At 41.9% G+C, this 250,160-nt stretch overlaps 3 protein-coding genes across 7 annotated transcripts; 1 reads left to right on the top strand and 2 right to left on the bottom strand.

The window, feature by feature from the left end:
- Positions 1-28,273: 28,273 nt before the first annotated feature.
- On the bottom strand, positions 28,274-31,127 carry LOC106581660 (leucine-rich repeat-containing protein 3). Its single transcript, XM_014163858.3, has one exon. The coding sequence runs from the start codon at positions 30,742-30,744 to the stop codon at positions 29,944-29,946; it is 801 nt and encodes a 266-aa protein (XP_014019333.1). The 5' UTR covers positions 30,745-31,127; the 3' UTR covers positions 28,274-29,943.
- A 28,903-nt stretch (positions 31,128-60,030) lies between these two features.
- pcbp3 (poly(rC) binding protein 3) lies at positions 60,031-241,407 on the bottom strand. 5 transcript variants are annotated; one of them, XM_082966945.1, is made up of 16 exons: positions 241,117-241,407; positions 213,186-213,278; positions 212,702-212,812; positions 211,694-211,838; positions 132,323-132,492; positions 113,344-113,367; positions 113,179-113,211; positions 112,964-113,080; positions 112,317-112,448; positions 111,829-111,957; positions 110,294-110,368; positions 105,470-105,511; positions 100,937-101,012; positions 63,309-63,361; positions 62,725-62,894; positions 60,031-60,444 (listed from the first exon to the last, which is right to left on the bottom strand). In XM_082966945.1, exons 5-16 carry the CDS (start codon positions 132,395-132,397, stop codon positions 60,417-60,419), a joined length of 954 nt encoding a protein of 317 aa, XP_082823071.1. In that variant the 5' UTR covers positions 132,398-132,492; positions 211,694-211,838; positions 212,702-212,812; positions 213,186-213,278; positions 241,117-241,407; the 3' UTR covers positions 60,031-60,416. The 5 variants fall into 5 exon arrangements, with proteins under 5 accessions (XP_082823071.1, XP_082823069.1, XP_014019355.1 ...); XM_082966943.1 differs by having other exon boundaries at positions 100,937-101,015; XM_014163880.2 differs by lacking the exon at positions 60,031-60,444 and adding an exon at positions 60,840-61,349.
- On the top strand, positions 92,250-93,557 carry yo84 (ZK1236.4). Its single transcript, NM_001146472.1, is given in 1 exon segment — positions 92,250-93,557. A coding segment is annotated over 1 exon segment (630 nt). The 5' UTR covers positions 92,250-92,379; the 3' UTR covers positions 93,010-93,557.
- Positions 241,408-250,160: the final 8,753 nt, after the last annotated feature.

Raw genomic sequence — 250,160 nt, forward strand, 5'->3', positions numbered from 1 at the left:
AATTAAAAATATATAAAAATTGCCCTACACAAATTTAAACCTCACCACTATTCTACTACTAGGCTGATGCTACAGCAGGCCGGCAGCCTGGGAGGATTCAACACACCTTGTTACTCTTCTTCAGTAAAATCTTGTACACCCAAGTACTTCTCTGCAACTACCACCACAACATTTATTTTCTGTATTTTATGTTCGATTTCTGCAGTACAGTTGATAATCATGGCTATGAATGCTTAGAAACCAACAGCATAACGGAAGCACATGTTATTCCTACTCACAGGTATTTACATTTACATTTAAGTCATTTAGCAGACGCTCTTATCCAGAGCGACTTACAAATTGGTGCATTCACCTTATGATATCCAGTGGAACAACCACTTTACAATAATGCATCTAAATCTTTTAAGGGGGGGGGGGGGGGGGGGTTAGAAGGATTACTTTATCCTATCCTAGGTATTCCTTAAAGAGGTGGGGTTTCAGGTGTCTCCGGAAAGTGGTGATTGACTCCGCTGTCCTGGCGTCGTGAGGGAGCTTGTTCCACCATTGGGGTGCCAGAGCAGCGAACAGTTTTGACTGGGCTGAGCGGGAACCTAGCTTCCTCAGAGGTAGGGGGGCCAGCAGGCCAGAGGTGGATGAACGCAGTGCCCTTGTTTGGGTGTAGGGCCTGATCAGAGCCTGAAGGTACGGTGGTGCCGTTCCCCTCACAGCTCCGTAGGCAAGCACCATGGTCTTGTAGCGGATGCGAGCTTCAACTGGAAGCCAGTGGAGAGAGCGGAGGAGCGGGGTGACGTGAGAGAACTTGGGAAGGTTGAACACCAGACGGGCTGCGGCGTTCTGGATGAGTTGTAGGGGTTTAATGGCACAGGCAGGGAGCCCAGCCAACAGCGAGTTGCAGTAATCCAGACGGGAGATGACAAGTGCCTGGATTAGGACCTGCGCCACTTCCTGTGTGAGGCAGGGTCGTACTCTGCGAATGTTGTAGAGCATGAACCTACAGGATCGGGTCACCGCCTTGATGTTAGTTGAGAACGACAGGGTGTTGTCCAGGATCACGCCAAGGTTCTTAGCACTCTGGGAGGAGGACACAAGGGAGTTGTCAACCGTGATGGCGAGATCATGGAACGGGCAGTCCTTCCCCGGGAGGAAGAGCAGCTCCGTCTTGCCGAGGTTCAGCTTGAGGTGGTGATCCGTCATCCACACTGATATGTCTGACAGACATGCAGAGATGCGATTCGCCGCCTGGTTATCAGAAGGGGGAAAGGAGAAGATTAATTGTGTGTCGTCTGCATAGCAATGATAGGAGAGACCATGTGAGGATATGACAGAGCCAAGTGACTTGGTGTATAGCGAGAATAGGAGAGGGCCTAGAACAGAGCCCTGGGGGACACCAGTGGTGAGAGCGCATGGTGCGGAGACAGATTCTCGCCACGCCACCTGGTAGGAGCGACCTGTCAGGTAGGACGCAATCCAAGCTAATCAAAGGTAGCCTCTTAGGATCGCTTGACCTACTCACAGAGAGCCTCTTAGGATCCTCACCCTACATATGACACCTTCTGTACTACTCTGATTCTGGCAGCCTCAGCCTGCCTTTCTCTCACCGGACACTTCTTATCTCCGGCACCATGGGTAACCCTACAGTTAAAACACAACTTTTCCCACTGATACTACACATTCCTTTGTCTCATGCCCTCCTGCACACTTCTCACATCTAGGAATCTCCCACATACAAACTGCTGCAACATGACCAAAAGCTTGGCACCTAAAACACCGTAATGGGTTTGGGACAAAATCACTGGATAACTGACACATCTAACTTGACTTTGTCAGGTATTGATGCTGCATCAAAATTCAGCAGGACAAAGGCCCTCCCGAGTGGCGCAGCGGTCTAAGGCACTGCATCACAGTGCTTGAGGCATCACTACGATCCCAGGCTGTGTGACAGCCGGCCGTGACCGGGAGATTGGCCCAGTGGGTTAAGCGAGCAGTGTGTCAAGAAGTAGTGTGGCTTGGCAGGGTCGTGTTTCGGAGGACACATTGCTCTCAAACTTCGCCTCTCCTGAGTTCGTAGGGGAGTTGCAGCGATGGGACAAGACTGTAGCTACCGATTGGATATCACGAAATTCGGGAGAAAAAGGGGTAGAAGTACAAACAAACAAAAATAAATTCAGCAGGACAGACAGTATCTTCTGTTTCACCACACTCTCCACCAGGTCTGCATCTCCCCAAACGGAGGGCATCGCAGACACCGGGAATCTTCCATTTCAGTTGATCCTCCTCAGCATAACCCCACCCCAGTTATCACTTCTTTCACTGGCACCCTGCTGCAGAGAGAGCAGTCACAGTTCTTGTCCCTAGGTGGGTGGTGCGGAGCGCCCACTCCCTCTGGATGGAAGAAACGCAAAAGTCCACTTCACCTGTCGCCAACTTAATCTCCACCCAACCTGACACCAGCATATAGATCAGCCAGAAGGTAAGGATTCATTCTCTCCAAAAACCTCACTCCCACTGGGCCAGAATCATCTTTGTCATCATCGGGATGAGGCTCTAACTCGGCTGTCTTCACCGCTTATGCCACCGGAGGTAATTAATCCTCTCTTGTCAGGTTCAATTTCTGAGCTATTGGAATACATTTTTTTATTTTTGCACATGACGCCAATCTATCTCAACACACGCTTCCCTTTATACTCAACTCCTTTCCTGATTCTTCTCTGTCCATTTCCACATCTCCACACTCTTGCCGCTCCTAAATCCGCTGTAGTAGAAAACTGTTCAAATGGTTCTTGTATCTTGAATTTGGCGCAATGTCACGTCGACTCAAAAAGCTCTACCAACCACCATTACTCCTGTGCTACTACCGAACTGGATCATGTCTAGATGGGATCCAGCTTTTGTCAAATTGACAGAGACTTTTCTCACGTTTTGTTGTGTTACAGCCTGAATTTCAAATGGTTTAAATTGAGATTTTTGGTCACTGGCCCACACACACCCATAATGTCAAATTGGAATTAGGTTTTTAGAAATGTTTACAAATAAATGAAAAGCTGAAGTCCATAATATTTAATCTCTTGAATTCAGGGTAAAAATGTGCTTAAAAAGTCAATGTATTTGTATTATGGATCCCCATTAGCTGCTGTTCAGTCGAGTGGTCAGGTGCCACAAAAATTGGCTCAGAACAGGGCAGCACAATTGGCAGTTTATACAATTTTAAAAACATTACAATACATTCACAGATTTCACAACACACTGTGTGCCCTCAGGCCCCTACTCCACCACTACCACATATCTATAGTACTAAATCCATGTGTATGTGTGTGTATAGTGTGTATGTTATCGTGTGTGTGTGCATGTGTCTTTGCCTATGTTTGTATTGCTTCACAGTCCCCACTGTTCCATAAGGTATTTTTTAAATCTGTTTTTCATTCTAATTTTACTGCTTGCATCAGTTACTTGATGTGGAATAGAGTTCCATGTAGTCATGGCTCTATATAGTACTGTGCGCCTCCCATAGTCTTTTCTGGACTTGGGCACTGTGAAGAGACCCCTTGTGGGGTATGCATGGGTGACCGAGCTGTGTGCTAGTAGTTCAGACAGCTCGGTGCATTCAACATTTCAATACCTCTCATAAATACAAGTAGTGATGAAGTCAATCTCTCCTCCTTTGAGCCAGTAGATTTTCAAATCAAATGTATTTATATAGCCCTTCTTACATCTGCTGATATATCAAAGTGTTATACAGAAATCCAGCCTAAAACCCCAAACAGCAAGCAATGCAGGTGTAGAAGCACGGTGGCTAGGAAAAACTCCCAAGAAAGGCCAAAACCTAGGAAGAAACCTAGAGAGGAACCAGGCTATGAGGGGTGTCCAGTCCTCTTCTGGCTGTGCTGGGTGGAGATTATAACAGAACATGTCCAAGTTGTTCAAATGTTCATAAATGACCAGCATGGTCAAATAATAGTAATCACAGTGAACAGGTCAGGGTTCCATAGCCGCAGGCAGAACAGTTGAAACTGGAGCAGCAGCATGGCCAGGTGGACTGGAGACAACAAGGAGTCATCATTCCAGGTAGTCCTGAGGCATGGTCCTAGGGCTCAGGTCCTCTGAGAGAGAGAAAGAGAGAATTAGAGAGAGCATACTTAAATTCACACAGGAAACCGGATAAGACAGGAGAAATACTCCAGATATAACAGACTGACCCTAGCCCCCCGACACATAAACTACTGCAGCATAAATACTGGAGGCTGAGACAGGAAGGGTCAGGAGACACTGTGGCCCCATCCAATGATACCCCAGACAGGGCCAAACAGGTAGGATATAACCCCACCCACTTTGCCAAAGCACAGCCCCCACACCACTAGAGGGATATCTTCAACCACCAACATACCATCCTGAGACAAGGTCGAGTATAGCCCACAAAGATCTCCGCCATGGCACAACCCAAGGGTGGGCACCAACCAAGACAGGAAACCACGTCAGTGACTCAACCCACTCAAGTGACGCACCCCTCCTAGGGACGGCATGGAAGAGCACCAGTAAGCCAGTGACTCATCCCTGTAATAGGGTTAGAGGCAGAGAATCCCAGTGGAGAGAGGGGAACCGGCCAGGCAGAGACAGCAAGGGTGGTTCGTTGCTCCAGTGCATTTCCATTCACCTTCACACTCCTGGGCCAGACTACACTCAATCATAGGACCTACTGAAGAGATGAGTCTTGACCAAGTCTGCGTCTCTCGCATGGGTAGGCAAACCATTCTATAAAAATGGAGCTCTATAGGAGAAAGCCCTGCCTCCAGCTGTTTGCTTAGAAATTCTTGGGACAATTAGGAGGCCTGCTTCTTGTGACCATAGTGTATGTGTAGGTATGTATGGCAGGACCAAATCGGAAAGATAGGTAGGAGCAAGCCCATGTAATGCTTTGTAGGTTAGCAGTAAAACCTTGAAATCAGCCCTTGCCTTAACAGGAAGCCAGTGTAGGGACGCTAGCACTGGAGTAATATGATCAAATCTTTTGGTTCTAGTCAGGATTCTAGCAACCGTATTTAGCACTAACTGAAGTTTATTTAGTGCTTTATCCGGGTAGCCGGAAAGTAGAGCATTGCAGTAGTCTAACCTAGAAGTAACAAAAGCATGGATTAATTTATCTGCATCATTTTTGGACAGAAAATTTCAGATTTTTGCAATGTTACGTAAATGGAAAAAAGCTGTCCTTGAAACAGTCTTGATATGTTCGTCAAAAGAGAGATCAGGGTCCAGAGTAACGCAGAGGTCCTTCACAGTTTTATTTGAGACGACTGTACAACCATCAAGATTAATTGTCAGATTCAACAGAAGATCTCCTTTTTTCTTGGGACCTAGAACAAACATCTCTGTTTTGTCCGAGTATAAAATTAGAAAGTTTGCAGCCATCCACTTCCTTATGTCTGAAACACAGGCTTCCAGCGAGGGCAATTTTGGGGCTTCACCATGTTTCATTGAAATGTACAGCTGTGTGTCATCTGCATAGCAGTGAAAGTTAACATTATGTTTTCAAATGACATCCCCAAGAGGAGAAATATATAGTGAAAACAATAGTGGTCCTAAAACGGAACCTTGAGGAACACCGAAATTTACATTTGATTTGTCAGAGGACAAACCATTCACAGAGACAAACTGATATCTTTCCAACAGATAAGATCTAAACCAGGCCAGAACTTGTCCGTGTAGACCACTTTGGGTTTCCAATCTCTCCAAAAGAATGTGGTGATCGATGGTATCAAAAGCAGCACTAAGGTCTAGGAGCAGCCTCTGATGCAGAGCCTCTGTTTGACGCCATTAAAAGGTCATTTACCACCTTCACAAGTGCAGTCTCAGTGCTATGATGAGGTCTAAAACCAGACTGAAGCATTTTGTATACATTGTTTGTCTTCAGGAAAGCAGTGAGTTGCTTCGCAACAGCTTTTTAATTTTTTTTGAGAGGAATGGGAGATTCGATATAGGCCGATAATTTTTTATATTTTCTGGGTCAAGGTTTGGCTTTTTCAAGAGAGGCTTTATTACTGCCACTTTTAGTGAGTTTGGTACACATCCGGTGGATAGAGAGCCATTTATTATGTTCAACATAGGAGGGCCAAGCACAGGAAGCAGGTCTTTCAGTAGTTTAGTTGGAATAGGGTCCAGTATGCCGCTTGAAGGTTTAGAGGCAATGATTATTTTCATCATTGTATCAAGAGATATAGTACTAAAACACTTGAGTGTCTCCCTTGATCCTAGGTCCTGGCAGAGTTGGGCAGACTCAGGACAACTGAGCTTTGGAGGAATATGCAGATTTAAAGAGGAGTCCGTAATTTGCTTTCTAATGATCATGATCTTTTCCTCAAAGAAGTTCATGAATTTATTACTGCTGAAGTGAAAGCCATCCTCTCTTGGGGAATGCTGCGTTTTAGTTAGCTTTGCTACAGTATCAAAAACTTTTTGGGATTGTTCTTATTTTCCTCAATTAAGTTGGAAAAATAGGATGATCGAGCAGCAGTGAGGGCTCTTTGATATGGAAGACTTCCAGTTTAGTGTGGCGCCATTTCCGTTCCAAATTTTCTGGAAGCTTGCTTCAGAGCCCAGGTATTTTCTCTATACCAGGGAGCTAGTTTCTTATGAGCCGTGTGGCTCAGTTGGTAGAGCATGGTGTTTGCAACGCCAGGGTTGTGGGTTCGATTCCCACGGGGGACCACTATGGGGAAAAAAATGTATGCTCTGGATAAGAGCGTCTGCTAAATTACTAAAATGTAAAATGTTATGACAAATGTTTTTAGGAGTGCAACTGCATCTAGGGTAATGCGCAAGGTTAAATTGAGTTCCTCAGTTAGGTGGTTAACAGATTTTTGTCCTCTGACGTCCTTGGGTAGGTAGAGGGAGTCTGGAAGGGCATCAAGGAATCTTTGGGTTGTCTGAGAATTTATATCACGACTTTTGATGCTCCTTGGTAGAGGTCTGAGCAGATTATTTGTTGCGATTGCAAACGTAATAAAATGGTTGTCCGATAGTCCAGGATTATGAGGAAAAACATTAAGATCCACAACATTTTTTCCATGGGACAAAACTAGGTCCAGAGTATGACTGTGGCAGTGAGTAGGTCCAGAGGCATGTTGGACAAAACCCACTGAGTTGATAATGGCTCCAAAAGCCTTTTGGAGTGGGTCTGTGGACTTTTCCACGTGAATATTAAAGTCACCAAATATTATAATATTTTCTGCTATGACTACAAGGTCCGATAGGAATTCAGGGAACTCAGTGAGGAACGCTGTATATGGCCCATTAGGCCTGTAAACAGTAGATATAAAAAGTGATCGAGTAGGCTGCATAGATTTCATGACTAGAAGCTTAAAAGACGAAAACGTCGCTTTTTTTTGTAAATTGAAATTTGCTATCGTAAATGTTAGCAACACCTCCGCCTTTGAGGGATGCGCGGGGGATATTGTCACTAGTGTAACCAGGAGGTGAGGCCTCATTTAACACAGTAAATTCATCAGGCTTAAGCCATGTTTCAGTCAGGCCAATCACATCAAGATTATGATCAGTGATTAGTTCATTGACTATAACTGCCTTGGAAGTGAGGGATCTAACATTAAGTAGCCCTATTTTGAGATGTGAGGTATCACGATCTCTTTCAATAATGGCAGGAATGGAGGAGGTCTTTATTCTAGTGAGATTGCTAAGGCGAACACCGCCATGTTTAGTTTTGCCCAACCTAGGTCGAGGCACAGACACGGTCTCAATGGGGATAGCTGAGCTGACTACACTGACTGTGCTAGTGGCACAGCCTGCTGCCTGGCCTGCACCCTATTTCATTGTGGAGCTAGGGGAGTTAGAGCCCTGTCTATGTTCGTAGATAAGATGAGAGCACCCCTCCAGCTAGGATGGAGTCCGTCACTCCTCAACAGGCCAGGCTTGGTCCTGTTTGTGGGTGAGTCCCAGAAAGAGGGCCAATTATCTACAAATTCTATCTTTTGGGAGGGGCAGAAAACAGTATTCAACCAGCGATTGTTGTGAGACTCTGCTGTTGAGCTCATCACTCCCCCTAACTGGGAGGGGGCCAGAGACAATTACTCAATGCCGTCACATCTTTCTAGCTGATTTACACGCTGAAGCTATGTTGCGCTTGGTGACCTCTGACTGTTTCATCCTAACATCGTTGGTGCCGACGTGGATAACAATATCCCTATACTCTTTACACTCTGCAATTTTTTTGCTTTAGCCAGCACCATCTTCAGATTAGCCTTAACGTCGGTAGCCCTGCCCCCTGGTAAACAGTGTATGATCGCTGGATGATTCATTTTAAGTCTAATACTGCGGGTAATGGAGTCACCAATGACTAGGGATTTCAATTTGTCAGAGCTAATGGTGGGAGGCTTCGACGTCTCAGACCCCGTAACGGGAGGAGTAGAGACCAGAGAAGGCTCGGCCTCTGACTCCGACTCGCTGCTTAATGGGGAGAACTGGTTGAAAGTTTATTTCGGCTGAATGAGCGACACCGGTTGAGCATTCCTACAGCATTTCCCTCCAGAAGCCATGAGAAAGTTGTCTGGCTGCAGGGACCATGCGAGGGGATTTATACTACTATCTGTACTTACTGGTGGCACAGACGCTGTTTCATCCTTTCCTACACTGAAATTACCCTTGCCTAACGATTGTGTCTGAAGCTGGGCTTGCAGCACAGCTTTCCTCGCCGTAAGGTGATCGTTCTCCTGTATATTATGAGTACAGCGACTGCAATTAGAAGGCATCATGTTAATGTTACTACTTAGCTTCGGCTGTTGGACGTCCTGACGAACCATGTCCAGATAAAGCGTCCGGAGTGAAAAAGTTGAATGAAAAAAGTTGAGTGAGGGAAAAACTAAAAATATAAATGGTAATTAAAAAGTAAAAACCGTAAAGTTGTCAGGTAGCAAAGTAAGGTTAGCAACAAAACGCACAGCAGCACGTAAACAAGTCTGCAAGTTGTGACCGGAAATGACACAATATTGACATACATATTATCTCTGTGTACTTCCAGGGGCCAGCCGTGCTGCCCTGTTCTGAGCCAATTGTAATTTTCTTAAGTCCTTTCATAATTTGGTCTGATATACTTAGGTGTGTAGTGTCAGCGTTTGTTGCTGGCATGTCATCCCTAAGTTTGCTTATCTTGCCAATGAGAAAGTAGTTGAAGTATTTGGCAATATCAGTGGGCTTTGTGATGAATGAGCCATCTGATCCAATGAATGATGGTGCCGAGTTGGCTTTTTTCCCAAAATGTAATTTAAGATGCCCCAAAGCTTTTTACTATCATTCTTTATATAATTTATCTTTGTTTCATAGTATAGTTTATTTTTATTTAGCTTAGTCACGGTTTCTTAATTTGAAGTACATTTGCCAATCAGTTGCCAGACTTATTTGCCATACCTGTTGCCTCATCCCTCTCAACCATACAATTTTTTAATTCCTCATCAATCCAAGGGAATTTAACAGTTTTTACAGTCATTTTCTTAATGGGTGCGTGCTTATTAGTAACTGGAACAAACAATTGTATAAATGTGTCAAGTGCAGCATCTGGTTGCTCCTCATTACACACCACAGACCAGCAAATATTCTTTACATCATCAACATATGAATCATTACAAAACATATTGTGTGACCACTTATACACTATATTAGGCCCAGCCTTTGGAACTTTGGTTTTCCTAGATATGGCTATTATATTGGGATCACTACATCCTATGGATTTGGATACTGCTTTAAAGCTAATTTCTGCATCATTAGTAAAGATGTGATCAATCCATGTTGATGATTTAATTCCTGTGATGTTTATAACTTCCCTGGTAGGTTAACTGATAACCTGAACCAGGTTGCAGGCACTGGTTACAGTTTGACATTTTTTCTTGAGTGGGCAGCCTGATGAGAGACAGTCAATATTTAAATCACCCAGAAAATATACTTCTCTGTTGATATCACATATATTATCAAGCATTTCACACATATTATCCAGATACTGACTGTTAGCACTTGGTGGTTTTAGCAGCTTCCCACAATAATGGGCTTTAGGTGAGGCAGATGAACCTGTAGCCATATTACTTTAACAATATTTAACATTAGATCGTCTCTAAGCTTTACAGGAACATGGTTCTGAATATAGACCGCAACACCACCCCCGTTAGCATTTCTGTCTTTTCGGTAGATGTTATAACCATGTATTGCTACCACTGTATCATCAAAGGTATTATCTAAGTGAGTTTCAGAGACAGTCAGATTATGAATGCCATCTGTTACAAGCAAGTTATTGACTTCATGGACCTTGTTTCTCAAGCTGCATATGTTAATATGAGATATTTTTAGCACTTTTCTGGGTTGCTTGATTGTTTTTAATGCTTATCAGAATAGACTTGCTCATGTTATTTATATCGGAGCTGATCGTGCAGGGTGAGCAGCACAAATTGGTCTTCCTACTAGGGCACACCGCCTCAGTGCTAACAGTGTAAATTTGGTTCATTGGCCCATGATTACTGCATACAATAGCTGTAGGATAAACAGAGGTATTCGGTGCAATTAGGGGCACATAAATTAAGTTACATTGTTTGCCAATGCCCCTAGGATAATATACAATTCATGCAGCGTTATGAGGATTCATTGTCACAATGGTAGGGATTAACTGAGTTGGTCTTGGATCATTGAAAAGTCATTGTTTCAATGCAGCCTTGAGTCCAGGAGCCAAGATGATTTGGATGGACTCCGTCATTCCTGTAGAGCAGAGGTTCCCAAACGTTTTATAGTCCGGACCCCTTCAAACATTCAACCTCCAGCTGCGTACTCCCTCTAGCACCAGGGTCAGTGCACTCTCAAATGTTGTTTTTCGCATCATTGTAAGCCTGCCACACACACACGATACGATACATTTATTAAACATAAGAATGAGTGTTTTTGTCACAACCCGGCTCGTGGGAAGTGACATAGAGCTCTGAAAGGACCAGGGCACAAATAATAATATAATAATAATAATCAATAATTTTGCTCTTTATTTAGACATATATTTATCTTACATATAAAACTATATTTGTTCATCAAAAATTGTGAATACCTCACCACAGGTTAATGAGAAGGGTGTGCTTGAAAGGATGCACATAACTCTGCAATGTTGGGTTGTATTGGAGAGAGTCTCAGTCTTAAATCATTTTCCACACACAGTCTGTGCCTGTATTAAGTTTTCATGCTAGTGAGGGCCGAGAATCCACTCTCACATAGGTATGTGGTATGGTGGAAAATTGCAAGATTATGTTATAATACTTTTATTGCATCAAATGGTTGTTTTATGCAACATCCTCAGTAGAACACACACACAATAGTTATAAGAATAGAGGATTCTTATAACTATTGTGTGTGTGTTCTACTGAGGATGGGTCTCTTGGAGATAACACTGACAGGAGATTTACTACGTCTTTTGGGTGATAAAACCTAAAGAGACCGCATTCCAGAGCATGACTTAATGTTTCTGTTCTATATGGTACCAGGGAGAGATGACCCCAGGGCCAGACCCTGGTCTGTTCACAAAGATATCTGTTTTTACAGCAGGTACTATCTGCTGTGAATTATAAGTATCTGTCATACAAATCTTAACCTTGTGACCCATTCTATACGTCTGTTGTTCGTCATGTAGGTTGAAAGGGGTGTATCTTGGCTATAAAATACCTTTTACTTTTGTCTCGGGGCTCTCAACGAATCATCTGAGCGTGATTTGTCAACCAGCCATCATTATCGTAGAGCACTCAATCGATTCACTTTATATGTGTGCGTTGTATTGACCTGCTCCCTTATTAATAAGTGATTAAAGATTTAGTTTAACTATAACTCTGACTTGTGTGATAAGTTTGTCTCTCCTCATTTGATAGTAAAGAAATTAACCACCACAGGTTGCAAAGGCCATCCGTGTCTTAACAGCGCAATTTGTCAAGGCAAGTGCAGCCCTATCCAGAAATCTGCCAGAGGCTTCTGATTTAAATTCAATTTACACATAACCGCTTGTTGCAATTTCAATGAGGCTCTCTTGTTCAGATATCGGTAAGTGGACTGGAGGCAGGGCATGAAAGGGATAACGAATCTACCGTAAATTCCGGACTATAAGCCGCAACTTTTTTCCCAGGCTTTGAACCTCGCGGCTTAAACAATGACATGGCTAATATATGGATTTTTCCCGCTTTCAATTAAAAAAAAAAAAAAAACACATTCTGTGACGTGCTCAGTTTTTTGGCGGCATGAAGCTTTCATTAGACCAATGAAATTGCCGAATGGGTTAAGGTCAAACAACTTTTTTGTTTACGGTTTAGATTAAATCGAGCACTCTCAAACTTCCCATCATTCTGATTACGGTAGTCATTTTGTCACCCTCATCATGGCAAAGACACGGAGAAATGCATATGATGCAGCTTTCAAGTTGAAGGCGATTGATCTGGCTGTTGGAAAAGGAAATAGAGCTGCTGCACGGGAGCTTGGTCTTAATGAGTAGATGATAAGACGTTGGAAACAGCAGCATGAGGAATTGACTCAGTGCAAAAAGACAACTAAAGCTTACTGCTCATTTTAAATTTTTTGTTACAAGCCGTGTTTCGTTATAGCCTATTTATTTTTGTTACAAGCCGTGTTTCGTTAAAGCCTATTTATTTTTGTTACAAGCCGTGTTTCGTTAAAGCCTGTGTAAAGTAAATTTGTTTGAATGTACCGGTAGGCACCTGCGGCTTATAGACATGTGCGGCTTATTTATGTTCAAAATAAAAACATTTTTTAAATTCAGTGGGTGCGGCTTATATTCAGGTGCGCTTAATAGTCTGGAAATTACGGTAATTGTTTGTGTCGTTCGTTTCGGGAAAGTATCTGCGTAATTGCGCACCCAGCTCACTCGGGTGCTTTGCTATATCACATTTGACATTGTCTGTAAACTTGACTTCATTTGCACACAAATCATACAATGATGAAAAGACCTTTGTGTTGTCCTTGTTAATGCAGACATAAAATAGCTCCAACTTCTTAATCATAGCCTCAACTTTGTCCAGCACATTGAATATACAGTTGAAGTCGGAAGTTTACATACACTTAGGTTGGAGTCATTAAAACTTGTTTTTCAACCACTCCACAAATTTCTTGTCCACAAACTATAGTTTTGGCAAGTCAGTTAGGACATCTACTTTGTGCATGACACAAGTAATTTTTCTAACAATTGTTTACAGACAGATTATTTCACTTATAATTCACTGTATCACAATTCCAGTGGGTCAGAAGTTTACATACACTAAGTTGACTGTGCCTTTAAACAGCTTGGACAATTCCAGAAAATTATGTCATGGCTTTAGAAGCTTCTGATAGGCTAATTGACATAATTTGAGTCAACTGGAGGTGTTACCGTGGATGTATTTCAAGGCCTACCTTCAAACTCAGTGCCTCTTGACGTCATGGGAAAATCAAAAGAAATCAGCCAAGACCTCAAAGAAAATTGTAGACCTCCACAAGTCTGGTTCATCCTTGGGAACATTTTCCAAATGCCTGAAGGTACCACGAACACAGGCAAAAGCCCAAAGGAAAACCTGGTTCAGTCTGCTTTCCAATAGACACTGGGGAATGAATTCACCTTTCAGCAGAACAATAACTTAAAACACAAGGTCAAATCTACACTGGAGTTGCTTACCAAGACAACATTGAATGTTCATGGGTGACCTATTTATAGTTTTTACTTAATTTGGCCTGAAAGTCAATGGCAAAACTTGAAAATGACTATCTAGCAATGGTCAACAATCAACTTGACAGAGCTTGAGGTGCTACTACAAAGTATTGACTTGGGTTCATTTTCAATTAATTAGATTCTTTTCTCTGGAAACATGTTTTCACTTTGTCATTATGGGGTATTGTGTGTAGATGGGTGAGTATTTAAAAAAAAAGTTTTTTATCCATTTTGAATTCAGGCTGTAACACTTCAAAATGTGGAATAAGTCAAGGGGTATGAATACTTTGTGAAGGCACTGAAGAAGGTCCCTCAGTCAAGTATTGCATTTCAAGCACAGATTCTCCTACTATGGGGCTTTTCTAAATCCTCATCAAGAAGGGCAGTGATTGGTAGATGGGTAACAGTAACATTGGACTGCGTCAAATCAGTCCTTCATGGTCGAATTGCTGCAAAGAAACCACTACTAATGGACACAAATAATAATAAACTTGCTTGGGCCAAGAAATACATGCAATGGACATTAGACCGGTGGAAATCTGTCCTTTGGTCCAAATGTGAGATTTTTGGTTCCAACCACCGTGTCTTTGTGAGACGCAGAGTAGGTGAACGGATGATCTCCGCATGTGTGGTTCCCACCGTGAAGCGTGGAGGAGGTGGTGCTTTGCTGGTGAAACTGACAGTGATTTATTTAGAATTCAAGGCACACTTAACCAGCATGGCTACCACAGCATTCTGCAGCGATACGCCAGAACGACAGATTTTTACCTTGTCAGCTCGGGGATTCGATCTTGCAACCTTTCAGTTACTAGTCCAACGTGCTAACCACTAGGCTACCTGCAGCCCCCCCAAAAAAAGAAAAAAAAAGAAACTACTCTTACAGTAATTATATACTTTGCACACTAACTGACGCCCGTTTGGAGTAAGATTTTTTTTTATGTATTTACATGTAAATGTCTTGGACCTTCGTGTATTTTTGTCGGAACCAGGCCACCTTGGAAAGGGAGTTGGGCCTGTTTGTGGCACGCTTGTAAGGCTCTGAATGTCCAAAAGGGGTCCCCACCCGTCTCCTACTGTTGTTCTCCTCTGCTGTCGTCCGGTATCTGCTGACTTGTCGTGTAGTCCTGAACAGAACTACAGAGTTTATTCTACTTCTATTCCCTCTGGAAGATGCTTATTTGAAGATAGGCTAGCCAGCCGTGTTGATGGTTCCCAATGGGGTGATGAGAGTAGTAGAATACGATGGTTTGAAGAGAGCAGTAGAATGGTCCCACTTAAATTCACTTTTCTAGATACTTTACTTAGGACAACTAATCTGCCGTACCAGTGATCGTCCGGGAGGTAACTTTATCGTCTCTACCTTGTGTTGAGGTTCAAAGTAAACAGGAAGCCAGTGTAGAATCTTGACTAGAACCCCCAAAAAATGTCATATTACTCCAGTGCTAGCCTCAGCCGTATTTTAAAATTGATTAAATCTTTTTTCCCTCATCAATCTATACAATACCCCATGATGTCAAAGCAAAAACTGTTTAAGACATTTTTGCTAATTTAGTTTTAAAAACGGAAAAATCACATTTACATAAGTATTCAGACCCTTTACTCAGTACTTTGTTGAAGCACCTTTGGCAGGGATTACAGCCTTCTTGGTTATGACGCAACAAGCTTGGCACACTTGTATTTGGAGAGTTTATCCCATTCTTCTCTGCAGATCCTCTCAAGCTCTGTCAGGTTGGATGGAGACCGTTGCTTCATGCTATTTTCAGGTCTCTCCAGAGATGTTCGATCGGGCTCTGGCTGGGCCACTTGAGGACATTGAGACTTGTCACAAAGCCATTCCTGCGTTATCTTGGCTGTCTGCTTAGGGTTGTTGTCCTGTTGGTAGGTGAACCTTCGCCCCTGTCTGAGGTCCTGAGCGCTCTGGAGCTGGTTTTCATCAAGGATCTCTCTGTACTCTTTGCCTCGATCCTGACTAGTCTCTCAGTCCCTGCCGCTGAAAAACATCCCCACAGCATGATGCGGCCAACACCATGCTTCACCGTAGGGATGGTGCCAGGATTCTTCCAGACGTGACGCTAGGCATTCAGGCCGAAGAGTTCAATCTTGGTTTCATCAGACCAGAGAATCTTGTTTCTCATGGTCTGAGAGTCTTTAGGTGCCCTTTGGCAAACTCCCAGTAGGCTGTCATGTGCCTTTTACTGAGGAGTGGCTTCCGTCTGGCCACTCTACCATAAAGGCCTGATTGGTGGAGTGCTACAGAGATGGTTGTCCTTTTGGAAAGTTCTCCATCTCCACAGGGGAACTCTGGAGCTCTGTCAGAGTGACCATTGGGTTCTTGGTCACCTCCCTGACCAAGGCCCTTCTCACCCGATTGCTCAGTTTGGCCGGGTGGCCAGCTAAAGGAAAAGCCTTGGAGGTTCCAAACGTCTTCCATTGAAGAATGATGGAGGCCACTGTGTTCCTAGGGACCTTCAATGCTGCAGACATTTTCTGGTACCCTTCCCCAGATCTGTGCCTCGACACAATCCTGTCTCGGAATTCCACGGACAATTCCTTTGACCTCATGGCTTGGTTTTTGCTATGACATGCACTGTCAACTGTGCGGCCTTATATAGACTGGTGTGTGCTTTTCCAAATCATGTCCAATCAATTGAATTTACCACAGGTTGACTCCAATCAAGTTGTTTTCATCTCAAGGATGATCAATGGAAACAGGATGCACCTGAGCTAAATTTCAAGTCTCATAACAAAAGGTCTGAATACTGAGAGCCAGTTTCATCATAGCGCTTGAAGGTTTTTGCGACTGCACTTTCAAAGTTCTTGAAATGTTCTGCATTGACCGACCTTCATGTCTTAAAGTCATGATGGACTGTTGTTTCTCTTTGCTTATTTGAGCTGTTCTTGTCATAATATGGACTTGGTCTTTTACCAAATAGGTCTATCTTTTGTATACCACCCCTACCTTGTCATAACAGAAGTGATTGGCTCAAACGCATTATTAAGAAGGAATGAAATTCAAAAAATTTACTTTTAACTGAAATGCATTCCAGGTGACTACCTCATGAAGCTGGTTGAGGGAATGCCAAGAGTGTTCAAAGCTGTCATGAAGGCAAAGGATGGCTACTTTGAAGAATCTCAAATATAAAATATATTTTAGATTTGTTTAATACTTTTTTGGTTACTACATGATTCCATATGTGTTATTTCATAGTTTTGATGTCTCCAATTTTATTCAAGAACTTTGAACGTTTTTTCAAGTGCAGTCACAAAAACCGTCAAGCGTTATGCTGAAACTTGCTCTCATGAGGACCGCCACAGGAAAGAAAGACCCAGAGTTACCTCTGCTGCAGATGATAAATTCATTAGAGTTATCATCCTTAGAAATTGCAGCCCAAATAAATGCTTCACAGAGTTCAAGTAATAGACACTGAAAGATTAGTGGAATCTTTGTGGCTGGACAGGTAGGATGACTGACAGTGAAGGTGAACAGGTGGTCACGGTTCAGGTGACAGAGGAATGGATGAGACTGAGGTAGGAATTCCTTTAACCATAAAGTGGTATATTTACTGGGTAGGCTGTGCTGCATAACAAAGGAAACAGAATAACATGTATCAAATTCATAATCACAAAGATCAAATCATAACAATCATTCATTATTAACATAATTAGGTAATTCAGCAATTCAGTTCAATACAAAGTCAATAGGAATCATCCTTGAGTCATTTAGGATCATAACTATTCATCATAATCAGGAGAAGAATAATACAAATTCAATCAGTGATCGGTTATTCCATCTACAGTATAATCCCCATCAGTTTGATATCAGAATTGATCAGTTCAGCAAACAAGGACATTTCATATTTCACCCTTTCAAGTTTGTCTTCATATGTACATGTAATTTCATTACATATTATCCATATATCGATGGCATAATTGGCCTGTGATGATCTGTAGGGCGGTGATCATTGACCATTTACATTAAACAATAGGTTTGAAGCGTGCGCTCCAAGCCGCGCTCTGCGGTAATAACTATAAACAATAACTAATGGCACACCTCCAGGCTGTGAAAGGGCTATTTTACCAAGAAGGAGAGTGATGGAGTGCTGCATCAGATGACCTGGCCTCCACAATCCCCCGACCTCAACCCAATTGAGATGGTTTGGGATGAGTTGGACAGCAGAGTGAAGGAAAAGCAGACAACAAGTGCTCAGCATATGTGGGGCTGGTTGAGAGAATGCCAAGAATGTGCAAAGCTGTCATCAAGACAAAGAGTGGCTATTTGAAGAATCTCAAATATTGTAACGAGTGTGCTGAGAGTCGGGAAGCAAGTTCAGGGAGTGAGTGTTTTAATAAATAAACGCAACTAAATACAAAACAACAAACAGAAACAACACACAGACATGACACTGGAACAAGGGAAGACATATATAGGGAAAATAATCCAGGTGAGTGATGTGCGTAATGATGCTGACAGGTTTGCACCATAACGAGCAGCCTGGTGGCCTAGAGGCCGGAGAGAGAGCACACGTGACAAATATAAAATATATTTTGATTTGTTTTAACACTTTTTTGGTTAGTAAATGTTATTTCATAGTTTTGATGATTTTTCTACAATGTAGAAAATAGTAAAAATAAAGATGGCCACTCCAATACCTTGACTTTGTTGTCCTTAAAATCCACACAAATAAAATACGTTGGTGAGGAATAAGCTAAAAGTCAATCAATCCACACATTTTGATAACTACTTATATTGAATCACACAGTTCGTAGGATCAACACAGTTATAAGCAGCAAGCCAGAACCCAACCACAGACTAGAAAGCAGCCAGCGCTAGGACCCACAATAAACAACAAAGGAACAGAACTCACCAGCATAACACCAGCAAGGAGAAAGCGGTGACTTACTCAATGCGATTAAATGCTGGGGCCCCATTATAAACAGAAACGCAATAGTGTTACCAGTATGATAGTGGGAGGCAAGTACTACACTGGTCCGCGGTAGAGTCCAAAAGAGTAAATCCAAGTAGGCTAAACCAATTGGAGTTCAAGATTGGCAGTAGTCCAAAAACATCCAAGGCACAATGTCAAGTGGAAGAATGAAAGCAGCAGTAGGCATCTGTCTGCTCAGATAAAGCCCCCGTGCAGGCCCCAGTGCAGAGCAGGGTGTCCAGGTATATCCATGTTGGTTTCAAAAGTTTCAGGAGACCTGTTTTGTATGTCTCCTTAAAAAAACTACAGTATGTATGCAATAGTGCTATACTGACCGACCCTACAATTACGTCTGTGACCCTGTGCATGTGACTAATAAACTATACAAGGAGTGGTTCAATTACATTTTGGGTGCTGAGACACTTTTGCCTTCCTAGCATTCTTTAGCTTGACAATTTTCTCATCAATTGTTTTTTCAGTAAGCTTCAAGTTTCTTTTTGTGTCTCTTCTTTCAGACATTTTTTTTAATCCACATTTTCAGATTCAATAATACAATATTTGTCATTCACATTTTCAGATTCATTTTCAGATTCAATAATAACTTCACATGAACCTCTCCTCGTGGGATGAGATTGTCCGCTGTTCGCGGTACTGTGGAGGCACGAGCTGAGGAAAAAGGTATGAGCTGGCCGAAGACGAGAGCGAGGACGACTTGTCGCCTGTGCGGCCCGGAAGTATGCGGTTGAAAAACCTGTATCTATGGGTCCGGAGTCCGAAGGGGCGCCGGAATCCGAGTTCGAAAGGGGAAAACCCGGTGAATGACTGGGGTACTTCTCGGATCGAGAACATTAGGTGGGGTAGTAGCTGGTCCCAGTTCTTCCCGTCCTGCTCGATGACCTTCCGTAACATTTGTTTGAGCATTTTATTGAACCGCTCGACCAACCCAGATCCGGACCTCCGTCTTTCACCCGCAGACGGAGGTCCGGATCTGTTTGATCTGCAGGAGAGCACACAAATATTTCATTAGGCGGGACATGAACTCAGTACCTTGGTATGTCAGGATATCGTTCGGGGATGCCCAACTGGCTAAAGAGGTGGAACAGCTCTCGGGCGATTCCCTTGGATACCGCCACCCATAGGGGAATGGCCTCAGGATACCAGGTGGCATAATCTACTATTACCAGGATGTACCGGTGTCCTTGTGCCATTTTTACCAGGAGTCCCACAATGTCCATGGCGATGCATTCAAAGGATACCCCGATGACCGTATGGGGACTAGCGGGTTTTGGAAGTGTGCTTTTGGGGCCGTGATTTGACATCCGGGCAGCTGCGACAAAAGTCTTCCATGGCCCTCCTCATCCCAGGCCAGTGGAACCGAGCGGCGATCCGTTCCTGGGTCTTCTCCATTCCCAGGTGCGCCCCCATCAGGTGGGCCAGTTGAAGAATGGTTCCCACGTACCATCGGGGCAGCAACAGTACCTCACGAAGTTTCCCCTGTTGGCGTAACACCTGATACAAAAGGTTATTCTTGATTTGGAAATGGGGGTATCGCCAGTCACTCACCCACAGTGGGTGTCGCGGCTGGTCCCACGATGTTGATGAGGGGGAGTATGGGCTCCTCCAGTTGTTCACCGGGGGGGGGGGGGGGGCAGCCGAGACACCCACTGGGGGCCAACTGAGGGGACAGTTCGGGACTGTCCAGTGGGAGGATCCGAACTTGAAACCCGCCGCAGCCCAAGTGATAGTGGTGGATGGACATCTACTTCTGTGGGTGAGTGACTGGCGAAACCCCCATTTCCAAATCACGAATAACCTTTTGTATCAGGTGTTACGCCAACAGGGGGAACTTCGTGAGGTACTGTTGCTGCCCCGATGGTACGTGGGAACCATTCTTCAACTGGCCCACCTGATGGGGGCACACCTGGGAATGGAGAAGACCCAGGAACGGATCGCCGCTCGGTTCCACTGGCCTGGGATGAGGAGGGCCATGGAAGACTTTTGTCGCAGCTGCCCGGATGTCAAATCACGGCCCCAAAAGCACACTTCCAAAACCTGCTAGTCCCCATACGGTCATCGGGGTACCCTTTGAATGCATCGCCATGGACATTGTGGGACTCCTGGTAAAAATGGCACAAGGACACCGGTACATCCTGGTAATAGTAGATTATGCCACCTGGTATCCTGAGGCCATTCCCCTATGGGTGGCGGTATCCAAGGGAATCGCCCGAGAGCTGTTCCACCTCTTTAGCCAGTTGGGCATCCCCGAACGATATCCTGACATACCAAGGTACTGAGTTCATGTCCCGCCTAATGAAATATTTGTGTGCTCTCCTGCAGATCAAGCAGATCCGGACCTCCGTCTGCGGGTGAAAGACGGAGGTCCGGATCTGGGTTGGTCGAGCGGTTCAATAAAACGCTCAAACAAATGTTACGGAAGGTCATTGAGCAGGACGGGAAGAACTGGGACCAGCTACTACCCCACCTAATGTTCTCGATCCGAGAAGTAACCCAGTCATTCACCGGGTTTTCCCCTTTCGAACTCCTCTACGGGAGGAGGCCACGCGGCCTACTGGACCTTGCCAAGGAGGTGTGGGAAGCCCAGCCGACCCCCTTACTTTCTGCGGTGGGATTCAGACCAACACCTTGTCTCCGACCTGGTCTTCTCTGGGCTGGGTTCCCCGATTGTAGACAAGGGCTTGGGGACGCTGGGCCTTCTCCATGTGTTTCCTTACCACTGGCTATATGGGTGTCATCTGCTCCCTCATCGTCTCAACGTGCTGTGCTCCCATCCGATTCTCGTAACGCTTGATTTCCAGGTACTGATGTTGGTCCAGATGGACGCATGTGACATGGGACTAGGGGCCGGTCTATCCCAGCTACGCGATGGGGAGGAGCACCCCATCATGTACATAAGCAGAAAGCTGATACCCAGAGAAAAAAGGTACTCCGTTGTCGAGAAAGAGTACCTAGCGGTGAAGTGGGCACTAGACACTCAAGTATTACCTGTTGAGTACCCACTTCACCCTGGTCACAGACCATGCTCTCCTGGTCTGGATGGCCAGGGGAAGGTTCACAAACGATCGGGTCACCAGGTGGTTCTTGTTCCTTCAACGCTTTCTCTTTTTCTGTTGTGCACAGGTCAGGGGCGAAGCATGGTAACATGGATGCCCTATCAAGAAGGGAGACATACGTCGTACTGACGACAGCCCCTTCCCCGACAGAGCTAAGTGGGGGGGGGGGCGGGGTGTGTAACATACAGCAGGTTAGCCACCAAGGGGGGACTCTTCGATCCCTGGTGACCGAGTCTACATCACACAGCAATGGCTCCCTCTGCTGGACAAGCCAGGTCTCGACAGGCTCTTCGGCCAGAACTAATTGGGGCTGATTGTGGTTGGTAAGTAATCAAGGGGCTGATTGCTCACCAGCAGGACGAGTCCCATAAAGCTGCCAGAAGGGCAGCACATAGGGTTGGAGACTGGAGGAAGAGAGGTTACTCCCGTATAGTCGTGCTCAGTACCAGAGATAATGGAGGGAGCTCGGTTTTGTTCCCGACAGGATACAGCAAGACTCCGGAGCCCAGAAGACAGTATACCGGAGGAGGTCTTCTGGAGGAGACCTATTATTTTCTCTTTTTTATTTATTAAATACCCTTGAAACCGAGCTAATACAATTGTGTCCCTGTCTGATCTGTGTAAACGTCTTGACCAAAGCCCCTGGTCTGCCACATTATGTAAATGTACTAGTTCAGTTTTTTATTTTTATATATAGATTTGCCAAATAAAAAAATAAAAAACAGTTTTTGCTTTTTCATTAAAGGGTATTGTGTGTCGTTTGATGAGGGGAACTTATTTTATTTTAGAATAAGGCTGTATCGTAACAAAGTGGAAAAAGTCAAGGGGTCTGAATACTTTCCGAATGCACTGTATACCGCAAAAATGTGTTCAACTTATTTTTTTTCCTGCAACCAGATGAGGTTCGTCCATGGAAGAAGAGGATGGTCATTCTCATTTTTTGGGGGGTCAAAGATATTAATATGGATGTAGAATTTGGATCTGTTGAAGTCCACAAAACTGTTGTTAACAAGCTTTTACAACACAGAAGAAGGCCCTCCCACTTTTTGATTAAAGTATACAGAATTGGAGGCAGCTGAGGGGAGGACGGCTCATAATAATAGCTGTAATGGAGTCAATGGAATGGTATTGAGCAAATGGTTTCCATGTGGTTGATACCATTCCTTTCACTCTATTACAGCAATTACTATGAGCCGTTCGCCCCTCAGCTGCCTCCACTGGTATACAGTGAATAATCTATTCCTTTAAATAAATAAATACTGCAATGTATTACTGAAGCAATTCGAAAGCGATAATCCAACACTACACCACCACTGAAATGCTGCCAGTGAAGCATTTAGCATCCTAATTAGAAATTACACGAATAAATGTCATTCTTTTTCACACTCCATGCACCATCTGTTGTAACCCTGTAGAATCTCACCCCACTGTTCTTACAGAGCACTCGACCCCTTCCAAAACAAGACAAAACCCCCTTGTCCTTTACACTGACGTGCCAGGTTGCAACCTTTTCGATCTTATCTTGTAACCTCTGCCCTGACATCTAGTGCAGCTCCGGGGTGCCACTTTAAATGAGTTAGACATTACAGCGAGGTGGGCTACTTTACAGGCTGCACTGAATGCATGATTTCCTATAGGCTCTGAGGGTTGCTGTTTTCCAAGATGGTGTTAGTGAGGTTCAGGTACTGATTTATTCCTACACCCTTCCCAAATATACCACCAAATCTATAGGTAACATTTATACCAGTTAATGGACAGACATTAATCACTGTAGGCAAAATCATTGCTTTTAATGAGAAGATGGGGGCTGGTTGAGAAAGATGTGTATTTTAGTGATAATAAACCATACCAATGAATAATCTCGATTAATATGCAATGCCCATTCTTTCAGATCTGCATATGCTATCCCTGAGGCTGCAATTAAAATCAGATAAAATATACATTAAACCTTTGCTTGTTTGGTGTTCGGAGAATACCCAATGCCCTCTCATCAGAATAATAGCCAAAAATACTCCCTGGGATTGGAATCCAAAATGCTTTAATTTCTATTCATGTGAAGTTGGAGTTAACTTTGCAGCAACACCACCGTAATCAAGTCGGTGAAAAAAAAAACACAGAAGGGAGTACAAAACCCTACAAAGTCTAGGTGAAAAATGACCTAAAATATTGACTCTGCATTACAGATGACCCTGAAGTTCAGTTGATTGATGAAGTCTAAATTTACGGACGCTGTCAATGTTTGAAGCCCTTCCTCCTCTTAATGTGATTAATGGGAAACCCCAGCGCTGCTTTCAGAGGCAGAACACATACATTTTCAGAAGTGGTATATGGGCATCCAGTAACTGGCAGATGCAGAGGACTAAGATGAGGAGGAGGAAGAGTTGGAGGAGAGAACGAGGTTAAAAAGAGGAAGAGGAGCAGAGGAAGAGGACAAGGAAGATGGGGTGGAATATTGCAGATTAATGTTAACAGTTAAAGTTAGGAATAGTACACCTACTAATGCAATTTTCATACTATTGTGTCAACCCAAACCCTACTGTACTGGTTGTGATATTTTCTTGAAATAAAGATAGATACCCACATAATGTTGAATGCCCCCACTGTTTTATTGAGTGCATTGTTTTTTTCCGGAAGCCTCTCGGCCTGACAAAGACGTTTGCAGAACACATTCATCCCAAACCAGGTCTTACTGTAACGATCGTCGTAGTAAGTGGACCAAGGCGCAGCGGGTTGAGTGCTCAATTTAGCATTTATTGTGAACACGACAAATAAACAAAACAATAACCGAACTAAGGCTCACACAGCAGTACAAAGAACAACAACCTCCCACCATTCCCATGACAAACACATTCATAATTATAGGACCTTCAATCAGAGGCAACGATAGACAGCTGCCTCCAATTGAAGGCCCAAATCCCAATGACCTAAACACAGATCTAAACACCCTAGAACAGACATAGAAATATACAAACATAGAACAATGACCAAAACCCCGGAATACATAAATCAAACACCCCTCTACATACACACACACACCCCAAACCATATAAAACAAATACCCCCTGCCACGTCCTGACCAAACTATAATAACAAATAACCCCTTTACTGGTCAGGATGTGACACTTACTCCACACATAAGGCCCCACTACCCAGAACAATGCCAGTCACTGGACGGTGGCAATGTCGCTGAGAGTCAATAGTATGCAAAAATACACACTTGCTCTCCTGACCTCTTAAATGATATTTGAGAGCCACTTTGATCTGATATCATGAGGTCATTCAGCACCCAGTCCTTTGAAAGTAATGAATTGCCTGTATGAATTACCGTTTAGTAATGCAGACTCTATGGTACACACATGATCTACCTCAAATCACAATGTCTAAGAATAATGCAACAGGAAGGAGTCTTTTGTGCTCGTGTTTGAAGTAATGAGGACAGAGGGATGCATTCATGTCTCTTTCACTGTTCCTTAACCACAATGCATTTTCCTAACAGATTTGTATCTCTAGGTTAGGAAATTCTGTTGCATACATAATAAACATCATACCACAAAAAAAGATTTTGATAACAGAATCAAATACTGGTGACCACTCAATACATTTGTAACCCAACTTTGCTTGGTTGAGTGTGCCAAACAGTTGCTGATACTTACATCTTCATTTGTATTCCTTCAGCAAATGCTGCCAAATTAGTTGTGAATCACCAGCCAGTTGATAACTAATGTATCATGCTCATTTCCTTTCAAGAATAGAGATGGAGAATAACGTGTTATTGATGATAGTCATGTGTACAGGAAATGAAGTCGCTACTTATTGAGCTACAGAAGACATTGAAGTTCCCAATTGTATGAACTTTGTATCATGTTATAGAGCATCATTTTCTGTCTGCGAAACAAACTAACTTATTACTTGCAAAATTGGTATCATGATGTTGTACGTTTTCTATAAAGATGTATGTGAAGGGCGAAAATTTGAATAAAAAGTGCAACAATGTGTTGCATGCAGCTACAGTGTACGCTAAGAAAGTGTGGCACTAGGGAGACATTAATTTAAATGCAACCTATATTTTTGACTATACATATCATCATTACAGGTGTGGGAGAGGAAGAGTGGGATATGTATATGTTCCCTGAGTATATTGAGACAAGGAGTCTCGTGGTCTTGAGACCACTGCAGCACAGAAATGCGCTCTTTGTCTCATCACAGTCTCAATCCACAGGGTCTGGTCTTGGTCCCGTAATGGCCTTGATTCACTGGGTCTTGGTCTCAAGAGGTTGGCTCTAGATCTGGGTTTTAAGGGTTCTGGTCTGGGTTGCAAGTTCTGGTCTTGACCATAATGTCTGTTTTACCACATCTCACTAGCTACCAACCTAAATGTCACATTATTAGAAAAGGTAGTGGTGCAATAACTCTCAAAGTTCGATACATCACATGAATCACTGGAGCATACTTTTCCTTTTGAAGCCTACTAACTGTTCTCATGAAAACTATCAGATCGGCTCTTCACTTCTCTTGGATCTACTTCCCTTGGAGTAATAATGGTTAATAGAATTTTAACATTGGTTTGAGCTTTTTATCAAAATGTGTAGATTTTTGTTGATTACTTATTATTTGCGAGGGCTGACAAAATGTGAGTAAGGACCATTTGATGAGTCATTGCCAGATGAGATTAGTCAAAAGGGCTGTTACCTCTAAAATCATATTTCTTTCAATATCACTTTACGTTTCCAGGACAAGTATTTTATGTTGAAAGGAACGTATCTATTTTCAAAAGTTTACATGGCTGAAGGCTTGGAGTTCAAGTCCCATCAGTGAATCAGATGAAGTCGAGCGTAAGCAAATTGAGTGAATCTGTAGCGCATTTGTTCTGGCAATGGATTGAATTCAGGCTTTAAACTTCTACAGGATCGGTATCCCCCGCGGGACAGTTGAGCTAACTTGCGCTAATGTGATTAGCATCAGGTTGTAAGTAACAAGAACATTTGCCAGGGCATAGACATATCTGATATGGGCAGAAAGCTTCAATTATTGTTACTCTAACTGCACTGTTCAATTTACAGTAGCTATACATTGAAATAATACCATGCTATTGTTTGAGGAGAGTGCACAGTTATTAACTTGAAAATGTATCAATAAACCAATTAGGCACATTTGGGCAGACTTGACACAACATTTTGAACATAAATGCAATGGTTCATTGGATCAGTCTAAAACTTTGCACATACACAGCCAAAATTGGAATTGTGCCTAACCTAAAATAATACATTGTGACCTTACTCTTGCATTTTTTTACCAAATCTAATGTGTTACATTCTCCTACATTAATTTCACATTTCCACAAACTTCAAAGTATTTCCTTTCAAATGGTATCACGAATATGCATATCCTTGCTTCAGGTCCTGAGCTACAGGCAGTTAGATTTGGGTATGTCATTTTAGGAGAAAATTGAAAAAAAGGGTCCAATCCTTAAGAGTGTGTTTACACAGGCAGCCCAATTCTGAAATTTATTTTGACCAATCAGATCAGCTCTGAAAAAGATCTGATGTGAACAGATCTGATGTGATTGGTCAAAATACCAATTAGTGGAAAAAATATCAGAATTCACACACCACCTGCAGTTTGGAGGAGTTGTTGCCAGAGGAAATGTCACGATGACATTCATGTTCAAGTGTAATTACAAGGACATAGCAGTACATCACAGAAACCAACTGGATAGAATGGAACCCTAAAATCCACTCTCAAATAAATGGGATTCTGTGGACACTCAATCAGAATAGCAAACACATTCTCTGCAAGGAACAGAACACTCGTTGGATTAGAAATCCATTATTAACGTGACACCAACTTTCCCTGCGCCATCATGAAATCTCATCACTACAAAGCAAAAAGTCAGAATTCTACTTCTACAGGTCAAGCTCGGTAAAACAAATAAGATCATTTTTTTGTGTGCCCTTCTGTTCGAGAGGCATTGGTTTTATGCACTTTCAGACAGCAATATTATCGTTCTTTCATACATCAAACACTGTCCTTGCAGCCCCAGTGCCAAAATACAAGCAGAAAATTCAATACATTAATAAAAACAAACCGATGCAGTATCTCAGGTGGTCCTCTGCTCAGTGTGTTTTGTATCAATGTTCATGAACTAGAAAAAAAGTTGAAATCCTCCAAATATGATCATTTCCATATACAATATTTGGCTTGGTTGTAGACGTAGTAGTAGTGGTAGTGGTGGTAATAGTGGCGGCGGCGGCTTCCGAGTGGCGCAGCGGTCTAAGGCACTGCATCTCATCCCTGGTTCGAATCCAGGCTGAATCACTTCCGGCTGTGATTGGGAGTCCCATAGGGCGGCACACAATTGGTCGTCCGGGTTTGGCTGGGGTAGGCTGTCATTCTTAATAAGAATTTGTTCTTAACTGACTTGCCTAGTTAAATAAAGTTTAAATAAAAAAGTAGTAGTAGTAGTAGTACAACATTACCTTTATGATATGAAGGACCTTTATGATTCATATAAAGCTGAAGAAAGTTATATATAACAACCTTTATTTTCAAATTCTGCTATGGTGTTCATTTTGAATTCCACAGATTATAAATTTAAGTAACAATTCTACATTGACACATAGAAACAACAGAAATTGGACAATGGTAATTACAAGAAATGACTGGAGACCTTTCAATTCTAACAATGTGCAAATATAAATGATCTAATGACAATAACACTTTAAACCGGGCCCAGTCCCAGAAAAACGGACACTTGGCCCATTTATTGAACATTATGACAACATTGAAACAACATTTTGACCTATTTAGCATGTGGGATATCCCATACAAGCACAGATTTTATAAACCATACAAGATGTTGACTCACGTTTGACCACTAAAACACCAAATAAAATGAGGAGAAAGTCTAACTACACAGATAAAAACTTCCTACCCAGCAGGCACAAATTGACACAACGTCTTAAGAACAATTTTCTGGTTGTAAACTGATTTTCTGATTGAGAAGACGTCATATTATCAGATGTCATATTTTGGTTGTTATCTTGTCAAATAACCAGATAAAGATGTATTTATATTGGTTGCTAAAAATACATTAATGAAACTTCCTTATATAACCAGTATACAACCTGACAATGACACCATAATTACCTCATTGCAACCAACTTTCCCCCCTGAGTAGCAACTAACTAGTTTAAAAGACAGCATTAACGAATTGTACATGGCAGAAGGACAGGGAGGGAACATGATCTAGTACAGCCCAATACACAGTGTTAAGGTGTAGAAGTCACAGGGGATAGGCACTTCGGCATGTACGTCTCATAACCACAAAGCTACAGAAAGACCAATACAAAAATGAGTATGGCTTATGTTTATGGTTGTGCTAAAGTGGCAGAAATGTAACAGTCTAGCTATCAATCAACTTTTATTCCACTTGTCTAATGAATTCCATTGAATTTGCATGTAAAAATATGTTGTTTAAACAGACAATGGTGTGCATTTACCACATGTACATGGGGATTCTGTGGTGGTTTGCAGAGTATAATGAGTTGTAGTTAGGAACCAATCTGTGTGCCACAAGGAAATATAACAAGTTCTGAACAGCATAACTCTCCCACTTACATGCAAGATCGCAAGAGATGTCAAGTGAAAATAGTGTTCTAAAAGAATTAGCCTTCACCTGAATATAAATGAAATGATAGTCTAGATGATAAAATGCCAGATTTGTCAATGTATGTCCTTTTTCGTAATTTGATCACTCTGTTGTCACAGAAAATGTTCCTGCACCGCAGGAAATGCAACTTTTAGTGTATTTGAGGTTTAAAAAGGCTTTTAAAGTTTGGAATTTCCACTTTAAAATTTGCCCCAACAAAAATGTATCAACCCCTTCAAAAATGCTCATTATAATCCACATAATAATTCACATTTCCTGTTGTGGAATGATTATTTTCCTGCTGTGAGAAACTGGTCAAATTAAGATAGTATATCTGTGTACATACAGAAAGACAGAGAGCGATTATAAATACTAAAGGTCCAGACGAAGTCCAGGTCTATCATCTCCTTAGGCCACCTAAAATAAATACTCACTCACTCACTCACTCACTCACTCACTCACTCACTCACTCACTCACTCACTCACTCACTCACTCACTCACTCACTCACTCATTCACTCATTCACTCACTCATTCACTCATTCACTCACTCATTCACTCACTCACACTTTCTCAAATGTATGCCACAGCGGGCCTGCTAGAGAACTGTGCTGATGGTGTCAAAGTCTTTGCTGATCTGCGAGCTGCTGGGCAGGGACTTGAGGTACTCCATGTGCCTCTTGGCATCCTCCTGGTTCTGCCGCACGTAGTAGATCACGTAAGCTATCACCATGGTGAACCAGCCGAACACAATGACAAACATGGCCACGTCGGTGGTCTTGTGGTTGAAGTTGCAGAAGTTGATGCCCGAGTCCAGGACCTGGATAACGGGTTTGCCGGTGTACTCCTCCTCCACAGCCGTGTGACAGCTCATCTCATTGACCGTCTCTGGGTCCAGTCTCAGCTCCCTCAGGACCTCCTGCAAGCTGCACTCGCAGTGCCAGGGGTTGTTGGAGAGGCTGATTTTGGCCTGAAGTTTGGCGAATGCCTCTTTGGGCACCCTGCTTATGCGGTTGTTGGACAGGTCCAGGACCCGAAGGACGTCGGAGATCCCCTGGAAGGCCCCAGCATCCACCGTCTCAATGGCGTTGTTGGACAGATCCAGTTCCTGTAATCTGTTGAGGTCCTTAAAGGCCTGTTTGGGGATCTTGGTAATCCTGTTTGAGGCCAGCAGCAGGACTACAGTGTCACGCGGCAGGTCAGCCGGGATGTTCTCCAGGTTGCGTGACATGCACTGCAGCACGACAAGGCTGTTCTTCTCCATGCAGTGGCAGCTCTTGGGACAAGCGGTCACCAGTGCACTTCCGAACAATATTCCAAAGTGCAAGGCCCACAAGAGAGCCGAGACAGCTGAGAGCAAGGGATTTCTGGGCCGATCATGACCCATACGGTTGGACATATTCAGCTGTGTGCTCCTGCTGGTCCTGTCATGAAAGAGCAGTCATGGTTAAACCTTGTGCCATGTTGTTCTATCGTTATGGCTTGCAAACCACACGACAAGACAGTTTTAACTTCCTTACAAGCTGTCAAGGTTTTATCTGTAGTTAATCCATCAGATCCTTCGGTGAAGTATCATTTTCATGTCCTCCTGTTTCCAAAGGGTTTCAGTAGAGCCCAGTTTCACATGCGTTGCATTGGGAGTATTCCAGACAGAATCCAAGAGGCTGCTTTCTGATTGGAAAGTCAAGAGAGTTACTCAAGAGGGAAAAGTATCTTAGAGGGAGATAAAGGCAACTGTGAGGTGGAGGTAGGCTGAATGTGTTACCGGTACCCTCCTGCCATGTCGAGAACTGAAAGAACAAAAACAGAATAGCGACAGTCCTAGTGAAAAAGGGAATTACTAGACATAGCTTCTTCTTAGAAGCAGTGACACAGAAAACATGAAGGCCATACTGTAAGAGATTTAGGGTAGGTTTAAATATTTTAGGGATAATGTTTAATATCAAGATTACTTTCCTAAAATATTTGTACAATTGTCCTGAGTGCATCAGCCAAATTGGTTTTGCTTGCAAATTGGGCATAGTCAATTCAAGCGTCACAGTGTTTACACATTTGTAAAATGATAATCAAGGACAATCCATTTTACTTAAAGGAAATCTCATAAAGCAGAGAGACAAATAGATTGATCATCACTTACATTATCGGATGATATTAGGATAGCCTAATTCATTTATATGGACTTAAAACATTTGAATGAAATTAATTTCTCCTGCTTCTGCAGGATAGTGCCAGTTTAATAATGATTACACTCTTATGAACTGTGCTTCTCTTCTCATAACGTAACATATCAATGCTTCAGCTGCTCAATCATATTTCCACATAAAGGAAAACTGATGTCATACGTTTACACAACTAGAATGGATCCACTGTGCCAATGTATTATATCATTTTCACAATAGGTGCACCCTCTTGTGGATTATGCTGACCATACAGGTTATTGTTGTACTTGATGTCAACCTGCGATGGGACTGGGGCATCAATGTGACATTTAGATATCAACCATTTTTGGCTACTGTACGTCTCAATGTCTTCATCCCATGAGCACGCACACACACAAAATGCAGACAAGATTTCTTAAACAAGCCCCTCGCGTTCACATTTGAGCTGGAGATCATGGGGAGGTGTCGACAGGATTTTACAAGCTAAAATGCATAAGGGCACACTGGGACAGCCTGTAGTGACAATATGAAAGCACTGCCTTTGTTCTTTTACAAAAGAGGCCATATTAATAGACCATGGCAGCCCTGCAGTTGAAGTGAGTTTAATTGAATGAATAAGATCATATGAGATTAATTTGGAGACAGAGCCAAAATATAACAAAATGTTAACAATTAGAGGTACTAATTGGTTCTGTATTTTGTTGGGTAACCATTTCTATTCCAAGTAAAATAGATTAATTATTGTAAATGCAGTAAAATGTTGAACACACATGTCATGCAGCAAATTGCTACATCCCTTTTTGGACTTTTAAATTAATGATATATACCCATTGATTCTTGAAGGATATGACTTGTAAATGCCTTATGAGCTTAGTTCAACTGTTGTACCCCATCAGAACCCAAAATAGAATCTTGTTTACTCCACTGTTTGTAAACAATGTAATTGTAAACAATTACTGTATAGCCTCAAAACATAGTTTAAACTATAATTTTGATATCATAGATGGTCAGTCCTTGCATCCACAGCTCTTGGAATTTGAGAGTAGTTACATTTCTTCAATCCCATCTCTAAGCTTTTTACCAAAACAGTGGTGGGTAAATTTGAAACTGTTTGTACTGCAGATTGCCCCTCTAGATAATGTAGTGCTGAATGTATCACAGATCAAATTAGGAGAGTTACAATCCGCAATATGATCACTTATAATAATAAGGTTTCAGGCCACAATCCTGGTTTGCTATAAAGTTGAAGGGTGGGGCTAGATAAATGTAACCACTGTCAAACTCATAGGTGTAGCTATGGGTGCAAGGACTGAAAGGCAAGGAGATCATCATGAGTTGCAAACATATTTTGAAGCTATAAAAACCATCAAACCCAAAAATAATGTAATAAAACAACCTTATATAATGGGGGAAGACAGTTCTAAGCTTATAATGCATTTTACATTACATTCCTTACATTTAGAAGTTATATAAAACCATGCTATTTAATTGCAGTAGTAGCCTAGCAAATTGTAACTCTACATAATTTTACTGATTTATCTTAATTTAAATTGTCCTATACTGAATTATTTGCTCTTACAAAAACCCACCCATAATCAAAAATATTAATCCTATAGGCATTGGACATTAAATGTAGACAACTATGGCCTTTCAGAGTTTTTCGCACCAAAAAATACTGAAACTTTTACAGTAGGCAGGATACAGATAAAACTTACTGGAATCGTGGCCAATAATTTTGTCCGGAGTGTTACCGTTACCATTATATTAAAAATTATTCCGCGTTATATCATAGTTATAAAAAGGAGCACACATCAGGTGTTTATCCAGCAGTCCATTTGCTCCAGAAGGCGTGCGTAAAAACTGGTGGACTCGTTTCCATTTTGAGAATATGTGCTTTTATATTTCAAATTTCCGCCAAGATCCATACTTCTTTAAGGATAATTACTGCAGACATTTCTTATGAATATAAAACAAAACATAATTCAGACAGCTGTGGTCTGTACAACATGTCTTGCTTTCAGCACAAGGCATTCTACTCATAGTCTAAAATGTCAGCGGTCAGCATAAAACCGAAGTTTCCGCATGGTCTGTACATAGTATTCCAAGTAACATCATCTCCAAAACAGGTACCCTACACCATAGATTACAGTTGTAATAGCTAATAGCATACCGTTTTTTTTAAAGGAGATGACAGCAGCCACACTTGTTGATGTTCCTGTTCAGTCGCAGGCCACATTCATCAGCGCGTCCTGCGCCCATCAGTGGAGAGCATAGAAGAAGGTCGGTCGGGCTGTGTGTCGATTGGACTACTGTTAGTTTGGCAAGCCTCCACGTATTCCCTCGCTTGAAAAAAACGAGTCGATCCTGTATAGTCAAACAATAAATTTAGGGCATGGTGGTTGAATAAAATTGGCCAAAAAACCTATTACAGGTTAACAATTATTACAGGTTAACAATTTGAAACATAAATGTAAGGGGGATATATTAGGTGTTGTAAGACCTTGACTATAAACTGGTGAGTCGGTGAAGTCAATACACATGTGTTGCTTATTGTCATCAGTAACATTCTGACTGGACAGGCAACGTTGCGTGCACCAATATTGCTAAATGAATACATACATGTAATTCAATCGTCAAACTGCTCTCGCGCTTCAACGGGTGTCGGCGTAGCCAGGCGCGTAGAACTTGGTTCTATTTGAGACACTTGACTCACTGTAAATTCCTCCTATCCCATCTACTGATTGGTTTTCACAAGCATACTAACCCAAGTGGGTGATTAAAAGATGAACAAGGAGAGATTAATCAAATAAAACGAACTAGGTTTCCACTTGTAACTGTGGATTAATTGTCAGAGTAGAGAACACACCATTTTGTATGACTCAAAATGTGTCAAAATTAAATTTTACAAAAAAAAGAACAATAGGCATTTCAGGTAAAATAACCAACACACTATCACAGTTTATTGTGCAATAGACACAAATGACTTATTCGAAATGTGTGACAGACACATGAAAAGTCCCCTTTTTGGTGTGTATTACACGATTTACATCACAATGAATTTCATGTGTATTACACGATTTTCTTTCTTCATAATGCATTAGTGTACATTACACAAATTCCAATTTGTGGTGGCTAATGTTAGCTAGGCTAGCTAGGTGGCTAACGTTAGCTAGGCTAGGCGTTAAGGTTAGGGTTAGGTGTTAAGGTTAGGGTTTGGTTTTGGGGTTACGGTTAGGGCTAGTTAAGATGCTAGCTAAGTAGTTAAAGGGTTAGGGGAAGGGTTAGCTAATTTAATAAGTAGTTACAACGTAGCTCAAAAGTAGTAAGTAGTTGCAAAATAGCTAATTAGCAAAAATGCTAACGTTATCCATGATGAGATTCAAACACACATCCTTTGGGGTGGTAGATGTTCTAGTGATTCAATATATTGGAATAATCTATCGCGGTATAACAACTCGTACTCTCAGTGATAGATTATTCCAATATATTGACTCACTGTGCCACCTAAAAAATAATTTACAACCTGTGTATGACATGTTGATTAACTTGCAGGTGATTATGAAATTATGTAAACATAATTGTGTTATTTTCAACCCAGTATCACAGATTATTGTGAAATAGACATGATTTGCTCATTGGAAATGTGTCTATTTTTTGGTGTGCAATATACAATTTTGTATACAGTGCATTTTAACTTATACCTTATACATTTATGCTACAAACATTCATTTACAAGGGCACAGTTATCAAAGTACCTCAATGCATTCACATATCAGGCAGCAGCCCTGTGTTTAAAATTTAAATGGAGGACATAACTGTAATTAAGAGAACATTTTTAAATTCTTTCTTCCATGGGTGAATTGTTTTTAACATCAACCCCAGACAATATGACCAAAATATCCCTCAAATGAAACTACGTACTAGCAGATGTTTACACATCCTCTGAGGATTGTAGTGGAGTCTTGTGCCTTTTAATGTAACACAACACTTTTTATGTGAGGAACTCTAATAAATGTGTCTTCTCATCTGAGAAAGCTTGATAGATTTATAGTTGGTTGTAATAGCATTACATTAAGCGGTGTCTGTTGGCTCTCGCATAGCGTTCTATGACCTGGTACCAATTTCTTTTGGAAATTGTTTTCTAACTAACCTCCTCCACCCCAACTGGCTTGGATTCAGATAGTTTTTTGTGTGAAGCAGATGAAACCAGTACCATACATATTGTATAGCTGAGAGAAACTAGGATGTATGATAGTATAATAAGCATTTGAAGTTGTTTTCCATCATTATTAATGGAGGCACTCAGTTACCTCTGAAACATGAAGAATGTTCAAATTTAGTAAAGTCCAGAATTTGTATTATTTTGTTCACCAAATGATTAATATGTAGCCTGTTCCCAGATCTGATTGTGCTTTCATTTCAACTCCTTGCCATGTTCTGCATGACAAGGAGTGGCAAGGAGTGGCATGATGGCACAAACTGAGTGGTACCCAGGCTAATGAATACCTGCTGACAGTGTAATACTGAATTATATAGTAATAAAGAGAGGCATCATGGCTCTATGGGAGGAGCAGTTTGGAGTTGCAATCCAGGTAAATTTGCTTGCATGCAGATTTGAAGAGGTCTGATTGGACAACATTGTTTCCTACACTAGAAAATACAGCTGTACTGGCACCATGTCACGTCCTGACCAGTGTAAGAGGTCATTTGCCATAGTAGAGTGGTCAGGGCGTGACAGGTGGTTGTTTTGGGTAGTTTTGGGGTTTTCTGTTTCTAGGTGGGATTGTTCTAGATATCTATTTCTGTGTTGTTTTGCATGTTTTGGCCGGGTATGGTTTCCAATCAGAGGCAGGTGTCTTTCGTTGTCTCTGATTGGAAGCCATACTTAGGCAGCCTGTTTTCCTTTGGGGTTTGTGGGAGGTTGTTTCCGTTTAGTCTAGTGTACCTGACGGGACTGTTATCGGTCATTTGTTGTTTTTTGTCAAAGTGTATTCATTAAAGGAAAAGAATGAGCACTATACACGCTGCGCCTTGGTCTCCTTTCAACGACTCCTGTGACACACCAACTGCTTCCTCACAGCGTAGTATACAGTCATTACCAAACCATACTTCATTGATTCCATCAGAGCTCAGGGAACTATCATATATATATATGATAGCTGTATTGTACAACTAGCTTGCACTGTCTTAAAGACGGTAGAAGATGTGGAAATATGTGTTTGTGTTCCGATAATCTTTGAAATGCTCACACAATACCTTATTTTCTGTGAGAGGTAGCTAAAACCTCCTGGTCCTCCCCATTGACCTATAATGTGGCTCATTGCATGGATTATTGATAGTGTAACTAAGCCCAAGTACAGAGTTATAAAGCTAAGGAAAACTATTTAATAGAAGATGACATTACGGTGACATTCGCTTCTAAGAAAATCCTAGGTAAGGACTTTTGAGGATATAGCTACTGGTGTGAGGCATACAAATCCTAACACTGCTGTCAATGAGCTCAAGCAGGCTTTCCACATCCTCACCTTATGCTCACATCCTTCAATCTTTGTCAATTAATTTCACGTCACCAGACAGAGGAGCTGAGGGATATAGAAAACATCAGATCAGCCTGGATGTGTGGTAGCAGTTCTGTCTTCATTTTGATGTTCCGTAATTTGTTTTGCTGCTGTGGGTTTCTTTTTCTATGGCATGTTTTTAAAAAGCAGCTGAGGTAATTGAGATATATATATTTATAATTCTTTTCCACAAAAAACGTTGCTTTTTTGACTGAGAGCAAATACCTACAGCATGTGGATGGCAAAGGTGTAGTAAGTATGCAGCCCAGTCTCCCTCAATAAGATGCTGCTACCTTAAGCCCACTATACCAATGATGAGCTTTAGAGTGAAGTGCACTTAATGGTCTTAATTGATTTACATGAAGTAGTTTGGCCCATAATTGCCATGTAGACCACCAACAGCAACGTGAACTGAAAAACACATTAATCTAAAGCTGTGCTAAGCACCACAGGCGGTGTTGGTCCTCTGATACAATTAGCTGATTAATGTCTGAAAATGTGTGTTTGGGTGGGTAGTATCAGGCATGGAAGAGAACACAGCGGTCATTAACAATAGAACAGGCAGACTGCAACTGTTTATTTACCAAGGTTGCTCATTCACTTCTCTGTACACCTGTGTCTTAATTAATTCCCAGTGCTCCAAAGTCCTTAATAGACAAATTACGTGTCAAGTGCCAAGGGTGAATTCCGCTTCTATAGCTGACTTACTTATCCAAGCGCAACGGTGTGGTGTCATAGCAGATCCATCTTTTTTGATGGGCAAGATACTGCCTTTTGTCCCAAATTAATCACAATTACCAGTACTCTTACTGCCGCTCTGACCAAGTAATGGAGTTGGAGGCTGCAAATGATATCAGTAGCTGGGTGATCGGGGAGTATCTCCTATTAGCAGCCACAATGCACTCTTGTGTTCTAAGTGCAACTCCAGAACAACTGAAAGCCAACATCGGACGAACAGGGCAGAGGAGCATGTACAGGAGCTATTAAGTTAAGGAGCCATTACAGCACCATGTATGTGGATATGTATTTATTATGCATAAGATACAAAACTAACGCCACATGGGCTCCTAAAACTTCCACTGACTGTCACAGATCACCCCAGTACTGCTGCTCATTCCATTCACCTACGGTCTACGTCACCGGCCTTCTAGGTGTCACTGAACTGGATTCATTACCACCAACCCCGGACTGTCTTGTCTCATTACGCACACCTGGTTCCCATTCCCCCTGATTAGTATGTGTATATATGTGCCCTCTTTCCCAATTGTCCTTGTCGGTTATTGTTACCATGTCTGTTGGTCTTGTGAGCACCTGTACTGTTGTATCGGCCATGCTACGTGTTATTGTACACTTGTTTTATGGGTCTCGTCCCGTGTATTATTTAGAGGTTTACACCTCACTCTTTTGTTTGGATGGAGAAAATATAACCCCCTATTACGTATTCCTGCGCTTGTCTCCTATCATTATACAGTGTGACACCGACACATTAGGCCCTCCATTTATTTTCTACTCAGAGGCAATCAAAATCAAGTGTTGAAAGCCAGATGCAAAACCCAATACTGAAGGTCTCCAGACATCCAAAAGTTTACATTTACATTTACATTTAAGTCATTTAGCAGACGCTCTTATCCAGAGCGACTTACAAATAGGCATTCACCTTATGATATCCAGTGGAACAACCACTTTACAATAGTGCATCTAAATCTTTTAAGGGGGGGGGGGGGGGTTAGAAGGATTACTTTATCCTATCCCAGGTATTCCTTAAAGAGGTGGGGTTTCAGGTGTCTCCGGAAGGTGGTGATTGACTCCGCTGCCCTGGCGTCGTGAGGGAGCTTGTTCCACCATTGGGGTGCCAGAGCAGCGAACAGTTTTGACTGGGCTGAGCGGGAACTGTGCTTCCTCAGAGGTAGGGGGGCCAGCAGGCCAGAGGTGGATGAACGCAGTGCCCTTGTTTGGGTGTAGGGCCTGATCAGAGCCTGAAGGTATAGAGGTGCCGTTCCCCTCACAGCTCCGTAGGCAAGCACCATGATCTTATAGCAGATGCGAGCTTCAACTGGAAGCCAGTGGAGAGAGCGGAGGAGCGGGATGACGTGAGAGAACTTGGGAAGGTTGAACACCAGACGGGCTGCGGCGTTCTGGATGAGTTGTAGGGGTTTAATGGCACAGGCAGGGAGCCCAGCCAACAGCGAGTTTCAGTAATCCAGACGGGAGATGACAAGTGCCTGGATTAGGACCTGCGTCGCTTCCTGTGTGAGGCAGGGTCGTACTCTGCGTATGTTGTAGAGCATGAACCTACAGGATCGGGTCACCGCCTTGATGTTAGTGGAGAACGACAGGGTGTTGTCCAGGATCACGCCAAGGTTCTTAGCACTCTGGGAGGAGGACACAAGGGAGTTGTAAACCGTGATGGCGAGATCATGGAACGGGCAGTCCTTCCCCGGGAGGAAGAGCAGCTCCGTCTTGCCGAGGTTCAGCTTGAGGTGGTGATCCGTCATCCACATTGATATGTCTGACAGACATGCAGAGATGCAATTGACCGCCTGGTTATCAGAAGGGGGAAAGGAGAAGATTAATTGTGTGTCATCTGCATAGCAATGATAGGAGAGACCATGTGAGGATATGACAGAGCCAAGTGACTTGGTGTATATCGAGAATAGGAGAGGGCCTAGAACAGAGCCATGGGGGACACCAGTGGTGAGAGCGCGTGGTGCGGAGACAGATTCTCGCCACGCCGCCTGGTAGGAGCGACCTGTCAGGTAGGACGCAATCCAAGCGTGGGCCGCGCCGGAGATGCCCAACTCGGAGAGGGTGGAGAGGAGGATCTGATGGTTCACAGTATCAAAGGCAGCAGATAGGTCTAGAAGAATGAGAGCAGAGGAGAGAGAGTTAGCTTTAGCAGTGCGGAGAGCCTCCGTGACACAGAGAAGAGCAGTCTCAGTTGAATGCCCAGACTTGAAACCTGACTGATTAGGATCAAGAAGGTCATTCTGAGAGAGATAGCAGGAGAGCTGGCCAAGGACGGCACGTTCAAGAGTTTTGGAGAGAAAAGAAAGAAGGGATACTGGTCTGTAGTTGTTGACATCGGAGGGATCGAGTGTAGTAGAGATGAGGGCTCTATTCAATCAGATCCGCTTTAGCCAACATCTGCATGGCAGTTGTTTTGGCGGTCAGAGTTGGAACTGTCAAATCCAGAAGCTGCTCCCAGCATTATACCTGTAGAAGACATTGCCATTGGCTGCACGGAGTCGCGAGAAATCCAATGAAGCGTCGTTTACAAGTTCGAACACTGGAATGTGAGATGTAATCCACACCGTGATGAGACTGATATAACTCCTCATTATTAAGTTTCATTATTTTCAATTTAAGCTTCACTATCTCTATATAGCCTGCACTTTCTCGTTCTGTATTTTTAACATGAGTGGGACCGGTGTGGCTTCGTGACAATGATCACAAGAGCAGCTGCTTACTGATTTCACAGCTCTAACGCAGTTACACCTAAGACACCGGCAAAACATGAACTATGCGGGTGTCGGCTATCGCCGGTTAACACTTGATCTGATTGAATCTAGGCCTAATAGACAGTATATACGCTCAAATAATATTTGTGATCCCACTTTACAATAACTGTACCGAAGATATATTTACTGGGAACACATATGTGGTTCTGGATTTCACTCCAGCTGAGTGTCAGTTAACCTGTTAGGGCTAGGGGGCAGCATTTGCACGTCTGGATAAAAAAAATGTACCCGATTTAATCTGGTTACTAATCCTACCCAGTAACTAGAATATGCATATACTTATTATATATGGATAGAAAACACTCTAAAGTTTCTAAAACTGTTTGAATGGTGTCTGTGAGTATAACAGAACTCATTTGGCAGGCAAAACCCTGAGACATTTTCTGACAGGAAGTGGATACCTGATGTGTTGTATTGACTTTAAACCTATCCCATTGAAAAACACAGGGGCTGAGGAATATTTTGGCACTTCCTATTGCTTCCACTAGATGTCACCAGCCTTTACAAAGTGTTTTGAGTCTTCTGGAGGGAGATCTGACCGAACAAGAGCCATGGAACGATGATGTCCCATTAGACACCTGGCGCGCGAGTTCATGTTGGGTACCCTCGTTCCAATACGTTATAAAAGAGTATGCATTCGTCCACCTTGAATATTATTCATGTTCTGGTTAAAAAAGGCCCTAATGATTTATGCTATACAACGTTTGACATGTTTGAACGAACGTAAATATATTTTTTCCCCTCGTTCATGACGAGAAGTCCGGCTGGCTTAGATCATGTGCTAAGAAGACGGAGATTTTTGGACATAAATGATGAGCTTTTTTGAACAAAACTACATTCGTTATGGACCTGTGATACCTGGAAGTGACATCTGATGAAGAGAATCAAAGGTAATGGATTATTTACATAGTATTTTCGATTTTAGATCTCCCCAACATGACGTCTAGTCTGTATCGCAACGCATATTTTTCTGGGCGCAGTGCTCAGATTATTGCAAAGTGTGATTTCCCAGTAAGGTTATTTTTAAATCTGGCAAGTTGATTGCGTTCAAGAGATGTAAATCTATAATTCTTTAAATGACAATATAATATTTTACCAATGTTTTCTAATTTTAATTATTTAATTTGTGACGCTGACTTGACTGCCGGTTATTGGAGGGAAACGATTTCCTCAACATCAATGCCATAGTAAAACGCTGTTTTTGGATATAAATATGAACTTGATAGAACTAAAAATGCATGCATTGTCTAACATAATGTCCTAGGAGTGTCATCTGATGGAGATTGTAAAAGGTTAGTGCATCATTTTAGCTGGTTTTATGGTTTTGGTGACCCTGTCTTTGACTTGACAAAACATTACAAACAACTCTTGTAAATGTACTGTCCTAACATACTCTAAATTTATGCTTTCGCCGTAAAACCTTTTTGAAATCGTAAAACGTGGTTAGATTAAGGAGATGTTTATCTTACAAAGGGTGTAAAATAGTTGTATGTTTGAAAAATTTGAATTTTGACATTTATTTGGATTCAAATTTGCCGCTCTTGAAATGCACCTGCTGTTGATGGAGTGCACCACGGGTGGCACGCTAGCGTCCCACCTAGCCCATAGAGGTTAACCTGTTAGGGCTAGGGGGCAGTATTGACACAGCCGGATAAAAAACGTACCCGATTTAATCTGGTTACTACTCCTGCCCACTAACGAGAATATGCATATAATTATTGGCTTTGGATAGAAAACACCCTAACGTTTCTAAAACTGTTTGAATGGTGTCTGTGAGTATAACAGAACTCATATGGCAGGCCAAAACCTGAGAAGATTTCAAGCAGGAAGTGGCCTGTCTGACAATTTCTTCCCCTTCTTGATTATCTCTATCCATTACAGAGGATCTCTGCTGTTACGTGACACTTCCTACGGCTTCCATAGGCTCTCAGAGCCCGGGAAAAAGCTGAACGATATCGAGGCAGGCTCTGGCTGAAACACTTTATCGCTTTTGGCAAGTGGCCACTCAGAGTACTATGGGCTTAGGCGCGTGCCCGCGTCGACCGAATGCTTTCTTTTCCTTTGTCTGTTTACCTAAACGCAGATTCCCGGTCGGAATATTATCGCTTTTTTGTGAGAAAAATGGCATAAAAATTGATTTTAAACAGCGGTTGACATGCTTCGAAGTACGGTAATGGAATATTTAGATTTTTTTTGTAACGAATTGCGCCATGCTCGCCACCCTTATTTACCCTTTAGGATAGTGTCTTGAACGCACGAACAAAACGCCGCTATTTGGATATAACGATGGATTATTTTGGACCAAACCAACATTTGTTATTGAAGTAGAAGTCCTGGGAGTGCATTCTGACGAAGACAACAAAGGTAATAACATTTTTCTTATAGTAAATCTGACTTTGATGAGTGCTAAACTTGCTGGGTGTCTAAATAGATAGCCCTGTGATGCCAGGCTATCTACTGAGAATATTGCAAAATGTGCTTTCACCAAAAAGCTATTTTAAAATCGGACATATCGAGTGCATAGAGGAGTTCTGTATCTATAATTCTTAAAATAATTGTTATGCTTTTTGTGAACGTTTATCGTGAGTAATTTAGTAAATTCACCGGCAGTGTTCGGTGGGAATGCTAGTCACATGCTAGTCACATGCTAATGTAAAAAGCTGGTTTTTGATATAAATATGAACTTGATTGAACAAAACATGCATGTATTGTATAACATAATGTCCTAGGAGTGTCATCTGATGAAGATCATCAAAGGTTAGTGCTGCATTTAGCTGTGGTTTTGGTTTTTGTGACATTATATGCTAGCTTGAAAAATGGGTGTCTGATTATTTCTGGCTGGGTACTCTGCTGACATAATCTAATGTTTTGCTTTCGTTATAAAGCCTTTTTGAAATCGGACAGTGTGGTTAGATTAACCTGTTGGGTCTAGGGGGCAGCATTTGCACGTCTGGATAAAAAAATGTACCCGATTTAATCTGGTTACTAATCCTACCCAGTAACTAGAATATGCATATACTTATTATATATGGATAGAAAACACTCTAAAGTTTCTAAAACTGTTTGAATGGTGTCTGTGAGTATAACAGAACTCATTTGGCAGGCAAAACCCTGAGACATTTTCTGACAGGAAGTGGATACCTGATGTGTTGTATTGACTTTAAACCTATCCCATTGAAAAACACAGGGGCTTAGGAATATTTTGGCACTTCCTATTGCTTCCACTAGATGTCACCAGCCTTTACAAAGTGTTTTGAGTCTTCTGGAGGGAGATCTGACCGAACAAGAGCCATGGAACGATGATGTCCCATTAGACACCTGGCGCGCGTGTTCATGTTGGGTACCCTCGTTCCAATACGTTATAAAAGAGTATGCATTCGTCCACCTTGAATATTATTCATGTTCTGGTTAAAAAAGGCCCTAATGATTTATGCTATACAACGTTTGACATGTTTGAACGAACGGAAATATATTTTTTCCCCTCGTTCATGACGAGAAGTCCGGCTGGCTTACATCATGTGCTAACGAGACGGAGATTTTTGGACATAAATGATGAGCTTTTTTGAACAAAACTACATTCGTTATGGACCTGTGATACCTGGAAGTGACATCTGATGAAGAGAATCAAAGGTAATGGATTATTTACATAGTATTTTCGATTTTAGATCTCCCCAACATGACGTCTAGTCTGTATCGCAACGCGTATTTTTCTGGGCGCAGTGCTCAGATTATTGCAAAGTGTGATTTCCCAGTAAGGTTATTTTTAAATCTGGCAAGTTGATTGAGTTCAAGAGATGTAAATCTATAATTCTTTAAATGACAATATAATATTTTACCAATGTTTTCTAATTTTAATTATTTAATTTGTGACGCTGACTTGACTGCCGGTTATTGGAGGGAAACGATTTCCTCAACATCAATGCCATAGTAAAACGCTGTTTTTGGATATAAATATGAACTTGATAGAACTAAAAATGCATGCATTGTCTAACATAATGTCCTAGGAGTGTCATCTGATGGAGATTGTAAAAGGTTAGTGCATCATTTTAGCTGGTTTTATGGTTTTGGTGACCCTGTCTTTGACTTGACAAAACATTACACACAACTCTTGTAAATGTACTGTCCTAACATACTCTAAATGTATGCTTTCGCCGTAAAACCTTTTTGAAATCGTAAAACGTGGTTAGATTAAGGAGATGTTTATCTTTCAAATGGTGTAAAATAGTTGTATTTTTGAAAAATTTGAATTTTGACATTTATTTGGATTCAAATTTGCCGCTCTTGAAATGCACCTGCTGTTGATGGAGTGCACCACGGGTGGCACGCTAGCGTCCCACCTAGCCCCAAGAGGTTAACGAGAGTCTTGTCTTTAAAATGCTGTAAAATAGTCATATGTTTGAAAAATTGAAGTTTTCGGATTTTAGAGGAGTTTGTATTTCGCGCGTCCCACCTAGCCCATAGAGGTTAAACTGTATCAGTACATAATATTTGTTTTAAGCATGAAAAACTGAAATAGATTAACCTCTCTAGGGTAGGGGGCAGTATTTTCACGGCCGGATAAAAAACATACCCGATTTAAACTGGTTACTACTCTTTTCCAGAAACGAGAATATGCATATAATTGGTAGATTTGGATAGAAAACACTCTAAAGTTTATAAAACTGTTTGAATCGTGTCTGTGAGTATAACAGAACTCATATGGCAGGCCAAAACCTGAGAAGATTCCATACAGGAAGTTCCCTCTCTGACCATTTCTTGTGCTTCTGTGGCATCTCTGTCGAAAATACAGGATCTCTGCTGTAACGTGACAAATTCGAAGGCTCCCATAGGCTCTCTGAAGGTGCCAGAAAGTGGAATGAGATCTCTGCTGTCTCTGGGCTAGGTACAGGAGCGCTGTTTGTGAGTGGTCAGGCTGGTGGCTCAGAGACAGGAGATGTGCGGCCCCGAGAAGTGGCCATGTTTTTCTTTCAGCCTTTGAACGAAAACAACGTTGCCCGGTTGGAATATTATCGCTATTTTATGAGAAAAATAGCATAAAAATGGATTTTAAACAGCGTTTGACATGCTTCGAAGTACGGTAATGGAATATTTTGAATTTTTTTGTCACGACATGCGTCCGCGCATCACCGTTCGGATAGGGACCTGAACGCACGGACAAAACAGAGGATATTTGAACATAACTATGGATTATTTTGAACCAAAACAACATTTGTGGTTGAAGTAGAAGTTCTGGGAGTGCATTCTGACGAAGAACAGCAAAGGTAATCCAATTTTTCTAATAGTAATTCTGAGTTTAGTGAATGCCAAACCTGGTGGGTGTCAAATTAGCTAGCCTGTGATGGCGAGCTATCTACTCAGAATATTGCAAAATGTGCTTTTGCCGAAAAGCTATTTTAAAATCTGACACCGCGATTGCATAAAGGAGTTCTGTATCTATAATTCTTTAAATAATTGTTGTGTATTTTGTAAACGATTATCAAGAGTAATTTAGTAAATTCACCGGAAGTTTTCGGTGTGTTTGCTAGTTCTGAACGTCACATGCTAATGTAAAAAGCATTTTTTTTGATATAAATATGAACTTGATTGAACAAAACATGCATGTATTGTATAACATAATGTCCTAGGGGTGTCATCTGATGAAGATCATCAAAGGTTAGTGCTGCATTTAGCTGTGGTTTGGGTTTATGTGACATATATGCTTGCTTGAAAAATGGCTGTGTGATTATTTCTGGCTGGGTTCTCTCCTAACATAATCTAATGTTTTGCTTTCGTTGTAAAGCCTTTTTGAAATCGGACAATGTGGTTAGATTAACGAGAGTCTTATCTTTAAAATGGTGTAAAATAGTCATATGTTTAAAAAATTGAAGGTTTTGCATTTCTAAGGTTTTTGAATAACGCGCCACGGGATTGCACTGGCTGTTACGTAGGTGGGACGATTTGGTGCCACCTAGCCCAGAGAGGTTAACCACGTCTCAGTAATGACCAACACATCTGGATTTGGAGCTGTGAACCCACACTTTCAATTGATCCATTTTAGGTAATAAGCTTCTAGTGTTAATGTGCAGAAAACCCAGGCTTTTAAAACCCAGGCCTCCGGATCTGGGTGGGGTAGCCTGCCATTTGTTGGGCTCAAAGGCTTTGACACCTCTCGCTTCACACGTCAGTACTAATTGAAGTTGATTCTCTTTGTCCTAGCAAGGTTGGTAGACTTAGCATTCAGTCCTTATAAAGTAAAATATATCATTGTAATGTATTTTTCTTCTTGGCTTTTGAAAGTAAAAAATTGCTTCAGACTAAGCATTACTCACTCAGGTCCAGGTTGGATGGTGTTTTCAGGTCTCTGCTTGTTTGCCAGAGCAAGGAAGCATTCTAGGTAATTCCAGGTAATTCTGTCTAAACTCGGTTTGGAGTTTTGTTTTGGAGTGAAGGTTTTGTTGTTTAGGGTAGCATCCTGTATATGTCCCTGCCAAAAAATCTAAGTTTGTCTAACTCTAAATTGATCTATTTTTTAAAAACATGCTGAAAAATGTGGGAGCTCATCTGCTCATGACCTCTCTCTCTCTCTCTCTCTCTCTCTCTCTCTCTCTCTCTCTCTCTCTCTCTCTCTCTCTCTCTCTCTCTCTCTCTCTTTCTCTCTCTTTCTCTCTCTTTCTCTCTCTTTTTCTCTCTTCTCTCTCTCTCTCATCCCATATAGACAAAATAGCTATGTATAGCTGCATTGGAAGAGTTGGAGGTGCCGGACCTCACTAATCCTCTTGGCTGAATGGAAGCAAGTCCCAGCAGAAATGTTCCAACATCTAGTGGAAAGCCTTCCCAGAAGAGCAGAGGCTATTATAGCATCAAAGGGGAGACCAACTCGATATTAATGCCCATGATTTTGGAATATGTAAGACGAGCAAGTGTCCACATTCTTTTGGTCATGTAATGTATATATGACTGACACAAAAAGACAGACAGACAGACACACACCAATGTGTCTTTCTCTCCCTCTCTTCCTCTTTCTCTCCCTCTCTTCCTCTTTCTCTCTTCTCATCACTGTACCCTCTACCATCATCACTGTACCCTCTACCACTGTTGTGCATTGCTATTGTTTTAACATTGTAGGTTGTGAAGCCTTATTTGTATATTTCCCAGCATGCCTTTCAAGTGAATGTGAGGGATACCCACTCATGACTGTTTGTTAGTGACAGAGACAAGGTTGTTGCATTCAATAAATGATATTCCTTAAAACCTCTCTGAGCTAGGTGGGACGTTTGCGTCCCACCCTAGTCAACAGCCAGTGGAATCGCATGGCGCGAAATACAAATACCTCAAAAATGCTATAACTTCAATTTCTCAAACATATGACTATTTTACACCATTTTAAAGACAAGACTCTCGTTAATCTAATCACACTGTCTGATTTCAAAAAGGCTTTACAGCGAAAGCAAAACATTAGATTATGTTAGGAGAGTACCCTGCCAAAAATAATCACACAGCCATTTTCAAAGCAAGCATATATGTGTCACGTCCTGACCAGCAGATGGAGCTATTGTTTTAGTTTTTGGGGTCAGGACGTGGCAGTTTTGTGTATTGGGAATGTTTGTATTGTTGATTGGGACTTCCAATTGAAGGTGTGTCAGCCCAGCCTCGCCAGTCAACAGTCACCAGAGTTGCTACTTTTTTTCAGCCAGAGCCTGCAAAGCCACGATTCAGCTTTTTGCTGCCTTCTGAGAGCCCATGGGAGCCGTAGGAAGTGTCACGTAACAGCAGAGATCCTCTGTAATGGATAGAGATAATCAAGAAGGGGAAGAAATTGTCAGACAGGCCACTTCCTGCATGGAATCTTCTCAGGTTTTGGCCTGCCATATGAGTTCTGTTATACTCACAGACACCATTCAAATAGTTTTTGAAACTTTAGGGTGTTTTCTATCCAAAGCCAATAATTATATGCATATTCTAGTTACTGGGCAGGAGTAGTAACCAGACTAAATCAGGTGCGTTTTTTTATCCAGCCGTGTCAATACTGCCCCCTAGCCCTAACTGGTTAAGAATTATAGATACAGAACTCCTTTATGCAAAAAGTAAATGCTTTATGACCATATATTATACATTTCATCAGGCCTTTAGTTATCCTCAACATTGTGTTCTGAAAGTCTTGGCTCATGGGCCACATCAGACTTGCAACTCAATGTGAAATGATTAGTAATTTGGATCGGAATCCAGCCAAAGTAAGGATATCCAACAATTGGAATATTGACATGACAAACAAAACTACCAAAATCATCTAAACTGGAACAACCATCTCAGTAATAGGTGCAATAAGTCCAACTCCTTACAGATTGGATTAGTTTAGAAACATATACAGTACATTACCAAAAGTATGATACCTGCCTACCTACCTACCAGATGGTGAAGCTGATTCATCACTCCAAAGAACGTGTTTCTACTGCTCCAGAGTCCAATGGAGGCGAGCTTTACACCACTACAGCCGACGCTTGACATCGCGCATGGTGATCTTAGGCTTGTGTGCGGCTGCTCAGCCATGGAAACCCATTTCATGAAGCTCCCAACAAACAGTTATTGTGCTGAAGTTGCTTCCAGGGGCAGTTTGGTACTCTTAGTGAGTGTTGCAACCCGAAAACAGACACATTTTACGCGCTACGCGCTTCAGCACTCGGTGGTCCCGTTATGTGAGCTTGTGTGGCTTACCACTTCACGGCTGAGCTGTTGTTGCTCCTAGACGTTTCCACTTCACAATAACAGCACTTACAGTGGACCAGGGCAGCTCACAGGGCAGAAATTTGACTAACGGACTTGTTGGAAATGGTATCATCCTATGACGGTACCACGTTGAAAGTCACTGAGCTCTTCAGTATGGGCCATTCTACTGCCAATGTTTGTCTATGGAGATTTTATGGCTGTGTGCTCAATTTTATACACCTATTAGCAATGGGTGTGGCTGAAATAGCTGAATCCACTAATTTGAAGGGGTGTCTACATACTTTTGTCCAGTAAAAGTTAATTATTTTGTATAGTTTAAGATCAATTAATCAATCAATGTGCATGCAGAAACATAGATATTAAAACAAACTATTCTAAAAATCTACCTTCAACCAAGCATTCTGGGAAGAATGATAATGAGGCCTCGCCCATGTCTTTTTCACTCAGAGAGTTAACGGAAATGTACTCAACACAGTCGAGTAACAACAACACCACACAGTGTTGATTCTACTGTGATTCAAATAACACTTGATTTATTCATGGCATGTGGTGTCAATTTAAATCCCAATGGTGTTAACCCCACAAGAACCAACACTCCGATATAACATTCACAACACTTTTTACCTGACCACCGAGATTTTAACACTTGCAAATGTGCTGTGTAGTTAGGAGTGGTGACAGAGTAGAGGAGAAGGGGAGAATGTGACTTCTGTTGCCCCTAGAGTAATGGTGCTAATTTGGAAACATGCCTGTGGACCCCGGGGTTAAAGTAATAGCCAGATAACAAATCTTGGTAGTACTGTATTTCTGAATTCCAAATCGACAGCTAGTCTCTTCTCCATAGCCACTACTGTAGATCTGACTACGGGAGGATTGGATAGGCGAAAGCAATATGGCAAAATTTCCATCCAGCCAGTCAGAAAGCAAAATGAAGCTATTATGATAATGCTACAGCAACCCAATCCTCTCAGAGCTACTGGAGTTCTTAGACGTAAGTAAGCCTTTGGATGTAGGCTAGGAGTCAATTTGAAATTGTGCTTATGTCACTGTAACACAGGTTATGGAGAGCTTAGAATAATTTATAACACATATAACATGCAACTTATATTTTTTCGACCAATAAATATTTGAAGAAAGACCCTCAGCAAAAATGTGTTTATGACTGAATGTTAAGCATTATGATAATAACATTATACTTTATTATTAAAAAACACACACATAATAACAACCACCGATCAAAATAAAGAAAGTAATTGTATTCATGTGAAAGTTTAAACTGATCTCAATAAATGTACCTAATATTGATCTCCAAGAAGCGAATTATCAACCATAAATATACCCCCTCTTACATTTTCAAACAGCATATTTTACATCAGCTTTAAGAGAAAAAGGGCCCTTGCATTTTTTTGCTGCCCTAGCACAAAGAAAATAAAAGTGATTGAAAATGTATGATCAAAATGACAGCCTGTAATAGAATTTGTTTCTTTATATATACAGTTCCAGTAAAAAGTTTGGACACACCTACTCATTCAAGGGTTTTTCTTTATTTTTACTATTTTCTACATTGCAGAATAACAGTGAAGACATCAAAACTATGAAATAACACATATGGAATCATGTAGTAACACTCTTGGAATTCTCTCAACCAGCTTCACCTGGAATGCTTTTCCAACAGTCTTGAAGGGGTTTCCACATATGCTGACCACTTGTTGGCTGCTTTTAATTCACTCTGCAGTCTAACTATTCCCAAACCATCTCGATTAGGTTGAGGTCAAGTGATTGAGGACGACAGGTCATCTTCTGCAGCACACCATTACTGTCCTTCTTGGTCAAATAGCCCTTACACAGCCTGGAGGTGAGTTGGGTCATTGACCAGTTAAAAAACAAATGATTGTTCCACTAAGCGCACACCAGATGGGATGGTGTATCACCGGAGAATGCTGTGGTAGCCATGCTGGTTAAGTGTGCCTTGAATTCTAAATAAATCCCTGACAGTGTCACCAGCAAAGCACCCCCACACCATCACACCTCCTCCTCCATGCTTCACGGTGGGAACCACACATGCGGAGATCATCCGTTCACCTACTCTGCGTCTCACAAAGACACGGCAGTTGGAAGCTAAGATCTCAAATTTGGACTCATCAGACCAAAGGACAAATTTCCACCGGTCTAATGTCCATTGCTCGTGTTTCTTGGCCCAAGCAAGTCCCTTCTTCTTATTGGTGTCCTTTAGTAGTGGTTTATTTGCAGCATTTCACCATGAAGGCCTGATTCACGCAGTCTCTGGTGAACAGTTGATGTTGAGATGTGTCTGCTACTTTAACACTGTGAAGCATTTATTTGGGCTGCTATTTCTGAGGCTGGTAACTCTAATGAACTTGTCCTCTGGTCTTCTTTTCCTGTGGCGGTCCTCATGAGAACCAATTTCATCATAGCGCTTAATCGTTTTTGTGACTGCACTTGAAGAAACTTTAAAAGTTCTTGAAATTTTCCGGATTGACTGACCTTCATGTCTTAAAGTAATGATGGAATGTCGTTTCTCTTTGCTTATTTTAGCTATCCTTGCCATAATATGGACTTTTACCAAATAGGGCTATCGTCTGTGTACCACCCCTACCTTGTCACAACACAACTGATTGGCTCAAACGCATTAAGGAAAGAAATTCCACAAATTAACTTTTAACAAGGCACACTGTTAATTTAAATGCCTTCGAGGTGACAACCTCATGAAGCTGTTTGAGAGAATGTCAAGAGATGCAAAGCTGTCATCAAGGCAAGGTGTGGCTACTTTGAAGACTCTCAAATAAACATGTTTTTTTTCTAAAACACTTTTTTGCTTACTACATGATTCTATATGTGTTATTTAATAGTTTGATGTCTTCACAATTATTCTACAGTGAACAAAATAGTAAAAGTAAAGAAAAACCCTTGAATAACTAGGTGTACAAACTGTTGACTGGTACTGTGTATGTATAAACAGTTGAAGTCAGAAGTTTACATACACCTTAGCCAAATACATTTAAACTCAGTTTTTCACAATTCCTGACATTTAATCCTAGTAAAAATTCCCTGTTTTAGGTTAGTTAGGATCACCACTTTATTTTAAGAATGTGAAATGTCAGAATAATAGTAGAGAGAATGATTTGTTTCAGCTGTATTTCTTCCATCACATTCCCAGTGGGTCAGAAGTTTACATACACTCAATTAGTATTTGGTAGCATTGCCTTTAAATTGTTTAACTTGGGTCAAACGTTTTGGGTAGCCTTCCACAAGCTTCCCACAATAGGTTGGGTGAATTTTGGCCCATTCCTCCTGACAGAGCTGGTGTAACTGAGTCAGGTTTGTAGCCCTCCTTCCTCGCCCACGCTTTTTCAGTTCTGCCCACAAATTCTCTATAGGATTGAGGTCAGGGCTTTGTGATGGCCACTCCAATACCTTGACTTTGTTGTCCTTATGCCATTTTGCCACAACTTTGGAAGTATGCTTGGGGTCACTGTCCATTTGGAAGACCCATTTGCAACCAAGCTTTCACTTCCTGACTGATGTCTTGAGATGTTGCTTCAATATATCCACATAATTTTCCTCCTCACGATGCCATCTATTGTGTGAAGTGCACCAGCCCCTCCTGCAGCAAAGCACCCCCACAACATGATGCTGCCACCCCCGTGCTTCACGGTTGGGATGGTGTTCTTCGGCTTGCAAGCCTCTCCCTTTTTCATCCAAACATAACGATGGTCATTATAGCCAAACAGCTCTATTTTTGTTTCATCAGACCAGAGGACATTTCTCCAAAAAGCACAATCTTTGTCCCCATGTGCAGCTGCAAACCGTAGTCTGGCTTTTTTATGGTGGTTTTGGAGCAGTGGCTTCTTCCTTGCTGAGTGGTCTTTCAGGTTATGTCGATATAGGACTCGTTTTACTGTGGATATAGATACTTTTGTACCTGTTTCCTCCAGCATCTTCACAAGGTCCTTTGCTGTTGTTCTGGGATTGATTTGCACTTTTCGCACCAAAGTACATTCATTTCTAGGAGACAGAATGCATCTCCTTCCTGAGAGGAATGACGGCTGCGTGGTCCCATGGTGTTTATACTTACGTACTATTGTTTGTACAGATGAACGTGGTACCTTCAGCCGTTTGGAAATTGCTCCCATGGATGAACTAGACTTGTGGAGATCTACAGTTTTTTTCTGAGGTCTTGGCTGATTTATTTAGATTTTCCAATGATGTCAAGCATAGAGGCACTAAGTTTGAAGGTAGGCCTTGAGAAGCTTCTGAAGCCATGAAATCATTTTCTAGAACTTTCCAAGCTGTTTAAAGGCAAAGTCAACGTAGTGTATGTCAAGTTCTGACCCACTGGAATTGTGATACAGTGAATTATAAGTGAAATAATCTGTCTGTAAACAATTATTGGAAAAATTACTTGTGTCATGCACAAAGTAGATGTCCTACCCGACTTGCCAAAACTATGGTTTGTTAACAAGAAATTAGTGGAGTGGTTGAAAAACAAGTTTAATGACTCCAAATTAAGTGTATGTAAACTTCCGACTTCAACTGTACATGCTACTCAGACAGACAGACAGACAGACAGACAGACAGACAGACAGACAGACAGACAGACAGACAGACAGACAGACAGTGTTGTGTATTCATGGATGCCAAGGGAAGCCAGGCTTCTCCAAATATTTGACCAATAAAAAAATGTAATAAATAAAATAATATATATTTTGTCTCTCTCTTTGTTTTCATAATTTTCCGTCAATTAGCAAGAGGCTGAATCTCACCGGAGAAATCACTTGAGCGAGTGAAACAGCGCCCCTCTGTCTCAGTATGTGTATCCCATTTATGTGATGCTGTCTGGACCAAAAGAGTAAAACATGTTGCCACAATAGTGTTTGATTGATTGATGCCAGCAAGCATTTGACCTCCCTTGTAAAAAAAGAAAGTGTTGAAAGAATCAGCCAATCAGCGGTGAGCTCAACTGTGGGTTGTCCACATGCAGCAAAATTACTTTTGGTGTCTAAGTTTGTTTTCAGTGTATTAAACTAAGCAAACAGTATATAGCCTTGTTGATTTGATGATGTTTAAACGTTTAAGTTGAAATGGTGCTGGAATAGCGGAGGCAGTACTCCTGTGACTTGTGGTAACTCTGTGGTTCTAAATCAGTTGTTGTTGTTTAGTAAACTGTCAAACATTAACTTGCTTGATCATGCTGTAGGTGATAACACTGTTACATGCAGTGGCAATCCATATATTTGTATATTTTTTGGTCTCTTTTTTTTGGAGGGGGGTTGCCTGTTTTGCATGTTATTTTGACATTAATACAGTACGTGTTGCATATCAGTTTGCAAACAATATACATTTTTTTAAATAATCATTGAGTTAATAAAGCCGCAAACAAACTAGTAATGTATTGTGTATTTGGGATGGGTAACGTGCAGGGTATTAGTAATGTATTGTGTATATGGGATGGGATGGGTAACATGCAGGGTAATAATAATGTATTGTGTATATGGGATGGGTAATGTGCAGGGTAATAGTAATGTATTGTGTATATGGGATGGGTAACGTGCAGGGTAATAGTAATGTATTGTGTATATGGGATGGGTAACGTGCAGGGTATTAGTAATGTATTGTGTATATGGGATGGGATGGGTAACATGCAGGGTAATAGTAATGTATTGTGTATATGGGATGGGTAACGTGCAGGGTAATAGTAATGTATTGTGTATATGGGATGGGTAATGTGCAGGGTATTAGTAATGTATTGTGTATATGGGATGGGTAATGTGCAGGGTAATAATGTATTGTGTATATGGGATGGGTAATGTGCAGGGTAATAGTAATGTATTGTATATATGGGATGGGTAATGTGCAGGGTAATAGTAATGTATTGTGTATATGGGATGGGATGGGTAATGTGCAGGGTAATAGTAATGTATTGTGTATATGGGATGGGTAATGTGCTGGTTAATAGTAATGTATTGTGTATATGGGATGGGTAACGTGCAGGGTAATGTATTGTGTATATGGGTTGGGTAGTGTGCAGGGTAATAGTAATGTATTGTGTATATGGGATGGGTAACGTGCAGGGTAATAGTAATGTATTGTGTATATGGGATGAGTAACGTGCAGGATAATAGTAATGTATTGTGTATATGGGATGCGTAATGTGCAGGGTAATAGTAATGTATTGTGTATATGGGATGGGTAACATGCAGGCTAATAGTAATGTATTGTGCGTTCATCTACCTCTGGCCTGCTCGCCTCCCTACCTCTGAGGAAGCACAGTTCCCGCTCAGCCCAGTCAAAACTGTTCCCTGCTCTGGCACCCTAATGGTGGAACAAGCTCCCTCACGACGCCAGGACAGCGGAGTCAATCACCACCTTCCGGAGACACCTGAAACCCCACCTCTTTAAGGAATACCTGGGATAGGATAAAGTAATCCTTCTAACCCCCCCCCCCCCTCCCCCCCTTAAAAGATTTAGATGCACTATTGTAAAGTGGTTGTTCCACTGGATATTATAAGGAGAATGCACCAATTTGTAAGTCGCTCTGGATAAGAGCGTCTGCTAAATGACTTAAATGTAAAATGTAAAATATGGGATGGGTAACGTGCAGGGTAATAGTAATGTATTGTGTTTATGGGATGGTTAATGTGCAGGGTAATAGTAATGTATTGTGTATATGGGATGGGTAATGTGCAGGGTAATAGTAATGTATTGTGTATATGGGATGGGTAACGTGCAGGGTAATAGTAATGTATTGTGTATATGGGATGAGTAACGTGCAGGATAATAGTAATGTATTGTGTATATGGGATGCGTAACGTGCAGGGTAATAGTAATGTATTGTGTATATGGGATGGGTAACATGCAGGGTAATAGTAATGTATTGTGTATATGGGATGGGTAACATGCAGGGTAATAGTAATGTATTGTGTATATGGGATGGGTAATGTGCAGGGTAATAGTAATGTATTGTGTATATGGGATGGGTAATGTGCAGGGTAATAGTAATGTATTGTGTATATGGGATGGGATGGGTAACGTGCAGGGTAATAGTAATGTATTGTGTATATGGGATGGGTAACGTGCAGGGTAATAGTAATGTATTGTGTATATGGGATGGGTAACGTGCAGGGTAATAGTAATGTATTGTGTATATGGGATGGGTAGTGTGCAGGGTAATAGTAATGTATTGTGTATATGTGATGGGTAACGTGCAGGGTAATGTATTGTGTATATGGGATGGGTAGTGTGCAGGGTAATAGTAATGTATTGTGTATATGGGATGGGTAGTGTGCAGGGTAATAGTAATGTATTGTGTATATGGGATGGGTAACGTGAAGGGTAATAGAAATGTATTGTGTATATGGGATGGGTAACGTGCAGGGTAATAGTAATGTATTGTGTATATGGGATGGGATGGGTAATGTGCAGGGTAATAGTAATGTATTGTGTGTATAGGATGGGTAACGTGCATGGTATTATAGATGTACTATTGTAAAGTGGTTGTTCCACTGGATATCATAAGGTGAATGCACCAATTTGTAAGTCGCTCTGGATAAGAGCGTCTGCTAAATGACGTAAATGTAAATGTAATGTAAATGAGTGGTTTGGAAGGAATCAGTGGCTAACTGCAAGCATTGCAAAGAAATCACTAGCCTGTTATTCAGTGGAGAGGGTGTGTGGTCCAAGTCTGTGTTTAAGGGTCTCTTTTCCAAATAAATATTCACTCGCAACACACCATGGGCCAGAAAAAGTTGAATACATTAGCCATGCTGTCAATCCAGCATTACTTCTGCCGCATTCAAAACAACTGGAAACTTGGAACTGGGACATTTCAGGCTTCAGTGAGTTCAAGATAAATGGAAACTTGGGGGAAAAAACGAGCTCCGACTGGGAAAATCCATTTTGAACGGTCTTCCAAATCGGAATTCCAAGGCCTCTTTCTAGAGCTTCGACCTGAAGATCACTGATGTCATGATTCAACCTTGTTGTCTTGAAAGCATCATAAATCTAGAGAATGCCAGACTTTGATGACAATGTTGGATGACAAAATTTGTCCACGAGAAGGACCGCCGCGCCACCTTCCTGTTCAAGTGAGCACAGCACAACAAGGTGAGTCCAAAAATGTCTTGTATGCTGCTGCATAAATTATGTAATATGCCCACGAGATATGTATACTGTAGCTAAGAAAGTAATACTAAGTGTATGTTGTGTAGTAAGCTGTTAGTAGCCCATGTGCCTTAGCCTAATTCCCACTCATAACTTAACCTACTGTTCTGACTTGGTGGTGAACCTGTAGCATATAGCCTGTTTTATGAAAATGGCATTAATTATTGTAGGAGCTTTACTTGGCTGCTTATATGCCCCCTTTATTTATCCTACAGTTCTGAATTGGTGTAGAGGGAGAACACTGAAATAACAGCCCATGTTCTGAATTCTGTCGCTGTACATTTAAAAAATGCTGAACAAAGAGTTATATTGACTACGTCCATCCTAGATCGGTTAGTTAATGTCTTAATCGAAATTACGGATTGCCTCTTATCCGATCGTCATTCCGTTATGCCATAGTTTGTACATCTCAATTGTCAGTAGAAACCACATTTGTTTAAGCAAGTCAGCCATATCAGCTATGTTTTTTAAGCAGTACATGAGGCTGAATTAACTGTTTCGCTGCCAGACAAGGCTCTGCTGATAACCTGGTGTAGCGGTGGTAAGGATTCAGTCCATAGTGCTGAAAAGAAAGCTCTGCTGTTGGGACAGCTTTATGTACAGTGGGGGAAAAAAGTATTTGATCCCTTGCTGATTTTGTATGTTTGCCCACTGATGAAGAAAGGATCAGTCTATAATTTCAATGGTAGGTTTATTTGAACAGTGAGAGACAGAATAACAACAAAAATATCCAGAAAAACGCATGTCAAAAATGTTATAAATTGATTTGCATTTTAATGAGGGAAATAAGTATTTGACCCCCTCTCAATCAGAAAGATTTCTGGCTCCCAGGTGTCTTTTATACAGGTAACGAGCTGAGATTAGGAGCACACTCTTGAAGGGAGTGCTCCTAACCGCAGCTTGTTACCTGTAAAAAAGACACCTGTCCACAGAAGCAATCAATCAATCAGATTCCAAACGGTCCGCCATGGCCAAGACCAAAGAGCTCCCCAAGGATGTCAGGGACAAGATTGTAGACCTACACAAGGCTGGAATGGGCTACAAGACCATCGTCAAGCAGCTTGGTGAGAAGGTGACAACATTTGGTGCGATTATTCGCAAATGGAAGAAACACAAAAGAACCCTCAATATCCCTTGGACTGGGGCTCCATGCAAGATCTCACCTCGTGGGGTCGCAATGATCATGAGAACGGTGAGGACTCAGCCCAGAACTACACGGGAGGATCTTGTCAATGATCTCAAGGCAGCTGGGACCATAGTCACCAAGAAAACAATTGGTAACACACTACGCCATGAAGGACTGAAATCCTGCTGCGCCCGCAAGGTCCCCCTGCTCAAGAATACATATACATGCCCGTCTGAAGTTTGCCAATGAACATCTGAATGATTCAGAGGACAACTGGTGAAAGTGTTGTGGTCAGATGAGACCAAAATGGAGCTCTTTGGCATCAACTCAACTCGCCGTGTTTGGAGGAGGAGGAATGCTGCCTATGACCCCAAGAACACCAGCTCCACCGTCAAACATGGAGGTGGAAACATTATGCTTTGGGGGTGTTTTTCTGGTAAGGGGACAGGACAACTTCACCGCATCAAAGGAACGATGGATGGGGCCATGTACCGTCAAATCTTGGGTGAGAACATCCTTCCCTCAGCCAGGGCATTGAAAATGGGTCATGGATGGGTATTCCAGCATGACAATGACCCAAAACACATGGCCAAGGCAACAAAGGAGTGGCTCAAGAAGAAGCACATTAAGGTCCTGGAGTGGCCTAGCCAGTCTCTAGACCTTATCCCATAGAAAATCTGTGGAGGGAGCTGAAGGTTGGAGTTGCCAAACGTCAGCCTCGAAACCTTAATGACTTGGAGAAGATCTGCAAAGAGGAGTGGGACAAAATCCCTCCTGAGATGTGTGCAAACCTGGTGGCCAACTACAAGAAACGTCTGACCTCTGTGATTGCCAACAAGGGTTTTTGCCACCAAGTACTAAGTCATGTTTTGCAGAGTGGTCAAATACTTATTTCCCTCATTAAAATGCAAATCATTTTATAACATTTTTGACATGCGTTTTTCTGGATATTTTTGTTGTTATTCTGTCTCTCACTGTTCAAATAAACCTACCATTAAAATTATAGACTGATCATTTCTTTGTAAGTGGGCAAACGTACAAAATCAACAGGGGATCAAATACTTTTTTCCCCCACTGTAGACCCTGACAGTTTGTGGGCACAGTTTGTCACCCTATAGTGCAAGTAATATATTGTTTAGTGTTGTGTTGTGTAGTGGCTTTGTTGACATGCATCTAAATAAAAATTGTAATTTGCCCCAGCAAGATTTACTGTGCACATATCACCCAAAACTTTGCCATGTAATTATTTATGCAAAATATATTCAGATATTATTCCAATGTATGCATTTTTCGAGGCAAACATTCTGATGTGAATTTCTGGCTCCGTTGACTGTCCTAGCCTATTTCAATAGTACACTTATTAGCCTACTATTAAAGCATTGTGAATTACCTTGGTCCTAGACCCATGTTAGCAAAGCAAACATTAAAAACAGACACATATTTTAATTTGGGACAGTTTATTTTCTTTTTTGGGGCGTTTGAAATTGCACTTCGGGACGATTCTGGGATGGTTAGTCTCTCTCGAACCCTGCATATATCATGAGCATAGACACGATAGCTGTGTTTTAAAATGATTAAATAAACTGAATTCACAGTAAAACACATGATAATGCCCAAAAATAAAGTGTCCTTTGAATAGTCGGTTGAGGGCAGGTGAGGAGAATCATGTTAACAGTGTGGGTATCATGTTTACTTTACATAAAATAAATTAGTTAGGACCGCTGAAAGGCGCAGGACAGATAAATACAGAGAACAAAAAAAACGTGCAATGCCATTGACACAAGGGTCGTGTGATGCAGTGAAGAATGATGGGTAGAAATTAGTGTTCACATTCCAGTGACCTCAGACGTCAGCCTAGAATAGTTAAGGAAGAGGGGAGAAGGGAAGGGGGAAGGGAAAATATAGAAAAAAAAGAGAAAAAACTTTTCTGAGATTGGACACTTTCGCACAACAGTGAAACTCTGCAGCATTCTGGCTTTTAGGTCTCCATGTTACATTTACTATTGTATATTGGTCATGCATATGGATTTTATGATGCAATTTGATTAAAACCAATCCCAAATTTTCCAGGTAATTCTGGATTTTCCCTAATTGAAAAACCTGCACCTAAGTCTCTTGAGCTAAGAATAGTGTGAGTTCAAACGTAGTCCTCTATCACAATGGAAGTTGTTGACTTAATAATTTAAGTCTCCCTGCAAAATGGAGAACCTCCGAAACCTCCTTACTATTTACATAAAAAGCACTTCCTTTTCATTCCAAATTTGACACAACAATATCTCTTCACAAACGCATCACATCACTCGAGACTCATGGCCAATAGCATTGCTCAGTAGCAATCTGAATAGCAATATTTTTTTGTTTTCCACTTTTTATCCGTTTTTACTTGCCTGACAATTAACTACAAGATTGAATCTGCAAACTTATCTCTGACCTAGCAAACAGAAAAATTATGTAACAATTATCCTAAGCAGTCGGCATGCTGAAACACTATACGTAACTCTTTACATTACATGAACAGAATTCAAGTCAAATTTTTTCACTTTGCTTTACAAATAGCCTCTTTAGCCTCTTCAAAGCTGCTAAACCTTAAGTGTCAAGTGCTAAAGGAATCAGGTAGCCATTAAGTTCTGTGGGAGTATACATGGGGTTATTGGGGAGACAGTTGCTGCTGTTAGCTTCTTGATTGTGGAACCAGATTTGGGCCTCAGGATGTTGTCATGGATGACGGGTCATTCCACATGGCAGCCACATCCCTGAACCTGTCAGTGGAATTGTGGGAAAGCAATAGCCATTAGTCTCTTTCCAACCGCTTCTCTGCAAACCAAACCCTGAAAGAAAGAAGTCACAGAAAACAAAGCCCCCATGTTGTAAATTGTGTGTATCAGTAAGGCTTGAAGCATATGGATTGGGACTGAACCCCTGACACTGTCTCATTTCAAGGTTGTGTTCATTAGGTGCCAAGGGAAGAAAACTGACTAAAACAGGGACAGACTACCTGGCCTTTGTTCTCCGTGCTCTAATGACCATGACCCAACTTTGAAGATAAGTTATATGAACATTTCTGAAACTTTATGGGAAAAAGCTTTTTATTTTGTTTTGTGATAATGAAAGAGTGGTTTTAGAGGACAGTGAGAAGAAGGAGAGAGGGGAGAGCATAAGGGAACTTTAAAATACAAATTTGATCTCCAATATTGTATAATACACTGCTCAGCTCCTGGCTATACTGCCTCTGGCAAATACAGGAGTAGATGCTACCAACCACCACCAGGGTCAGATTCCCTTCTATGTAAAAGGTTAATGGACTTTGTGCTGAGACAAAGTCTCGGTCCCAAATGGCACCCTATTCCCTAAATATATAGGAAGTAGACTGCCATTTGGGACGCACAACGGCTGAATCCTCTGTAATAGCCTACTAGATTTATCTATAAATAAAGAGCTTGATTTCAACACAGAGAAGGAAGGGGGATACCTACTCAGTTGAATGCCTTCAACTGAAATGTGTCTTCTGCATTTAACCCAACCCCTTTGAATCAGAGAGTTGCGGGGGGCTGTCATAATCAACATCCACAGCACCCGGGGAACAGTGGGTTAACTACCTTGCTCAGGGACAGAACTACAGAATTTTACTTTGTCAGCTCAGGGAATCAATCCAGCAACCTTTCAGTTACTGGCCCAATGCCCTAAACACTAGGCTACCTAATTTATGTGTTATTTACCTGTGTTGAGGTGGATGTGTTTTCTACTGGGCTCAGTCATTAGCCAGAGCAGTGACATTTAACCTAAAGCAGCCTGCCATGAAAGATCTATCATAATAATTATATAATCCTCGTCAATAATGACACAACATTTTCAAAATTGAATCAATTGCTGTCTAATCTCAATAAAACATGTCATTAGGTTAGGTCTGTTGCCACCTAACTGCCATCACACATTATGACTCATATCGATGCCAGAAATAGCCGTGGAGGCATTTGACAGAAGGCTTCTTTGTACAAAGGGACTCCTCCACAGACAACCATTTCCCACGGAAATGTACTGGAGGTCACTGATTCGGCCTCATGCTAACAATGCATACTGCGTGCATTAGCATTATTAGTGTCAGCGCTCTGATGTTGGCGGTGGGTAAGAGGTTACCTTGCGTTGATGAGGTACTGGGCAAGGCTGATGTTGGCGGGGGTTCCTGTGATAGTGATCTGGCGCTCCGACGAGCCCTCCATGGCATTAGCGATTTTGATCTGCGCCCCAGACATCTGGCGGATCTCGTTGATTTTGGTTCCCTGGCGCCCGATTATGCAGCCTATTAGCTGGGAAGAAATGGCAGCGGTTCTTAACTGGGAAACCTGGAACAGAAGCCTTGGGCTGGCTTTCATTGATTTGAGCTTTAAAAAGCTCAATCATGAAAGCAGTGCGACATCATTGGCTCATTGCAGGGTCAGTTCCATTGAAACCCAGTAACTACAAGAAATTCATTTAAAGTAATTTGAGAAATGTTTCATTTTTCATGAGGTATTTTTCATGTCATTGAAAGTTGATGGTGTTACAAGGCAGCATTTTTAAGTCTTTGTATGTCTGTGTTAACTAATATTTGTCTTCACAGTAAAAGGTATCTTGTGGGGAAGTTCTTTGAATTACTGTTCATCTACTGAGCGGAGAGTTAAAATGAGTTGACCCTGATACCGGTTCATTAGTAGTTTATCCTACTGTTGTCCTTTACTCACATCATTTGGAATTGTGAGTTCATGAGTACTGGCCGGGGGGCTGGTATCCAAACCTGTGTTGGGGAACAGGGAAGGAGAGAACATGGCATAAATAGCATTTTTTATCAATTGGAGGATGTCTTGCTGTGAGTCAGGACCTTGGTCTTAGGATTGCAGTCCTAAGGCATCAATGTACCAAGGACCTTGGTTTGTTACCATAGTAGTCAACATGAGAGCCGTGCCCTTGGGGTGAGATCCAACATAATCGAGATCCCATTGACTCTAATGTACAGTGGGATCCAAATGTATTGCCACCCTTGATAGAGATGAGCAAAAAAGACTGTATACAATAAATAATAAAAATAGTGAGCTATATTGTATGCTCAAATAAACAGGATTTTTTAAAATTTTATACTAATACAATTGCTCAGAGAAAAATCTTTTGTTTAAAGCCCTATGCTGTCTTTTTAATTTAAATGTTTAAATCATCACTTTGTGCACTTATTATTATTTTTTTTTATAACTTGTTATAATTTATTTCCCTGGGCCTGCTTTAGCCACTGAAATGCTCAGTCAGACTGTGTGGGCATGGGGATACAAATTTGAATATACACTACATAACCAAAAGTATGTGGACACCTGCTCGACGAACATCTCATTCCAAAATCATGGGCATTAATACGGAGTTGGTCCCCCTTTGCTGCTATAACAACCTCAACATTTCTGGGAAGGCTTTCCACTAGATGTTGGAACATAGCTGCAATCTTGCTTCCATTCAGCCACCAGAGCATTAGTGAGGTCTGGCACTGATGTTGGGCGATTAGGCCTGGCTCGGTGTTCCAATTGTAATGCCCCCGTGAAACAGGAAAGGGCCTTCCCCAAGCTGTTGCCACAAAGTTGGATGCACAGAATCGTTTAGAATGTCATTGTATGCTGTGGCATTAAAATGTCCCTTCCATGGAACTAAAGGGCCAAGCCCGAACCATGAAAAACAGCTCCCGACCATTTTTCCTCCTATGACCAGTTGGTACCATGCATTGCGGCAGTTAGCGTTCTCCTGGCATCCACCAAACCCCAATTAATCCATTGGACTACCAGATGGAGAAGCATGATTCATCACTCCAGAGAATGCGTTTCCACAGCTCCTGAGTCCAATGGCGGCAAGCTTTACACCACACCAGCAGAAGTCTTGGCATTGCACATTGTGATCTTAGGCTTGTGTGTGGCTTCTCGGCCATGGAAACCCATTTCATGAAGCTCCCGACGAACAGTTCTTGTGCTGCCATTGCTTCCAGAGCAGTTTGGAACTCGGTAGTGAGTGTTGCAATCGAGTACAGCCGATTTTTACTTGCTATGCGCTTCAACACTCGCCAGTCCTGTTCTGTGAGCTTGTATTTGTATTTATTATCCACGTTAGCTGCTGCCAAGGCAGCAAATCAAATCAAACTTGATTTGTCACATGCTCCGAATACAACAAGTGTAGACCTTACCGTGAAATGCTTACTTACAAGCCCTTAACCAAGAGTGCAGTTCAAGAAGAGTTAAGAAAATATTTACCAAAAAACGAAACAAAAAAAATAATAAAAAGAAAAGATTTGGCATGGGTCCTCAGATCCTCAAAAGGTTCTACAGCTGCACCATCAAGAGAATCCTGACCGGTTGCATCACTGCCTGTTGTGGCAACTGCTCGGCCTCCGACCGCAAGGCACTACAGAGGGTAATGCGAATGGCCCAGTATATCACTGGGGCCAAGCTTCCTGCCATCCAGGACCTCTATACCAGGCGGTGTCAGAGGAAGGCCCTAAAAATTGTCAAAGACTCCAGCCACCCTAGTCATAGACTGTTCTCTCTGCTACCACACGGCAAGCGGTGCCGGAGCACCAAGTCTATGTCCAAAAGGCTTCTAAACAGCTTCTACCCCCAAGCCATAAGACTCCTGAACATCTAGTCAAATGGCTACCCAGACTATTCAGATTGCCCTCCCCTCTCCACACCACTGCCACTATCTGTTGTCATCTATGCATAGTCACTTTAATTAACTCTACTTACATGTACATACTACCTCAACAAACCGGTGTCCCCGCAGATTGACTCTGTACCGTCACACCCCTGTATATATTCGTATTTTTTACTGCTCCTCTTTAATTACTTACTTTTATCTCTTATTCTTATTCGTATTTTTTGAAACTGCACTGTCGGTTAGGGGCTTGTAAGTAAGCATTTCACTGTAAGGTCTACACCTGTTGTATTCGGCGCATGTGATTAATACAATTTTATTTTATTTTATTTGACCACTTCCGTATAGAGCGAGTCACTGGTACTTCCTACTTTAGTTTTTGCTTGTATGCAGGAATCAGGAGGATATAATTATGGTCAGATTTGCCAAATGGAGGGCGGGGGAGAGCTTTGTATGCATCTCTGTTTGTGGAGAAAAGGTGGTCGAGAGTTATTTTCCCTCTGGTTACACATGTGACATACTGGTAGAAATGAGGAAAAACGGATTTAAGTTTGCCTGCATTAATGTCCCTGGCCTTATAGAGTTGGTTGAGTGCAGTCTTAGTGCCAGCATCAGTTTGTGGCGGTAAATAGATTGCTATTAATAATATAGTTGAGAACTCTCTTGGTAGACAGCTTATCATAATATACTCAACCTCAGGCGAGCAATACCTCGAGACTTCTTTAATATTAAACATCGCACACCAGCTGTTATTGACAAATAGACACACCCCCCCATCTTACCAGACATAGCTTCTCTGTTTGGCCAGTGAATTGATTTTTTTTTTTTAACTAGGCAAGTCAGTTAAGAACAAATTCTTATTTTCAATGACAGCCTAGGAACAGTCGGTTAACCTGTTAGGGCTAGGGGGCAGTATTTGCACGGCTGGATAAAAAAATGTACCCGATTTAATCTGGTTACTAATCCTACCCAGTAACTAGAATATGGGTGTTTAGGGTGTTTTCTATCCATATATAATAAGTATATGCATATTCTAGTTACTGGGTAGGATTAGTAACCAGATTAAATCGGTACATTTTTTTTATCCAGCCGTGCAAATACTGCCCCCTTGCCCTAACAGGTTTTAAGGTGCTCCAAAGCTTTTTACTATCATTCTTTAAATCATTTATAAAGTTTCATAGTATAGTTTATTCTTTTTATTCAGTTTAATCACATGATTTGTCAATTTGCAGTATATTTGCCAATCGGTTATGCAGCCACACTTATTTGCTGTTCCTTTTGCCTCATCCCTCTTGCTCTAGTTTTGTCTTATCTTGATTATTGTTCAGTTGTGTGGTCGAGTGCTGCAAGGAAAGACCTAGTTAAGCTGCAGCTGGCCCTGAACAGAGTGGCACATCTTGCTTTTCATTGTAATCAGAGGGCTGATATAAATACTATGCATGCCGGTCTCTCTTGGCTAAGAGTTGAGGAGAGACTGACTGCATCACTTCTTTTTATAAGAAACATTAATGTGTTGAAAGTCACAAATTGTTTGCATAGTCAACTTACACACAGCTCTGACACACACACTTTCCCCACCAGACATGCCACCAGGGGTCTTTTCACAGTCCCCAAATCCAGAACAAATTCAAGAAAGCGCACAGTATTATATAGAGCTATTATTGCATGGAACTCCGTTCCATCTCATATTGCTCAAATGAAGAGCAATCCTGGTTTCAAAAAACAGATAAAGCAACACCTCACGGCACAACGCTTCTCCCCTATTTGTGTGTATGTATTGGTATTGATATCTAGGCAACGTGTGCCTTTTTTAAATGTATTTTTTTAATTGATGTAGTTCTGTCCTTGAGCTGTTCTTTTCTATTAAATGTTCTGTATTATGTCATGTTATACGTTTTGTGTGGACCCCAGGAAGAGTAGCTGCTGCTGTTGCAACAGCTAATGGGGATCCTAATAAAATACCAATACCAACCATACATGTTTTTAATTCCTCATCAATCCACAGGGATTTAACAGTTTTTACAGTCATTTTCTTAATGGGTGCATGAGAATTAGTAACTGGAATAAACAATTTTATAAATGTGTCAAGTGCAGTGTCTGCTTGCTCCTCATTACACACCACAGACCAACAAATATTCTTTACATCAACAACATAGGAATCACTACAAAACGTATTGTATGACCTCTTATACACTATATTAGGCCCAGCCTTTGGAATATTGTGATCACTACATCCGATGGATTGGGATACTGCTTTAAAGCAAAATTGTGCAGCGTTAGTAAAGATGCGATAAATACATGTTGATGATTTCATTCCTGTGCTGTTTGTAACTATGCTGGCAGGTTGAATGAACCTGAAGCAGGTTGCAGGCACTGGTTACAGTTTGAAGCTTTTTCTTGATTGGGCGGCTTGATGATAGCCAGTCAATATTTAAATCACCCAGAAAAAAATACCTCTCTGTTGATATCACATACAATATCAAGCATTTCACACATATTATCCAGATACTGACTGTTAGCACTTGGTGGTCTATAGCAGCTTCCCACAAGAATGGGCTTTAGGTGAGGCAGATGAACCTGTAGCCATATTACTTCATCATTATTTGACATTAGATTGTATCTAAGCTTTAAAGGAATGTGGTTCTGAATATAACCATGTATTGCTACCACTGTATCATCAAAGGTATTATCTAAGTGAGTTTCAGAGATAGTCAGAATATGAATGTCATCTGTTACTAGAAAATTATTGATTTCATAAACCTTGTTTATTAAGCTACATATGTTCATGTGGGCTATTTTTAGCACTTTTCTGGGATGCTTGATTGTTTTCATTGCTTTACTGGGAAGCTTAGCAGAAGTAAACATGCTCATGTTATTTGTGTTAGTGAAGGGTGGGCTGCACACAGTGGACTTCCTACTAGGGCACACCGCCTCAGTGGTAACAGTATAACTCTGGTTCAAAAGCACATGATTACTGTATACAATAGCTGTCGGATCAGCAGAGGCATTCAGGGCAGTTAGAGGGACAGAAATTAGGTAACTCCATTGTGTCTACCAACGCCCCTGGGATAATGTAAATTTGCTGAAGCATTATGACAACTCAGCGACACAACGGTAGGGATTAACTGAGCTGGCCTTGGGTCATTGATAAGTCATTGTCTCATCGCAGCCTTCTAATCCTGTGAAAGTATCCAGGAACTAAAATGATTTTGGTGGATCCCATCCTCCTTATAAAACAAGCTTTGTTTCCAGAAGATATCAAAATTGTCAATAAATGTTACACCCACAGAGCTGCAATTGTCAAGGAGACAGTTATGGAGGGCTAAAAGTCTGCTGAAACATTCAATGCCACGATTTAGGGAAGGCACAGGGCCAGATATTATGGGGTGTTTTGTTGGTGTCAAGCAGAAACTCAGTCAGATCTTTAAAATCCATCTTCAGCTGTTCTGAGCTGCCCTTTATAATGTCATTGAATCCCACATGAACTATGATAGACTCAATTTCCTGATGCAGGTTTAAGATGTTTGGGAGATGTTTATTGATGTTCTCATGCTCCTGGATAACATAATGTTTTTGCTCCAGGGACTAAGACAGTTCTCACCATTGAACTGCCCAATACATTGACTGGAGAAGGGGATGGAGAAATCCACCCATTCTTACCCCTCACACAACTCTTGGAACATTTCAGGGGCCCACGAGAAGCAGAATAGCGTACACCCGCAGCTCCCGGCGATAGGTCCAGACCTTCCACAGCATGCAGAGCCCTGTCAGATCCAGAGAGAGGGAAAGGAGCCGAACTCGACGACGAAGCCGCTATTGGAGTCAGTGTAGTTGGAATCAGCACAGCTGTCGCAGACACAGGCAGTCCCAGCGATGAAGGTGCAGGTAGATCAGGCACCAGGGCGGCAAAGCTATTCTTCATGTCGATCTGCTCCGGACCTCTCGCAGACACTCTCGTCCATTTATCATGCCGCTGCCTTTGGTTTTCACAATTTGTGACATGGGACCAGCGCTGTTTGGAATAATCCTCTTGCTGTTCAAAGTCTATTCCACTACAATATTGAGGAGAAGCAGATGGAGACGACATCCTTGGCAGGCAACTTCCAGGTAGCACAGGCCATTTGAATAGGGACAGATGACAAGGCGGGGATACATCTATCAAACCCGAGCGGTGCCCAGCCACAGGAGTTGAGAATGAGAAATTTCCAATTTGCATTTTCCCCATAAGTTCGCGCAGAATTGAAATTTGGTTGCTAAGGATATCCACCTCATTCCTGAAATCCTCCGCAAGCAAACACTTGCCATATTGGTACTCCGGATTGTCAATATTGTCCCGGACAAGAGCATAATAACCACACCTTCTACAGTGCTGAAAACGTTCATAAGCTATTCCAGGTGAAGGGGGCTCCACTTGGTAAACATCTAGTCCAAACCAGCAGGTTTTGACACAAACATTTATGAACAAAATAAAACTTTGGAAACAACAGGCCGAGGCGCAGAAGGTATCCGAGTTCATGACAGTCATCTTTTTTGGCCTACCACTTCGCGGCTGAGCCGTTGTTGCTCCTAGACGTTTCCACTTCACAATAATAGCTCTTACAGTTGACCGGAGCAACTCTAGTAGGGCAGAAATTTTAAGAACTGACTTGTTGGAAAGGTGCCATCCTATGATGGTGCCACGTTGAAAGTCACTGAGCTCTTTAGTTAGGCCATTCTACTGTCAATGTTTGCCTTTGGAGATAACATGGCTTTGTGGTCGATTTTATACACCTGTCACCAATGGTTGTGGCTGAAATAGCCAAATCCACTCATTTGAAGGGGGTGTCCACATACTTTTGTATAGATGGTGTATTTATATACAGCCCTGATTGGCTGATAGAATTGTCTAGAGCCCACCCCTTACCCCTTTAAAATAAAACATAATAACAAAGGCTCATGGTATTCAACCTGTCATTTGGGGCTGGTGTTGGACCCTGAAAGTGACAAACTTCCACAGGTGTGTAGGCTGCGTTATTATTAAAACAAAAGACATGTACATCACACATCTTCATTTGCTATATCATTGTTGTACTGTTTTCAATATGTCACCAGAAGATGCAGGACCAAAACAGCCTGTTTGCATTGTGGGCCATCCTGGCTTTTACTCTTCATTGCAGAAAGCAATGATTATCTACAGGGCAGACTCTAGGCCTCTGTGTCTCAGAGGTCAAACACAGTAAGTTATACTTCGAACTGAGACACAGAGGCCCATGGTATAATCTTCAATATCATCACAAAGCCTAATTAATAATTCTAAATAGACATTCTGATGATACTATTTAAATTTGTCTAATGAATAAATACTCTTGAGTTACACATTTTGGAATGTTCCTGTGTTGAAAGAAAATAAAGAAACCAGATTGCAATAAAAGGTTGTTGTCATTCTTCATAAATTGTTCCTATTTATTTACATAACATAATAAACAGATCGTAAACAAGGTTATAATGAAAGTCAAAAGCATGGCATGTAAGTATTTTCAAGTTATTGTTTTACAACTCAAGTTCTTCAAAGTATAACTCATAGTAAATGTATTTAGATTATGATCCATACAAAATAAGGAACACCTGTTTGTGACAGATGGTACTTTTTAAAAAAATGTATGGAATTTTCCATCATCAGTTTCTTATCCGGATAGTAAATTAAACACACATCTGCACCAAAGCAAATGACAGAATGCATTAGGTCTTACATATGATAAGGAACGACATACACAAGTAATATAATATTAATAAAACAATTACTTTATTGAAAGAATAAGGTTAGGGGAACACATGGTCTCATTCAAACCTAGGAAAAAAGTGCAAGTTGCATCACTATTATAACCATATAATAATACACAATTACCTGCCCTCGCATTGCGATACCACACAAGCAATCCATGTCATATTCTCCTTTCTATCTTTCCTTTAACGTAGACAACCATTTCTTGAGTAGTCCTCAAGTACATTTAAGTTTCACTCTTTCTGTTCTGACAATCAGCCAAATGTTAGCTTGGTCTTTGATCTGTTTGTGCTATATGTATAGCCAACTGCTGTGGTAACATGGCATGCCAACTGTCATGCATTAGAAGTTAGCACGACAGCATAAACAGATCTGGGACCAGGCTAGAGCATTTTTACGACCTGCACCACCAGCTTGGTATGTACAGCAGCCACCTCCACCAGCAACAACCTAGGAGGATTGGGGGAAACAAGTTCAGCTGCTTCTCTGCCAGTCAATGTTTATCTGTCTGTCCTTTGTGTGTGTCATACTCTTCATCATCATCTTCACCAAGTAGCTTCTCATCAAAAGCATCTTCCTCCAAGAAGTCCATGTCCTCATGGTCCTCCCTCAGTGATGACCCTTTAGCACATAAAAAGGGGATTATCAACGGAAGGCAATTGTGTCACAAGTTATCAACCTGTTTGCAAGGTGACAAAGTTAAATTACATAATCCTAAGGTTTTCACTTGAACATTTGAGAAAACATGTAACATAATTTAATATCTGATAGTCCATAACTGAAATTTGATCATGTATGCCTGTAGCAAACCAGCTAGACCTCCAGCCCGAGTTTTCATAAATTATATGATCTATCAATCTATACATTCATTCTTGCATTCAACAGCCAGAAGGCTTATTCTTTTTTTGGAATCACATCACAAATAAACATCAACCTTATGAGATATCTAGCTAGCTAATAATAATAATAATATAACCTCTCTCTTTCTTCTGTCTTGCAGGCTAGTAGCTACAGTACTAATCTAATCACAAGCCAGTTCGTTTTAGCTCTAATGACAAATACTTTTCAAATTGTCAATTTTAGCAATTTATTTTGTATAGTTAAGGAAAACATTAACATAAAATACAATACACAAGCTAAATCAAGTAGGCTACCTTGGTCTGTTGTGGGTGACTGACTGACTGCAGCTTGAACAACAGTCAAAAGGCTTTTTTTCCTTCTTTTTTTTAACAGTCAAAAGGCTATCTAGCTAGCATTAGTTAGCTCAAAGACTTTACTAGCTAGCAATCTAGACACTTTAGTGGCCTGGAAATACGATGACATTGGTAAAGTAGGAAACAACTTTGCCATCATTATCATGTCATGAAATTTACTTTAGAGAGACGCCATAGCTAGAAAAGTTAATCAAAAATAGCTAGCAATCCTAACTTTAGCTAACTAAAATCCGGTCTGACTAAAGTTATACTCCATCTAAAGTAAAACTGGCAACATCACTGTGATGACAAAATGTTTTCCTACAAATGATTTGCCTCCTTCAGAAATGTCATCTGTTTTCTAAGTCACAATATTGTGAAGAAGCATGCAACCCACGAATAGCATATAATTTACTTGCTAAATAAAACAATCTAACACTTACTTCAGGAATGGTTGCTACTGCTGTTGGTTTCAAGATCCATGTGACATAAAGATGGAGCTTCTGGAAAATCCAGATGGGTACCTAGCCTGATTTGGAATGCAGTCTGATGTGTGCTGTGCAGATGTGGAGGTCCAGACTGAACTTCTCTGACACATGATTATAAAAAAATGAATGAACGCCAAATAAGAAAAATTGATTGTTCGAAGGAAGACTTTGCAGTATGGCTATCTTTGCACTGTCTCTCTTTCTTTTGGGCGGGACCAGCACCAGAACTAGGAGGATACAGTATATGCAAATGACCAATGAATGTTCGCTTTATGATGTTATGAAGCGGGCGAAAAATTCTAAGGCATTTTTTTTCAATCAGCTTACACAGAAAGGGTATTATCAGTGTTATTTCGACTTCATGCAGATGTAGGATCTTAATTGATCACCCTGTTGCAGGAAAACTTGTAGAGTATTTGAGGATTAAAAAGGCTTCTGAAGTTTGTAATTTCCACTTTGAAATTTCAGACTTGATTTTCCGATACACAAAATGTATCAACCCCTACAAAAATGTCCATTAGTTATAATCAACATAATAATTCAAATTTCATGTTGTTGCAGGATTATTTTCCTGCTGTAGCAAACTGGCCCAAATTAAGATCTGTATTGTTGTCACGACTCCCACCGAAGGTGGCTCCCCCTCCTGCTCGGGTGGCGCTCAGCGGTCGTCGTCACCGGCCTACTAGCTGCCACTGATTCCCTTTTGTTTTCCCCCTTTCCGTTATTGTTTGCACCTGTTCTGTGTTGGGTTGATTAGCGGGGCTATATTAGCCATTAGGCCCGCCTGCTCTTTGTGCGGGATTGTTTCTCTATTGTATTGCTTGTGTACACGCTGTTGGTGTTTTGCGCTAGTGCGTGTTTTTGCGCCGACTGTGTTTGTCCCCTGTGTTTGGGGCACTTTGTTTTGTGTGCGCTCATATTGCTATTTGGGGTGGCTTGTGTTTTCGCCGTTGGGCTCTTTAAAAGCCATTACCCTATATCGCTGCATTCTGCGTCTGATTCCTCTCCCACAACGCTCAAGCCTTACAGAATCCCGCACCACTATGGAGTCAGCAGGAGCAGCTGCCAACCCCCTTCCCTCGATGGAGGAACGCGTGGTCCATCACACCTCAGTCTTCCATCGGATTGGATCCGCGATGGACCAAATGATGGAGAGGATGGACCGATGGGAGAGGAGTGGTCTCCTCTCTCCACCTCCGGCTCCTCCGACTCAGCCACATCCTCCTCCCACTGCGTCTGGCTCCGGTGCGCTGCGTCTTGCGCTCCTGAGGGAGTATGATGGAGCGGCGGCTGGGTGCCAGGGATTTCTGCTCCAGCTCGAGCTGTACCTGACCACCGTAAGACCTGCTCCCAGCATAAGGCACTAGTCGATTCAGGCGCAGCTGGGAACTTTATGGATCGCGGACTCGCCATCAAGCTGGGCATTCCTCTAGTGCCAATAGATCCCCCCTTCCCCGTGTACTCCCTAGATAGCCGGCCGTTAGGGTCAGGGCTGGTCAGGGAGGCCACGGTTTCACTGGACATGGTAACGCAGGGGAATCATAAGGAACGGATTAGTCTATTCCTTATCGATTCGCCTGCGTTTCCGGTGGTGCTGGGGGTTCACTGGCTGGCTGATCACAATCCCCAAATTTTGTGGAAACAGGGGGTTCTCCAGGGGTGGTCAGAGGAGTGTTCAGGGAGGTGTATAGGAGTTTCCATAGGTGCCACGTCGGTGGAGAGTCCAGACCAGGTTTCCACCGTCCGCATTCCCCCTGAATACGCCGATTTGGCGATCGCTTTTTGTAAAAAGAGGGCGACCAAATTACCACCTCATCGACAGGGGGATTGTGCGATAGATCTGCAGGTTAACGCTGTGCTTCCCTAGAGTCATGTGTACCCATTGTCACATGAGGAGACGGTGGCTATGGAGACATATGTCACGGAATCTCTGGGACAGGGGTACATTCGGCCCTCCATTTCACCCGTCTCCTCGAGTTACTTTTTTGTGAAGAAAAAGGAGGGGGGTCTGCGTCCGTGCATTGATTACAGAGATCTAAATGCTATCACGAAGGGGTTTAGTTACCCGCTACCTCTCATCGCTACGGCGGTGGAATCATTTCACGGAGCAAGATTCTTCACAAAACTGGACCTCAGGAGCGCGTATAACCTGGTGCGTATTACGGATGGAGACGAGTGGAAAACCGCATTTAGTACCACATCGGGCCATTATGAGTACCTCGTCATGCCGTATGGGTTAACCTGTTGGGGGTAGGGGGCAGTATTGACACGGCCGGATAAAAAACGTACCCGATTTAATCTGGTTACTACTCCTGCCCAGTAACTAGAATATGCATATAATTATTGCCTTTGGATAGAAAACACCCTAAAGTTTCTAAAACTGTTTGAATGGTGTCTGTGAGTATAACAGAACTCATATGGCAGGCAAAAACCTGAGAGGATTCTTAGTTGTTGTTCATCTGGGCTCTTTTTATTGAAGACTGAGGATCTTTGCTCTAACGTGACACTTCCTACGGCTCCCATAGGCTCTCAGAGCCCGGGAAAAAGCTGAACGATATCGAGGCAGCCTCTGGCTGAAACACATTATCGCTTTTGGCAAGTGGCCGATCAGAGTACTATGAGCTTAGGCGCGTGCCCGAGTCGACCCCATGCTTTATTTTCTTTCGTCTGTTTACCTAAATGCAGATTCCCGGTCGGAATATTATCGCTTTTTTACGAGAAAAATGGCATAAAAATGGATTTTAAACAGCGGTTGACATGCTTCGAAGTACAGTAATGGAATATTTAGACATTTTTTGTCACGAAATGCGCCATGCTCGTAACCCTTTTTTACCCTTTCGGATAGTGTCTTGAACGCACGAACAAAACGCCGCTATTTGGATATAACTATGGATTATTTGGGACCAAACCAACATTTGTTATTGAAGTAGAAGTCCTGGGAGTGCATTCTGATGAAGAACACCAAAGGTAATAACATTTTTCTTATAGTAAATCTGACTTTGGTGAGTGCTAAACTTGCTGGGTGTCTAAGTAGCTAGCCCTGTGATGCCGGGCTATCTACTGAGAATATTGCAAAATGTGCTTTCACCGAAAAGCTATTTTAAAATCGGACATATCGAGTGCATAGAGGAGTTCTGTATCTATAATTCTTAAAATAATTGTTATGCTTTTTGTGAACGTTTATCGTGAGTAATTTAGTAAATTCACCGGAAGTTTGCGGGGGGTATGCTAGTTCTGAACGTCACATGCTAATGTAAAAAGCAGGTTTTTGATATAAATATGAACTTGATTGAACAAAACCTACATGTATTGTATAACATAATGTCCTAGGTGTGTCATCTGATGAAGATCATCAAAGGTTAGTGCTGCATTTAGCTGTCTTCTGGGTTTTTGTGACGTTATATGCTAGCTTGAAAAATGGGTGTGGGATTATTTCTGTCTGAGTACTCTGCTGACATAATCTAATGTTTTGCTTTCGTTGTAAAGCCTTTTTGAAATCGGACAGTGTGGTTAGATTAACGAGAGTCTTGTCTTTAAAATGGTGTAAAATAGTCATATGTTTGAGAAATTGAAGTAATAGCATTTCTAAGGTATTTGGAGAACGCGCCACAGGATTCCACTGGCTGTTACGTAGGTGGGACGATTTCGTCCCGCCGGCCCTAGAGAAGTTAAAGAATGCTCCAGCCGTTTTTCAATCCTTTGTAGACGAGATTCTCAGGGACCTGCACGGGCCAGGCGTGGTTGTCTATATCGATGATATTCTTATATATTCCGCCACCCACACCGCGCATGTGATCCTGGTGCGCAAGGTGCTTGGGAGACTACTGGAGCATGACCTATACGTCAAGGCTGAGAAGTGTGTGTTCTCCAAACGAGCCGTCTCCTTCCTGGGTTATCGCATTTCCACCACGATTGTGGTGATGGAGTGTGACCGCGTTAACCTCTATGGGACCGGCGGGACGAATTCGTCCCACCTACGTAACATCCACTGCCAGCCTGTGGCGCGATTTTCAAAATCTTCAAAATCCTATTACTTCAATTTCTCAAACATATGACTATTTTACAGCCATTTAAAGATAAGACTCTCGTTAATCTAACCACACTGTCCGATTTCAAAAAGGCTTTACAACGAAAGCAAAACATTAGATTATGTCAGCAGAGTACCAAGCCAGAAATAATCAGACACCCATTTTTCAAGCCAGCATATAATGTCACCAAAACCCAGAAGACAGCTAAATGCAGCACTCACCTTTGATGATCTTCATCAGATGACAACCCTAGGACATTATGTTATACAATACATGCATGTTTTGTTCAATCAAGTTCATATTTATATCAAAAACCAGCTTTTTACATTAGCATGTGACGTTCAGAACTAGCATACCCCCCGCAAACTTACGGGGAATTCGCTAACATTTTACTAAATTACTCACGATAAACGTTCACAAAAAGCATAACAATTATTTTAAGAATTATAGATACAGACCTCCTCTATGCACTCGATATGTCCGATTTTAAAATAGCTTTTTGGTGAAAGCACATTTTGCAATATTCTAAGTATATAGCCCAGGCATCACGGGCTCGCTATTTAGACATCCGGCAAGTTTAGCACTCACCATAATCATATTTACTATTATAAAAATGTCATTACCTTTTGTTGTCTTCGTCAGAATGCACACCCAGGACGTCTACTTCAATAACAAATGTTGGTTTGGTCCAAAATAATCCATCGTTATATCCGAATAGCGGCGTTTTGTTCGTGCGTTCCAGACACTATCCGAAATAGTAAAGAAGTGTCGCGCGCTTGGCGCAATTCCTGACAATAAAATTCAAAGTATTCAATTGCCGTACGTCGAAGCATGTCAACCGCTGTTTAAAATCAATTTTTACGTCATTTTTCTCGTAGAAAAGCGGTAAAATTCCGACAGGGAATCTCCTTTTCGGCAAACAGAGGAAAAAATCCCAAAGGCGGGGGCGGTCGGGGTCACGCGCATAAGCTAGTGTCTCTTGATGGGCCACTTGAGAAAGGCGATAATGTGTTTCAGCCTGGGGCTGGAATGACGACATTCTCTTTTTTCCCGGGCTATGAGAGCCTATGGACGACGTGGGAAGTGTCACGTTAGAGCAGAGATCCTTAGTAAATGATAGAGATGGCAAAGAAGTTCCAGAAATGGTCAGACAGGCCACTTCCTGTAAAGGAATCTCTCAGGTTTTGACCTGCCATTTGAGTTCTGTTATACTCACAGACACCATTCAAACAGTTTTAGAAAATTTAGGGTGTTTTCTATCCATATGTAATAAGTATATGCATATTCTAGTTACTGAGTAGGAGTGGTAACCAGATTAAATCGGGTATGTTTTTTATCCAGCCGTGTCAATGCTGCCCCCTAGCCCTAACAGGTTAAGGCCGTGCGTAATTGGCTGACTCCAACCACGGTGAAGGAGGTGCAACGGTTCTTAGGGTTTGCCAATTACTACCGGAGGTTTATCCGGGGTTTTGGCCAGGTAGCGGCTCCCATCACCTCACTGCTGAAGGGGGGGCTGGTGCGTTTGCGATGGTCGACTGAGGCGGACGGAGCCTTCAAAAGGTTGAAGGTGCTGTTCACCGAGGCACCCGTGTTGGCACACCCGGACCCCTCTCTAGCATTCATAGTGGAGGTGGACGCATCCGAGGCTGGGGTGGGTGCCATGCTATCACCGCACTCGGGTACGCCAACGAAACTCCGCACCTGCGCTTTCTTTTCGAATAAGCTCAGTTCGGCGGAGTGCAACTATAATGTGGGGGACAGGGAGTTGCTAGCGGTGGTAAAAGCCTTGAGGGTGTGGAGACACTGGCTTAAGGGGGCTAAGCACCCCTTTCTCATCTGGACCGACCATCAGAATCTGGAGTATATCCGGGCAGCTAGGAGACAATCCGCGTCAAGCAAGGTGGGCCATGTCCTTCACCCATTTCAGGTTTACTATTTCCTATAGACCAGGCTCCCTGAACACGAGGGCCGACGCGCTGTCCCATCTCTATGGAACTGAGGACCGGCCCATCGATCCTACCCCCATCATTACAGCTTCTAGGCTGGTGGCACCGGTGGTATGGAGGTGGACACGGTCATCGAGTGGGCGTTAAGGGAGGAACCTGCGCCTTCACAGTGTCCCGTGGGTCGCATTTACGTGCCGCTCGGTGTCCGTGATCAATTGATTCGGTGGGCCCACACACTACCCTCTTCGGGTCATCCTGGTGTGGCGAGGACAGTGCGGGGTCTCAGGGGGAAGTACTGGTGGCCCACCTTGGCTAAGGACGTGAGGTTTTACGTCTCTTCCTGTTCGGTGTGCGCCCAGAGTAAGGCTCCTAGGCATCTCCCGAGAGGGAAGTTACAGCCCCTCCCCGTTCCACAAAGGCCATGGTCTCACCTGTCAGTAGACTTCCTGACAGATCCCCCCCCCCCGTCTCAGGGGAGCATTACGGTCCTGGTTGTTGTGGATCGGTTTTCAAAGTCCTGCCGTCTCCTCCCGTTGCCCGGTCTCCCTACGGCCCTGCAGACTGTGGAGGCCCTATTTACCCATTGTCTCTGACCAATGTTCCCAGTTCATGTCCAGGATATGGAAGGCGTTTATTCAGCGTCTGGGGGTCTCGGTCAGCTTGACCTCCGGTTATCACCCAGAGAGTAATGGGCAGGCGGAGAGGGTGAACCAGGAGGTGGGCAGGTTTCTGCGGTTGTATTGCCAGGACCGGCCAGGGGAGTGGGCGAGGTACATTCCATGGGCGGAGTTCGCCCAGAACTCACTTCGTCACTCCTCCACTAACCTGTCACCCTTTCAGTGTGTTTTGGGTTACCAGCCGGTTCTGGCACCATGGCACCAGAGCCAGACCGAGGCTCCTGCGGTGGAGGAATGGGTGCAGTGCTCCAAGGAGACCTGGAGAGCCGTCCAGGAATCCCTGAAGCAAGCCAGTGGACGGCAGAAGAGGAGTGCTGACCGCCACCGCAGTGAGGTCCCCGTGTTCGTACCGGGGGACAGGGTCTGGCTCTCGACCCGGAACCTGCCCCTCCGTTTGCCCTGCCGGAAGCTGGGGCCGCAGTGTGTGGGGCCCTTCAAAGTCCTGAGGAGGATAAACGAGGTGTGTTATAGGTTACAACTCCCTTCCTATTACCATATTAACCCCTCGTTTCATGTGTCTCTCCTCAGGCCGGTGGTTGCTGGTCCCCTGCAGGAAGGTGAGGTGCCGGAGGTCCCTCCGCCTCCTCTGGACATTGGGGGGTCCCCGGCGTACAGCATACGGGCCATTCTGGACTCGAAACGCCGGGTGAGGGGCCTGCAGTACCTCGTGGCCTGGGAGGGGTACGGCCCGGAGGAGAGGTGCTGGGTACCCGTGGAGGACGTCTTGGACCCGTCCCTGTTGAGGGATTTCCATCGCCTCCACCCGGATCGCCCTCCGGGTCGCCCTCGAGGCCGGTGTCGGCGCGCTGCGGGAGCCGCGAGTCAGGGGGGGTACTGTCACGACTCCCACCGAAGGTGGCTCCCCCTCCTGCTCGGGTGGCGCTCGGCTGTCGTTGTCACCGGCCTACTAGCTGCCACTGATTCCCTTTTGTTTTTCCCCTTTCCGTTATTGTTTGCACCTGTTCTGTGTTGGGTTGATTAGCGGGGCTATATTAGCCATTAGGCCCGCCTGCTCTTTGTGCGGGATTGTTTCTCTATTGTATTGCTTGTGTACACGCTGTTGGTGTTTTGCGCTAGTGCGTGTTTTTGCGCCGACTGTGTTTGTCCCCTGTGTTTGGGGCACTTTGTTTTGTGTGCGCTCATATTGATATTTGGGGTGGCTTGTGTTTTTGCCATTGGGCTCATTAAAAGCCATTACCCTATATCACTGCTTCCTGCGTCTGATTCCTCTCCCACAATGCTCAAGCCTTACAATTGTGGAAATATTTAATATAAAAAACAGGGAAATTACATTTTTTGGCTGCAATGGGCCTTTAACAAGTAATGTTATTTTTTTCTCAAAAAGATACGGATCAACATTATTGGCACCTGTTTTCAATACCTCACCTTGCAAGGATAAGCCTTTTTCTAAAATGCTTTATGAGATTAGAGAACACATTGGGAGGGATCTTGACCATTCCTCCATACATAATCTTTTCAGATCCTTGCTATCCTTTGCCTGCTGCTTATGGACTGCTCGCTTCAATTCAAACCACAGCACTGCGCAAAAACTGCGAATATTAGGCGATATCTTTATATATTTCCGGATATCTGGAATTTTACTAGATATATGGTGTAGACATGCTCCAGATACACGTCCTTAAAACCCCTAAAGTCTAAGCCGGGGGTCATACCAAGATGGTCATACCAAGGATCATTTAGCTATTTGATTTAGAATTGTAGGACCTCTTTAGATATACATAAAAATATGAAAACATTATTTGATGAAACATTGAATTTTGCCTTACTGCTATTAGCCCATAGAAACACATTGAATAACACATTCATACATGGAACCACAGATAGTCAAAATATAAAATAAAAGGAAGTTTGTTTTGAAGTGTTTGTCCTATATCTGAGAGATATAAGAAAGATCAGGAAAAAATAAAACAAAAATATTTGACACATATTTAAACCTTTTTTTAGGAACTAACCTACTTCCATAGTGTATACTTCGATACTTTTTTAAAAGTGGTTCCGGGCTACCTTCAGATGAGTCTTGTGAGGCTTGTGGGCATCCTAGAGCAAACCGACATGTATGTGTTTGTGAGAGTCTCACCTTTCCGCAGAGGGGTCATAATACTGTAGTTTATAGGCCAAACCGTTCAGACACTACTGATGTTATCATGAGAAGACTGATTTTTCAGGATGTCTCATGGTCTGACAAACACAGCTGCAGCTCTGCTGCCTTTCACCATTGTCGAGCGGATGTGGTGTATTGAGACACAGCAAATGCAAAAAAAAACATACCTGTGGCTTTAATGATTTTTATGGGGATTTTTTTATTATGCTAATTCGATTTTCACGGAGCCGCGAACATCAAATCTAGGGAGTTTAATTTCATATACGGAGCTAGGGTATTCTCCGTAATGGGACAGTTTATACATGCATTCAATTTGGACCTCCGAAATCTCCCTGCTGCCATTTGAGTCCAGGGAGATATCTGGGTTGAGATACGTTCAAGACATGCACCTGATGCGCATGCACCCGTTTACATATTTGTAGAATCTTCTAACTCCGGAAAGGGTGTCAACATGCTGACAAATCTAAGCCTTTATACTCAGTCATGAAGGAATCCACGTTTTCAGAAATGTATCATATCTGTAGTCATTACCTGATCATGTATGTATCTGTATTTCTCAAAGAATTCATCATTTCAATAGATATCATTAAAATATATATGATTTACAAATCAGGTAATGTTTCATCCTTGTCTGTCTCTGCTATTTCTGTTTCAGAAATGCAGCATAGAAAAACCACAGCTCCAATCACAAGTGTTCTGGAAATATGGAAACGTAGGCCAATCTTTGCGGAAAATTATTTATTTAACAAAAAATATAAGTTGCACTCCCTCAATACCCCTGCCTGCCCTGTCTTTTATTATGGACGATGCGATGGGTGCTGATTGGGTCGTCAGTGGCAGTCTCTTGGTAATCCAGACCCAACGTGGTGGTAGAGTGTTGGCCTATGTCCACTCCAAACTGTCAATGCATGACTCTAAATTGTCGATATTGCATGAAAATATTGTTACTATACCTACTTCATTCATGATGAGAAAACTAACTGGAACTAGCTAGCTAAAAAAAGGGAAGTCAATTGTATTATTTGTTAGCTAGACTACCAGTCAGCTTTTACATCGCTATTATTTTTGTATATAGAGAAAATAAAGTAGCTGCATAAAGCGCAAGATTGTGAAAACAGAGGGAAAATGACACTTTTAATATTTCTATGTTATACTTAAGAAAGAGCCCAACCAAAACAAAACAAATCTCTGGAAAAACGTGCAGTCAATCTAAAATGTGCGGCAGTTCAATTTGCTGGCTAAACACAGAACACAAAAATCGTAATGACTGCCCACCCTCGAAAGACAATCAGCCACCAAGTTGTCCTTGCTGCAGACATGTTGAATTTCAAGGGGAAACTTCTGCAATATCAGACTCCAGTGAAGGAGCCGGTAATTTGTGGAACTAGTCCTTTGCAGGAAAACGAGAGGGGTTATGATCGGTATAGACCACTAGAGGGGGAGAGGCCGACACATACAGTGCCTTCAAAAACGATTCATACCCCTTGATTTATTACACATTTTGCTGTGTTACAGCCTGAATTCAAAAAGGATTACATTTTTTTCTTAACCATCTACACACAATACCACATAATGAAAACGTGAAAACATGTTTTTGTAAATGTTTGCAAATTTATTGAAAATTAAAAGTGTACACAGCCCTGAGACAATACATGTTATAATCACCTTTGTCAGCAATTACAGCTGTGAATATTTCTGGGTAAGTCTCTAAGAGCTGTGCACATCTGGATTATTCAATATTTGCACATTGTTCTTTACAAAATTACTCAAGCTTTGTCAAGTTGTTGATCATTGCTAGACATCCATTTTCAAGTCTGCCATAGATTTTCAATCCGATTTAAGTCAAAATTGTAACTAGGCCACACAGGAACATTCAATGTCGCTGTGGTAAGCAAATCTAGTGTATATTTGGGGTTGTGGTTTAGGTCATTGTTCTGCTGAAGGTGAATTTATCTCCCCGTGTCTGATGGAAAGCAGACTGAACCAGGTTTTCCTCTAGGATTTTGCAGGTGCTTAGCTCCATTCCCTTTCTTTTTTATCCTGAAAAACTCCCCAGACCTTAACGATTACAAGTATACCCATAACATGATGCAGCCACCAGTATGCTGGAAAATATGGAGAGTGTTACTCAGCAATGTGTTTTATTGGATTTACCCCAAACATAAAACGTTGTATTCAGGACAAAAAGTAAATTGCTTTGCAACATTTTCTGCACTATTACTTTTATTCCTTGCCAACAGGATGCATGTTTTGGAATGTTTTTATTATGTACAGGCTTCCTGCTCTTCACTGTCAATTAGGTTAGTATTGTGGAGTAACTACAATGTTGATGATCCATCCTTATTTTTCTCATATCACAGCCATTAAACTCTGAAACTGTTTTAAAGTCACCATTGGCCTCATGGTGAAATACCTGAGTGGTTTTCTTCTTCTCCGGCAACTGAATTAGGAAGGATGCCTGTATCTTTGTAGTGACTGGGTTTATTGATACACCATCCAAAGTGTAGTTAAACACTATTTCTGCACAAAGAGTGAGTCCATGCAACTTATTATGTTATTATTCACATTTTTACACCTGAACTTATTTAGGTTTGCCATAACAAAGTGGTTGAATACTTATTGACTAAAGACATTTCAGCTTTTCATTTTTTATTAATATGTAAGAATTCAGGCTGTAACACAACACAATGTGGACACATTCAAGGGGTGTGACTACTTTCTAAGGCACTGAAAACATTTGAAGTGCTGAAATCAAATCAAATGTTATTTGGCACATGTGCCGAATATAACAGGTGTAGACCTTACTGTGAAATGCTTACTTACAAGCCCTTAACCAACAATGCAGTAAAAAGTTAAAAAAATAAATCTAATCAATCAAAAAGTAACACAAGAATTTACATGACAATAACGAGGCTAAATACAGGGGATACCGGTACCGAGTCAATGTGCGGGGGTACAGGTTAGTCAAGCTAATTTGTAAAGTGACTATGCATAGATAATAAACAGAGAGTAGCAGCAGAGTAAAAACAAAGGGATAGTCCGGGTGGCCATTTGATTAGTTGTTCAGCAATCTTATAGCTTGCGGGTAGAAGCTGTTAAGAAGCCAATTAAGAAGCCTGGATGGTAGGAAGCTTGGCCTCAGTGAAGTACTACCCTTTGTAGCACCTTACGTTCAGATGCCGAGCAGTTGCCATACCAGGTGAAGCAACAACCTGGGCAAAGTTCGGTGCAATTCCTGGCGAGAAGACCCATCTGACTTTTCCTTGGCCCTTCCCGAGATACACTGTTGTGCGATGTGCATGACACATTCAAACGTGGCTCGGGCATGTCTTAAACTGAACAGAAGACAAAGGTAAGAAAACAACCCATCAGGAGTGACAAAAACAGACAGCTCTTTGGCGCCCTCAGATAGAGGGACCTGTCAATATCCCTTCAGCAGATCAAACTTGCTAACGTCCTTGGCAGCACCAACACAGTCTACACAATTGTTGACCCTGGGCAAAGGGTATGAGTCTGGCTTAGTAATGGCTTTGTATTTACGAAAACTCTGGGAAAAAAATACAGAGGCTGAGGTACTATTATACAGGGCTAATTCCACGGATGGTTGCCATGTTGTGCAATGCCGTGTGCAAGCATGAACTCCATCTCGCTGCAGAGTTTCTCTCTCTTTTCAGGATTCACTTGATAGACATGCTGTTTATTTGGGGCAGAGTCCCCAAAGTCAATGTCATGCTCTAGTAAATTTGTCTGAGTCAGCACATCTGAGAATAAACCCTGATATTCTAAAAGTAGTGCAGCAATGTCGCCTTTCTCCCCTGTAGATAAGTGTACCAAAAAGCCATTATGATTTTCCAGGATCACCGAGTTACTCAACCATACCCCACAGGCACAGGGTGAATTTGGCTTTCCATATGCTCTTGATGAAGATGAGAGTCAACTGTGACGGCCACAGGCAGAGAATCGCTACCAGTTCCCAACGACTTCTCCACCCATCCACAACAGGTGAAGTATGGCTTCAACATGTTGACATGACACAGCCTATTTTTCTTCTGCGCTCTGGTGTGTGGTGATGAGGTAACATCCAGATTGCAAATAACTTTGTTCTCTATGAGGTAAGGGCCATAAAAGCGAGCTTGCAACGGTGACACCAGGACGGTCAACAAAACCAGGACTTGGTCACCCACATCAAGTGAGACTTTGGGTCTTTCGATCGTACCAGACTTTCATTTTAATTTGCGCCTTCTCCAGATTCTCAATGGCAAACTCACAGGTGCAGTGCAATCTGTATCGAAAAGCACTAATATTCTCCAACAGATTTGTTTTGGAGTTTGAGGTGTTGTCCTGCATCAACCTCTCTCTCAGAAAGCTAAATGAACCTCTGACATAATGTCACAAAATGATGTCAGAGGTTCATTGGTTCATTGGTCAGATCTGCAGAGCCTGAACATTGAAAATAATTTCACAGGGGCCTTAACCTCTCTTGGGTAGGGGGCAGTATTATCACGGCTGGATAAAAAACGTACCCAATTTAATCTGGTTATTACTCCTGCCCAGAAACTAGAATATGCATATAATTGTTTGATTTGGATAGGAAACACCCTAAAGTTTCTAAAACTGTTTGAATGGTGTCTGTGAGTATAACAGAACTCATATGGCAGGCCAAAACCTGAGAAGATTCTATACAGGAAGTGCCCTCTCTGACCATTTCTTGTCCTTCTAAAGCCTCTATATCGAAAACAGAGGTTCTCTGCTGTAACGTGACATTTTCTAAGGCTCCCATAGGCTCTCAGAAGGCGCCAGAATGGGGAATGATGACTCTGCAGTCCCTGGCTGAAAAACAGTAGCGCATTTGGATAGTGGTCAATCTGAGAACAATGACACGGGCGCGTGCGTGCACGTGAAGAGTCCATGTTCTTCTTTCAGTCTTTGAACGAAAACAACGTATCCCGATCGGAATATTATTGCTATTTTACGAGAAAAATCGCATAAAAATTGATTTTAAACAGCGTTTGACATGCTTCGAAGTACGGTAATGGAATATTTAGACATTTTTTGTCACGACATGCGCTCGCGCATCACCGTTCGGATAGGGACCTGAACGCACGGACAAAACAGAGGATATTTGAACATAACTATGGATTATTTTGAACCAAAACAACATTTGTGGATGAAGTAGAAGTCCTGGGAGTGCATTCTGACGAAGAACAGCAAAGGTAATCCAATTTTTCTTATAGTAATTCTGAGTTTAGTGAACGCCAAACTTGGTGGGTGTCAAATTAGCTAGCCCGTGATGGTGAGCTATCTACTCAGAATATTTTAAAATGTGCTTTTGCCGAAAAGCTATTTTAAAATCTGACACCGCGATTGCATAAAGCAGTTCTGTATCTATAATTCTTAAAATAATTGTTATATTTTTTTGTGAATGTTTATCGTGAGTAATATAGTAAATTCACCGGAAGTTTTTGGTATGTTTGCTAGTTCTGAACGTCCCATGCTAATGTAAAAAGCTGTTTTTTGATATAAATATGAACTTGATTGAACAAAACATGCATGTATTGTATGACATAATGTCCTAAAGGTGTCATCTGATGAAGATCATCAAAGGTTAGTGCTGCATTTAGCTGTGGTTTTGGTTTTTGTGACATTATATGCTAGCTTGAAAAATGGGTGTGGGATTATTTCTGGCTGGGTACTCTCCTGACATAATCTAATGTTTTGCTTTCGTATGCGGGACGGACATCCAGCGAAAAATTCTATCGCCATTAGCATAACAAAATGTAATTTTTTTTTTTTCAAATATAGGACTATGTTATATCGTTTTATAGATACACCTCTCCTGAATAGAACCACATTGTCCGATTTCAAAAAGTCTTTACAGCAAAAGCAAAACATTAGATTATGTTAGAGGAGTATATCGTAAAAGTAGCCACATAGCCATTTTCCGACCAACCACATGCATCACAAATAACCAAAAAACAGCTAAATGCAGCGCTAACCTTTGACAATCTTCATCAGATGACACTCCTAGGACATCATGTTACACAATACATGCATTCTTTTGTTCGATAAAGTTCATATTTATATATAAAAACAGCATTTTACATCGGCGCGTGACGTTGACTAACTATTTTCCCTCAAATGCGTACGGTGAAACAGCGCTACAATTTACTAAATTACTATTCGAAAACATTTTTAAAATGTAATATTGTCATTCTAAGATTTATAGATTAGCATCTCTTGAAAGCACCTGCAATGCCAGATTTAAAAATAACTTTACTGGGTAATCACACTTTGCGAAATAGGCTAGCAATACAGGTCAGCGCCATCTTGGAACAATCGCATATCAAATCTAGTCTTGTATACTATTGTCAATAATCCCTTACCTTTGATCATCTTCATCAGAAGGCACTTCCAGGATTCCCAGGTCCACAACAAATGTATTTTCGTTCAAAAAAGTTAATCCTTTATGTCTTCTTGTTAGCGCGTTCTGAAGGCTGCACCAAAAGTACCGTCGTGCGCGGGACTCCTCTCTTAACAAAATTGATTTTTTTATTATTTAACCTGTTAGGGCTAGGGGGCAGCATTTGCACGTCTGGATAAAAAAATTTACCCGATTTAATCTGGTTACTAATCCTACCCAGTAACTAGAATATGCATATACTTATTATATATGGATAGAAAACACTAAAGTTTCTAAAACTGTTTGAATGGTGTCTGTGAGTATAACAGAACTCATTTGGCAGGCAAAACCCTGAGACATTTTCTGACAGGAAGTGGATACCTGATGTGTTGTATTACCTTTAAACCTATCCCATTGAAAAGCACAGGGGCTGAGGAATATTTTGGCACTTCCTATTGCTTCCACTAGATGTCACCAGCCTTTACAAAGTGTTTTGAGTCTTCTGGAGGGAGATCTGACCGAACAAGAGCCATGGAACGATGATGTCCCATTAGACACCTGGCGCGCGAGTTCATGTTGGGTACCCTCGTTCCAATACGTTATAAAAGAGTATGCATTCGTCCACCTTGAATATTATTCATGTTCTGGTTAAAAAAGGCCCTAATGATTTATGCTATACAACGTTTGACATGTTTGAACGAACGTAAATATATTTTTTCCCCTCGTTCATGACGAGAAGTCCGGCTGGCTTAGATCATGTGCTAACAAGACGGAGATTTTTGGACATAAATGATGAGCTTTTTTGAACAAAACTACATTCGTTATGGACCTGTGATACCTGGAAGTGACATCTGATGAAGAGAATCAAAGGTAATGGATTATTTACATAGTATTTTCGATTTTAGATCTCCCCAACATGACGTCTAGTCTGTATCGCAACGCGTATTTTTCTGGGCGCAGTGCTCAGATTATTGCAAAGTATGATTTCCCAGTAAGGTTATTTTTAAATCTGGCAAGTTGATTGCGTTCAAGAGATGTAAATCTATAATTCTTTAAATGACAATATAATATTTTACCAATGTTTTCTAATTTTAATTATTTAATTTGTGACGCTGACTTGACTGCCGGTTATTGGAGGGAAACGATTTCCTCAACATCAATGCCATAGTAAAACGCTGTTTTTGGATATAAATATGAACTTGATAGAACTAAAAATGCATGCATTGTCTAACATAATGTCCTAGGAGTGTCATCTGATGGAGATTGTAAAAGGTTAGTGCATCATTTTAGCTGGTTTTATGGTTTTGGTGACCCTGTCTTTGAATCGACAAAACATTACACACAACTCTTGTAAATGTACTGTCCTAACATACTCTAAATTTATGCTTTCGCCGTAAAACCTTTTTGAAATCGTAAAACGTGGTTAGATTAAGGAGATGTTTATCTTTCAAAGGGTGTAAAATAGTTGTATGTTTGAAAAATTTGAATTTTGACATTTATTTGGATTCAAATTTGCCGCTCTTGAAATGCACCTGCTGTTGATGGAGTGCATCACGGGTGGCACGCTAGTGTCCCACCTAGCCCATAGAGATTAAGTTCGTTCAAACATGTCAAACGTTGTATAACATAAATCTTTAGGGCCTTTTTCAACCAGAGCTCCAATAACATTCAAAGGGGACGATTGCATTGTCTTTCAAAATGTTTCGAAAGGGGAGGGTAGCCAGGGGCGCCGGCGTCATAATGGTGATGGCCCTCCCCATGTGACCACGTTCCACAGACTCTCATTCTGTCAGTTTTCACAGTAGAAGGCTCAAACCACTTTGTAAAGACTGGGGACATCTAGTGGAAGCAATAGAAAGTGCTCAATGAACCATAGCTCACGGTGTGATTTATAGGCAAAGTGATGAAGTTGAGTCCGCAATTCAGAATTCCACATCCTGTTACGATCTGTCTCAGGGTTTTGACTGCCATATGAGTTCTGTTGTACTCACAGACATCATGCAAACAGTTTTAGAAACTTTAGGGTGTTTTTTATCCACAAGTATTAATTATATGCATATCCTAGCTTCTGAGTTTGAGTAGGAGGCCGTTTAAAATGGGCACTAATTTCTTTCAAAAATCGCTGTAACGCCCCCTATCCTAGGCGACCGTCAAGAGGTTAACGAGAGTCTTGTCTTTAAAATGGTGTAAAATAGTCATATGTTTGAGAAATTGAAGTAATAGCATTTTTAAGGTTTTTGAATATCGCGCCACTAGATTCCACTGGCTGTTTACTAGGTGGGACGATTTCGAGAGAGGTTAACAATTTGTTTTGCAGACTGTAATATGTTCCGGGATTCTTCCAATGGCATTGATGAGTACACCACATCAATCATTGGCTTCATCAATAATTGCATCTATGAAGTCGTCCCCACTGTGACCGTATGCACACGCCCCAACCAGAAGCTACGGATTACAGGCAACATCCACACTGAGCTAAAGGCTAGAGCTGCCGCTTTCAAGGAGCGGGACTCTAACCCAGAAGCTTATAAGAAATCCCACTATGCCCTCTGACCAACCATCAAACAGGCAAAGCGTCAATACAGGACTATGATCGAATCGGAATACACCGGCTCTGATGTTCGTCGGATGTGGCAGGGATTGCAAACCGTCAAAGACTATAAAGGGAAGCACAGCCGAGAGCTGCACAGTGAAACGAGCCTACCAGACGAGCTAAACTACTTTTATACTCGTTTCGAGGCAAATAACACTGAAACATACATGACAGCACCAGTTGTTCCGGAAGACTGTGTGATCACGCTCTCAGCAGCTGATGAGTAAGACCTTAAAAAGGTCAACATTCACAAGGCCGCAGGGCCAGACGGATTACCAGGAAGTGTACTGCGAGAATGCCGCTGACCAACTGGCAAGTGTCTTCACTGACATTTTCAACCTCTCCCTGTCCCGAGTCTGTAATACCAACATGTTTCAAGCAGACCACCATAGTGCCTGTGTCCAAGAACACTAAAGTAACCTGCCTAAAGGACTACCAACCCGTAGCACTCAAGTCTGTAGCCATTAAGTGTTTTGAAAGGCAGGTCATGGCTCACATCAACACCATTATCCCAGAAACCCTAGACCCACTCCAATTTGCATACTGCCCCAACAGATCCACAGATGATGCAATCTCTATTGCACTCCACACTGCCCTTTTCCATCTGGAAAAAAGCAACACCTATGTGAGAATGCTGTTCATTGACTAGAGCTCAGATTTCAACACCATAGGGCTTTCAAAGCTCATCAATAAGCTATGGACCCTGGGACTAAACACCTCCCTCTGTAAATGGATCCTGGACTTCCTGACGGGCCGCCACCAGGTGGTGAGGGTAGGTAACAACACATCCCCCACGCTGATCCTCAACACAGGGGCCCCTCAGGGGTGCATGATCAGTCCGGTCCTGTACTCCCTGTTCACTCATGACTGCATGGCCAGGCACGACTCCAACAACATCAAAAAGGAGCATCAAAAGTCGTGCTATAAATTCTCAGACAACCCAAAGTTTCCTTGATGCCCTTCCAGACTCCCTTTGCCTACCCAAGGACATCAGAGGACAAAAATCAGTTAACCACCTAACTGAGGAACTCAATTTAACTTTGCGCAATACCTTAGATGCAGTTGCACCCCTAAAACATGTGTCATAAGAAACTAGCTCCTTGGTATACAGAAAATACACAAGCTCTGAAGCAAGCTTCCAGAAAATTGGAACGTAAATGGCGCCACACCAAACTGGAAGTCTTCCGACTAGCTTGGAAAGACAGTACCGTACAGTATCGAAGAGCCCTCACTGCTGCTCGATCATCATATTTTTCCAAATTAACTGAGGAAAATAAGAACAATCCGAAAAATGTTTGATACTGTCGCAAAGCTAACTAAAAAGCAGCATTCCCCAAGAGAGGATGGCTTTCACTTCAGCAGTAATAAATTCATGAACTTCTTTGAGGAAAAGATCATGATCATTAGAAAGCAAATTACGGACTCCTCTTTAAATCTGCGTATTCCTCCAAAGCTCAGTTGTCCTGAGTCTGCACAACTCTGCCAGGACCTAGGACCAAGGGAGACACTAAAGTGTTTTAGTACTATATCTCTTGACACAATGATGAAAATAATTATGGCCTCTAAACCTTCAAGCTGCATACTGGACCGTATTCCAACTAAACTACTGAAAGAGCTGCTTCCTGTGCTTGGCCCTCCTATGTTGAACATAATAAACGGCTCTCTATCCACTGGATGTGTACCAATCTCACTGAAAGTGGCAGTAATAAAGCCTCTCTTGAAAAGCCAAACCTTGACCCAGAAAATATAAAAAATTATCGGGCTATATCGAATCTTCCATTCCTCTCAAATTTTTTTGAGAAAAGATGCTGCGCAGCAACTCACTGCCTTTCTGAAGACAAACAATGTATACAAAACGCTTCAGTCTGGTTTTAGACCCCATCATAGCACTGAGACTGCACTTGTGAAGGTGGTAAATTACCTTTTAATGATGTCGGACAGAGGCTCTGCATCTGACCTCGTGCTTCTAGATCTTATTGCTGCTTTTGATACCATCGATCAACATATTCTTTTGGAGAGATTGGAAACCCAAATTGGTCTACACGGACAAGTTCTGGCCTGGTTTAGATCTTATCTGTCAGAAAGATATCAGTTTGTCTCTGTAAATGGTCTGTCCTCTGACAAATCAACTGTAAATTTCGGTGTTCCTCAATGTTCCGTCTTAGGACCACTATTGTTTTCACTATATATTTTACCTCTTGGGGATGTCATTCGAAAACATAATGTTAAATTTCACTGCTATGCGGATGACACACAGCTGTACATTTCAATGAAACATGGTGAAGCCCCAAAATTGCCCTCGCTAGAAGCCTGTGTTTCAGACATAAGGAAGTGGATCGCTGCAAACTTTCTACTTTTAAACTCGGACAAAACAGAGATGCTTGTTCTAGGTCCCAAGAAACAAAGAGATCTTCTGTTAAATCTGACAATTAATCTTGATCATATTAGTGGGTTGAGTCACTGACGTGGTCTTCCTGTCTGGGTTGGCGCCCCCCCTTGGGTTGTGCCATGGCGGAGATCTTTGTGGGCTATACTCGGCCTTGTCTCAGGATGGTAAGTTGGTGGTTGAAGATATCCCTCTGGTGGTGTGGGGGCTGTGCTTTGGCAAAGTGGGTGGGCTTATATCCTTCCTGTTTGGCCCTGTCCGGGGGTATCGTCGGATGGGGCCACAGTGTCTCCTGACCCCTCCTGTCTCAGCCTCCAGTATTTATGCTGCAGTAGTTTATGTGTCGGGGGGCTAGGGTCAGTCTGTTATATCTGGAGTATTTCTCCTGTCTTATCCGGTGTCCTGGGTGAATTTAAGTATGCTCTCTAATTCTCCCTTTCTCTCTTTCTTTCTTTCTCTCTCTCGGAGGACCTGAGCCCGAGGACCATGCCTTAGGGCTACCTGACATGATGACTCCTTGCTGTCCCCAGTCCACCTGGCCGTGCTGCTGCTCCAGTTTCAACTATTCTGCCTGTGGCTATGGAACCCTGACCTGTTCACCGGACGTGCTACCTGTCCCAGACCTGCTGTTTTCAACTCTTTGGAGACAGCAGGAGCGGTAGAGATACTCTCAATGATTGGCTATGAAAAGCCAACTGACCTTTACTTTTGAGGCTCTGACTTGTTGCACCCTCGACAACTGTGATTATTATTAATTGACAATGCTGGTCATTTATGAACATTTGAACATCTTGGCCATGTTCTGTTATAATCTCCACCCAGCACAGCCAGAAGAGGACTGGCTACCCCTCATAGCCTGGTTCCTCTCTTGGTTTCTTCCTAGGTTTTGGCCTTTCTAGGGAGTTTTTCCGAGCCACCGTGCTTCTACACCTGCATTGCTTGCTGTTTGGGGTTTTAGGCTGGGTTTCTGTACAGCACTTTGAGGTATCAGCTGATGTAAGAAGGGCTATATAAATACATTTCATTTGATTAAATTTGCAGAAGACACAACAGTGGTAGGCCTGATCACTGACAATGACGAGACAGCCTATAGGGAGGAGGTCAGAGACCTCGCCGTGTGGTGCCAGGAAAACAACCTCTCCAACAATGTGATCAAGACAAAGGAGATGATTGTGGACAACAGGAAAAAGAGGACCGAGCACGCCCCCATTCTCATCAACGAGGCTGCAGTGAGCAGGTTGAGAGCTTTAAGTTCCTTGGTGTCCACCTGACCGACAAACTAACATGGTGCAAAAACACCAAGACAGTCGTGAAGGGGGCAGGACAAAACCTATTCCCCCTCAGGAGACTGAAAAGATTTGGCATGGGTCCTCAGATCGTCAAAAGGTTCTACAGCTGCACCATCGAGAGAATCCTGACTGGTTGCATCACAGCCTGGTATGGCAACTGCTCGGCCTCCGATCGCAAGGCACTACAGAGGGTAGTGCGAACGGCCTGGTACATCACTGGGGGCAAGCTTCCTGCCATCCAGGACCTCTATACCAGGCGGTGTCAGAGGAAGGCCCTAAAAAAAAGGCCCAGCCACACTAGTCATAGACTTATCTCTGCTACTGCACGGCAAGCGGTACCGGAGCGCCAAGTCTATGTCTAAGAGGCTTCTAAACAGCTTCTACCCCCAAGCCATAAGACTCCTGAACACCTAATCAAATGTCTACCCAAACTATTAGAATTGCCCTCCCCCTCTTTTACACCGCTGCTCCTCTCAGTTATCGATGCATATCTATGCATAGTCACTTTAATAACTCTACCTTCATGCACATATTACCTAACCGGTGCCCCTCCACATTGACTCTGTACCGGTACCCCCCTGTATATAGTCTCGCTATTGTTATTTTAATACTGCTCTTTAATTTCTTGTTACTTTTATTTCTTATTCTTATCCATATTTTTTTCAACTGCATTGTTGGTTAGGGGCTCGTAAGTAAGCATTTCACTGTAACGTCTACACCTGTTGTATTCTGTGCATGTGACTAATAAAATGTTATTTTATTTTATTTGACAATACTGGTAGCCATGACTTTCCTCAGTAGAATGGTCAAGAGAATTTGGCTAAAGGACCAACACAGTCCACCGGAACCCAGTTGGAAAGGTTTGTCAAAAGCATGTATAGGCTGAAAAGATGCAACCGGAACAGTTTGATTGGGTTTACCCGTCAGCTGGCAAACGCGACAGGATGTACAGTAAGCTACAACATAATTTTTCAGACCAGGCCGTAAGAAGTTATGCGTCTTGTTAACCCCAATAGGGCCTACCATACTACCATTGTGAGCCAACCTCAGTATCTCTTGTCGGAGTGTAACTCCGCTAATTGTCTTGCCCAGAAGTGGCATGAGAATGCCATTTCCTCATCAGAACATCATCTCTGTCAAAGTACCCCACAAACTTCATCAAATTCCTCTTCTGGGCGTATTGCACCAAAAAGAGGGGAGAGAGAAGCATCTTTTCTCTGTTTGGAAATCAGGTGCTTCCTAGACATTGAAGTGTCAACTGTTGGGACCCTCTTTTCTTTCAGATGTCCTACTAACTTGCTCACCGTTGGTACTTTTTAAAGGAGAGGTCAACTCTGGAGGGAATACCGAAGTCAGGACCACACCTAAACATCACAGACAGGACAAACATGGTGGGATCGATGATATCCTCCTCAACAATAGACTTCCTTTCAGCAATCTTCTTAGTCACAGCACATGTAACAGCACATGCTGGGAACACTGTAGGATATTTATTTATTATGATAACTAATCAGGTTTCTCTACTCTGGGCACCTTACAAACTCCAATGATAAATAAAAAATTGTTCCCTTGAGAATTCAACATGACTTTGCTATTCTGTCTATTGAAATTTACGGAACTGTTGTCTGTATGCCTCTGGGACCAACTCGTAAGCCTGAAGGAAAGCAACTTTAACACAGCCATAATCTGAACTCTGATCAAGAGATAAAGCGGCGTACACTTTCTGAGCTTTTCCCACAAGACTACTTTGTAGGAGCATGACCAGATATTGCGTGGCTACTTGAAGGACGTGGCAATCCACAGTGTAAAATATACGTCCACCTCCTTTTTGTTGAAAGGTGGGACAAGCTGACGGTTCCGACCAAGATCAAACTGCTGAGGGGGCAGTACGGCTTGTCTGGATTCGGAGTACTTCCAGATTACCTCTTTAAATCGGATGGCATGCACACGTTCTTCATCTTCTCCCTACTATGGTGGGGAAAATTACAAACTCTGTTATGCACATGCACTGTATAAGCCTAAGGTATAAACCTGTACATTTCCACTGTCTGTTTCTGTCATGTAAGAAGAAGCTAGTGTTTTTCCTCACTTGTTTTTGAGTAACTTAGTCATGTGGCCAAAGACAAAGGGCCGTCTGAGAGTGACCAGTTTTTGGTCCATCCTGTTCTTTTCGTATCTTTCAAGAGCACAGCTGTGTGGAGATATGAAGAGAACAGAGGCTAGCTTGAGCAGTAGCGACAATTCTATCAGCAGAAAAGAGTAACAAAACTGCCGTTATCACTTGTTTGTACTCTATGTTCCCATCATGATCTCACACATCTGCTAAACTGTCACGTAGACAAAGGTTATAAAAGCTGAGACCCAACTCTTGTTCGTTGGGACCTTAACTCCGCACTGTTGAGTGGATTGTTAACTGCTCCAGATTTGCAAATCTTATGATAAAAAGTTGTTGTTTGAAGAATCTACAGTCTCTTCCTTTCTGGTTAGAATTTCCACAACATTACGTTCTGGCTGCATATTCTTTTTCCTTTTCTACTTGCACTAACTCAAGTTCCTTTTTCTTGCACTCAAACTCTAACTTCTGTTGCTCCAATTTTGCCTGTAGTTCAACTCCCGCAGCTGCACGTCTAAATGGTTTTCTCTACTCCCCGTAAGATCCTTTTCATCATCACCCTCTCTATCTGGGAGGATTTCCATCTCCACCAAAGCAGCATCTAGTAACTCTTTGGCTACTGCTTTTGAATTGGCAGATGTCATACTGATGTCATAAGGCTTTGCAATGTTGAGTAGATTCACCTTCGCCCACTTATCTAGTATCTCCCAAGTAGGGGTTTCCACAAATGCTCCCAAATCAAAGCCCTTGTTTTTTCCCCTGTGTGCTTATGAAACTTTCACCAACCCTATAACCCTATGTTGGTTGGTAGTGACAGAAACTCTACAACAATCGTATTGCTTGAACACTCAAATATTTGAGCACAGTAGAGCTTCAGACTAGGTGATTAGAGCGAACACCATAATAATGCGACTACTAGGATGGTTAACAGGATCCTGGACGAGCCCCCATTTTGTTACGTTCCCTAAAAAATAACCCAAAGTATTGTTGTTCAACAGAAAAGGGGAACTAACAACCAGTCACTTACAACCAAATGAAACAGGTGTGGTTTTAGAATTGGTTCCGAAAGGAATCCATAGGGGTTTTTTATGGGGTGCTGGCCAAGTAAATCGAGTAGGGTCTTAAAAGACACCAACCATGGACGCCCACTGGATTTGCCTGAGAACAGAGAAACCCATACCAACTTAGGAAAGGGAGTACCAATGGATATGAAGAAAAACTGAATAGGGGAGGATGAAGGCTTTGTTCGTCTCTCTAAGGTGGAAGAGATAACATGACATGTAGCTTTTCCAATATCTCTCCCCACCTGATGGACTGGGCTAGCAGGTCTTAAATACCAGCTCAGCAAGTACAGTTAAAACAGATATTGACTAACGAGGTGACTCCAATCAGTACACGCCACAACGTGTTCAGTGTCGACCCATCATTTTGGGCTTGCCTGTTTTGTATGTTAATTAATACTTGTCACATATCATTTTACAAACAATGTAAAAATAGTATATATCATTGAGTTAATAAAGCCGGATACAAACATGGTCTCTTTTTTGTTTTCTTGAGTAAGGCAGCTCCAAAATGCTGGTGTTTCAGACTAGCTCAGTGTTTTCTGTGGTGGTGGAGCAAGCCAGCGTTCGCCCTGATTGGCTCAGTGTTCTGTCACTCATGGGGACACTACGTAACTGCCAAGTCCAAGGGTAGAGCTAGACAATTCTATCACCTTGAATGCTGCCATAGACTTACATTAGAAGTGCCCCTCCAAGAAGGATGAAGGTAATTGGCCACAGATAAAATTACTTCAAATCACGTTATATGTACAGTAGCTTTGATTTGACTGATCATGTCAACATCATACTTTCAAAATCTTAGCTAGCAGTCATCATCATGAATCAAGTTGACAATCTACTGGGAAATCCTTTTTAATCCTTGTCACATGAAGAGAATTAATGAAGAGAAATTACAGATAAAATGTATCGGTGCTCATCAGTCATAGGACATAAACATTACATAACAAGTTGGAAATCGCAAATTCAACAATGAGTGGTTTGGAAAGAATCAGTGACAGTGGCTAACTGCAAGCATTGTAAAGCAATCACTCGCTTGCTATTCAGTGGAGTGGATGTGTGGTCCCAAATCTGGTCTTAAGGGGCTCTTTTCCAAGTTTAAAATGATAAACATTCAACATTGGCCAGGCTGTCAATGAAGCATGATTTGTGCAGCACTCAAAAAAACAACTGCTAAGGCCTCCCGAGTGGCACTGTGGTCTAAGGCACTGCATTGCAGTGCTAGCTGTGCCATTAGAGATCCTGGTTTGAGTCCAGGCTCTGTCGCAGCCGGCCGCGACTGGGAGACCCATGGGGAGGGGCACAATTGGCCCAGTGTCATCCGGATTAGGGGAGGGTTTGGCCGGCAGGGATGTTCTTGTCCCATCGCACTCTAGCGACTCCTGTGGCGGGCCAGGCGCAATGCACTCTGACACGGTTGCCAAGTGTACGGTGTTTCCTCCGACACGTTGGTGCGGCTGGCTTCCAGGTTAAGCAGGTATTGTGTCAAGAAGCAGTGCGGCTTGGCTGGGTTGTGTTTCGGAGGACGTACGGCTCTCGACCTTCGCCTCTCCCAAGTCCGTACTAGAGACAAGACTGTAACTACCAATTGGATACCACGGAATTGGGGACAAAAAGGGGTCATCCAACTGGGAATTGTAAATCCGGCCCCTTTCTAGAGTTACGACCTGAAGATCAATGATGTCATCCTGAGTCGACCTTGTTTTTTTCCCCAGTTGTTTTGAAAGCACCATATATCCAAAGAATGCCAGACTTTGATAACAGGCCCTAACAGTTTGTGGGCACCGCTATAGTGCAATTAATGTATTGTTTAGTGTTGTGTTGTGCAGTGGCTTTGCTGGCATGCATCCCACTTTTTTTTGTTGCCCCATCAAGATTTACATGGTAAAATTGGCCCTGAACGTGTTAAGGTACTAGGTACACAAGCTGAAATGGAGAGAAAAACCAAAGCCTGTAACAATGTGCATGGCCTAAGAGTTGTATTTTCATGTCATCTTACCATAGCACTGATTCCAATCTAAGTGCCAATGCCGTTTAACAAACTTCAGGTGTTTACAACTGTTGGATGATATGAAAATATAGCTCTTTGGCAACGCACATAAGTGGTGGGTTTGGCGTCGAAATAAGGTTGCATAATAGAAAAGAACCCCATACCTACTGTAAAATACGATGCTGTACCTTTGATGTTATGGGGCTATTTTGCTTCCACTTGTCCTTGGACCCGTGTTAATAAGGTGAATGGCATCATGAACTTTACCCAGTACCAGGACATTTTAGGCAAAAACCTGGTTGCCTCTGCCAGGAGGCTGAAAGTGGATTTATCAGGGAGACAATGACCCCAAGCACACATAATCCACAAAGAAATGGTTAATTAACGACAAATTTAACATTTTCCAATTGACGGTCCCCTGAACTTGAACACCAATAAAAACCTGTGGTTTGAATTGAAGAGGGCAGTCCATAAGCGCAGGTGAAGGATATCAACGATCTGGACGGATTCTGTATGGAGGAATGGTTCCAATGTGTTCTCCAATCTCATAAAACATTTTAGAAAAGGCTCAGTGCCATTATCCTCGCAAGGTGAAGTATTGAAAGTATTGAAAACTGGGGTGGAAATAATTTTGACCACTTTTTTGAGAAAAAAGATATCACTTGTTAAACAAAACCTCTTTCTCTGAGTAATTGTAACAGTATAAAATACCATAATTTCCCCAATTTTTTTGTTGCATAAAATATTCTTTCTTTTGCAGTCTTTTTTGCTCATCTTTATCAAGGGTGTAATTTAATCAATTACAATAATAATTACAATCATTTTGGACCCCACTGTACAGTCATGTACAGTCAGTCAGGTGTTTGTGAAATAGAGTACGAGGTTATGTAGGCCTATTGTTTGGTGCATTGCCTGCTCTGAAAGAAAAGTACAAAATAGTGATTTCACTGTCAAATGAAGTGCAACCAACTTGCTTTTTTCAAATTCAAAGAACATTGACAGCTGGATGTTTTTTGATGGTGTTCCTCCTCGTGATTCTCAGGATCTGTTTTGAAAGGCATTTAGGAATCAGAAACTCTGAAATGTAGGGTCCTTTGAAGGGCCTGAAAGCTGGTTGTTGTTTTAATCAATCAATCCTGTCCTGTATAAAATGGTAATCGTCAAGTCCTTGTAGATGACGCTGGTGGAAAAAGGAATCAAACGGCGCCATCTTTATTCATGAGACCTTGGTTGTGTCTTTTACAAATACCTGAGTTTTACATCATATGAGGAAAATAATATTAGTACTGAAGTCCAAGCCATATAATACAGATGCAGGAGACTTGAGGTGTCCTCTGTCCATGTGTCTGTCCTTTTCATATTAACTGGAACTAACTAAATCTCAAAAGAGACCATAGCTGGGATGTAGCATATAGTTGTTGCCAGATGGTATTTCAAAATAGAGTCCTCATGCGTGACAAAATATCAACAAAAGACCAGCTCTGGTTGACCAAAAGAAGGCAGGGCCAAACAAAAATCCAAGCTGAGGAGACAAGCAACCACCAGAGACATGGGGAAAGAGAGGAAAGAGAGAAAAAGAAGAAAGAGATGACAGTGTCTACAGGTACAAAGAGAAGGAAGTGTTGAGAGAGGGCTTGTGGGTACATACCAGGGAAAGCAGGGGTGGTCTGTCCGAGGGGGGTAAAGGGGGTTTGCTGCATAGCCAACTGGTGGAGCTTGGTCAACTGCTGAGGGGGGTAGGAGCGACAGTAGAACTAAGAGGTTATTGTAAGGTCACACAAGGTCACACCGACAAGAACTTAAAACTAGAACAGTGAGGAGAAACAGTGAGGAGAGGAGGCATGACACATGGTGGTGGGAGATGAGGGAGCGACAGACGGACACAGACAGACACAGACACAGACACAGACACAGACACAGACAGACAGACAGACAGACAGACAGACAGACAGACAGACAGACAGACAGACAGACAGACAGACAGACAGACAGACAGACAGACAGAACTTGAGAAGGACTTAGCCCAATGTGGTTGAGATGGGGTGTTATATTTGCTGCTGTATCCAGTTTGTAATAGCAGATGGATTGCATAATCAACAGAGATGCCGCTTTTTCGCAGGAAAGATCAACACAGACAACTTGTTGCATTATAATATTTTCCATTGATTGGTAATGAAGACATTAACTAACTTCTTAACATTCTAATTTATGCATTTATCTGTGATGCAATGTATGTTTGAACACTTCAATCTGGTTGGTTTTCTGGTTAAAGGTCCAGTAATTCGATTTTTTTGCAACATTTATCAAAATGTCTGACTCACGTCCGAAATTGTCTGATTAAATAAATATACCCCAATTACATGGTTGTAGTCTCCATTGTTATGGTGCCTAGAGTTGGAGTCTAAGGGTTAACATACAGTAAATACTGCAATTGCAATGACAAACCTTATGAGCTAGACTTAAGTTTATGCAATTAGACAAGCTAAGGAAAGAATGTTTTAATGTTTTATTTAAGATTAGCCATGTCCGGTTTGGGGCTGAAGCTGTCTGTTTAAATTTAGAACACAGAATGACGTGATCTGACATGCATTGGCCAGTAATTTAAATCTATGTGAGATCCCAGTTTGTCATTTATTGTTGTTGCATCTAAAACTTTTAAAAATTGAACAACTCCTTGATTCAATGGTGCGTAACCATGATGGAACAATATGCTCATCTTACAACGTGGATGACACATCAGTCCGAAATGCACAAATCCTGTATTTATTCTTTACAATTAATAATCTAGTAACATACAGTAAAACCCATGATTGACCACTCAAACCATTTCTTACAGTAAACCAGAGATGCGCAACCTTGCCAAGACCAACAAGACAACCTTCATGGGCCTGGCTATCAGTCCAACATCACTTGGCCCATATAAAACTTTGCAATTGACAATTTTCCCTCACTGTCTATCATTGACATCAAAAATGAGCGAGACGGATGCTTGAGAATCCCTCACCCTTTAAAGAGTAGCTTGAAGAGGGTGGGGAGGATGTCAAGGCCCTATTTGAGTGATTGCAATGTCAACCAATGGTTCCCCTGCCATCAATCACTGCCTTCTCCGAATTAAAGGATCTGACACGCGATAGCTCTCGAGATGCTCTCGAGACAGAGACAGATGAAGTTAAATTATTAATGGACCCTATGTAGAATATGATTTATCCTCCAGAAAATATAGAACAAATATTACAATAAATATTAGGGTTAAACTCTGATAAACTCTAATATACTGATTCATAAAAAAACATTCTTTATGGATTTTCATTAAAAGTGGTATTATATTTCTTAATAATATTATGAATAGAAAAGAAATGCTGGAGTTAAGTCACATATGCAGCTTTCAAAAATATATGTGAATGTCTGCTCAATCCCAATTTATAACCAACTGATTGCAGCATTACCACAAAAATGGAGGAACCAAGTAGAAGAGGGAGAAGTTAGGGAACTTGTTTGTCTGCCATATATTAAAGATACAAATTGTCTGAAAATAATTGGCATAAATAGAAAAATATACCAGTTTCATTTGAGGACAAAAATGTTGACAGCTGCGCCATTCAGGTTGCAAAATAAATGGGAAGAGATTTTCGATGTACCGATTTCGTGGCACATGGTTTATGAACTGATACAAAAAACAAGTTTTTCCATTTAAATGATTATGCAAAATTCTTGCCACCAACGTGTGAACCCTTTGGAAAAAAATTGATCTTTGCATAAATTGGTCATAAAATTTGATCTGATCTTCATCTAGGTCACAACAACAGACAAAACGCAGTCTGCTTAAACTAATAACACACAAACAATTATACGTTCTCATGTCTTTATTGAACACACCGTGTAAACATTCACAGTGCAGTCTGGAAAAAGTATGTGAACCCTTGGAGTTAATAACTGATTGAGCCTCCTTTGGCAGCAATAACCTCAACCAAACGTTTTCTGTAGTTGCGGATCAGACCTGCACAACGCTCAGGAGGAATTTTGGACCATTCCTCTTTGCAAAACTGTTTCAGTTTAGCAATATTCTTGGGATGTCTGGTGTGAATTGCTTTCTTGAGGTCATGCCACAGCATCTCGATCGGGTTGAGGTCAGGACTGACTGGGCCACTATTTTCTTCTGTTGAAGCCATTCTGTTGTTGGTTTACTTCTGTGTTTAGGGTCATTGTCCTGTTGCATCACCCAACTTCTGTTGAGCTTCAATTGGCAGACAGATAGCCTAACATTCTCCTGAAAAATGTCTTGATAAACTTAGGAATTCATTTCTCTGTCGATGATAGCAAGCTGTCCAGGCCCTAAGGCAGCAAAGCAGCCCCAAACCATGATGCTCCCTCCACCATACTATACAGTTGGGATGAGGTTTTGATGTTGGTGTGCTGTGCCTTTTTTTCTCCACACACGTGTGTTCCTTCCAAACAGCTGAACTGTAGTTTCATCTGTCCACAGAATATTTTGCCAGTAGCGCTGTGGAACATCCAGGTGCACTTTTGCAAACTTCGGACGTGCAGCAATGTTCTTTTTGGACAGTAGTGGCTTCCTCCGTGGTGTCCTCCCATGAACACCATTCTTATTTAGTGTTTTACGTATTGTAGACTTGTCAACTGAGATGTTAGCATGTTCCAGAGATTTATGTAAGTCTTTAGCTGACACTCTAGGATTCTTCTTAACCTCATTGAGCATTCTGCGCTGGGCTCTTGCAGTCATCTTTGCAAGACGGCCACTCCTAAGGAGAGTAGCAATGGTGCTGAACTTTCTCCATTTATAGACAGTTTGTCTTACCGTGGACTGATGAACATCCCAGCTTTATGCAAGTCAACAAATTTTAATCTTAGGTCTTCTGAGATCTCTTTTGTTCGAGGCTTGGTTCACATCAGGCAATGATTCTTGTGAATAGCAAACTCAAATTTTGCGAGTGTTTTTTATAGGGCAAGGCAGCTCTAACCTACATCTCCAGTCTCGTCTCATTGATTGGACTCCAGGTTAGCTGACTCCTGACTCCAATTAGCTTTTGGGATTCACATACTTTTTCCAACCTACACTGTGAATTTTTAAACAATGTATTCAATATAGACAATAATTTGGGTGTTATTAGTTTAAGCACTGTATGTTTGTCTGTTGTTGTGACTTAAATGAAGATCAGCTCAAATTTGATGACCAATTTATGCATATATCCAGGTAATTCCAAAGGTTCACATACTTTTTCTTGCCACTGTATATGGGGCATACAACAATTTCAGCTCTATAGATTTTGCTGCGAAGAGTCATAATCACTAGATAATTTATTCTGGTATTGCCCCTATGTAGCTTGTTTCTGGTCAGAAATGGTTAAAAAATCACAACATTCACTTAAAATTAACCTTACAAATAGCAGTGTTGGGCGATTTGGAAAGCCATAGTCAGTCAATAAATAATATTATAATACTTGTAAGAAACGTTTTCATCTTTAGCTCACAATCTGTGTATACTATGCAATTAGAAAGGTTTAAAATGTATATAAAACATCCCAGCACAATTGAAAAATGTATGGCACATGGGAACCAAACAAGGGTGATCTATGGTGATAGGTGGAATGGGCTGAGAGTGGCTGGGGGTTGGATTAAAGAGCTTATGTTCGGTAATGTATTATTGTTATGTGATTGCTGTATATAAAAGTACCATGTATGTAACATGTATATGTAAAATGTATGTAGCATAAAAGTTGTAAAAAAACAAAAAGATATGTGTCCTCCGAAGACGGGCAGTGGTGGATGGGTTAATAAAAAAAACACACCAAAAAACATTGGAGACCTTGGGTGGCCTTGTGGAATTTAGGAGGTGTCCACACCCAGACGACCAGTTCTATCACATTCTACTTAGTCATAAGCACTGCAACAGAGCACGGCATCAGTCAAAAGCAATTTCCTGGGTGTGGAGACTGTTGAGTCTATGCGATTCTAAATCTGAAAAAATCACTCCAAACCAAAAACTTGTTCCTTAAGTGCCTCATTTTAAAATTGCAACAGGCCAAGACCTGCCATTGGAGGTTTCGGAAGGCTTACACTGAGAACAATGTTGTATTAATATTACTGGTTAATATTAATAGGTGTAAGAAATGTGCAGACTTTTAACAGTAATAAGATGTGACAGCAGAGACTTGGAACTCACATCTGGGTGTGGGATGGCATATTGTCCCTGAATTGTGTAGGCCTGTATGGAGGAAGAAGAAACACAAAAAATGAATATTATCATCTATCTTCACAGGGAATAGGGCTTATACATGTAACCTCAGAGACTACTCTGAAGTTCAATCATTATCTCAGACTTAAGTAGTCTCATTCAATTGCCTAAAAAGTCTTTGTTTCCCTCGAAGGCATTTTATACTAGACAATGTTGCATAAATGACATCCATCAAGTTTATATAAAATATGAACACTGAAAAATGTCAAACCCCTGTGAATGAACTAACCACTGTGAAAAACTTGCCTTATATGATATCCCTTTAATAGGTGATAGTCAACCACATGTTTGTACTTTGATGCCTTGACTATAACTACTATTCATTACATGGAATGTCTTTGACTAATGTACAGTAGTGGTAGTGGATGAGTGTTTTATTAGTAGCAGTAGCAGGAATCAAAAATGTTAAAGGTAGAATCAGCGAAAAGATGTTGCTACAAGCAGCACCGCAGATATTGAGATGAGCAAAATGTAAGACTTCACTCTCACACAGTCACACACAGTTTCTGCACATGGGCACAGTTAAGCTTCATGCTATTCACAGCGTGGTAGCCAGGGCACCAAAACAGAGGAGGAGTTGAGCCTCTCACTTCCATGCTCGTAGTTGTTGCGAAAAATGACTCACTATGCTGTTTACTTTCTGCATCTAGACTATATGTACAAAAGTATGTGGACACTGCTTCAAATGATTGGATTCGGCTATTTCAGCCACACCCGTTGCTGACAGGTGTATAACATTGAGCACACAGCCATGCAATCTCCATAGACAAACATTGTCAGTAGAATGGCATTACTGAAGAGCTCAGGGACTTTCAACGTGGCACCGTCATAGGATACCACCATTCCAACACAAGCCTAAGCACACCATGCACAATGCCAATCGTCGGCTGGAGTGGTGTAAAGCTCGCTGCCATTGGACCCTGGAGCAGTGGAAACGTGTTCTCTGGAGTGATGAATCACACCCATCTGGCAGTCCGACGGACAAATCTGAATTTGGCGGATGCTAGGAGAACGCTACCTGTCCCAATGCATAGTGCCAACTGTAAAGTTTGGTGTAGGTTTAATAATGGTCTGGGGATATTTTCCATGGTTCGGGCTAGGCCCCTTAGTTCCATTGAAGGGAAATCTTAACGCTACAGCATACAACCGTGGCTAAAGGTTTTGAGAATAACACAAATATACATTTTCACAAAGTCTGCTGCCTCAGTTTGTATGATGGCAATTTACATATACTCCAGAATGTTATGAAGAGTGATCAGATGAATTGCAATTAATTGCAAAGTCCCTCTTTGCCATGCAAATGAACTGAATCCCCAAAAAAGCATTTTCACTGCATTTCAGCCCTGCCACAAAAGGACCAGCTGACATCATGTCAGTGATTCTCTCATTAACACAGGTGTAAGTGTTGACGAGGACAAGGCTGGAGATCACTCTGTCATGCTGATTGAGTTCCAATAATAGACTGGAATCTTCAAAAGGAGGGTGGTGCTTGGAATCATTGTTCTTCCTCTGTCAATCATGGTTACCTGCAAGGAAACACGTCATCATTGCTTTGCACAAAAAGGGCTTCACAGGCAAGGATATTGCTGCCAGTAAGATTGCACCAAAATCAACCATTTATCAGATCATCAAGAACTTCAAGGAGAGCGGTTCAATTGTTGTGAAGAAGGCTTCAGGGCGCCCAAGAAAGTCCAGCAAGCGCCAGGATCATCTCCTAAAGTTGATTCAGCTGCGGGATCAGGGCACCACCAGTACAGAGTTTGCTCAGGAATGGCAGCAGGCAGGTGTGAGTGCATCTGCACACACAGTGGGGCGAAGACTTTTGGAGGATGGCCTGGTGTCACGAAGGGCAGCAAAGAAGCCACTTTTCTCCAGGAAAAACATCAGGAAGAGACTGATATTCTGCAAAAGGTACAGGGATTGGACTGCTGAGGACTGGGGTAAAGTCATTTTCTCTGATGAATCCCCTTTCCGATTGTTTGGGGCATCTGGAAGAAAGCTTGTCCGGAGGAGACAAGGTGAGCGCTACCATCAGTCCTGTGTCATGCCAACAGTAAAGCATCCTGAGACCATTCATGTGTGGGGTTGCTTCTCAGCCAAGGGAGTGGGCTCACTCACAATTTTGCCTATGAACACAGCCATGAATAAAGAATGGTACCAACACATCCTCCGAGAGCAACTTCTCCCAACCATCCAGGAACAGTTTGGTGACAAACAATGCCTTTTCCAGCATGATGGAGCACCTTGCCACAAGGAAAAAGTGATAACTAAGTGGCTCGGGGAACAAAACATCAATATTTTGGTCCATGGCCAGGAAACTCCCTAGACCTTAATCCCATTGAGAACTTGTGGTCAGTCCTCAAGAGGCGGGTGGACAAGCAAAAACCCACAAATTCTGACAAACTCCAAGCATTGATTATGCAACAATGGGCTGCCATCAGTCAGGATGTGGCCCAGAAGTTAATTGACAGCATGCCAGGGCGAATTGCAGAGGTCTTGAAAAAGAAGGATCAACACTGCAAATATTGACTCTACATCAACTTCATGTAATTGTCAATAAAAGCCTTTGACACTTATGAAATGCTTGTAATTATACTTCAGTATTCCATAGTAACATCTGACAAAAATATCTAAAGACACTGAAGCAGCAAACTTTGTGGAAATTAATATTTGTGTCATTCTCAAAACTTTTGGCCATGACTGACCTCACTAATGCTCTTGTGGTTGAACGGAAGCAAGTTCCCGCTGCAATGTTCCAACATCTAGTGGAAAGCCTTCCCAGAAGAGTGGGGGCTTTTATAGCAGCAAAGGGTGGACCACGACGAGCAGGTGTTCACATACTTTGGTCATGTAGTGTATGCAAGCTGCTACATTGTATTGACTTCAGCTTGAACACTTTTTCTGTAGTTTGTTCTTGGTACTTGAATGAGGAAGTCAACATTGGAAGCCCCAAAATGTCCACATACTTTTGGCCATGTAGTTTATCTACCTCAATTACCCCGTACCCCTGGACATCGACTTGGTAATGGTACCCCGTATATATAGCCAAGTTATCGTTGCTCATTGTGTATTTATTCCTTGTTATTATTTTTGAATTGTTTCTATTTTTCTATTATTTAAAAAAAAATCTCTGCATTGTTGGGAAGGGCTTGTAAGTAATAATTTCACTGTTAGTCAAATCAAATCAAATTGTATTTGTCAGATACACATGGTTAGCAGATGTTAGTGCGAGTGTACTGAAATGCTTGTGCTTCTAGTTCCGACCATGCAGTAATATCTAACAAGTAATCTAACCAAAAAATTTCACAACAACTACCTTATACACACAAGTGTAAAGGAATGAATAAGAATATGTAAATAAAAATATAAAACACCTGTTCTTCATGAAGTATATGACAAATACAATTTGATTTGATTTATTTTTAACGATTCCCCTCGGACTAAAAAGTTTTGTATATTGCACCATCGTAAATGTCACCAAGTATATTCTCGGATGTTGCCCATGTACATCTGTGGTTAAGGGAGTATCTTACTTTGACATTTTCAAGCAGATTTTGAACTTGATAATCTATAGGAAGCATAGCATGGTCGCTCCTGTTCTTCGAATCATTGATGCCACATGACCTGTTACAGTTTGTGTATATATATTGTTGTGTTGGATTACCCTGTTTCTGACTCCCTATATATATTCACAAAAAGTGCACAGAAAATGTAGTTCTGATCTACTACTTAAATGCTTGAAGGCCTTACTAAACAAATAGTTAGTAGCTGGCAGCGTAGTTGCACAGAATATGTCAATGATTCATTTTAGCTCTGTCCAAGCAACTTTGGTCAAGGCTATTATAGCAGCAAAGGGGAGACCAACTCCATGTTAATGCCCATACTTTTGGAATGAGATGTAGTGTACGTCATATCGCTGAGTCTACCTGTTAACAAGTCATCAGGAATGTTAAAAGGATATTATATATTTTTGAAAGAGGAGGGGTGCACTGTACAATTAGAGCTTGCATGCAAGTCATTAGTTATGAGTGTTTTGAAACACAATCTGAACTTAAATTTTCTCTTTCGATGGTTAACCCACAAAGGTGTTAAAAGTCCAATAGCCATGCTGTTCCTTTTGGTCCTGACATCCTAAAGGACCCCTCATCGTGTTAATAGTCCAATAGCCATGCTGTCCAATAGCCATGCTGTTCATTTCAGTCTTGACATCCTAAAGGACCCCTCATTTTGCAGGTTTTTGTTCCAAACCCACATCACAACCCCTGGTTATCATTTTAATGCTACTGTCAAGAGGTGGACTTGAAATTAATAGAACAGAACTAAGTGAAAGTCGGAACAAAAACCTCTGTGAACAGGGGTGCTAAAGCACCACGGTTGCAAACTATAATGGCCCTCTATTGAGTAGTAACCTGCAACAAGCTCCTTCACTATATCCCTCCCTCCCTCTTGGCCTAGCTTTACCCTGCCTTACATTTAGGTTGCAACAAAGTTCACAGCCGCAGGCCGTGATAGTCTATACATCATATAGACGTCCACAACTAGATAAGAGCCAATCAAACAAGGTTTGTTAGAATGTAATAAAGGGCCACGCTGACTATCGTGGCTGCTCTGAACTATGTACATTGGGCTTTACACGAAGGGGGGCGAGTGAGTGTGAAGGTGAGAAAATCTGAGTGCACTAACAGGCAGCGGCTGGTGCTGGAATAAAAGGCTGATGTTGGCTGTGGATGCCACCAGCAGCTCGGCTCTTACCTGGCCACCTGAAAAAATTACGGGGGTGGAGGCGGGCTTTGGGCGGTAGGGAATGGTGGCACCTTTTGGTGGGGACTAGGAGAAGAGGAAGAGGGAAGACACAGAAAGAGCGTTAGACCAGGACTGAGTGTGTGGCTGTGGGTTTGACAAGAGAGACGAGGGAGACAAAGATTACATCCAAAATGTCACCTAAGTCATGCATTATAGAGGGAATAGGGTGCCGTTTCAGACAGATGTGTTTTCCCAGCCCAGTGTTTTTGTGAGGAGTTTGTCTATTCCTGACTGTAGCATTCTATTCGCCATATCTTGAAAATAAATATTGAAAGACGGCTGGGTATTTTAATAATGTAAAGTATAGGGGCAGCTGCAGCTGAATGTGTTAACAGCAAAAACCACATGGAATCTGATCTTTTGAGTTTTGACTTATTCCACATTTTCGTATGTAGTTCTCGATCCTGATACAATTCCGATGTTCCATTAACAACATCAGATCAGATGGGTTTTTTTCGCACGTGACCTGCCGTTACCACAACAACCCCCCAAAACATTAAAGGAACACTGACAGGAAATGAGCATTGCATCTCTGTGATATTTCAGAGGCTACATCAGTGTGAATGTGCAAATCTGATATGGGTCACATAAAACTGAGTGTGGAAAGTCAGAAAAAAATATTGGATATGAAAAAATATTGAGCTCTTAGAATGGATGTATAAACACAGCCTTAGAGAGCTGCTTGAGTAAGACATTGTATATTAATGTGGCAGTACACATACACTTTGGGTGATGATTAACTCCATCAAATTGTATCACTAGCCATTGTAAGACAAAAGCTACATGTCAGTTTAACTGGTTATCAGACAAGAATAATCTGTACATTAGTAAGTAGACTATCAACCAGCAACCACTTGGGCAGGAGCTCACCGGAGTTGAGTACTGGCACCTCAAATTTTCTACTGCTTGAACTCCTGTTTATAGAATATGCTCCTGCACCTAAATATAAACACATCGGCACCCAAAATGAGTAACGAACCTATTTCAGTCCAACCAGGAACAAGAAACTGTTGACTTCGATGGGGAAAATTGGGGCAATAATAACTAGTTGACTGATTCGATCAAAAGCTGTGTCTAGACCACATTTCTGAGTTAAAGGTAAAATAACACTCTTCCCATGTTGTGAGATAGGAGATTTGAATTACGGTTTTATTTCTAAATGTGATGTTAATTTAAAATGAATGAAATGAGTCATCCAGTTCTCTCTGTCAGAGCACACAAATTGGTTTTGTCTGACCCCTGAAACTTCTGGAACTATAACGTTGTTACTGGAGAATTACTATATTATGTTCAGTCCATTATGTCAGATTTTTTTTTTACCATCACAGCAGGAGTATCTTGGAAGGGGACTAGGGACAGAGACCATTCAGAGTGCCAGCAGAAGCATGACTCTCTCTGTATCTTTGTTCTGGCTATGTGGGTTTTGGTGGCTAGATTCCCATTTTATTGCACTGAAAAACACCTCTCCCTCCAACAGACTTTACCTCCAGCATGACCACACAGATTTGTTTGACACATTGGATTATGGCTTCAGGGGTCCCAGAGATTGTCACGGCACGCTCTGTGGAGTTAGGCAGCATGTCCCCTGCCACCTGAACCTGTGCCCCTGTGGACTGGGGAGAGATAGACATGGCACAGTGAGCTCCTGAGTAAAGACAATCAACATGTACAGATCACATTGATATTGGAAATAACAACATAAGGTCACACTCACAAAGACACAGAGCCATTGACAACTCAAGTAATACGGTGAGGGGCATTGCCTAGTATGACAAGTTTGTTGGGTTTATTTAGTATAGGCAACAGTCATAAGACAGAAGTGAAGTATAGTAAATTGAGGAGTGAGCAAGTGCACACTTCTGGTAGAAGGGTAAAGAATCAGAATGCAAACAATCTTGGCATCATCTTGAGTCCATGATCCATGTCTGATGTTCATGGTATAGCCTGCTACTGTACCTGTACTGTACCGTACCTCTCTCATCTCCTTTATCTTGGAACCTCCCTTCCCAATGAGAGATCCACACTGGCTGGCTGGCACCACCAGACGCAGAGTGACAGGGGGCTTGCTGGTGGCTGGACTGTTGCTCATGGAATTGATTATATCCTGGAATGGGATATAATCTGGTCAAGCATAAGAAACAGTTGCCTGTGTAAGACATATCTTACTTTGATGTTTACTACACCTTCTTTCCAAGGCCATTTATGTTTCTCCCTTTTGTTGGCAAATCGGTTTTGTTGGACCACGGTTAAAGAAAGTAAAGGAGGTTATTCTTCATACATTTTTTATTTGTTTTGCCTAAATGTTAAATGCTTTTATTAAATTGGCATACCCACAGGAATTAAAAATATAAAAACCTGGCAAACTTTTTGGCTTCACATACTGGCTTCAAAAAAATGGTTTCATGTTTTTATTAGTTACTATGCCAAACTAATTAAGACATTTTATATTTTCACAAGGTTGAAGAGTGCCTTGAATTCGTCTGAATATGAAGACAAAATCAGCAACCCTCCCAAGGAGAGCACCATCTGAAGCTATTCTCTATTTGTCCTCACCCAAGCAGTGGTAGCACTCCTGCCTCTGCGTATAGAAGTTACTTAGGACAAGAGAAATTATGATACCTCCTCAAACTTATAGGCAATCATGGCAAAGGCCTTAAAGATGGCGTCTGTTGGGCCAGTGATGGTGACGATCCTCTCGGGGCAGTTGCCCTCAGAGATGTTGATTCTTGCTCCGCTCTGTGAATAATAACAGACGTCATTATGAGCAGCCCTGGGATTAATTAACTCTCATGATAAAAGTGTATAATGGAAAAAAAAGGTGATTGACAACGCACCTCCTCGCGCATTTTCTTCACTGTTTCCCCTTTCTGGTATAAAAACATTAAATGTTTACAATAATCTCAAGTAATTATATTTTTTCTGATACAGTGCATCAGGTAACTATTATTCTTGTGATTGTGTTATGTACAAGTGCGTGATAAATACGAACTCTTGCCTACCTTGCCAATAATACTTCCAACCTCCTAAAACAAATAAGGGAACATGAACATAAAATAGTAGTTGTTATTAACATTTTAGAGTAATCTCAATGCTAACAATAAGGTTATTGATACTGCTTTGGTAACACTTCATGTTAAGGTCCCTTAACAAATAATTTTAAACACTTTGTAAAGAGTTTACTTAACATTTATTTATAATTAGTAAATTATTTATTTAATAAGGTATTTGATCATAGTATGTTCACAATTTGTAAAGGATTTATAATGAACTACTAATTTACTTAACCAGCTACAGATGAAGTCGGAAGTTTAATTACACTTAGGTTGGAGTCATTAAACCTTGTTTTTTAAAATGATTATATTAGAATTTATACCGGTTAATGTGTGCTTTCATACTGTTTTCTTTGGCAACTGTGATATAAGTGAGATAAACGCCTCCGTTCTGTACATGACCTTAAAATAATTAACTCTGCAAAGGGACTTGGCTCCACCCCATCCCGCTGCGTCGTCCATAACTTCCAAGGTAATCTACAGAATGTCAGCATTTATCCCTTACATACAGTTGAAGTCGGAAGTTTACATACACCTTAGCCAAATACATTTAAACTCACAATTCCTGACATTTAATCCTAGTAAAAATGCCCTTATTTGGTCAGTTAGGATAACCACTTTACTTTAAGAATGTGAAATGTCAGAATAATAGTAGAGAGAATGATTTATTTCAGCTTTTATTTCTTTCATCAAATTCCTGGTGGGTCAGAATTTTACATACACTCAATTAGTATATGGTAGCATTGCCTTTAAATTGTTTAACTTGGGTCAAACATTTCGGGGAGCCTTCCACAAGCTTCCCACAATAAGTTGCATGAATTTTGGCCCATTCCTCCTGACAGAGCTGGTGTAACTGAGTCAGGTTTGTAGCCCTCCTTGCTCGTACACGCTTTTTCAGTTCTGCCCACACATTTTCTACAGGATTGATGTCAGGGCTTTGTGACAGCCACTCCAATACCTTGACTGTGTTGTCCTTAAGCCATTTTGCCACAACTTTGGAAGTATGCTTGAGGTCATTGTCCATTTGGAAGACCCATTTGCGACCAAGCTTTAACTTCCTGACTGATGTCTTGAGATGTTGCTTCAATATATGCACATAATTTTCCTCCCTCGTGATGCTATCTATTTTGTAAAGTGCACCAGTCCCTCCTGCAGCAAAGCACACCCACAACATGATGCTGCCCACCCCTGTGCTTCACAGTTGGGATGGTGTTCTTCGGCTTGCAAGCATCCCCCTTTTTTCTCCAAACATAATGATGGTCATTATGGCCAAACAGTTCTATTTTTGTTTCATCAGACCAGAGGATATTTCTCCAAGAAGTACGATCTTTGTCCCCATGTGCAGTTGCAAACCGTAGTATGGCTTTTTATGGCGGTTTTGGAGCAGTGGCTTCTTCCTTGCTGAGCGGCCTTTCAGGTTATGTCGATATAGGACTCGTTTTACTGTGGATATAGATACTTTTGTACCTGTTTCCTCCAGAATCTTCACAAGGTCCTTTGCTGTTGTTCTGGGACTGATTTGCACTTTTCGCACCAAAGTACGTTCATCTCTAGGAGACAGAACGCGTCTCCTTCCTGAGCGGTATGACGGCTGCATGGTCCCATTGTCATGCCCTGGCCATAGAGAGGGTTTTATTCTCTATTTTGGTTAGGCCAGAGTGTGACTAGGGTGGGCATTCTATGTCCTTTTTTCTATGTTTTCTTTTTTTTGTTTTGGCCTGGTATGGCTCTCAATCAGGTACAGCTGTACATTGTTGTCACTGATTAGGAGCCATACTTAGGTAGCCTGTTTTCCTTTGGGTTTTGTGGGTGGTTACTTTCTGTTTAGTTCGTGTTAACCTGACAGAAATGCTGGCTGTCATTTTCTTGTTTTGTTTATAGTGTTTCAGTATAATAAATACAAGTATGAGCACTAAACACGCTGCGCCTTGGTCTACTCCCTTCGACGGCCATTACACCCATGGTGTTTATACTTGCGTACTATTGTTTGTACAGATGAACGTGGTACCTTCAGGCGTTTGGAAATTGCCCCTAAGGATGAACCAGAAGCTTCTAAAGCCATGGTATAATTTTCTGGATTTTCCAAGCTGTTTAAAGGCCCACAGTCAATTTAGTGTCTGTAAACTTCTGACCCACTGGAATTGTGATACAGTGAATTATAAGTGAAATAATCTGTCTGTAAACAATTGTTGGAAAAAGTACTTGTGTCATGCACAAAGTAGATGTCCTAACCGACTTGCCAAAATTATAGTTTGTTAATAAGAAATGTGTGGAGTGGTTGAACAACGAGATTTAATGACTCCAACATAAGTGTATGTAAACTTCCGACTTCAACTGTATGTTGAGCACTTGTTGGCTGATTTTCCTTTACTCTGTGATCCAACCCATCCCAAACCATCTCAACTGGGTTGAGGTTGTGTGATTGTAGAGGACAGGTCATCAGATGCAGCAACCCATCACCCTCCTTGGTCAAGTAGCCCTTACACAGCCTGATGGTGTGTTTTGGTTCATTGTCCTATTAAAAAACAAATGATAGTCCCACTAAGCGCAAACCAGATGGGATGGCATATCGCTGTAGAATACTGTGGTAGTTATGCTGGTTATGTGTGCCTTGAATTCTGAATAAATCACTGACAGTGTCACCAGAAAAGCACCCCCACACAATCACACCTCCTCCTCCATGCTTCACGGTGGGAACCACACATGCCGAGATCATCCGTTCATCTACTCTGCATCTCACAAAGACATGGCGGGGTTGGAACTAAAAATCCCAAATTTGGAATCATCAGACCAAAGGACAGATTTCCACCGGTCTAATGTCCATTGCTCGTGTTTCTTGGCCCAAGCAAGTATATTGTTCTTATTGGGGTCCTTTAGTAGTGGTTTCTTGCAGCAATTTGACCGTGAAGGCCTGATACATGCAGTCTCCTCCGAACAATTGATGTTGAGCATTTATTTTGGCTGCAATCTGAGGTGGAGTTAAATCTAATGAACTTATCCTCTGCAGCAGATGTAACTCTGGTTCTTCATTTCCTCTGGCAGTCCTCATGAGAGCCAGTTTCATCATAGATCTTGATGGTTTTTGTGACTGCATTTGAAGAAACTTGCTTGAGATCTTCAGTATTGACTGAACTTCATGTCTTAAAGTAATGATGGCATTCCATGTGACTACCTCACGAAGCTGGTTGAGAGAATGCCAAGCGTGTGCAAAGCTGTCATCAAGGCAAAGGGTGGCTATTTTGAAGAATCTCAAAAATAAAATCTATTTTGATTTGTTTCACACTTTTTGGGTAACTACGTGATTCCATTTGTGTTTTTTCATAGTTTTGATGTCTTCACTATTATTCTACAATGTAGAAAAGAGTAAAAAAAAGAAAAACCATGGAATGAGAAGATTTGTCCAAACTTTTGACTGGTACTGCATGTGAAGTCATACTTTCTCATCTTTTGGTTGCTAGAGACGTGACCCAGTCATTTGTTCGATAACTTCGATATTTATGGACGTGACCCAGTCTTTTGTTATTTATGTTACATTGCCATTCTCGCTGGCAATGATCTTATCCCTTGCTTGCTAGCTAGCCATCTAGCTACAGCTAGCACAGTCATGACCTCTGCAGCCAGAATAACAATTAAGCAGTTGTTTTCTATTGACATTCATTTGTATACATCCATACCAATGAGCTGATAATGCAGATTTTGCCTGTCATAGCTATAAAAGTTTGCTTTCTCGTCAGGACACTCGTCAACACTGACTGTTAATTATGAGGAGATCGCAAGATACATTTTTTCTTCTTACAAAGCTGCCAATATGATGACCAAATTCAAAAATATCCGTTGCTGAAAACAGCTGGTCACACTAAAAACATGTCGGAGGATTTGACAGCTTTGGGGGAGCCGTGAAGGTTACTGGAGAAATTCATGCTCATCACTGACGATGTTAGGTCATAAGATGCACTCCAAAAATATGTCTCTGCAAAAACAAATCAATGCTAGCTAACTAGCTATGTTTTTACCTCATCGGATCTGCGTTTACAACTCATTGAATTTAAGTTTGTGTAGTTATTGGTTTAGCTTTCTATAAGTTTGTAGCAAATATGGTCTGCATGTGTAGGCACTTATTATGTCATGATTACAAGTTTCCCTATATCTTTTCCTACTGTCCCGTTATCCAGCTTTAATGTCCATTCTATAATGCCCTTCTAGCCAATCAGAAATGAGTATTCAACAACGCTGTGGTATAAAAAAAATGAATTATTGTCAACTCATAAGGTTATTTTTAGGCATTTGGCAATGGCTGATTAATCCTTTCAATACCATGTCTCTAGGTGGCAATTTCCGCCTAATTGTTACTCATGGTTTGACTCACCATTTCTTTACATATTTATAAATGTATTTATATATATCATCAATGAGATATTTATTAATTGTTAATGAGTCAAATAAAATACATTTGTATTTGTCACACGCTTTGTAAACAACAGGTCAAGACTAACAGTGAAATATTTTCTTATGGCCCCTTCCCAACAATGCATAGACAATAACACAATGAACAAATACATAATGAGTAAAGATAACTCATTATGTAGAAGCTGTTCAAGGTCCTGTTAGTTCCAGAAGTTTTAGGGCCTTCCTCTGACACCTCCTGAAATAGAAGTCCTGAATGGCAGTGAGCTCTGCCCCAGTTATGTACTGGTACCCTCTATCGTGCCTTGGGGTCAAATGCCAAGCAGTTGCCATACCAACCTGTCGATGTGGATGGGGGCATGCTTGGCTCCCGTTTCCTGTAGTCCACGATCAGCTCCTTTCTCTTGCTGACGTTTGAGGGAGAGGTTGTTGTTCTGGCACCACACTGCCAGGTCACTGACCTCCTCTCTATAGGCTGTCTCATCGTCGTCTGTGATCAGGCCTACCACCGTCATGTCATCAGCAAACTTAATGATGGTGTTGGAGTCATGCGCGGCCACGAAGTCATGGGTGAACAGGGAGCATAGAAGGGGCATAAGCACACACCCCTGAGGGGCCCCTGTGTTGAGGGTCAGCGTGGCGGATGTATTGTTGCCTTCCCTCACCACCTGGGGGTGGGCCATCAGGAAGTCCAGGATCCAGTTGCAGAGGGAGGTGTTCAAAAAGTGAAGGGCACCCGCCAGCTGGTCAGAGCATGCTCCAAGTACGCGTCCTGGTAATTCCTATTAATGCGCCCTGGTAATGCGGCCTTCTGAATGTTAACCTGTTTAAAGGTTTTACTCACATCGGCTATGGGGAGCGAGTTTACAGAGTCATCTGGAACTGCTGGTGCTCTCATGCATGGTTCAATGTTGCTTGCTTCGAAGCTGTTAGGGATTTCTTCTTCGGAGGACGATATGGCGAAATCATCATTGGAAAATGAGGACCAATATGCAGCAGAGTTGAGATGGTTCATTTTGAACTTTTAATAAATTCCAAAACGAACATACAAAATAACAAAAACGAACGCACGATACACTGACAGTCCTGTTAGGTTTACACACACTAAACACGGAACAATCTCCCACAAATACACAGACAAACACACCCAACTAATATAGGACTTCCAATCAAAGGCAACACCACACAGCTGCCTTCAATTGGAAGTCCACCCCAATTAACTCAACATAGAAACAGATCCACCAGACTACACATAGAAATACATCAACATAGACCATAACTCAAAACCCGGAAATAATAAATCAAACGCCCTCCTAACTAACACACCACCCTGAACCACATAAAACAAATACCCTCTGCCACGTCCTGAACAAACTAAAATTACAATTAACCCTTATACTGGCCAGGACGTGACAGAAGCGAGCATACGAGGCATTTATACTGAACAAAAATATAAACACAACATGTAAAATGTTTTTCCCATTTTTCATGAGCTGAAATAAAATAACCCAGAAATATTCCATACGCACAAATAGCTTATTTCTCTCAAATGTTGTGCACAAATTTGTTTACATCCTTGTTAGTGAGCATTTCTCCTTTGCCATGATTATCCATCCACTTGACAGGTGTGGCATATCAAGAAGCTGATTAAACAGCATGATGATTATAAAGGGACAATAGAAGGCCACACTAAAATGTGCAGTTTTGTCATACAACACAATGCCACAGATGTCTCATGTTTTGAGGGAGCATGCAATTAGCATGCTGACTGCAGGAATGTCCACCAGAGCTGTTGCCAGAGAATTGAATGTTCAACGTCCAATATTCAATGAGCCAACTTTGTTTTAGAGAATTTGTCAGTACGTCCAACCGGCCTCACACCCGCAGACGACATGTAACCACACCAGCCCAGGATCTCCACATCCGGCTTCTTCACCTGCGGGATCGTCTGAGACCAGCCACCCGGACAGCTGATGAAACTGTGGGTTTGCACAACCGACAAATTTCTGCAAAAACTGTCAGAAACCGTCTCAGGGAAGCTCATCTGCATGCTCGATGTCCACACCAGGGTCTTGACCTGATAACTGTTCGTCATCGTAACCGACTTCTGTGGGCAAATGCTGATCTTCAATGGCCACTGGCACACTGGAGATGTGTGCTTTTCACGGATTAATCCCGGTTTCAACTGTAACAGGCAGATGGCCAACAGCATGTATGGCGTCGTATGGGTGAGTGGTTTGCTGATGTCAACTTTGTGAACAGAGTGCCCCATGATGGCGGTGGGGTTATGGTATGGGCAGGCATAAGCTATGGACAACAAACACAATTGCATTTTATCAATGGCAATTTGAATGCACAGAGATACCGTGACAAGATCCTTAGGGCCATTGTTGTGCCATTCATCCTCTAACATCACCTCATGTCGCAAGGATCTGTACACAATTCCTGGAAGTGTGTTCGAGTTCCCGCCAGTATCCAGCAACTTCGCACAGCCATTGAAGAGGACCGGGACAAAATTCCACAGGCCAGGATCAACAGCCTGATTAACTCTATGAGAAGAAGATGTGTCGCACTATGTGAGGCAAATGGTGGTCACACCAGATACTGACTGGTTATCTGATCCATGCCCCTACCTTATTTTTAAGGTTACTGTGACCAACAGATGTATGTCTGTTGTCATGACGTTGGCCTGTGGGTAAGGTTTATGACCCCCCCCCCCCATAAATACCTTTCTCTCTTCCCCTCTCTGAATCTACTGAAGGACCTGAATAGCCTGTGTTGAATATAGAGAGTCTGGGAACATCAAACAAATGGGGAAAGGTACCACATATTTTGTTAATAAAACCAGTTGGAAATATGCTTGGGAACGTAATGAGTATGTATGTCAGTTTGGTTGTCATCTGAGACATTATGACTGATGACAGGACGACATAAACTGTTTCTGAGAAAGTATACACCCTCTACTTATCAGAGTCACATGGAATTGTTCTGCAATTGAAATGTTTGATATTGAAAATGTTTGTTAGGAGATGAAATGTAATTTTAGCTTCCGAATGAGAGATTTGGGTTTTCATAAGGAAAGTGCCCTGCTCGATCAGTAACCCAACCCTGTGAAGAGACAGGGGTTATAAACGATGAAACACCTCCCTCCCCCTCTCCACTATATAATCCTTTGACAAAAAGATAACCAGTGGTTCCAGTACGGGAGGTCTGCAGCCTCTACGTTAGAAGGACACACATGTCAAGGACAGAACTAAGCCAACCTCGGCGTGAGCTCTGGTATGAACTGGTATGAACTTTGAGCTTATTCACTACAGAAGTGCTACTTCCTAGCCGTTGAGTTAGCAGCGGCCGCTGCTAACGTGGGTTAGGAAAGGACGGACGACGGATCCAGTCTAACAACCAGACGAAGATACCACCACGTATCCAATGGACCACCATTGACATTCTTCCGAAAACAGGGAGATCTGTTGGCCAACCCGGCCAGCATCTACGACCAATCTACCGAAGTGCAGCTCAGAGTAAATATTTATTGCATTTTCCTTTTCCAAATGGGCGGTAATTTAGAATGCATAAGATAATGTATTTACGATAGCATAGCTGCTGTTTCTCTGTTCCTAAATCTTCCCGCTCTTTCATTCAAGCCCAACCCCCTTTCCTTTGTGTAACCAGCCGTCATATCTGTTTCGTCTACCAGGACGTTTTCTGTATGACATCATTGTATTCTGTGTATTTGTAATTCTGTGTGATTAGTTAGGTATTTAGTAAATAAATAATTAAACACAATTTTACAGTGCCTTCTCCACTTGTTAGCAGAGTATACTCTGCTTCCTAAGAATTTAACATTGTTCAATGATCCGAAAAGCGTCTGAACAGACATTTTTGGCGCCCCCTGTGTGGACTCTAAAACTAGGCCGCACGTTTGGGTAATTTCGATAACATAATGGAGCCCCCGTGCGAGGAATCTAAAATAGGATGAAGCTTTCATTTTGATTCAGCATATATAAAATTGAAAAGCAGATTACATAATATACCAAGTTGATTATATACATTATGGGAATTGTAGACTGGAATTATTGGTGCGTGTGTGTTCCGGAGAATAGCCTCCGTGTTGTGCTCTGACGTAGTCAGTGGGGAGCATAAACTATACATGTATGTATGATGGCTGATAAAGCTATCTGAGAAATAGCGCGTTTGGCCAAACGCTAAGTATTTCTGCCTCTCGCGTTTCAGACGCGGGTTGGCTAGGTCATTATTAATTTCTCGAGCGAGGACAAAGAGCCAGCCGATTGAAATTTAGGAGAGATTAGCTTGACCAGCGATAAGTATCTCTCTGTCTCTCGCGTTTCGATGCGAGTAGACCACGGTGCTTTTCGTTGTTTCCCGCGAGTTCCGGTTAAAACATCGTCAAATATCGCCGAAAAGTGTTTGAACATAATACGTTATAAGTAAAACCTTTCCCTTGCCAAAGGAATCCTATGTTGAGCACTTTTCAGGCATCAAGTAGCATTAGCTTGCTCGAGATGCTAAGCTGAAAAAAGGGAAAACAGCCATTTTGTTTGTGCCACATGGTAATTCATCCGACTTGAGTTGGATTTCAGCGTGTGCCAGCAGGGACCTTTGAAGAGTCACCAGTACTTTGCTTCAAGTAGAATTAGTCAGGTGACACTCAAGTCGTTACTCGTGATATCCAGACGGATATCGATGTCTTATTCAATTGAACTAATAATTGAAATTGCCAGATTTACATTCTCAAGTTTAAATAATATCCAAATTGATGAGTTTTCTAAATGAGACATTGTAATCTTTTTTCCACATGAACCTAGATGAATAAACCTCTCAGGTTAATTAAAGTTTAAATCCCATATAGCCTATACAGGTTTGATTTATCATTAAAATTGATCAATCAGTAAAATTTGGTTTTTGCAAAACCCATTCAGTAATCCAGTACTGACAGAAGTCCCGCCCCAGCGGGAATCCCATGTGGCTTCGGCCCAAGGAAGAAGTGTACCATAGTGGGGAGTGTTCCCAACATTTAATCTACTGTTTACACTTATGATATCCAATCAATGGAGATTGTATGGATTATCATCTCATTCAATTTAATAAGTTAAATTGTTGAACATACCTTAATGTTCTTGCAATCAAATGAGACACTTTTAAACTTCCCATATTAACCTGGATGAAGCGACCTCGCAGGTTAATTCAAGTTTAATACCCAGATAGCCTACCCAGGTAGGATTAATCATTGGCATTGATTAATTAATTCAATTTGCTTTTGCAAATTCATTCACGTCCAACTTCCACTATACTGGTACAGTACTGATGGTTCGTCAACATCTATAAATAGATTAAACTTGTCTTTGCAGCTTCCAATGAATTCCAAAACCAAACATTGAAAAAAAAAATAGGAACATTTTTCCTCTAAATTTTTCTAATAATGTGCAAGCTACCAAAGGAGGTGGTCACCACTCCTCCGCTAATTAGTGAACCTCCACCCATAAAAAGATTGATCTCTGACCTCAGCAGTGATACCAACCCTAATTATGCCATTAGAAAAACAACAGCCGAAATTGCGAACGCTCTCCAAAATCAACCATCAAATACAGGCTTTGTGACTGTTCTCTCCACTTTAGCACTTATGTATCGCCATCAAAGGTTGGCATCGGTCCAATACCACAGTGCACAGCTGAAGCACGTGCAAGACATGGCTAACATGAGGGCACAGGTGGAGAGAACTGAGCAACTATTGACAAAAGCAGGAAATGAAAACATTCTGCTAGTCGAGGAACTGCGTTTGAAATCGGAACAATTAAAAGTAATTGCAAATACTTATGACGATGAACGAGCACAAACTCTCCAACAAAATCGTCATCTGCAGGAACAACTCGATTTAGCCAAAACTAAATGCGATGTAGTCCACGCCAAACTAGATAAATCTGTCGAGTTATCTACAAACAGGAATGCGCAATTTGATAACATGCAGGCACTTTTGTTGAACGTTACTCAAGGTAACAATGTTCTACTCCAAATTCTGCAGACCAAAGACGATCAGTTGATGAACACAATGACAAAGTTGGATGACAAATCAGCAGAACTTATTGAAGTCGCTGACCAAATGAATGATGAGAGAACTCAGGTGATGAGGATGGAAATATTGATTTCTAAGCAAGCAAAGGAAATCTCATCACTGAATCTCTCGCTCCGTAATCGAGACCTCTATCTGCAAACCATGACAGATAAGTTTGAGACCGAAAGGAGCAGGTGTGACGCTCACGTGTCCAAAATTGGTACTCTAAGCGCTCAAGTGGACTCTGCAATGCAGCAGAAGACCATCCTTAGGGACCATCTGGAGGAAGTCAAGAATGGTCACGCTCTACAGCATGACTACCCATCCAAGCAACCGGAGTCCGGTACTCAAAGGAGTGAAGACGATAGGTTTCAGACATTGCCTCCATCATGTGTCCCTCAGTCTTCTCCTCTTGGCCATTCGGCAGTGAGTAATATGGAGCCTCTTGGCCAACAAAGCCAAAGCTTGGCTTCTCCTCTTGGCCTGTCGGCCCCAATTTCTCCACAGGATGAAGCCAACCCTCTCCGCCCGCTTGGCGCGGAATACCTTGACAAACTCGTCAAGAATTTCCCCACCTTTGACCCCGTTCCAGGTCAGCCAAACGATACTGAGACGTTCCTAGCTGACATAGAGGACGCGTTGGGTGGCTACCCGAATGCTACGGGTTCTGACAGGGTTTACCTATTGAAGCGAACGTCGAATAGACACGTGACGAGGTTCATTCGCCTACAACAGCAACACGTGCTAAATGACTACACTAAACTTGCCACAGCTTTGATATTAGAATTCAGTGGTTCTGCGACTCGCAAACACGATAGCTCACTGGCTAACACCGTCAAACAAGCTCGGAACGAACACCCACAAGCTTTCTATCATAGGCTTCGTTCAGCTTACTTTGGCCTACTCACGGAAACAGGAATGGAAGAGCTGTTACCATTCAAACAAATGTTTCTGTCGAACATGTATCCCACCTTCATTACCTACTTGGGCCCTGCAGCCCACGTTGGCTTGCCTATCTTACAACTCAGAGAGCTTGCAAGCACAGCTTTTGAGGCATCAAAAGTTCACAACGCTAAGAGCCCTGACCACTCGGTTTTGAAGTTTGACCAGGAGCACTCACTCCAGTTAGAGGGTGCATTATCAGGTATTGGAGCGTCGAGAGATGACGCACCACAACAGTTTCTACCTCGAAACCATGATTCCAATAACCTCCGCGGTCAAAATAACTGTAAAGTACGTAGCCATCAACATGACTACCGCTACAATCGACCCGTTCGCTACGTTCCTGCACCCAACCCACAAAAAGTGTCAGAGCACAAGGGTAACAAAGGGTTGAAGGACGATCAAAACGTAGACCAATGTTCTCCAGAAGTCCCACTACGGGAAGAACTTAAGCGAGAACAATTTGAGAAAAGGGTAAAAGATAAGTCACAAGGACTAGACGGGGAATTACCGGACACCAGGTCCGCAGAAATTAACACCCATAGCAAGGACGTTAAAGTTCAAATTTCTCCCGCTCTCATTCAAGACCCTATCCAGGGCCCGCTTGATCAAGCAACAAGCCCCAGGGCTTTGTCTGTAGACTCTGATACAAAAGTTAAGAAGAAAAAGGTCAAACGCTTCGTTAAAGCCAAGCCCACTCAAAATCAGAAAAGTCAATCTGCTTCCACCTTGAACAGAAATGGCACATCACGTCGTTGCGAACGACCACTCCACTTTGTGGGGAATATGTCCACTAACCACGAATCTAAACGGCCATACCTGGAAACAGTCCTGGAGGACTGCTTAACTTGTCATGCGCTAATTGATTCGGGTGCGACAATATTACTCATCTCTCAAACATTGTTTGATGATCTCAAAAGGGCTTTGAAGCCAACTAAACGTTGGTTAAAAGTGGAACGATGCGACACTAAACTTCGAGGGGTCACTCAGACTACCTCGCCTCTCACATTGAGAGTCATGCTGAAACTACACTTCCAGGACGTATCGCTCGTTCACCCTGTGTATGTTACCAGCCTCGAAACTGTAACCCTGCTACTTGGAGCAGACTTGATGGATCGGTTACTCCCATTGATGGATTGGAAAACCAACCAGGTATGGTCACAGGCCACAGTGCCTTCTCCACTGACCACACTGTCTTCCCCTAACGCTAGCTGCAATGCAGTCATTCACGAGGGGTATCTGTCGAAAGCACCCCTTTGGGAAAAGACGTTTAGAAACCTCTTGGTGCAGAATCCGATCCAAGGAGATATTACGATATCTCGACACATTCCACCAGCCAATCTGATTGACCATTCTTTTCATGATTTCGAGCCAGCTGTCTCTGTGAATGAGCAACTTCCCTCCTCCTTGCAGTTGTGCAATACGGTAGTTGAGATGAATTTCTCTTGCTCTTCGGACACTTCCGCAAGCACTGCGGCCGTCTCAGCAAGAAAAACATTGATGCGCAGAGTACACTCTGCTTCCGATGATACACCTTCTGCTTTGTTGGGGACTGTCACCCCTTACAATGACACTAATGGCGTCAGTCCAGCAACTGACCCGATGACTCCCACTGGTGAAACACTTTGCGATATCACAGACCGATATCCTCGTCTCAGTTTGCAGGTACTGAAGAGATTGCCACACGCGGACGCGGTGGTGACTGACAGACCTCGACAGCCACTGAGGGTGTTGAAGCACAAACACCAGGATATTTGGTTGAAAGGTTACAGCCATTCTCATAATAACGCGGCCACTGACGACTCGTACATAGGGTCCGATCTTTTCGTTTGCGCCTCGGACACCAACACCACCCGCTGGTGGGAGGGTCCCGAGACACAAAGGGGGGGATAGTAGCCCAGACCCATGATGAGCCTCATCGAGGCCGGTGGGGGGGTCGAGACTACGGACAACACCGTACGAGGCCGCCAGAGCATAAATCAAATCTAGTTGTAAACTCCCCTATGAGAACAGTGAGGAGCAGACAGGCCCCTAGACGGGGAGTATCTTAGAACACGTCTAAGATAGTACTGAGGTGTACCACACTGGTCGTAAAGGAAGTCCAATGGACTTGTCCACCTCCAAAACAAATGGCAACAATAATCATTCCTTGCCATGTGTAGGTTCAACTACAATACAACTAGTAATATGCTCCAATCATGTGTTCCGGTAGATAATATTTCAGAATAAATCGGTAGGACAACTGGACCCCTTGAATACCAGTACCAATACCACAGTCAGTCCAGCAACACTCAGTAAGAGGATTAGTAACCTCACAAGTTAAATTGCTATTGATAATAAGCGACATAGGAGTCACTCAGAGTGCAACACGGGGAAGGGAATCTCCATTGCACTCTTCCAATGGTTAACACATGCCACTAATAAATAGAACCCTCCGTTCAGGAGAAAATTATTAGAAGTCATGAACCATGATCACACCACGTACGACTGGTCTAATACTTAGAGTACTTCTGTCGTGAGGTTAGCTCCTCCGTGGATAACATAGCTATGAAATTGACTTCATACCTACTGCCACTACAATAGTGGAAGACACAGTGACTTGTAGAAAACTACTACAGACTCCCTTGACACCAATTCTGACTGACCTCCAGGCATTGACCTGAAAATTACCTGACTACGTCAGACTCATTCTGAACAAGTTGTAATCTGCCAGGATACTTGGTTTTCTTCCCTTGACATGCGCGATTGTGTAAGCATAAACGCACATGCACAACGGAACATCCAATTAGGATTTATGCTAGGATCACTTGAGGGTCCAAACAAAATACCAGCCTTAGTAAAGTTGAACATTTACTTCTAGGCCTTTGACTCTACAGCACTCACCAGTTTTCTAACCAGAAGTCCATAGGTCATCCTGTAGACTGCCCAAAACTAGTGCCTTACAGCTGTAGACTTATCATATAGTTGTCAACTTAGGATAGTACCCTAAGCGCCACCCCGCAAATTAGGAAAGCCCTAGATATGACATTAGACAATGCCATGATAGGGTCATTATTTTGCCAAGACCATGGACGTAGATAGAATACAGTCCAATTAGATGATTAAGGTGGCATAACTATATTTTGTTTTGTTTATGCTTTCATTCATTTTGTTTCATTTTCTTCGGCACATAGAAAGTGATAGAGCCATAAACAACTCCCCCATACAACCATCAGTTAGAGCCACAACGCCGCTCATTTGGGGGGGAATGTAATGATATATTTCATGAGTGTGTATGCGTTGTTAACATCTGCCTAAGTTACTGCCCAGATATTCTAGTCTGGACGACCAGACGACGGGTCCGGAACGGCGATCCCAATCCGGACATCCGCTGCCGAGTCATGGAACGGACATCTTCATTTGCAGAGACCCTACCCGGGTCGACCACCAGAGGGGGGACTGCAATAGCAACCACCAACTGGACATCTACTGCCCAGCCTTGGAGCGGATTTCTTCATTTGCAGACACCCTACCCGGGTCGACCGCCAGATGGGGACCACAACGATGATCCACAACTAGGACAACCCACGTTCATTTTTATGTTGGGTTATAACATGCAGGTTAATGGCAAGATTGAACCCAACATGGGGGGACTGTCATGACGTTGGCCTGTGGGTAAGGTTTATGACCCCCCCCCCCCCCCATAAATACCTTTCTCTCTTCCCCTCTCTGAATCTACTGAAGGACCTGAATAGCCTGTGTTGAATATAGAGAGTCTGGGAACATCAAACAATGGGGAAGGTACCACATATTTTGTTAATAAAACCAGTTGGAAATATGCTTGGGAACGTAATGAGTATGTATGTCAGTTCAGTTGTCATCTGAGACATTATGACTGATGACAGGACGACATAAACTGTATCTGAGAAAGTATACACCCTCTAGTTATCAGAGTCACATGGAATTGTTCTGCAATTGAAATGTTTGATATTGAAAATGTTTGTTAGGAGATGAAATGTAATTTTAGCTTCCGAATGAAAGATTTGGGTTTTCATAAGGAAAGTGCCCTGCTCGATCAGTAACCCAACCCTGTGAAGAGACAGGGATTATAAACGATGAAACACCTCCTTCCCCCTCTCCACTATATAATCCTTTGACGAAAAGATAACCAGTGGTTCCAGTACGGGAGGTCTGCAGCCTCTACGTTAGAAGGACACACATGTCAAGGACAGAACTAAGCCAACCTCGGCGTGAGCTCTGGTATGAACTGGTATGAACTTTGAGCTTATTCACTACAGAAGTGCTACTTCCTAGCCGTTGAGTTAGCAGCGGCCGCTGCTAACGTGGCTTAGGAAAGGACGGACGACGGATCCAGTCTAACAACCAGACGAAGATACCACCACGTATCCAATGGACCACCATTGACATTCTTCCGAAAACAGGGAGATCTGTTGGCCAACCCGGCCAGCATCTACGACCAATCTACCGAAGTGCAGCTCAGAGTAAATATTTATTGCATTTTCCTTTTCCAAATGGGCGGTAATTTAGAATGCATAAGATAATGTATTTACGATAGCATAGCTGCTGTTTCTCTGTTCCTAAATCTTCCCGCTCTTTCATTCAAGCCCAACCCCCTTTCCTTTGTGTAACTAGCTTTCATACAGGTTCCGTCCACCAGGACGTTTTCTGTATGACATCATATGTATTCGGTGTATTTGTAATTCTGTGTGATTAGTTAGGTATTTAGTAAATAAATAATTAAACCCAATTTTGTATTGCTGATTCAACTTGTTAGCCAGGGTTCGTGAAGATAGCCAAGAATTTACAACTTTCATTATGAGACTGAAAATAAGACAAGGGTTAATATTGACTGCTATCGAGGTAAAATATTACAAAGTATTTGAAGAGTTTATTCGGAAGATAACAGCTCTATAAACGTTCTTCCGTGGTGCCCCGACTTTCTAGTTAATTACATTTACGTGATTAGCTTAATCAGGTAATATTAATTACAGAGAAATCATTTTATAAGTTAGCATGTCATATCACTTAATCCGGCATAGCCAAAGACACGACACTGTAATACCAGTCATGTGAAATCCATAGATTAGGGCCTAATACATTTATTTCAATTTAATTATTTCCTTATTTTAACTGTAACTCAGTAAAGTCTTTGAAATTGTTGCATGCTGCATTCATATTTTTGTTTAGTGTAGCTCATCTGACTCACTGGGCAGCTCACGACTGGGTTCCCCTTTGTAATCCGTGATAGTTTGCCAGCCTTGCCACATCCAATGAGGTCGTAGCGGGATTTCTTATAAGCATCCGGATTAGTGTCCCGCTCCTTGAAAGCGGCAGCTCTAGCCTTTAGCTCAGTGCGGATGTTGTCTGTAATCCATAGCTTCTCGCTGGAATATGTATGTACAGTCATTGTGGGAACGACATTGTCGATGCACTTATTAATGAAGCCGGTGGCTGAGGTGGTAAACTACTCAATGTTATTGGATGAATCCGGCAACATTTTCCAGTCTGTGAAACTGTCCTGTAGTTTAGCATCCACTTCATAAGACCACTTTCGTATTGAGCTCGTCATTGGTACTTCCTGTTTGAGTTTTTGCTCTTAAGTAGGAATGACATGCTGGTAAAAATTACCTGGTCAAAATTTGGTAAAACTGATTTCAGTTGCCCTGCATTCAAATCAGTGGCCACGGGAAGTGCCACCTAGTGGATTTGCATTTTCTTGTTTGCATATGTGCATTTATAAATGTGAATACATGCGCTTACTAATACCTCAGTTGATGATTAATGTAGATCCTTATAAAATACTTATAAACCATTTAATCTAAAGTGTGCATTATATATATACTTTCTGAGCATTTATAAATGACTTGCTACTCCCCAAAAGCTGGCCACATTAGTAGACATTACCTGATGCTCCACGCTAGCCTAACATGCTTAAAAAAGGTAGTTTAATAAAAAAATTGTAGTATTTCAATTTTCTCGATTTTGCAGCTTGGATAATGAGGAAGTTTGGAGTACAGTGACACCTTCCATCCCTGGATAGGGGTACATTTTCAAGCCATATCCTTTGTCCGTCACCGTGGTGAAAACATATTGGCATAGGACTGAACTTCAAGTGAGTATAGTGAGTATACAAAACATTAAGAACACCTGCTCTTTCCATGACACAGACTGACCAGGTGAATCCAGGTGAAAGCTATGATCCCTCAATGATGTAACTTGTTAAATCCACTTCAATCAGTGTAGATGAAGGGGAGGAGACAGGTTACACAAGGATGTTTAAGCCTTGAGACAATTGAGACATGGATTGTGTATGTGTGCCATTCAGTGTGTATAGTGCAGATTAGGGGCTGAAAGTAGTTGATTAATAATTAGTCAATGGTTTATAAGGATTTACGTTAATCATCAACTGAGGAATTAGTAAGTGCATGTACTCACATTTACAAACGCACTCATTACCAATTAATAAATATCCTATTCATGAAATATTATAAATACATTTAAAAATATGTAAATAAATTCTCAGTCAAAATATTAATCAACCATTAACAAATGCCTTATAAATAATCAAAAGAGTTGACAATAACTCCTTTATAGCTGGTTTATAAGTACATTATTAATAATTTACACATTGTGAACATACTATGATGAAACACCTTATTAATTATCTTATGAAACAATAATACATCATTTAAAATAGTGTTGATAAATGAGTAAATTACTTAAAATATAGCTTATTGACATTTACAAATGTAAGAACAATGATAAATATATGGTAAGTACACTTTATAAACTGTTTATAAATGGTTTATTAAGGAACCTTAATATAAAGTGTTACCACAGCTTTTCGAGGCATCACTTCATATTCACTAGCAAAGAGCCCAAGTGACAATTGCAATGTACTTGCAAAGGTCGAACAGCTACCCAATCTAATTGTTGCCAAACCAAAATATGCATGCAATCACTCTCTATCATCTTGGTCTGGTGCAGTACGACTAGGGAAGCCGGGCAGTGATGGCTTTGAGCGCTAACACTCTCTCACCTCTCCCCCATGGTCACATGCACTCAGCATCACCCAGAAGGACAGCAGCTGAGTCACCGGCAGCCAGCTTGCCAATTAACAACAACAATCATTCCAACCACATTTCCATCTAGCTTCTGTTTGGTTGTGAGATAACATTATTACTATTTTTTATTTGAATTTATGTTTTATAAACGATACAAAACATACACATCCAAATGAAAAGATCATACAAACATCAACTACATCACACCTGCCCAGATCCACTAGCACACACCCATATCTCCAACGCCCGCATGATGTTTGAGGTTTAATTTATTTCATTTGGTTAATGTTTGGTTTTGCAGAAACGGTCTGACAAAATGAAAGGTAAACATTCTCTTTATTTCATAATTCCATGTTCTGGGTGAGCTACTGTAATTCAGACATATATCAACTATTATCTAGGTTTCTCTTCCTTAACCAGAGATGTATGAAGACTAGAGATTGCTTACTTTGCCGTGCATGAGGAGGCGGATGGTGAGGGTAACATTGAGGCCGCCCTCTGGCTGGACTTTGTTGGGTTCCATACTGGGAGTGGAGGTGAAGAGAGGAGGAGTGTGGTCGTGAAGAGGGTTTCCTCAGGAATGGGAGGAGTGTGATGGTACAGTAGCCAGCCAGTCACCTGGAACACAACAAGGAGATACCAACATACCCAGAAAGGTTAGGTCATTCAATCAACTAATCAAAGTTTAGGTCGAGTGACTGATTTTAGACATGAGTACCCAATTCTTCCATACAGAACACGACAATAATAACCATTCATGTTGGGTCCATTTCATTTGGATTCCAGACAATTTAGTAAATAAATGTAATTTCAGTTTACATGAAGGAGATTGTCTATAATAACATTTTAAAAAAGTCAATTTAAAATCTAATTAGGTTTCATTCCAGCCATGTACTGAAATAGCTGGAATTGACTTTGATGTATTGCATGAGTTTCAGAGTAAATAAAATGTGGAACTACACACACGCTGTGCTTTGGTCCGCTACTCCTTTCGACAGCCGTGATAGAATCACCCACCATCAAAAGACCAAGCAGCGTGCCCAGGAGCAACAGAAATGGACCTGGGAGGAGATTCTGGACGGGAAAAGACCCTGGAATCAGGCTGGGGAGTATCGCCGGCCGAAGGAGGAAATTGAGGCAGCGAAGGCGGAGCGGCGATATTATGAGGCACTATACCGACCACGAGGCAAGTGCAAGAGGCAGCCCCAAAAAATGTTTTTTTGGGGGGGGCACACGGGGAGATTGGCGGAGTCAGGGTGGAGACCTGAGCCAACTTCCCGTGCTTACCGTGGGGAGCGAGTGACGAGACAGGCACTGTGTTATGCGGTGATGCACACTGTGTCGCCAGTGCGCCTCCACAGCCCAGTACGTCCTGTGCCTGCTCCTCGCACTCTCCCTCCAGTGCGCCTCCACAGCCCAGTACGTCCTGTGCCTCCTCTCCACATTCGCCCTGAGGTGTGTGTCATCAGCCCGGTGCCACCTGTGCCGGTCCCCCGCATCAGGCCTCCAGTGCGCCTCCACAGCCCAGTACGTCCTGTGCCTGCTCCTCACACTCTCCCTCCAGTGTGCCTCCACAGCCCAGTACGTCCTGTGCCTCCTCCCTGCACTCGCCCTGAGGTGCGTGTTACCAGTCTGGCACCACCTATGCCAATCCCACGCATCAGACCTCCAGCGCGCATCCCCAGTCCGGAGCCTCCAGCGACGCTCCCCAGTCCGGAGCCTCCAGTGACGCTCCCCAGTCCGGAGCCTCCAGCGATGCTCCCTAGTACAGAACCTCCTGAGGTGGCCTGCATCCCAGAACCTCCTGAGGCGGCCTGCATCCCAGAACCTCCTGAGGCGGCCTGCATCCCAGAACCTCCTGAGGTGGCCTGCAGCCCAGAGTCTTCAGCGATGGCCTACAGTCCGGTTCCTCCTCCGACGATCCACGGTCCGGTGGTACTAAAGCAGAGGGATCAGCGGGGGTTATGCCCCAAACTGGAGCCACCTCCTCTGCTAGAGGATAAGGTTATGTGGACTGCATTAGAGCCGCCATAGATAGGAGTTACCCACCCAACCCTCCCTTTTGTTTTTGTTTAGTGGCATTCGGAGTCTGCACCTTTGGGGGGGGGGGGGGGGGGTACTGTCACGTCCTGACCATAGTAAGATGTTATTTTCTATGGTAGAGTAGGCCAGGGCGTGACAGGGAGTGTTTTGTGTTTTTTTTCTATATCTATGTTTAGTTCTAGTTTTCTATTTCTATGTTTTTTTGGGGGGGGTTGATCTCCAATTGGAGGCAGCTGGTCCTCGTTGTCTCTAATTGGAGATCATATTTTAGAAGTGGTTTTTCTTCCTGGGTTTTGTAGGTTATTGTATTTTTGAGTAGTGTTTGTTCTCCTCTGCGTCACGGTTTGTTGTTTTTGTCTATTCAGTTATTTTGATGTATTGCATGAGTTTCACAGAGTAAATAAAATGTGGAACTAAACACACGCTGCGCTTTGGTCCGCTACTCCTTTCGACAGCCGTGACACTTTGATGCTGGTCTGATCTGGTGGAATAGATATGACGGATCATCTTCATGAGAGTTTATAACACAAGAGGGAGCACCTCTCAAACTGTATTCAGGACAGGCTTCTCACCTGGCTATGAATTTCGGGAAGGGTTGGGGAGTAACTGATTACATGTAATCACTAACATGTAATCTGATTACGAAAAATAATTGCTGTAACATTAGTTATGTTAACAGTTAAAATATTGTAATCAGATTACAGATATTTTAAAAACTAGATGATTACTTATTGGACTACTTTTACATTCAGAAGATGTTTGTGAAGGGTACTGAGTTTGCATAATCTAAAAGTTAGGTTACTGTTTATAATGTTGGACAGGTAACTAGGTACTGTAACAGATTACATTTAGAAAGTAGCCTACCCAACGCTGATTTTGGGGCTTCCAATTTCGACTTCCTCATTTAAGTACCAGGATCAAAGTACAAAAAAAGTGGCCAAGCTCACCTGAAGTCAATACAATGTAGCAGCTTACATACACTACATGACCAAAAGTATGTGGACACCTGCTCGTCAAGCATCTCATTCCAAAATGATGGACATTTATATGTAGTTGGTCCCCCCTTTGCTGCTATAACAGTCTCCACTCTTCTAGGAAGGCTTCAACTAGATGTTGGAACATTGCTGCGGAACCTGCACTGATGTTGTCGGGCACTGATGTTGGGCGATTAGGCCTGGATAGCAGTCGGCGTTCCAATTCATCCCAAAGGTGTTTGATAAGGTTGAGGTCAGAGCTCTGTGTAGGCCAGCGAAGTTCTTCCACACTAATCTCAACAAACCGTTTCTGTATGGACCTCGCTTTGTGCACGGGGGCATTGTCATGCTGAAACAGGAAAGAGCCTTCCCCAAACTGTTGCCACAAAGTTAGAAGCACAGAATCATCTAGAATGTAATTGTATGCTGTAGGGTTAAGATTTTCCTTCACGGGAACTAGCCCGAACCATGAAAAACAGCCCCAGACACTATTCCTCCTACACCAAACTTTATAGTTCACACTATGCATTCGGGCAGGTAGCGTTCTCCTGGCATCCGCCAAACCCAGATTCGTCCGTCGGACTGCCAGATGATGAAGCTGATTCATCAATCCAGAGAATGTGTTTTCACTGCTCCAGAGTCCAATGGCGACATGCTTTACACCACTCCAGCCAACGCTTGGCATTGCGCATGGTGATCTTAGGGTTGTGTGCGGCTGCTCTGCCATTGAAACCCATTTCGTGAAACTGACAACGAACAGTTCTTGTGCTGACGTTGCTTCAAGAGGCAGTTTGGAACTCGGTAGTAAGTGTTGCAACCGAGGACAGACAATTTTCACGCACTACATGCTTCAGCACTCGGCGGTCCCGTTCTGTGAGCTTGTGTGGCCTACCACTTTGCGGCTGAGCCGTTGTTGCTCCTAGACGTTTCCACTTCACAATAACAGCATTTACAGTTGACCGGGGCAGCTTTAGCAGGGCAGAAATGTGATGAACTGTCTTGTTGGAAAGGTGGCATCCTACGACGGTGCCACATTGAAAGTCACTGAGCTCTCCAGTTTGGGCCATTCTACTGCCAATGTTTGTCTATGGAGATTGTATGGCTGTGTGCTCAATTTTATACACCTCTCAGCAAAAGTTGTGGCTGAAATAGCCAAATCCACAAATTTGAAGGTGTGTCCACATACTATTGGTGTAAATACAGTGGTTCTTAAGTGACAACTTAATTTTGACCTATAGTCTCATAAGGAAATAGCCCCTTCGGAAATGTTGTGAATTCATAAGCAGGTCTTTTTTTGGTTTTGTTCGTTTGTAGAATGAAAAAGTGTGTGCCAAAACGTTCTAACTGAAAATTTAAGAAAGGATGATTGATATTTAAAATGTGTCTTTGAAAGCATAATGGTGCAGCATTACTTCCTTCTCATTATTCCTGAAGAACATCCATTATGAGTGGATGGTGCCCCTTTCTGCCTCCTAGACACAGTGACACATACACCTCTACTCTAGGCCATACAGCTCTCTTTGATATAGAAGGCAGATGTAATGGGTCATATGGGTCTTTGATCAAGGGATTGAGAGACTGAAATGCACCATCACCTTCACGGCCGTTATCAAGGGGCAGTGTATCATGCAGTGTATGATGCTTTGACTCAGATTGGTGTCAGCAGGCTGTACAGTTCAGCGGTAAGGGTGAGACTCGGAGTGATAGGCAGAATAGGAAAATAAGTTACTAAACTTTGCATGACACAGATGTGTGAACATGAGTCATTGATGCAAAAATAAATCAAGTTCACACACATATTTTTATGAGATTGAGTTTAAGTGTGTCTGTTAGCACGTGAGTGTATGTATGCATGCGTGTGTGTGCTGCATGTCTATGCCTGTGTGTGTATTTGTGAGCATAAGATAGAGATAAAAATATTAATAGATAGGAAGAGGGAACATGGATGAGTGCTATGATAACAGCCAACCAATTGTGCTCCCAATCTTCCAGCCCAGTTTATATTGCAAAAGACACTATTCCAGGTTAAAATCAACTGGCAAGTAGACAGACATAAACCCACTCTGATGTCTTGGTGAGATGCATGCCACTGTGCTAGGTGCACTGACCAGACAGGACACATTAAACACCAAAGCATCCCTCTCTCTCTCTACCCAAAGTCCCTACAAGGCCCGTTTTGAGACCCAAGGGAACTATGCAAAAGAATGTGGCATTGCTGTACAAACATGAAATAAACTATTTGTTGGTTTTCTTCATCGGTGGATATACAAGAAACATGCTGGATAAGCTAATTGAAATTGGTCATCGAAGGAACAAAATACACAATGTTTTCCTAAATTAAAATATTTTTCCCAGCTTCCTGCTCCACAGACAGTGGAGTATGTTACAGTCAGTGGAAGTCACTCCTTATTATACCCTCCTGGCCGTAACCCCTGCTTTCGGCCATCTGTGTTTGCCTAGCTTTCTGGTCCGTAATCACTGCAGTTCATTGGGTGGAATTCACTCCGCATCCTGCTGATAATATATCAGAGTAACACTTAATTTGCAAGTGCTGGTCATTTCTTTATACAATCCCATATCACTCTCTACCACCCATCACCACTGCCCTTTAGAAACCTTTTGTGTGGCAGCCACTCTCTCTGGTTGTCTTGACACGCTGACCAGCATAGTCTTCAATATCAAACACAATCACGCTTCATAGCTGGGGCCAGATTTGAACCTCCGACCTCTGCCTAAAAAGCAAGCCGCAGGGTCGGGGTAGGGGCTAGGGGTCGTTCCTGTTGGACGGGCCATACATTTGAATAAGCTTCTATTTAGAATGATAATCCCATCCCATTGCAGTATATGATACATAAAAATAATATCTATTTTTATAATGTTATTTGTAGTGTGTGTAATTTCATGTAATTTGCGTTTTTTCCTTGTTGTTATTAGGAGCATTATCTCTCGTGACGTGTGATGTAGAAAGTGGGTCAGGCTTTCCACTAAAGGGCTTCCGGCCCCTTCTTTGTTGCTAGCTGTTAAATCTAATCATGCTTAATGCCTGGTCAAACTGCTACCCAAATTGTCTTTTTTCTGTTCTCTCATTTGTGTGTTGAAACTGAAATTCTGTTGACAGTATACATGTAACCACACCAATCTACACCAAATCCCAACTACATGAAATCACCTGGGACTGAAGTAATGTAACAATTTAATCTGCAAAGATCACTATTGTTGTAAAATAGTCGCTTCTTTTCTAGTGAGGGGTTGTTATAATCACTCTCAATGCATATAAACAGCAAAGTGTCTTTTTTCTGCTGTTTTCATGGACATAGAGAGTCGGGACTGTGTTAACAACACATTTCCAGCCAGATGCAGACTTAACCTATGGCTATCATCTCTTTTCTCCATACCAAAGAACCCTTCTCACTAAACTGTCTCGATAAAATGTTATTTTTCAAATTGAGATTATGAATCGAAATCTAACTGAGACCACAGGCTCTTTTATTAATTAGTTTGAAACTGGGAAATGTTTTTTCTATCCTCACCACATAGGAAAAATATTGTGTTTGAATGAGCTTACTATTGCAAGAAAGTAATCTATCCACTATCAAACTATTCAGTGGCTCAATGTAGGCTACAGTTATTAACACTGGCTCTTTAAGATTTTGTTTTAACCAATTACTTGATACTACAATACTAATCTGTAATGTAAACTAGGATATACCAGTAGACAGAGAACACCATCAGTTGTTGGTTTATAATATGGCTGCTTATAATCCGCACCAATTTGTGAATCCTTCTTGGGTTTGATGACACAGCTGTTTCTGGGCTTGTTGAGTTGAGTGGTATTGTGCATGTAAACCTTTCTTGATTAAATGGGGTGAAGCTATATCAAACCCCATCTGTATTGCGTCATTTATAGCACTTTTGACAGGGGATCTCTCAAATGTCTCTTCGGTAAGTATCTCCCATGGTGGTCTACAGCTATGGCATTCCATATCACTGAGAGAGCGCAGTTCATTGGTTTTACTTTTCAATTCATTACCGGTAAACGTAATGAAAATAATTCAGGCTCCCTCCTCAAAAATAAATGATGAATAAAGTAATGAGACATTGAAGAGGACACAAGCCAAACAGGGAGATGACCATCAGTGGGCTTGATTATCTCTGAATGCTTTATTATTTATTATCTCTGTGGCATAACTCAAGAGGTGGATTTTGACAGTGTATTGTATTGGTGGTCTACTCTGAAACATTCGATGTAAGCCAATTAGAAGGCTGTTTCCTGACCATTTTGCTGAAATATTGACATTTTTGGGGTCGAGGTAGATCAATTGAGCATGCTTTAAAAAACATTGAATGCCACACAGTATTTCACAAAATAGTAAAAATGATCTCCTTTATTTCCAAAAATCCTGGACATCAAATAGCCACCTCATTGCCTTCGATCTTAAAACCTGGCTGACAATTAGTATAGTCTAGGTCCCCAGATCAAGTTCTTCTAGGCTGAGCTCAAGGGAACTTGACAGAGAGACCTGGCTAGATCGAGAACCATGATTTATCTTATTAGCCACATCACTACTCCTGTCAGGGGATAAAAGACTGCAGTGTAACAGGAAGTGACAGTGTTTATTAGCGACGCTGTTGCTCATGAGAGATTTCAGGGTAAATTACCGACTGGGGGCATGGGGCCTTTTCTCCCCTCCTCTCACAAACCCTCCTCAGCCATAACCCACAATACACTGCATTCACGAAGAGACAAAATAGGACGAAAAAAGGAGGAGATTATGAAAAAGTAACAGAAAGAGGAAAGGAGGAATGTGGGAAAACGGGTGCTCGGGGCTACCATCCTGCTTTCTCTCCACTCCAAATTGTGGTTTCTCTGAAAGGATGACACGGGTATTAGCAGAAACAAATTGCTTTCCCCTCACACACTCAGTGTAGACAGTCCATTCAGACAGAATATGAAAAGAGCGGAACTACTTTTTTCGTGCAGACAACACATACATGTACCAGACAAAACACTTCTATTAAGGAACGCGTAAACTGAGCTTGTTATACACTGGAGGTAGCAAATACCTTCCTCTCCTTGAGCAATGAACTACAGGTAACTGCCAAAATAAAGGAAACTCATAAAGTGTCTCAATAAGGCATTGGGCCACCACGAGCCAGAACAGCTTCAATGCACCTTGACATAGATTCTACTAGAGTCTGGAACTCTATTGCAATGATGCGAAACCATTCTTACACGAGAAATTCCATAATTTGGTGTTTTGTTGATGATGGTGGAAAACGCTCTCAGGCGCCGCTCCAGAATCTCCCATAAGTTTTCATATGTGTTGAAATCTGGTGTCTGACGGCCATGGCATATGATTTACATCCTTTTCATGCTCATCAAACCATTCAGTGACCACTTGTGGATGGGGACATTGTCATGCTATGGAGACGTAGCCATAGTAGCCAAAATAATGGCTTGCCCAGCATTTTGTACATGACCCTAAGCATGATGGCTTAATTAACTCAGGAACCACAACTGTATCACTCATTTACTCAAGCTTTTCCATTATATTGTCAGTTAACTGTACATTATATGGCACACAAAAATGCTATACCATCAGGCTATATTTTCTGGGACTCATGCCACTCTTTCATAAATAACAGATGTGATATGTGATGAAAATACAGTACATGAATGGTATGTCACATGCGCCGAATACAACATTACATTACAGTGAAATGCTTACTTACAAGCCCTTTTCCTGTAGTCCACAATCATCTCCTTTGTCTTGATCACGTTGAGGGAGAAGTTGTTATCATGGCACCACTCTGACCTCCTCCATATAGGGTGTCTCATCATTGTCTGTGATCAGGCCTACCACTGTTGTGTCGTCGGCAAACTTAATGATGGTGTTGTAGTCATGCCTGGCCATGCAGTCATGGGTGAACAGGGAGTACAGGAGGGGACTGAGCACGCACCCCTTGAGGGTCCCCCATGTTGAGGATCAGTGTGGCAGATGGGTTGTTACTTTTCCTTACCACCTGGGGGAGGCCCATCAGGAAGTCCAGATTCCAGTTGCAGAGGGAGGTGTTTAGTCCCAGGGTCCTTAGCTTATTGACGAGCTTTAAGAGCACTATGGTGTTGAAATCTTAGCTGTAGTGAATGAATAGCATTCTCACATAGGTGTTCATTTTGTCCAGGTGGGAAAGGGCAGTGTGGAGTGCAATAGAGATTGCATCATCTGTGGATTTGTTGGGGTGGTATGCAAATTGGAGTGGGTCTAGGGTTTCTGGGATAATGGTGTTGATATGGGCCATGACAGCCTTTCAAAGCAGTTCATGGCTACAGACGTGAGTGCTACGGGCCGGTAGAAATTTAGGCAGGTTACCTTAGTGTTCTTGGGCACATGGACTATGGTGGTCTGCTTGAAACATGTTGGTATTACAGACTCAGTCAGGGACAGGTTGAAAATGTCAGTAAAGACACTTGCCAGTTGGTCAGCTCATGCACGGAGTACACGTCCTGGTAATCCGTCTGACCCCGCGGCCTTGTGAATGTTGACCTGTTTAACGGTCTTACTCACGTCGGCTATGTAGAGTGTGATGACACAGTCGTCCGGAACAGCTGATGCTCTCATGCATGTTTCAGTGTTGTTTGCCTCGAAGCGAGCATAGAAGTAATTTAGCTTGTCTGGTAGGCTCGTGTCACTGTGCAGCTCGTAGCTGTGCTTCCCTTTGTAGTCTGTAATGGTTTGCAAGTCCTGCCACATCTGACGAGCGTCGGAACCGGTGTAGTACGATTCAATCTTAGGCATGTATTGATGCTTTGCCTGTTTGATGGTTGGTCAGAGGGCATAGCAGGATTTCTTATACGCGTCCGGGTTAGAGTCCCGCTCCTTGAAAGTGGCAGCTCTTGCCTTTAGCTCAGTGCGGATGCTGCCTGTAATCCATGGCTTCTGGTTGGGGTATGTACGTACGTACGGTCACTGTGGGGACGATGTCATTGATGAACTTATTGAAGAAGCCAGTGACTGATGTAATGTACTCCTCAATGCCATCGGAAGAATCCCAGAACATATTACAGTCTGTGCTGTAGGCAGGAATCAGGATAGAATTATGGTCAGATTTGCCATATGGAGGGTGAGGGAGAGCTTTGTACACAGACTTGGTGCCAGCATCGGTTTGTGGTGGTAAATAGACAGCTACAGAAAATATGGATGAAAACTCTCTTGGTAAATAGTGTGGTCTACAGCTTATCATGAGATACTCTACCTCAGGCGAGCAAAACCTCAAGACTTCCTTAACATTAGATTTTGTGCACCAGCTGTTGTTTACAAATATACACAGACCGACACCCCTTGTCTTACGGAAGGCAGCTGTTCTATCTTGGCAATTCAGCGTAAACCCCTCCAGCTGTATTTTATCCATATTGCGTTCAGCCACGACTCAGTGAAATATAAGATATTACAGTTTTTAATGTCCTGTTTGTAGGATATTCATGATCGTAGCACGTCTAGTTTGTTATCCAATGATTGTACGTTTGCTAATAGGACTGATGGTAGAAGCAGATTACCCACTCGCCGTCGGATCCTTACAAGGCACCCTGACCTACGTCCCCGATATCTCCGTCTCTTTCTCCTGTGAATGACGGGGATGAGGGCCTTGTAAGTTGTCTGAAGTAAGGGAAGACCCCCATGAAATGGACAAAAATGAATGGGAACATATTGGCACCACACGAATCATACACCCTAATGACAATACCACCCAATTTGGTCCACATTCATCCAAATCATATTGCAAATTTCATATGGCAAATGCCAAGTGTCACACCCCAAAAATCCTATAGATGGCGAGCGCGCTCCACCGTGGATTTTCTTATTGCAAATGTAACACAAGTCAACATCCAAGAGTAAAACTTTGAAAAAATGTATTTATTTTTGAAAACTTATCACCCCCTTAAAAAAGTGCTTTCTGGACCGTTTTTCATTTTTTTTTCGATTCTTTTGTCAATTACACATGTGTAAGAGCTGTATGAACATACTTTTGACATATTTTATTGACATAATTGTGCAAACCATGAACCCGGGCCAACACAAATCAATTCTTAGAGTATCAGGCACGTTTTCACATTACGTCTTTTATAGGGCAGGAGAATGACAAAGCAATTTACATGATTGCTTTTATTATAATTTTTACATTACAAACAGTGAAAATAATTTTTCATTGCAGGAGACGTACCAGATCCTGGCAAATGAGTTCTGGAACCTAACAGTCCAATACTGAGAGGTGCTGGATCCTGATCTGGCTTAAATTAAGCACTGGTGATTACCCCAGCTCCATCCATCAGCTTTATAGCAAACTAAGTGGGGTTGCTGATGTTGACTGAAAAACAAATTAAGGAGCGTGCCTTTAATGGAACCACTTTGATGTGGAAAGAACCTCCTTTATGTTACATTGAGGCTATTGACAGCCCTTCCTAATCCCTAGTATGGGACTCAAGAGGCTTCATCTCTCTCATTGCTTGTGCTTGGCTTTCTCAGTGAGCAACGGGCCCCTATCTCACATGAACACAAACCTCTTTTAAAGACACTGGATCCCTCTCTGAATGACTGTGTATGTTATTCACATGACAGCATCTGAATAACATTGTTCTATAAAGGTCTCAAGCCAGGAAAAAATCAAATAATAATAAAAAAGGAGAACCAGTACCGCTTGGTTCCAGAATTATGTAATTTAAACGCGATGACTACATTGTTCCTTATGGCTAAATAAATTCGATTTTACTTTATTTATTTATTAAATTTCAGATAATAATACATGACATAGATAATACCCAGTCATCATACTAATGGTGGCTTTTTGTAGTTTCCCGGATTTGCCTTTTTAGCAGAACATTCACCACTCTCTTAAATGGTTAACTCCGCCCTCTTGCAGCACAGGCCGAGGTCCTGAGACATTATAAACGCTTCTGATGGTGTGTTTGTGTGATGCCAGACAAAGGCCATTTTCAAACAATCCCACGACTACTGCTGTGTCTACAGACAGCCCCCAAACAAACAAAAACCGAATCTCAGAAAATGAGTGCACAACTGGTAAATAATCGCTTTTACTGTCGATATGTCAGTCAGTCAGGTGGCTTGCTGCCGCCAGATACCTTTATTGCATTAATGTTGAAGGGCTCTGACTAGTAGTACTTAGCCAGCTAGAGGATGACGGTAGAAGCTAAGGTTCAACAGAGCCTTCCTCAGTAGGAGCAAAAAGTAGGCTACTTAAGTTTTCATAATAACTCCTTGCTCGTACACGCTTTTTCAGTTCTGCCCACACATTTTCTATAGGATTGAGGTCAGGGCTTTGTGATGGCCACTCCAATACCTTGACTTTGTTGTCCATTTTGCCACAACTTTGGAAGTATGCTTGAGGTCATTGTCCATTGGAAGACCCATTAGCGACCAAGCTTTAACTTCCTGACTGATGTCTTGAGATGTTGCTTCAATATATCCACATAATTTTCCTCCCTCATGATGCCATCTATTTTGTGAAGTGCACCAGTCCCTCCTGCAGCAAAGCACCCCCACAACATGATGTTGCCACCCGCGTCGTTCACGGTTGGGATGGTGTTTTTCGGCTTGCAAGCCTCCCCCTTTTTCCTCCAAAAATAACAATGGGCATTATGGCCAAACAGTTCTATTTTTGTTTCATCAGACCAGAGGACATTTCTGCAAAAAGTACAATCTTTGTCCCAATGTGCAGTTGCAAACCGTAGTCTGGCTTTTTTTATGGCGGTTTTGGAGCAGTGGCTTCTTCCTTGCTGAGCGGCCTTTCAGGTTATGTCGATATAGGACTCGTTTTACTGTGGATATAGATACTTTTGTACCTGTCTCCTCCAGTATCTTCACAAGGTCCTTTGCTGTTGTTCTGGGATTGATTTCCACTTTTCGCACCAAAGTACGTTCATCTCTAGGAGACAGAATCCGTCTCCTTCCTGAGCGGTATGGCGGCTGCGTGGTCCCATGGTGTTTATACTTGCATATTATTGTTTGTACAGATGAATGTGGTACCTTCAGGCATTTGGAAATTGTTCCCGAAGATGAACCAGACTTGTGGAAGTCCCGTGTGGCTCAGTTGGTAGAGCATGGCGTTTGCAACGCCAGGGTTGTGGGTTCAATTCCCCAAAAATGTATGAAATGTATGCATTCACTACTGTAAGTCGCTCTGCATAAGAGCATCTGCTCAATGACTAAAATGTAAAATGCACAATCTTTTTTCTGAGGTCTTGGCGGATTTCTTTTGATTCTCCCATGATGTCAAGCAAAGAGGCACTGACATTGAAGGTAGGCCTTGAAGTACATCCACAGGTACACCTCCAATTGACTCAAATTATGTCTTCAAATAATCTGTCTGTAAACAATTGTTGGAAAAATTATTTTGTCATGCACAAAGTAGATGTCCTAACCGACTTGCCAAAACTATAGTTTGTTAACAAGAAATTTGTGGAGTGGTTGAAAAAGGAGTTTTAATGACTCCATCCTAAGTGTTTGTATACTTCAGACTTCAACTGTATAGCCAGGAAGAACTTTTGGACATCAGAGCGGCAGTAGCTCACCAGCCTTGCCAGCATTACGACCAGTAATACGACTTTCTCGAATCGGATCCTTTGTTCGTACCCCCAGGGCAATTGAATTGAATCCAGAGGCTGATCCAAAACACCTCCGACGGAGAAGAGGTGCTAGGAATGGACTTCTAGTCTGACTCAGGAGGCGCGCACACCACCCACCACTAACGAGTATATTACTTGCTAATGTTCAGTCTCTGAATAATAAAGTTGACGAGCTCAGGGCTAGGATTTCCTTCCAGAGAGTCATCAGGCATTGTAACATACTCTGTTTCACAGAAACATGGCTCTCTTGAGATATACTGTCAGAGTCCGTACAGCCAGTTGGGTTCCCAGTTCATCGCGTAGACAGGAATACATATCTCTTAGGGAAGAAGAAGGGTGGGGGTGTATGTTTTTTTTTTTATAACTACTCGTGGTGTGATTGTGATAACATACAGCCCTAGAATACCTCCCAATCAAATGACGACCGTATTACCTTAAAGTCACAACCTTGTATATTCCCCCTCAAGCCAATAGCACGACGGCCCAAAATGAACTTCACTGGACTTTAGGCAAATTGGAAACCACATATCCTGAGGCCGCATTTCTTGTAGCTGGGGATTTTATAAAAGCAAATTAGAAGCAAACGCTACCGAAGTTATATCAAGACATTGACTGTAGTACTCGCGGTGCTAAAACACTAGACCACTGCTACTCCATCTTCTGGGATGCCTACAAGGCCCTCCTCTGCCCTCCCTTTGGCAAATCTGATCACAACTCCATTTTTCTCCTCCCTTCCTATAGGCTGAAACTCAAACAGGAAGTATCCGTGCTAAGGGTTATTCAATGCTGGTCTGACCAATCGGAATCCATGCTTCAAGATTGTTTTGATCACGCATATAGCCTACAAGAATAACATTGACAAATACACTGATATGGTGACTGAGTTTATCAGGAAGTATGTAGGAGATCTTGTACCCACTGTGACTGTTACAAACTACCCTAACCAGAAACCGTGGATAGATGGCCACATTCACGCAAAACTGAAAGCGCAAACCCGGCAATCAAACAGGCAAAATGTCAGTATACAGTGGTTCGTCCTTTAAAAGTTGCAGCGTACTGAGGTGCAGCTTGCATGGTGCCGCAGAATTCTATGGCACGTTATTTAAGTGTGAACCACTGGTACAGTTAATCCTAGTTAGTGCTAGTTTGACCACCAGAGGGCATCTTTGAGAAGCATTTGATAGCCTTCAATAGTGGCTGTACTTGAGAATTTCAAACCTTTTTTTGTAAGAACATATTACATGGAATGGATTTTAAGAAACTTTGCTTAATTAATTTGATTAAAATTATGGTGCTTTTATTCCAAGAAAAATGAAAAACCCTCTGGGTTTCGGTTAGGATGGAACGGAAAATATGGTGCTGTATAACGTGACGGTCAGGAGTAGGCTACAGTACTGGGCTATTTAGCTAAAGAATTCCTGTGTCGTGCAGGCATGCGGGAGACCGGGGATCAATTCCCTGACGGGGAGGCCGGCCGCCACCGGGAGACCCATGAGGCAGCTTTTGGTTTTAATTTAGAATCTTCCAATCCTCTATATGTAATTTTTGGCGGAGAGTCACGTCATATTTTTCGATATACTGTAGGCCTACCGTAGGCGACATGAGTCTCACTAGTGTTGAGTAATGTGCTGTTAAAAGTGGTGTAGGTCTTATTTATTTAAAGAGCATATTGAAGTTAGAAGCAATAGGATTTGAAACAATAGAAGTGCAAAATGGGTTGCTACAAATGCAGGTTCAATACACGTGCCAGCCGCCACAGGGACACCCATGAGTTGGCTTTTGGTTTTAATTTATAATCCTCCAATCCTCTATATGTAATTATTGGCGGAGAGTCACGTTATATTTTTCAATATGCTGTAGGCCTACCAATAGTGTCTTAGACAGCTGCGCCACTCGGGAGGCCCCATCCACAAAGTATCAAAAAACAGAGAGGTGTTGGTAAAGGTATATTGTCCTGCTAATAGCCCATAATGGGCTATTATAATACTGTACATGGTGTCCAGGTCAGGATAACCAAAACATTTATTTATTAAAGACTATCAGAAAGAATGTTGGTACTTATTTATTTTGATCCAAAGCCATGAATGAGTGAGTCACTCAGCTTTATGTAGGTGTCAGGCTATATGACTGTGCCATCAAGTTGATAATATATAAAGATATTTTGGAGGTTATTTCATTTTCAAAAACACTAAAGTGAGCGATTGTAATCTGAATAAAGGCTAAAATAATATTTCTGTTTTTAGAGGGAGAGAAACGCTGGGCCAATTGTGCGCCACCCTACAGTATGGGACTCCCAATCACGGTCCGATGTGATACATAATAATAATACTTTTTGTTGTCTTTTCTGGTGGATTAAACTGAAATTGCAACCAATCACGGTAAGAAATACATTTTACAATAGAATTCTCCCCCTACCCTCCTTCTAGGCAAGTTCATTGTCCAGCTACCTGCTAATAGCCATAATGGCACTGTACAATGTGTTTGAACAAGCATTTTCCAGTAAGCAACAATTTGTTTACCTTCGTTAGACAACTTTGTTCCAATATTTCTGTAATTCAGCGATATTTATTCCCATAGTAATTCGTTAAGGATCCATAACTAAATAAACATCGGAATTTTGAAAGAGTATTTTTATAATTATTTTTATTAACGAAAGCATAAAGATGCTGATTAAGAAATACAGTATTATACAGTATATTGTACTGTATTGCATCTTGTTTACATCTTGTTTACATTCTTTACTGTAACCACAATGTCACACAGAATTTGTATCTACCTTTCCAATTACTTTTAGAGTTTGGGATTAATTTGATTAATATTATGGTGTTTCAATTACAAGAAAAACGAAAAACCCTCTGGATTTCCGTTAGGATGTAACGTAAAATGTGGCGCTATACATCGGTGCTAAAATAGTTGTAGGCTGTTGCTTGAAATCCTATTGCTTTTAACTTTAATATGCTCTTTAAATAAATAATACCTGCACCACTTTTAACAGCACATTACTCAACACTAGTGAGACTCATGTTGTCTACGGTAGGCCGACAGTATATCAAAAAATATAACGTGACTCTCCGGCAATAATTACATATAGAGGACTGGAGAATTGGAGGATATTTCAGTGATATTTATTCCCATAGTAATTCGTTATAACTCAATAAATAAACATCGGAATTTTGAAAGAGTATTTTTATCATTATTTTAACGAAAGCATAAAGATGACATTATTAGTTGCATTGTTTTAGTTTGAATGTGCAGATGGCACTAAGAACAGTGGGAACGTTTCCCTAGTCAGCGCCATTATTAGTGCAATGCCCCTTAAGGTGTTGCTCTGTGCTACGCAGTGTGGCGGGGTGGGTGGGTGGGTGTCCCCCCCTTCCCCTTCCCCTTCCTCCTCCTCCCTTCCCCATGGGCTAGGTCTGTCTTCTGTGTGCGGCTCTGCGGCCCATCCCGTGCCCCCTGCCCTCGTGCCTTGAACCTTGCGTGCTTTCAGTGGATACGGGTGGAGAACTGCAAGGCAATCCCATTGTGCTCCACTCGGGAACCATGACCAATATGACCAATATATATTGTCCTGCTAATAACAGGGTTAATAATATATCTGTGAGAATTTCCAAGGGGCTTTTATGTAATTCTAAATGAATAATAATAATCACTTTGTTTAAAAAATAACAATGTTTTGGAGATTATTTTGTTTTGAAATAATGTAAAATGAGCGAGAAAAGGGCCATACTTTAACATGGGGTGAGACATTGTTACTAATTTGTAAATATAGCCAGTTGGTTATTTAGAATCATTTATTTCTGTTTTTAGAGGGAGAAAAACCAAAAACATACAGTCATCTCATGGGTCTCCCAGTCAACGCTGGCACAGGTATTGAACCAGCATCTGTAGCGACACAGCTTGCACTGCTGTGTAGTGTCTTAGACCGTTACGCCACTCAGGCGATGTACAATGTGACTGGTCGGGAGTGGGCTACAGTACTACAGTAAGAGCCTTCTCCACCACACTGTCTGTGTGGGTGGCCCAGTTTGTCTGTGATGTGTACACCGAGGAACTTAAAACCTTCCACCTTCTCCACTGCTGACCCTTCGATGTGGATAGGGAGACGCTCCATCTGCTGTTTCCTGAACTCCACGATCATCTGCTTTGTTTTGTTGACGTTGAGTGAGAGGTTGTTTTTCTGACACTACACTCCGAGTGCCCTTACCTCCTCCCTGTAGGTTGTCTTGTCGTTGTTGGTAATCAAGCCCACTACTGTTGTGTCGTCTGCAAACTTGATGATTGACTTGGAGGCATGCATGGCCACGCAGTCATGGGTGAACAGGGAGTACAGGAGGGGGCTGGTCCCCTCTATGCTGTTATAACAGCCTCCACTCTTCTGGGAAAGCTTTCCACTAGAATTATGAACATTGCTGCGGGGCTTGTTTCCATTCAGCCACAAGAGCATTAGTGAGGTCGAGCACTGATGTTGGGAGATTAGGGCTGGCTCGAAGTCTGGGTTCCAATTCATCCTAAAGGGTTTTGATAGGGTTGAGGTCAGGGTTCTGTGCAGGCCAGTCAAGATCTTCCACACCGATCTCAACAAACCACTTCTCTATGGACCTTGAATTGTGCACATTGTCATGCTGAAACAGGAAAGGGCCTTCCCCAAACTGTTGCCACAATGTTGGAAGCACAGAATCATCTAGAACATCATTGTATGCTGTAGCGTTAAGATTTCCCTTCACTGGAACTAATGAGCCTAGCCCGAACTATGAAAAACAGCCCCAGACCTTTATTCCTCTTCCACCAAACTTTACAGTTGGCACTATGCATTGGGTTAGGTAGCGTTATCCTGGCATCGTTCAAACCCAAATTCGTCCGTCGGACTGACTGATGCTGAAGCTGATTCATCACTCCAGAGAATACGTTTCCACTGCTCCAGAGTCCAATTGCGGTGAGTTTTACACCACTCTAGCCGACGCTTGGCAGGGGCAGCTCTAGCAGGACAGAAATTTGAATAACTGACTTGTTGGAAAGGTGTCATACTATGACGGCAAAGCTAAAAATGTTGAAAGTCACTGAGCTCTTCAGTAAGGTAATTATACTGCCAATGTTTGTCTATGGGGATTGCATGGCTGTGTGCTCGTTTCTATACACCTGTTAGCAACGGGTGTGGCTGAAATAGCCGAATCCACAAATTTGAAGGGGTGTCCACATACTTTTGTATATAAACTCAGCAAAAAATGTCCTCTCACTGAACAACAAGAGACCACAGATCTGGGTTCAGGCCTAAACGTATTAACCTGTTAAAGAAAAGGGTTCATATTGAAACAAAAATGATTGAATTCCCATAGGTGACGTTGTTGCCGGTGATGTCTGTTGAGGACCTGCCTTACAACAGGCCTACAAGCCCTCAGTCCAGCCTCTTTGCATTTATTTTCTGCAAACTTAACATGTGTAAATATTTGTATGAACATAACAACATTCAACAACTGAGACATACACTGAACAAGTTCCACAGACATGTGACTAACAGAAATGGAATAATGTGTCCCTGAACAAAGGGGGGTCAAAATCAAAAGTAACAGAAAGTATCTGGTGTGGCCACCAGATGCATTAAGTACTGCAGTGCATCTCCTCCTCATGGACTGGACCAGATTTGCCAGTTCTTGCTGTGAGGTGTTACCCCACTCTTCCACCAAGGCACCTGCAAGTTCCCAGACATTTCTGGGGGGAATGGCCCTAGCCCTCACCCTCAGATCAAACAGGTCCCAGATGTGCCCAATGGGATTGAGATCTGGGCTCTTCGCTGGCCATGGCAGAACACTGACATTCCTGTCTTGCAGGAAATGAAAAACACAAGGGTACCACATGAGGGAGGAGGATGTCTTCCCTGTAACGCACAGCGTTGAGATTGCCTGCTATGACAACAAGCTCAGTCCGATGATGCTGTGACACACCGCCCCAGACCATGACGGACCCTCCATCTCCAAATCGATCTCGCTCCAGAGTACAGGCCTCGGTGTAACGCTCATTCCTTCGACGATAAACGTGAATCCGACCATCACCCCTGGTGAGACAAAACCGCGACTGCCAGTCCTGTCTGGTACAGCGACGGTGGGTTTGTGCCCATAGGTGATGTCTGGTGAGGACCTGCCTTACAACAGGCCTACAAGCCCTCAGTCCAGCCTCTCTCAGCCTATTGTGGACAGTCTGGGCACTGATGGAGGGATTGTGTGTTCCTGGTGTAACTCGGGCAGTTGTTGCCATCCTGTACCTGTCCCGTAGGTATGATGTTCGGATGTACCGATCCTGTGCAGGTGTTGTTACACGTGGTCTGCCACTGCGAGGACGATCAGCTGTCCGTCCAGTCTCCCTGTGGCGCTGTCTTAGGCGTCTCACAGTACGGACATTGCAATTTATTGCCCTGGCCACATCTGCAGTCCTCATGCCTCCTTGCAGCATGCCTAAGGCACGTTCATGTATATGAGCAGGGACCTTGGGCATATTTCTTTTGGTGTTTTTCAGAGTGAGTAGAACTTTCATAACTGTGACCTTAATTGCCTACCGTCTGTAAGCTGTTAGTGTCTTAACGACCGTTCCACTGGTGCATGTTCATTAATTGTTTATGGTTCATTGAGCAAGCATGGGAAACAGTGGTTAAACCCTTTACAATGAAGATCTGTGAAGTTATTTGGATTACCTGTCCCTCGGGTTCTCTGGCACTGGCCTTTTAACTATTCCAAAGCCTAGGACCAAGAGGCATGAAGAGGCAGCCTTTAGTTATTATGCCACCAGCTTCTAGAATAGCCTGCCAGAGAACATGGGGGGGGCTGAAACTGTGGACATATTTAACAGAGATCTTGAAACATATTTTTTTGCTTTGCATTTCCTCATTGTGATATTTAGTTGTTCAGTTTTTGTCATTCTTTAGTTTTTTATCTTATGTTTGATGTGTGGTCAATATTTCAGCTTTTTATTTTCATAGTTTTTCATTCGTTTTTTCCAGTAAAGCACTTTATATTGAATATCTGAAATGTGCTATATAAACAAAGCTTCACTTGATTTGATTTGTTATAATAGCCATATCTAGGAAAACCAAAGTTTCAAAGCCTGGGCCTAATATAGTGTATATGTGTTCATGCAATAAGTTTTGTAGTGATTCCGATGTTGATGATGTAAAGAATATTTTCTGGTCTGTGGCGTGTAATGAGGAGTAAGTAACCAGACGCTGCCCTTGACAAGTTTAGGAAATTGCTTACTCCAGTTACTAATAAGAATGCACCCATGAAGAAAATTCCTGTAAAAACTGATAACTCCCTGTGGATTGATGAGGAATTGAGAAATTGTATGGTTGAGAGGGCTGAGGTGTAAGGGCTGTCGTCATGGAGAGAAGTGGACCAAAATGCAGCGGAGTTCGTATTCGTCATCTTTAATGCAAACGGAACACTATACACTTACAAAACAATAAACAACGGACAGCTAAACAGTACTGACAGCATAACACACTGAACAGAAACAATTACCCACAACCACAAGGAAAAACACACACTACTATATAGGACTCCCAATCAAAGGCAACTCAACACACCTGCCTTCAATTGGGAGTCCAACAACCAACTCACACGTAACACAAAAATCTCTGCCACGTCCTGACCAAAACTAATACAATTCCTCCCTCTGCTGGTCAGGACAGGACATGAGGCAAAATTAATGGCAAATAAGTCTGGCTGCACAACCGATTGGCAAAAGATCAGCAAATTGAGAAATCATGTGACTAAACTGAATAAAAATAAGAAGAAACTATACTACGAAACAAAGATAAATTATGTAAAGAATGGGGCAAAAAGGCAAACCCAGCTCCACCAGTCATTGAGTCAGATGGCTCATTCTACACAAAACCCAATAATATTGCCAACCACTTAAATAATTGTTTTAATGGGCAAGATTAACAAATTTAGGCATGACATGCCAGCAACAAACGCCAACCCTACACATCCAAGTAGAACTGACCAAATTATGAAAGACATGCATTGTAATTTTGAATTACGTAAAGTAAGTGTGTAAGGTGAAAAATATATTTGTGTCTATCAACAATGAAAAGCCAACTGGGTCTGACAACTTGGATAGAATATTACTGAGGATAATAGCGGACAATGTTGCCACTTCTATTTGCAATTTCTTCAATCTAAGCCTACAAGAACGTTTGTGCCCTCAGGCCTGGAGGAAACCAAATGTCATTCTGCTACCCAAGAACAGTAAAGCCCCCTTTACTGGCTCAAAAAGCCGACCAATCAGCCTGTTACCAACCCTTAGTAAACTTTTGGAAAAAATGAGTTTGACCAGATACAATGCTATTTTACAGTAAACAAATTGACAACAGCTATGCTTATAGGGAAGGGCATGCACAGCACTTACACAAATGACTGATGAAATTTGTGTAAGACAAATTGATGATAAAAAGATTGTGGGAGCTGTTTTGTTAGACTTCAGTGTGGCTTGACATTATCAATCATAGTCTGTTAATGGAAAAACGTATGTGTTACGGCTTTACACCCCCTGCTATACTGTGGATAAAGAGTTACCTGTCTAACAGAACACAGAGGGTGTTCTTTATTGGAAGCCTCTCCAAAAGTAATCCAGGTAGAATCAGGAATTCCCCAGGGCAGCTGTCGAGGCCCCTTACTGTTTTCAATCTTTACTAATGACATGCCACTGGTTGACTCAACACTATACATGTGAGCTACTAAAGAGAGTGAAATCACTGCAGCAGATAACAAAGAACTGCAGTCAGTTTCAGAATGGGTAGCGAGAAATATGTTTTTCAAAAACTAAAAGCATTGTTTATGGGACAAATCATTCATTAAACCCGGAACCTCAACTAAACTAATGAATAATGTGGAAATTGAGCAAGTTGAGGTGACTAAACTCCTTGGAGTAACCCTGAATTGTAAACTGTCATGGTCAAAACATGTTGATGCTACAGTAGCTAAGATGGGGAGAAGTCTGTCCATAATAAAGCACTGCTCTGCCTTCTTAACAACACTATGAACAAGGCAAGTCCTACAGGCCCTAGTTTTGTCACACCTGGACTACTGTCCATTTGTGTGGTCAGGTGCCACAGAGGGACTTAAGAAAATTACAATTGGCTCAGAACAGGGCAGCATGGCTGGCCCTTAAATGTACACAGAGAGTTAACATTAATAATATACATGCCAATCTGTCATGGCTCAAAGTAGAAGAGAGAATGACTTCATCACTACTTGTTTTGGTCAGAAGTATTGCTAACACTCACACTCTACCCACACGTACACATCGGTTTTGTATTGTAGATTGGTGGTAGTAGAATAGTGCCCTTAAGGGCACACATGTGTTCTGAAAAGTGTTCTGAAATGTAATGTCATGTAATACTTTGAATTGTATATAACTGCCTTAATGTTACTGGACCCCAGGAAGACTGTAGCCAAGGTGATAATGCCCCCCCATCCCATCCTTTCGGATCTCACTTAAACTCATTTTACATTTACATTTTAGTCATTTAGCAGACGCTCTTATCCAGAGCGACTTACAGTAGTGAATGCATACATTTCATACAATTTCATACATTTCATAAAAAAAAATTTCTGTGCTGGCCCCCCGTGGGAATCGAACCCACAACCCTGGCGTTGCAAAATCCAATCCAAAATTAAATCTAGAATCGGCTTCCTCATAGTGACAGATCAGTGGCATTTAAACATATTAAGCCATAATGAGATAATTTCCCCAAAATGATTTCAAACTATCAAACCATGTCATCATCTGTGCAATGCATTATGGGTGACAATAGCCAAAACCGCTTCATCTGCAAAATGATATGTAGGTGAGGGCAGATAATGTATGCCTTTTTCATTCATCAACAGATTTGAGCACTCCTTATCATGGTCAGAAACTTCAGAGTCACCAAACGCATAAGGGGCCTTCCTTTGCATTAAAATGCTATCTGAACGCACCCAATCATGATCTAAAAGCATATCCACTCGTGCTTCAGCCCAGTTTGAACAAAAACGGCTCTAATGAAGGTGTCCAACGTCGAAACATAAACCTATGTGTTTGTCCCCTGAATAAACTCAGATCTACAGTATACAGACACAGAGTGCTCCTTTTTCTTTATTTTCCTGGATTTTTTTGGTTTCTAATCAGAATATATCCTCTGACTGTTATTTCGACTGTTGTAATATTCCTAGGCAGTGGATAGTTTTTATTACATTTTAATATCATCCACAAACACTGTGCTTAGGGAGCAAGTGGGTAAAATTGACTGGTCACCTGTCCTGGATAGTGTAGTGGTTGGGAAGCTTTCAAATATAGATTCCTTGATGTGGTGAATGTGATGGCTCCCATTATACAAGTCAGAGTAAGCAGAGATCTAGCCCTTGATTTAATCATGAGATTCTAGAATCTATCTAAGCAAGGAATACATCCTTTAATACATTTAAGACCTGACAAGAGCAGCATGATTTTCTCCTATATAAACATCACAGAAATTAAGCACAGAGCAGAATGGACAAAGCTAAGAGGGGTTACTTTGCTGATAAAATTATTGAGAACAAAAAATGACCCTAAAAAACTAGGCTATAGTAGTACTACCAAAAACAAACTCAACAGTATTGGACTGAACATCAGGGGGGAGATGGTATATGAAAAAGCAAAGGTTGCCAATTAATTCAATTTTTTTTTTACTTCTGTTGCCAGCAAGCTGGTTAACAAGCTGCCCACCAGTTCTGATTTGTATGGAAATGACCATGTCAAGAAGTATTATGCCGAGTTAGGGGTTCAGCCAAACTCTTTTTTTTTATTTTTATGTAGCAACAGCCAAAATAGCCTGTATGCTAGCAGAGCTTAAATGCACCAAAGCCACAGACCTGGATAATATTCCTATAAGGTTGTGCTGCCCTTGAATATCACAAAAAAATCCTGTGGCACTAGCTTCGAATAGTCCCTGTGATATGCAACTTTTCAGGGAAGTCAGGAACCAGTACACACAGTCAGTTAGGAAAGCAAAGGCTAGCTTTTTCAAACAGAAATTTGCATCCTGCAGCAATATTCTAATAAGGTTTGGGACACTGTAAAGTCCATGGAGAATAAGAGCACCTCCTCTCAGCTGCCCACTGCACAGAGGCTAGGAAACACTGATACCACCGATAAATCCACGATAATCGAGAATTTCAATAAGCATTTCTCTACGGCTGGCCACGCTTTACACCTGGCTACCCCAACCCCGGCCAACAGCTGTGCACCCCCCAAAGCAATTGGCCCAAGCCCCCCCCCCCCCTCCCCCACCCAACTCCAGACAGCTGATGTCCTGAAAGAGCTGCAGAATCTGGATCCCTACAATTCAGCTGGGCTAGACAATCTTGACCCTCTCTTCCTAAAACTATCCGCCGCCATTGTCGCAACCCCTATTACTAGTCTGCTCAACCTCTCTTTCGTATCATCTGAGATTCTTAAAGATTGGAAAGCGGCCACGGTCATCCCCCTCTTCAAAGGGGGAGACACTCTAGGCCCAAACTGTTACAGACCTATATCCATCCTGCCCTGCCTTTCTAAAGTCTTCGAAAGCCAAATGAACAAACAGATCACCGACCATCTCGAATCCCACCCTACCTTCTCCGCTATGCAATCCGGTTTCCAAGCTGGTCACGGGTACACCTCAGCCACGCTCATCATAACCACCATCGATAAAAAACAGTACTGTGCAGCCCTCTTCATCGACCTGGCCAAGGCTTTCAACTCTGTCAATCACCGTATTCTTATCGGTAGACTCAACAGCCTTGGTTTCTCTAATGACTGCCTCACCTGGTTCACTAACTACTTCTTAGATAGAGTTCAGTGTATCAAATCGGAGGGCCTGTTGTCCGGACCTCTGGCAGTCTCTGTGGGAGTGACACAGGGTTCAATTCTCGGGCAGACTCTTTTCTCTGTATATATCAATGATGTCGCTCTTGCTGCGGGTGATTCTTTGATCCACCTCTACGTAGACGACACCATTCTGTACACATCTGGCCCTTCTTTGGACACTGTGTTAACAAACCTCCAAACGAGCTTCAATGCCATACAACACTCCTTCCGTGACCTCCAACTGCTCTTAAATGCTAGTAAAACAAAATGCATGCTCTTCAACCAATCGCTGCCGGCACCCACCCGCCCGACTAGCATCACTACTCTGGACGGTTCTGACTTAGAATATGTGGACAACTATAAATACCTAGGTGTCTGTCGACTGTAAACTCTCCTTCCAGACTCATATTAAGCATTTCCAATCCAAAATCAAATCTAGATTCGATTCCTATTTCGCAACAAAGCCTCCTTCACTCATGCTGCCAAACATACCCTCATAAAACTGACTATCCTGCCAATCCTTGACTTCGGCGATGTCATTTACAAAATAGCCTCCAACACTCTACTCAGCAAATTGGATGTAGTCTATCACAGTGCCATCCGTTTTTGTCACCAAAGCCCCATATACTACCCACCATTGCGACCTGTATGCTCTCGTTGGCTGGTCCTCGCTACATATTCGTCGCCAAACCCACTGGCTCCAGGTCATCTATAAGTCTTTGCTAGGTAAAGTTCCGCCTTATCTCAGCTCACTGGTCACCATAGCAACACCCACCCATAGCACATGCTCCAGCAGGTTTATTTCACTGGTCATCCCCAAAGCCAACACCTCATTTGGTAGCCTTTCCTTACAGTTTTCTGCTGCCAATGACTGGAACGAATTGCAAAAATCAGCAAGTTGGAGACTTATATCTCCCTCACTAACTTTAAGCATCAGCTGTCAGAGCAGCTGACCGATCGCTGCAGCTGTACATAACCCATCTGTAAATAGCCCATCCAACCAACTACCTACCTCATCCCCATATTTGTTTTTTGTTTTTTTCTGCTCTTTTGCACACCAGTATTTCTACTTGCACATCCTCATCTGCACATCTATCACTCCAGTGTTAATTTCTAAACTGTAATCACTTTGCCACTATGGCCTATTTATTGGATTACCTCCTTACTTCATTTGCAGACACTATATACAGATTTTCTATTGTGTTATTGACTGTACATTTGTTTATCCTTGTGTAACGCTGTGTTGTTGTTTTTGTCGCACTGCTTTGCATTATCTTGGCCAGGTCACAGTTGTAAATGAGAACTTATTCTCAACTGGCCTACCTGGTTAAATAAAGGTAAAAAAAGAAGGTTTCTTAGCGATTCTGCTGAGCAAATTGCCCCTTGTATTACACATATCGTTAATCTCTCTCTTGAACAAGGCATCTTTCTCAGGGACATGAAACAAGCTAAAGTTATACCTCTGTATAAGAAGGGGACAAAGTCTGACCCTGGGACTTATAGGACTGTATCTATCCTCAGTATAGCATCAAAGATCCTGGAGGGAGTTCTACATGAGAAAATGCATGAATATGTCAACAAACAAAGTCTAACGTATGATTTTCAGTCGGGTTTTAGAAAAACATACTCCACTGATTCATGTCTACTTTACTTGACTGACTTTATCAGGAAAGAGATTGATGAGGGACATCTCTGTGGAATGCTACTGCTTGACCTTGGCCTTTGATACAGTTAACCACTGTCTCCTAATCTCCACACTGGAGGCGCTAGGGTTATTAAGCAGTATCCCTCTAGGCTGGCTAAAGTCCTATTTGTCAGGTAGGGAGTAAGTAGTAGAGTTTAATGGTTCACCAATAAGTGTTGGCGTTCCGCAGGGGAGTGTGCTTGGGCCGCTACTGTTTTTACTGTGTATAAACGATCTGAAAGATGCTTGTTCTTGCCATGACTCTACACTTCTGGTGTCTCGTCAAAGTAAAACTATGTTTTAGAGAATACTTAGCACAGAGCTTACTAACATTAGCAAATGGCTAGGAGATAATAAGTGATCTCTTCACTTAGGTAAATCTGAGGCAATTATTTTGTGGTCCAGACCAAAATTGTGTAGGTCCTCTAAAATCAGAGAGGAGTTAGGGTGTGAGGTGCTGACTACTAAAACCTCTTAGCTACCTGGGATGCATCCTTAATGAAAGCTTGGAGGTATGAGCATGGCCACTATAGTGCTAGGGTTTGGCTAGAAAGTCCAAGCTGCTTGGTAAGGACTCCATGAGAGTGCTAGTCACTGCCCTTATTCAATGCCATTTTCACTACGCTACTACTTCCCGGTTTGTGGGTCGTTATCGAAGCTTCTGAAGGAGAAACTCCAGATAGCACAGAATAAGCTGATCAGGATAGTATTGAAGGTGAGTCCACGTACTCACATAGGCAGGAGCGGCTTTCAGGAACTTAACTGGCTGCCTGTTGAGGCTAGTGTCCCAGATTAGACTAGGTTTGGTTTTACAGGAGTACTTATGGTTCTGCGCCCAGATACCTAACTGATTACTTTCCCCATGTTAGGGATGCACACAATCACAGCACCAGATCAGGTGTTGCTAATGTGTGCTTATACAGGTTCAGGAGTAATGCTGGGAAAGGTACTTTTTTGTATATTGGAACCTCAGAGTGGAATGAGTTGCCTTTTCCCATAAAAACGACATCCTCTCTGGGCAGCTTTAAAATAAAGTAAAAAACTGTTTGATGTCTTCTGTGCCCATATGAATATACCCTACAATGTAACTGCAATGATGAGATAGATGTTCTTTTTCTTTGTTTTTATGTTTTATTATCTTGCTGTCATACTGTGTTCAACAATGTTCAATCTTGCCTAGCCATCTTGTTTCAAGGGGACCACAATGGAAACAAGTCCCAGACTTTATTGTGTGTTATCCTTAATGATTTTATGTATGTGCATGTATGGCTTTTTCAAGTTTAATGTGCACTTCTTTTTTTAAATGGTCAAATTAATAATTAAACTAAAACACACAAACCTCAGTAGGCCGAAGCCATGGATGAAACAACATTAATCAAAAACTAAAAAAGAGTAGGATCATGGGTGAAATATTTCAAACAGTCGAACAAGGGACGCTAAGCTCCTGCTACTCAGGAGCGAATGGCAATTCTTTCTCAACAGGATTCTTGCAACCTCAACACAATGAGACCTGCCTAGCAATACGGAGAAAAGCTACACCAGAATTGGAATCAGAAAGACCGTATTTCAGGTCTAGGAGTGCCCAGGGGGAAGGGTGTTGGTGCTAAGGGTCCAGAGCAACACATGCTGTGGACCCTTAGCTCCCGAGTGGCGCAGCGGTCTAAGGCACTGCATCTCAGTTCTAGAGGCGTCACTACAGACCCTGGTTTGATTCCAGGCTGTATCACAACCGGCCATGATCGGGAGTCCCATAGGGCGGCGCACAACTGGCCAGCATCGTCCGGGTTAGGGTTTGGCCGGGGTAGGCTTAGATATATAATAACTTGTTCTTAACTGACTTGCCTAGGTAAATAAAGGGTCTCATTACAATCCTACCATGCGCTACTCAGTGTCTCATTAGAACCCTCCCATGGGTTCCTCAGTGTCTCATTAGAACCATCATTGGCTCCTCGGTGGAATGCCTGACATACACAGCCAGGGCATTCTGCTCATGGACAGAGAGGGACAATTGAGAGTGAGAAAGACTATTGTTCACATAATCACTCTTTCCTTATCAGTGAGACTGGATTACTGGGGAGACTGGAGACCTAAGGAAGCCTGGGTTTTCATTAACATATCTATAGACCCTGAACACAGCCACACCTCCCACTGGGGTAAAACAATAGTCATTTCCAGTTCCACATCCGGAACCAAATCTTGTCTGTATAGGGACCCCAACGCACCACAGCAGGAGGACTGCATGTGAATAGCATACACACCTGGAACCAAATCTTGTCTGTATAGGGACCCCAACGCACCACAGCAGGAGGACTGCATGTGAATAGCATACACACCTGGAACCAAATCTTGTCTGTATAGGGACCCCAACGCACCACAGCAGGAGGAGTGCATGTGAATAGCATACACACCTGGAACCAAATCTTGTCTGTATAGGGACCCCAACGCACCACAGCAGGAGGACTGCATGTGAATAGCATACACACCTGGAACCAAATCTTGTCTGTATAGGGACCCCAACGCACCACAGCAGGAGGAGTGCATGTGAATAGCATACACATCCGGGATCAAATCTTGTCTGTATAGGGACCCCAATGCACCACAGCAGGAGGAGTGCATGTGAATAGCATACACACCTGGTTTGTAGTCTGGTATATTCAGGACTAGGTCATCTAGACAGAGTTTAGCCACAAATACACCTGCTGACGTCCAAATCAAAGTTTTTACCACCACAGAAATATACTGAAGCAGGCCCAGGTTTGGGTTACTGTATTCAATTATTTTCTCCTACTGACTGCTCCCCTTGGTGGCTGTGAGAGATAGGAGCAGACTGAAGGTGTCCTTGAACAGATCCCTCTACAGCGGGGAGAAACATGAGGAATAAAACAGCTACTGCATAATGCAAATGCCTTTATCATTACACAAAATTGTTGCCATTCAAGGGTTATGTTTCAGAATACATTACAGCATCTGCTGACTACCAGACTGACTCCCTCATCAGTCAATATTTGTGATAGCTACATTTCTGTCTTGAACCTGAAGACAGGAACCTGTGTATTCTGTATTTTCCCGCCACCTGTTATAGAAAACCCTGCATGAACTAGTACAACCTCAAAGACCAAGGGTTGCGTTTCATTTGCTGATACCAGACATGTGAGAGCAGGAATATCAGATGTGTATACAAATACATTTTTATGTTCACCTTCACACTTGACTGTGAGAGGTAATAATACCGCATTTCCCTCCATATTTAAAAAGTACCTGTTCCATATTAATCAAAATGTGTCTGCTGTTACACAAGACGTAACACGTATTAATCTATAGGTATTATTCTAATTGGGTAAGGAGTGTTGAACTAAATCGAATGCTTGTCTTCAAGTAGACTGAAGCTTTAGAAGGCAATTATCTTTTGACAAAATAATGAAGCTCACATGGCCACAGTGGGAACTGTAATCAAAATGATGTTACAGACAAGATTGAATACAAAGTGATGTGCTGTTCAAACAGATACAGTGTCATTCAATTGACTCCTGTAGAGACTACTTGAGTTGTTGCTGACATCATTGATATTGCAATATGTCCTTATATTGCCTGTTTTACTGAGACACACTTTTTGAGGATGGATAGCAACACGCTCAACGGATTATATCCAAATGAACAGATCAATAAACATCAACTTCAGATTAATGATTGTCAGACATTTATCTCCGATGTAAAATACTCTCATGCGGAACTCCTGCTGATTTGTTGTAGAGAGATTATAATATCAGTAATTGTCAAATGAAATGGCACCCTCTTCCCTATAAAGTGCACTACTTTTGACCAGGGCCCATAAGGCTCTGATCAAAAGTAGTGCACTATGTAAGGAATAGGGTGCAATTTGGGATGCAGCCTTGGTCTATGCTTTGCGGAGATTGCTGATAGGGGCACCAGAGAAATTACAATAAAAGGTGCAGACTGGGCTAGCGGAAGCTTCAGTGATTATCCCATACAGAGTGTAACTAAAATGTTGACAGCCTTATCAGCAGCACCCTCTGGCATATATTTAACAGCATTACAGTGAATATGGAAATGGTCCATCTACAAATGTCTGAGAAATATGTCCTGACAGAAACTAGAGGTCAGTCATTCATTGAACTTTCACAGACGGTAGATAGGTACTTTTGGAAATGCTACAAGGCTGTCACAATATACAGAAATTTGACAGAGATAGAAAGCACTACTTTTACCTTTACCCTATTCACAAGTGAGATTTGCACCATCAATATCTGTACAGTAGGTGAAAGAAATTAGCAGAACTGGGAAGGTAAGCCTACTGTATGGTGTCATTGTTTCATGTCACCAACACCTAGCTTTACGGTCCAAGATTAATTGTGACAGTTAATAAGTTATAATCTCCTCTAATAGCAGTGAAAGCCATTATGCATGTTCCAGCACAGTAATTATTTTATAGTCACACTTCACCTAGTCATCAGGCTGAAAATGATGTCATTAGCATGGCATAACATTATGTATGCAGGCAACCATGATAATGGATAACATTAATTGTCAAATTATATGTCATACACTGTATTATGATTAGGGGTGTCAAACGATGATACATTTTTTTTTAGTTAATTGCAAGATTTGCTGTGATTAATCAAATTCAGAATTTTTATACAAAAAGCATTACAAGAATATTGACGTCTTGATGTTAGAAAATCAGGTACACTGAACAAAAATATGTATGCAACATGTAAAGTGTTGGTCCCATGTTTCATGAGCTGAAATAAAAGATCCCATACAATGCATTCGGAAAGTATCCAGACCCCATCACTTTTTTTCCACATTTTGTTACGTTACAGCCTTATTCTAAAATTGATTAAAACCTCTTGAGGATACAATCCCGCTAACGGGATTGGTTGGACAACAACCAGTGAGATAGCACTGATAAAGAACTCATAAACGTTGAAAAATTTTACAACAATCATTTAAAGAATAAAAGATAATCTACTCCTTTATGCAACCACTTTGTCAGATTTCAAAATAACGTTACAGAAAAAGCACATTGTTCAATATTCTGAGTACAGAACTTAGCCTTCAATGCTAAGCTATACAGTTAGCCTACAACCACGGCGTCGACAATTCTCTAACAATATGTTCGAAATATTTACTTACCTTTGCTGATCTTCGGCAGAATGCACTCGGATGGGCACCCACTTCCACAAGAAATGTTCATTTGTTCTGCAAAGTCCATCATTTATGTCCAAATACGTCCGTTTTGTTGACCCATCCAGAACACTTTACAATGCCATGTGGCGTGGACACAAATCCATAGACGAAATGTTCAAAGTTCCATTACCGTTTGTAGAAACACATCAAACGATGTTTACAATCATTCCTTTAGGGTATTGTTTAATGTAAAATTGCGATAATTTTACAACCGGGCAATAGCTATTCATCCCAGAAGAAAAATATAAAAACGATGACGTCACGTACACGCGCATCATAAGACACCTCTCCTCAGACTGGCCAATAATTGACTGAGCCAAAATGATCTGCCCGGTAACAGATGACGGTTGAAACCTGTTCATAAAGATTGTTGACAGCCAATGGAAGAGTTAGGAGGTGTAACGTAAATCCTATGTCACTGTAGTTTTCCAAGGGATTCTAAACAAAAACTACATTTCTAAATTCTCCCACTTCCTGATTCAATTTTTGTCAGGTTTTTTGCCTGCCATATGAGTTCTGTTATACTCACAGACAGCATTTAAACAGTTTTAGAAACTTCAGCGTGTTTTCTATTCAAATCTACTAATAATATGCATATAACATTTTCTGGGCCAGAGTAGTAACCTGTTTAAATTGGGTACGTTTTTCATCTGGCCGTGAAAATACTGCCCCCTAGCCCCTAGAGGTTAAATAAATAATGTTCCTCATCAATCTACACACAATACCCCATAATGACAAAGCGAAAACAGGTTTTTGGACATTTTTGCAAATTTTCAAAAACTAAAAAACAGAAATACCTTCTTTACATAAGTATTCAGCTCCTCGAAATTGAACTCAGGTGCATCCTGTTTCCATTGATCATTCTTGAGATGTTTCTAGAACTTGATTGAGTCCACCTGTGGTAAATTCAATTGATTGGACATGATTTGGAAACACACATACCTGTCTATATACGGTCCCACAGTTGGCAGTGCACGTCAGAGCAAAAACCAAGCCATGAGGTCAAAGGAATTGTCCGTAGAGCTCCGAGACAGATTTGTGTTGAGGCAGAGATCTGGGGAAAAACACCCCAAAAATTCTGCAGCATTGAAGGTCCCCAAGAACACAGTGGCCTCCCTCATTCTTAAACGGAAGAAGTCTGGAACCACCAAGACTCTTCTGAGAGCTGGCCACCCGGCCAAACTGAACAATCAGGGGAGAAGGGCCTTGGTCAGGGAGGTGACCAAGAACCCGATGGTCACTCTGACAGAGCTCCAGAGTTCCTCTGTGGAGGAAGGACAATCATCTCTGCAGCACTCAACCAATCAGGCCTTTATGGTAGAGTGGCCAGACGGAAGCCACTCCTCAGTAAAAGGCATATGTCAGCCCGCTTGGAGATTGCCAAAGGCACCTAAAGGACTCTCAGACCATGAGAAACAAGATTCTCTGGTCTGATGAAACCAAGATTGAACTCTTTGGCCTGAATGCCAAGCTTCACGTCTGGAGGAAACCTGGCACCATCCCTATGGTAAAGCATGTTGGTGGCAGCATCATGCTGTGGGGATGTTTTTCAGAGGCAGGGACTGGGAGACTAGTCAGGATCGAGGGAAAGATGACCAGAGCAAAGTACAGCGAGATGAAAACCAGCTGAATTTTCTTTATGCATTTGCCGAAATTTCTAAAAACCTGTTTTTGCTTCTTCATTATGGGGTATTGCGTATAGAGTGATGAAAAAAATGAATACATTTTAGAATCAATTGGATATTCCACAGCGAGTGTGGAGTCTCCAGATTGAATGTCCATATTTAATATGAATCAAAATATCAGACACCAATGATCATCAAACGCTAGGAATGTTTCGTATGCATCATCTCAATACTTAGAATTGACAATAGCAACAAACACTCTCACATCTCTATTCTAGTAATACATTTGTATACTTATTTCAATAATTTAATTCAAATAGATTTTACCTTTGTCCAGTTCCAAACAGATTCCCACCACTTTCAATGTTGAAACAAAAGATTAGAAAAAATATAAACATCTTTCTGGACTCCTCACTCACCCCGACACCTGATTGGGCCTGAGATGTGATCATGTGGGTGAGCCATCGCAACACGTGACATCTGGTGACATAAAATGCACCCCCAAAAAAAATCGCCCAAATTCGAGAATTTCCAATTACGGGTCAGACGTGTACACGATATGACCACTGTTTTGGAAGACAGTTGCCTTTCTGACTGGTCAAAAAGGTCCCAGGGTTGCCCCAGATCGAGCTTCCCCCCTGGGGCTAGAAGAGGCACCAGCGGCACCTTGGGAATGGGCGGCTGGGCTCCACACTGGGTTACATGTCACCTCAGCAGAGCTGTCTCCAGATGCCGCACATGCCCACTGGACCCCAGTCTGGTTCACCGCAACTGACACATCCCATCCTAATCAAATATCCACCCATAACATCCAAATTGTGTAATTATTGTCAATGGCACCTTAATATCTTTACATGACATGTAAATCCCCCCCCCCCCCCCCATCACTTCTGTGATATGATATAATGACGGTCTAATCCTCATTGTGCTGTGTGGCCTCTTTCATCTGGCTATGCTGGGAATCATATGAGCGAGGATTATAAGCCCTCAGGCCGATTCCATTTCAGATGGACAGTGAAATGAGAAGTTATCAAGAGCTATTGCGGTGAACACACTGAGCTGAAGCAGGCATACAGCAGGGTTGTGATCTGATATATGAACAAAGCTATGGGTGTTGGATGCTCTGTTTAACTTTGGTTGTGAAGATCAATACGATGTCTATAGTCAAGTTCATGTAAGATCATGTTTTGTTTCTTTACTGTGAAATGCCCTATCCTAGTAATTCCTCTTTTAAAATACTTGTGAACGAACACTCGCACTTGGCTTTTTTCCACACTTACTAGCTCTGACCTTGATGATAGCTACTTTGAGGACAAATGTGTTTACTATGACTATGATATGTGGGTCCCACCTATGTACTGTATCTTTAGATGAATGCACTAGCTGTAAGTCACTCTGGATAAGACTAAAATGTAAATGTAAATTAGGCTTATAAAAAATGTCTATGACTATGCTGTGCTCATTGATTTCAGTGTAGATTCAATGGTTGTAAAGATGGGGAGAGGTCTGTCCATAATAAAAAGATGCTCTGCTTTTATGACACTGCACTCCAAAAAGCAAGTTCTGCAGGCTCTAGTTTAGTCTTATCTTGATTATTGTCCAGTTGTGTGGTCAAGTGCTGCAAGGAAAGACCTAGTTAAGCTGCAGCTGGCCCAGAACAGAGCGATACGTCTTGCTCTTCATTGTAATCAGAGGGCTAATATAAATACAATGCACACCAATTCTCTCTTGGCTAGGAGTTGAGGAGAGACTGACTGCATCACTTCTTTTTAATAGAAACATTGTTTTGAAACATCCTAATATGTTTGCATAGTCAACTTAACCCCTTGATATTATTGTTGGATCTGATTTTAATAGCTAACATTTCGAAGGCAATAATAAATAGATATGCCGATAGTGGACAACCTTAAATGAATTAGGCCCTAATCTATGGATTTCACATGACTGTGAATACAGATATGCATCTGTTGGTTACAGATACCTTAAAACAATGGTCCTCAGGATCTCCTCACGGTATTTTTCTGCATTCAAATTAGCATAGCTAAAAGTAATTGTGTTTGTTGTCCGTAGCTTATGCCAGCCCATACCATAACCCCACCTCCACAATGTGGCACCTGTTCACAACGTTAACTTCAGCAAACCGCTCGCCCACACGACCCCATATACGTGGTCTGAGGTTGTGAGGCCAGTTTGACCTCCTGCCAAATACTCTACAATGACATTGAAGGTGGCTTATGGTAGATAAATTAACATTCAATTCTCTGGCAACAGCTCTGGTAGACATTCCTGCAGTCAGCATGCCAATTGCACGCTCTCTCAAAACTTGAGGCATCTGTGGCATTGTGTTGCACATTTTAGAGTGGCCTTTTATTGTCCCCAGCACAAGGTGCACTTGTGTAATGATCATGCTGTTCAATCAGATTCTAACCTCTTAAGTATCTGACCATTTTTTTCAATTTTCATCTAAAATTACATACCCTAATCTGACTGCCTGTAGCTCAGGACCTGAAGGAAGGATATGCATATGCTTGATACCATTTGAAAGGAAACCCTTTGAAGTTCATGGAAATGTGAAATTGTAGGGAAATAACACATTAGATCTTGTAAAAGATAATACAAACAAAAAAACATGTGTTTCTATTATTTTTTTAATCATCTTTGAAATACAAGAGAAAGACCATAATATAATATTGCAGTTTAGGTGCAATTTAGATTTTGGCCACTTGATGGCAGCAGTGTGTGTGCAAAGTTTCAGATTGATCCAGTAAAGCATTGCAATACTGGACAATATTTGTATCAAGTATGCCCAAATGTGCCAAATTGGTCAATTGATACATTTTCAAGTACATAACTATAGAGAACATACAAAAATGATATGGTAATATACAATTTCAGCTTATACACTAACTTTCACACATCTAGATGGCTGGACAGGGTGGGTGACAGCAGGGTGTCAAACTGTAGAATCCAGTTTCTACATTTTAATATAAAAATTGATTTGATCAAACAAAATTATTAGAGGTTTTAATATGCTACACCTGTCAGGTGGATTATCTTGGCAAAAGAGAAATGCTCACTAACAGGGTTGTAAACACACTTGTGCACAACATTTGGGAGAAATAAGCTTTTTGTATTTATGGAACATTTTTGATTTTTATATTTTAGTTCATGAAATATGGGACTAACACTTTACATGTTGTGTTTACATTTTTGTTCATTGTACTTTGTGAAAAATTATCATATGTAAATCTGAAATGTCATAGACTACAAATTGCAGAAGGGCATTTCCATCTAATGCCCCATTTCCACTGACACTTAAAATGAGGCCCAAATTCGAGCTGGCTCGAATGGAATTCTCAAATTCAAGCTGGGTCGAGGGAAACCTGGTGACAGCTCGATTAGCATTCAGGCTGGGGATGCCCTTACTATGCAACCCCCAAACTGATCACTGCTGGATGCTGACACAACGTTTAGCTAGCTCATCTGGGCTTGTTACTGTTAGCTAGCACATGGACAAGCAGTACTGCAGTAGTCAGATGTGACATGGATTACCAACATAGCTGGATCCTTCATTCATTTTTGCAACACAATACACTTTGAGAACAGTAAGCCCTCAAATGCTAGCTACCTAACATCAGCTAGCAAATCAGAGTTGAAACTAGCTGGCTAGTGTTAAGGTTGAACTGGCTATTTGTATGCATAACTTATATAATATACTGGGGAAGCTATGCTACAATGTTAAGTATATAAACTATGGATAAATCAACTGCTGAAGACAAGAAGAACTACAACCGGCAACAGGAAGTGCGTCACGACGCTGGGACCAGCCTGCACGCCGACGTTAGGAGGAGCAAGTTTAAACCACGCTCCTCCTCCCTCTGACAGGCCAGCATTGAGCGGGAACTATCTCTGTCAGAGTATAAAAGCGAGAACAATAGGATGTGTCGTTCTCTTCTCTGTTTGCCCTGCGAGGTGTCACAGAGAGACCGTATATACGAACCACCCATTTACCACACACGTGTTTGCATTAATTAAAGTACAAATAAATCAGAAGTTACTATGTGCTGACTATTCTGTTCTGATACCAGAAACAAACTGTCGCAACTTTAACATGGTAACCCCGACGATCTGGTATATAGAATGTCTTCGCTGAGCATTGATCAGCCAATTGGACTTCGCTTTCGGGGAACGGTGTGCTTTACAACGAGTCCGGACAACTAAAAACATGTAAGCAGACACTTATTGTTATAATAACTAAAGATCTGCATATTGGCTTTAACCAAATTTATTTTGTGAAGCACCTGTTCGATGTAAGTGAACAAAATTCTGAATTATTATGAGTAGATAAGAAATTTGATAGAGTCACTATTGTGACATGCAAACCTGTGGTAAATGTGTTGTTATTACCATGGTACCATAGAGTATTGATCACCTGGAAAGATCCGTAAAATATAAAAGGTGCGGTTGGGTTCAGGGAGAATACTGAAATCATTCGGCTAGATTCGTAACGAAGGGTACGATTAGGTTAGAAGATATAGGTAATAATTGGGTTAGTAATTGATATCGGCAAGATTCGTACATATATAATTGCGGTTGGGTTCGAGGAATTACCCCGACAAGGATCGGGAAATTTTAGATAAGAATACTGGATGACCGGCAAGATTCGTAGATATAAAGGTGCGGTTGGGTTCGGCGGAGTAATTCTTGGGAAAGGAGGTGAGGTTATAAGACGAGGTAAAAGAGGAATACTGTATTAAGGATTTAAAGATAAGAGAATAATGGTATCATAAAAGGATTGGAAATAAATCTTTAGGGGCTTTTTCAACCAGGGCTTCAATAATATTCCATTGGGACGGTTGCATTGTCTTTCAAAACGTTTCGAAAAGGGAGAGTACCCATGGGCGCCGACGTCACAATGGTAATGGCCCATCCCCTGTGACCAAGATAAACAGCCTCTCTTTCAGTCAATTTTGATAGTAGGAGACTCAAACCACTTTGTAAAGACTGGGGACATCTATTGGAAGCCATAGGAAGTGCTAAATGATTCACAAGCCCCTGTGTGTTTCAATGGCAAATGTTTGAAGTGATATCCACACATCAGATTTAAGTTTCCTGTCAGGATTTGTCTCAGGGTTTTGACTGCCATATGAGTTCTGTTATACTCACAGACACCATTCAAACAGTTTTAGAAACTTTAGGGTGTTTTCTATCCAAATCAAACAATTATATGCATATTCTAGTTACTGGGCAGGAGTAGTAACCAGATTAAATCGGGTACATTTTTTATCCGGCCGTGCAAATACTGCCCCCTATCCCCAACAGGATAAAGTTAGGACGATAATTGTGGCTATTGGCAAGGCACATACTGCGGGAGTGGTTGGGTCTGAAGAATATATGGTTTAAATGAGAGATATTGTTGACTCGACTGGAGAGTTATCAAATTAGTTGATGTTTGAAGCTTGACACTGTAAAACACGGGTTTAAATAATTGGGTTTAAATGTTATGGAGTGATATGTGAATTGTATTGAATAACTCCGGTTCCATATAATTAGGTTAAAATAAGAACCGAGTTTAACTAAATAGGTTGAAACAAGTTGATTTAAATAAATAGTTAACGTGCTTTAAATAAGTGACTAATTATCAAATTGGTTAGAAATAAAAACGAAAATAATACAGTAAAACTAAAATATGACTATCAGTGAAGAAGCGGAGAGAGTATTACAGGCTCTAAAATCCACGCTCGAAATCAATGGAGGGAAGGAATGGAAGAGACGAGGAGAGAAACTCTATATGGAATGGATAGAGGATGGTTGGGTATTGTCTCCTGATGGAGTTCCCACAGAAGGTGAGCCAGGTAGAATACTGGGAGCATTGAAGCGGAAAATTCAGAAAGCAGAGGGGAAATGGAAGAAAGCGGGAGAACCCAGAGAAGGTAAATTTATGGAAGCAATGGAGAAAGCTAGACAGAAGGAGAGAATAGGACTGATAATGATAGGGAAACCTAAGCAAGCCGGTGGGTGGGGATGTTTTTAATGTGGGGCAGGCTTTTTCCTCCAGGCTCCTGGTGCTGAGTGTTGCTGAACCCCAGATGGACACAATTCATTCTTTCACAAACATGAAATCTCTCTGTTTGCTGAATTGTTTCCCAGTGGTCCAGTCAGATGAAAACCCCCTCTCCAATATGGACCTGTAAAACAATCATATAGGTTTAAAGTACTTCAGTGAACATCATTTCATCAGGGACTTCATCAGGAGTATATTGAATCGAGAAGAAACTACTGTCACCCCTATTATTCAACAGGCAAACCAACATTAACTGAACATTGTGCACCGGATAAGTATTTGTGTACCCCTGTCCCTAGCTTCAGATAACCCTAAAATCTTCTCCTGGACACACCTTTAGAATGCGAACTCAGAATAGCCCTGCCCCTCCTCTCTTACTCACCCTGCCTTCCTCTCCTAGACTCACCTGTACTGTATGCCAAGTAACCCTGCCATCCTCTCCAACACTGTTTGTCAAGCGTGTAAAAAGCAGTCAACATTCACTCAAGTATCAAGTGGCTAATTTTACATCTAAGATTAATAACCCTAACAATCAGACTTTAGAAATATTTTTGTAAGCAATAGAATACCTAGAATAGAATATTATAATACCTTTTCATCCAGGTGGTCTCTTCCGGGTGTAGCCAGGTGGTCTCCTCCTGCTGGGGCAAGGGGCTAAGAGCTACTATTGATAGAGAAGTAACAGTGAAGTTATTTTTCTGAACGAAAATATAAATACAACATGTAAAGTGTTAGTGCCATGTTTCATGAGCTGAAATAAAAGATCCCAGCAATTTTCCATATGTACAAAAAGCTTATTTCTATGACATTGTGTGTACAAATGTGTTTACATCCCTGTTGGTGAGCATTTCTCCTTTGCCAAGATAACCCATCCACCTGACAGGTGGGGTATATCAAGAAGCTGAATAAACAGCATGATCATTACACAGGTAGGTGCACCTTGTGCTGGTGACAATAAAAGGCCACTCTAAAATGTGCAGTTTGGTCACACAGCACAATGCCACAGAGCATGCAATTGGCATGCTGTCTCCAAGAATGTCCACCAGAGCTGTTGCCAGATAAATGTTAATTTCTCTACCATAAGCTGCCTTCAAAATTGTTTTAGAGAATTTGGCATTACATCCAACCGTCCTCACAACTGCAGACTAAGTGTAACCATGCCAGCCCAGGAACATCCAGGTTTTTTACCTGCGGGATTATCTGAGACCGGCCACACGGACAGCTTTTGAAACTGTGGGTTTGCACAAACTAAGAATTTCTGCACAAACTGTGAGAAGCTCATTTGCATGCTCGTCGTCCTCACCAGGGCAGATGGCAGTATATGTGGGCGAGCTGTTTGCTGATGTCAACGTTTTGAATAGAGTGCCCCATGGTGGCGGTGGGGTTATGGTATGGGCAGGCATAAGCTACTGTATAGAAAACAAACACAATTGCATGTTATCAATGGCAATTTCAATGCACAGAGATACCTTGACAAGATCCTGAGGCCCATTGTCGTGCCATTCATCCAGCAGCATCACCACATTTCAGCATGATAATGCACAGCCCCAATGATCTGTACACAATTCCTGGAAGATGAAAATGTCCCAGTTCTTCCATGGACTGCATACTCACCATTTAGCCTGTTTGGATCGATGTGTACGACAGCGTGTTCAAGTTCCCACCAATATCCAGAAAATATGCACAGCCACAATCAACAGCCTGATCAACTCTATGCGAAGGAGACGTGTTGCGCTGCATGAGGCAAATGGTGGTCACACCAGATACTGACTGGTTTTCTGATCAACACCTTTATCTTTTTTTAAGGTATCTGTGACCAACAGATGCATATCTGTATTCCAAGTCATGTGAAATCCATAGATTAGGGCCTAATGAATTTATTTCAATTGACGAATTTCCTTATATGAACTGTAACTCTAACATTTATTTGTTTGTTCAGTGTAGTATATTTGACATTCATATTGATGAAAACATTCATGAACACAGTTATGTTAAAGTGCATTGTGCAAAAAAATTACGGATTAAAGTGCACTCATACATGGGTTTAAGTTTGGCGATCAGGCATTCCTGTAGGTCAACGTTGAGTTCTCTGTAATTTGCCACCTCTGCCTCCATTGTCTTACATCTGTCTGTGGCTTCATTCAACTTCTTGGTCAGCGTCTTTATTTTTTTTTTAACTGTCACAGAGTTGTATTTTTGACACCACCTCGTCATCTCTTCCATCAGTGGTGCTCTCTGTCTGCCCTGTACTCATTGGGTGGCTCCTTTAAAATGAAGTGCCTGACACACTTCCAGTATGCTCACCAGTTTGCCTGCTTGGCTTCTGCGGCACAAGACTTCTGAATGGCCTATAACTAATAATGACATGTAGCACAGCATTCACTGGTTGTTCTTTAACCAAAGTATATATTCAGAAAGTGTTAGCGTATCACATAACGGAATTTGTGTGCATTTACCTATAAGATGAACACCTGTAGTAGTGGATGTGTTAGATCCAAAATTATTGAATTACCCCTCTTTACGTCTTTGTAAATGCCTTTTGGTATTGGTCGCATAACTCTCACAACTCTTCCTAGGGTATTCTGACTTGCCCATGTGAGGGAGCCAAACCACTAAATGTTAAGACGCTCAATAAAACATCTGTATTCATAGTTTGCTATAGCCTAAGTTATGAATGATTGAATAACTGGTCTATGATAATGTAAATATGTGACTTGCTCCATCATCAGAATGATGATCATTATCAGTCGCATGGACCCAGACATATCTATATTTTGAGCTTTATTGTTGAAAAGAGGAGATTCTAACCTTCGCACAGATTTGAACTCTTGAGCACAGCAGAGTAAGTTTTAATAGAAAATCAACCCTGACATTTGTTAGCTAGCTAGTTTTCAGCACAGCGCCATTTGTATTCTGGAGTTTGCAACTGCAATGCATGTCTGTTATTTGGCATAACTTTCAGCTAACTTGCAAGCTACCATTCACACTAGCTAGCTAACGTTAGCTGATAAGTAATCCCGACAAGCGAATTAGCTATCTAAAATGAAAGACAAGGTCACATACATCACAGGTTAGCTATCTAGCTAATGTTAATCACTTGCTCCATTCACACTCATAAATATTTCTGGCTCCTAGCTGGCTTTTAGTTGCTAGCTAGCTAAGTTAGGTTAACTAGCTAGCTAGCTTATATTTTCAGTGTGGATCGATCGCTAATGCTAGCTAGCTATTTAGCATGAAAGTTACTCAGTTACTCACCTTTCATGAATATGATTTGTCCTTTGTAGTAATTCTCATGTCCAAATGGCATCAGGTAGAGCTGTCAAGGATCGAAGTCTTCTGAATATTTAGTGTGAAAAGATTTAGTATTGCATATTTCTATGGTGCCTTGAACCTTTCTTCATAATAACTGACATAAGCATACAAGGCTAGCTAGCAAAATAATCAAATAGCTACTTTATTTGAGGACTTTAGTCCATAGTGAAGTGACAGTTGCGGGCAACAAGCAGCACATTAAGTGCACTGTTCCAACTGTCATCTATTATTAGCTGGTTAGCTAGCTTAGCATTAACATATGTCTTTAATGAGTTATGGTTAACTTTGTTTAAACTTTAACCAGATCTGAGCTTATTGTGGAAGTATATTTTAAATACAAAAGAATCAGAATGTATAGTAAAACATTTTAATACGCATGTATCAAGCAGTAGTCACCAAACTTTTCTGGGTTGAGATCACTTTGAGTCAAAATGCAGACTGAGATCTAACCTACTGCTCTGAATGGCGAACGTGCATGAAGATGGAATTCAGATATGACGTCATTGTTTAAGCACTATCCAAAATAGTTTTTAAACTACAGCGCGCAACATGCGTCAATGGGACTGTAAATCAGCAACAATCAACTTTCAGTTTTTCAAACTGACGGAGTCTTTGAGCTAAAATGGTGAAATTTTATACTGTGATAATGCCCGAAACATAAAAAGAATATCGATGTACAATACGGCAAACTTAGCAAATATGGAATTTGTGGTAAGTGCATGAGGCCCAACATCTTTATGCACATCCGGTATTGTTTTTAAACATTACTTAAAAAGATGTAAGCCTATGCAAAATTAAACTATTAAACTGTTCTGTAGCAATACATTATCACTGCATATTGGCTATGCTTGAATTGCCCTGTCAATGTTGTTCTTCTCAGACCATTTTAAAATTATATTTCTAAACTTTAGGTAGCCTACAGTGCTTTCAGAAAGTATTCATACCCCTTGACTTATTCCAGATTTTGTTGTGTTACAGCCTGAATTCAAAATGGATTAAATACATTTCTCTCTCACCCATCTACACACAATACCCCATATTGACAAAGTGAAAACATGTTTTAGAACTTTTGGCAAATGAAATACAGAAATATCTCATATACATAAGTATTCATACCCTAGTCAATACTTTGTAGAAGCACCTTTGGCGGCGATTACAGCTTTGAGTCATCTTGGGTATGTCTGTATCAGTTTGGCACATCTGGTTTTGGGTATTTTCTCCCATTCTTCCTTGCAGATTTTTTTAAGCTCTTAAATTAGATGGTGAGCAGCGGTGAACAGCAATCTTCAACGGATTCAAGTCAGGGCTTTGGCTGGGCCACTCAAGGACTTTCACATTATTGTTCTGAAGCCATTCCAGTGTTGCTTTGGCTGTATGCTTGGGGTCACCTATAAAAATATATTTTGATTTGTTGAACACGTGTTTGGTTACTACATGATTCCATAAGGGTTATTTCATAGTTTTGATGTCTTCACTATTATTCTACAATGTAGAAAATAGTACAAATAAAGAAAAACCCTTGAATGAGTATGTGTTCTGAACATTTGGACCGGTGGTGTAGATGGATGTCAGAATTAACCTGGAAGAATCCATTAAAGTAAACTGTCTGGGAGGTATTTGAAGATGAAAATGCATAATAGACAAGATATTGTCCCGAGGGCTACCGAGTGGCGCAATGGTCTAAGGCACTGCATCTCAATGCTACAGGCGTCAGTCACTACAGACCCTGGTTAGATTCCAGGCTGTATCACAACCGGCCGTGATTGGGAGTCCCATAGGCCGGCGCACAATTGGCCCAGCGTCGTCCGGGTAAGGGTTTGGCCGGGGTAGGCCGTCATTGTAAATAAGAATTTGTTCTTAACTGGCTTGCCTATGTACTGGCCCAGACAATATTACATTTAATGAGATAACGGTAAATTAAACTAGATTGAGATTCTGGCATTAAACCTTTTTTTTACAATATTTCTTAATCTTGCTAGTGAATTTTTATTTTTTTACAATTAAAGATAATTTGTGACCGACCACCTCGATTTTATGTAGCAAAATTTGAAATTGTGTTTTTTACATTGGATAAAAGTAGAGATTCAGAGCTAGAAAATGGTATGTTGTACACTGGAGTTGAGGAACAATGAGAAAGTAATTCTGCTTTGAAAGTTGATAAACTTGTAACCCCACTTTTGAGAAAATAGCCCTTGAATATTTTTGGTACACCTACTGGAGAGCTTCTTTATCTACACCCATTTAGCATCGTTCACACCATCTTAAGCTTTAGCTCCACCCATCTCTTTAAGGATTCACATGTGAGGCCATGTGGTAAACACACACTATAAGTTTATTTGTCACATGCACAAGATACAGAAGGTGAAAACGGCATAGTGATAGTACTTGCCTATTTGCATAGTAGAAATATCAAAAACAGAAAGTGTCCAGATAAAAATATTTTATAAATATTTTTACCGACACATTTGTCTAAATTGATGGGTCATGTGAAGGAAATGCTATAATCACCCCCCAGCCAGATCTTGCTAAGTGGATGGGTCACTGCTGTCTAGACATGTTCACATATTCATGAAGTACAAAAGATGTCCGTAACCACCCCTTACCCACATCTAGCTAAGTGGATGGGTCACTACTGTCTAGACATGTACACATGTTCATGAAATACAAATCGATGGCCGTAATCACCCCCAGACACACCTGCTAATTTGATGGGTCATGTAATAATCTGGCCAAAGTGGAGTTTTTTTGTTTAGACATGTAGCTAGCTAGGTAGATAGCTAGCTAAACAATGAACTGGCATAATCCCAACTCATACTACTTGCAATACAAACTTTGTCATAGCTGTAGTATGTATCTGCAGGTAGCTAAAGCTAACAAACTAGTTTCAATGTTAGCTAGCTAACATTAGGCTATAAATAGCAATGGAAATGGATTTCAGATTCAAATAATATTACTACACAGATCATACACGTAACGTTAGCTAGCGAGCCAGCAAACCAATGTTTTCTAGCTAACAGTACGCTTTCATTTACAATAAAAATGACTTTCTGACAAAATGTGAAACTTCTATCTGGAAAATGTAGCTAGACTCTTACCCGTACAGTGGAAAGTATTTGATCCCCTGCTGATTTTGTACGTTTGCCCACTGATAAAGAAAGGATCAGTCTATAATTTTAGTGGTAGGTTTATTTGAACAGTGAGAGACAGATTAACAACAAAAATATCCAGAAAAACGCATGTCAAAAATGTTAGAAATTGATTTGCATTTTAATGAGGGAAATAAGTATTTGACCCCCTCTCAGTCAGAAAGAATTCTGTCTCGCAGGTGTCTTTTATACAGGTAACGAGCTGAGATTAGGAGCACACTCTTAAAGGGAGTGCTCCTAACCGCAGCTTGTTACCTGTAAAAAAGACACCTGTCCACAGAAGCAATCAATCAGATTCCAAACTCTCCACCATGGCCAAGACCAAAGAGTTCTCCAAGGATGTCAGGGACAAGATTGTAGAACTACACAAGGCTGGAATGGGCTACAAGACCATCACCAAGCAGCTTGGTGAGAAGGTGACAACATTTGGTGCTATTATTCGCAAATGGAAGAAACACAAAAGAACTGTCAATATCCCTCGTGGCCTGGGGCTCCATGCAAGATCTCACCTCGTGGGGTTGCAATGTTCATGAGAACTGTGAGGAATCAGCCCAGAACTACACGGGAGGATCTTGTCAATGATCTCAAGGCAGCTGGGACCATAGTCACCAAGAAAACAATTGGTAACGCACTACGCCGTGAAGGACTGAAATCCCGCAGCGTCCGCAAGGTCCCCCTGCTCAAGAATACATATACATGCCCGTCTGAAGTTTGCCAATGAACATCAGAATGATTCAGAGGACAACTGGTGAAAGTGTTCTGGTCAGATGAGACCAAAATGGAGCTCTTTGGCATCAACTCAACTCGCCGTGTTTGGAGGAGGAGGAATGCTGCCTATGACCCCAAGAACACCATCTCCACCGTCAAACATGGAGGTGGAAACATTCTGCTTTGGGGGTGTTTTTCTGCTAAGGGGACAGGACAACTACACCGCATCAAAGAGACGATGGACAGGGCCATGTACCGTCAAATCTTGGGTGAGAACCTCCTTCCCTCAGCCAGGGCATTTAAAATGGGTCGTGGATGGGTATTCCAGCATGACAATGACCCAAAACACACAGCCAAGGCAACAAAGGAGTGGCTCAAGAAGAAACACATTAAGGTCCTGGACTGGCCTAGCCAGTCTCCAGACCTTAATCCCATAGAAAATCTGTGGAGGGAGCTCAAGGTTCGAGTTGCCAAACGTCAGCCTCGAAACCTTAATGACTTGGAGAAGATCTGCAAAGAGGAGTGGGACAAAATCCCTCCTGAAATGTGTTCAAACCTGGTGGCCAACTACAAGAAACATCTGACCTCTGATTGCCAACAAGGGTTTTGCCACCAAGTACTAAGTCATGTTTTGCAGAGGGGTCAAATACTTATTTCCCTCATTAAAATGCAAATCATTTTATAACATTTTTGACATGTGTTTTTCTGGATTTTTTTGTTTGTTATTCTGTCTCTCACTGTTCAAATAAACCTACCATTAAAATTATAGACTGATCATTTCTTTGAAAGTGGGCAAACGTTCAAAATAAGCAGGGTTTCAAATACTTTTTCCCCCCACTGTTTACATGGATGAACGCTTCATGGCAGACTGGAACCATTTAACTCCGTTTTTTTTGTAGCTACGTCTTGTTTGGCCAGCTTTGTGTCAAGTCACTCCTTTTCACACTGACTGGGGCGTGTGCAGAAAGTAGCCCATCACTTTTTCCTACTGATCTGTTGATAGTGTCTGCTAAATTCAGAGCATCAATGTTGTTGAGAAAAGTAGCAAAACGTTGTAGTTCTTGATGGCTAACGTTATATCTTTCAAAAACGGCATGGTAGAAAGGACTGCCAACAACACATAATGAACAGCTCACGTTATAGACAAAAGCAGCTACATGGAAGACCAATCGAAACTCATCCCCCCCAGCATGTCGACCCATACATTTCCTCAGCCAATCATGGCTAATTGGAAGGTTCCTGCTTTTTCAATGGCTAAACCAATTAGGCTCATAATTTAACAATTATATTCATATTTATGGGTGGAATACAAGTTTTTTATTAAGGCACATGAAAGTTTACATGTTCCAGAAGGCATTTCTGCCCAAAATGCATTTTGATAAAAAAATACATGTTTACGTTCAAATGCTGCTCCTGTGAAGTAGTGACATGCGACACATGCCTAGTTTCCTGAAATGAGTCATATGTGTTTATCTGGAAGCATTCTGAAAATTTGGCCATGCCGGAGTTGGCTTCAATAATTAGTGAGTCCAAATTATTGTGTGATAAAAGAAAATTGGTAGCATCAGCAAAGAGAATGGGAAGTATGGTAGAAGACACAGCAGCAAGGTAATTTATATAGATTAGGAATAACAAAGGTCCAATCATCGAACCCTGTGGGACGCCACAGGGTATCTTGGCACTGGTAGATGCACAGCCATTTGCGGAAACAAATTGTTCTCTATCATAAACATAACCACAAAACAAAGTATATGTATAATCATGAAAACCGTAATAATGCAATTTAGAAAGTAATATTTCATGATCAACCATGACAAACACTTTGGATAAATCAACAAATGTGTCAAGAGCGTATTCATTGTTGTTAAGGACTGTAAATATTTTATTTCCCAAGTTGCATAAGAGACACATCTGTGGAGTAGTTTTTACAAAAAACATATTGGTGCTCATTTAGAATAGTGTTGATTTAAATGTTTCAACATTCTTTTACACCAACTGGGCAATAATTTGTAAAAGATCTTGAATCCCCAGATTTATAGGGGGGGATAACTTTGGACATTTTCAAATCTTTAGGAACAATACCAGTTTGCATAGATTTGGTGGCCACAGGTGGCATAGATTTGGTGGCCACATTTATGGTTAATAAAAGTGTTGAATGAAGTGTTGACAGAGCTGAATAAAAACATAAACATGAACTCAGACAAACTGCAGCTCTTTGCTGTATGTGTTGACAGCCTCTGTCTTGTCATGTTTTAAAAGTTGTAATCTCACAGCATCAACCGCTGTGGACTCGAGGAAGTAGGCGGAGTTTGTACCTTCAGAAATGGTTCAAAATAGGAACACTGACTACCCGGCACACAGGGCAGCTGAATCATGTGTACCGCCAAAAGCGTGAAGCGAATAAAAAATAGCAATGCAAGGCTTTATTGTTGTGTTTTTAATATAAACGTTTGGCAATCGACTAGGAATGCCTTGGAGATAGAACAGTCGATCACGTTCAACCGTTTGGTGACCACTGCTTTAAAAGTGTTTGCTGCAACATAAATGGTCAAGCTACAAAAGAGCTTCAATCCAATTCCTGGAGAGTTACTTTCCTGTAGGTTTTCGTTAACCATAATCTAATAATTAGCTGGTTGATAACCTGATATCAGGTTACAACTGGAGTTGTAACCTACATGAGGGTAGCTCTCCAGGAACAGGGTTGGAGAGCCTTGAGCTATAGGTTTAGTTTATTGTGAATATAGAGTTAAATGTGACAAATGTTGCACTCTTGCTACAACATTACGTTTTCATCCGTTCCCTGCCTGTTCAGTCTGCTGCTTCTATCCTGTCTGCTGCAACTATTCATCAAGTGTGGTTGAGTACTTTTCAGATTAAGTAAAGGGAAATAGAAATATAACAACTCTCAAATTCATAAACCGAACTATGGATCCAAGGACTGGCCATCTATGAGATCAAAATTATAGTTTTAACCATATATTGAAGCTATACAGTGCTAGTTCACATTGATAGTTCACTTTGTTTACAAACATTGGAATAAAACAAGCTTATATTTTGGTTTCTGATGTGAACATCCATCAGAACACTTCACCATAAAGGCCTGATTGGTGGAGTTCTGCAGAGATGGTTGTTCTTCTGGAAGGTTCTCCTATCTCCACAGAGGAACTCAGGAGCTCTGTCAGAGTGACCATCGGGTTCTTGGTCACCTCCCTGACCAAGGCCCTTCTCCCCCATTTGCTCAGTTTGTCCGGACGGCCAGCTCTAGGAAGAGTCTTGGTAGTTCCAAACTTCTTCCATTGAAGAATGATGGAGGCCACTGTGTTCTTGGGGACCTTCAATGCTGCAGAAATGTTTTGGTACCCTTCCCCAGATCTGTGCCTCGTCACAATCCTGTCCCGGAGCTCTACGGACAATTCCTTAGACCTCATGGCTTGGTTTTTGCTCTGACATGCACTGTCAACTGTGGGACCTTATATCAACAGGTGTGTGCCTTTCCAAATCATGTCCAATCAATTGAATTCACCACAGGTGGACTCAAATCGTTGTAGAAATATCTTAAAGATGATCAATGGAAACAGGATGCATCTGAGCTTCAACTTCGAGTCTCATAGTAACGGTCTGAATACTTATGTAAGTAGGGTATTTCATTTTTTTTGCTTACATTTCTAAAAACCCGTTTTCACTTTGTTATCGCTTTGTGTATTGTGTGTAGATGTTTTATTTTTCACCTTTATTTAACCAGGTAGGCCAGTTGAGAACAAGTTCTCATTTACAACTGCGACCTGGCCAAGACAAAGCAAAGCAGTGTGACACAAACAACACAGAGTTACACATGGGATAAACAAACGTACAGTCAATAACACAGTAGAAAAGTCTATGTACAGTGTGTGCAAATGTAGTAAGATTAGGGAGGTAAGGCAATAAATAGGCCATAGTGGCAAACAAATTACAATTTAGCAATTAAACACTGGAGTGATAGATGTGCAGAAGATGAATGTGCAAGTAGAGATACTCGGGTGCAAAGTAGCAAAAAATAAATAATAAAATGGGGATGAGGTTATATGGTGGGCTCTTTACAGATGGGCTGTGTACTGTTGCAATGAACGGTAAGCTGCTCTGTCAGCTGATGCTTAAAGTTAGTGCTTCAGTGATTTTTGCAATTAGTTCCAGTCATTGGCAACAGAGAACTGGAAGGAAAAGCGGCCAAAGTAGGTGTTGGCTTTGGGGATGACCAGTGAAATATACCTGCTGGAGCACGTGCTACGGATGGGTGCTGCTATGGTGACCAGTGAGCTGAGATAAGGCGGGGCTTTATCGAGCAAAGACTTAGATGACCTGGAGCCAGTGGGTTTGGCGACGAATATGAAGCGAGGGCCAGCCAACGAGAGCATACAGCTCGCAGTGGTGGGTTGTATATGGGGCTTTGGTGACAAAACGGATGGCACTGTGATAGACTACATCCAATTTGCTGAGTAGAGAGTTGGAGGCTATTTTGTTAATTACATTACACTTTCTGAATCCACTACACCATCAATTGGGTTAAGGTCGGATGATTGTTTAGGCCAGGTCATCTGATGCAGCACTCCATCACTCTCCTTCTTGGTCAATTAGCCCTTACACAGCCTGAAGGTGTGTTTTGGGTCATTGTCCTGTTGAAAAACAAATGATAGTCCCACTAAACAAAAAGCAAATGGGATGGCGTATCGCTGTAGAATGCTGTTGTAGTCTAAATAAATCACAGACAGTGTCATCAGCAAAGCACCTCTACACCATAACACCTCCTCCATAGTTCACGGTGGGAACCACACATGCGGAGATCATCCGTTTTCCTACACTGCATCTCACAAAGACACAGCCGTTGGAACCAGACATTTGGACTCATCAGACCAAAGGGCAGATTTTCACCCGTCTAATGTCCATTGCTCGTGTTTCTTGGCCCAAGCAAGACTCTTCTTCTTATTGGTGTCCTTTAGTAGTGGTTTCTTTGCAGCAATTTCGAACATGAAAGCCTGATCCACGCAGTCTCCTCTGAACAGCTGATGTTGAGATGTGTCTGTTACTTGAACTCCGTGAAGAATTTATTTTGGCTGCAATTGAGGCTGGTAACTCAAATTAACTTATCCTCTGCAGCAGATGTAACGCTGCATCTTCCTTTCCTGTGGCGGTCCTCATGAGAGCCAGTTTCATCATAGCGCTTGATGGTTTTTGCGACTGTTTGAAGAAACTTTCAAAGTTCTTGAAATTTTCCGGATTGACTGACCTTCATGTCTTAAATTAATGATGGACTGTCATTTCTCTTTGCTTATTTGAGCTGTTCTTGCTATAATATGGATTTGGTATTTTAGCAAATAGTGCTATCTTCTTTATACCACTCCTACCTTGTCACAACACAAATGATTTGCTCAAAGACATTAAGAAGGAAAGAAATTCCACAAATTAACTTTTAACAAGGCACACCTGTTAAATATAATGAATTCCAGGTGATTACCTCATGAAGCTGGTTGAGAGAATGCCAAGATTGTGCAAAGCTGTCAAGGCAAAGGGTGGCTACTTTTGTCTGAAATATTTGGATTTGCTTAACACTTTTTTGGTTACTACATGATTTAATGTGTTATTTCATTGTTTTGACGTCTTCACTATTATTTCACAATGTAGAAAATAGTAAAAAAAAATAAGAAAAACCCTTGAATGAGCAGGTGTGTCCAAACTTTGGACTCGTACTGTATGCCCAAACTGTAACAGGTCATGTGGCATCAATGATTTGAAGAATAGTAGCTACTTTGTTACCCTTCCTATAGATTATCAAGTACAAGCTCTGCTTGAAAATGTCAAAGAGACTCCCTTAATCACAGATATACATGGGCAACATCAGTGAGAATATACTTGGTGACATTTACAACGATGCAATGTACAAAGAACAATGTACAAAGAACACATGCTTCATAAATAACAGGTGTAGACAAACAGTGCAATTATTACTTACAAGCCCTTCCCAACAATGCAGAGAGAGAAAAGGGAAATAATATAAAAATACAACAAATTCTAAAATATTAACAAGGAATAAATACACAATGTGTAACGGACGTCGTAGAGAATGGACCAAGGCGCAGCGGGTCGAGTGCTCATCTTAACTTTATTTGTGAACACTTAAACAAAACAAGAAAACGAACTAACTGTCTTGCATGCTAAATACAGCAGTGCTATGAACAACCTTCCACAATTCCCAAAACAAACATACTCCTAATTATAGGACCTTCAATCAGAGGCAACGATACACAGCTGCCTCCAATTGAAGGCCCCAATCCCAAATACCTAAACATAGAAATAAACACCCTAGACTCGACATAGAAACATACAACTAAACCAAAAACCCCGGAATACATAAATCAAACACCCCTCTACATAAACACACACTCAAAACAAATCCCCCCTGCCACGTCCTGACCAAACTATAATAACAAATAACCCCTTTACTGGTCAGGACGTGACACAATGAGCAACAATAACTTGGCTATATACACGGGGTACCAGTACCGAGTCGATGTGCAGAGGTACAGGGTAATACCCCCCCCAAAAGTGCAGACCCCGGATGCACCTAACAACAAAAAATATCTACAAAAATATACCCCTAAACTAAAGGGAGGGAAGGGAGGGTGGCTGCCGTCACCGACGGCTCCCGTGCTACACCCCCCATCCCCAAACCTCCTACAGTGGAGGTGGCTCAGGCTCAGGCCTTAGTCCCCCACCTGACCAGTCCACCCCTACTGAATACCTCGGCCTGAAACATGTCCCTGTAGACCCTGGATTGTACTCTGGGAGCTCCGGACTGTAGGGCGACTCTGGGTGCTCCGGACTGTAGGGCGACTCTGGGTGCTCCGGACTGTAGGGCGACTCTGGGTGCTCCGGACTGTAGGGCGACTCTGGGTGCTCCGGACTGTAGGGCGACTCTGGGTGCTCCGGACTGTAGGGCGACTCTGGGTGCTCCGGACTGTAGGGCGACTCTGGGTGCTCCGGACTGTAGGGCGACTCTGGGTGCTCCGGACTGTAGGGCGTCTCTGGGTGCTCCGGACTGTAGGGCGTCTCTCTAGGTTCCGGACAGTGGGCCGTCTCTCTAGGTTCCGGACAGTGGGCCGTCTCACTAGGTTCCGGACAGTGGGCCGTCTCTCTAGGTTCCGGACAGTGGGCCGTCTCTCTAGGTTCCGGACAGTGGGCCGTCTCTCTACGGGGCACTGTCGCCGGAATTTCTGGACGAGGCACTGTTGCCGGAAGTTCTGGACGAGGCACTGTTGCCGGAAGTTCTGGACGAGTTACTGTCGTCGGAAGCTCGGGACTGGGCTGACGCACTGGAAGCCTGATGCGTGGGGCTGGTACTGGAGGTATCAGCCTGGAGACACGCACCTCAAGGCTAGTGCGAGGAGCGGGAACAGGACGTACTGGACTGGGCTGACGCACTGGAAGCCTGGTGCGTGGGGCTGGTACTGGAGGTATCAGACTGGAGACACGCACCCCAAGGCTAGTGCGAGGAGTGGGAACAGGACTTACTGGACTGGGCTGACGCACTGGAAGCCTGGTGCGTGGTGCTGGTACTGGAGGTATCAGACTGGAGACACGCACCTCAAGGCTAGTGCGAGGAGCGGGAACAGGATACACTGGGCCGTGAAGCATTACTGGCGGTCTGGAGCATACAACCCCTACGGCCTGAGTGCTCACTCGAGCATGGCACTTGCGAGGGGCTGGAATCATTTTCACCGGACTGTTCGTGCGCATAGGCGAGATCGTGCGCTTTTCCGCATAGTACGCTGCTCCTCTGATCCTCTGTTCCACATAATAATCACGGATAGTTGGCTCAGGTCTACTGCCTGCCCTAGCCAAACTACCCGTGTGCCCCCCCCCCCCCCAAAAAAATGTTGGGGGCTGCCTCCCCGGCTTCCTTGCCAGCTGTGTTCGCCTGTAGCGTTTCCGGTCCTCTTCAGTGTTTCTCCATGGTCCCACTCCGGCTAATATCTCCTCCCAAGTCCAAAACTCCCGATAGTCCACCTGCTGCTCCTTTCTCCGCTGCTTGGTCCGTTGGAGGTGGAAGGTTCTGTCACGTATGTCGTAGTAAATGGACCAAGGCGCAGCGGGTCGAGTGCTCATCTTAACTTTATTTGTGAACACTTAAATAAACAAAACAAGAATGTTTTGTATGGTTTTGACTAACTAACAGTCTTGCAGGCTAAATCCAGCAGTGCTAAGAACAACCTCCCACAATTCCCAAAACAAACATACTCCTAATTATAGGACCTTCAATCAGAGGCAACAAAACACAGCTGCTTCCAATTGAAGTCCCCAATCCCAAATACCTAAACATAGAAATAAACACCCTAGACTCGACCTAGAAACATACAACATAGAACTAAACAAAAAACCCCGGAATACATAAATCAAACGTCCCTCTACATAAACACACACTCAAAACCATATAAAACAAATACCCCCTGCCACGTCCTGATCAAACTATAATAACAAATAACCCCTTTACTGGTCAGGACATGACACAATGAGCAACAATAACTTGGCTATATACACGGGGTACCAGTACCGAGTCGATGTGCAGAGGTACGGGGTAATACACGACTTGGCCAAAAGTATGTGGTCAACTGCTCATCGAACATCTTATTCTACAATCACAGGCATTAATATGGAGTTGGTCCCCCTGTGCTGCTATAACAGTCTCCACTTTTCTGGGTAGGCTTTCCACTAGATGTTGGAACATTGCTGTAGGGACTTACTTCCATGCAGCCACGGGAATTAGTGAGGTCAGGCATTGATGTTGGGCGATTAGGCCTAGCTTGCAGTCAATGTTCTAATTCATCCCAAAGGTGTTCGATGGGTTTGAAGTCAGGGCTCTGTACAGGCCAGTCAAGTTCTTCAAGACTTATCTCGACAAACCATTTCTGTATGGACCTCGCTTTGTGCACGGGGGAATTGTCATGCTGAAACACGAAAGGGCCTTTACCTGTTGCCACAAAGTTGGAAGCACAGAATCGTCTAGAATGTCATTTTATGCTGTAGCCTTAAGATTTCCCTTCACTGGAACTAAGGGGCCTAGCCCAAACCATGAAAAACAGCCCCAGACCATTATTCCTCCTCCACCAAACTTTACAGTTGGCAGTATGCAATGGGGCAGGTAGCGTTCTCCTGGCATCTGCCAAACCCAGATTCATCCGTCGGACTGCCAGATGGTGAAGCATGATTCATCATTCCAGAGAAAGCGTTTCTACTACTCCAGAGTCCAATGGTGGCAAGCTTTAAATCAAATCAAATTGTTCCGAAAACCGATAAACCTTACCGTGAAATGCTTACTTACAAGCATTTAACCAAAAATGCAGTTCAATAGAGTTAAGAAAATATTTACTAAAATAACTAAAGTAAATTTTTTTTATAAAAAGTAACAATAAAATAATGAGGCTGTATACAGGAATAACCTGTAACGAGTCAGTATGCGGGGGTACAGGTTAGTTGAGGTAATTTGTACATGTAGGTACTGCTGAAGTGACTATGCATAGATTATGAACAGTGAATAGCAGCAGTGTACAAACAAATGAAGGGGTCAATGTAATAGTCCGGTGGCCATTTGATTAATTGTTCAGCAGGCTTATGGCTTGGGGGTAGAAGCTGTTTTGGTCCAAGACTTTGCGCTCCGGTACCGCTTGCCGTGCTGTAGCAGAGAAAACAGTCTATGACTTGGGTGACTGGAGTCTCTGACAATTTTATGGGCTTTCCTCTGACATCGTCTATTATATAGGTCCTGGATGGCAGGAAGCTTGGCCCCAGTGATAAATACACACTACCCTCTGTAGCACCCTGCAGTCGAATGCCAAGAAGGTGCCATACCAAGTATAACCTGTCATATGTGTTCAACACAGATGGAAGCCCTTTATTCAAATCCTATGGATCATCCATTTGGGCAATTCAGTTGGCTATCAATTAATTTCCTTCCGTTGATTGAAAAAGACATATGCTCTTGGCAGGTTTATGGTTTAGGAAAGGGGAACTGACCATTTTATTCAGTAGACTACACAAGACCGAAAAGGTATAATGACACTGTCATTCTTCTTAAGATTAAAACTATGGGTGTGGTCAGCAAAATTTTTACTTTATCAACTGCTGATTCAGATAAGTGTTTCATGCTGTTGAAATAGAGTCTGCTCCCCATATCATAGTGTGTTCTCCCCAGATTGAGGACTTTAGGGCTGTTCCACCAACTGATATATTAAGCAAATGCTTATTGATTAGCTTTTCAAGTGAAACATACTGTATATAGTCACATTCTCAACTGGAATTGAAAGGGATGTTTAACCATATCAAGCAATATGATGATTGCCTGCTCATCTAGAATGAGCCAAAGGCTTACAAAAAGACTGTGTCCAAGACTCCTTGCCATTGAGTAAAAAAAAATATGACGAGCTTGACCAGCTCAAAATCCAAGCTGGATAGTCCGGCAGGATTAGACATCTATTAGAAAAAGTCTTAAAAGGTATTAGAAATACATCAAAACACCATATTGTTGAAGTAAAGACCCCCTGTGAACTAATATCAACACTTATATTTCATTTTCAAGAAAGTATTTCCCTTCTGTAAGTTTAAGAAACATTGCCTTGTAAGTCTGTTACCAAAAACCCACAATCTTTAAGATATTTTCTCATTTCACTCTCTCTTTCCATTCACTATAAAAAGCATCCTCTCCCACTGAGCATTGACCAACACCAGGCGTCCATGGACGTTGAAAGTTAGTTGATATTTGGTAGAGTTCAGCACAGCACACTAGAGTAGTGTACTGTGCATATCTACTTTACTGTACAGTACTGAAAGCTGCTGTGCTGTACTCTACTGTGAAGTCCAATCTTGTTAAACATAATCATAGATGACTGTTTGTCATAAAAATAGTTGTACTCATCCTTAAAAATGTCGTACTGGAGAGAAGAGGACCAAAACGCAGCAGGTATGTGCAGGCTCATCTTGACTTTTATTCACTATCAAAATGAATGCCAAAATAACAAACCATGAGAATGAACGAACAACCAACAAACAGTCTAGCAAAGCATAGGCTCAACACAGAACAATTCCCCACAACCCCAAAGACAAACACACACACCTATATAGGACTTCCAATCAAAGGCAACTATACACACCTGCCTTCAATTGGAAGTCCCAATCATCAACCCAACATTTAACAAACACAAACATGCCACGTCCTGACCAAAACTAAAACACTAGCTCCATCTTCTGGTCAGGACGTGACACTGTTTCAGTTTTGGTCTGGTCCGGACCAACTAAATGCGGTCTTGTTTGGGGGTGGAACTCATTACAATAATAGCCAGTGTGAAGAATAATACCCAAATATGCAAAAGAAGGATATTGTATATTTCTACATTTGTGTACTTATTTAGGATACCTTACCATGAAGATGATCATATTCATATCCATAATTATTCCTTTTTTGTATAGTACATCTCCGGAACCCCTGATGTAATTCTGTTACCGGATAGAAATCCACCGCACCTACTGTATTTCAATAACAAAAACATATTTTTTCCAACTCAAGGTCTCATGTAATAGCTGACACCCCATTCTTTCTGCAGACATCTTTGATTCTTAATTTGGAGCAGATAATTAACGTTTTTGGAAAAGGTTGTCGTATAAAAACTTAGGGAGATTTTACTGTAATTCTGTTACCAAACTATGCATCTGTATAGTTCTTCAAGTAAATGTGTTTTTGTGAAATGTTCTGTGTAAATTGTTCAAGGCAGTCCTTGTGCATAGAGGTATATCGTTTTGTTAAACTTCAAAATGTTTTTTGTTTGGCATACATTTTAAAGTAAAAAATCCAAGTCAAGGCTTAATTCCGTTAACCTAGAATTGCCCAAGAACAGATCCCTTTGGGGTCATATGTTAATACCTTAACATACAGTTGTGTAATTTAGCCTATTAAGCACAAAAACGATGTTTTAAGTGAAAATTAGGCATGTCTGATAAAGAAAGGAAAGGATTCCCTTATTAAAAAACGGGCTTCTGCCAAACAGTTTGCCACACATTGCCAGCAAGCTCATATTTTCACAAGGCAAATTAGCTTTGTGCCAACCTGATGTTCCGATTCTGGCAAACAATTCTGGGAAACTCATTATGTATATAAAAATTAGATCAGGTGTTTGGTTACTTTGTGTGTTAACACCTATTACGTTCCCCAGTAAGAAAACCAAATAATGTCGCTCAAAATGAAGGGGGAACTAAAAAAAAAAGAGTCACTGACCACAACCAAAACTAAACAGATGGGATTTTAGGAGCGGTTCTGAAAGACACTCATGGAGTTGTACACTCTAAGTCGGATAGCAACAACAACTGGGACCTAAAAGACACCCACCATGAGCGCCCACTAAGAGGCAAACAAAAGAAAAACCCACACCAAACTTAAAGACAGGAAGCAATCCAAAAAGTTGAGGGAAACAAAGGTCAGACAAAGGAATGTCTTTCTAGAAATCAAATAGGGAGAGCCAACTAAAGGTGTTGAGCCTCCACATCTCTCACGACACTGGAGCACTGGGCCAGCCGTTCTTAAATATCACCTTGCCAGCATAGGTCCTTATATCAGTTCACTGGTCACGATAACAACACCCACCTGTAGCACACGTTCCAGCAGGTATATATCTCACTGATCATCCCCAAAGCCAACACCTCATTTGGCCGCCTTTCCTTACAGTTCTCTGCTGCCAGTGACTGGAACAAATTGCAAAAATCGCTGAAGCGGGAGACTTTTATTTCCCTCACCAACTTTAAACATCAGCTATCTGAGCAGCTAACCGATCGCTGCAGCTGTACATAGTCCATCTGTAAATAGCCCACCCAATCTACCTTCCTCATCCCCATACTGTTTTTATTTACTTTTCTGCTCTTTTGCACACCAGTATCTCTACTTGCACATCATCATCTGCTCATTTATCACTCCAGTGTTAATCTGCTAAATTGTAATTCTTCGCTACTATGGCCTATTTTTTTGCCTACCTCCTAATGCCTTTTGCACGCACTGTTTATAGACTTTAAAAACAATTTTTTTACTATGTTATTGACTTGTTTATTGTGTTATTGGCTTGTTTATTGTTTATTCCATGTGTAACTCTGTATTGCTGTGTCATGTCCTGACCAGCAGAGGGAGTATTGTATTAGTTTTGGTCAGGACGTGGCAGAAGGTTTATGTTGTATGTGTTTTCTAGGTATTCTATTTCTTTGTTAGTCTGTGTGGCTCCCGATCAGGAACAGCTGTATTTCGTTGTTCCTGATTGGGAGTCTTATATTAGGAGTGTGTTTTTCACCTGGGGTTTGTGGGTTGTTGTTTTTGCATTGTGTTGTGTATAGCCTGCAAAACTGTTCCTGTCGGTCTTTGTTTCTTGTTTTTTTTCTTGGTGTTCACATTTAAATAAAATATGATAAGCACGCAACCCGCTGCGTATTGGTCCACTTTCTCCGACAGCGATTTCTCTATATCTTCAGACAAAGAGGAGTGTTACATGCTGTCTGTGTCACACTGCTTTGCTTTATCTTGGCCAGGTCGCAGTTGTAAATGAGAACTTGTTCTCAACTAGCCTACCTGGTTAAATTAAGGTGAAATAAAACAAATAGGTGAAGCACCTTCCGACTAACCAGATGGACAAGCCAGCACAGGTGTAACACATACCGACTAACAAGGTGACACCAATCGGTGCGCACTATGTGCTAATGTGCTATAAATGCTAAAAGTCCAATCTCAAAACATAAACTGAAAAACCAAAACCTGTAACACAACATTGAAATGTCATATCTACATAAACCAAATCACATAACTTTAAATGAACTTGCTTCTTACAGAGTAAACAAAACATCCTAAATATACTAAACAACATTTATTCAATGTCTTAACAGATAGAAATAAGTCCAATACCCGCATGCTAATGAAGAAAAGACTGAATATTTCCTAAATAAATTGTTTAATTAAATATGTTTATGTAGCTACAACATTTACACGAGAGAAATGTGAACACTATGGAGATGTTGACCTTAGGATATTTAAAGGGGCAACTACAGAATTTACATGAGCCAAGTGATAACTGAGCAATGAGCTTTCAACCAATGGATGTTTAAAAGAGAATGAACAACATTTTAATAATTAAAACAATAAAAACTAAATCAAACCCTGTTCAGAACTATTGCAGTTTTGAGTGAGCTTTGGATAACCCGCATCCTCAGAGCATGTGCTGGCCCAGCTGGCTGGAGTGTTTATGGAAATATTCAATCTCTCCCTATCCCAGTCTGTTGTCCCCACTTGCTTCAAGATGTCCACCATTGTTCCTGTACCGAAGAAAGTGAAGGTAACTGAACTAAATGACTATCACTCGTAGCACTCACTTCTGTCATAATGATATGCTTTGAGAGGCTAGTTAAGGATCCTATCAACTCCACCTTACCCGACACCCTAGACCCACTACAATTTGCATACCATCCCAACAGATCCACGAATGATGCAATTGCACTGCACACTGCCCTATCCCATCTGGACAAGTGGAATACCTACATGAGAATGCTGTTCATCAACTACAGCTCAGCCTTCAACACCATAGTGCCCTCCAAGCTCATCACTAAGCTTGGGGCCCTGGGTTTCTCAAACAATTGCCATACCAGGGGGTGATACAGCCCGACAGGATGCTCTCAATGGTACATCTGTAGAAGTTTGTGAGGATCTTAGGGGCCAAGACAAATTTCTTCAGCCTGCTGAGGTTGAATAGGTAATGTTGCGCCTTCTTCTCCACACTGTATGCGTGGATGGACCATTTCAGGTTGTCATTGATGTGTATGCCGAGGAACTTGAAGCTTTTCACCCTTTCCACCACGGCACCGTCGATGTGGATGGCGGTGTGCTCTCTCTGCTGTCTCCTGAAGTCCACGATCAGCTCCTTTCGTTTTGTTGACGTTAACCTGCTGGGGCTAGGGGGCAGTATTGAGAATTTTGAAAAAAAATATGTGCCCATTTTTAACTGCCACCTACACCAACTCAGAAGCTAGGATATGCATATTATTACCAGATTTGGATAGAAAACACAATCCTTTATCTAACCACACTGTCCAATTTCAAAAAGGCTTTACAGCGAAAGCAAAACATTAGATTATGTCAGCAGAGTACCAAGCCAGAAATAATCAGACACCCATTTTTCAAGCTAGCCTGTTGGGGCTAGGGGGCAGTATTTTCACGGCTGGATAAAAAAACATACCCGATTTAATCTGGTTACTAATCCTACCCAGTAACTAGAATATGCATATACTTATTATATATGGATAGAAAACACCCTAAAGTTTCTAAAACTGTTTGAATGGTGTCTGTGAGTATAACAGAACTCATTTGGCAGGCAAAACCCTGAGACAGATTCTGACAGGAAGTGGATATCTGATGTGTTGTATTACCTTTAAACCTATGCCATTGAAAAACACAGGGGCTGAGGAATATTTTGGCACTTCCTATTGCTTCCACTAGATGTCACCAGCCTTTACAAAGTGTTTTGAGTCTTTTACTGTGAGATCTGACCGAACAAGAGCCATGGAACGGTGATGGCCGATTAGACTCTGGCGCGCGAGTTCATGTTGGGTACCCTTGTTCCAATACGTTATAAAAGAGAATGCATTCGTCCACCTTGAATATTATTCATGTTCTGGTTAAAAAAGGCCCTAATGATTTATGCTATACAACGTTTGACATGTTTGAACGAACGTAAATATATTTTTCCCCCTCGTTCATGAAGTGAAGTCCGGCGGGCTTAGATCATGTGCTAACAAGACGGAGATTTTTGGACATAAATGATGAGCTTTTTTGAACAAAACTACATTCGTTATGGACCTGTGATACCTGGAAGTGACATCTGATGAAGAGAATCAAAGGTAATGGATTATTTACATAGTATTTTCGATTTTAGATCTCCCCAACATGGCGGCTAGTCTGTATCGCAACGCGTATTTTTCTGGGCGCAGTGCTCAGATTATTGCAAAGTGTGATTTCCCAGTAAGGTTATTTTTAAATCTGGCAAGTTGATTGCGTTCAAGAGATGTAAATCTATAATTCTTTAAATGACAATATAATATTTTACCAATGTTTTCTAATTTTAATTATTTAATTTGTGGTGCTGACTTGACTGCCGGTTATTGGAGGGAAACGATTTCCTCAACATCAATGCCATAGTAAAACGCTGTTTTTGGATATAAATATGAACTTGATAGAACTAAAAATGCATGCATTGTCTAACATAATGTCCTAGGAGTGTCATCTGATGGAGATTGTAAAAAGTTAGTGCATCATTTTAGCTGGTTTTATGGTTTTGGTGACCCTGTCTTTGAATTGACAAAACATTACACACAGCTATTGTCAATGTACTCTCCTAACATAATCTAACTTTATGCTTTCGCCGTAAAACCTTTTTGAAATTGGACAACGTGGTTAGATTAAGGAGATGTTTATCTTTCAAAGGGTGTAAGATAGTTGTATGTTTGAAAAATTTGAATTTTGACATTTATTTGGTTTCAAATTTGCCGCTCTTGAAATGCACCTGCTGTTGATGGAGTGCACCACGGGGGGGACGCTAGCGTCCCACCTAGCCCATAGAGGTTAACATATAATGTCACAAAAACCCAGAAGACAGCTAAATGCAGTACTAACCTTTGATGATCTTCATCAGATGACACACCTAGGACATTATGTTATACAATACATGCATGTTTTGTTCAATCAAGTTCATATTTATATCAAAAAACTGCTTTTTACATTAGCATGTGACGTTCAGAACTAGCATACCCCCCGCAAACTTCCGGAGGAATTTGCTAACAATTTACTAAATTACTCACGATAAACGTTCACAAAAAGCATAACAATTATTTTAAGAATTATAGATACAGAACTCCTCTATGCACTCAAGATGTCCTATTTTAAAATAGCTTTTTGGTGAAAGCACATTTTGCAATATCCTAAGTACATAGCCCAGCCATCACGGGCTAGCTATTTAGACACCCGGCAAGTTTAGCACTCACCAATATCAATTTTACTATTATAAAAGTTTGATTACCTTTTGTTGTCTTCGTCAGAATGCACTCCCAGGACTGCCACTTCAATAACAAATGTTGGGTTGGTCCAAAATAATCCATCGTTATATCCGAATAGCGGCGTTTTGTTCGTGCGTCCCAGACACTATCCGAATGGTAAAGAAGGGTCGCGCGCATGGCGCAATTCGTGACAAAAAAATTCTAAATATTCCATTACCGTACTTCGAAGCATGTCAACCGCTGTTTAAAATACATTTTTATGCATTTTTTCTCGTAGAAAAGCGATAATATTCCAACCGGGAATCTCCTTTTCGGCAAACAGAGGAAAAAAAATCACAAAGACGGGGGCGGCCAGGTCACGCACCTAAGCCCACAGTCCCTTGATCGGCCACTTGAGAAAGGCGATAATGTGTTTCAGCCTGGGGCTGGGATGACGACATTCAGGTTTTTCCCGGGCTCTGAGCGCCTATGGACGACGTAGGAAGTGTCACGTTAGAGCAGAGATCCTTAGTAAAAGATAGAGATGGCAAAGAAGTTCCAGAAATGGTCAGACAGGCCACTTCCTGTAAAGGAATTGGAATATTTGTATTCTGTACAGGCTTCCTTCTTTTCACTCTGTCAATTAGGTTAGTATTTTGGAGTAACTACAATGTTGATCCTCAGTTGTTTTCTCATATCACAACCATTAAACTCGATCTATTTTAAAATAAGTCAAAAAATAAGGTGAAATCCCTGAGCAGTTTCCTTTCTCTTCTGCAACTGAGTAGGAAGGACACCAGTGTCTTTGTAGTGACTGGGTGTATTGTTACACCATCCAAAGCCTAATTAATAACTTCACCATGCTCAAAGGGATATTCAGCAACTTTTTTTTTTTTTTACACATCTATCAATCGGTGTCCTTCTTTGCAAGGAATTGAAAAACCTCCCTGGTCTTTGTGGTTAAATCTGTGCTGGAAATTCACTGATTGATTGAGGGACATTACAGATAATGTGTGGGGTACAGAGATGGGGTAATCATTCAAATAATCATGTTAAACACTTATTGAACACATAATGAGTCCACACAACTTATTATGCAATTTGTTAAGCACATTTTTCCTCCTGAACTTATTTAGTCTTGCCATAACACATGCAAATACAACAGGTGTATTACAGTGAAATGCTTACAAGCCCCTAACCAACAATGCAGTTTAAAAATATGAATAATAAGAAATAAAAGTAATAAAAGTAGAAGCAGCAGTAAAATAACAATAGCTAGACGATATACAGGGGGTACTGGTACAGAGTCAATGTGCTGGGGCAACAGTTAGTCGAGGTAATTGAGGTAATATGTACATGTAGGTAGAGTTATTAAAGTGACTATGCATAGATAATAACAGAAAGTAGCAGCGGCGTAAAAGAGGGTGGGGGGCAATGCAAATAGTCTGGGTAGCCATTTGTTTAGCTGTTCAGGAGACTTATGGCTTGGGGGTAGAAGCTGTTTAGAAGCCTCTTGGACCTAGACTTGGTGCTCTGGTACCGCTCGCCGTGCGGTTGCAGAGAGAACAGTCTATGACTAGGGTGGCTGGAGTCTTTGACAATTTTTTTGGCCTTCCTCTGACACCGCCTGGTATAGAGGTCCTGGATGGCAGGAAGCTTGGCCCCAGTGATGTATTGGGCCGTATGCAGTGCCTTGCGGTCGGAGGGCAAGCAGTTGCCATACCAGGCAGTGATGCAACCAGTCATGATGCTCTCGGTGGTGTAGTTTTAGAGCCTTTTGAGGATCTGAGGATCCATGTATTTACATTACTAGTTGAACTACATGTAGTTCCCTACTCCCCAAGACTGCATCCATATATATGTGTACTTCACACATGCATTCATACATACCGTACATAATTTCTGAGTGTGCCTATTGATAATGTGCATATGCAGTGTATTTGCATGTCGTTGGCCTAACAGTGTTTTCAAGACTGGCTTTCAGGAACCTAGCTTAAAGTCAGTCAGGAACCTACAGTCAGGAACCTAGCTTATAAGGCTCTGTCCAAAGTGAGTCAGACCAAATCAGCCTCAAAATGGATCATTAGCCTTAGACCCCAAGCAATCCTTAACAAAAACCACACTCCGTCCAACAGACAGACATTCTTCAATTTTACAGGCACAATTGTGCAGAATGTTGTGCTGTGCACTGTGGTCTTAATTGATGATATTCACATACCAGTAAGAATAAGAGAGGGACAAAAAGCACAGCACAGTATATTTTAAATAAAGTATGATTGCCTTGGCTTTAATAGAGACTAGTGTTGTGTGTCTGAACATTCAGACCCATTCACAACAATCTCCTGAAGCGTAGATTTTCCAACTGGCTAGCCTTACGACTTGCTCCAATGTATTTACTGACTTAGTTTTAGCAGTGAGGAATCATTCTTTATCAACATTTGAAGTTGTGAGTCAGACACATTTCTTAACTGTTAAGAATGAAACAACATATATGGAATTGTTTTAAGAAGGTCATACCAAGGATCATTTAGCTATTTGATTTAGAATTTTAAGGCTCCTTGAAGTATCAAAAATATATATAAAAAAATGTTTTGATGAAAAAGTATGTTGGGACTTTCTGTAATTAGCCTAAACAAACTCATTGAATAACAGATTCACTACATGGCACAACAGATAGTCCCCCCCCCAAAAAAATCTAGGAAGATCTATATCTATGTATTTAACCCCTTGTTTTTGGAACAGTCTAAGCCCTGTCTAAACTGGAGGGTGTGTGTGGGGGGGTGGGGGGGGGGGTGGGGGGTGACCTACTAAGCTATTTGGAATTGTTTTAATACGGTCATACTAAGGATTATTTTGCTATTTGATTTTGAACGTGCGCTACAAAAATAAACAACAGCCTCTTGCTAGGTGTGCACTTGAATTAAAGGGTAACTACACCCAAAAATCTAAATTCCTCACATTTTTACCAGAACTCCAAACTGGTATCTTGATGTGGTTTTCAGCATTGTTGTGGACAAATGTAGTTGTTTTTCTATTAAGTGATTTTGAGAGCAAAAACCTGAAAAAAAAAACAGAATCCTGGAAAAACTAAATAGAGAAAACGCAATTTGGAAAATAACAAAATGGAATCAGGCAAACAATGTAACAGATTTCATAGGGCCCTACCTAATGATCATTTTTTAATTAAATATAGGCTAAAATAAAAATATAATACTTAAGACTGATATAAACCTTTTTAATTTGTATTTAATTGTTTTTTTGTTTTTTTAAATGTTGGATATTTACTTTGAATAAAATACATTGTGGCAATTCATAACTTGCAGTAAAACTGTAAATAAGACTAATCTCAAGAGTTAAATGTTAAAAATGGTTTAATGTTCTCTTACTTAGAAAATAGTCCTGATCATATAAGCCTAGACCTAGACAATATCCAAAACAACTAACAATACAATGAATTCATAAATTTTTTAACTGTAAAGTCATGTCTTTCTACACAAGACTACAACATATTTTTCCAATCTGGAGGTAAACTTGATAAAGCATTCAATAATTTCACTGTGTATTCAGATGGAATCAAGGCATTAGAATGTACCAGATGCCACCAAAATAGAGCTCCGTGGACAAAGAAAATCTAACCCTGGATGGCTACTTTTTCTATTTGGCTATCTACTCTATGTACTTGTTGAAAACATTGTCCTGTGGCATTTCAGAAAGTTGCATGAAAATACAAATCCATGCAAACAATAATGAGTTGTAAGGATGTCCCCGGGACATCATGAAATGGTCAACTAAAGTTGTGTCATGGTCCCCTGGAGGTTTTGTGTAGTTCCCGGTTGGTCCCCGGGACATTCCAGAGGACATTTTTAGGACATTCTTGGGACGTTGTGTCATGGTCCCCTGGAGGTTTTGTCTAGTACTCGGTTTGTCCTGGGGAAGTCACCTGATGGTCGCAAAGAAATGTTATCCCCCCACACACCCTAGTTTATTTTTATTTTTTATTTTGAGTCAGAGTGCATTATTTATTTTGTTTCTTTCATTTTTTATAAACAAACAGAAATCCCACAAAAACGAAACACAACCACCACACCCGAAACACACCACAACACACCTGTCCATTAACGAACAAAATCACACAGTAGCCTCTCCTTTCAATACACAGTACATATCAAACGCGATTATGTCTGTTGGGAAATGTCACACTCCTCAATAATGTCAATGTAAGATTTCTAGATTTGATCAAATGTCTTTTTTTTGTTGCTTAATTTTATCAAACATAGCATCTAATCGAATGTAGCTACATAGTCCAGCCTCCAATTCGTTATTGACGGTGAGTATGATGCTTTCCAATTGATAGCTATTCATTTTTATGTTGCAATTAGTTTTTGATATTGGTCACCAATATTTACATTTCCGAACAGACATAATCATGGAGATGGATGGATATAAATTCCTAGACACAATGATAGGATAGCACAGACATCCCAAAATAGTGTCAGTTTGTCACAGGACCACAGCATATGCAATAGGGTTCCTGATTAGTTTTTTTCATCTCCAACAGAGATGAAACATACAGTACATACAATACATTCTGGCAGGAGGGCAGTACATCCTATGGATTATTTTGAATTGCAATAATTGATGTCTAAGGTTGTAGGAGCAAATATGAACATTTTCACATATCGGTGACCAATGGTTGCAAACATTTCTAATAACATGTTTTACCGTCGTCATTATGGGTATTGTGTGTAGATGGGTGAGAGAAAAAAATTGCTACGCAAACAATACACAACTTTACATTTCTGTGTCTCCAGAGGATTTTAGCTGCACAAATACATTATTAGACTGTATTAGTGATTTCAATACTTGGATGGCTCACAACTTCCTGCAGCTAAATCAAGACAACACAGAGGTACTTATTATTGGAGCCAAAGCACAGAGAGAGAATTTGGCCGCACATTTTAATTATTGGGCAATAAAGATAAAACACCAGGTAAAAAACCTAGGTATCATTTTAGATTCTGAACTCCATTTTGAATCACACATTGGAATAATTAATAATAATAATAATAATAATAATAATAAAAGCTAAAATAGCTTTTTACCACCTGAGGAACATTGCCAAGGTGCGGCCGTTTCTATCTCAGGCTGATACAGAGAGACTAATCCATACTTGTATTACAAGCAGGCTTGATTACTGTAATGCTCTCCTGTCTGGTCTACCCAAGAAGGCCATTTGGTCAACTGCAAAACATACAGAATGCCTGCAGCACCAGACGGAGAGCACACATTACACCGGTTTTAAGGTCTCTACACTGGCTGCCTGTGAGTTTTAGAATTAATTCTAAGATTCTTCTATTTGTTTTTAAATCAATCCACAATTGTGCACCCCAATGAATATGAGACATGCTTTTGAGTTATATACCCAGTAGGTCCCTCAGGTCCTCTGGTACTGGGTCCCTCAGGTCCTCTGGTACTGGCCTTTTAACTATCCCAAAGCCAAGGACCAAGAGGCATGGAGAGGCAGCCTTTTGTTACTATGCCCCCTGCCTCTGGAATAGCCTGCCAGAGAACCTGAGGGGGGCTGAAACTGTGGACATTCTGTATTTAAAAGAGATCTTAAAAACACACCGGCTGTATCACAACCGGCTGTGATTGGGAGTCCCAAATGTCGGTGCACAATTGGCCCAGCGTCTTCAGGGTTAGGGTTTGGCCATGATAAGCCGTCATTGTAAATAAGAATTTGTTCTTAACTGACTTGCCTGGTTAACCTGTTAGGGCTAGGGGGCAGCATTTGCACGTCTGGATAAAAAAATGTACCCGATTTAATCTGGTTACTAATCCTACCCAGTAACTAGAATATGCATATACTTATTATATATGGATAGAAAACACTCTAAAGTTTCTAAAACTGTTTGAATGGTGTCTGTGAGTATAACAGAACTCATTTGGCAGGCAAAACCCTGAGACATTTTCTGACAGGAAGTTGAAACCTGATGTGTTGTATTACCTTTAAACCTATCCCATTGAAAAACACAGGGGCTGAGGAATATTTTGGCACTTCCTATTGCTTCCACTAGATGTCACCAGCCTTTACAAAGTGTTTTGAGTCTTCTGGAGGGAGATCTGACCGAACAAGAGCCATGGAACGATGATGTCCCATTAGACACCTGGCGCGCGAGTTCATGTTGGGTACCCTCGTTCCAATACGCTATAAAAGAGTATGCATTCTGGTTAAATAAAGGTTAAATAAAAAAATGTCTGAAGCGCATTGTTGCATTCATGTCTGAAATGTGCTATATAAATAAAGGTTGATTTGAATAAGTCAAGGGTATGAATACATTCTGAAGGCACTGTAACTAGTTTCATTACACTTAATCCCTTTTTACTGTTGCCAAGCCCATCAAGGTCCTGATTGATGAGTCACTAATCCAGTCACAGCTTTTTGTCTTTTGGCAATGCTAGGGACACCGACACACACACAGTGAGTTTAACATTGTGTGTCAAATATGTAATTAGAAAACACTATGTAATCATGTATGTCAAAGTGTATGTTTGTTCATACAGTAATTTTTGTTCACCTGGGATTTGAACACCTGGGATTTGAACATTATGATCTTCCTGCTATGCCACTATGTCTGTACCAATGACTGATTTCACCTGTAAGCCTATTCCTACACTTTGCACTTCAAAGTCCATCTCAGCTCTGTTAAAAATACAATGAAGAAAAACTATTATATTTATAATTATCGTAGTGATTCAGGAGTAACATTAAAACAGAATAATAGCCCCCACCAACATTAGACAACTATACCGAAAACACAATGAGAGAATTGTCAGATTAATTGAAAACTAAAAGTGAAGTACTAAGTGATCATGTCAAATGTAATCATATTGTCATTGATTATTTATTTTTGTACTATTTTAGCTGAACAGCATTTCATTACTTTACCTGGAACCATCACGTGACAAAAACCTCCAGGGGACCATGACACAATGTCCCAAGAACATCCTAAAAACGCCCCCGGGTCAAACCGGGAACTATAGAAAGGTCCCCCAGAGAACGTTCCCTTGGGACCATCATGCGACCTCCTAAGGACTAGTACAATGAAAGTCCTGAGAACGTCCTAAAAAGGTCTTGACATGGTCCTCAGTGATGTCCTGGGAACTTACAGAGAACTACACAAAGATCCCCCAGAGAACGCTCCCTTGGGACCATCACGCAACATTCTTAACATTTTCTCAGAACGTCAGCCTTAAGGAACCTAATGGGAATATTGCCGAATGTCCTCAGACATTCCCTGTTTGCTGGGTAGGCTACACAACTGTCATTCCAATTAAAATGTCTAAACTACAGTTGTTGTGTGTTAAAACTGAAAGAAGGAAGACATAGAGCAAAGAGACCGTCGGTCAGACGATGAGAATAAAAGGAAGGATCACGTAGACAACACTCTTAGTAAAGCAAATCAACTCTTAATCATTAAAGCTGTGGGTTTCAGATAAATAGATGCATAATTACCTTCGTAAAACATTCAGTGTAAATTAAGTTTGCTTTTGTTGAATGATGATGTAATGATCAAATAGTACAGAGTATTGTAGGAAACTCACAGGTCTGCTGTTCATTCAGAAACTCAAATATAATTATATTGGACACCTTGTCTTGTTGTCAGATGCCCTGTCGATTTCCCTGCTGCAAATCCATTCACTCATTCAAGCTTTGCTAACATGCTGTTTCTGGTTGTTGTGGTCCATCAAAAAATGCAGTATGTGTTAAAACGAGAGGAAACTAATTATGGTTCTGCAACTTTCTTTTTTTGCTTTCTGATTTGGAATACTTGCTGTTGTGGTGGAAGGAACTCATAAGAAATTAGAAAGTTTTAGGCTATTATTTGGGGAGAGAAATATGATGGTCCGACTAGTGATGACAGCTCTTTACGAAAAAAAGTTCAAATGTATGCACGCTCTGGATCAGAGCGTCTCCTAAATGACTAAAATGTTTTTAAAAATGTAACACTAGAACTGCATGGCTTCTCAACCTCCAAGTACCCACTAGAGAACTCGATGTTGGGTGTCCCTTTTAGCCTTCGTATCATATTGACAGATTCATCTACTGTGTTAACCTGGCTACACTCAATCATAATCATATCCGTAAAATGGAAGAGTTTTATTATGCTTAAGTAGATAAGGAGCAGCACACGGAGGTGTGTGTGTGTGTGACTGTCTGTTGGGGAATAGTGAACTACATTTAGTTTACATTTTAGTCATTTAGCAGACACTCTTATCCAGAGTGAGTTACAGTTAGTGCATTCATCTAAAGATAGCTAGGTGGGACAACCATATATACCACGTAATAATACGTTTTAAAAAATCTTGCTTCGTCATTATGGGGTATTGTGTGTAGATTTATGAGGGAAAAAATTATTGAATTAATTTTAGAATAAGGGGTGGCAGGTAGCCTAGTGGTTAGAGCGTTGGGCTAGTAATCGAAAGGTTGCAAGATCGAATCCCCGTGCTGACAAGGTAAAAATTTGTTGTTCTGCCCCTGAACAAGGGAGTTAACTCACTGTTCCTAGGCTGTCATTGAAAATAAGAATTTGTTCTTAACTGACTTGCCTAGTTAAAAAAATATTTTTGAAAAATAAGGCTGCAACCCAACAAAATGTGGAAAAAGTCAAGGGGTCTGAATACTTTCTGAATGCACTGTATGCCATGATGGAGGCACCAGCAAAGAGCCATCTTTACAAAGTTCAATAACATAGCACAAACACAAAACTCTAAATATACCAGAGCTGTGTACTGGCAACTGTCCTTTATTGTTCGGCATGATGGAAAATGACAGATGCAGACCTGATAAAACTATTTACCTTCCACACAACTTGTCTCCGGAGAATCATGCACATCTTCTGCACAAACACAATATCAAACACCAACCTCCTTAGACAAATGAAGCAGTAAGCCATGGATGCCATACTTAAGAGACGCCGCTGGAGCTGGATTGGACACGCCCTGAGAAAGAGTACAGACTCCATCCCAAGAATAGGTGTCCATTGGACTCCAGAGGGCAGGTGTAAAAGCGGGAGGCCCAAGACAAAGGGGCGGAGAATAATCAACAAAATCAGCAGAGCTGGGGCACGATGGAGAATATGGCCAGAGTCAGACAGAAATGGAGTGCCTTTGTTATTGCCCTATGCGCTAGTGGACGCGATGTGGATGAGTGAGATGAAGATTTAGAATGGGATGTTTGCTTCGCAAGTCTCATTAATTAAATCAATCAAATTGGATTTGTATGCAGATACAGATACATAGACGCACAATATACGTTTGTAAAAGTCATGTGTAAATGAAGTTCATGATTATGTGATGATTAGAATGCTTTAAGCTATTATTTGGGGATGGAAATATGATGGTGCATCAACTGATGACAGCTCTTTAAAAGGATTTTTGTGGTAGTTGTAGAACTACATAGAATAGGTTCGTATATAGACCTGCTGATAGTTAGCTGTTGTTCTAGCTAATAAATAAACTCTTTAGGCTAACAGTGATCATTGAAAAGTACATTTCCGGAAGAAAATGTGATGTGCTTGCTAGCTTGTTTGAAAGGATTAGGGTTTTGAAATAAGTTAGTGTCTGTGTACGATAGTGTCTGCGGTAGTAATGGTGGTGACTGGTTATAGTTAAAAAAGTAGGTAGATGAAAAACCTTGATTGGTTGGTTGATAGGATAGACTGAAAGTTGATTTGGTGTCTCTTGCTTGAATGGTTCAAGAGTTACAATTATTGTTGTTGGGTATTATATGCAAATGTATGCATATTTAAGTAGTGATCATTTATCATGCATACCACAGCTACACCAGAGCTAGTGCGAACCAGATCTAGCTTGCTACACCAAGGAGCTGAGTGTGGGTCAATAGTTTTGTGGTAAGTAGCTGTGTGGTTGTGGTCAGTAGCTGTGGTCAGCAGTTGTGGTCAGTAGTTTTGGTCAGCAGTTTTGTGGTTGTGGTTTAGTAGTTGTGGTCAGTAGTTTTGGTCAGTAGTGGCTATGGTCATTAGTTGTGTGGTTCAGTAGTTGTATGGTCATTAGTTGTGGTCAGTAGTTGTGTAGTTGTGGTCAGTAGTTGTGTGGTTGTGGTCAGTAGTTTTGTGATTGTGGTCAGTAGTTGTGGTTTAGTAGTTGTGGTCAGTTGTGGTTGTGGGCAGCTAGAAATCTTATCTGTATCATTCCAGGGTGTCCAGACCGGGGAAGCATTAGAAATATTCTCTGTAGTGTTCCAGGTCATGCCATAATGTAGTTATTTTGGAAGATACTGTACTTCTCCCTATTAGCTGAAATCATATTTTTTCAAAGCCATTTTAGCTATCGCACTAGGTGTTTGGTCTGAACAGATTCACAAATCATGGGAATTTGTCGCCCTATGAAGACGTTGTCTCCCTCTGAGGCAAGTGTTACTAAGCAACCCCCACATGCAGTTGCCTTGGCAGGCCTGCTCCCTCCGTGGCTAAAGCCAGTGTGAGAAACATGCTATCAAATGTTTGTGCTATGAAATTAAATAAATACTGCACTCTGACCCACAAAACTTTGTTGCTAGATTCATGATAGTGTTGTTAGACAAACCAATGAAAGTGAACTTCAAAACGTGATGTTCCCTATACAAGCTCATTATGAGATTAATTTGATTTGTGCTAGTAAAAGCGCAATGGCAAAATAAAATAACATTGCTAGTAGAGGCTGTTTACTGTCTGACAAATTCTATGTAGTGTTAGAGCATGACTCAGAGATAAGTTAGTGATGTGTGTGCGCGTACATGCTTGTGTGAGTGTGTGCCTCTGTGCATCTGTGTTTGTGTGAGAGAGAGTATGTGTTTTGTTTGTACTCTGTACTAAGGAGAGCAAAATAAATGCCAGTGCCTGCACACTATTTCAAAGTTATTGAAATGAGTACGGCAGAAAAAATTAGACTGCCTCCCTGTGTACTGGTCTGACAGATTAGTTTATGAGTTATGAATACATTAATAAATGCTGCATTTATAAAAGTTACAACACATCCAGAAGAAAAACAAAAACAAAAAACGAACCCCTCCTTCCCCTCTTTCGTCCAAGCAGTGATGATGACGATGGCCGTTAAACTCAAAAAGACTAATCTTTGGCCCGTCACTCTCATACAGATGGGCCCCTATGTAATGTGCCTGTCTGACACAAGCATCACTCAGCTCAAAGTGCAGACTCAGAAGAAACCCTAGACATCCACACATAGTCCTAGCAATATACATTTTACATTTTAGTCATTTAGCAGAGTGACTGCATACATTTCATTTTTTTTTTCTTCTCCATACTGGTCCCCCGTGGGAATCGAACCCACAACCCTGGCATTGCAAACACCATGCTCTACCAACTGAGCTACACAGTACCTAGTATAGCTATCTGCCACAGTTATATGAACCAATATACACTGCTGAAAAAAATAAAGGGAACACTTAAACAACACAATGTAACTCCAAGTCAATCACACTTCTGTGAAATCAAACTGTCCACTTAGGAAGCAACACTGATTGACAATAAATTTCACATGCTGTTGTGCAAATGGAATAGACAACAGGTGGAAATTATAGGCAATTAGCAAGACACCCCCAATAAAGGAGTGGTTCGGCAGGTGGTGACCACAGACCACTTCTCAGTTCTTATGCTTCCTGGCTGATGTTTTGATCTTTCACTCTAGTGGTAGCATGAGACGGAGTCTACAACCCACACAAGTGGCTCAGGTAGTGCAGCTCATCCAGGATGGCACATCAATGCGAGCTGTGGCAAGAAGGTTTGCTGTGTCTGTCAGCGTAGTGTCCAGAGCATGGAGGCGCTACCAGGAGACAGGCCAGTACATCAGGAGACGTGGAGGAGGCCGTAGGAGGGCAACAACCCAGCAGCAGGACCGCTACCTCCGCCTTTGTGCAAGGAGGAGCAGGAGGAGCACTGCCAGAGCCCTGCAAAATGACCTCCAGCAGGCCACAAATGTGCATGTGTCTGCTCAAACGGTCAGAAACAGACTCCATGAGGGTGGTATGAGGGCCCGACGTCCACAGGTGGGGGTTGTGCTTACAGCCCAACACCGTGCAGGACGTTTGGCATTTGCCAGAGAACACCAAGATTGGCAAATTCGCCACTGGCGCTCTGTGCTCTTCACAGATGAAGCAGGTTCACACTGAGCACATGTGACAGACGTGACAGACTCTGGAGACGCCGTGGAGAACGTTCTGCTGCCTGCAACATCCTCCAGCATGACCGGTTTGGCGGTGGGTCAGTCATGGTGTGGGGTGGCATTTCTTTGGGGGGCCGCACAGCCCTCCATGTGCTCGCCAGAGGTAGCCTGACTGCCATTAGGTACCGAGATGAGATCCTCAGTCCCCTTGTGAGACCATATGCTGGTGCGGTTGGCCCTGGGTTCCTCCTAATGCAAGACAATGCTAGACCTCATGTGGCTGGAGTGTGTCAGCAGTTCCTGCAAGAGGAAGTCATTGATGCTATGGACTGGCCCGCCCGTTCCCTAGACCTGAATCCAATTGAGCACATCTGGGACATCATGTCTCGCTCCATCCACCAACGCCACGTTGCACCACAGACTGTCCAGGAGTTGGCGGATGCTTTAGTCCAGGTCTGGGAGGAGATCCCTCAGGAGACCATCTGCCACCTCATCAGGAGCATGCCCAGGAGTTGTAGGGAGGTCATACAGGCACGTGGAGGCCACACACACTACTGAGCCTCATTTTGACTTGTTTTAAGGACATCACATCAAAGTTGGATCAGCCTGTAGTGTGGTTTTCCACTTCAATTTTGAGTGTGACTCCAAATCCAGACATCCATGGGTTGATAAATTGGATTTCCATTGATTATTTTTGTGTTATTTTGTTGTCAGCACATTCAACTATGTAAAGAAAAAAGTATTTAATAAGATTATTTCATTCATTCAGATCTAGGATGTGTTATTTTAGTGTTCCCTTAATTTTTTTGAGCAGTATATATTTGCATACATTAAACGTTGCAATGTCTGCACTTCTGACAAACTGAGAACGGTAAAATAGCTCCTATTCTCTCACATCCTTGAGAATTAGAAAATACTTTGAAAGCCATAATCTCTCAGAGTGACCTAACTGTTACCACCCTCCCTTTGTATAGACCTAACTTGCATTGCAGACTGGTCCCATAGACTGGACGTCACATTGTATACGTTAACCTGGGACACTTAAATTAGTTTGGTATGGTAACGTAAGACAGATGGTTACTTATGTTAAAAACCAAAGTAGGGTGGTTGGTCGGGATTGATGGATGGGCTATAACGCTAATGTCTATCCCAAAGATTGCGAGTTGGAATCTCATCATGGACAACTTTAGCTTTTTAGCTAATTAGCACCTTTTCAACTACTTACTACTTTTCAGCTACTTTGCTACTACTTATCATGTTAGCTAACCCTTCCACTAACCTTAACCATTTTAGTTAACCCTCCCTTTAACCTAACTCCTAAACTTAGCCTTAACCCCTAGTCTAGCTAATGTTAGCCAGCTAGCTAGAAATTGTAACATATCATATGTTTTACAAATTCATAACATATAGTAACTTGTAACTGTAACCCATTGATTCGAGTTGAAAAAATAAATGCTGCGCTCATGGAATGGCATGCTTTAAGCACTACTGAAAAGTGCTATTTACATGTGAAAAATGAATGCCATATTCTGCATTTGCTATAAGCCTATTTTGTCGCCTGCCTCTGTTTTGGTAAAAAGCTGAGGGATGGGCCTGTTATGAGGTTATACAGTGTTTGTTTACATTTACAATGTTTACAAACATTGGAGAAAAACAAGCTTATATTTTATAAAGTCCAAAAACGGATGTAGCAACTACAGATTCCCCGTTTTTTTATCAGCATGAATTAGATTGAGCAATAAAAGCCTCACTTTTATTCTATAGGCTGGGATTTGCACTATGCAGCTGTTGCAAGAACGCATTTTTCACTGTCTGTCAACTGGTTTGAAAACAATGATTGATAGGCAGTTTGCACTTCTTGAATTCAACCATTATTCGGTTCAAATGCACATTTAAATTTGTGAACAGCCACCCACAACAACCACAATCCGTAAGGTGCAAATAGCCAAATGAAAGAGCAGCAATGTAATTTACATCAAGGTGCTATGTAGATATCAATAATAAGTGATATCCGTATCACCATAGACTACACCTGTGTGGCTCAGTTGGTAGAGCATGGTGTTTGCAATGCCACGGTTGTGGGTTCGATTCCCATTGGGGACCAGTATGGGGAAAAAATGTATGAAATGTATGCATTCACTACTGTAAGTCGCTCTGGATAAGAGCATCTGCTAAATGACTAAAATGTATGTAAATGTACACCACTGCTGTCATTCTTACCCCCAAGCGTTTATTCAAGTTGGATAATCTTTGGATGCTGACAGCAGTCGCATCATTGGAAGACATATCTTGGACTGAAGCCTATTCCTGTTCTTGAATGTCATTGAGAAACATCCTTTCTGAATTTAAAAGTAATCCTTGAAGAAATCATATAGTTTTTATATCATACAAAATGGGTGATGGACATCCACTAATTAATACATACCATAGGACACGAAAGGTATCATACAAAATGGAGTGTCTCGGATTTACAAACAGAATAATACAAAATGCTCAGAGACCAGGTTGTGCTTTTGCCAAAGATACAGTCAGCTTTTGGTGTTTCGCTCTCACCATTTTCCCTCTCTCTGCTCTTTATGATCTAACATGTACATAAGTAATGGCAGAACTCTGGGCATGAGTCTGCGTGAGTTATTTTTACTCATGACTCGGCAGCTCCTGAACTGTTCACCCTTGAGCAAAAGCTGCCAATGTGGTGAAACTAGTTAGGATGACAAAAGGACAACATCTCCCTGGGGAGTAACAATCCTGGTGGAAAGGAAGCAATGTGACGCAACAACTTTGTGGATGATACAACACGGGGATTATAACGACGACTGACATTTTGCATGTCACTCGTCCACATGTAAGGGCAGGCGACATTGGGGACAATTTTTCTTCGATATGACTTGCCAGTAATACGATGTTATAGTGAAACAAAACATCAGCCAAATGGTTTATAAATCATTTTCAATCCTGTGTACAACTTAGTCTTTTACAAAGAAGGAGATGCAACCAAAATTCTGAATCAAAAAGTATGAATCATCCCATCCTAAATCGCCCATCTCGACACCTATCAGCACTACCGTTAGAGAAAACTTAACAGAAAACCTCTGTGTCTCTGTCAGGAATGAAGCTTTCCAAGACGGACACATCAAAAGAGGAAAACTAACATCATGGTATGGAATGGAGACGGGGTCAGGGAAACTCAGTGAAACCCTTGCGAGCCAATTTCCAATTCCTCAATTCCAATTAGTAGTATTATTACAGAGCTTCTTCGAAGCCCCATGTAGGAAAAGAAAAGAGATAACGTAGCCTTACTCACCAGAGTTGAGCTAGGTCGTGGGTTCTCAGGGCATTAATGGAGCCGTTTGGCAGAGAGCAGAGGGGACGACCGAGCACAGCTGCGTCTCCGTGCAGATCAGTTCATCAGCCTTTAGACTTGTTTCCAGGTTGATAACCGGCCCATTCTACACAGCCAGAGCACCAAACATAGAACGTCAACATCTAGATAGGGCTAATTGACATGACAAACACAATCATGCGTCCGTCATCTCTTCTGGTTCATACGTTCTACGGCAGTAGACCAGACCTTGTTCAGGCAAGGCCTTCATGTACTGTTAGCTAAAAACGAAAGGGCCACCGAGCAATAAGGCAAGCACATGTGCATGTGGACTGGGTTACTTCATCGTCATGCGTTTTGCTAAGTTCTCTCATTAGGGAAAAGTAGCAAAAAGAGAATTGTTACAGTAAACTAAACCATTATGTATTTTCCATAATTTCCTCTTTCAATTATAGTGGGGCATCATTTATAATGAATGCAAAAATTGCAAAGCTATAATGTCAATCTGTCACCCTGTGTATTTATGTGGGTGTTGTGGCCATGTGCATGCATTTATAAATGCATGTGTGATTATGTTTTTGTTTGTGTATATGTGGGAATGCATGTGTGATTGATTGAATGGATGGCTGATTGTGTGTGTAAGCATGCGTGCATGTACATATCTGTGCTGCATTGCTGTATCTACTCAGATAGATATTCTTGCTTTGTTCATATTCATAGGTTTTGGCTGAGAGGTGGATTATTCTTTATTTTATACTCATTTAATGTTAATTTAAACCAGGAAGTCCCATTGAAGTCAAATACCTTTTTTCAAGGGAGACCTGGATCATGTTCATTAGGCACTAAAAGGATGAAAACGGACTGAAAATGGGAGGGAAAACCTGAACTTGTCCAATAAGAAAGGTTCATTTTTGGTTCCCGTTGCGTGGCCCTAATGAACATGACCCAGGCCGAGAAAGGCAGATCATTAAGGTGTGATTGTTCTCTCACCAAAAAGGGATCCCAAAAGTCTCCTGGGTTTTCTCTTCCAGGTCATGTGACCTTGTGCTGTCAACCTTCCAGAGGACTGGGGAGACTTCCGTCTGTCCAGTGCCGTTCCACCTGGAACAGGAGAGATGAGGTAATGGTGGAATACAATAAAATGTCATGTACATGGTATACTAGAATATATCATCACAATAATGGGTTACAGATGTGCATGTCTCTGCTGTGCTGTTATACTGTATATTGTTTGCTCTGACATTGTAATTGTAATTTCCAGTTATACATTTTAGGCAATTTGGTTTTAGGGGGCAGTTATCAAATAATTTGAATAACTCTGTGGCAGTTACATTAATTTGTCAAGACCTACCCCCACATTTTATGGACAAGTGCAGGCAAGGGCATCAATGTTGACAAGAAATTAAATGAAATGTGAAGTAAAAGCTAAGAAACGTAAGGTACACAGCATTAACCCACCTATATTAGTACTTACCTGAGCAATGCTTCCTTGGTGACCACTTCAAATGGTTTATCAGTGTTCAATAATATGTTCCTCTTCAGGTTTATACTGGATTCGTTGCAAAAACTGGAAGAAAGAAATCACAGAAATTAAAGGTAATACGTCAGTAACAAAGTAGTGCCCTATGCATTTGACTTTCATACTTTACATGAATACATGAATATTATGAATACATGAATATAATTCATTAATATGGAAAGAATAAATGCTGTACTGTGTTTTTACCTACAGTCTACCAGTATGTCTCAAATCAATAAAATGAATGAGTTCCATATGACAATGTGGTATTTTACAGCCTGTAAAACACATAGTCCATATGTTAAGTTAAGCCATTTCAAGACAACATCCCAGGCAGGGCCGGCCCTAGCCTTTTGGGGGCCCTAAGCAAGATTTGGTTGCCAACCCCCCCCCCCCCCCCCCCCCCCACCTCGGGGGCAAAACATTTTAGTAGCCCCCCTCTTGATGGCAGAGAGAAACATTTCAGTTTTAAAGTACATTTCCTGCAATTCTACACATTTTGCCATGGGGAGTAGAGACAATGTTGCAGTTTTAAAGCAACATTTCTGCAATTCTTCACATTTTGCCATTGAGCAGAGAGCAGTTTAGAAATGTTATGACAAATTTCATGCATTTCTACTATTTTTGCCAAGACTTAAGCCATGTTAATGACATCTGAGTGAGAGTGACAAACAAAAACAATGGTGGCCCCCTGGAGGTCAGGGCCCTTGGGCAAATGCCCTGCGTGCCCGGTCGGTATTCGACCATGATTATTACAAGTTTAGACAGCTGGCTAGACTACTTACTTATGTCGCTTATGCCTGGAGCCGGCCACTACTCCAGGGGAAAAGAGGGGAATCATGTGACAAAATAATTCTGAATTGTATCCTCACAAAAGTGATGTGGATCAAGGCACATGTTGGTAGCTTTTATTGTGTCCACAGCTCCCTCTGCTGGCTTGTACCATGCATTCAGCAGCATGGGATGGGGAGCTATGTGATTGTGAATACAATAAATGCAAGCATGCATGCACACAGACAGGCATGCACACACACACACACACACACACACACACACACACACACACACACACACACACACACACACACACACACACACACACACACACACACACACACACACACACACACACACACACACAATGATATCCAGTACTTTTTGGCCTACAATAACAACAATGTTAAAGTCACATTAATGATGTGTTGAGGGAAGGTGGGGGAGTGAGGATGTTACATGGTGCCTTCAGGGCCCGGATTTAAAAAGTGTAGTGCTGATCTAGGATCAGGTCCCTCTGACTTGCTCCAGTGTGAAGATTCCCCTAGATACAAATCTAGGATCAGCTTCCCGCCTAGTCCTAACCTTAACTGTTAGTGGGGGAAATGCAAAATGGACCCAAGATCAGCCCTACACCACTTTGCCACTGAGATTGATTTACTAGGGGAGGACACTGCCCTCTGCTGGATTATCACATTCACTTTCACACAATAATACACCACAAAATCTTAACCTGGCCTAACCCTTAGCCACGCCATGCCACACGCAGAATGTACACAAGATTCCATGGTTGCTAGATATTGTATGCATCATGTTCTAGGTATAGAGGATGATATATTCTGTTAAATATTTGTATATTTATTTTCAATGGAAATTGCTGCGGAATTTAGAAAGTTTAACAAGCCTCCCTGGATCAGAACATTTGTCTGATGTATTCAACCCCCATCCCCAAGACATCCCTCTACTAGTCTACAGGAAATGATAAAAGACAGGGACAGATAGGCGCACACAGAGAATGGGAGCTTATCTTCCTCCTAGGAACTAGGGTGGCGTATGGTGATCGGATCTCTCCTCTGACAGAGAGCCAATGGCGAGAATCCCAGAGGTGAAACTCTATTACAACGCAGCATTGAAGTCAGCAATGGGCCTCGGCACATGAATCAGATATTAATGTGTAATGATATCTAAAAAGCCTAATACTTATCCTCGCTTATTCCTCCTTTAATTTCCTCTTTAAATATCCTCACAATATCCTCACCTTTAGAGATTAGCGTTTGACCCCTGTTCAGGACTATAGGCTGTTCTGATAGTAATAGCACATGCACATCCGTCTGTCTGAGCAGATTTGTTGAGATGGAGAGGCAGGGAGAATAAAGAAACTTAGGTATATAGATCTACAGAGTAGTTAACCTTTATAAGACTGTGGGGCAAGTACATTTTTCCAGGTCTATACTGTATGGCCCATAAGAATGCCTCTCTGACATGTACCATAAGGATTCAAGTCAGTTCTGTTCATATTTCTATCTGCAACATTCCACACTGTTTGCCTACTGAATGAGGCCAAGGCATTGGATTGACGTGTGACAACCTGACATTGACAATGCACTGATCGTCCATGTGATTGGAGCAAAACTACTACTCAGAAGCTTGAGGGCTCCATTTAAATGCAACTTAATTCGTAAGCATCAATAATGTCTCTTTCCACAGTGAATTGAATACTGGTGTATCTATAAAGTAAGAGTAAACAAAATACAAGCAAATGCCAACTGATTACATCATAAAGAGCATACATCCTATAACCGTAAATCGTTATTCCTTGAGGTTAGCACAGTTTTCAATTTAAGACCACCATTTTATGTTCCCAAATAAGTCACTCATATCTTTTTGCCTTACAGAACATATCATACAATATTAATCCAACCTAAACAATTTATATTATGAGTATTAATAATGAATCGCAAGCCCCTACGAAAGCGTGCTACAAAACACAAGCCGTCAGGGGGAGGCAAGCAGATACATCTCTATATCCATGTTATCTCCTGAGGAGTTAAAGGAGCTGTGGTCTTTGTGAGATTTACCAATAGGGGATCCATATTGGATCTGTAGATTAACAATGATTCAAAAGGAGAAAGATTTAAAAATGAAATATACATACTTCTTAAGTGAACCAATTTGGACTGCTGAAATCATAAAGTGCATCATGTGCATTCATTAAACCAAAAACGGTTCCACATTTTTTAAACAGGCAAATGAAGTCGTCTCTTGAGATGGTATTTGGTGCAGACTCATGGACTACTCATTGAGGAAAATATATGAATTCTCATTGGGTAGTTTCATTACAATGATTAGATTGAAGTGGTGATTGATTTGAGCAAACATGTAGTGGAAATAAATACTTGATCCTCTGGATCTTTCCACAGCCAGAAATTTGGTTTAAAAAAATCATTAACAATACAACGATGGAAAGAATAACTGAATAATATACATTTTGACGAACGAACTGAATAGAGCAGGCTCATTTTAGAGTACAGGAATGGATCTGCCATCAATTTGATAATCCATTTTATGAGTACTACATCAGTGCACAGACCATAGGGAAACAGCGCACCTCTGTCTCTGTATGTTTAGCCCCTGTATCTGATGCTGTCTGGACCAAAAGAGTATAGCATGTTGCCGCCGTAGCATTTGATTGATAGATGCCAGCAAGCATTTGGCCTCCCTTGATAAAAAATGATAAAATAATTAGCCAATCAGCATTGAGCTGAGCTCAACTGTGGGTTGTCCTGGTGCAGCAAAACCAACCCAAACGAGGCCAGTTTGGATTTGGCTTCAGACCAATCAAATCACTTCCTAAGCAAAACATCATTTTCTGAAAAACGTGTCTGTTTCTGGTCTGCTTGTGTTGATGTCCTGCAGTAGCTAGCTTGCTAAATTGGCCCATTCCTAAGCCATGGATGGAGACAGGGATTTAGACTTGTGGTTTTGACTAAAATCTCTGTACAGAGAGATCTAACCATCTGATCTAACCATAAATGAATATGCTGTGTTTCCTCCAGATCCCAGCGAGCACAGTGGATCTGGGCCGATTCCGGCTGAGAGTCGGGACTCAGCAGTATTACTTACGGCTAGGATGTGGGGATTGAGCTCGGGCCGAGTTATCTAGCCCAAATGTATTACTTGGGGCTCGGGCTGATTTGAACAACTCTCTGGCAGATGATTACATTGGCTGCTTAATATAATTAACATTTCATTATTTATTTTTCCATATTTTTTCATTATTTCTGTGATCAAAAAATAGAATTAACATTTACATGAAATTCTTTAAGAGTCCAATTTAAGTAATATTTTAGTATTTTGAATCTTTGTGCAAGGCAATTGATAAGCATTAAAAACTTTGTGGCTGGAGCCTCCCGAGTGGCGCAGCGGTCTAAGACACTGCAAACTGCATTACTACAGATGCTGGTTCGAGACCCGTGCCAGCCGCGACCAGGAGACCCATGAGGCGACGCGCAGTTGTCCCAGCGTTGTCCGAGTTAGGGGAGGGTTTGGCCGGCTGGGATGTCCTTGTCCCATCCCACGATTCAATTAGGGGAGCCAGAAGAGGGGAGCTAGTAGGCTCACATTAACTAGCTAGCTAGCTAGCTAACTTTGCTGGTACATTGTTGCCCATGCAAGTCAGCTAGCATTTTAGCTTGGTAGCCCATGACAACAAAAACTAAAAGTGTATTGTATGACAGAGCCATAGACCGTTTTGCAAAAAGAAAGAGAGGAGGATCACATTGGCGTTCAACTAGTCTACAAGTATGGTGAGTCCCAATTTGTTTTTATTACTTTCGCACATGCACGCGTACACACACACAGAAATCAGTACCATGGACAGCCACATGATATTTAGAGACATTGATTGGCCTAAATTGTTTTTGGTATCTTTAAGTTTGTTTTCAGTGTATTAAACTAAGCATATATAGCCTTGTTGATTTGATAACATTTAAATGTTTAAGTTGAAATAGCGGAGGCAGCTGGAATAGCAGAGGCAGTGTGCCAGTTGTCTTTGTGTTGACTTGCGATAACTCTGTGGTTCTAAATCAGTAGTTCTTTAGTAAATTGTTAAAAACATTAACTTGCTTGACCATGCTGCAGGTGATATAACTGTTTGTTACATGCAATATCTACTATGTGGACTTCACTGGACACATGTTGCTCTCCGGTTTTGTGATGAAACAAACGTAAGTGTAGAATTTATTCCACCAGTGTGTGACTGTTGTCTTTTTGTTGTCATGGCCTTATTGTATGTCTCGGTGGCGTATGAACAGATGGGTTACAGAGCAAACTACACAATTAACACAACATAGGTTGTAATATGGCCTTTTTTCAGACTTGGCTTGGCTTCCTCAGTGATTTTACCCACACACTGCAACAGCAAATTCTTCAAATAGAAGCAGTTGATTTGGCCACATTATTTGAATATAATTATTTAAAATACAAATACTTAAATACGCATATATTTGAACTCAGGTCTTGTCGCACTATAGCCTCACTCCCCAGCTTGAAATGTCTACACCTTCACTATCGGATTGGTACCTTTTCGGTGGCACAACTGACTAAGATGGTGTCACTTGTGTTTGCAAAGCAGAGGACCTGGGATCAGTCGCAGACATGTGAGGAAGGAAGCTATACTGTTGAGCAAGCACAGTGACACATTTTACACATAGTTACTATGGGACAGTACAAATGTTTTTAAACTATTCATCAAATATCAATGATATAGTTGAAGTCGGAGGTTTACATACACCTTAGAAAAGTACATTTAAACTCAGTTTTCACAATAACTGACATTTAATCCTAGTAAAAATTCAATGTCTTAGGTCAGTTAGGATCACCACTTTATTTTAAGAATGTGAAATGTCAGAATAATTGTAGAGAGAATGATTTATTTCAGCTTGTATTTCTTTCATCACATTCCCAGTGGGTCAGAAGTTTACATACACTCAATTAGTATTTGGGAGCATTGCCTTTAAATTGTTTAACTTGGGTCAAACATTTCGGGTAGCCTTCCACAAGCTTCCCACAATAAGTTGGCCCATTCCTCCTGACAGAGCTGGTGTAATTGAGTCAAGTTTGTAGGCCTCCTTGCTCACTCACGCTTTTTCAGTTCTGCCCACACATTTTCTATAGGATTGAGGTCAGGGATTTGTGATGGCCACTCCAATACCTTGACTTTGTTGTCCTTAAGCCATTTTGCCACAACTTTGGAAGCATGCTTGGGGTCATTGTCCATTTGGAAGACCCATTTGCGACCAAGCTTCAACTTCCTGACTGATGTCTTGAGATGTTGCTTCAGTATATCCACCTAATTTTCCTACCTCATGATGGCATCTATTTTGTGAAGTGCACCTCCACAACATGATGCTGCCACCCCTGTGCTTCACGGTTGGGATGGTGTTCCTCGGCTTGCATTTCTCCAAAAAGTACGATCTTTGTCCCCATGTGCAGTTGCAAACCTTAGTCTGGCTTTTTTGTCCCCATGTGCAGTTGCAAACCGTAGTCTGGCTTTTTTATGGCGGTTTTGGAGAAGTGGCTTCTTCCATGCCGAGCGGCCTTTCAGGTTATGTCGATATAGGACTCATTTTACTGTGGATATAGATAATTTTGTACCTGTTTCTTCCAGCATCTTCACAAGTTTCTTTGCTGTTGTTCTGGGATTGATATACACTTTTCGCACCAAAGTACATTCATCTCTAGGTGACAGAACACGTCTCCTTCCTGAGAGGTATGACGGCTGCGTGGCCCCATGGTGTTTATACCTGCGTACTATTGTTTGTACAGATGAACGTGGTACCTTCAGACGTTTGGAAATTGCTCCCAAGGATGAACCAGACTTGTGGATGTCTACAATTTTTTTTCTGAGGTCTTGGCTGATTTCTTTTGATTTTCCCATGATGTCAAGCAAAGAAGCACTGAGTTTGAAGGTAGGCCTTGAAATACATCCACAGGTACACCTCCAATTGACTCAAATGATATCAATTAGCCTTTCAGAAGCTTCTAAAGCCATGACATAATTCTCTGGAATTTTCCAAGCTGTTTAAAGGCACAGTCAACTTAGTGTATGCAAACTTCTGACCCACTGGAATTGTGATACAGTCAATTTTAAGTGACATAATCTGTCTGTAAACAATTGTTGGAAAAATGACTTGTGTCATTGACAAAGTAGATGTAGTTGCTAACAAGAAATGTGTGGAGTGGTTGAAAAACAAGTTTTAATGACTCCAATCTAAGTGCATGTAAACTTCCAACTTCAACTGTACATAGATCAGTAATATAAGTACAACAGCATCATTGATATACACTGAGTGTACAAAACATGCTCTTTCCATGAAAATAGACTGACCCGGTGAATCCAGGTGAAAGCTATGATCCCTTATTGATGTCACTTGCTAAATCCACAACAATCAGTGTAGATGAAGTTGAGGAGACAGGTTAAAGAAGATGGATTTTTAAGCCTTGAGACAATTGAGACATGGATTGTGTATGTGTGTGCCATTCAGAGGGTGAATGGGCAAGACACAAGATTTAAGTGCCTTTGGTAGTAGGTGCTAGGCACACCGGTTTGTGTAAAAAACTGCAACACTACTGGGTTTTTTCATGCTCAATCGTTTCCTGTGTGTATCAAGAATGGTCCACCACATTGGAGTCAACATGGGAACACTGTGGAACACTTTCAAAACCTTGTAGAGTCCATGCCCAGACAAATTGAGGCTGTTCTGAGAGCAAAAGGGGGTCAACTCAATATTAGGAAGGTGTTCTTAATGTTTTGTGCTCTTTCACAATCTGTGCTGGCAAGGAAGTTATTTGGGTACAGTACTTTTGACATACAGTCTTTGAAAAATCCTGACTGAAAAGTTTGGGAGCTTCAACATCCAAGGTTCCAGACAGAACATTTAGGGGAGAGGATCTTGTTCTCTCTCTCGTGCATGCACCCACCCACCCACCCACCCACCCACACACAGAAACAGGGAAATTGTAAAACTGCTCATACCTAGAAACACATCAGGAGCTGTAGGATTTAAAATCACTTTTATACAAAAGATTCAGCAGAGGGGCTTAGCTAGCCATATTAAGTTTTTTAGCAAACACTACATAATGTATGAATTGCTTAATTGCACTATGTGCCACCAGAACTACTTGCATCACATAAGTTTGACTGTGTGTATAATTCCTTGGAGCGCTTTGATGTAGCTTGGGGAGAGCCCATTCACTGTGCAGTAAGATGACTTGCTTTCATGTCATTTTGTGCCACTGTAAAGGGAGGATTAGTTGAGCTATGTGTGTCCCAAATTGCATCATATTCCCTATATAGTGCACTGTTTTACCCTATTGAAAAGTAGTGCACTAAATAGGGAATAGGGTGCCATTTTGGGCATAGCCTATTTTTATACCCAGGTTTACTAAAGTTAATGTGTCAGCTCTTCAGAAAGCTGAAATGCACAGTTTGTGAGGTGACATAGCGCATGATATGACAGTCTGTGGAAAAAAATGTCCCCCCAAAAATCAAGACTCTACAAAATAAATATTTTGAAAATATAATCTAGACCAGGACTCACCATTTATGGTCCTGGAGGCTTGAAACAGCCTCAGAAATCACCTTTAAAATTAAATTCCCAGTGCACAGGTCATTTGGAATATTCATTTTAAGAGAAAGTAATGCTATTTTAAGAATTTAGAACAGTGCAAGTCAATGTTCAGCCTCATTAGTTATTGTTATTATGCTGAGAAAAATAAACATGTTATGCCTATTCATGAATATTATATATAATATCATAAGATGGCGCCAATGGAGATGGCAGCATCGCGACTAGCTCTTAGAAAACTTTGCACTATTTCATTTTTTATGTATATGTATATGTATATGACTTCCCTGGAGCAGATCCTTTGTTCATTCTCCCCAGAGCAATTTAACTTATTCCAGAGGCCGACCCAAAACATCGCCGGCGAGATGCCGGTAGCCTGCTAGTTCGACTTAGGAGTCGCGCACACCACCCACTGCTTCCAAGTATGTTACTCACTAATGTTCAGTCTTTGGATAACAAAGTTGATGAGCTTAGAGCAAGGATTTCTTTCCAGAGAGACATCGGGCCTGTAACATACTTTGTTTCACGGAAACATGGCTCTCTCGGGATATTCTGTCGGAGTCAGTAAAGCCAGTAGGATACTCAGTACATCGCGCAGACAGGAATAAATATCTCTCCAGGAAGCAGACGGGTGGAGGGGTGTGTTTCATGACTAATGACTCATGGTGTAATTCTAGGAACATACAGGAACTCAAGTCTTTTTGTTCACCTGACCTGGAATACCTCACAATTAAATGCCGATCATATTATCTCCCAAGAGAATTTCTCTGTCATCAACACGGCCGTTTACATCCCACCTCATGCCAAGACCTCGACGGCATTCAAAGAACTTCACTGGACTTTATGCAAACTGGAAACCACATATCATGAAGCTGCATTTATTGTAGCTGTGTATTTTAACAAAGCAAATCTGAGGACTAGCCTGCTGAAGTTCTATCAACATATTGACTGTACTACTCACGCTGCTAAGACTCTCGACCATTGCTTTCAAACTTCCAGGATGCTTACAAGGACCTCCCCCGCCCTCCTTTTGGCAAATATGACCACGACTCCATCTTGCTCCTCCCGTCCTATAGGCAGAAACTCAAACAGAAAGTACCCGTGCATCGTACTATTCAACGCTGGTCGGACCAATTAGAATCCGCGCTTCAGGATTATTTTGATCACGTGGACTGGGATATGTTTCAGGTAGCTTGCGAAAATAATCTAGACGCATACACTGATACGGTGACTGAGTTTATCAGGAAGTGTATAGGAGATGTAGTACCCACTGTGACTATTAAAACCTACCCTAACCAGAAACCATGGATAGATGGTAGCATTCGCACGAAACTGAAAGCGTGAACCACCGCATTTAACAATGGCAAGGTGACTGGTAATATGGCTGAATATAAACAGTGTAGTTATTCACTGCGCAAGGAAATCAAACAAGCTAAACGTCAGTATAAAGATAAAGTGGAGTCGCGATTCAACGGACACGAGACGTATGTGGCAGGGACTACAGACAATCACGGACTACAAAAGGAAAACCAGCTACGTCGCTGAGACGGGCGTCTTGCTTCCGGACAGGCTAAACACATTCTTTGCTTGTTTTGAGGATAACACAGTGCCACCGACACAGCCCACTACCAAGGACTTTGGGCTCTTCTTCTCCCTGGCCGACGTGAGTAAAACATTTAAAAGTGTTAACCCTCGCATGGCTTCTGGCCCAGCCGCATCCTCAGAGCATGAGCAGACCAGCTGGCTGGTGTGTTTACGGGCATATTCAATCAATCCCTACCCCAGTCTGCTCTCCCCACATGCTTCAAGATGGCCACCATTGTACCTGTAGCCAAGAAGACAAAGGTAACTGAACTTAATGACTATCGCCCAGTAGCACTCACCTCTGTCATCATGAAGTGCTTTGAGAGACTAGACAAGGATCACCTCTACCTTACCTGCCACCCTAGACCCACTTCAATTTGCTTACTGCCCCAATAGATCCACAGATGATGCAATCACCACCACTCTGCACACTGCCGTATCCCATCTGGACAAGAGGAATACCTATGTATGAATGCTGTTTATTGACTATAGCTCAACATTCAACACCATAGTAGCCTCCAAGCTCATCATTAAGCTTGAGGCCCTGGGTCTGAACCCCGCCCTGTAAATCAGGGTCCTGGACTTCCTGACGGGCCGCCCCCAGGTGGTGAACGTAGGAAACATCACCTCCACTCCGCTGATCCTCAACACTGGGGCCCCACAAGGGTGTATGCTCAGCACCCTCCTTTACTCCCTGTTCACCCACGACTGCGTGGCCAAGCACGCCTCCAACTCAATGATCAAGTTTGCAGACACAATTAGTAGTAGGCTTGATTATCAATGATGAGACAGCCTACAGGGCTCTGGGAGTGTTGTGCCTGGAATACAACATCTCACTCAACGTCAACAAAACAAAGGAGATGATTGTGGACTTCAGGAAACAGCAGAGGGTGCACCCCCCTATCTACATCGACAGGACCGCAGTGGAGAAGGTGGAAAGCTTCAAGTTCCTTGGCGTACACATCATTGACAAACTGAAATGGACCACCCACACAGACAGTGAGGTGAAGAAGGCGCAAACTTTTACAGATGCACAATTGAAAGCATCCTGTCGGGCTGTATCACCACCTGGTACAGTAACTGCACAGCCTGCAACCGCAAGGTTCTCCAGAGGGTGGTGTGGTCTGCCCAACCATTGCCGGGGACAAACTACCCGCCCTCCAGGACACCTACAGCAACCGATGTCACAGGAAGGCAAAAAAGATCATCAAGGACATCAACCACCCGAGCCACTGCCTGTTCACCCCGCTATCTTCCAGAAAGCGAGGTCAGTACAGGTACATCAAAGCTGGAACTGAGAGACTGAAAAACTCTCTCAAGGCCATCAGACTGTTAAACAGCCATCACTGGCACATTAGAGGCTGCTGTATATAGGCATAGCCTAGTAATCACTGGCCACTTTAAGAAATGGACCACTAGTCACTTTAATAATGTTTACATATCTGGCATTACTCATCTCATGAACTGTTTTCTATACTATTCTACGGTGTCTTATTCACTTAATAATGTTTACATATCTTGCATTACTCATCTCATATGTATTCTATACTATTCTACTGTATCTTAGTCCATTCCGCTCTGACATCGCTCGTCCATATGTATATAGTCTTAATTTATTCCTACCTGGATTTGTGTGTATTGGGTATATGTTGTGTAATTTGTTAGATATTACTTATATTACTTATAATAGCATTTTGCCACACCCGCAATAACATGTGCTAATCACGTGTATGTGACCAATAAAATATGATTTGATATTGTCAGTAATCTAAAGAGCAGGCCTTATGTTATTTCCCACTCAGGATGAAGAGAAGTAAGCAAACGTTCACAGCATCATATCCCTCCCGCTATTTCTGTTAAATAGAGTAGCCCAGTTACAGAAATGTATGCGATCTAGCTAATCAAATAGCACTTCCAAACATGCTCCTTGTTATCATTAATGAACTACCATAAAACCGGTGCCGCTTCAAATTCGGTTGTTGTCAGCCCTTGGTGAAACTTATCTAGAGGCGATTGATATGGATGTGTTTTGCATAATTCTAAAGAGGTAATTTTCTCTTTTCTTAGATACCCTTTGTTTGACCCCGTTAGGTTGTCTACTTTTGTGCAGTACAACAGAGAAGGATGAGAAGCTATCCACACAGACTGACACACACACACACACACACACACACACACACACACACACACACACACACACACACACACACACACACACACACACACACACACACACACACACACACACACACACAGACTGATCCACTCAGATGTATATCTTGAACCTGGACATGTTTATGCCTGAGGAGCCAGGCTTTCTGCCTGGTCATCGCAGTCCTGTTTGTGTGTGTGTGAGTGCATGTGTGCGTGTGTCTGTGCGTGAGTTACTGACCCATGATATTATTTACAAGTACCATCACTAACCACGTGAGAAAATCTATTGTTAAAGCCACAATCTGGAGTCTGTGTTCAAGCCCAACGGCAGCCCCGCCACTATCTGAGGATATCCCAGATTGTCTATGATGTTGCACAGATCATATTCCAAAAATTGCAGAATACAAGACAAAGTCCATCCACCGCCAGTGCTACAAACTAGAACACTTAAATGTTTCAGATCATCAAACAAATGTAAATATTACACAAAGATAACCGAAGTAAACACAAAATGCAGTTAAGTGATTGTCACAGTATCCACAGAAGGTGGCGCCCCTCCTCGGTCGGGCGGTGCTCGGCGGTCGTCGTCGCCGGCCTACTAGCTGCCACCGATCTATGTTTCTGTGTCTTTTGGTTTTGTCTGTCTAGGTCCGCACCTGTTCCTTGTTTGTCATTAGTGGGGGGGGGGGGGGTATTTAGTTTGTCCTTTTTGTTCAGGAATCCGTGCGGGATTGTTTTCATGTCATGTATGAGGGCAGGTGGTATTTTGCGCTGCCTTTTAGTCACAGCGTGCTTTTGATCAGTCATTTTGTATTGCCGGGCTGCGCCCGTGCGTTTTCGTTTTTGGAGCTATTCTCCTGTCGGGTGTGGTGAGCACCCTGCCTTGCGGCTACCTTGTTCAACAGTGTTTAATAAACATCTGTGTTACCGGACCTCAGTCTCCTGCACTTGACTCTGCCCCTTTCCTGCTACCGAAGATAGTCGTGACAGTGATGATTTTATTTATTAAGGGAAAAAAGCTATCCGAACCTTCATGGCCCTATGTGAAAAAGTAATTGCCCCCTAAACCTAATAACTGGTTGTGCCACCCTCAGCAGCAACAACTGCAAGCGTTTGCGATAACTGGCAATGAGTCTTTCACATCGCTGTGGAGGAATTTTGGCCCACTCTTCTTTGCAGAATTGTTTTAATTCAGCTATATTGGAGGGTTTTCGAGCATCAACCGTCTTTTTAAGGTCCCGCCACAGCATCTCAATCGGATTCAAGTCCGAAATTTGACTAGGCCACTCCAAAACCTTCATTTTTTTTAAGCCATTCAGAGGTGGACATTCTAGTGTGTTTTGGATCATTGTCCTGCTGCAGAACCCAAGTGCGCTTCATCTTGAGGTCACGAACTGATGGCCGGATATTCTCCTTCAGGATTTTTTGGTAGAGAGCAGAATTCATTGTTCCATCAATCACAGCAAGTCATCCAGGTCCTGAAGCAGCAAAGCAGCCCCAGACCATTACATTTTACATTTAAGTCATTTAGCAGATGCTCTTATCCAGAGCGACTTACAAATTGGTGCATTCACCTTATAATATCCAGTGGAACAACCACTTTACAATAGTGCATCTAAATCTTTTAAGGGGGGGTTAGAAGGATTACTTTATCCTGTCCCAGGTATTCCTTAAAGAGGTGGGGTTTCAGGTGTCTCCGGAAGGTGGTGATTGACTCCGCTGTCCTGGCGTCGTGAGGGAGCTTGTTCCACCATTGGGGTGCCAGAGCAGCGAACAGTTTTGACTGGGCTGAGCGGGAACTGTGCTTCCTCAGAGGTAGGGAGGCGAGCAGGCCAGAGGTGGATGAACGCATCACACTACCACCATCATATTTGACTGTTGGTATGATGTTCTTTTCTGAAATGCTATGTTACTTTTACGCCAGATGTAACGGGACGCACACCTTCCAAGAAGTTCAACTTTGTCTCGTCAGTCCACAGATTATTTTCCCAAAAGTCTTGGGGATCATCAAGATGTTTTTTGCCAAAAGTGAGACGAGCCTTTATGTTCTTTTTGGTCAGCAGTGGTTTTCGCCTTGGAACTCTGCCATGGATGCCATTTTTGCCCAGTCTCTTTCTTATGGTTGAGTCATGAACACTGACCTTAACTGAGGCAAGTGAGGCCTGCAGTTCTTTAGATGCTGTTGTGGGTTCTTTTGTGACCTCTTGGATGAGTCGTCGCTGTGCTCTTGGGGTAATTTTGGTATGCCGGCCACTCCTGGGAAGGTTCACCACTGTTCCAAATGTTCTCCATTTGTAGATAACGGCTCTCACCGTGGTTCGCTGGAGTCCCAAAGCTATTGAATGGCTTTGTAACCCTTTCCAGACTGATGTCAATTACTTTGTTTCTCATCTGTTCCTGAATGTCTTTGGAACGCGGCATGATTTCTTGCTTTTTGAGATCTTTTGGCCTACTTCACTTTGTCAGACAGGTTCTATTTAAGTGCTTTCTTGATTCAACAGGTCTGGCAGTAATCAGGACTGGGTGTGGCTAGTGAAATTGAACTCAGCTTTCCAAGAAATGGGATTAAGCACAGTAAATTCATGATTGAACAATTGGCAATTACTTTGTCGCATAGGGCCATGAAGGTTCGGATAGCTTTTTTCCCTTAATAAATACAATTATCACTTAAAAACTGCATTTTGTGTTTACTTGGGTTATCTTTGTGTAATAATAACATTTGTTTGATGATCTGAAACATTTAAATGCGACAAATGTGCAAAAAAATAAGAAATCAGAAAGGGGCAAATACTTTTTCACAGCACTGTACATCTTAAACATTCAGGGTGAAATGGCAGTGTGATTTCCGATTGATTCAATTGAGGCCCAAGAAGTAACACTTTACTTGAACGGAGTTGTACATAAGGCATTCATTACATCTGTATATAATCCAGTCCAGTTTCATTCTTAAGACAATTAAAACCTCGCTTGGGCAGGTGGGACGCTAGCGGTTCCACCCACGGTTCACACTATTCCCACCCATGGTTCACACTATTCAACAGCCAGTGAAAAATCAGAGCACCAAATTCAAAACCACAAAATGTCATAATTCAAAGTTCTCAAACAAAGGACTATTTTACAGCATTTTAAAGGTACACGTCTCCTTAATGTAACCACATTGTCCGATTTCAAAAAGGCTTTACGGCGAAAGCATAAAGTTAAATTATGTTAGGACAGTTCCAACACAAGGAAAAGCACACAGCCATTTTCCTAGCAAGGACAGGCGTCACAAAAACCAGAAAACCAGCTAAAATTATGCACTAACCTTTGACGATCTTCATCAGATGACACTCCTAGGACATCATGTTACACAATACATGCATTTTTTGTTCGATAAAGTTCATATTTATATCCAAAAACAGCATTTTACATTGGCACGTGAAGTTCAGAAAATATTTTGCCTCCAATACTGCCGGTGAATCAGCACAATTTACAAAAATACTCACCATAAACATTGGTAAAATATTAAACTGTTATTCAAAGAATTATAGATGAACATCTCCTTTATGCAAACGCTGTGACAGATTTAAAAAAAGCTTCACGAGGAAAGCACACTTTGCAATAATCTGAGTACTGCGCTCAGAAAAATACACTAGGCAATACATATACCCGCCATTTTGGAGTCATCTAAAATCATAAATAGCATTAGAAATATTCACTTACCTTTGACGATCTTCATCAGAAAGCACTTCCAGGGATTCCCAGGTCCACAATAAATGTTGCTTTGTTCGATAAAGTCCATCATTTATGTCCAAATAGCTCCTTGTTGTTAGCGCGTTCAGTTAGCTACTCCAAGTGTAGGAAGCGTGCGGAAAATGTCACGACGAAAAGTTAAAAAAGTTATATTTACATTCGTTCAAACATGTCAAACATTGTAAAGCATCAATCTTTAGGGCCTTTATCACTTAGAACTTCAATAATATTCCAACCGCATGATTGCAATATCTTGAAAAACATTTTGGAACACAGCTAACTCTCACGTGAATGCGCGCCAATGAACGCCAGTACCTTCCTGAGTCAACAACTTCCAACTTCCTCTGTTCGCTCTCTGTTCATCATAGACGCCTCAAACAACTTTCTAAAGACTGTTGACATCTAGTGGAAGCCTTAGGAAGTGCAAAATGAACCCTTAGTCACTGTGCGTTCGATAGGCAATGACTTGAAAGGACTACAAGCACCAGAATTCTCACTTCCTGGTTAGATTTTTCTCAGGTTTTTGCCTGCCATATGAGTTCTGTTATACTCACAGACATCATTCAAACAGGTTTAGAAACTTCAGAGTGTTTTCTATCCAAATCTACTAATAATATGCATATTCCAGTTCCTGGGCCCGAGTAGTAGGCCATTTAATTTGGGTACGTTTTTCATCCGGCCGTGAAAATACTGCCCCCTACCCTAGAGAGGTTTTAATAACACATTGGTTCAACATCAGTGAAGTGCTGTTTTATATTTAATTCTATATAAAGTCCCGTAGAATATGTATTTATTGGTCCATTGTAACGGACACTTGTCTTTTCTCTGTCACAGTACCAACCCCTAACACACCTCACACACTAAGTGTCTGGGAGCAACACAGGGTCAGCTAGATAGCATAGCCCTAGCAGTTTAGGGACAAAAGGCCACAATGGCAGTAGGTGATGGCCCCTGAGAAATTGACTCCAGTGTAATGTGTTGAGTAACCTTGAAGATCTGCATCAGCTACCCAACTAATGCCTAGGCCAGAGGTATTCAAATATTACCCTAAGAGGTCCGGAGCCTGGTGGGTTTTCGTTCTACCTAATAATTAATTGCACCACCTGGTCTAAATCAGTCCCTGATTACAGTGGAAGAATGAAAAAAGCTATGGAACTGGCTTTGAGGTCCAGATTTGAATATGACGGGCCTGTCCTGACTGGATATAAAAAGTTGTTATGAATGCCTAATGTATATCCCCTTTATGTAAAATGTATTACATGTACAGTTGAAGTCGGAAGTTTGCATACACCTTAGCAAAATACATTTAAACTCAGTTTTTCACAATTCCTGACATTTAATCCTAGACAAAAATTCCCTGTTTTAGGTCAGTTAGGATCACCACTTTATTTTAAGAATGTGAAATGTCAGAATAATAGGAGAGAGAATTATTTATTTCAGCTTTTATTTCTTTCATCACATTCCCAGTGGGTCATGAGTTTACATACACTCAATTAGTATTTGGTAGCATTGCCTTTAAATTGTTTAACTTGGGTCAAAAATTTCAGGTAGCCTTCCACAAGCTTCCCACAATAAGTTGGATGAATTTTGGCACATTCCTCCTGACAGAGCTGGTGTAACTGAGTCAGGTTTGTAGGCCTCCTTGCTCGCACACACTTTTTCAGTTCTGCCCACAATAGGATTGAGGTCAGGGCTTTGTGATGGCCATTCCAATACCTTGACTTTGTTGTCCTTAAGACATTTTGCCACAACTTTGGATCTATGCTTAGAGTCATTGTCCATATGTAAGACCCATTTGCGACCAAGCTTTAACTTCCTGACTGATGTCTTGAGATGTTGCTTCAATATATCCACATAATTTTCCTACCTCATGATGCCATCTATTTTGTGAAGTGTGCCGGTCCCTCCTGCAGCAAAGCACCCCTACAACATGATGCTGCCACCCCCGTGCTTCACGGTTGGGATGGTGTTCTTTGGCTTGCGTGCGTCCCCCTTTTTCCTCCAAACATAATGATGGCCATTATGGCCAAACAGTTCTATTTTTGTTTCATCAGACCAGAGGACATTTCTCCAAAAAGTATGATCTTTGTCCCCATGTGCAGTTGCAAACCATAGTCTGGCTTTTTTATGGCGGTTTTGGAGCAGTGGCTTCTTCCTTGCTGAGCGGCCTTTCAGGTTATGTCGATATAGGACTCGTTTTACTGTGGATATAGATACTTTGTACCTGTTTCCTCCAGCATCTTCACAAGGTCCTTTGCTGTTGTTCTGGGATTGACATGCACTTTTCGCACCAAAATGCGTTCATCTCTAGGAGACAGAGCACGTCTCCTTCCTGAGTGGTATGATGGCTGCGTGGTCCCATAGTGTTTATACTTGCGTACTATTGTTTGTACAGATGAACGTGGTACCTTCAGGTGTTTGGAAATTGCTCCCAAGGTTTTGGCTGATTGATTGCCCCTCAAGTGGATTATCTGTCTGTCGCCTTCCCTCCCTCTAGGTCTCTATCGCTCTTTCACTCATTCACGCTCTTTCCCTTTCTAAATCGCTCATAACCACACATGCATACAGAAGCATAAATATTTCCTCACTAATTAGGGTGTCAAGGTGGACCTGACAATATGACAGATATAAAATGGTGTAAATGGGTGAACTGATAAAACAAAAATTCAAACACAAATTAACAAGGCCTTTCTCTCACTGACCATTTTACATAATTTTGGAACATAACCATGAAAATACTGTCGAAGTCTAACGATGATCGACTCAACAACAAAAGCGGTATTAGTCATGGGAATATGCAGGTAAAATAAAATAAGATTGGTGGGGGAGAGGAAGGGTAATATTCTGAATCGTTTAGCAGCGTTTGACATGCTCACACCTTCAAGAGGCAACGCAGATCCCCTCCTCATGAAGCAGTGACATTAAAGCACTTTGATGATTTGGAGACTTTAATGTCTTAATCCCACAGAAAAAAAAACTATTTCGGAAAATTCAAAGGCATTTCCCCAGACTTGAATATCACCCAAACCACCCTCTCCCTCCCCCACAAACATTCATGTCCCCCTCCAGAGAAGAATAGATAATGCTTCTTTTCTGCTTTACCTAGGCTGCTAATCTTTTCAAGAAATAAGGGGAGGGGGAGGGCATCATGATGTCACAGGCTGCGGTACTCTCTGAGAGATTGTGAAAGCGAATTAGCCGATGGATCAAACTCCAAACTTGGAGGGAGAAATCGTACCACGCTAAGTAATATGCTACTTAGATTTGCCTGCGGGAAACAGATTGCGGCTCAACTTGGTGATGAGCTCTTTAAAATGTCATAGAGGAGCCGTTCTTAATTGCGCACCACTTGATGCCTCGAGGAGTTCTGCCGTTGTAAGGAGGCCAATGTGTCAGTCTTGAAAAGCCAGAAAAAAATAACAAAAACATCCTGGTATCTGTCAACCAATAATCTTTGACCCTTTCATATCACAATTGACAGAAGCAGGATTTTGGTCCAGGCCTGCACTTCATCTCAATGGTCTAAGGTGGCTTCCTTTCCTTGTTTCCTTTCCTTCTTCCTCTCATTAAACAACTGGTGAGGTGACAGCAGGCTCTCAGCATTTTACCCTATTTTACCCTCACTGGTCCATGTGTCTGATCAGTTCAGATGAAGGAAAGGAGACGAGGAGAGGAGGCAGCATTAGTGGAGATTCCCACATGATCTGCTAAGTATTAGCACAGACACAGTTTCAGCATTGCATTATATGAATAATAGATAGTAAGAAGAGGGTAATAGCATTTCATTCATAATGTGAAGGGGATGAGGCATGGGTGGGGGGGTAGAGAAAGAGAAAGGGATGAAACGAAGGGCTAGGTTTAAGGTGGAGAATGTTTTCCTAGTGTTGCAAAGGAGCGTGTTATACCTAGAATACAGTAAAGTTGTTTTGGTTCACATTGAAAGATTTTTGTAGACTACGTCTATCTGAAACATAAATTATTGCAGAGCTAGAGGGTATTCTATTTTGTTCTTACCTAAAAACATGGTTAACAGTTTTGATCGGGCCATGGGGTCTTTAACTTTTAGGGAAGGTGGGATAACGCGAGACTAGGGAAGGTGGGATAACGCGAATAAAGGGATTTGAAGCTCATTTAGGTTTCTGCGGGCGACACAATAGACACAGAGGCCCTGTACACTGCAAAGAGCAGAGAGGGAAGTGTTTCTCAGTCATCATACAGCCGTCCGCTCTTTTCTACATCTGCTTATGCACACTCGGCAGCGTTCTTGCTGACTTAGCGTGCTCTGCGGATGCCTTGGGAGCCGAAAAACCAACAGCTCAGGGAAAGTATGTCAGGCAAGCCGAAGGGGCACATCCTCCATCCTCTCTCAAAAAGGGGTGAGAAGGAAACAAACCCAGCTCAAAGAGTACTACACCTGGTATTTCAAGTTCAAACTTTGTTAGGCAGTGGGTACCCTAAGGCTGTAGTGCTTTAGCCCCCAAAAAATGTAATAATGATGCCTCAGTGGCAGCCTACACCTTGTTCCTTCCCACCCTACGGCCCCCCCAACTGTGACCAATCTGTCCGGCAGGCATGTCACTGTGCTGTCGTCTGTGGCTGTGCCAACAAGTCAAAGGGGTAATCCAACACAGCCCAACTACCAAGGAGAAGAGCTTTTGTTATGATTCGATAACTCTTACACAAGCTGATGATCATCCCCAGTCCAAACAGTATCAAATAAATGGTGTACCATGTATGACGAACGTGTGGCAATGTTCTCATGGTGTTATGATTTAATGCTAGAGTGTGCAGGCTTTCTAGAGATGGGAAGGGAAGCGAATTCAACACAAACAGCAGACCAAAACTGTGATCACATTGTTTTTGCCATACACTTCTTACAGTCATATCATGGCAGGCATATCATGGGGAATGCTCTTTAAAGTTGTTCAAGAAATCTGGACAAAGTAAGATTCAGAGAATACTCCATAGCCTTCCCCATTTCGGGAACATTATTTGACCCTAGAAATATCTGCTGTGTTGATGAGCCACTGGCACCCTGCAGAAGTGGAGATGGCATGACCCCGCAGGGAGAGGCGTGAGTTGTGTGTCAGGCGCTGCTGCATCACACACACTGTCGGGGGGGGGGGGTTAATGACCTCATAACCACGTGACCTGGTGACACACTCTCACACCCCTGTGGCAGGAGGAGGAGGCGCAATAGGAGAGTCCGACCGGTGTGCTCGCCTCACACAGTCAGCCATCACTGCTACGCTACTGGGGTGGATTATGTCTATATAAAGCCTCTGCACCACATGAATCACTGTGCTATGCACTGATCCCCACAAGCTACGAGACAACAGGTCTGCCTTCTGTGGGCTGTCTCCATCTTTTCCCATTTCCTAAACTCCGCTCCCTCAATGAAGACAGAATGAAAGAGAGAGATTGAGACGGAGAGAGAGGGGGAAAAGAGTCGATGTTAATCATTCGAGTGCCGTGGCTTAGCCTAAGAGGCTTGAATAATCAGCGGTTAAGCTGTCAGCCCTTGCGCTCGCACCTATCGTGCTCTACAAACTCCTGGGTTGCTTTTAATCAAGCAAAAATGCTGAGAGCGTGTGGGCTAAGTGCAGGTTAAGAGACAGGGCTCAAGCATATCCCTTACATTTTTCTTGACATTACCAGATAGCATTTCTGTATAAGCTGCAGACATGTCTCTTTGCAAGAGCACACAGTGTTATAGTACAGTAGGTCTTTGGCTTTTGAGGGCACTATTGAAAGCAGAACCACAAACTGTGACCAGTTTAGGTCAATGACCACTTTAAACTCCAGTTTGCTCTGGCTTTTGGGACCTAGGGTCCTACTGAATTAAAACCAGCATCCATGGGTTTCAGGGATATGGTGAAACAATTTTGTTCTCACCGTGTAAGGAAACATGTTCTCCTTTTATTCTAAACATTAATCTGTGGAATCATTGGGTTAAAAAAGCACAAGCAGAGTGATGAACTCCTGCATACCAGTTTTGATTGAACAGCGCTCCTGGTTGTAATGGAATCACAGCATCCCTCCCATGCCACCAACCATACTTCGATCAAGAAAGCCAGGCCTGTTCCTAGCTAACAATAATATTTCCACGTTACATCCCACTAGAGCATTGCTCCGAACCCCCTATGTATTAACGGGTATAAAAATAGCTTTTTGACATTGTGGCAACGTGCCTATTCACGACCTAACTGCACCACCCAGAGCAATGTTAACACAGGCAGCGGGAGGCAAAGCGCCAAGCTCCACCCCATCTCGCTCTCTCTCCGGGCTCTTCAGCCCCTCATTGATCTCACAGCCCATTGCCGGCTTAAATTACATTGCCGAGACAAAAGGCCCCTGATTTCACAGGTCATAATTCTCTCCTATAGCCTCAACTTTGAAAAGGTGCAGCGTTCAGTTTCAGCCCCCTCCAGCATTGCATTTGCTTATGAGTTATGACACGGGCCGGACGCCTTTAAGTTACAACCCAGCACAGTGGGGGAGGCCTGTTTACCAATCAGGGCTGAGATGAAGGAGAGAGGGCTGTGGCGTAGTGCATCTATGTCCATAGGACATCGAAAGGGCATTAAGGCTTTAGAATTATAGGATTCTAATCTACAATATGTTGTTCGGGAATAATGTATTGACCACGGACAGGCTCTGAACAATGCACCTATACCGCAGCAATATCATAGCCTACAGCTCATAGGCCTATAAAGGTTCAAACGAGGTGTGATTATTGCAGAAAAAAAGGTGTATGCTAAATACTCCAAAATTATATTTAAGAGAAAGATAAAAACAGAAAATGTCAACATATCTCAAATCATTCGGAACATGAAACTGATGAATGGCTAAAACTATCCTTTTTTGTCAGACGGCAATGTTTTAAAGACAAAAACAATGTCAAACTTAAGAGTGTTCATGACAACAGAACCCAGATCTGACCAGAGCAGATGCCACCGGTACCGTAGGTGTCTGCTTTGTGCTCTCCCCATCCCTTCTGGCATACATGGGGACACTGGCCAGTGAATGTCAGTGCCCTTTTCACGCTGTGCCACTGCCGCCGAGGCAACTCCCAAGCCAGGACAGCATGAGATCCGGAACAGGCAGAAGCAGCCAAAGCACAAAGGGACCAGCTGCTTTGAGAGCATGGTTCAAGACAAGAAGAGGGCTCTTCAAAGAGAATAGACTCAATGTTATTATTTTACTGTACTATTGCTTCATTTTTGACAATGCAACTGTTTGGTAGTGGTGGAACTACTTAGAGATACTACAGTATATGTAACAAATTATTTTCAAGTGGTGTTATATATTTGAGTCCCCAATATTTTGATAACACTACATAAGCTATCATTTATTATGGTGTGGCATAACAAGAAGGGAGGGATCATACCTGCTTATAAAGAATAATAGTGCATTACTATGGGTTTAAGTAAAGTGTTAGCAACATTTCCACTTCACATTCGATACCATGCAATAGTACCTATGATGTATATAAACCCTGGATTGCTGATGCTATGTAATGGCTATTGAGACGCTTTGAAGGCCAGCCATACCGGCCAGCCTTATTGGCACTCCCCGGTAGGAGCAGTCCTCCCTAGGAATGAATTAAATTCTACAGTGTTTCAATGAAATGTTTCAAGGACAAAATTACATGCATCTCTAAAAATGATACTAAAAATAACATTTTTAAATATTTTTTTAATTTAAAATGTTTATGTTCATCTCACATAATATAATTTAAAGTTTGCATTAAGGTGTCTGAAATAGAATAAATATGGCAAAAACGAATGTATATATTAATAAATGCATTTATATACATTTAAAAAAAATATATATATATATATGATGGTGGGGGACTGCCAAGATTGAGGCACGGTGTGTGCATGGCTTCAACACAGTGCCCCCTATTAGTCATCTAGTGTACATATAAATTATTGAATAGTAAACACTAGCATGTTGATGAAAGAACATAAAACTGATGTGGAACAGTAGTCACTTTAATAACGTTTACATACTGCTTTACTCATCTCATATGCACAGTTGAAGTTGGAAGTTTACAAACGCTTAGGATGGAGTCATTTAAACACGTTTTTCAACCACTCCACAAATTTCTTGTTAACAAACTATAGTTTTGGCAAGTCGGTTAGGACACCTACTTTGTGCATGACACAAGTAATTTTTCCAACGATTGTTTACAGACAGATTATTTCACTTAAAATTCACTGCATCACAATTCCAGTGGGTCAGAATATTACATACACTTAGCTGACTGTGCCTTTAAACAGCTTGGAAAATTCCAGAAAATAATGTGATGGCTGAAGAAGCTTCTGATAGGCTAATTGACATCATTTGAGTCAATTGGAGGTGTACCTGTGGATGTATTTCAAGGCCTACTCAGTGCCTCTTTGCTTGACATCATGGGAAAATCAAAAGAAATCAGCCAAGACCTCAGAAAAGAAATTGTAGACCTCCACAAGTCTGGTTCATCCTTGGGAGCAATTTCCAAATGCCTGAAGGTACCACGTTCATCTGTACAAACAATAGTAAGCAAGTATAAACACCATGGGACCACGCAGCCGTCATACCGCTCAGGAAAGAGACGCGTTCTGTCGCCTAGAGAAGAACATACTTTGGTGCGAAAAGTGCAAATCAATCCCAGAACAACAGCAAAGGACCTTGTGAAGATGCTGGAGGAAACAGGTACAGAAGTATCTATATCCAAAGTAAAACGAGTCCTATATCGACATAACCTGAAAGGCCGCTCAGCAAGGAAGAAGCCACTTCTCCAAAACCGCCATAAAAAAAGTCAGACTATGGTTTGCAACTGCACATGGGGACAAAGATCGTACTTTTTGAAGAAATGTCCTCTGGTCTGATGAAACAAAAATAGAACTGTTTGGCTGTAATGCCCATCGTTATGTTTGGAGGAAAAAGGGGGAGGCTTGCAACCCGAGGAACACCGTCCCAACCATGAAGCACGGGGGTAGCAGCATCATGTTGTGGGGGTGCTTTGCTGCAGGAGAGACTGGTGCACTTCACAAAACAGATGGCATCATGAGGAGGAAAATTATGTAGATATGTTGAAGCAACATCTCAAGACATCAATCAGGAAGGTAAAGCTTGGACACAAATGGGTCTTCCAATTGTCCAAAGTTGTGGAAAAATGGCTTAAGGACAACAAAGTCAAGGTATTGGAGAGGCCATCTCAAATCCCTGACCTCAATCATATAGAAAATTTGTGGGCAGAACTGAAAAATTTTGTGCGAGCAAGGAGGCCTACAAAACCTGACTCAGTTACACCAGCTCTGTCAGGAGGAATGGGCCAAAATTCACCCAACTTATTGTGGGAAGCTTGTGGAAGGCTACCCAAAACTTTTGACCCAAGTTAAACAATTTAAAGGCAATGCTACCAAATACTAATTGAGTGTGATGAAAGAAATAAAATCTGAAATAAATCATTCTCTTTACTATTATTTTGACATTTCACATTCTTAAAATAAAGTGGTGATCCTAACTGACCTAAGATTGGGAACCTTTACTAGGATTAAATGTCAGGAATTTAAATATATTTGGCTAAGGTGTATGTAAACTTCCGACTTCAACTCTATATACTGTATTCTATTCTGCTGTATTTTATTCAATGCCACTCTGACATTGCTCAATCTAATATTTATATATTTCTTAATTACATTCTTTTACTTTTAGATTTGTTTGTATTGTTGTGAATTATTAGATACTACTGCACCGTTGAAGCTAGGATCACAAGCATTTCACTACACCTGCAATAACAAATGCTAAATATGTGTATGTGACCAATAAAATGTGATATTTATTTAACCTTTATTTAACTAGGCAAGTCATTTAAGAACAAATTCTTATTTGCAAAGATGGCCGCACCGGCCAAACCCAGACGACGCTGGGCCAATTGTGCGCCGCCCTATGGGACTCCCAATCACGGCCGGTTGTGATACAGCCTGGATATTAACCAGGGTGTCTGTTGTGACGCCTCTAGCACTGAGATGCAGTGCCTTAGATCGCTGTGCCACACGGGAGCCCCAAAGCCTCTTTTAAGTTTCAAATTTTTACTATTGTTCCCCTTCAATTAATGATAGATGCCCATTGGTTCTTGAATAATATAACGTAGAAGTGCCTTATAATTTGATCTTGAGTGTTTTTGATTGGATATTGTTCTAAGATTATGGAGGCTAGGATTGCAATTGGCATGATATTTTTAAGCATTTTGAATAGAGTTTGCTTACAGTACTAACAGCCTTTGATCTTGGGTGTTTCTGATTGGATAAGACAATTGTACTAAAAGGCTGTAAGTATTGTAAACAAACTCTATTCAAAATGCTTAAAAATATCATGCCATTATTTTAACTTTAACCTCTGACATGACATACTAGTGTTGTGTCTCAGAGAGTCCAACACACCACCACTCCTTATAAAGAGAAGAAAAGAGAAGACAGAGAGAGAGAGGAGAAGCCAGGCACCCGTGATACAAGTCAGTATTCAACGTCCATCCATGTCTGAGGACATCGGGAGATGATGTGGAAACCGGCCACTTATTCCTAACTTAAAACATTTGACATTTCTGCCATATTGCGGACACCAATTCAAGTGGGGAAAAAAAAAACATTTCAAAAGCTTAGCAGAAATTTCGAGAGCCACTTTCACTTGATCCTGCCTTCGGAGGGGAGCCAGCTCAGCTTCATAGGGATATCGGTGTAAATGAAGACACCTGTTCTTCTCTCTGAAAAATCCACACAACTAATCTACGCCTCATCACTTCTCACTGACACTCAACTTCAATAACAGCTATATGCAACTTTGTTTAAAGTAGAAAGGACAAAAGTCATTGTTGTCTCAAGGGGCCCTCACAGTACTTTCATTGTAATTGTACAGAACACACCAGAACAATCTCAGCAAGGGCTGTTATCTCCCAAGAGGGTTGCTCTCTCTTGAAGGTCCCATACTCCCAGCAGGCTTTAGCACAGATGCATTTTTCAGAGCAAATTAAAAATCATTATCACAAATATAAAGGTCACCCTTCACACAGGGGAAGCCCCTTTGAAATAGCCGAGCATCAGAGGCTGAGTTAAATTTGTTGAAACCTCCGGGGGCCAAGTTGTATTGACATCTAAAAATCACTTTAGTATCGCACAACATCCCCTTCCTGGCAAAACACAGGATGTGTGGAGTCTGTGTGGAGGACAAAGAAGCTTTTTTCTTTCTTCTTCTGCTGTTGCCAGAAATGCTTTATAGGGCATGCTAACGTTGGAACTCCTTGCTGGAGAAAGATAGATTGCTCGATTCAATCAAGGGAGTAGCGAACGTTGTAAAGTCATTACCGTTTGTGCAATGTCATGCGTTCTGGTTTCTATAGGACCTGCGTATTTTCCATTTGGGGAAGTAGCTAGCGCATGCTGACACTGACATCTATAAATAGTTATTGCAAACAACAGTAAATAGTGTAAATCAATTAAGGATGCAACCAAAATATGTCACAGACTGGAACAGTTTGAGTTATACCCAGAACAGTTTGAGTAGGAGAGCTAATTTCCTTCTCTCTGTGTTAGTTTCCGCTCGAACCTTGAGGGCCCGAGATTGCAAAGGCAGATGGGAAAGATGAAGATATATGACTGTGGAGAAAAGGTAAGATCTCTGTGTGATATCAGTTGGATTGAGAAAAGACTGTGACCTCCCAGGTTTAATCTCCCTTTACCTTCCACTTTCAAAACATGTCTAAATCTGAGCGGGAACTGCTGGAGGGAGAACTTGAAACCGAGAGAGAGAGAGAGAGAGAGAGAGAGAGAGAGAGAGAGAGAGAGAGAGAGAGAGAGAGAGAGAGAGAGAGAGAGAGAGAGAGAGAGAGAGAGAGAGAGAGAGAGAGAGAGAGAGAGAGAGAGAGAGAGAGAGAGAGAGAGAGAGAGAGAGAGAGAGAGAGAGAGATTACCAAAGGGGGAAGGAAAAAGGGGGAGATAAGCAGAGTCGCAGCAGTATGAGCATCTTACCTGCTCAGTTGACAAAGCGGGTCGGAGAAGTGAGGAGAGTCAAAGGGGTGATGGGAGGAGGGTCCTGGGGAGGTCCAGGGTCTATCCGACTGGAGGCAGGGTGGTCCGGGAGGGAGGAAAAACGGAGTGACAGGGAGCAGGGAGACGGGGAGGCTAGAGGGGGAAAAGAAACACTGCTCGCCTCACTCTCTCTTTTTATCTCTTTCCCTCTCCAACACACACACTCCCAGACACACGCGCGCACGTTCAAAGGCAGACACCAATACCTGCAGTCACTCAAACAATGAGAGAAAGGAGTACTCGCATTCACACGCTCTACCACAGAAGAAGGAAAGGGAGAGCTACCCTCCCACTCTCTCCTAGGAGCCAATAGCAAGCGGCCAATAGACACCCCTGGCAGCAAATCAGAAACCCGGCAGCCAGTGCCGTGCCCCAGCCAATAAGTGCAATTGCTCATATCCAATTGAAATTATTACTCAGGGAGCAGTGTGAAGGAAGCTTCCCTCTGAAGGACAGACAAACCAGTGCACTTAGCCATTAAGTGTGATTTAAGACGGCAACAGACATTAGAGTAATTAGATTTTGAGGCACTTAACCCAGCACAATAACACTGCATGCTCCACTGCAGACCTGGCAAATGCTGCCTCCAGAAGAAAGAGCAGGTTTTGCGAAGTAGAGTGGAGTTAGGGAATGGATATCTCTGCACACTGATGAACATGCATGGAAGCGCACGCATGCAGATATGTGCAAATGTGCAGACATGCATGCGCTTGCACATAGATGAATAAACATACACTTGACCCATGCACTCTCTGTATGTCGGGGCTTATTTTATTTCTCCAGATCGATACCCCCACCGAGTTCTCAGCTTGATAAAGGATCAATGGCACTGTCAAGCTTAATTTTCCATTAAACGCATGCAAAGTGGACTTTGATAGCGTTTTCGTATGTGCGCACCAATGTGTTGAAAGGTAGATTTTCTCTCTGTAGGAGAGAATTCTAGTGAGACTTCCCAGCTAGCCCCAGCTGTGAATGGTTGTGTCCCAAATGGTACCCTATTCCCTACATAGTGCACTAGTTTTGACTAGAGCCATATGGACAGCCCATGCACTATCAGGGAATAGGATTTGGAACATTACCCATGTCTCAGAATTTAGGAACGTTTCAGCGCATGGACTCCTCTGGACTCCCCTGTGTTGTCTGAGAGCTTCTCTAAAGAGAACTATCTTCTAAATACTACACAGGGGCCCAGAATTGATGGCTGTGTCAATAGGGAGTGCACTATAACATGGTCTGATATGGATAGCCAAAGTACCACGTCCAGAGGTCAGTGCCAGACTTAAGTCCTCAGAGTTAGTCTTCCTCTGGAAACGATATCCACAGATATATCGGAAAATAACACCTTGTCTTAAGGAAATTAGTTCAACCGTGTCTTGTTGAATTGCCACTGACTCAAAAGGTTTAAGATTATAGCACTATCATGGGCGGTTTCCCAGACACAGATTAAGCCTAGTCCTAAAAAGCAAGCTCAATGGAGAATCAAAATTATTTTTTAGTCTGGGATTGGCTTAAATCGAACATAAAAGGTTTAAAACATAGTTCAGACATTTCTGTTTTCTACCTGGTATTACTCAATCTGCGCAAATATTTGAATTGCGTTCCATCGCAGATAACAAAATGTATATGGGCCGGACCTGGCACAGATCAGCCAATTTCTTCTGGCCCACATTTGGTTTGGAATTACGCTCCTGAAGTGGCCCAGAGGCAGCTGCCGTAAATCAGCCAGAAATCACCCACTGTGTAACTGCATGTCAGCCAGCAATTCAGGAAAGGTTCCCTAAATCAAGCCATAACTAGACTAGATTAGTTTAATAGTCACATGTACAGGGTTACAGATATAATTATAGGGTACAGTGAGCTCAATTCTTGAGTTCCAAGCTCCAACATTGTAGGATAAAGTGAAAGATAACAATACAAATAAAATAAAACAACTGTGTCAATGATAAATATCCATTGGGGTGGGGGCAGAGTAAGCAGAGGGGGGTTGGAAGCCCGGGGGTCAGGAGGGGGACAAGGGGAGCAGGTAGCTCCCCTTGTCCCCCTCATTCAGCAGCCTGATGGTCTGGGGGTAAAGCTATTGGCCAGTCTTACAGTTTTTGCCTTGATGCTCCTATACTGCCTGCGTTTGAGTGATGGAAAAGGAGAGAACAGGCCATGGCTTGGGTGTGTTGTTTTCCTGGAAGCGAGCATAAAAGACATTTACCTTGTTTGGGAGTTATTTGGCACTGGGCATCTCACGGCTGAGTTTCCCTTTTTAATCCGTTATCATCTGCAAGCCCTGCCACATCCGCCGAGAGTCGGAGACGGTGTAACAGGATTCCACCTTCCTCCAATATTGTCCTTTTGCATGTCTGATGTCTCGTCAGAGGTCGTAGCGGGCTTTCTTGTATGCGTCCATGTCTGTGTCCCATTCTTTGTTAGCGGAGGCTTTAGCCTTTAGCCCAGCACAGATATAGCCTGTAATCCATGTTTTTTGGTTTGGATAAGTATAGTCACTGTGGGGACAACATCATCTATGGACTTATTGATGAAGCCTCTGACTGATGTGGTAAACTGCTCAATGCTATCGGATGAATCCCGTAACATATCCCAGTCTGTACTAGCAAAACAGTCTTGTAGCCTCGCGTCCATTTCATCGGACCACATCTGTATTGAGCGCATCACTGGTACTTCCTGGTACTTGAGTGCGTCACTGGTACTGGGGCGCATCACTGGTACTGAGCTTTTGGTTGTAAACAGGAAGCAGGAAGATTCATGGTCTGATTTGCCAAAAGGAGGGTGAGGGTGGGCCTTGTATGCGTTTTATGCATCTGTGGGTAGAATAAAAGTTTTAGCACCCCTAGTGGCGAAGAATAATTGTTGGTAGAAATGAGGTAGAACGATTTCAAGTCTCTCTGCAGTAAAGTCTCTGCCCATCAGAAATTGTGCATTTGGTTGTGCAGTTTCTTGTTTGTTTATGGCCCCATACAGTTTGTTGAGTGCCAAAGTGGTGCTGGCTTGTGGAGCCAGCATGATCATTACAAATAAGAACTCTATTGGTAGATAATAGGGTCTGCAGCTTATCATGAGGTATTCTATATCAGGTGAGCAAATGCTCGAGATTTCCTTCACACTGGAAGCAGCACACCAGTTGTTGCTTGTGAAGAGGCACACAACTCCCCCTTTGGATTTGCCCGAGGCTGCCGTCATCCGATCGTACCTCTGCAAGGCTTATAATATTGCAGTTTTTCAAGTCAATCTGATAGGAGACTCTCGAACGAAGCTCATCCATCTTATTCTCGAGTGACTGGACATTTGCCAATAAAATGGAGGGAGTGCCAGTCGATTTTCTCTACGTCTCAGTCTCACAAGGATGCCAGTCTGTCTACCAAGTCTATGCCTGCGGCATTTTGGTAGCCCATGAAACAAAGGAATAGTTTCAGGTGTGATCAACAGAACAGCTGAGTCAGTGGTTGAAGTCGGATTTGATGTCGAAATCAATGTTAGTAATTGGCAATCTTATGTCCAAAAGTGCTTGGCGGTCATATGTGATAATAGTATGTGCTAACTTTTTTTTTTTTACAGTCTTGTCCCATCGCTGCAAGTCCCCTACGGACTCGGGAGAGGTGAAGGTCGAGAGCCACGCATCCTCCAAAACACAACCCTGCCAAGCCGCACTGCTTCTTGACACACTGTTCACTTAACCCAGAAGCCAGGCGCACCACTGTGTCGGAGGAAATACTGTCTAGCTGGGGACCGAAGTCAGCTTGCAGGCACCCGGGCCCGCCACAAAGAGTTGCTAGAGCACGATGAGACAAGGAAATCCCGGCCGGTCAAACCCTTCCCTAACCCGGACGACGCTGGGCCAATTGTACGCCTCCTCATGGATCTCCCGGTCACAGCCGGCTGTGACACAGCCTGGGATCAAACCTGGGTCTGTAGTGACACCTCAAGCACTGTGATGCAGTGCCTTAGACTGCTGCGTCACTTGGGAGGCCATGTGATAACTTTCTGTACAAAAAGTAAAGATAAACCCCCCAAAAAATATTAAATAGCAAAGTCGGGTTTGAACTTGTGTCACGTCCTGACCATAGTAAGATGTTATTTTCTATGGTAGAGTAGGTCAGGGCGTGACAGGGGGTGTTTTGTGTTTTTCTATGTTTTCTATTTCTATGTTCTTAGCTTCTAGTTTTTGTATTTCTATGTTGGTTTGTTTGGGATGATCTCCAATTGGATGCAGCTGGTCCTCGTTGTCTCTAATTGGAGATCATACTTAAGTAGGGGTTTTTCTTCCTGGGTTTTGTGGGTGATTATTTTTGAGTAGTGTTTGTTTCTCCTCTGCGTCATGGTTTGTTGTTTTGTCTATTCAGTTATTTGATGTATTGCACAGTTTCACAGAGTAAATAAAAATGTGGAACCACACACACGCTGCACCTTGGTCCTCTCCTTTTGACAACTGTGACAACTTGTCAGATGTTGGCCTTGTCCATTGGCACCATCTTTATCAAAGTTAGCTAGCTACTTAGCTTGACTACACACATGAATGGGAAAAAACACTTAAATTATAAATCAAAAGGACTAGAAAACTCGGATTCCGAGCAAACACGTTATCTCTAGATTTTGAAAATGAAACGATGTGTACAAACCTGAAAACAGGATAAATAAGGAGACACAGAGAGCTAGTTAGCTTCTCTCAGTATTTCTGGCTTTTCTTCCAACGGTTACAGACCAACATGAAGAAGAGAAGAGAAAGTAACACTCCAAATGTCTGCCCCTAGTTGTAGCCTCAATACCATAATAATGCAGGGGATGGCTTAGAAATCAGAAATAATTAAATAGGTACATTTCACATACAAAAACAAGACTTGTTCTAATAAACAGACCGGGTTCTAGGGAAAGGCAAAGTTACACCTTTACAGAAGGGCATTACAGAATTGACAAGTCCACATTTGGAAACATTGCTTCTGCAACATGTTAACACCACCTTTTCATATGTGAGGAGAATAAAAGTATTAATCCCCCACATGTGAAACTGAAAATTCATTTCAATCTGCAATTCACTTGAAAACATGTTGTTCTCCTCACGTGAAAAGGTGGTGTGCAAAAAACATAATTCCTCTTTGATATTATGGGATATTGTGTGTAGGCGAGTGACCAAAAATCTCTATTTTATCCATTTTAAATTCAGGCTGTAACACAACAAAATGTGGAAAAAGTCAAGGGGTGTAAATACTTTCGGAAGGCAGTATACAGTGGCTTGCAAAAGTATTCACCCCCTTGGCATTTTTCCTATTTTGTTGCCTTACAACCTGGAATTAAAATAGATTTTTGGGGGGTTTGTATCATTTGATTTACACAACATGCCTACCACTTTGAAGTTGCAAAATATAATTTATTGTGAAACAAACAAGAAATAAGACAAAACAACAGAAAACTTGAGCATGCATAACTATTCACCCCCCCCAAAGTCAATACTTTGTAGAGCCACCTTTTGCAGCAATTACAGCTGCAAGTCTTTTTGGGTATGTCTCTATAAGCTTGGCACATCAAGTCACTGGGATTTTTGCCCATTCTTCAAGGCAAAATTGCTCCAGCTCCTTCAAGTTGGATGGGTTCCGCTGGTGTACAGCAATATTTAAGTCATACCACAGATTCTCAATTGGATTGAGGTCTGGGCTTTGACTAGGCCATTCCAAGACATTGAACCTGTTAGGGCTAGGGGGCAGTATTGACACGGCTGGATAAAAAACATACCCGATTTAATCTGGTTACCACTCCTACCCAGTAACTAGAATATGCATGTACTTATTACATATGGATAGAAAACACCCTACATTTTCTAAAACTGTTTGAATGGTGTCTGTGAGTATAACAGAACTCAAATGGCAGGTCAAAACCTGAGAGATTCCTTTACAGGAAGTGGCCTGTCTGACCATTTCTTGAACTTCTTTTCCATCTCTATCATTTACTAAGGATCTCTGCTCTAACGTGACACTTCCTACGTCGTCCATAGGCGCTCAGAGCCCGGGAAAAAACAGAATGTCGTCATTCCAGCCCCAGGCTGAAACACATTATCGCCTTTCTCAAGTGGCCGATCAAGGGACACTGGGCTTATGCGCGTGACCCGACCGCCCCCGCCTTTGGGATTTTTTCCTCTGTTTGCCGAAAAGGAGATTCCCTGTCGGAATATTATCGCTTTTCTACGAGAAAAATGGCGTAAAAATTGATTTTAAACAGCGGTTGACATGCTTCGAAGTACGGCAATGGAATATTTAGAATTTTATTGTCACGAATTGCGCCATGCGCGCGACACTTCTTTACTATTTCGGATAGTGTCTGGAACGCACTAACAAAATGGCGCTATTCGGATATAACGATGGATTATTTTGGACCAAACCAACATTTGTTATTGAAGTAGCAGTCCTGGGAGTGCATTCTGACGAAGACAACAAAAGGTAATCAAACTTTTATAATAGTAAATATGATTATGGTGAGTGCTAAACTTGCCGGGTGTCTAAAAAGCGAGCCCGTGATGCCTGGGCTATGTACTTAGAATATTGCAAAATGTGCTTTCACCAAAAAGCTATTTTAAAATCGGACATATCGAGTGCATAGAGGAGGTCTGTATCTATAATTCTTAAAATAATTGTTATGCTTTTTGTGAACGTTTATCGTGAGTAATTTAGTAAAATGTTAGCGAATTCCCCGGAAGTTTGCGGGGGGTATGCTAGTTCTGAACGTCACATGCTAATGTAAAAAGCTGTTTTTTGATATAAATATGAACTTGATTGAACAAAACATGCATGTATTGTATAACATAATGTCCTAGGGTTGTCATCTGATGAAGATCATCAAAGGTGAGTGCTGCATTTAGCTGTCTTCTGGGTTTTGGTGACATTATATGCTGGCTTGAAAAATGGGTGTCTGATTATTTCTGGCTTGGTACTCTGCTGACATAATCTAATGTTTTGCTTTTGTTGTAAAGCCTTTTTGAAATCGGACAGTGTGGTTAGATTAACGAGAGTCTTGTCTTGAAAATCGTGCCACAGGCTGCCAGTGGCTGTTACGTAGGTGGGACGCAAGCGTCCCACCTAGCCCATAGAGGTTAAATGTTTCCCCTTAAACCACTCGAGTGTTGCTTGAGCAGAATGCTTAATGTCATTGTCCTGCTGGAAGGTGAACCTCCGTCCCAGTCTTACATTTCTGCAAGACAGAAACAGGTTTCCCTCTAGAATTTCCCTGTATTTAGCTCCATCCATCATTCCTTCAATTCTGACCAGTTTCCGATGAAAAACATCCTCACGGGATGATGCTGAGATGGTGTTCTTGGGGTGATGAGAGGTGTTGGGTTTGTGCCAGACACTGCAGTTGGCCATAAAGCTCAATTTTAGACTCATCTAACCAGATTACCTTCTTCCATATGTTTGGGGAGTCTCCCACATGCCTTTTTACGAACACCAAATATGTTTGCTTATTTTTTTCTTTAAGCAATGGCTTTTTTCTGGCCACTCTTCCGTAAAGCCCAGCTCTGTGGAGTGTACGGCTTAAAGTGGTCCTATGGACAGATACTCCAATCTCTGCTGTGGAGCTTTGCAGCTCCTTCATCATTTCCGGTCACAACTTGCAGACTTGTTTACGTGCTGCTGTGCGTTTTGTTGCCAATCTTACTTTGCTACATGACAACTTTACGGTTTTTACTTTTTAATTACCGTTTATATTTTTTGTTTTTCTCTCACTCAGCTTTTTTCATTCAACTTTTTCACTCCGGACGTTTTATCTGGACATAATTTGTCAGGACTTCCAACAGCCGAAGCTAAGTAGTAACATTAACATGATGCCTTCTAATTGCAGTCGCTGTACTCATAATATACAGGAGAACGATTGCTTTACGGCGAGGATAGCTGTGCTGCAAGCCCAGATTCAGACGCAATTGTCAGGCAAGGGTAATTTCGGTGTAGGAAAGGATGAAACAGCATCTGTGCCACCAGTAAGTACAGATAGTAATGTTAGTATAAATCCCCTCACACGGTCCCCGCAGCCGGACAACTTTCTCATGGCGTCTGGAGGGAAATGCTGTAGGAATGCTCAACCGGTGTTGCTCATTCAGCCGACAGAAACTTTCAACCGGTTCTCCCCATTAACCTGTTGGGTCTAGGGGGCAGCATTTGCACGTCTGGATAAAAAAAATGTACCCGATTTAATCTGGTTACTAATCCTACCCAGTAACTAGAATATGCATATACTTATTATATATGGATAGAAAACACTCTAAAGTTTCCAAAACTGTTTGAATGGTGTCTGTGAGTATAACAGAACTCATTTGGCAGGCAAAACCCTGAGACATTTTCTGACAGGAAGTGGATACCTGATGTGTTGTATTGAGTTTAAACCTATCCCATTGAAAAACACAGGGGTTTAGGAATATTTTGGCACTTCCTATTGCTTCCACTAGATGTCACCAGCCTTTACAAAGTGTTTTGAGTCTTCTGGAGGGAGATCTGACCGAACAAGAGCCATGGAACGGTGATGTCCCATTAGACACCTGGCGCGCTACTTCATGTTGGGTACCCTCGTTCCAATACGTTATAAAAGGCTATGCATTCGTCCACCTTGAATATTATTCATGTTCTGGTTAAAAAAGGCCCTAATGATTTATGCTATACAACGTTTGACATGTTTGAACGAACGGAAATATATTTTTTCCCCTCGTTCATGACGAGAAGTCCGGCTGGCTTACATCATGTGCTAACGAGACGGAGATTTTTGGACATAAATGATGAGCTTTTTTGAACAAAACTACATTCGTTATGGACCTGTGATACCTGGAAGTGACATCTGATGAAGAGAATCAAAGGTAATGGATTATTTACATAGTATTTTCGATTTTAGATCTCCCCAACATGACGTCTAGTCTGTATCGCAACGCGTATTTTTCTGGGCACAGTGCTCAGATTATTGCAAAGTGTGATTTCCCAGTAAGGTTATTTTTAAATCTGGCAAGTTGA

The sequence above is a fragment of the Salmo salar genome, chromosome 21, assembly GCF_965601325.2.
Source record: "Salmo salar chromosome 21, fSalSal1, whole genome shotgun sequence".
In the NCBI taxonomy this organism is placed as follows: Eukaryota; Metazoa; Chordata; class Actinopteri; order Salmoniformes; family Salmonidae; genus Salmo; species Salmo salar.

Excerpts from the sequence above, each read along its gene's own strand:
- LOC106581660 (XM_014163858.3), bottom strand. The coding sequence starts at position 30,744 with ATGTCCAACCGTATGGGTCATGATCGGCCCAGAAATCCCTTGCTCTCA.
- pcbp3 (XM_014163879.2), bottom strand. The coding sequence starts at position 132,397 with ATGGAACCCAACAAAGTCCAGCCAGAGGGCGGCCTCAATGTTACCCTC. Across the intron at positions 113,368-132,322 it reads GCCTCCTCATGCACGGCAAA|GAGGTTGGAAGTATTATTGG; the intron begins GTAAGCAATCTC and ends TATTTGTTTTAG. Across the intron at positions 110,369-111,828 it reads TCTGTGTGGTCATGCTGGAG|TCCCCACCAAAAGGTGCCAC; the intron begins GTAAAGTCTGTT and ends CTCTTCTCCTAG.